We start from the raw sequence: 288,358 nt of genomic DNA, 5'->3' as shown, positions 1-288,358 counted from the left end.
TTCTGCCACGCCCACTGCTGGAACCTGCGGAGCCACACACGAGCACCTTTCTACTGGACCAGAGATTATTCCGCGGGAATCGGGTCCCCTCCCCCTTCCTTCATAACTAGTGTCGCAACAATAGAATTTGAGCTTTGATCAGAATAACTGTCTTGGCTACATCTCTTTCTCTCGCCACCTAGCCCCTCTTCTCTTCCAGGTTTCCAAAATGCCTTTCCAGGCTAGAACCCAGGTTGTGGTCTGCTGGCCGGACACAACACAAGGAGATAAGATTGGGTTGATTTGCCTTCTTCTACGTGCTAACCTCCAGTTAAGCCAGCACCATTTGTTGAAAATGCTGTCTTTTTTCCCACTGGATGGTTTTAGCTCCTTTGTCAAAGATCAAATGACCATAGGTGTGTGGGTTCATTTCTGGGTCTTCAATTCTATTCCATTGATCTACCTGTCTGTGGCTGTACCAGTACAATGCAGTTTTTTTTTTCACAATTGCTCTGTAGTACAGCTTGAGGTCAGGCCTGGTAATTCCACCAGACATTCTTTATTGTTGAGAATAGTTTTTGCTATCCTAGGTTTTTTTGTTATTCCAGATGGATTTTCAAATTGCCCTTTCTAAGTCAGTGAAGAATTGAGTTGGAATTTTGATAGGGATTGCATTGAATCTGTAGATTGCTTTCGGCAGGATAGCCATTTTGACTATATTAATTCTGTCAATCCATGAGCACGGGAGATCTTTCCATCTTCTGAGATCTTCTTTGATTTCTTTCTTCAGAGACTTGAAGTTCTAATCATACAGATCTTTCACTTCCTTAGTTAGACTCACACCAAGGTATTTTATATTACCTTGTGACTAGTGAAGGGTGTTGTTTCCCTAATTTCTTTCTCAGCATGTTTATCCTTTGTGTAGAGAAAGGTCAATGATTTGTTTGAGTTAATTTTATATACAGCTACTGCACTGAAGCTGTTTATCAGGTTTAGGAGTTCTCTGGTGGAATTTTTAGGGTCACTTATATATACTATCATATCATCTGCAAATAGTGATATTTTGACTTCTTCTTTTCCAATTTGTATCCCCTTGATCTCCTTTTGTTGTCGAATTGCTCTGACTAGGGCTTCAAGTACTATATTGAATAGATAGGGAGAAAGTAGGCAGCCTTGTCTAGTCCCTGAATTTAGTGGGATTGCTTGAAGTTTCTCTCCATTTACTTTGATGTTGGCAACTGGTTTTGCTGTATATTGCTTTTACTATGTTTAGGTATGGGCCTTGAATTCCTGATCTTTCCAAGACTTTTATCATGAAGGGGTGTTGGGTTTTGTCAAGTGCTTTCTCAGCATCTAAAGAGATAATCATGTGGTTTTTGTCTTTGAGTTTGTTTATATAGTGGATTGTGTTGATAGATTTCTGCATATTAAAACCATCCCTGCATCCCTGGGATGAAGCCCACTTGATCATGATGGATGATTATTTTGTTCTTGAATTCAGTTTGTGAGAATTTTATTGAGTATTTTTGCATCAATATTCATAAGGGAAATTGGTCTGAAGTTCTCTTTCTTTGTTGGGTCTTTGTGTGGTTTAGGTATCAGAGTAATTGTGGCTTTATAGAATGAATTGGGTAGAGTACCTTCTGTTTCTAGTTTGTGAAATAGTTTAAGGGGAATTGGAGTTAGGTCTTCTTTGAAGGTCTGGTAGAACTCTGCACTAAACCCATCTGGTCCTGGGCTATTTTTGGTTCGGAGACTATTAACTACTGTTTCTAGTTCTTTAGGGGATATAGGACTGTTTAGATCATTAATCTGATCTGGATTTAACTTTGGTACCTGGTATCTGTCTAGAAAATTGTTCATTTCATCCAGGTTTCCCAGTTTTGTTGAGTATAGCCTTTTGTAGTAGGATCTGATGTTGCTTTGAATTTCCTCAGGTTCTGTTGTTATTTCTCCCTTTTCATTTCTGATTTTGTTAATTAGAATACTGCCCTTGTGCCCTCTAGTTAGTCTGGCTAAGGATTTATCTATCTTGTTGATTTTCTCAAAAAAACAGCTCCTGGTTTGGTTGATTCTTTGTACAGTTCTTTCTGTTTCTACTTGGTTAATTTCAGCCCCGAGTTTGATTTTGTCCTGACTTCTACTCCTCTTGGGTGAATTTGCTTCCTTTTGTTCTAGAGCTTTTAGGTGTGCTGTCAAGCTGGTAGTGTATGCTCTCTCTAGTTTCTTTTTGGCGGCACTCAGAGGTATGAGTTTTCCTCCTAGGACTGCTTTCATTGTGTCCCATAAGTTTGGGTATGTTGTGGCTTCATTTTCATTAAACTCTAAAAAAGTCTTTAATCTCTTTATTTCTTCCTTGACCAAGTTATCATTGAGTAAAGTGTTGTTCAGCTTCCACGTGAATGTTGGCTTTCTATTATTTGTGTTGTTATTGAAGATCAGCCTTGGTCCATGGTGATCTGATATGATGCATGGGATAATTTCAATATTTCTGTATCTGTTGAGGCCTGTTTTGTGACCGATTATATGGTCAATTTTGGAGAAGGTACTATGAGGTGCTGAGAAGAAGGTATATCTTTTTGCTTTAGGGTAAATGTTCTCTAGATATCTGTTAAATCCACTTGTTTCATAACTTCTGTTAGTTTCACTGTGTCCCTGTTTAGTTTGTTTCCACGATCTGTCCATTGATGAGAGTGGTGTGTTGAAGTCTCCCACTATTATTGTGTGAGGTGCAATGTGTGCTTTGAGCTTTACTAAAGTTTCCTTAATGAATGTGGCTGCCCTTGCATTTGGAGCAGAGATATTCAGAACTGAGAGTTCATCTTGGAAGATTTTACCTTTGATGAGTATGAAGTGTCCTTCCTTGTCTTTTTTGATAACTTTGGGCTGGAGGTCGATTTTATTCGATATTAGAATGGCTACTCCAGCTTGTTTCTTCAGACCATTTCCTTGGAATTTTTTTCCCCAGCCTTTTACTCTGAGGTAGTGTCTGTCTTTGTCCCTGAGGTGGGTTTCCTGTATGCAGCAAAATGTTAGGTCCTGTTTATGTAGCCAGTCTGTTAGTCTATATCTTTTTATTGGAAAATTGAGTCCATTGATATTAAGAGATATTAAGGAAAAGTAATTGTTACTTCCTGTCATTTTTGTTGTTAGAGTTGGGATTCTGTTCTTGTGGCTATCTTCTTTTAGGTTTGTTGAAGGGTTACTTTCTTGCTTTTTCTACAGTGTAGTTTCCATCCTTGTGTTGAAGTTTTCCTTTTATTATCCTCTGAAGGGCTAGGTTCATGGAAAGATATTGTGTGAATTTGGTTTTGTCATGGAATACTTTGGTTTCTCCATCTATGGTAATTGATAGTTTTGCTGGGTATAGTAGCCTGGGCTGGCTTTTGTGTTCTGTTAGGGTCTGTATAACATCTGTCCACGATCTTCTGACTTTCATAGTCTCTGGTTAGAAGTCTGGTGTAATTCTGATAGGTCTGTCTTTATATGTTACTTGACCTTTTTTCCCTTACTGCTTTTAATAGTCTATCTTTATTTAGTGCATTTGTTGGTCGATTATTATATGCCAGAAGGAATTTCTTTTCTGGTCCAGTCTATTTGGAGTCCTGTAGGCTTCTTGTACGTTCATGGCATCTCTTTCTTTAGGTTAGGGAAGTTTTCTTCTATAATTTAGGTTTGTTTTTTTTTTTTAAAGGAATATCAGCCTTTAATTTTTTTCCTTTATTGTTCTTATTTGGCTTTGATAAGTGGCTATTGCTGTTTATATATATATATATATATAAACATATATATATAATTATATATATATAATATATATATATAATTAGTATCAGTGTTTCCTTTTGTAAATTTATTATGTGTATGGGTGTTTTGTCCACATGTATGACTGTTCACCACATGCATGTCTATTTTTCAGGCCAAATTAAGACATTGTTAGATCTCAGAAACCTTGGAGAAACTGCTAACTGAGGTGCCTATTAACATATCAAAGCAGATACTGGCCAGCTTCCCAGCATCCCTCAGTACCTGTGGCTCCTCCCAGCTTTCCTCACTCTCCACTGCTCTAAACCTCTCCCTCCCAGGGGCTGGGCTGCTGCTTTCCCTCCCCCAGCTGGATCCCTGTACAACAGCCATTTTGACTATTCCCATCTCTTGGCCTTTGCCCCTCAGGGTCACCTCTCTTGATCAGCTGTTCCACTCTTGTTCTCTCTCCCTCTCTCTCCTCTTATAGTCCCGTTTAGTCTGCCAGCCATGTTCAGCCTGTACTTTTCCTCCTGCCTGATTCTTCCCATATATCTATAATAAAAATCTCCATACTTTAGGAATAATCATGTCTTCCTCTTTTAATATATTTTTTTTTTCATTCAGGCATCAGATTTTTGGAATTGGAATGGGAATTGTTAGCACCATATAGTTACTGGTAATAGAATCTAAATCCTCTGTCAGAGCAGGCAGTGCTTTTAACAACTGATCCATCTCTCCAACCCTTTGTATTAGTTTCTCCTGTTTGCCATTTTTAAGAGTTTAAGAATGTCTGGAATTAATTATTTAAGTATTTTGTAGAAATCATTAGTAAAAACCTCAGATTCTGGATTTTTCTTTAGTGGGCGATTATCGTTATTATTGTTGTTATTATTAAATCATACTTGTTACTGATTTATTACTTTCTATACGTGACTCATGTGGTAGGGCAAAGTTTCTTCCATCTTGTCTCTGCTAGAGCAATCTTTGGCTTAACTGGAAAAGACCTTCTCACCCCCATTTTCTACCCTGCCATGAAAAGTCCCACGGGAAAGTACGCAATCCTGTTCTAGAAATTCAGTCAGAATGCCTTAGCTAACTGCATATTGCTTTTGGCTTCTATTGAACTGTGTACACGCTTAATTTCCCCCTGCAACTGCCAACCAGGATGTAATAGTCTTTCTGTGATTTTTGCCTTTAAAAGCTCCCTGTAAAATATAATCAAGGCTGCTCCATGAGAAGTGTTTTTCTTTAGGAAGTGGCTGCAGATTAAAACAGACTCTCAATTTGGATTTAGGTCATGCTGAGTGGTCTTTCTTTGGGTCTGTACACCACAATATTTGGACATCCCACCAAAATACTTTCGAGATCCTCACCAGTTTGACCAACCCTACAATCTCCATGCAGGCCATGGACTTTGGCAGGGGTACTTCTTCCTAGAGGGTGTAAACCTGTGATATTCCAGGGCTCTGAGAAAGAAAGTGTCAACACTTGCAGCTATCCAGGCCCCTCTGTCACCCCTATCTAAATTTCCCTCAGTGAGAGTTGCCTCATCTGTCACCTCTGGTTGTGGGCTATGGCATTGCCCTGTGATATACCTGGTCAAGTAAATTGGACCCTGTAACCACAGGGTGGCCCACCTCTCTAAGAGCTGTGGTGGCTGCCACTATTCTAGTAAAAGAAGCAGACAAGTTAACTCTAGATCAAGATCTTATACTCAGAGCACCCCATGCAGTTGAGGCTCTCCTCTGAGGAACACCAGACCTCACTGGCTAACTAATACCCGTAAGGCCAAGTACCAGGTCCTACTCCTGGACCACCTTCAAGTCCAGTTTTAGAAATTCAGCACCATCAATACTACTACCATCTTACCAGATAATGACTCACAAGTGCTCATGCATGACTGTCTCAAGGAGATCATGGTGGTCCAGGAGACCCAGTGCTCTACACAGATGGGAGCAGCTTCATTAAAGATGGAACCAGGAATGAAGGGGCTACAGTTTACTTAACTGGAAAGATTTAGAACCAAGGCTTAGGGCAAGGAACCTCAGCCAAGACAGCAAAACTGATTGCTCTGACCCAGGCTCTGGGATGGAGAAAAGGAAACATTTTATATACATACATACATACATACATACATACATACATACATACATACATATATGTATACATGTATGATTCACACACACACATAGACAAATGGAAAGTCACTATGCCTTTGCTACTGTACATGTCTAGGGACAGTACTCTATAGAGGAAATGGGCTTCTTACCACTTGGGGAGGACATTATGAACAAAGAGGAAATCTTGGCTCTTCTAGAGGTGCTTTGGCTTCCCCTACAAGTTTCTATCCTCCAGTGCCAAGGGCATTAAGAAGATGACTCTTCTGAGGGAAGAGGTAACCAGGCCACTGACCTGGCTGCCTGACAAGCTATACAACATGGAGACCTACTGATACTCTGATGACATACCTTGACCCTTTGTTGCTTGAGACTCCAATGGTACAACCAAGAGGAATTAGAGCAAGAAGAAGAAAAGAAAGACAGCACAAGCCCACACTTCATTGGAGGGAAATATAATCCTCCCCAAAACAACTGGCAGGACTCTGATAACACAGATCCTCACCAGGCTACTCATCTGGGCTCCACAAACTTTCTGAGTTTCTTAGACCAAGGGATGTTATACCTAAATTAGACAGCCTGGTATGAAATGTTTCAGCCAGATGCCAGGTTTCTACTTAAGTAAATTCAAAACAGACGGCCTTTACCCAGGAAGGAATTCAAATGACTAAAGGACAACACCCCAGCAAACTCTGAGAAACTGACTTCACTGAGATCTAGCCTACCAGAGGAGGATACAAGTATTCAGCTGGAGACTCTGGCTCACCGCCTTGCATGGTCTGGTAAACTCCATTCCTCCCCTTTTCTCCAGTCCCACCCACTCAGAAAGCCTCTGAACAAAGAAAAGGAGACAAAAGCCTGTTCCACATTTCTGACAACTGTTGCAACCTTCTCCCCTGATGTCACCAGCCACCCAAATCCCATCTAAGTGACCATACTTAGGCACAAGCCCAATTTGTGGCTAACACATCATTTTTCTTCACCTACAATGGATAAAAACTTTCCTGCAATAGCCTGGACATGATTTCTCTGGCCTCATTCTCTGAGACTGGTGAACTCACCTGGGAGTTGTTCCCAAATAAACTGGCTTTTATACTTTTAATTTGGCTCGAACTGGCTTATTACATTGGCAGTGAAATCTATTATCTTGGTGCCAAAACCCAGGAGGTGAAGAACCTTCAGCCCAGTGGGAATAGCACCTTTCCCCCTCTCTGTCTTTCTCTCTACCTGATGAAGTCAACTTTTAACTGGAGGCAAACCACCCTTCCCATTTGCAGCCTAAGAAGTATTGGCTACTTCTTCCAGGTCCAGAACCTATCATGCTCCCTGCCAAGAGCCGTGCCTATGCCAGGGCAAGCATGCTCTGGAGACTGTCTCTGTTTGGGGGAGACCCATGGAATTGAAAGAAATCTCCTTCTCTCAAGGCTACCCCAGCAACCCTGCCCCCACCCCCCCAGCCCCACACACACACTGTACAACCCCAGGCTATTGTGTGGGATGCTGTGTTCTAGTCTCTGGTCCTCAACGCAGGCTGGAAAAATGGGCACCACCAGGTCTAAACCTGATCCTCAGATACCTGTGGGGTACCTGATTTAAAATTTATCCAAACTGATACTGTCTCACACCTTGGGCCCAAAATGCTTGATTTGTCTTTATGCTTGTGTCCTGTGTCAGTAGATAATCAATCTAAATGGCCACCAGAGGGCACTCTAGACTTTAACATTCTTCCTTGATCTTGATATTTTCTGCCAAATGCAGACAAGTGGCCTGAATGACCTTATGCCCAGGTTTTTTTTTTAAGACACCCTGTCTTAGTTACGGTTTTACTGCTATGAACAGACACCACAAACAAGACAACTCTTAAAAGGACAACATTTAATTGGGGCTAGCTTACAGGTTCAGAGGTTTATCCATTACCATCAAGGTGGGAATATGGCAGCATCCAGACAGGCATGGGACAGGAGGAGCTGAGAGTTCTACATCTTCATCTAAAGGCTTCTAGCAGAAAACTGACTTCCAGGCAGCTATGACTAGGATATAAAAAGCCCTTGCCCACAGGGACACACCTACTCCAACAAGCCCACACCAGTAGTGCCACTCCCTGGGCCAAGCATATACAAACCATCACATTCCACTCCCTGGCCCCCAACAACTTGCCCAAACATATGAGTCTATGGGGGACATACCTAAACTTAGCATAATACAAAATATATTTAGTCCAACTTCAAAAGTCTCTATAGTCTATAGCAGTCTTCCAATCTTCAACTCCTTTTTCATCTTTGTTGACTACAACAAACTTCTTTCTCCTGGGCTGGTTTCACTCCCTCTTAGTAACTTTCCTCTGCAGATAGCCCACAGCTTTAGCACCTCAAACATCTGGGATCTCCAAGGCAACCTCAATGTTATAACTTCTTGTATCAGTGTCTGGGATTCACACATGATCTTCTGGGCTCCTCCCAAGAGCTGGTGTCACTTCTCCAGCTCTGCACTCTGTAGCACTTTAAGCTCAGGTTGATCTAGTCCACTGCCATTGCTATTCCTGATGATCATTCCATGGTACTGGCATCTCCAACACACTGGGGACTTCCATTGCAACTAGGCTTCATCAATAGCCTCTCATAGGTTCTCTTCATGGTGCCAAGCCTCAACTTCTTTGCATGACCCCTTCAGTCCTGGGCCATCAACTGCACCTGAGGCTGTACCTTCACCAATGGCCTTCTATGGCCTCTCACAGTGCCAAACTTCAGTTGTTCTTCATGACTCCTTCATGCCTTCAAAATCAGTACCACCTGGGTGACTCTTATACATTACCAAGTACAGCTAGCATGAGGTACATTGGCTATCTCTGGAACACAGGTTTTCTTTCTGATCTCAGGAAACACTTCCCAGATTTCACCTCAGTGATGCTAGTCTCTTTTTGATCACTGTTAATTTTTTAGCTCCAGCTAGCCAGCATCAATTATCCCAGTAGTCTCCTTTGCCTCTTGACTCTAAAGCCAGAACCATATGTCCATAGCTGCTGGGTTCTGCTGCTTGTAGAAGCTGCAACATGGCCTCCTTGTTCTATTACATTATCACTAGGTTCCCCTTTTCCAACTACTTCACTGCAGCTGACTACCTGCTTCCCTTTTGTGGAGTCAAAAGAGACAAACCCCATTAATTTCATCATTTCTATTTCTTCCTCCATTTTACCCATTTTTGAGTGATTACCACAATGGACCTTATCAACCTTGGTGGAGTCATCTGCATGGTTGCATCTACAAATTCCCACAGGAACTTAGAAGACTAGACTGCCAGGCTGACCTTGCTTTGCCACATACTCCAGCTGAAACAAAGGATGGGTCTGTGAGCTTTGCCTATATAAACACAGTGCTGAATATTAAACTTGGAGCCTTGATCAGAACCTTATCTTGGCTTCATTCTTCTCTCACCACCACCCCCTCCCTGCCTCTTTTTCATTCCCAGTCCCCCTTTCAGGTAAACCCAGTTTGTCCTTGGCTGCCGGATGGCTACAGGAGGTTGCAGAATGAGGGGCCTGGAAATGGGGGACCTGATGAAAAATGCTGTCTTGGGTGGAGCGCCACAGAAAACAGAAGAAAAGTAAAAGTATCCACAAAGCATGGTAAGCAACATGCAGTATTAATGAATTCCTTTCTTATTTGGATGCTAGCGCTAGTCATAAATCTTATATTTTGGGGTATTGTATTAGGCTATTGTTGCAGGAGCTGCATTCAAGCAGATAATAGCTAGGCTGAAGAGGTATGGGCCCAACACTGATTTCACTGAGGGGTTGACAGTGGAATGGGGCAGGGGTCTACTAAACACGCATTTGTCCACAGCCTAAAAGATCTGCTTCAGACAAGACGAGCAGGGTTTTGAAAACAGACGTTAGAAAACGTTTTAGTTCAGATAGATTCATGCGGTCAATGGTTTCCAGAAGAAAAAACTTTAGGTAAGGAAGCCTAGGAAAAAGTTGGAGAAATTCTGAGAATCACCCAGGTAGATCCTATCACCTTCTGCCTCTGGGTGCTTATAGAAGATGCTATTGATAATAATAATAAAAAAAAAAATAAAGAGACCTCACAGGCATTAGCTACTGTCCAGGAACAGCTTGAAGAACTTCAGGAAGAACACCTGTCAGAGAGGGTTTCCACAGAAAAAGGCTCTCTCAACTCTAAATCAGAGAAGTACAGACATTGTACACCTTTTAGAGCTCAGATAAAAAGAAATTGGAGATACTTCTGATGAATTAGATCCAGAGGAGGAAGTTGATTTAAAAGAAGAAGCTGCCAAATATTATAGTGAGGATTGGGCTCCTTATGCAGCTTCTGCTCTGCCTATGGCCCATCCTGCAGATGCTGGAGATGCTCCCCAGATGGACATGCAAGTATATAAATTAGAGTTGGAAATTAAGCTGCAGAAATTGACTAGTGAGCTACAAGACTTAAAGGGTGTATCAAGTGCAGGAAAGAGTAATGATTCTGAGATATGCCAATTGCTGCTAGAAAGAGCTGTGAATCAGGCTTTCAAGGAGAGGCAAGATATATCTGATGTGTTAGTTTTCCCTGTAGTTGAGATAATTGACCATCAGGGCAATAGAGTCAGACAACATCAGATTTTTGGAGTTCAAAGTGAGAAAAGGATTAAAAACAACTGTGGCTCAGTATGGGTCTACAGATCCCTCCACACAAGCTTTGTTGGATACTGTGATGGAAGCAAATTTACCCCCCAAGATTGGAAAACTATGTGTAAGGATACTTTGTCAGGAGGTGATTACTTACTTACTCTGGAGTTCTTAATGGTGTGAAGCAAGAGAGTTGCCATGATATTCATCAATTGGGATATTAACATGCTTCTAGGAGAAGGTCAATATGAAGATAATCAGATTGGGCTACCTGCAGGAGTATATGCACAGATTGCAATGGCTGCCTGCCATGTTTGGAATAGATTTCCAACTAAAGGGGATCTCAGTGGGAATTTATCTGATATCAAACAAGGTCCCAAGGAACAGTTTCAGGAATTTGTGGATAGACTGCTAAAAGCAGCTGGTAGAATTTTTGGAGATTCTCAGGCAGGAGTTCCTTTTGTTACACAACTGGCTTATGAGGATGCTAATGCAGCCTGTCATGCTGCCATCCAGCCATACAAAGCAAAACAGACTTATCTGGATACATTCATCTTTGTGAAGAAATTGGACCCTCATACAATCAGGGTCTGGCTACCGCTTCTGCCTTACAAGAGACCACTGTGCAAGGTGGTCCTCATTCACCATCAAGGGACTGGTTATGCCAATAACCCAAAACAAAGTTCTAAACTTCTAACCAGGAGAGATGAGGAGGGAAATTCAGGGAAAATTCAACCCTATGTAATGCCACATTTGCCTATTACCCTTTGGGGAAGAGATCTTTTGTCACAAATGGGTCTTATGATATGCAGTGCTAATGAAGCAGTGACTAAGCAATGCTAAGACAAGGATTTTTGCCTGGTCAAGGGCTAGAAAAGGAAGGACAAGGCATTAAGACATTTGAAAGGCCTAAGCTTCACTCTAACACTAGAGGCTTGGGGTATTTTCTGTAATGGTCACTACTTACCTGCATCTCATGCTGATAAAATCCAATGGCTTGATAATGTTCCAGTGTGGGTCGATCAGTGGCCTTTATCTAAAGGAAAAATAGAAGCCACCTCTTCCCTTGTGCAGGAACAACTAGAGGCAGGATATATAATAGAATCTCAGTTGCCATTGAATACTCCCATATTTGATATCAAGAAAAAAATCTGGTAAATGTAGATTACTACAAGATCTAAGAAAGGTTAATGAAACCATGGCACCCATGGGGGCTCTACAACCTGGACTTCCATCTCCAGTAGCCATTCCTAAAGGATATTATAAAATCATAGCAGATTTAAAAGATTGTTTCTTTACTATTCCTTTGCACCTCCAGGATTGCAAAAGATTTGCTTTCAGTGTTCCTTCCATTAATTTTAAGGAACCTATGAAAAGATATCAATGGAAAGTTCTTCCTCAGGGCATGGCTAATAGTTCTATGCTATGTCAAAATTTTGTGGCACAAGCTATTCAGTCTATAAGACAGCAATGGCCAAAGATATACATCATACATTACATGGATGATATCCTGTGAACAGGAAAAGAGTCTCAGGACTTGCTTTTATGTTATAGAAATTTACAACAGGCATTAGCTGATAAAGGACTACAAATACCTCCAGAAAAAGTACAAACTCAGAATCCTTATAATTATTTAGGCTTTAGACTTACAGATCAAGCCATTTATCCCCAGAAGTTAATTATCTGTAGGGACAGTTAAAAACTTTAAATGATTTTCAAAAGCTGTTAGGTGATATCAATTGGCTTCACCCCTATTTAAAGCTTACTGCAGGAGAATTGAAACGCTTATTTGATATTCTTAAAGGGAGTGCTGATCCTACCTCCTCTCTTTAACCTCAGAAGGATTATTGGCCTTACAACAAGTAGAAAGAGGTAATGAAAAACAATTTGTTACTGATATAGATTATTCTTTGCCTTTACATTTGCTGATTTTTAATACGACTCATACACCTACAGGATTTTTGTGGCAAAAAGCTCCTCTTGTGTGGATACATTCAAGGATATTTTCTAAATGTAATATCTTGCCATATTTGAGGAAGTAGTCCATATGATTCTACTTGGAAGGAAACAGTCACTGATTTATTTTGGCAAAGAGTCAGACATCATTATTCAGCCTTTTAATGTAGACTAAAATACTTGGTTACAGAAGGATAGTGCAGATGCTTGCGCAAATAGGATTTAAAGGCACTATAGATAATCATTACCCTCAAGATAGGTTGATAAAAAATTTTAAATGTACATAAGGTTATGTTTTATATATGACATCTTTACAGCCTCTACATAATGCTCTTTTGATTTTTACTGACAGCTCCTCCAAAAGATGAGCGGGATATCTCATAAACAATCAACAGGTAGTCATAGAGACTCCTGGGCTCTCAGCTCAGCTAGCAGAACTGACAGCAGTACTGAATGTTTCTCAGTCTGTAAATGATACTTTTAATCTTTTTACTGATAGTCTATGTGTGGCTCAGTCTGTTCCTCTATTGGAAACTTGTAGTACATTTCATTTCAATACACCTGCCAGATATCTGTTTCCTTAACTACAAAACATCATTCTTAACCCCCAAAAAATCCCTTTTATATTGGTCATATGCAAGCTCATTATGATCTTCCTGGACCTTTAGCTGCAGACAAAGATTGCACTGGCAGAGCTTTGATAGGAGAAGCCTTAGTTTCAGATCCTGTTGCATTGGTTAGACGTTATCATAATAAATTTCATCTCTCTAGTTACACACATTAGATCTCTAAGGAGAAGGCTAGAATGATTGTAAAACAATGCCCTAACTGTCTTACATTATCTCCAGTTCCTCATTTAGGGGTTAATCCACAAGGCCTTTTGTCCAATCATATTTGGCAAATGGATGTAACTCATTATGCAGAATTTGGAAAATTGAACTATATACATGTCTGTATTGACACTTGTTCAGGATTCCTTTTTGCTTCTCTATGGGAGAAGCTTCTAGAAATATAATTGATCATTGCTTACAATGCCTTCAATGCCAGTCACTTCCAGCTCATATGCCATGGTTAACTGGCAGGATCCCCTAACTAATACATGGAATAGTCCTGACCCTGGTTTAATAAGGGGGCAAGGTTCTGTCTGTGTTTTTTCACAAGAAGAAAATGGAGCCCGATGGTTGCCTGAAAGATTGGTTCATCAAGTGGACATGGATCCTGAGCCTTCTAATGATAATGATACCAATGATGAAGACAGCTCAAAATCCCTATCAGCCGGCTGAGTTAACCTGGAGTGTAGTCTCCATCCTTACTGGAGAGCAAATGTTTTCTATCAGTTTTCAAAGCCAGCCCCCCCCCCCCCCCAATATACCTGGAGGCTAGATCTTGTGTTTGATCTTTGCCAGTTAGCATCTGGATTAGATAACTAAGACATTCCCTCTGGCCTCTGGCACCTTGCTTAAGTCACTACCTATATACAAGAATATTTACAGGGCAAGATATGTAGATATAGGATGTGGACAACTCCTTCCTCACTGTCACCTTTTAAATAATGATTTTTATGTCTGCCTAAGGATCAAATTAATAGAGATAAAGAATATCATTGTAGAGGAGTGCAGATTTTTTTCTGTTATTCTATGGCTAAAATTCAAGAAGGACTAATCAAAAGGAAAAAAGAAAAAGAGCAGAATCAGGGATGGTTTGAATCCTGGTTCTTCACTTCCCCATGGCTTAAAACTTTAATTTCTACATTGCTTGGACTATTAATTATAATTTTGTTGCTTTTAACTTTTGGACCTTGTAATGAAAGACTCCGAAAGGAGCCCCTCGCTCAGGCCTCAGGACAATAGCAGACACCCAAGAACTCACGATAGACCAAGCTTGTTGCAAACCACATGAGGCTTTATTTGGGGAAAGCCAGAGCTCTGGGGATGACTCATATCCCACGCAGGGGTAGAGGAGTCGACCTCGAGGGGAAAGAGGTCCCAGTTTTTATAGGCCCTCAGGGGGGAAAGGAGAAGGGGGAGAGTAGGGGATTTCCAGATCTAAACAATGTCTATTCTCAAGAAATGGGTATGGGAGGGGTACAAGGAAAGAGTGTAATGAAGGTGCAGCAATGGACACACACCTGGTCAGAACATTGGCAGACACACAGGTTCAAGGAGTGGCCAGAGCATTGTGCACCTCTATTTTTCTAAATCAGTGAAGCTAGTTCTGCAAACACTGACATCTATCTTGCCAATTTCAGGGCTTCTGTGTCCTTTTACATTCTGCCAGGATCTTTCATTCCCCCACTTCTTCTAGTTACTAGTTCTAATCTTAGAACTAAACTGCAACCTCTTTTTCAAGGTTCTGCAGAGACTGGTATTGTTGTCTTAATACTAACAGTTGGACGGCACCAATCTTCTCTCTAACAAAGGTCATTAGTTTATTAAGAATTAGTGGGCCACACGTCAGCAGTAAGAGCAAAATTATTAGAGGGTCTATCAGAGTAGAAATGAGGGTGGTCAACCAAGGGGATTTATTCTTCAGGAGCTTGCTTTATGTAAGAGGCATGAATCTAAGCAGAGATGCCTTCTACTTTGACAGCAGTGGGGGTGATCATCAGCACGATGCAAGGGCCTTTTTAACAAGGTTTCAGATTCTCAGCTCGATGTCGTCAGATGAGAACTGCATCTCCCACCTGGAACTGGTGTGGTATCATCAAGTCTCCTGGTTCGTAGACCTCCTTGAGCTGCTTTCAGGCGGTGTTTCTGACCACTTCTAGGGCTTTCATGCGTGTAAACAATGAAGGACCAGGGTTAAAATTTAAAGGATCTAACACTCTCTCTATTTCAGTGAGTGGGGGAGCTCCCCCCCCCATACAGGATTTTATATGGAGTGAGCTTAAATGTTCCCAGTGTGTTCCTGATGAGGAACAAGGCAAAGGGAAGGAGGGCTGTCCAGTAATTCCTGCCGGTCTCTAAGATTAATTTAGTCAATTTTTTTTTAGAGTTCTATTCATCCTTTCTACCTGTCCTAAACTCTGGGGTCTATAAGCACAATGTAATTTCTAATCAATCCCCAGTTGGATGGCCAGTCCCTGACTTACCTGGGCAACAAAGGTGGGTCCATTGTCAGACCCTATTACCTTAGGTATTCCAAACCATGGAAAATTTTCTTCTAGGATTTTCTTAACCATAACATTGACAGTTTCTTTTTTTGTTGGGTAGGCCTCCACCCATCCTGAAAAGGTATCTATAAAAACTAAAAGATATTTATTACCATACTTAGCTGGCTTTACTTCAATAAAATCTACTTCCCAATGGGCTCCAGGGCGATCTCCTCATAGTCTTCTACATGGAGGATATCTTGAATGTCCTGCGTTAGTCATGGCATATGGTACACAGTTCTTAACTACTGCTTCTGCAACATCAGAGAGTCTTAAAACATAAAATGTAGATGCTTTGACCAGTGTTTGCAGGGTTTGACTCCCAGGTGGGACAGCAGATGTATATTTTTAATAAATCTTTTCCCTTCTTTTTGTGGTTCTGGCAGAGCAACTTTCTGGAGAGGTTTTATCTGTTAAGTCCTGAAGGGCAGTATTGAGTCCTGAAGGGCAGTATCTTAGGGCCGAGTGCAGCCTGTTTAGCTTTAACATCAGCCATGTTATTCCCCCTTGTCACAGTATCATGTTCTTTTTGATGTCCTGGACAATGTATAATGGCCACTTTGGCAGGCAGATGAATAGCCTCAAGGAGGCTCAGAATCTCCTCTTTATTTTTTATGTCCTTGCCTGCTGACGTCAGCAACCCTCTTTGTCTATAGATGGCACCGTGGATGTGGGCTGTAACAAAAGCATAAATGTTGATGGACTGCCCCTCAGCCATCCGAAGGGCCTGGGTCAGGGCAATTAATTCAGCTTTTTGAGCTGACGTACATTCTGGCAGGCTGCCAGCCCACACAACTTACTTACCATCTACCACCACCGCCCCTGCCATCTTCTTACCTTCCACTAGGAAACTGCTTCCGTCTGTGTACCAGTTTGGAACACCTGGCCACGGGTGGTCACATAGATCACTTTGCAGGCAGGGTTGAGAATAGCAGGAGGAGCAAACATGACCCATTCAGTCAGCAGCAGACTCTGGTAGTGAGTCATTCGGGCATTTGCCATCCATCGGTCTGGGGGCTGGCGGATAATGCTTTCAAGAGAGTGGGGGGCTACCACAGTTATTTGCTGTCCCAGAGTTAATTTGTCAGCATCCTTAACGAGTAGGGCTACTGCAGCAATGGCCTTTAAATATGTGGGCCATCCGCTGGCCACTGGGTTCAGCTTCTTAGACAAATATGCCACTGGCCTCTTCCATGGCCCTAGAGCCTGAGTAAGAACTCCTTTGGCCACCCCCGCCTTCTCATCAACATAGAGGATGAAGGGCTTGGTTAGATCTGGCAATGCCAAGGCTGGTGCAGTCCGCAGGGCCTCCTTAATATTTTCAAAGGCTTTCTGATGTTCTGATGTCCATCTGAATTCTCCACTTTCCTTGGTCAGGGGGTACAGGGGGGCAGCCAGTGTTGCAAACCCAGGTATCCAAAGTCTGCAGAACCCAGCAGTGCCCAAGAATTCTCTCACATGTCTTGGAGTAGCCGGTGTTGGTATTTGAGTCATAGTCCTTTTTCTAGCCTCTGTCAGCCCCGTTTTTTCATCCCGGAGGATATATCCCAAGTAGACTACTTCTATCTGACATAGCTGGGCTTTTTTAGCAGAGGCCCGGTAACCCAACTCACTCATTGCTAGTTCTGCTAGCAATCTTTTGGTCCCCTGCCAGCATTCTCTCTCCGTGGTTGCAGCAAGGAGCAAGTCATCAACACATTGAAGCAGAGTTATCTGGGAGTTTTCAGCTCGGAAGGAGGCTAAATCTCGATGAAGAGCCTCATCAAAAAGGGTGGGGGAGTTTTTGAACCCCTGGGGTAACCGCGTCCAGGTCAATTGTCCCATTTGTCCAGTGTCAGAATCTCTCCACTCAAACGCGAATATGGGCTGGCTCGAGGGATGTCACTTCAGGCAAAAGAAAGCATCTTTTAAATCAAATAGTGTGTACCATTTTCGCTCCGGAGGGAGTGAGCTGAGGAGGTTATAGGGATTAGGAACAGTTGGGTGAATATCTTGGACCCTCTTATTGACCTCTCTCAGGTCTTGGACTGGTCGGTAGTCACTCATGCCAGGTTTCTTTACCCACCTTAAAGGAGTATTCCAGGGTGACTGGCAAGATACCAAAATACCTAATTGTAATAGTCTCTGAATATGTGGCCTGATTCCATCTCTTGCTTCACGGCTCATTGGGTATTGTCACACTCCTATAGGGGTTGCATCCGTCTTCAGTCCCACAAGCACAGGGGGAACTCTGACAGTCATTCCCATGCCTCCAGTCTCTGCCCATGCTCTAGGGAAAGCAGTCAACTAATCTTTTAGGTTTGGCACCTCCGTTTGCTTTATGCCTTCATGCAATCGGTATTCTTCCTCAAGCTGCAGGGCTAAGACTACGGAGGTGGGAGATTTCCAACTTACTCTCAGCCCTTCTTGGGTAAATCTGATCTGGGCCTTTAGTTTAGTCAGAAGATCTCTTCCTAGAAGCGGTGTGGGACTCTCAGGAATGACCAAGAAGGAATGACTCACTTGGCCTTTCCCCAGATCTACAGTGCATGCAGTGGTCCAGGGGTATTGTTTCTGACCAGTGGCTCCAATCACTATGGTTTTTTTATTTTTTAATTTTCCCAGTGGATGTTTCAACACAGAATGTTCTGCCCTTGTGTCAATTAAAAAGTCCATGGGAGTCTCTTTCACCATCAGGGTTACCCTAGGCTCAGGGAGGGGGTCTTAGCCCCGTCTCCCCTATTCATTATGTTTCAGAGTCAGGACCTTAGGGGCCCTTCCCTTCTTCTTTGGGCATTCCCATGCCCAATGTCCTTCTCTAAAATCTTCTGGACAGATCTTCTTCCTTCAGGTCTGGGTTCCTTGTTGCCCAGGTACCCTGTCTGTCTATTCTCTGGCCTGTTCCTTCCTTCACGTTCCCCTACTACTGTGGCCAAAATCCTGCTTAAATTCTTCTCCTGTCTTCTTTCCCTCTTATTCTCCCTCTCTTCTTCTTCTCAATTTTCCCTCTCTCTCTCCTCTTCCTCTGTTTCTCTCTTGTGATACACCTTTTCTGCCTCCTTAACTAAATCTTGTAAAGCCATGGCATGTAATCTTTAAAAGCCATAGCAACCACGGCTTGTTGACTCTCGGAGGTTGGGTTAAAAGGAGTATAGTATCTATAAGCTTCTATCAATCTTTCTAGAAAAACAGACGGGGGCTCTGTAAGGCTCTGCATCACTTCCCTTATCTTAGCCAAATTGGTGGGGCATCTTGTCGCTCCCTTTAGACTAGAGCCTGGCCGGTAAACTGTCAACCTCTCCCTACCTTGAACCGTGTTGTAGTTCTACTCTGGCCGGTCCAGAGGGAACCCAGTGTTCCAATTGTACAGATCAGCCAATGAGAAATACCAATATTGGAGGGTCTGCAGAGACTGCCTGTCTGTGGGCGGGTTGCCCACAGCTCGAAAAGGAAAAAGCAGAAGTGGTGTCAGGAGCTTCATCTGCTGGGGGACTCTGGGCTTGCCGGCTCTGGGTCCCAGCTGCAGGTCCTCGGTCCTCAGACTGTGCCTTTAGCAATCTCAGAGCTGGGTGCAGGACTGCTTCTTAGGGCAGAAAGCGAGGGCACTGTGCTGACTCACTCGCGTGCATGGGAGCAGCCGGGGAGAGGGCTCTGAGAGGCACGGGGGAATCCATGGTTTGATTTATCACAGTGAATTCTGAATGAAGTAAGGCTGTTGATCCGGATAGGACCCAGGTCCGCTCTGAAAAACAATGGCTTTAACTTCAAAGATAAGCGTAAACCAAAAGTCCCCTCCAGTGACCATTTTACATTAAAAGTCGGCCACTCAGAGGCGCAGAAAGTCTGCCAAGGTCCCTTCTTAATTTCTACTGAAAGAGTATGGACCCTTGATCTAACTTCAGTCCAGTGGTCTAAAGTCAAACTTAGGGGGGTTGTTACTGTCCATCCAATATCATGGAAAACAGACACAAAACACACACACACACACACTGACAAATACCTGAAAACAGACACAAAAAACAAACACACACTGACAAATGCCCGTCTTCTAATGGACAAACAAAAACCAACTCAGAAATGCAAAAAAGTCGGGGAAGTGCTTAAGTTTTTCCAATCCAGGAAGACTACCAACTCTTCACTTCCCACCCCAGACAGACTCCTGGAGTCCTTCCCCTCGCTCAGGGCGTCCCCCAGAGTGAGCAGCAGCCGGTGATTCCAGCACGTCTGCTGTTCACACTCAGTGCCTCATCCTGAGGCAAAGGTCTCTGCTTCTCACGAAACGTAGCAACTGCAAATTTCAGCACTGAACCTTGCCGGCTCACAGAAATATTTTTAGACAAAAAAAAAAAAAATTCACCTCCAAGTGGGTCTTCAGATACGTGGGTGGTTACGCCAATCCCGGACAAGCTCCCAAATGAAAGACTCTGAAAGGAGCCCCTCGCTCAGGCCTCAGGACAATAGCGGACACCCAAGAACTCACGATAGACCAAGCTTGTTGCAAACTACATGAGGCTTTATTTGGGGAAAGCCAGAGCTCTGGGGACGACTCATATCCCACGCAGGGGTAGAGGAGTCGACCTCGAGGGGAAAGAGGTCCCAGTTTTTATAGGCCCTCAGGGGGGGAAGGAGAAGGGGGAGAGTAGGGGATTTCCAGATCTAAACAATGTCTATTCTCAAGAAATGGGTATAGGAGGGGTACAAGGAAAGAGTGTAATGAAGGTGCAGCAATGGACACACACCTGGTCAGAACATTGGCAGACACACAGGTTCAAGGAGTGGCCAGAGCATTGTGCACCTCTATTTTTCTAAATCAGTGAAGCTAGTTCTGCAAACACTGACATCTATCTTGCCAATTTCAGGGCTTCTGTGTCCTTTTACATTCTGCCAGGATCTTTCAGTACCTTAAACAGATTGGCTGCCTTCATACAGGATTGATTTCAGCAAGCTCAGCTATTCACCATGGCAGTTATTCCTCACTATGAAGAAGTGAATTAAGTGCATATTCATATGTCCTTCGTGGTTTTGGTTTGAATGAGAAAGAGTGTGCTATAGAAGGCCAGTAGTTAGAGATGGGTAAGAGGGTTCTTGAGCTCCTATCGACCTAAGACAGAGACAAGCATCAATACTATGTTTGATCTCCATGATGGGTAAGAAGGAGTAATATAGACATTGACCTAAGATAGGCACGGTCGCCTGACTACTCTTTATCCTAGATAGGATTATGGAAAACAAGTAAATCTTGTGCCCCACCCCCATCCAGCAACTGGTACTTCTCATTTTTAAAACCAAAAGATGGGGAATTGTGGTCTTCCTGGCCTTGAGCAGGTCTTTTCCAGCCTTGAACAGGCTGAACAGACCTTGAGTGCTTACCAAAATGGACCTTATCAACCTTGGTGGAGTCATCTGCCTTGGTTGCACCTGCAAATTCCCACAGAAACTTAGAAGATTAGACTGCCAAGCTGACCTTGCTTTGCAACATACTCCAGCTGAAACAAAGGATGAGTTCGGTGGGCTTTCCCTATATAAACGCAGTGCTGAATATTAAACTTGGAGCTTTGATCAGAACCTTGTCTTGGCTTCATTCTTCTCTCACCCCCAACCCCCTCCCTGCCTCTTTTTCATTCCCAGTCCCCCTTTCAGGTAAAGTTTGTCCTTGGCAGCTGGGTAGCTATAACCTTCCAGATGGTCCTCAGTGATCTGATGTTTTTTGTTTCTTGGGTTTTTTAGTTTTTTGTTTTTTTTTCTTTTCCTCATCTCTTCTTTCTTTCAGTCGAGAAGGGGAAAGAGCTGTGGCTCTATGTTGTCCTGGAGACCTGGAGCATCTTTGGTGTGGGGATCTTAAGCCACTCCTTCTGCAATCACTCTCTCTGGACCTGGACCTTTCTCATCTTCTTTCTGAATCCCAAGACGTGAACTGGGACCACCTTTGTTCCCTATGCAGGGAGCGACTATGACTTTGACTCATTGGAGTACTCCTCCTCCTGTGACCACCCTGGAAACAACCCCACAACTTTAGGTCTGTATAATTCAAATCACTCTGTCTTTCATATTCCTACTAGGATAGCCTATTAAGCTCCACTTAAAGCATTCCACTGCTTTCCAAATCCAAAGTCCCCAAATCCACAGTCTTCCAAACAAAAGCGTGTTTAGGCCTATCACAGCAATACTCTGGTCCCTGGTACCAACTTCTGTATTAGTTAGGGATTTAATGCTATGAACAGACACCAAGACCAAGACAACTCTTATAAGAACAACATTTAATTAGGGCCAGCTTACAGGTTCAGAGGTTCAGTCCATCATCATCAAGGAAGGAACATGGCAGCACCAGGCAGGCATGGTGTGGGAGTAGCTGAGACTTGTACATCTTCAATTGAAGGCTGCTAAAGAATACTGGGTTTCCATTTTCAGCAGCCAGGATGAGGGACTTAAAGTCCACACCCACAGTGACACACCTACTCCAACAGGGCCACACCTTCTAATAGTGCCATTCCCTGGGCCAAGCATATTCAAACCATCACAGAACCTTTAAGAAAAATGAAAACAGTCATCTTCAAGTAGTTGTATTTACAGCAGAGGATCTCACCTTGACTTTATTGTGTAGACTAGACTGGTCAAGAATTCACAGAGATCTGTCTGTTACTGTCTCCCGTGTCTGCTGTGTTTTAGCTCAGATGCTATGTGGCTCCTGGCTTTGTCCCCATCCTTTTGTTTACAGGGAGAGCATTTTGGTCTTCAGCCTGACTTTTTTGTAGCAGCCAGCATAGACCTTCATTTCTGCATGGTATGGGTAGCTTGATTTTCCCCCACCTTTCACTTGGACATTTTTAGGCTGTCACCTTGGGTTCTAAATGCGGTAAACTGAGTGCCACTTGTAGAAGTTTGATCTGGTTTTTCCTCCCAGCCCATGCTTCTAGAAATAAGACTCAGACTCAAAATATATTTGCAGATACTTTGTCCATATAGCTAGGCTCTTCTCTAACCACATCAGAACTTAAAATAACCCATTCTTCCATGTGACTGGTTACCTGTGCTCAGGCATCATGTGGCTGTCTCCTCACATCTTCCAGGGCAAATCTCTCACACCCGGTTCTATTCCAGAATGCTTTCTGCCTCCCAGATGTCCCACCTTCTATTAAATCCTTTCCTATAGGCCATAGTTTTTTTTTTAATGGACAGGTGATGCATCCATATGCAATATATTCTCTCTACAGAGCAACTGCTTCCTCTGTACCCCTCTGGGCTGCTCCCCTCCTCCCCAGCAGCTGTGCCTCTGTTTGCCCCTTTAAACATCAATCTGCTCTGTCACTTCTCACACATGCCAACCCCAATCTAGGTTGTCCCTGTCTTCTGGGGTCCTCCAGATGCCCTGATTTCCTTCTGCTACTCTGGTCCCCCTACCCTTCTGCATATCACCAAACCTCCATCAACACCAACCCCACTACAGCTGACCTCTTTTGGTGCATTGGAACTTTATTTAAAAATCTCTCATCTGAGTCTTATCTGAGCTCTCCACCTCTATGCCTCCAGTAACCTTGTTTCCCCAGATAACCCTATATGGACAGACAGACACCCAGTGGGGTTCATGCAGACTTTGCTGCTTTCCTTCCGGTCATGGTAGGCATCTCTATCACAGTATCTCTCATATTGTCCACAGGTACTGAGTCACTGAAATAAAATATCTGTCTGAAAAACTTTGAAATATTATGGATGACTGCAGAACCACTGATGTCTCTCCAGTGACAGGTCATTTCACTGGCCTAGGTTGCATTGCAGAAGAGCTGAGCACTAGATCTCCTTACTGCAGATGAAGGAGGCACCTGCTTATTCCTGGGAGAACAATGCTGTTACTACATCAAGTCCAGCCTAGTAGAGACCCAGATAGAATCTCTCCACATGCTGGGGAAGGAGCACAGGAGATGAAACCTGGGCATCTACTCCACTTCCACTGGTTGTAGTCTGTAGGCTTAGATTTTTTCAAATTCTACTCTTAATATGGGTTCTTAAATGCTTTAACCTCCCTTCTAGCCCACCACCCACCAGAGGTAGTGAAAAAGAAAAGTTATTAGAATACAAGGGAAGTGGACCTGTTTAGAGATTGTTCTTTGGAGCAAATCCAGTCTTCATTGTCATGAAATCAGCAGTTCAGTTCACAGAAATCAGCAGCACCAGCTTGATTTACTCACAAACACTTCACAAATATACCTGCAGTCCATTTCAGTAGTGTCAGGATAGCAAACACGAATCAGTAGTGATGGCATGACCTAGCAGAAATATCCAGGCCTCAGTGGAATTGGCACAAGTCAACAGGAGCAAACAGGACCACCAGGGATGCCAGGAAAAGTTCCCAGCTATGCCTCTCTCAGCAAAGACATGAGACCAACAAGTGTTGCAAAGATAGCTATGCAAGCCCTCATCAATGTCCATTGAGTCCTATTTATACTCCCTCCAAACATCATGTGTCCTCCATGGGTCTTGTTTCACCATGTGAGTTTGTCTTTGCAAAACTCCACGTGAACCTGTATTATCTGACATCACTCTGCCAATTGGCTCAGGTCCACTGAAGTGGCAAGAAGCCATCAGAATACCACCTGAAGGTTTTTGGTGCATTTCTCTCGATGGAGTCACTACAAATGGAGCCCAGCTATACAATATAAGGCAAACCAAAATGTGTGTGTCATTAGTGAAGAATCCTTCATCACATGTCCTTTCACATGTTTGCTTTAGCAAAACATCATTTCACCTGTGTCCACTTCAGGAAAACACTCTTTCACATGCTTGCCCCAGCAAAACACCATCCAACACAACTGAATTTCCAAAGAAACCATAAGTTTCCACTTTAGCAGCCCCCCCTTTTTAATGGCTCGCCCTGATTAGGACTCCTCATTCTCCCTCATTCTCATTTGCTTATTTTTTTTCTTTTTGCCCCTAGTATCATCCACTTTCTTCAGGAACAGATTAGAAAGGGTTCCCCAGTAATGGTCAGCCAGACACTTCTTCACTCATATCTCCCACTCAGAACAAACTCATCCTCCCTGTGTTATCCATCTTCAGCAGGAAGTAGCCAGACATGATCCAGTGCCTATATACACAGAGGTACAGATGTTCTGTTGGAGTCTCTTGCTACCCTTACTCCCGTCTCTCACACGCATCCTGCATGGTCCCCATAAACTCTGTCTCTCCTCCTCTCTCTAACTCCATCCATTCAGAAAGCCTCTGAAAAAAAAGAAAGGAGCCAAAAGCCCATTCCACACTCCTGACAGCTGTTGCAACCCCTTCTCTCCTGAAGTTTCTAACCACCCTAATTTCTACCTAATTGACCACACTTGGGCACAAGCCCAGCTTGTGGCTGATAAGTAATTCTCCTTCACCTACAATGGATAAAACTTCCCTGCCTAGCCTGGACATGATTTCTCTGGCCTCATTCTCTGAGACTGGTAAACTCACCTGGGAGCTGTTTCCAAATAAGCCTGTCTTTATACTTTTAATTTGGCTTGAATTGGCTTATTACATTGGCAGAGAAACCTGTTAACAAGCACATGCTAGTTTTTATAGATATATTTTCTGGGTAAATAGAAGCATTACACACCAGGACTAAAACTGCTCAAAAACTAGCTAAAAGTTCTTCCAGGAACCAGTCCCTTGATCTGGCCTCTCCTTATGATGGAGTCCAAAAATAGCCTAGCTTTCACATCCAAAACCTCTCAACTAATAGCTAAAGCTTTAAGCATTGATTGAAAACTCCACTGTGCATATAGACCTCAGAGTTTTGGGCAGGAAGAGTGAACAGGTTGTTAAAAGAAACACTAAAAAACTCTCATTAGAGTCTGGCAAAGGGTGAATAGGCCTCTTTCCTTTGCTTTGCTCCAGGCCTACTGCACCTCATATAGGGAGGGATTTACCACTATGAGATTATGTTTGGAAGGCCTCCCTTACTGTTTGCCCAGATCAGAGACCAGCAGTTGGCAGAACTCTCTGCCATTCCTTTCCCAAGTCACTACAGGCCCTCCAGTTCTGTATAAAGGCTATTCATTGGATTATCCCAAATTCCCAGCTGGCCTGCAAGTCCACCATCAGTTTCCCCTTGTTTTAGCCCAGTGGTACCACATAGGTTAAGCAGGTAGCCAAAGGGGCACTGGAACCAACTTGGAAAGAACCCCACATGGTGATAATCTCCACCCCTATGGTCATGAAGGTAGCTGGCATTATACCATGGATCCACCATGTCCAGGCCAAGAAAGTGGAGGCAACAGAAGATGATGCCAAGTGAACTGTTTCCCAGACTATGGACCCATTAAAATTAAGGTTTCACTACTTCCATACTCTTCTACTCCCTACCTCTCTACCTCCTCCTGAGTCTTGTATTTTATCCCATAGTTATAGGTATGAGTAGATACTGTGGATAGCCTTCGGACTAATTATATTGATGTTAATTCTGTTCTCTGCAAACAAGGAATGAGTCAGTACTCTGGTCATTTCCTGTAAACCTGTTTCCCACCTTAATTTGTAAAATAAAGGAGAGCTGATGATTGGGCAGATAAAAGATAAGGTGGAGCAGAAGGTGGAGAGAGAGAAGAAGGAGAAAATGGAATTGAGAAAGGACACAGAGGAGGAGGAGGAAGAAGGAAAGCTGAACAGAAGCACAAGGCCTGGAGAAATGGCAAGTTCTAAGGGGTCTCATAATATGTGGAAGATGGTAGTGTAGTGGTAGATCTGCCCAATCTAGGTGCACAGCATGTATTCATATTAACTGAGTTGTGTTTTCATTGCTGGGGCATATTTGGGTTGGAGATTTACCGAAACAAGTAGAGGGTAATGGTCCAATCTCACTGCCTTCAGGCCTGACATGGAAACTGAGGAAGACAGACAAGGGGATGTGTTGGCTGTAGATCCGTAACCCACACTCTATCTACCTTGACTTTTGCTCACAGATACTCACCTTAAGTGCCTGGTTAAATTGGAGAAAGAAAAGATTCAGGAGTTTATCTTTTGAGATAGGAATAGAGTTTGTACTTCTATGTATGCCTTGTGGCTGGGTCATTAGTTTCCAAGAACAAAAGAGTTTCCAGGACAAAGAATGAGGTTGTGAAATAAGTGTTTCTCCTTGAAACACACGAATATCACACACACACTCAAGGAATGCACAATAGAAAAATGTAATACAATGGCAATAAAATTAAAGATCTTAAAATTTCGTAAGAAAGATTCTGGCCTCTGGAAAACAAGGAGAACCTGAGAAATCAGACTCTATGTTACAGGAAGGGACCCTGGGGATAGTGAAGTAGGAATTTCTGGTTTAGTTGGCGACTCAGTTACGTCATGTGATGTTTTTCTGGAAACTGTCTTTTTTTATATATTTTTTATTAGGTATTTTCCTCATTTACATTTCCAATGCTATTCCAAAAGTCCCCCATACCCTCCCCCCCCACTCCCCTACCCACCCACTCCCACTTTTTGGCCCTGGCATTCCCCTGTACTGGGGCATATAAACTTTGCATGTCCAATGGGCCTCTCTTTCCAGTGATGGCCAACTAGGCCATCTTTTGATACATATGCAGCTAGAGTCAAGAGCTCCGGGGTACTGGTTAGTTCATAATGTTGTTCCATCTATAGGGTTGCAGATCCCTTTAGCTCCTTGGGTACTTTTTCTAGCTCCTCCATTGGGGGCCCTGTGATCCATCCAATAGCTGACTGTGAGCATCCACTTCTGTGTTTGCTAGGCCCTGGCATAGTCTCACAAGAGACAGCTATATCAGGGTCCTTTCAGCAAAATCTTGCTAGTGTATGCAATGGTGTCAGCGTTTGGAGGCTGATTATGGGATGGATCCCTCGATTTGGCAGTCTCTAGATGGTCCATCCTTTTGTCTCAGCTCCAAACTTTGTCTCTGTAACTCCTTCCATGGGTGTTTTGTTCCCAATTCTAAGAAGGGGCAAAGTGTCCACACTTTGGTCTTCTTTCTTCTTGAGTTGGGCAAGCCTGCAAAGCTCATGTTGCAAGATGTGTCTCTGCTGGAGCACACAGATATTCAAGACAACTTAAAAGCCTTCCCCTCCACAGGCACAAATGGGTTATTTTCTGGTTAAAAATGAGTACATGAGATTCCACTTGAATGCACTAAAGATGTATTGAATCATGTCACTGCATTTTCTCTCATTTTGATCTATTTGGCCTTAGTTTTTAAATTGGTTTAAAGAACTCAGCAGTAGTTTTATTCTTAGATGTAGGGTCTAGGAACATAATCATTGATTGTTTAGTCAACTTCGGTGGTGTACTAAAATGATGATAACTTTTAGTAGTGGATCATACAGTTTTATGGAAATCATTTCCAGAAAATCCTCTAAACAATTACACTTACTGGTCAAATCACCTGATCACACAGTTAAGTTATTCCCCTGAAAGGCAGAACATTTATTTCAGAATTTTCTGTGTAGGTAAATTAGATTGAGAAGGTGACAACTTTAACCTAGTCTTCTTCATACCAGTTTCCAGTAGACCACTATTGGTGAACAGAAATCTGTCAGCTACCAAATGTGTACAATTTTCTGTATTTCACTTTGTCTTATTTGTAAATAGTGAGCTCAGACTTCTGGCAGATCAGCAACATTTGCTGAGCCTGTTTTTTAAGCTAATGTGTATTCTTACTAATGTTCCTATCAAGAGTGGATTTGTAATATGCTGTCTATTTCTAATGTTCACATTCATATTTTGAGGTTCTATCTTATTTTAATAGAGAACAGACATCTCAAAAAATCTTCAGAAGCAGCTTATTATTGAAATATCAAAATACTGAAATAAACTCGGTGGGGTTAGATTACTCATCTGTCCACTAAGTGGGACACATGCATGGACTGGGGGCTTTGAATGACTTAGAAGAGACCTTTAAGTAAATCCTGAAAATGAGCCAATCCCCACTTGAATTACCATTGGAACAAACCCAACCTTATTACTACCTGACGGCAGGAGCAGACCTGCAGCAGACAGGTGTGCTCGCTCGGGTTTATCTTCCTCCTCTGCGTTGTGACGCTCAGATCAAGTGTGCTTTAGACTGTGTGCGCCTCTCCACTGGATTAAGAGTTGTAGTCCTACTTCTGTATGGACACAGTAGAATATAAAGTGACCAAAGTAGAATTCAACATCAGAAACATTTCAGGTGTCAGCAGATGTGTGGCAAATCAGTTTCCTCTCAAAACATTCAAAGTAAGGAGTTCAAACTGTAGACCTCCTCAGAAAACTATTTGATGTAATTGTCGAAGAAGTGAATATTTTTAGTGTGCATTGAATCAAATAAAGTGCTCTAAGGAAATAAGAAAGAAAGAAAGAAAGAAAGAAAGAAAGAAAGAAAGAAAGAAAGAAAGAAAGATGCACTAAAGAACTTGTGATGCCATTTCGGCTGCTTCTTGCTGCTTCTATGAACCAGTGCTGATCAGCAGAGCCTCATGATTTCTTCTGAATTAAGCCATTGTTTCTGATTCATGTTCAGTATTTGCCAAGTGGACTGGACTGCTGCTGCTGATTCGTGTTGCCGCTGCTGATTCATGTTTGGTGTTTTGCTAGTGGACTGGACTGCTGACAAAGAAGATTGAAATACCGCCCCCCCCCCAAAAAAAAAAAAACCAAACAAAACATTTCTAAATAGGTCCACAATCCTCATTTTCTATGAACCTATCTTTTCCCCTGCCTCTGGTGGCTGCTGGGCTAGAAGGGAGGTTGAAGCATTAAAGATCCATAATTAAAGTAGGTTTTGAAAAAATCGTAAGCCCACAGGATAGGTTTACTATCCAGAACAAACCCTCCCCTGAGAGTCCCCAGACCTTAGAGTCCTAACAAAGATCTATCCATGTCAAAGCCCAAACCAACTCTCCCCTCCACATAATCTACCTTACTTAACACACTGGAGGGTAGAGTCCTACCTCCTACTGTCCAGGAAGCTGAGGGATTCCCATTCCCGTTTTCCATTCCTGACAATGTCTGCCTCTTAATCATTTCTGGTCACCTACTTCTTATGAAACAGGGGAGACTATATGTGCCTTTGGCAGAAATCAGTTGTTTCTATGCTAATTAATCATGAGTAATTAAAAACAATCTCCATGAATGGAAAAAAAAACTCAAAAAGGATTTTGTTGATTTTAACCCTTCTCTCTCTCTCTCTCTCTCTCTCTCTCTCTCTCTCTCTCTCTCTCTTTCTTCTTCTTCTTCTTCTTCTTCTTCTTCTTCTTCTTCTTCTTCTTCTTCCTTCCTTTCTTTTTTTTTTCTTTATTAATTGGTTATTTTATTTATTTACATTTCACATGTTGTCCCCCTTCCTGGTCACCCTTCCACAAACCACCTATCCCATCCTTCCTCCCCTTTGGCTCTAAGAGGGTGCTCCCACACCCACACACCTACTCTCTCCTTGCCCCTCTAGAATTCCCTATGCTGGGGCAAAAAGCCTCCACAGAACTAAGGGCATCCCCGCCTTTGATGCCACATAAGGCAATCCTCTGCTACATATGCAGCTGGAGCCATGGACCCATCCATGTATACTCATTGGTTGGTGGTTTAGTCCCTGGGAGCTCTGGGGAGATCCAATTAGTTGATATTGTTGTTCTTCCTATGGAGTTGCAATCTCCTTTAGCTCCTTCAGTCCTTCCCCTAACTGTTCCATTGGGGACCCTGAGCTCAGTCCAATGGTTGACTGTGATCTGCATTTATCTTAGTCAGATGCTGGTAAAGCCTCTCAGAGGACAGCCATACTAGGCTTTTGTCTTCAAGCACTTGGCATTAGCAATAGTGTCAGGGTTTGGTATCTGAAGATGAAATGGATCCCAAGGTATGTGTGTGTAGGGGGCGCTCTGGATGTCCTTTCAATCTCTGCTCCATTTTTTGTCCCTGCATTTCCTTTAGATAGGAAACACTTCAGAATTTTAAAAAAAAATTTTTTTTAGATGGGTGGGTGGTCCCATCCCTCAACTGGGGGCCATGCCCTCTACTGGAGTTGGTCTCTTCAGGTTCTATGTCCCCTCTGTTGGCTAATGTCATCCACATTGGGTCCTGGGAACCTTTCACTTCCCTGGTGTCTGGGACTTTCTAGTGGCTCCCCACCTCACCCCTCTTCCACTGCCACATATTTCTATTCATTCTCCTGGCCCTCTGGATTTCTCTCCTGTATCTTGCATTACCTAATCCTGCCCCCCTCCTGTGATTATTTTGTTCCCCTTTCTAAGTAGGATTGAAGCATCCACACTTTTGGTCTTCCTTCTTGTTAAGCTTCATATGGTCTGTAAGTTGTATCGTGTGTATTCTGAGTTTTGGGGCTAATATTCACTTATCAGTGAGTACATATCATGTGTGTCCTTTGGGTCTTGGTTACCTCTCTCAGGATGATATTTTCTAGTTCCATCCATTTGCCTGCAAAGTTCATGAAGTCATCACTTTTAATAGCTGAGTAGTATTACATTGTGTAAATGTACCACATTTTCTGTATCCATTCTTCCATTGAGAGAAATCTGGATTGTTTCTAGATTCTGGCTATTCAAATAAGGCTGCTATGAACATATTGGAGCAAATGTATTTGTGATATGGTGAATTTAGTGGTATAGCTGGGTGTTCAGATAGAACTATTTCCAACTTTTTGAGGAACCACCAGATTGATTTTCAAAGTAGTTGTACCAGCTTGCAATCCCACCAGCATTTCTACATCCTTGCCAGCATCTGCTGTCACCTGAGGCTTTTATCTTAGCCTTTCTGATTAGTGTGAGGTGGAATCTCAGGGTCATTTTGATTTGCATTTCTGTAATGACTAAGGATGTTGAATATTTCTTTAGGTGCTTCTCAGCCATTTGAGATTCCTCGGTTGAGAATTTTTGTTTAGCTCTGTAAATCATTTTTTAATCGGGTTATTTGGTTCTTTGTAGTCTAACTTCTTCAGTTCTTTGTATATTTTGAATATTATCCCTCTATTGGATGTAGGGTTGGTAAAGGTCTTTTCTCAATCTGTTGGTTGCCGTTTTGCCCTATTGACAGTGTCCTTTGCCTTATAGAAGCTTTGCAATTTTATGAGGTCCCATTTGTCAACTCTTGATCTTAAAGCGTAAGCTATTGGTGTTCTGTTCAGGAAAATTTCCCCTGTGCCCATGTGCTCAAGGCTCTTCCCCACTTTCTTTTCTATTAGTTTCAGTGTATTTGGTTTTATGTGGAGGTCCTTGATCCACTTGGACTGAACTTTGTACAAGGAGATAAGAATGGGTCGATATGCATTCTTCTACATGCCAACCACCAGTTGAACTGTTTGTTGAAAATGCTGTCTTTTTTCCACTGGATGGTTTTAGCTCTTTTGTCAAAGATCATGTGACAATAGGTGTGTGAGTTCATTTCTAGGTCTTCAATTCTATTCCATTGATCTACCTGCCTGTCTCTGTACCAATACCATGCAGTTCTCTCTCTCTCTCTTTTTTTAATCACTATTGCTCTTTAATACAGCTTGAGGTCAGGGATGGTGATTCCCCACGTTCTTTTATTGTTGAGAATAGTTTTCACTATCCTGGGTTTTTCTTGGTTATTCCAGAAGAAGTTGAGAATTGCTCTTTCTATCTCTGTGAAGAATTGAGTTGGAATTTTGATGGAGTTTTGCATCAAATCTATAGATTTCTTTCAGCAAGATGGCCATTTTTACTATGTTAATCCTACCGATCCATGAGTCTGGGAGATCTTTCCATCTTCTGAGGTCTTTGATTTTTTTCAGAGAATTGAAGTTCTTGTCATACAGATCTTTCACTTGCTTGGTTAGAGTTACACCAAGCTATTTTATATTATTTGTGACTATTGTGAAGGGAGTTGTTTTCCTAGTTTCTTTCTCATCCTGTTTATCCTTTGTCTAGAGGGAGACAAGTGTTGTAAATTTTTTTATTCATTTACTTTATTTACTTACTTTAAATCTGATCATATCCCCTCTCCCTCCTCTCCTCCTAGTCCCATTATCATACACCCCTCCCACATTACACCTCTCCTACTCAGAGAAGGGGAAGCCCCTTATGGGTATCAACCTGCCCTAACACATCAAGTTGCATTCTCTCCCATTGAGGCCAGACAAGGAAGCCCAGCTATGGAAAGGGGATCCAAAGGCAAGCAACAGAGTCAGAGACAGTCCCCTGCTCCAATTATTAGGAGACCCACATGAAGACCACACTGCAATCTGCTACAAATGTGTTGGGGGTACTAGGTCCAGGCCATGAATGTTCTTTTGTAAGTGGTTTAGTCTGTGAGCCCCAATGGGCCCAGGTTAGTTTACTTGTTGGTCTTCTTGTGGTGTCCTTGACCCTTCTGGCTCCTTCAATCCTTCTCTTAACTCTTCCACAAGACTTCCCAAGCTCCACCTAATGTTTGGCTGTGGGCCTCTGCATCTGTTTCCATCAGCTTCTGGGTGAAGCCTTTCAGAAGACGGTTACACTATACTCCTGTTTGAAAAGATAGCAGAATAGCATTAATAGTGTCAGGGGTTGGCTCTAGTCCATGGGGTGGGTCTCAAGTTGAGCCAGTCATTGATCATCCATTCCCTCAGTCTCTGCTCCATCTTGATCCCTGAAAACTGTTGTAGTAATTACTTAAAACTCAGTCCAAGGTTTCTACCCTGTCTTAGCTATTTAAGTTCCTGGATGAAAAACTTTTTATTTACAATAAGACTTAAATGTTACAAAATCTGGGCAGCTGCCTACCCTCTGTGCTGTTAAAATCCACTTCCCTATCCATAACCCCGAGTTATTACTTACTATGTTTCATCTGGACTGCTCTTAACTCCAATTGGACAGCCCTCAGGGCCATGGTCTCTTGACTCTTGGGTTCATGGCGGCTTCTCCTTCCTCCTCTGCTGCACATTCTTCTTCCCCTTGCGGTTCTCCTCTAACCCAAAGCCTGGGAAACCTCAACCCCACCTAAGCCTCTTCAGACCAGCTATTGTCTGTGGGCATCTTTACTTACCAATCAGAAATAACTTGGGGGCAGGGTCATAGGGCTATATGCATACTCCATGTCTTGTGGGCCCACACTTAGAATTACAATAGACAGTAAAAGACAAAATGTCAACACACATCTTGTAAGGAGGACAAATTTGGAATTAAAGGTTTTGTGGGTGGGTTGGTATCCCCATCTCTAGACTGGAAGTCCTACCTGGCTACAGGAGGTGGTCACTTCAGGCTCTATATCCTCAGCTGCTAGCTCTCCTTCAAACACATGATAAATGGACTGAGAAAGAAATTAGGGAAACAACACCCTTTACCATAGCCACAAATAATATAAAATATCTTGATGTAACTCTAACTAAGCAAGTCAAAGAACTTCAAATACCTGAAAAAAAGAAATTGAGGAAGATATCAGAAGATGGAAAGGTCTCCATGCTCAAGCACATGGCCATCCTACCAAAAGCAATCTACAGATTCAATGCAGTCCACATCAAAATCCCACCTCAATTCTTTACAGATCATGAAAGCAATTCCCAAGTTCATATGGAAAAAACAAAAATCTAGGACAGCTAAAATAATCCTTTACAATAAAATTATTTCTGGAGGTATCATCATCCCTGATTTTAAGCTATATTACAGAGAAATAGTAATAAAAACTACTGTTTTATTGGCATAAAAACAGACAGGTTGATCAATGGAATAGAATCAAAGACCCAGAAATAAACCCACACATCTATGGACACTTGACTTTTGACAAAGATGTCAAAATCATACAATAGAAAAAAAAGCATCTGAACCAAATTGTGCTGGTCTAACTGGATGCTGGCATGTAGAAGAATGGAAGTAGATTGATATTTATCACCCTGTACAAAACTCTAGTCAAATTTCTTCATCTCAAATATTTGCAATTTTCACTGACTTTGTTAAAAAGACTTATGTTTATTGTATGTGTATGGGTGTTTTGCCTACATGTATGCTTGTGCACCATGTAGTCACTGCCCATAGACAACAAAAGAGGGCATTCGATTTTCTGGAACTGGAGTTAGAGGTGATCGTGTACCACCATGTGTGTACTGAGAACCAAACCTGGGTCCTCTGCAAGAGTAGCAAGTGCTCTTAACTACTGATCCATCTCTCCAGCCCGACTCTGACATTTACCATCGTTTTCCTAGTCTTCATTACTTTCAGCTATCGTACTTATTCTTTTTACTAACTCTAAGGTTAGCTCTTTTTTCTAGTCCCCTGAAGCATAAAATTGGTTAACCTTAAGTGATTGTACCTCAGCTTTCCATCACTGTAAAAATTATCGGACACTGTCAACTTAGAAAAGATTTATTTGGCTCATAGTTTGGAATGTTAATTCATTATCAAATTACTCTGTTGCTTTTGGCCAGCTGTAGCACTTCATGTTGTAAGCCACACCTGGTAGAGAAGTCTGTTAGTGCAGGACCAGAGAATGAGGAAAAAAGACTAGAGTTCCACAATTCTCTTCATAAGCATTCCGCCAAGGACCTGAAGACTTCTTTCTAGACCCTTGTTGTATAGAAGTTATATCTCAGATTGAAACATTTCACCCTTCAGGAATGCTCCTTAAGGCAGAAAGTAAACATCTCTAAGTAGCTTCAGGAAATCCCTGAATCTGACCAGACTCACTAGACTCTGAGAGTAGCCAATAAGGACTGAAGAGTTACTCTCAGATGATCCCAGCTGCAAGGCATACTCTAAGATAAGCCCAGTCACCTGGAAAAAGCAAGGAACAGCCAAACAGCCTGGAGGGAGCAGAAGCCTACTGAGCTGCCTGGAAGAGGCTCAGACCATCTGAGTCATTAGAAAGGACCATCTGCACCTCTTACGCCGCCTGCAGGCTGTGCAGTGACTCCAGATTCCCAGCTTTTGTGAGCTGCCATTCATGCTAGGTTGGGGTTTGGTTATGCACATGTATTTGAGTCATTTCTACTCTTGTAAGTAATCCCTCACTCATACTCCTGTAAGGAACCCCAGTAAAACTCATTGTATCACCAAGTTGCACATTGGTGGCCTTTGTGCTTTTGTCTGTTGTGGGCTCCCTATCTTGGATGAGTGAGTGTGTATGTGTGTATGTGTTTGGAGGTTATTGTGCTGCAGATCTTTAGGAAAGTCTCTCAGGCAACTACAATCCCCCACTTTTGAAAAATTTCATATCTCCAAATGTTACTATAGGGTTAAGATTCAACCTAGACATTCATATTTGACACCTCCCACACAGATTCATGCCTATCTGTAATATAAATTTTATTAGCAAATTCTTATGTGCTGCTTAATTTTACTGAGTAGGTGGCTCTGAAAGGAAGTTAGCTGATCTCTGTCCTATGGTTTCTATTGCTGCAACAAACCACCAAGACTAAAGAGCAAGTTCGGAAAAAAGGATTTCACTGGGCTTGCATTTCTGCATCATTGAAGGTTAGGACAGGAATTCAAGCAGAGCTGGTATCTGAAGGAAGTAATTAATGCAGAAGCCATGGAAGGATGCAGCTTACTGGCTTACTTCACATGGCTTGCTCAGCCTCTTTTCTTATAGAACCCAAGACCACCAACCCAGGGATGATACAACTCACAATGGATTGGGCCCTGCCGCCCCATCAATCACTAATTAAGAAAATCCACCAATGTAATCCATTATATAAACAAACTCAAAGACAAAAACCACATGATCATCTCGTTAGATGCAGAAAAAGCATTTGACAAGATCCAACACCCATTCATGATAAAAGTCCTGGAAAGATCAGGAATTCAAGGCCGATACCTAAACATGATAAAAGCAATCTACAGCAAACCAGTAGCCAACATCAAAGTAAATGGAGAGAAGCTGGAAGCAATCCCACTAAAATCAGGGACTAGACAAGGCTGCCCACTTTCTCCCTATCTTTTCAACATAGTACTTGAAGTATTAGCCAGAGCAATTTGACAACAAAAGGAGATCAAGGGGATACAAATTGGAAAAGAGGAAGTCAAAATATCACTTTTTGCAGATGATATGATAGTATATATAAGTGACCCAAAAATTCTACCAGAGAACTCCTAAACCTGATAAACAGCTTCGGTGAAGTAGCTGGATATAAAATAAACTCAAACAAGTCAATGGCCTTTCTCTATACAAAGAATAAACAGGCTGAGAAAGAAATTAGGGAAACAACACCCTTCTCAATAGTCACAAATAATATAAAATATCTTGGCGTGACTCTAACTAAGGAAGTGAAAGATATGTATGATAAAAACTTCAAATCTCTGAAGAAAGAAATTAAAGAAGATCTCAGAAGATGGAAAGATCTCCCATGCTCATGGATTGGCAGGATCAACATTGGAAAAATGGCTATCTTGCCAAAAGCAATCTACAGATTCAATGCAATCCCCATCAAAATTCCAACTCAATTCTTCAACGAATTAGAAGGAGCAATTTGCAAATTCATCTGGAATAACAAAAAACCTAGGATAGCAAAAAGTCTTCTCAAGGATAAAAGAACCTCTGGTGGAATCACCATGCCTGACCTAAAGCTTTACTACAGAGCAATTGTGATAAAAACTGCATGGTACTGGTATAGAGACAGACAAGTAGACCAATGCAATAGAATTGAAGACCCAGAAATGAACCCACACACCTATGGTCACTTGATCTTCGACAAGGGAGCTAAAACCATCCAGTGGAAGAAAGACAGCATTTTCAACAATTGGTGCTGGCACAACTGGTTGTTATCGTGTAGAAGAATGCGAATTGATCCATACTTATCTCCTTGTACTAAGGTCAAATCTAAGTGGATCAAGGAACTTCACATAAAACCAGAGACACTGAAACTTATAGAGGAGAAAGTGGGGAAAAGCCTTGAAGATATGGGCACAGGGGAAAAATTCCTGAACAGAACAGCAATGGCTTGTGCTGTAAGATCGAGAATTGACAAATGGGACCTAATGAAACTCCAAAGTTTCTGCAAGGCAAAAGACACCGTCAATAAGACAAAAAGACCACCAACAGATTGGGAAAGGATCTTTACCTATCCTAAATCAGATAGGGGACTAATATCCAACATATATAAAGAACTCAAGACGGTGGACTTCAGAAAATCAAATAACCCCATTAAAAAATGGGGCTCAGAACTGAACAAAGAATTCTCACCTGAGGAATACCGAATGGCAGAGAAGCACCTGAAAAAATGTTCAACATCCTTAATCATCAGGGAAATGCAAATCAAAACAACCCTGAGATTCCACCTCACACCAGTCAGAATGGCTAAGATCAAAAATTCAGGTGACAGCAGATGCTGGTGTGGATGTAGAGAAAGAGGAACACTCCTCCATTGTTGGTGGGATTGCAGGCTTATACAACCACTCTGGAAATCAGTCTGGCGGTTCCTCAGAAAATTGGACATAGTACTACCGGAGGATCCAGCAATACCTCTCCTGGGCATATATCCAGAAGATGCCCCAACTGGTAAGAAGGACACATGCTCCACTATGTTCATAGCAGCCTTATTTGTAATAGCCAGAAGCTGGAAAGAACCCAGATGCCCCTCAACAGAGGAATGGATACAGAAAATGTGGTACATCTACACAATGGTGTACTACTCAGCTATTAAAAAGAATGAATTTATGAAATTCCTAGGCAAATGGATGGACCTGGAGGGCATCATCCTGAGTGAGGTAACACATTCACAAAGGAACTCACACAATATGTACTCACTGATAAGTGGATATTAGTCCCAAACCTAGGATACCCAAGATATAAGATACAATTTGCTAAACACATGAAACTCAAGAAGAATGAAGACTGAAGTGTGAACACTATGCCCCTCCTTAGAATTGGGAACAAAACACCCATGGAAGGAGTTACAGAGACAAAGTTTGGAGCTGAGATGAAAGGATGGACCATGTAGAGACTGCCATATCCAGGGATCCACCCCATAATCAGCATCCAAACGCTGACACCATTGCATACACTAGCAAGATTTTATTGAAAGGACCCAGATGTAGCTGTCTCTTGTGAGACTATGCCGGGGCCTAGCAAACACAGAAGTGGATGCTCACAGTCAGCTAATGGATGGATCATAGGGCTCCCAATGGAGGAGCTAGAGAAAGTACCCAAGGAGCTAAAGGGATCTGCAACCCTATAGGTGGAACAACATTATGAACTAACCAGTACCCTGGAGCTCTTGACTCTAGCTGCATATGTATCAAAAGATGGCCTAGTCGGCCATCACTGGAAAGAGAGGCCCATTGGACACGCAAACTTTATATGCCCCAGTACAGGGGAACGCCAGGGCCAAAAAGGGGGAGTGGGTGGGTAGGGGAGTGGGGGTGGGTGGGTATGGGGGACTTTTGGTATAGCATTGGAAATGTAAATGAGCTAAATACCTAATAAAAAATGGGGGGAAAAAAAAGAAAATGCTGTATGGCCTGACCTTCCACCCCATCTTATGAAGACAGTTTCTCTTTTGAGGTTTTTAATCCTCTCAGATAACTATACTCTGTGTCAAATTGACATAATCTAGACAGCACACCCACCCATTTCGGAATCAATCATATTTGTCTCAAAATGTCCTCTAAGACCTCATTTCCAGGGATGTGTTGGGCCCCAGAACTGTGACAAGGTGAAAGGGGACCAGCAAAACAACCACAGTGTAAAAACACTGTTGGCTTAGGGTTTTATTGCTGTGAAGAGCCACCATGAGCACAGCAACTCTTATAAAGGAAAAGTTGGGGCTGGCTCTCAACTTCAGAGGTTTAGTCCATTTTTTATTATGGCAAAAAGCATGGCATCAAGCATGCAGACATTATGCTGGAGAAGTAGTTTAGAGTTCTACAGCTTGATCCACAGGCAGCAAGAGACTGAGACACACTGGCCAGACTTGAGCTCCTTAGACCTCAAATTATGATTGTTCTCTATATATAGAACACCATATCATAAGATAAAATGAATTCACTGCATGTCAATCTCCAGAGCCTTAGAGTCCTTGGCTTCTTCTCCAGAACCATTTGTCCTTGTTAGGTTAGTGAACACCCAAGCTACGTAGAGGCAGGAGGCCTTTATTTGTCACTTCCAGATAGAAATGTTGTTACACCTATAGAATTCAATGTTCTCTTCAATTCACTGAAAAACGTATCTGTAACTTTTATTTAAGAAATGTTTGAGGCTGGAGAGAGGACTCAGGGGTTAAGAGCACTGGCTGCTCTTCCAGGGGTCATGAGTTCAATTCCCAGCAACCACATGGTGGCTTACAACCATCTGTAATGGGATCCAATGGCCTCTTCACATAAAATAAATAAATTAATAAATATTAAAAAAGAAAGAAAGAAATGTTTGGTAGAGTGCTTGCCAGGCACACACAAGGCCCTGGGCCTGACTCACACCACCACCAGAAGAACCAAAACCGAACATGAAGAGGAAAGCAAAAACCAAGAGTGGGGTTGAGGGGAAAGGTGAAACTTACCTATAAAAAGGGCATCCAACCACAATATAGTATATAAACTTTATGGAAATGAAACAAGTTCTTCTAAATTGACCCCTAGAAGTAGAACATTAGAAATCTGGCAGTCACAGGGCTATACAGGGCTTTTCCAGCAAATTTTGGTTAGTCTGATGGTTCTTTTGGTAGAATGCAAAACCATACAGTTACTGAACTATTTTAAATCCTTGAAAGCACTCAGTCCTCAGTGCCTCTTCTATGCTAGGATGAACTGAACTGCCCAGAATCCATGGTAGTTCAACAGCCATCTTGTCCTCAGGCTATAGTATTCATTTACAAACTTTATGCTCTCACCTTGATTCTGAAGTTCATGGGTACTTAAGCATCAGCAGGCTTATGCTCCCTCTAGAATGGTGATTCTAAACCTGTGGGTCTTGATCCCTTGCGGGAATTGAAAGACTCTTTCACAGAGGTCACATATCAAATATTCTGCATAGTTCCTGTCTTGACTTCCTTTGGTGATAAACAGATATTTACATTACAATTCATAACAGTGGCCAAAATTACAGGTATGAAGTAGCAATGAAATGGTGTTATGATTGGGGTTACCACAACATGGAGAACTGTATTAAGGGTCACAGCATTAGGAAGGATGAGAGTCACAGCTCTAGGGAGTACCAGAAAAGGGTCTTTGGTCTTGCATCTCTAAGGCTTGGTCTGTAGTGGCTCCCTGCAGATCATTTTTTCCTGTGTCTGCTTCTAGGTCTGAGTCATTCTCTTGATAAGAACACAGTGCCATGTAGATTGTTTTCTAGAATTTGGCACATGAGAATTCTACCTTGGAGCCATCGTTAGGTACGCTGTTTGTGTCTTCTATCCATTGGAGTTTGTTATGGATTGCTTTTTCCATAATTGCTATGTAGGCATTTGTGAAACAGACTATTATCTACATTGATTTACCTGTATGCCCTTGACAATCAGCTGACATGGTTAAGAAGGTCAGTTTGGGGACTCTCTGTTCTGTCCCACTGATCTATGTCTTCCAATCATACATTTTAAAAACTACATTTAAAAAATAATAAGATAATTTAAAACACATTAAAAATATTGTACTTTTATGGTAAGTTCTTGAGACCAGATGTACATGTTCTTGAATGGCTTTTCTAGTCTTATACCATTTCAAGGTTTCAAATAGGTGGTATATTTTTGGGAATTAAACTTGCACTTTTCTGAGACTATAGATAAATGTGAAAAGATTTATTACCTTAATAATGATTAAACCACACAACAAAGAGTGTGTGTGTGTGTGTGTGTGTGTGTGTGTGTGTGTGTGTGTGTACTGGCTGGTTTTGTGTGTCAACTTGACACAAACTGGACTTATCACAGAGAAAGGAGCTTCCCTTGAGGAAATGCCTCCATGAGATCCAGTTGTAAGGTATTTTCTCAATTAGTGATCAAGGGTGGGAGAGCCCATTGTGGGTGGTGCCATCCCTGGGCTGGTAGTCCTGGGTTCTATAAGAAAGCAAGCTGAGCAAGCCAGGGGAAGCAAGCCAGTAAGCAGCACCCCTCCTTGGCCTCTGCATCAGCTCCTGCCTCCAAGTTCTTGCCCTGTGTGAGTTCCAGCCCTGACTTCCTTTGGTGATGAACAGCAATGTGGAAGTATAAGCTGAATAAACCCTTTCCTCTCCAACTTGATTCTTGGTCATGATGTTTTGTGAAAGCCTAGAAATGTTGATGAAGACAGTGGTGTGTGTGTGTGTGTGTGTGTGTGTGTGTGTGTGTGTGTGTGTGTATAAATTCTCTCTCTCTCTCTCTCAACCAAGTCCCAAGAAGCCATGAATGTGTGTTTATGTTTTGTTAAGATGTACTTTATTACTTCAATTTTGGGCTGCTGTTTCAATGGCATTCTTATAACTTCAAATTCCAATAACTGCTATACTGCTCTTATGTAGGATACCAACTGACTTTTGCTATTGGTCATCTACTTTGCCTCATGTTTTCTCCATCTGTTTTGGTCTGTTTTCTGTTTCTATAACTTAATTCCTGAGACCAAGTATCAAGAAAATAAAATTTACTATGCTGGATGCTTGAAATGGCTGCATCTTCTATTGGACTGCCTACCATGGTGGCCTCGGGCTCCTGAGGCACCACACGGGCACCATACAGTGAGACACAGTATGATAGACAGCCACTTTATAATGTCACTTACATATTACATTGATCCAATGGTTTATGAATGCTCATAATTATGATGTGGAACATTAGTATTGAGCTTCAGAGCTTCTCCACAATCCCAGGAAAGGGGTCACAAACACCAGTGTGCTAGATGATTTCCTGTGCCTACAAGCCCTCTGTCTACCACATCCTGCTGGGGCTCCTGGAAGGACTGGAACTTTCTTCTCAGGACCCAGGCTTTGGGAGATGCCTCAGAAGCTTTGGAGCGAATGGGATGCAGCTGAGGAAGAGTCAAGTAGGAAACTTTACTGTTCTCACTTTGTCTTTAGCAAGATGGATGTTACAAAAATATCCTCTTGTTAAAGCTTTTGACTGCTCATTGTAACATAACAAGTCCAAATTGTTTTCAACATGTTTTTAAGATTTTATATCTAAGCATGTCTGTGTGAATGTGTGTGTGTGTGTGTGTGCGCGTGTGCGTCTGTGTGAATGTGTGTGTGTGTGTGTGTGTGCGTGTGCATGTGTGCCTGTCTCTCCCTGGAGGCCAGGAGAGTTGTCAGATTCTCTGGAGTTGGGGATCACAGGTGGTTTTGAGATGCCTGACATGGCTGCTAAGAACCACAGCTCCCAAAACTCAGGTCTTTGAGAAGAGCAGGATGTGGTCTTTACTGCTTAAGCTATCCCTCCAGCTACACCTCTTAATTATTAGCTTTCATAGACCCTTTGTTCATGTTTTAATGGTTCATTTTTAATGTTGAAAATTTCAAAGTTGGTATTTAGAATTTAATGCTGTTTTCTCTCCCAGAGTTTGAATCCATGTCTTTCTTAGAACTCCATTCTTCATCTTGTATTTGTCTGGTGTATGGCACATGTGCATGGTGTATTACATGTGTCTGATTGTACATGTGGAGGCTAGAGGAGGCCATTGGGTGTCCTTTTCTATCACTCTCAGCCTTACCCTCCTATAGACAGGTTCTCTCATTAGATTGGAGCTCTCCATTTTGGAAGTAGGCTGCTTTACTTGGAAGTGACCCCCATCGTAGCTGCCTGGAAGTGAGTATTCTGTTAGCAGCCTTTAGATGAAGATGTAGAACTCTCAGGTCCTCCTGCACCATACCTGCATGGATGCTGTCATGTTCCCACCTTGATGATACTGGACTGAACCTCTGAACCTGTAAGCTATCCCCAATTAAATGTTGTCCTTATAAGAGTTGCCTTGGTCATGGTGTCTGTTCACAGCAGTAAAACCCTAACTGAGAGACACATGTTGAGAATCAAGAGTCCCACTGGAAGCTCTCTCCAGTTGGCACCACACTGTTCTACTAGTTAGCCAAATAAAGCAATGGAAACTGCAAGCATTGCTCCTGTCTTAATCAGGGTTTAATTGTTGTCTTAATCAAGTACAGTGAAGGACACCACAGGAAAAGAAAACACCAGCAAAAGAAGATCTGGGCCAGCAGTGAATAAACCCTACAAGAATGGGGCAAGGTAATGGTAGAATGCTTTTTGTATATGTGTTTAGATGTATGCTAAAATCTAGAGGAGCAAAGACAATTTTCATAGATGCTGTTAGTCTTTGGACTTTAGAGATACTTTAGATCCTAGACATGAGGGAGGGTTGGGTTCAGAAAAGGAGTCCTCTCTGCTGTCCAGGGATGCTCTGGCAAAAGAGAAGGAAAATGAAAGTAAGCTGTTTCAGAGCTGTCCTGGGGATGGAGGAGGTTGGGAAATGTCCTGCCTCCTCTCTGGCTTCCACTGGGAGAATACCTAGTTCTGGTTCTCAGTTCCTTTGGCACATCAATTTCTCTTCCCTCTCTGTCTGTGGTGCGTCCTTGGTGCACCAATCTGTTCATGTCTGTCAGTTTATGTCTGTGGTTTTGTTTCACACTGTTTAATTGTTTGCTGTTTCATACTATTCCTTTGCATCCTGATGAATGCAAAATGTTTGTATTTAGTGTGCCTGCTTGTAATTTTAAAGAACCCATGAAGTGATATCATTGGAAAATTTTGCTTCAGGGAATGGCTAATAGCCCTACATTATGTCAAAAGTTTGTCGCTGCTTCAATACAAGAAGTTGGGACTTTGTATCCTTCTGCATACATTATTCATTATATGGATGATATTGTTTAGCTGATCCCTCTGAAGAAGTTGTACTGCAAACCTTTGCTCTTATACAACAAGCTTTATTTAAGATCTTGGGGATTAGTTGTTGCTCCAGAAAAGATTAAAAGACAATATCCCTTTCAATATTTGGGACACCAGTTTTACCCTAAACAAATTGTGGCACAGAAAATTTAAGTAAGAAAAGATAATTTATTTACTTTAAATAAATGATTTTTCAAAAGTTGCTAGGAGATGTTAATTGTCTAAAACGTCATCTTAAGCTTACCACAGGAGAACTTAAGCCTCGGTTTGATATTCTCAGGGGGGATGCAAATCCTAATTCCCCTGGACAATTAACTGATGAGGGACAAATAGCTTTGCAGAAAGTAGAAGAAGCTATTAGTCAACAACAGATAGACTATGATCAATTATTGACTTGATTCTTGCTACTTCTCATGCAAGGGACCATGAATGTTGATTCATCTTGCTTAATCTCCAAAGAAAGTCTTAACACCCTAATATGAAGCTGTTGCTATGTTAATACAGTATTGTAGGATAGAATCACAAAAGTATTTTGGGTAAGAACCTGATGAAATATTTATTCCTTATTCCAAATAGCAATTAAATTGGTTATTAACTAATACTGATATTGGCCTATTTCATGTGTAAACTTTTCAGGCAAAATTGATAACCACTATCCAAATTCAAGTTGTTATAATTTGCCTCTATGTATGCTTTTGTATTTCTTACAAATTTGTGCATGTAGCCCATAGAGAATGCACTTACTGTATTTACATACTACTCATCTAATAGGAAGGCAGCATATGTAATTGGTTTACATGTTTATTCTCTTGAGTTTTGCCACACTACCTCCAGTAGGATCTGTGTGACAAATTCCACAAACTGAGGTTGCTGACCTCAAAAGAGGGAAGCCTCCTGGTACCGGTTGTTGAATTCTTTGCCAGAGAAAAATTATTGAGCCGTAGTTCTCATGGCAATTTACCTGTTTTGTTTTCTCTCATTCCTCCTGTTCCTGGTAGCCTACGCCAAGACCTTAAGCAAGAATAATGGGTAAAAAAAAAACCCACCCCTTGAGATGGGGGTCACTATAACATGACCTTATCCCCAGGGAAACCAATGCTTTATTTTTAATTTACAAAACTATCATGATAGGCCGGGCGTGGTGGCGCGCGCCTTTAATCCCAGCACTCAGGAGGCAGAGGCAGGTGGATTTCTGAGTTCGAGGTCAGCCTGGTCTACAAAGTGAGTTCCAGGACAGCCAGGACTACACAGAGAAACCCTGTCTCAAAAACACCAAAAAAAAAAAAAAAAACCTATCATGATAGGTAAAAAAATTTTCCCAACAATAAAATCTCATATGGCTACATGTGTGTCGTTGGAGGTGGGTTTTGGTATATGGTAAAGAAAGCCTTAATTAGAAAGAATTAAAATAGTTTAAATTTATGTGTTGAAGATTTATAAAAAAAAAATCAGGCATTAGATGTGAAATTATAATTGACCATATGGGGCTGGAGAGTTAGCTCAGCGATTAAGAACACTGACCATTAAAGATTAACTTGCTCTTGGAAATATGCCACTAGCCTTGGATGACTGCCCCACTGAATACATCCTTTTAGAATTGTTATATTTTGATGATTTATATTAATAATGATGTTACCTGTTCACTTTGTGCTTGTTTCACTGGATACAGTTTCTAAGAGATATTTTTGTGCTTTACTGTGCCAAATGATTTTTGTTGGTATTTGTGATTGTTTCACTGAATACAGTTTCTAAGAGATGTAATGTTTGGTTTTTAATATATAAAATCCCCTGCTTGAGAGCTGCAAAATACACTCAGATTTAAACTGTCTCTTGCCGCAGACCTTCTAGGTCCCAGTGTCTGCGTGGAACGGGGTCTCTCGACGCGGGTGGGCAAAGCGTGGATGGATGACAGACAGACACACACGCAGGAGAGTTTGTGTGGAATCTGAATGTAATTTTACAACTCGAGCATCAGACTTTTTATGCAGAGGACAATAAGGAAGTTGGGTGACATATTCGCAAGGTACAATTGAGGTAACCGGAATCTTACATAAAACAGAGGAATGCAAACACAAAAGGTCTAACGGGAACCACCCAGGATAGAATACATTGATAACAGCTGGGATCAACAAGGGCTCCACCTAAAATTCACTAATCTTAGAAGCCAGGGTCAAGGGCTTCGAGTCCTTGCCACAGTTCCTATTTTAGTCTCTTGTATAGTCCACCTTCCCCTTAGGCCATTGTAAATATGTGTATGGGTGTAACTCTGCTATAGTATCTATTCTGGTTTCTCCTTTGGTCTGAAACTTCCTTCTTCCTAAGTGATGGTAAATTCCTGTGTAAGGGAGTGACTTAGCTTTTACAATCTTGCTGAATTCTAAACCCTTGATCTTGGTCAAGGACAGACACCCTTGGACTGTTGGAACACTGGTGGAAGGCTTTAGCCATGTCAGAGCACTTATAGGAAAATACTGAAAGAGAGCACGTGGATCCATACTCTAGACTACCGTGGTACTGGAACTCGGGAATGAAAAATTAATGTATGGGTAGAGAACACTAGCCTCCAGGAGGAGAGCTTCCTTGAAACTCTTTTGCCTCATGAGTGACTTTTAAGCCTTTCGGCTTGTCCAGTTGACTCGACCAGAGAGCGTAGCAGTCTCTGTGTTTGTTTCTGTTTGTCACCACCGAATTCTAACCCACCTGGCCTTGAGAACCCACATCCCAGTGACTGCCCCCCCCATACCCTGCTGGGGTGGTCTGTGGCAGAGTTTCCCCCTGCTTCAGCACAAATAATTGAATAACATGCTATGGCTCCTGTTTTTGAAATGTTAAAAAATCAAGCTTTCAATTTGTATACTGATAGCTCATGGTTTAGAATTGCTTGAAACTATTCCTCTTTAGATACTGCTAATTCTCAAATTTTGCAATTATTTACGCAAATACAACTTAATGTAAGAGAATGCATTCTTCCTTACTTTATAGGACATTAAAGAGCTCATACTGGATTTCCAGGACCCCTTAGTGAGGGCAATGCCACAGCAGATTTGCATACCAGGCAGATTATAGGCTTTACACAGGAACAATTAGCCAAACAACCTCATTCTTTACATCATCAAAATAGTAATAGCTTGAGACAATATTTTGGTATTTCTAGAGAATGTACACATCACATTGTAAAGACTTGTCCTCGGTATCCTCTATTTATTTATCACATAATAGTGTTAATCCTCGAGGACTCATGCCTAATAAATTCTGACAAATGGATTTTATTCATATTTCTGATTTTGGAAATTTAAAATATGTTCATGTGACTATTGTCACCTTCTCAGGCTTTCTTGTTGTAACTGCTTTAACAGGGAAATCAACTAAAAATGTAATTACTCATTGCCTACATTGTTTCTCTATGCTAGGTGTTCCAAATCAGATTAAAACAGATAATAGAACTGCCTATTGCAGTTAAGTACTTGACAATGTAATATTGCCCATATTACTAGGATTCATTAAAATCCTCAAAGACAAGGTATCATGGAACAGGCTTATGGAACTTTAAAACAATATCTTCATATAATAAAAAGGGAGAATTATATTCCTGTACACCACAAATTTGTTTAAATCATGTACTTTTTATTTTAAAATTTAAAAAATAAAATAAAATAAAATTTGGATGCCAAGGAACTCTCTTCTGAATGTTTATGACACTGTACAACTTGGCATACTTATTCCTAGGTGAAATGGAAGGATCCACTTACTGGCATATGGCATAGTCCCAATCAGGCAGGTATCAATATGGGGAAGAGGGCATGTTTTTGGTTTTTTTTCCTCAGGATGCTGCAGGAGCATGGTAGCTGCCAGAGCAATTGGTGAGACATGCTGGCACTGGGACAATGAATGTTGCTGACCGTGAGCTTGCTGAGTGCCCTGACAATGGTGACAGGGAAACTGTATTAGACATCTGCTCCTGACCCACCTTTGCTTGCCTATATCCCAGATTGGACAAGCTGCTTTGCCTCAAGCTTTTAGACCTTGTGGGACAGAGAACATAGAGACTGTGGAAACTGCCTTCAGAAAAACTAATCAAATAGAGAAGTTGTTATAATGACCATTCTCTTTCCTTTACTGTGACTAGTTATTGAAGAAAAAGACAGTAGGCATTTGAAGGGCTGGTTATGGACATTTGAATATATACAACTGCCTTATATAAAGTTACATTTGCAGTGGATAAAATTGGGATAGGATCTGGATTTAGAACAAAGACAGGATCTCAATTTCAAACAAATGTTAGTGCATGTGTTAAGGCTCCTAATCTTTTATTAACTGATCATGTTAAAATTACTTTTGTTTCTTCTACAGTATTTAATACAAGTTATGTTGATTGTACACTTTCTAATTGTGTTAGTGTATTGAGACCTGACATGTCTGTTATAGTGGTCTATCAGCCAGTTTACATTTTATTGACTGTATGACAGGACCTTAGTATTATGAAAAAAGATTACAGATACTGGAAGAAATGAATCAGGCTTTAATCAGAAGCAAGAGGATAGTAGACTTGATTATTGTTGGTATAGCAGCTTTGATTACATTAATAGCTAGCAACACTGCTTTTGCAATTGCTTTGACACAAGAAGTTAGGACAGCTACTTTTGTTAATCATTTAGCAAAAAAAATGTTCCTAGTGCTCTGAGTATTCAAGAGGATTTAGATAGGCATTTGGAACAATGGACTGATGCTCTTTATACTATTCAAATTATTAGAGCGGAGGTTCAAAGTTTCAGAAGAAGCCATCTCAAGTGTCATGCTAAATATTTGTGTTACTTCTAAAAGTATTTGTGTTACTTCTAAAAGTTACAATGACAGACACTATAATTGGGAGAAATTTTAAAGATATTGTAGGGTATTTGGCATAATACTAACACCTCTCTGGATATTTTAACTTTGCATAATGAGATTACGAACTTAAAGAATGCTGCTCCGATGAGTTTTATTGCTGCAGTTACTGCTAATAAAATTATTCATGACTTAAGGTCAGTATTTCCATCTTGGTCAAGCTTCAAGAATGGCATATATAGCTTGATCATGTTAGCCCTTCTTGTCCTGGAAAAGCTTTTATTCCTGCTATTGTAATAAAACTTGCCTTTAACAACATCAACATGTTGGTGGCCAAAATACTTGGTTTGAAACTAAAACTGGATCCCCAGACAGAGTCATTAATTTAACTGGCTGGCAGTCAAAGACAGGTAAGATTCTGCACAGAGCCTTACCAACCTAAGACAAAAATGCATTGCTTTTGATAATGAATAGAAACCATGACTAAGACAGGTATAAAAGCAGACCGGGAAAAAAATAAACGTGTTTCTGCCTCAGCACTGGCTGGAGTCATGTTATAGTGTTGCCTAATTGTCCTTTCTTTTTTCAATCCTCACTCCCTCCCTTGACACCCTGCTGACTGAGTGAGCTGACTTAGTTATCCACCCCAGTGAGACACTTCATACACTTCCTCCAACAGTGCCACTCCCTGATGACTAAGCATTCAGACACAAGTCTGTGGAGGGCATTCTTATTCAAACCACCACAGCTTTCACATATGTTGGGCTTCCAGGACCAGAACTCTAAAAAACATGGAGACTGAATAGACTAACATTTTCCATTCTCCCCTAACCATCCTGGAGCCAGAGGGAACTTCACCTTTCAATTCAGTGTAGCAGTGCCAGCAATTTATTTTATAAGTATTCTTTTTTTTTTTAACTTTTATTTTCTGAGACAGGTGGGTTGGTCTCAGACTCAGAAAACCACCTGCATCTGCATTCCAGGTGCTGGGATTAAAGGTGTGTGCCAACATACCTGGGGACCATAAATTATGTGTGTGGCTGTGCACATGGGTACAGACGCCTGTAAAGATCAGAGGTATTGTATTCCTTGGAGTGTCAGGTAGTTATTAGCTGCCTGATGTTGAGTGCTGGGAACTGAACTTGGGTCCTCTGCAAGCATATTATGTGCTCTAAGCCACTGAGCTATCTCTCCAGCTCCACTTCCTAATTATAACCCTCCACAGCTTCAAGGATCTATATTATCTGTGGGCCCTAAAGGTATTCCAATGTTTTCCTCCTAGTTACTTTACCTGCTTCAATTGCTTTTTTTTTTCAAAGTGGATCTCATATTTAATTATTATTCTTTCTCTTTTATTTTTAACTATGTGAATATGGGTTATGGGTACATGCATGAGGATATAGATAGGTGTCCAAGGAAGCTAGAGAATACTTTCTGGATGTGGAGTTAGTAGTGAGCCACTTGACAAACATGCTGAGAACTGAATTATGGTCCTCTCCGAAAGCAATACACACTCTTAACCACCGAGCTCTTTTCAGATCCTTAACCTTTATTCTGATCCACTCTGCTCCCCTTCCACTTCTAATCTTAGTAAAATCTGAGCACACACCACTCTATACTTGTTTATTCTCCCACAACTACTGAAATCGAAGGATTACTGGATAGTATGACAATTACATAGTAGTAACATCAAACTGCTGTGGTTGATTCTGCAGTTAAAACTACACAGAGCTTACACAGGGAGCTTATACCAGGCACTTTGAGCTCAGGTCTGAGGTATTATTTTCTAAACTACACAATACTACCACACTAAAGTCTCACTCAAACACGGCAAATACTTCAACTGAAAGGACACATCTAATAAAAAAAAAAAAAAAAAAACGCAAACCAATGAACATGTAGAAATCCCAAAGAATAATATAAGAAATGTGAGACCCAGGTTAATGACTCTGTGATAAGCACAGACAGCGCGAGTCCAGTGCATCTATATCCATAGCAAAAATGGTAAATGCTGAGACCTTCAGGCAGGATCAGGTATGGGGGAAGACAGGAGAGAAGCCCAGTGGGCCAGGAGAATGAATAGAAATATGCAGCAGTATGGGGTAGAGGGCAGGGTTGGGGGGGGGGGGACCTCTAGAAAGTCCCAGACACCAGGGATGTGAGAGGCTCACTGGATCCAATGACGATGACCTTAGCAGAAATGCCCAACAGTGGGGAGATGGAACCTAAAAAGACCACCTCCAGTAGATAGGCATGGCCCCCATTTGAGGCATGGTGCCATCCAACTATCTTCAAAGTTTTTGACCCAGAATTGCTCCTGTCTAATGGAAATGCAGAGACAAAAATGGAGCAGATACCGAAAGAAAGGTCATCCAGAGATGGGCCCAATTTGCAATCTATCCTATGTAAAGGCACCAAACACCAACACTATTACTGCTGTGTTTGCAGATAGGAGCCCAGCATGGCTGTCCTCTGAGAGGCTATACCAGCAGCTAACTGAGACAGATGAAGATACTTACAGCCAACCATTAAAAGATACTTACAGCCAACCAGGGACCCATATGGAAGAGTTAGAAGGACTGAAGGAGCTGAAGGGGACTGCAACCCCCCTAGGAAGAACAACAGTGTCAACTAACCCAGACCACTGGGAGCTCCCAGACTAAGCCACCAAGCAATGAGCATACATGGCTGATCTGTGGCTCCACTACATGTGTAGCAGAAGACTGCTTTCTCTGGCCTCTGTGGGAAAGGATGTGCTTAATCTTGTACAAACTTGATGCCCCAGGGAAGGTGGGAGTGAGCACCCTCTCAGAAGCAAAGGGGAAAGGGATGGGGTGAAGAACTCATGGAGGAGGGACCAGGAAAGGGGGGGGGGGGGAAGGCAACGTTTGAAATGTAAATAATTAATAAAAATTAATAATAATAAAAGAAATTGATGGCAGAGAAACTCAAGAGCCCATGAAATTAAAGAAGAGGCAGAGATAAAAGTAAAAACTGGGAAGCTATTCAATAAAATTATAGCAAAAATGTTTTCAAGTGTAGAAGAAACAAACACAAGAGGCATCTAGAACCCAAACCCACATGGCCAGAGAAGACCTGCCGTACTGTAGTCAAACAATCCAAAGGCAAAGTGAAGAATGGGACAGGGGTGTGGCTCTAGAGGGAAGCCTGAGAACCTGACCCCAGGGACCAGAGAGTGGAGGGGAGAACCCACTCTACCCCGTTGTCCTCTGACCTCTACACAGCCTGTGGCAGGTATGCCCTCCCTCCCCACAATGCAACAAAATAAAGGTAGATTTCCAAAAAACAAAACAACACTGCCAACTCAGCATTCTCTAGCGAGAATGTCACAAACTATGTCACAACTAATGGAAAATTAACAAATTCCTTGGTAAAAAGGAATTTCTTTAATATTTTTATTAGACAATCTCTTCATTTACATTTCAAATGCTATCCCAAAAGTCCCCTACACCTTTCCCCCTGCCCTGCTCCCCTACCCACTCACTCCCACTTCTTGGCCCTGCCGTTCCCCTGTAGTGGGCATATGAAGTTTGCTTGACCAAGGGGTCTCTCTTCCCAATGATGGCCAACTAGGCCATCTTCTGCTACATATGCAGCAAGAGACACGAGTTCTGAGGGTACTGATTAGTTCATATTGTTGTTCCACCTATAGGGTTGCAGACCTCTTCAGCTCTTGGGTACTTTCTCTAGCTCCTACATTGGGGGCCCTGTGTTCCATCTTATAGATGACTGTGAGCATCCACTTCTGTATTTGCCAGGCACTGGCATAGCCTCTCAGGAGACAGCTATATCAGGGTCCTTTCAGCAAAATCTTGCTGGCATATGCAATAGTGTCTGCATTTGGTGGCTGATTATGGGATGGACCCCTGGGTGGGACAGTCTCCGGATGGTCCATCCTTTTGTCTTATCTCCAAACTTTGTCTCTGTAACTGCTTCTAGGAGTATTTTATTCCCTTTTCTAGGGAGGAATGAAGTATCCACGCATTGGTCTTCCTTCTTGATTTTCTTATGTAAAAAGGAATTTCTGACCACAGGCCAGCTCTACAGAAGATAATTGAAGGAATATTTCAGACTGAAGAAAAAGAAACAAATCTCTAAGGCCTCAGGAAAGAATAAATCTTGCTACAATAACACTAAGCAAGAGAGGAAGTTAAAACAAACACTACAAAATCAACAGTGGCAAGCAATGCTGATTCTTAGATTGAGTGTATAAGGTGAAGGACCTGTGGAACTCAGAAGGCTACAAAAGACTAAGAACTACTGGGTACTCAGCTCTCAGTGGGCCAGCCACGTTAACCCCCTCCCAAGAGAACATTTTTTTTTCCAATTTTTTATTAGGTATTTACTTCATTTACATTTCAAATGCTATCCCAAAAGTCCCCTATATCCTCCCCGTGGCCCCCTGCTTCCCTACCCATCCACTCCCACTTCTTGGCCCTAGTGTTTCCCCTGTACTGGGGCATATAAAGTTTGCAAGACCAAGGGGCCAAGAGAACACTTTTTAAGAGAGGGTAAAAATCATCGATGCAGGAGAGCAAGTCAGAAAGTTAATATTCCCACTCAGCACTAAGGGGACACAGTGAGTTGAAAAGAAGAAGTAGGGAGCTGGGCATGTTAGGATGCCATAAAACAGGACGGAGGAGTTAGGATAGATATGACCAAGACACATCATTAAATGTATAAAACTATCAAAGAATCAAACAACATTCTAGTAAAGTAAAGCACCTAACCAGCCCCTTGGGATAAGCCTAACAAAGGAAGTGGAGGAGCACTACAATTTGAAGTTTAAAACACTCAAGAAGGGATTTTATTGTTATGGCCCCTCACGGTCATGGACTGAAGAACATAAAGTCTAGGTGGACATAAACTTTATATACTTTGTTAAATGATTCCGTACGTAGATTGGAAACAGTCTCGGTGAGTGGTATAGACTCAACTTCTCAGGAGTTTCTTTATACATGGTTTAGAAGGAATAGCTGCCCAAATCTTAGTTTACTGTGAGCCTTGTGTCTTAAAGGCGGGCCCATGTCCACTGAGATGTATCATGCAGCCACACACAGGAGCCATCCACAATTTGGTTCTTCCTTTTTCTTTCTTTCTTCAACGATTTGGCTGGTACTTCCTTCCTTCCAGGAGATGGGATCCCTCTAGATACAGGGCCTAGAGACCAAAACCTAACTATTGCTTTTGCTCAGAGAAGAAAGTGTTTTTAGTGTATGCAGATAACATACAGTCCACACAGATGACCTCAAGGTCTGTCTTGTGAATGATGTTAACCCGGGCTAGGCAGGTACATGGTTCCAGCCTCAGGATGCTCTGTCCAGCGGGTGGGCACAGATATAGGCTCGCTTCTCAAGGATCTGCCGAGACACTTTCTTAATCTGCTCATCCAGGTTTTCTGGAGCGTCTATAAGAGGAGAAAGGTGATCTCTTTTACAATATGGTAGTACAAACAGGTCTGGGAAGTATGTTCTTACCCAGGTCACTTTTCCAGAGGGATACTGTACCCAAGGATACTCTCCTTTAGGCCCTCAGGTCTTATGTGGGAAGGCCCTTCTTGGTAAGTGGTTCATAGAAAGACTATTTCACTACTTTCTACCATGTATCAGTTCTGCAGGGCAGCAGGGCCGCTGGGCTAGGTTCTATAGTTACAGGCTATTATTACATCTCCAGTAAGGGTTTTAATGGCCCTCTCCACAATAACTGGCAACAGGGCCAAGGCTCTTCAGACTTCCATTTTAAGGAGAATCCGTCTATATTTCAAAACGTGGACAAGCAGTTAGGACAGAGAAAAACCATTTCAGATTGATAAGCTGGCCATGTTTTTCAGGGCCTAGGCTTTTAGAGAAGCCATTTCATCACCAGTACAACATACTGCAGCTCCGTAACCCATTTTAGCCAGAGTCTGTGGCTAAAGAGACAGGTATAATGACTGTCTCCTGTTTTGGGGACATCACTTGAACAGACACCAGCATACCCACCCACTTTGTGAGCAGCAGCTCTGGGAGGGAACAGAGCACCAACTGCCCACTATCAACATGGCTATACCTGGTGCTCTATTTCCCACGAGCCCTCTCACTTACTCTTGTCCAGCTGAGACAGGCTGAAGAGATTCTGGAAATAAGCTTCCACACAGAACATGTTGGCCAACAGAACCTAGAGAACCAAGGTCAGAAAGGATGGCAACTGAGAACTCTGAAGCTGACTCTGAACGCTAAGAAACACAGCCTACTGCCACAATCACATCTTAGGCAAAAAAGCCTGGCTCAGAAGTTACACAGGTCCCTGCAAATGCATGCTGACCAGGAGCAAGCTACTCAGGATCTCTGAGACAGCTCCTTTTTCTATCAAGTGGGCATCCACAGGCTATTTTGGAATATGTTTCAAGTACCTGATAAACAGGAGTTGTTAGTGACTAATCTACTTCCTCCTGCAGGGTGAGAAAAGTGAAGTGCAGGTAATGAATGAGGGTGGACCGATCTGTCTTCTGTAGGAACCTAAAGGCACTAGTCACACCCCAGGAGCAGCACAAACATGGCCGCACCACGGCCAACTCATCCACCCATCTCTGCAATTACCATTTGGTGCTGGAGACCCTGACTCACTATCTCTCTTGTGCAGACTCTCCAACAGGCCCCACCACCCAACTGCTCCCTTCCTCAGTTCCAGGCTTCATTATAGCACAGTGGGATTAAGGGATGTTCCAGTAGCCACGATCCCGACACCAGTTCATTGTGGCTGTTCAGTATTTCCTGTGTAGGGTCATACAAGGCTTACCTCGTGATCATGATTCCTGAGCCCAATTCTGATGGAGCGGCTGGCTCTCGACAGCACAGCAGTCATGCCATACAAGTTGATGAGGATGTTGGCTACCCGCTTTAACACCAGCTGTTCCTCTACAATGTTCTGACGACAGAGGTTCAGAGTGGTGACAATGACACTTCTCCCTTCTTTATACTCAGGCACATGTCATAATGTATATTTAAACAGGTCTCAGAAACCTGTCTGATACCAGAGGCTGATGCTTACTGTGCTCAGAGTCACTCCAGCAAGATTCTGCACGGAGATTAACTCCTTGCACTCAACCCAGGTAGGTGGCCCATCCAGGTACTCCAAAAGCCACTGTGTGGTTGGAGGGTGCTGAGAATGCTATGAACAACCCACCCAGTAGGGCCCCTCCATGGGCTGTACTGGCTAGCAGTTCCAGCCTCATGGAGGTCAAGATTTCTGTTCTAAGCCTGGTCTCATAGGTGAGCAATGGGCCCAAAGTAGTCCCATGGCTGCTGATCTTGGGAGAGTGTGGGTAAACGGAAGTAGTGACCCAAACCTGGCCAGACCCACTTACCTTTCCAAAACGGAGTAACAGGGTCTCAACAGTCCGGCCAAAGTAATGGACATTTTCCTCAAGCTTGTTGGCACTGTCCTATCAGTGAAGGAGACACACTTAGCATCTCTTCTCACTTGACCCACAGAATATTCAGTCTGGAATTCCAGGGAGACAGGGCAGGGACAGGATGCAGCATCTGAGTGGAGGGCCCTCGATGCCAGGCACGCCCTTCTGGATTGGGAATGCATTGCAGCAGGGTACCAAATGTGGGAAGGATGACTGCTGGGCATACTTACGCCAAGGCTGGGGTGGACAACACCAAGATCGCCTGTTAGCCCCAGGTCCACAGTTCGGCCCAGAGAATCCCGAAGTTTCCGACCAATCGTCTCCATGACTGTGGTCACATTGCCACTTTTAAGCTCTCTGCAGGAAGTTCATAGTTTTGTGACTTGAGACCCTACAGCTGGCTCCCACTGACAGCAATATGGTACCATAGCATTCTGTGCTCTCCAATGGCTGAGCATGTGGGCTCCATGCACAGGGGCTTTCTCCTCCTGGCAGAGGGAAGCCAGTTGTATGGTTAACTTCCAAAGAGTTAAGGAGTCTGCAAAATCCTATTAGCAGCCTTTACATGGGCCCCAGCAGGGCTGTGACTGCTCTGCCCTGGAATGGGGGCAGAGTGGATAAAGAGGGGCAGAGAAGAGAACCTTGTCTCAGACTGTCCCCGGTTAATGGGACACCTCATTTACTAGCTTCTGGATGCCTCTAGCTAAAGTAGTAAACATTTCCAAGAGCCAGTGGGAGAGATCAAAGTCAGCTGGGGACAGGGAGATAGAACCTAAGTGTGCCCAGAGGACAATGTGACTCTAAAGGCACTGAGGACAACCTCGTGGGTTGTCCTTCCTGCTGCTTCCACATGAAGGGCAAGCTAGAGGTGTGGGTTTCCAGACCTTGTCACCACAACACAAGTGCCACTGTCCCTCCTTGTGCCAGCTTTGCAGTGAGCCTTTGTGCAGCTACTCCCCACCCACTGTCCCCAAACCGGGCAGCCTTCTCCTCTGGCCCCCCAGACAGGAAGGGACCGAGGAAGAGATGGGAAAGCAGCACATACTTGATCCTCGAGGTCAGGATGCGTCCAGCATGCTGCAGGCCTGTCAGGGCAATGAACAACCGAAGAATCTCATTGGTTCCCTGTGGCCAGAAGTGTGAAGGTCAAAAGCAGTCCAGCAGTGCAGCCTGTGTCCCAGCCACTACGCACAGGCCGTGGACCACACGGGGAAAGACAACAAGGTTGACCAGATGGTATGGCCTCCGTTCCCCTGGGTTTTTACCTCTCACAGCCTGTTCTGCATGGTCCACCTTTCTCTAGGTCCCAGAATACTCATTAAAACAAAACCAGATTCCCCATGGGTGATAAAGAGATAGATGCCCAGGACACAGAAAGTAGGGAACAGATAACCCATGGCTCTCTTAGACCAGAATCCCCAGCAAGCTATAGAGCTGAGCAGCAGTAGCTGGAGGCTCCTCAGGGGGACACCCCCCCCCCAACACACACACACACACACACACACACTGCTTCTCAATGTAAGAGCAGTACCCAATGGGACTCCTAGACTTCTAATACAATTTTACTACAGAACAAGGAGCTGTAGGCCACTGGCCTAGGCTTGACAGGCAGAACCATCCTGTAGTTAGACTGGTACCAAGGAGATTAGAGGTTTGCCTCTGCAGAAAAGCTGAGTACGGGGGTTCTTGTGGTATTGCCCCCAGCTCTGAACAAAGTGTGCCTCACATCATAACTTTCCCAACCTTCTGGGAATTATAGCCCGGAGAGCAGACCCTGCTTGACCACACCACCTTGTTAGAGTCTAGAGAAATCTGGGTTTCCCTCTGCAGGAAGGGCCAATAGAGGGCAGCCCCCAGACAAAATGGCTTAAACATGGCTCACTCTAGAAAAAGCTAACCTTTCTGTTATTAGGTTGTGGCTGACTGAAAAGGCAGAGATACTGGCTGGGACCAAAAGACCAAGGAGATCTTCCATTGGTGCTGACAAGAGTCTAAGGATTCTCCTCATTGCCAGACCACACTGCAGCTCAAATCCCCTTCCTAAGTGTCAAACTCTCATGGTCCTGTCCATCCATCTTGCTTGTCCCTTCCTCCTGGTGGGAGCACTGCACAACCATGTTAATTCCTCATCAAAAATTTCCTATGGCTTCCAAAATCCATGTACTGGACAAGATCATCCAAGGCTCAGCTCCTTTTCTGTCTTTCCCATTCAACCTCCATGGTCCAACTCCCTGTCATATCTCACTACCTTATCCAAAGGATGAGAAGGGTGACTGATGTGTCCACAAATACTTCCTTACTCCTCGATTACCTAGTGCTAACCACAAAGTCCTGTCCATTTGCCTACCTGCCACACAAACTGCCCTGCACCAAGGCAGTTCTTCTGCCAAGGGCCATCAAGTTCACCATGAGAGATGAGCTCCCTTTGGGGGATACTCCCATCTTTTATGCTACCCATGCCTCCATGTGTCCTCCAGGCAGTCAGGTCCTACATGGCATCCCAAGTATGCCAGTCCCAATCCCTCCATATGTGGTATACTTCAACTCAACTGACCCCTGCAGGATTAGAAATTTATGGAAGGCAATAACTAGAAAATGAGAGTCAGGGGTGAGTGAGTCTTCCGTGGACACTATTGAACCACTTCAGCTCACTGACAGTGAAGTTATAACCTAGAGAGTATGAGATGAGAACAGAGCAGGAGCTGGGACTGAACACTGGGTCTCCCCAGATGGGTCCAAGCCTGCCAGAATTAACTGTGAATCCCAGGGCTCAGTGAAAAGGGCCTTTGGGAGTGTGACCTGAGGGGACTGTTTGGCCTCTCCAGTCTAAACACCCTCTACAAAACGAGGGAGGGTGGGGGCACTGATAGATTATTAAGAGGGTCCAACCAGAGGACACAGCCTGCTCTACAACACTGCAGGCCATTTCTGGACACTCAGCAGCCTCTCTTGGGACTAGGAAGGCTGGGGCAGTGTATGTGCAGGGGGCGTAGGGATATCACTAAGGAGGTGTACAGGGGGTACAGAGACATCACAAGGGGAGTATATATGGGGTACATGGACATCACATGGGAGTATACAGGGATGTAACTGAGGAGGTATACAGGGGGTACAGGGACATCACATGGGGGTGTACAGGGACATCACTGAGGGAGTGTACAGGGGGTAAAGGGACATCACTGGGAGGGTATACAGGGACATCATCACTGAGGGGGTATACAAGGACATCACTGAGGGAGCGTACAGGGGATACAGGGACATCACTGAGGTGTACAGGGGGTACAGCCAGCAGGGACACTCACCTCAAAGATTAGGAGAATGCGGGCATCACGCAGCATGCGCTCATAGGGGTAGTCCTTCATGTAGCCTGAGCCCCCAAGGATCTGCAGAGCCTCGCTCACACACTGCCAGGCAGCCTCAGAGCTAAACACCTGCCACAGACCCAGACAAGGTTAAACCCTGGTGGGAGCACTCCACAACCCTGTCACTCACTCCTAGGACAAGACCTAAGCTATGGGGAGCAGCTGCCCAGGATGCAGTTGGAGAATGTGTGGAGAACCTGGCCTTGGGAATGAGTGGTTCCAGAGGAACTTTCCAGGTAAGCCCAGGCAGGGTAGGATACACCAGCCTGTGTGCTCTATCCCAGCATGACTTGTCACACCTCTCACGCCCATGCCTGGGCTTTGTTAGTCACCCAGACTTCCCCTTCTTAGGAAGTGTGCCCACTCTTGCCATTCTCATGTGTCTGCCATCTTGCTCTTGTGACCACTGTCTACTGAGCATCCTTTGGATAATGACACTCAGATCTAGGGCTAGCATGTGTGAAGAAGGTCACTCTTGGGCCTCAGTCAGTAGCTGGAAGATACTAGAACATGAGAATGAAATGAGCCTCGCCCAGCACACAGCTGCCCCTCCCTCATTGTAAGCTTAAGCAGAGCCCTCGTGGATTCTCCACTGCCCGTCTCTATAGGCTGTCAGAGCTTCCAGCATTTCTCTTAAGAGTTCAAGTCTAGAGGTTAAAGTGGGGTTGTCGGCTATTACAGCTTAAAAAACAAAAGCCCTTTCTTAGCCCTACCTCCTAGCCTATTCATTCCTTTAAGTCGGCCACCAATTCCACACAGGACCTGGACTCAGCGGCATTCAGTAGCAGGCATCCTACAGCCTAGAGATCCTTTCCTAAGATCCAGAGAGGGCAAAAGAAGCTAAGGCATGGAACACCTACCCAACAAAGACAAGGCCAGAGAGACGGCAATACCACAATCACCTCAGCACTAACTACAGATGCCTAGACACCAGAGTAAAAGGCAAACACTATCATCAGCCAAAACAAGTCTCCAGCAGAGCCAGTATCCTTACGGCAGAAGACCCTGAGAAATTCTATTACAGCTGAAGCATTAGGCAAGGACTTTAAGGACGATACAAATAAACCCCTTAATGAAGTCATGAAAACAAACAGTGGGATGAAAGGTTGAAAACTGCTCAGGACATGAAAGGAAATCAGCAAAGTGAAATAAAACTGGAAACGAATAATTTAGAAAGTCAATCAAAAACCTCAGAGTCAGCCCTGCCTACAGAGTACCAGACGTGGAGGCCAGACTCTCAGGTATTGAAGGCAAGGTAGAAGACAAGGATACTTCAGTCAGAGAAAATGTTAAATCTAAAAAATCCAGACACAAAACATTCAGAAATCTGGAACACCATGAAAAGACCAAATTTACTAATAACAGGAATAGAGGAAGGAGAAGAAACTCGGGTTTAAGACACAGAAGATATTTTCAAAAAACAGAAGAAAATTTCTCTAACCTCAAAAAAGGACCCCAAGCAGAAGCAGCAGGTAATGGATCTATATACACAGATTTTTGACTGTTTATTTTATAGAAATTATACTTAAACTGGCATGTGCTATGTTCAGTACCCTGAGCTGCTCATTATATATATATATATATATATATATATATATATATATATATATATATATATATATATATATATCTCCTTTAGCTTCCATAACAATTCTGTTGGGGCTTTTATTACCTCCACTTTAGAGATAACCTGGAAGCTAAGAGATCAAAGTGACCTGTTCTGGGAGACAGTTAGGAAATGGCAACTGCAAAATGAACCCTGCCTCCAGAGCTTACTGCTGCTGCTCTGATGTGACGGCCGACATGTGCTTCTCCCAGGTCTGCCCTGACTTCAACCCGTAAGCAGCCATATCCTTGGGCTCGTTCCGGCTTCAGGCAACCCAAGATGACTGATCTGTGGCCTCTGAGATTCAGCTTTCCATGGCCAGCTATTTAGTAAATAAACCACGACTGCCTCCATACTGCGTGATACCCAGTTCACTCATTGTTAGTAGGAAGGGATTGCTGGACAATGTGAAGGAAGTAAGAGACTTTGAGTACTCAGCCCTCAACAGCCCTACTTTACCACAGCCCTACTCAGGACTCAGGGAAGAATGCAGGAGTGGTGGAAAGACTGTAGAGCCAGAGGTGGTACATGCCGTCAAGGAAAGTTTCCCGTCACAAGAGAAGTGAGACACATATAGACTCCCAGAGACTATGAGAGCATGCATGAGACCTGCACAAGTTCAAGCCAGACAAAATCCCAGCATGGAGAAAGGGAAGTGGGCAGCAAGCATCACCCCTAGCTAAGAAGTAGTTGATTGCTGCTGGGAAGGAAAAATCAGTTTTCTTTAATGGAATGACACTGAGCACACTACCCACACTCCAGGGCAAGCCTGATCCAACTGACCGTAATGACCAGGGAACAGGTCTGGCAGAAAGGTGGCTGTGAGGGAAAACAAAGAGTGGAAAGCAGCCAATGCCACAGAGGTGAAGGTGGTAACTGCTCTGTGCTGTGGGTCACTTGTTTAACCCGTAGGCATCCATGTGAGACATCGTCACTATTTCCCTCTTCTGTTATAGCCCAGAGGTGAACCTAGGAGAATCACTGCAGCAGAGTGTCGGCCACCTTGAGAAGGGACAGTCTGAGGAAGCCCAGGGACAAGGATATAAACTTGGGACTGTTCTAGACTCAAAGGTTGTTTTAGAACATTTCCTATTTGCAATATTTCTAGAACCCTTTAAGGTAGAACAGCAGCATACACGTAACTCAGGACAAGGCCTAAAAGTCAACTTAGCCCTTTTACAGACCAGAGAGATCAGAATCTTGCAACCAGTGAAGTCTTTTTACCTCATTAAACATGTTCTAAAAGAAAACTCTGACCAAGAAGAAAGACCATCTTCCATCTACTCTGGAAAAAAAATAGCACTCCTTCCCAGGAAAGTCCAGCTAATTTACATGGATATAAAGTTTTGATGTCTGTGTTTTCTGTGTGTTCCTGTTGCTATACAGTAGGATCAACCAGAAAAACAAACAACCGAACTGGGCACAATCCATGGGGAAGTAGGGAGCTGTCCTGTAGACTCACACTCATGAGCACCCTTCCGAATCCCTTCTCCTGGCTTCACGCTAGGGCCCTGCTGGCCCAGAGAGCTGCACAGGTGCATATCACAAGGTCAAAGGCCATCGACTCACGAAAGGAAGGTGGCTGACAATGCCATGGGTCGCCCCAGAAAGGATGATCTCCCTCCAGTGCTCCAGTTGCTGGGATTACCTTCACCATGGCTGCCTCGATAGAGCAGTCGGGAAATCCTGGTTGGTCTAGCATCCCTGAAGTGAGGTAAGCCATACTCTCCATTACGTATGCCTTCTGAGCCATGAGCGCAAACTTTTCCTGAAATGTTTAGAAAAACAAAATCAAGAAGCGATCTGCATGTGCATAGACTTAAATAAATCTCCTAACCTCTCTTCTCCTGAAAAAGCCAATTGTGTCAGAGCCTTGCTGCCCTAGCACCAATAATGCCTGGTGCAGTTGTCTTCCCATTCCCCTGCCCACAGGCACAGCCCAGGGACAGAACTGAAAGCCTCTCCTCACCCACAGCAAAGCGAGGCCTACAGTACCTGGATCAACCCAAATTCACTGAGATTCCTGTTGAACTGTTTCCTCGTACAGGCATACTCAGCAGTCAGTTCTAAAGAAGAACAGAGTTGTCACGACAAACAAACAAACTGGATTTAGGTTATGGGAAAACTGTTTCCTACGGGAAACATGATGACTCTTCAGCACCCAGAAGGAAATATGAGAGAGCTCTGTTTCTGAAAATAGAAGCCCTGAAGCCAGAGACCCCACTTTCTGGCAGCTGTTGGAGGTGGAATTCTCAGGCCTCATGGTCCCACAGGCAGCAGGAAGAAGGTTAAGAAGACAGAATGCTGAGTCAGTTGTGAGGGTATGGAAGGAAACACGCTGCCTCCCTTCACAGTGCCCACCTCATAGCAATGCTGGGAAGGTAAAGGGGGTGGAAGGCTGGAGGCACCTAGCACAAAACCTGGTGCACAGGGCACCCAAGGAAGCCGTGGGAGTGGGCCCACAGGTCCTCAAACACAGCACAAGGGTTGTCTTCACGTCAAAGCCCTGGCTGGGGCCTCACATTAGTGCTGGGTTCTAAGTGCCCCAGAGGGACATCCAGTTGTCCACCCTGGCACCAGTACCTCCAACTCTGCCTGTAACTTGTTTCTCAAGTACTTCTGGTGTGACCCAGCTGCTGCTGGTCTCCCTTTGTTCCTATGCCCCCATGTTTCTAGACAGTGAGAGCCCTCACAGATGAGAGCCACAGAAACGATCGTGATGAAAGGAGCTTGCACCTAGCAGGCAGGTTTATCTTTAGGTCATGATGCATAGGCTTGTGTAAACCACCACCCGCTCTGAACCCAAATGCGTGCTACACTGTAGTAAACGTCAACAGCCATAGAATTTACAGGGCTGTTTTTGCTTCCAGCACTTCATAACCCACAGCTCTGTCCAAGGAGCCCTGGGACTCTGTGAGATTAGATCTAAGGCTTTCTTTTGCTCATGGAACAAAGCTCATTAAACAGCCATATTTGTCATGGACTAGTGTGTCTATAAAGCAGAGAGATGTTGAAATACACAGCCTCTGGGGAAGAAGTACATTTGGTCTAAATCAAAGGCCAGATGCTAACTTAAGCGGTTTGTCCAAGTGGTGTAGCTCATACTTTCCCACCCAGCGGGAATGGCACAGACATTCTGGGTATGCAGTAGGTGCTGCAGAGGGCTCCTGCTCCTGACTTCCCTACTGTGGAGGTTCATCTACAGTGTCAACCTGAATGGCTTTAGAATCACAAATCGATACGAGGAGACACATCAGGGCATGTTTGTGAGGGAGTTCCCAGAGATGTTTAACTGAGGAGGGAAGAGCCACCTCGAGTATAGGCTGTGTCAGCCCATAAACTGAGGTGCCAGAGTGAATAAAAGAGGATAAAGCCATGGGAAGCCAACATTCACTCTTTCTGCTTCCTGAGTACACACACAACATGCCTCATACCCTAGAAGCCGGAGCTATTTGCTTTCTATCTGCACCTTGCCAAGATGGTCCACGGATTCAAAGTGGGAGCCAGAATAAACCCTCCCCTCCTAACACTGCGTTTGGAAAGTATTCTGTCAGAGCTGAGTTAGGGAACTATCACATACCGATCAGCTTCTTCAGCATCCCGGCCACAGCACTGCCCATGCTGAATCGCCCACTGTTCAGGATGTTCATGGCTACCTGTAGGGGGGGTGGAAAAGGTGGAGAGGCACTGAAGGAGGCCGAGGAAGCCAGCCATACCAGTTTCCATGAAAGCAAAGGCAAGTGGTTCAAATTCCATGCCAGTACAAAGGCCGAGTTAATGCCCTACCAGTTTTCAGGCCAGAAGCAAGCAGCTCTAACCCTTGAACTGGGTGGCCTGGGCACTGTTGTGCATTTGCATCAACATCACTGGCCTCTGACTGCAAGTCATTGATCATACTCTAAATGCACCTGCCAGCACGCCCTGTCCAGTGAAGGAAGAGAACCTCAGATGGGCTACATGTCCTGTAAGCAGCAAGAACACTAGCTGGACTTCAGGATCATGCTGTTCCGATGCAGCAGCTGTGGCTCAGTGCGGTGTCATGACTTTCTCCAGGCTACAGCCAGCACACTCACGGCAGGCAAGCCTGTATACAGAGGTGGCCCTGGTAACTACTGCCAGGTGCCTGTGACAGTGGCTCTGCTGGCCCCTGCCTCTTTCCTCACCCTGTATTCTGACCCAATACAGTGAACACTGGGAGCCACACAGGAACACAGCTCCAGCTGCAAGCTGTGCTACCTCATCCCGAGTCACATGGGTTCTCCTCACCTCCAGAGAGCCCAACTAAAGAAACCGAGGGAAGCCTCAGGCTTAATTTTAAACACAGACAGCTTCCAAGTGTTAGTGAAGATGTAGAACTTCATACACTATAACCACTATGGAAAAAGTTCTTCAAGAAAGTGCCATTCTATTACAGGCTAGCAATTCTATTACTACATTTACACTCAAAGGGCTTGAGAACATATTTCTCAAACAAAAATTTGAGGATGAAAGTTCACAACTCTGTTACTGACACTAGCCCCAAAGTAACAATTTAGCTTAATGAGTACGTGGTTTACCCACACAGGAGAACATCATCTACCCATTCAAAAGAATGAAATACTGAGTGACAGAGATGTGTTTAAGTTAAATGTCATGTAAACTATTTCTCCATAACATATAAAGATGGGGCTGGAAAGATGGCTCAGCGGTTACGGCCACCTGCGCTCTTACAGAGCACTTAGGCTGTTCCTCGCTCCCACGGAGGCTCACGAACAGCCTGTAACTCCAGCTCCAGAGGATCAGAAGCCTTCTCTGGCCTCTGCGGGTACCAGGCACACATGCAATTCACACACATAAATTGAGACACCTATGCATATACGTAAAGTAGAGAGAAATGAATCTGGCTGATTAGGGTGGCATATGCGCTTAATCCCAGGCTTGGGGCGTGAGGGGCAGGTGAGTCCTTGGCCAGTGCGGTCTACATAGTGAGTGCCAGGCTCGTCAGAGCTACTTGGTGAGACTCTATTCTGCCCAGAAAAAATGAATCTTTAAAATATAAAGCTGACTATTAGGGCAGAGACTTACGTTAAGGGTTCTTGAAACCTGAACTTCTCAAGCCCACTAGCCTGTTTTTCACACTTGCTAGAGAGAGGAACCCCATTCCTCGATCAAGATGAAGGAGATCTCCAAGGGGAATAAAGACTCCTCATCCTAACCAGACTCCCTCCTCTAAGAGCAAGCCATTTTTTCAGCCTTTGTGTTGCTGAATTCCTATGCCCAAGAGCTACACAAGGCCACAGGCTAGCCTGCTAGGAAAAAGGTCAGGGCAGAACATGAGACTCTTGTGAAACAGCACAGCACTTACATGGGACTGCCTGCAACTTACCTTAAAGCCCCCTCCAACTTCTCCAAGGACATTTTCCACAGGCACTCTGGTATTTTCAAAATGGACCTCACATGCTAAAACAACAGGAATTGAAAGAGCGTGACAAACAAATTCAAACTGCTCTGCTCTTGACCACAGGCCCGTGGCTGACTGGCTAATGCACTCATTTAGCATCCTAAAGAACAGTGAAGATAGACCACGTTCCTGCCACCACAGACACGAGGACATGTCAGCATGGTCAGTACTATGATGAAATATCAGCTCAGTACAGAGAAGGATGGAGCTGAAGGGGGCTGCCATCTTTTGAAAGTCCATGACAGACTCTTCTAAGGTAACATGTAACAGTAGCTGAAAGGAACAAAATAGCCAAAAAACCAGGAAAGCAAGGGAGAGCACCAGCAGTGCCTCAGCCCTTAGAATAAATGGGATTCTTATTAACAGAGTCACACTCATGTTCCATAGAGCAGCATCTTCCCAGCTTAGGGTAGGGAGTTAACAGACGGAATGTAGACGACCCGACGTGTACAGACACACAACCTAACCCAATTCACCAACATCCTTCAGACTGAAGCAGGCATCCCCAAACCATAAGAAATAAGATTCCACTGCTGCAAGCTAAATCCTACTGTGTCTGACTGACAGGGACACTGTAGCCAGAGACCACCAGCAATCCTGTAAGAAAGGCTGACTCTATTGGTCAGTGTGCGTTAAACAATGAGAAAGCAAGGTGCCTAGGACTAGGCAGGGGCTGAACAGTTCCCTTTGCACAGCATTCCCTCTAGCACTGCCTGGATATTCTAATGCACAAACAATGCAAGTCCTGGCATGCTGAACCAGAGACACTCAAGATGAGGAAGGTTAGGGTTCAAGAGACACTAGGGCCAAGTGTGATACCTGTCGAGGTGGAATGCCATGAAACATGATCTGTCTGCTGGTCATATTTAGGGGTTGGGTATGTGGGCTAGAGGACCCAGTCACTCTTTCAAAGTGTACTGGGTATGGGGCACACCTGCCTTCCTCTTTGACTTCATCTCATATTCATGAGCCATCTTTTGGGGTCTGCATGCTGCTGGGCCTCCATCCTCCCAGTTGTCAGCAGGTAAATGACGCTGCTGAACGAGCTGCAGAAACGCAGGCTGCACAGCTGTGGGCCTGACATGCCACTTTATACCAAGAGACTAGTTAGTATAAGAACACTATGGCCGGCCAGATGGGTGAGCTTAGGAAACAAACAGGACACCAGCTTCCACTGAAGCAAGGGCTGACCAAGGGATGAAAGGTGGATCTGGACAGTAGGAAGAAAGGAAAAGGATTCTAGGAAAGAAAGATGTGGTGGCCTGCCACAGGATGTGTGCCCAAGACAGCTGCAGTTGTGTGACATGCATGCCTGCCCCTACTGAGGCTGGGATTTCAGCTGCCCTCACTCACCTAGGGTCAACAGTGCCAACTGTACCAAGCAGCACAGGTTGTGGCTGCACTCTTAATTTGATGTTGCTAATTGCTAAACTAAACCCATGAGCAATGAGGTGCCCTTTCACCTTCGTAGGTCACAGGGACAGGGCCTGTCTTTCAAGTCTCTGCCGCACTCATACAGAAGCACGTCTGCCACACTTACTGTTGGAGCCTCGAATGCCTAATTTATCTTCAGGTTTCCCATTAGTGATTCCGCCGAAGTCTCTTTCTACTATGAATGCGGTCATTTTGTCTGTTTTCGAACCATCAGAATCGACCACCTCGGTTTTTGCAAACACAGTAAAAATATTGGCCAGTCCTCCATTGGTGATCCAAACCTGAAGAAAAACAACGATCCTTGGAGACCCCTCAGCTCTATCCAACACTAAGTTTCAGGCCGCCAGACACACAGACTTCATACACTGTACTTATCAACTGAACAAGTGAAATGGGGGATGAGGAAAAAGAAAGGGTGCTCAAAAATCACAATGGATGGGAATTCATTTACTTTTTGATTCAAGCAAAACAAAGTGATCAAGGGCAGAGGGTAGGCGGTGAGCAGGGAAAGCTGAAGGCTAACTAGATAAGGAGCTATTACTATCCTCTGTCCCATTTGCTAATGGTGCTCTATCTTTAAGCAATCCTTGATTAAATCTCAGATAGCACACAGAGGTGGTGAAGACAACAGAAACACGACCAGCCGTGAGCCATGCAAGTGCACTGCACTATACTTTGCCTCTTTGAAATCTTGTGGACTAGAGATTGAAAATAAACACACAGAGGCAGCTGTGTGCAGAATCGAGGAGACTGCGGATAAGACCACCTTGCTCCAATACTGCCTTTGCCACTTGAGGGACTTGGGCTAGCCACTCCGCTCTGCCTCAGGCTGTTCTGAGAAAGAAGTGCCACACACCGTGGGTGACGTGCAGATCTCTTGGTGTCTGGTGTGCAGAAGGAAGACACAGAGGCGGGAAAGACTGAGAGGGCAAGAAGGCATGGCTGTACCTTGGAGCCATTGAGTATGAAGTACTTCTTATCTTCACTTAACGTAGCTCTGGTCTGGATGGACGCAGCATCACTCCCACTGCAAAGATGGAAAGACAGGATTGAGGGAAAGCAATACTGAAGAAGGCTTAGAATTGGTCTGAGGGCTTGGACAGAAGATAGCCCTTAAATACCAAGGTAGACAAAAACAGGTTTGTTCATTTCAACTCTGATGCTCAAACTAGGAAGTGGTCTGATTCTGGAAGCAGCCGGCACATCCAGTAAAAGGAGTAAGATTTGCGTGGGTATGAACTCCCTAAAGCTTATCAAGAGATTCTGGGTGTGATTAGGCCTGTTCCAGAATTCCAAGCACAGAGAAGCAAGATTAAACCAGGTGCCAGTTGGATTTGCATCAGACTCTGAGTCCTGTCCAGGCCTGCCTCGCCCTTGCCGTGTGACTGTGAACTGAGTACACTGCACCGCACCTCAGCACCCACCCACTGTGCTCTGGAAGACTGGCAGGCAGAAGTCTGAGTGCATCCCTGGGTGTCAGGAGGCTGTGAAGCACAGACACTGACTGAGCAGCTGCTGTAGGACTGTCGTCTGAAGTCTCAATGGGTCAGAGCTAAGATAATTATCCTTTCCATAGGTGTTGACTCTGTACTCCACACAAGCTCCATGTCCAGGCAGCCTGAAAGGTACTGAGTACACACACATTTTGAGCAGACAGACCTGGCTGGCTCTGTTAGGCAGAAGGCTGCGATGTGTTCCCCAGACGACAGTTTGGGCAGATACTTGGCCTTCTGTTCCTCATTGCCGACCAAGATAATCCCCTAAATGAAACACACAATGAAACACACAGACCAACTGAAGATGGGAGTGAGATGTATTTATGAGGCAGTCCCTTCTGTCGACAATTATTTACTTCATTCAAGAGAAGGCAGGGTGAATTCAGAGCCAGCAGCCTCAGACAGAACTTAGGAGGCCAACCTGCTGAGGGAAGGCCCACTACCTTACACCATGGGCAGACACAGCGGCAGCTTTGGACTCTACATCTAGGATTGCCATGCCTGGCTATTCCAGTGCAGTCCTGGGTGACCTTGGGTCAGATATGATTCTTCTCTGAGTCTCCAACTCATTATTCATAAACTGAGGACCTCTCGCTTATAGACAAGATGGCTTGGATGAAGGAATGTGAATACGTGGGGGTGCTAGAGCTATACCCAGTACAGGCATGCACGTATACTTCAATGCTGTGCTCCTCACCCCAGCCCTGTTGCTATGTACCTACAGTCCGCATACATACTCACAGGCTGCAAATCTGGACAAGGAACCCACTTACCTGACGTCTTTCCCCTGTATACAGCATAGATGTATACATCTAATGCAAAAACCTTGAGGACTGTGTGCCTTTGAAGCTGCCCCACCATGCTTTCAGTTGAGGGAGCAAGTAAGGTCTATGTAAAGACAGGACAGCTCAGGAAAGGATTCATTTCCAAAGATAGCACTAACCTTTGTCTCAACTCCAACCGCAGCTGGGCTTCTCTTCTAGACCCTGAGCTATAAAGTCCCCTCATGTCACAGAAACAGTCCCCTGTCTCCTACTTCTGACCACTGACCTTGAGGCCGATAGCCTGGTGTGCTGCCAGGGTCACCGTGATAGAGGCATCCAGGCTGATGATCTCCCCGAGCCGAGCATACATCGTGTTGGAGAGGCCCAGGCCACCTAAGACAGACAGACAGACAGTCAGACAGGGCTAGCTGCTTCTCTAAACTCAGGAAAAGAGATTCCTTTTATTTTTCTAATTTCAAAGCAACAGGTTTTTTTTTTTTTTAATTTAAAAACATTAGCACTACACAGAATGGCACAATGAAACTGTCACCTATAATCTTATTCTGAGCATTTCTGTGCATATCTTCCAGATTTCGAGGCAAGGAGACATACGAAGCTGAATGGTTAACACAGACATCAATGCAAAGAGTAGGTCACTGAGTACGCTGCCCATCCCTTGTACTAGAAAGATGTTTGCAATCCAGGCAGCATCAGGCTTGGCTCTTCTGCTGTGGCACTGCAGCAATTGGGTAGAGTGTTCATTTCCTGCTGTGTGAGCTTCCCTGTGCATTGCAGTGTGGTTTTCACCTATGTCTCAGCTTGGACCAGCTCCAGATCTGGTTCTACTATGGACTTATTCTGTATACTTGAGGGCCCACCATCTGCTGTAGAAGGGAGGCTATACTTCAGTATCTGGAGACACAAATAGGTCAGGAACTAAAAGACCAAGAAAATCTCCCATTTGCTACAGTAATAGTATCATTTTTGAGTGTGGCAGGAAAATGTCCCAAACAGCACATCTGGAAGACTGCATTTAAAGACCACTGCTGCTAAACAAGAAGCCCTTTATGCACACACGGGAAGCACTTGCTGAAGAGCTAGACCAGCAGGTGAGTGGCCGCTGTTCTAACTTACCATATTCTTCTGGGACCTGTATGCCAAAAAGTCCCAGGCTCTTCAACTTCTCTAAGGTGTCAACTGGGATTTTTCCCTCCTGGTCAATTTTTCGAGAGTCCACTGCCAAAAACAAGTTATCTTGATTAAACAAGTAAAAACAAATCAGATATGTTCATAAATAAAAGTATACAGAAGGGTTTTGTATAGCCTACTAGTATCACTGGCAGAAAATGTCTAAAACCTGAAGTTGTTTGGTCAGGATCACCTGGCACGCTGTTGATTTTATGTAATTAAGAACCGCATTTGTCACTGAAACTTATAGAGGAGAAAGTAGGGAAAAGCCTTGAAGACATGGGTACAGGGGAAAAATTCCTGAATAGAACAGCAATGGCTTGTGCTGTAAGATCGAGAATCGATAAATAGGACCTCATAAAATTGCAAAGCTTCTGCAAGGCAAAAGACACCGTCAATAAGACAAAAAGGCCACCAACAGATTGGGAAAGGATCTTTACCTATCCCAAATCAGATAGGGGACTATTATCCAATATATATGAAGAACTTAAGAAGTGGACTCCAGAAAATCAAATAACCCCATTAAAAAATGGGGCTCAGAGCTGAACAAAGAATTCTCACCTGAGGAATACCGAATGGCTGAGAAGCACCTGAAAAAATGTTCAACATCCTTAATCATCAGGGAAATGCAAATCAAAACAACCCTGAGATTCCACTTCACTCCAGTCAGAATGGCTAAGATCAAAAACACAGGTGACAGCAGATGCTGGCGAGGATGTGGAGAAAGGGGAACACTCCTCCATTGTTGGTGGGATTGCAAGCTTGTACAACCACTCTGGAAATCAGTCTGGCGGTTCCTCAGAAAATTGGACATAGTACTACCGGAGGATCCAGCAATACCTCTCCTGGGTATATATCCAGAAGATGTCCCAACCGGTAAGAAGGACACATGCTCCACTATGTTCATAGCAGCCTTATTTATAATAGCCAGAAGCTGGAAAGAACCCAGATGCCCCTCAACAGAGGAATGGATACAGAAAATGTGGTACATTTACACAATGGAATACTACTCAGCTATTAAAAAAATGAATTTATGAAATTCCTAGGCAAATGGATGGACCTGGAGGGCATCATCCTGAGTGAGGTAACCCAATCACAAAGGAACTCACACAATATGTACTCACTGATAAGTGGATATTAGCCCAGAAACTTAGGATACCCAAGATATAAGATACAACTTGCTAAACGCATGAAATTCAAGAAGAAGGAAGACCAAAGTGTGGACACTTTACCCCTTCCTAGAAATGGGAACAAAACACCCATGGAAGGAGTTACAGAGACAAAATTTGGAGCTGTGACAAAAAGATGGACCATCTAGTGATTGCCATATGCAGGGATCCATCCCATAATCAGCTTCCAAACGCTGACACCATTGCACACAGTAGCAAAATTTTGCTGAAAGGACCCAGATATAGCTCTCTCTTGTGAGACTATGCCAGGGCCTAGCAAATACAGAAGTGGATGATCACAGTCAGCTATTGGATGGGTCACACGGCCCCCAATGCAGGAGCTAGAGAAAGCACCCAAAGAGCTAAAGGGAATTGCAACCCTATAGGTGGAACAACAATATGAACTAACCAGTACCCCGGAGCTCTTGTCTCTAGCTGCATATGCATCAAAAGATGGCCTAGTCGGCCATCACTGCAAAGAGAGGCCCATTGGACTTGCCAACTTTATATGCCCCAGTACAGGGGAACACCAGGGCCAAAAAGGGGGAGCGGGTGGGTAGGGGAGTGGGGGGGTGGGTATGGGGGACCTTTGGGATAGCATTGGAAATGTAAACGAGGAAAATACCTAATTAAAAAAAAGTTAAAAAAAAAAAAAAAAGAACCGCATTTGTAAGTGACTGGTGCTAAGGAACTCTTTCTCCTGATGTGGGGCCAGTCGCCAGGGTCAGGCCGCAGTGTATCATGTACTCCTGTGATACAGATTGCTAGAGGCATGCTGTTTCTGATAGTGTGTGCTGTCAACTGAATTTGGAATGACTTAGGATCACGCCTTTGTGTGTGCCTTTGAGAGAGTTTCCAGAGGTGTTCATTTTAACCGAGAAGGGAAGACCCTTCCCGAATGTGGGCAGCACCTTCGTGGGCTGCAGTCCCGGGTTCCATGAAAAGGGGAGAGGGTGAGCTGAGCACAGCCCACACAGCTCAGAACCATCTGTTCTCCTGCTTCTGTCACTAAATGTTCCCCTCAATGAACTGTGGTCTCAAAACAGGAGCCAGAACAGCCCTTCCTTCCTCAGCAGCAACTCCCGGGCAGATGTCGTCACAGTGTGGAAGAAGGAAGCTATGCACACACTCCACTGGATCGTTAAAATCGCTGGTACCTTCTCAGCCAGTACTTACTTACTGTTGATTGCAACAGTAGTCAACTTACACCAGAGAGTAAGTACATAGCTCCCAGAATTGTAATGGGAGGTCTGGATAAACAGTACTAAGCAGACTGTTTCTGGGCCCAGTTAAATCCAGCATTCAGACGCCTCACTGCCTACACAATACTCCAACTTCTGAAAACAGCAACTCTGTATAACACTACGTCAGTCACTGAATCAACACTCATCCTAGGCCTTTTGAGTTGGCTCAGTAGGTAAAGGTGCTTCCTGTAGGGCTTACAACCTGAGTGTGATGCCTCAGGCCTACATAGTCGGAGAGAGCTGACTTTTACAAGGTATTTTGTGAGCTCTACAAACACGCTGTGGCACACATATATGAACATACGAGCACACACACTAAAAGCAATAGGAAAACCCCTTATACAAAGGAAAAGTGAGGTTCTGGCTGCGCATGATGGCACGTGCCTTTAATCCCAGCATTTAGGAGGCAAAGGCAGGCAGAGCCCTATGAGGTCAAAGCCATCTGGTCTACATAGTGAGTTCCAGAACAGCCAGGGCTATGTAGCGAGATCCTGTCTCAAAAAAACCAAATGGCAAGGCAATGCAGGGCAGGGCAGGGCAGGGCCAGGCTGGGCCAGGCCAGGCCAGAAAAGTGAGATCTGTCTCCCAAACCAAACATCTCCTCCCTCTAACACCACCCCTATTCTTGAAATGGCAAAATTATAACATGTTTCAAGGAGTCACAGAAGTTACGTAAAATCTGATCATTAAAATGATAGCATGAGAATCCTCACTATATCACTGTATCTGTGTCTTCATGACTGTTCACACACACCAGCAATGTATGAGAACACAGACACATATGCACCAGTACAGGTTAAACTTTGTGAACTGTGTGAAATCAGCTGGCTTGTACTGATAGCAATGTCCTGTTTGTGATGTCAGAGAGTTATCCAAGAGGTCATCACTGTAACAAACCAGAAGGGCAGACAGTCCCCGAGAAAATGCTAGGCCACAGATTGTGAATGGTTCCTAAAACACCCAGTACAAAGAGCCAGATGGAACCCTTACAAATATGCATGTCATCTCATACAGTCTTTGCCACGGTGTGTGGCTAACAAGTGTGAACTACCTGGCCTTAGCCACTTTCATTTATTCTAGTTACCCACTTTATCAAGTTTTAGCCTGCTGCAATATAGAAACATTTAAAATAGTTGTTTACTACAGAGACCTAGAGGAACACCAAATTAGTGTCTTTTAACTAAGCAGAAATTGATCCCTGAAGGTTCTATTATGAGCAGAAACTATGTGTAACTTAATAATGACACTAAGAGCTTTCTCTGTCTATAGTGCTTCCAATGTACGCAATCTAATTAATCTTTTAATTGAAGAGAGCAATGAAGAGAAAACCGTACATACCTTCTTCAGTGAAGAATTTTTCCAGCGGTCCCACGAACTGATTGATTTCACTAAGTTCATGTTGACTGACCTCTGGAAATGGGAAAACTCCTTTCTAAAAATGAAAACCACGCATGACAAATTTAATTTTCAGCAACTTCTCATTGTAATATTTATCAAAAGGGAAAGGGGGTGTGTGTTACATGCTTCATCTGGTCCCAGGAAGGAGGCAGAAAGATGACTTCATACAATACCTCAGGTATGGGTCTTATGTCTAAGCTGCTATCTATACCCATATTCCTCCCCTCGCAGGTGGGTTGAATCCTAATCTCCAACAGTTTCCTTATCAATAACAAGTGGTGGAGTGGGTGCCATAAACAAGGAGCCTAGGACTACATTTGGATCTCCTGACAATGTGCAGGCCATATCTCTTCAAGGTCCTTCTGAGACTTGTAGGAGACAGTAGATATGAGGACTCCTCATTAAAATGGACATCAGTCTTTATGTCCCCAATGCAAGGACATAGTCTGCTCATCCTGCGTGTCCCTCTTTGAGCAGCTGTTTCTTGCCTTGTGAATACTGCTTAGCATGTGAGGTAGCAAGGTCACAGGACGAGATTCAACCTGAGCCTAGCTGTTCTTTACATGTGTGACTGGCTTTGAGCAACTTATATGTCCTGTATTGGCTTCTCCTATATGATCCTGTTCATCAGAGAAAGGAGCTGTGTGGGTCAAGCAGGACATACTTGGGTCCTGAAACATGAAGTGACCATGCCTGCGTCCTGGAGAATGATGTGGCTTCTAATCACTAGTGGCCAACTTGCCAGGATTCCCTGCGGGCCTTTGAAATGATCCCATATGGCTTGAAGACCTGTGGCCCGCCAAGCTCTAGCTACTCCTCCAGGTGCTTTGGACAGGGTGTATATCTGGACCCACAGCTGAACACAGATATATCACAAGTTTTCAGGATCAGGAGTTCCCCTGTCTCCTTGGTTCCTCTCACCAAGGGGAGCACTCAAGTCTCTACCCTGTCTTAGTACTCACGTTCCTGACTTCTCCACATTAGCAACGTTCCAAAATCTATTTGCTCCTCTCTGGCCCAAGGACAAGAGGTCCATGGGTCTCTCTCTATCCAAGAGACAAGTGACTTAAAGAATATGCTGCCATCCACCAGCACTCACTCCACTGCTGAGGCAGACTAACAGGGAGCATAGTTCCTGTTGGCCCTCTGAGCCTCTTAGAACAAGGCTGCTCACTCATGGAGGCTCAGACCACTCCTACTCCATCACCTTCACAGTCTTGCCTGTCACCTAGTCTGGGTCAAAGGGCTGTGTGGGAGAAAAGTGATGTCGATCCCAGTGGGCAAACTAGGCAAAACAGGCAACCTGGCAAATAACTGGTATTCAGACATACTTAAAAGGGTAAAGACTTCAGGAGTCCAGGCACAATGAGGCACACCTTTAATCCCAGCACTTGGAAGGCAGAGGCCAGTGGACTCCTGTGAGTTCAAGCCAGCCTGGTCTACATAGCACGCTCCATGCCAGCCAAGACTACACATCACGACCCAGTCTCAAAAACAACAACTCAAATACAATCTTCCAAAACAGAACAAAACCCAAAAACCTAAAACAAAAAATATCAGGGGGGGGGGGTGGATACTGGAGGCTAGAAGGAAAATATCCTCTAGTTAAAAGTGACAAAAACTGAATGAGGCGCCGTGTGGGTGAGGAGTGAAATAACAATTAGCATCTTTTAAGCTGATAAAGCAAAAGAACCTGTTATTCAGGTAATCCTACTGCAGAAGCCAATTATATAAGCCAGGGGCTGTAACTAAGTCTGCCAGTGCCACACAAGCCTCACCCATTCATCCTCCCACTTGCCCCTGGGACAGACTCGGGTCCAAGTAAGTGTATATGTCAGCCACTGGCATGGATAACTCGGCTACTCTCTACCCTCAGACGCTTAAGTACCACTGCCATTGTCCTAGTCAAGGCCCAGAAATGCTCCGAGAGCTGGTGTTTGCTCAATCCAGGAAGTAGCAGTGAAGTTAGAAGTGGTCAGATATGAATGTAACTTGAAGATAAACAAAGATTTACTTACTATAGGATTCAATGAGAACAAGACGAATCAAAGGTGTCACTGGAGAATGTATTGAAAAAGTTGAATCACAGAGTAGCCATTATCTATTGTAAACGGGCTGTTGGGAGAAGCAGAACTGGGTGGGATCCAGGAGAGGTTATCATATATGCTTATTAAAGATGCTTATTAGACATCTAAGAGGAGATATAGAGCAGAAAGGTAGACTAAGTCTGGAGTTAGGGGAAGAACTCAAGTTGAAAAAATAAATCTGAGTCGTAAGAATAGAGTTGTCATTTAAAGCTAGGGCACTGAATTAGGTCATCAAGGGGCTGACCATAATAAAAAGAGAGGCCCACAGGCTTAAACTTTAGAAAAATTCAGCATTGCTAGGTGTGGCATACAATTTCAATCTAGCTCTCATGAAGGAAGGCAGAGGCAGAAAGTCTCAGTGAGACTGTCTCAAAAGCAAGCAATCAATACACCTGCCACCTCCACATTAAAAAGAAGAAGAACAAAACAACACAAACAACAACGACACTGCCTCTGACTTCAACTGGGCTACCAGAGACACTGGCCAAGGTCTACAGGTTGAGAAACCAAGGAACTAACAAAAGAGATACAAAGAAAAGAATTTTTTTTTCAGAAACCTGAGGCCTAACATGCATTCAGAACAAACATTAAGTACATATCTGCATTAGTTACTAATGGTGGGTGGGGTAGGAATGGGAATGAGAAGTGAGCAATGTGGAGAAAACCACTGGCCACTGGGCCAAAGCCTGAGGGCACAGGTCCAAGATGCAGAATTATCCTTGAATAGTGAGAAAGCTGAGTTCTAATCACCAGGCCAGCCTTTGCTAGGGGTATACAGCTCACAACAGTATAGAAAGTAGATACCATCTGGAGGAGAGCTGACCACTGGGACTCTCACTAAATACAGAAATGGAAAACTGGCAGCAAAGCTCACGGGTGATGAAGGGTAGATTTAAAGACTGAAGGGGATACATGATGGCTGCGCTCTTCCTCCTGCCTTGGAAAAGCACAAGAATCCAAGTCCCTCGGCACCCTCTGCGCCAGAATGTGGGCAAAAGGGTCCCCACACTTCAAAGTTCTAGCTTTGAACGTTGCACCAGGGCAGCCACTCAGCCCAAGTGTTGACTTCTACTTTAATAAAGTCAGACAATACGAGACAAACTTCCAAGACAAGAAATAGCTGGATGGGCAACTCTGAGGACCGAGGCAAGAGGACCACGTATTCAAGGCATGCCTAGCTACAGAGCGAGTCCAAAGACAGCCTGGGCTACTACTGAATGAGACCCTGCCCCAAAACAAAAACCACTGTGACACGACTTAAGCCACATCGCCGAGCCCAGCCTCTCGGATGTTTGGCTTCTACGGGCTCGGATAACGTTCCATGCAACTCTGGCCAGAATGAAAGGTGGGAGCAGAGGACACGGGCAGTCCGGCCTCGCCTCCTACCTGCTCGATGTTGCCCAGGAAGAGCTCCTTGGCGAACGAGCAGCTCTGCAGGCTGGTGTGCAGCGGGCGGCGCCTCGCCGTGAATTCCCTCAGCACCCGGGAAGCTCGCGCCGCAGCCGCCGCCGCAGTCGCCCCACGCGAGAGCAGCACACAGCCAGACATGCTGCTCCTGACTTCAGACTTCAAGTCGCTGGAAGCCCCGCCGCTCCTCCCAATGACGCCAATCACCCGCGTCCGGGCATCCAAAGTCTCACCCTGCACCGCTGCAACCGGAAGCTAGCTCGCACTTCCTGATGACGCAAGGGCTGCGCCGCCTTGAGCGAGGCTATTGGACAGGTCGTTCCAGAATATGTTTAATAAATGTCTCCTACGCCAAGCATTGCTGTATGTAATGTCTGAGTATGTAATTTAGAAATTGTAGTTTTTTAAAATTCATCCGAACAGGCTAGGAAGTAAGTGTGTGTGTGTGTGTGTGTGTGTGTGTGTGTGTGTGTGTGTGTGTGTGTTCTTTCTTGTTATACTTTTGCCAGTAAGAAAACGAAAATACTCAAAAGTCAAGCTGCAAAACTACCACCCAGGCTCCCAAACACAGCTCTTGTGCCTGTGTGCTATTCTCAGCACATCCTCTAAAGAGCAGATTAGATTTCATCAAATAAACCTAGAAGTACAACTTTTGTTATTCTCATCTCACTTAATGTAGGACTTAGAATATTGCTAAATGGGTATAACAAAATGACAAGGGACCTATTTTACTAACCCACTTCTGCCTAATTCTCTTAAATATGTGAGTGGCGTGGTATCATTTTGTATGGGAGACTGCATGAAGCACTAAGAGCATGCTGTTTCCTCCTTTCTTGAATCTACCACTCCCTGTGTTGTGCACCCCCCTAGTCTGGCCCCTATTGGCCACAGTCTTCAGACACTTGCTTTCTTCACCACTCCCAGGGCAAGGCATTTCCCTTGGCTCGGTGACCTACCCTATGAAACTATAAACACCATGTTTGTTTGTTTGTTTCTTTTTATGATTTATTTATTTTATGTATGTGAGTATACCATTGCTGTCTACAGACACACCAGAAGAGGGCAATGAATCCCATTACAGATGGTTGTGAGCCACCATGTGGTTGCTGAGAATTGAACTCAAGGCCTCTGGAAGAGCAGTCAATGCTCTTAACCGCTGAGCCATCTTTCCAGCCCTTGTTTGTTTTTTTTAAAATGAATCTTATGTTGAGGAAGTAAGCCAAGGCAGGGCCTGGTCCAACTGGTCCAGCTCTCACATCAGGGTTTATTCATATGTCTGTTGTCTTTATTTCTAGGCAGGTTGTCCTGAGGGAACCAGTGTGGCATCAACTGTTACAAGATGACTCCTTCAGAAAATACATGCAGTTTTAACACCAATAGAAAGCATTTATGCCCCACTGGGGACTGCATAAGGAACTTCCCAAACTATGTAGCCCAGAGCCTCACTATTCTTTTCCTTTTATGCACAAAAAGCAAGTAAGAACAGTTAGCGAGAAGTGAAACTACAGAAGCCAAAAAGCAAGGTTAATATGTTTAGGGACTTTCCCAGGTCCTGGCACTATAAACTAGGTCTTTGATGAATTAGGTCTTTGTTCCTATTTTGGCAGGTTAGGGTTTTGGCAGATTGTTGTTGCCTATGTACTGAGTTCTAAGGTCAAAATGGTGTCTCTAAGATGGCATCAGTTGAGTCAGTGTCTCACAGGCTATTGAGGCCACCTTTTAGTCATGGGAGCCAAGGAACTACTTGCCCTAACTTAGTCTGAATCTTAGTAGACTGCCTCTTAAAAAATATCTATCTATCTATCTATCTATCTATCTATCTATCTATCTATCTATCTGTGTAAGAGAAAGAGTATACTAGGCACATGTGTGGAGGTCAGAAGATAGCTTCTCAAGTATTGGACCCGGATCTCCAGGCTTTGTGGCAAGCGACTTCACTCACTAAGCCGTCTTGCTAGCCCACAGACTGCCTCTTGAAAGGTTAGCGTCAGTACTGTAGCCTCTGTTCCATCGATCTGAGATCTCCAGGTGACCCAGGAGTCCCGTTCACACGAATGTGTCCTGCCAGTGTTGCTTTCTTTCTTAAGAGTCACCTTGATCACAATGTCTCTTCACAGCAATAGAACATGGAATAAATCACCTAATGTAGTGGGAACTAACTAAAATACATGAAAGTGATTTTAATGATGTCTCCAAAAATGGGGAGGTAACTCTCCATCTCTCGTTACCAAACAGAGCTTCCAGTAGCAAGCCTGGGTTATACCCAATTGAGTTGTTGGCCAAAGAGCTTCCATGGAAATGCTCCAAACACCCCAGGCTGTTGCCAATACAATAGTTTGCTCTCTGCAAACTGACAAAAAGAGTCCATTGCTGAAGACAACACCCACACTTGGGGAGGTCTAGTGGATGCCAATATAGAACCTTCACCCCTATGTTCTAAAGTCTTGAGTATGGAAAGTTACTCTGCAGGCTACCAAAAGAGAAACACATACAACAACATAGCCACAAAACCTTTGATCTACAGTGTTATCTTCCTTGCAAAATATGCTAAGCCAATGGTCGCACAAACTAGTAGGAGTAGCAAACCAATGTCTGATTTGAACAAGGCCCACTCTATGAGGTAGAACCCATACCCAACACTGCTTGGTTGCCCAAGAATCAGAGACTAGATAGCCTAGAGACCTATGGTAAAATCAAATACCACAGATCTTAAAACACAGTACTAATAAAATGACTCCTACTGATATTCTGCCAAGCTCATAGATCAGTGCCTTATTCAGCCATCATCAGAAAAACTTCCTCCTGCAGTATATGGGAATAAACACAGGGATGCACAGCCAGATATTATGCAGAGAAAGACCTTGGAACACTCAGCTCTAAATGTGATTTCTCTATTAGCCCCTCCCCCCTTCAGAGCTCAGGAGAATCTGCAGAAGAGGAAACATAAAGCGTGTAAGAGCCAGAGAGGATAGAAGATACAAAAAGAACTATGCCCTGTAAAGTCATTGATAAATGGGACCTCATGAAACTGGAATGTTTCTATAAGTCAAAGCTTCTATAAGCTTCTATAAGGAAAGCTTCTTATGGTCAATAAGACAAATCAGGAACCTAAAGATTGGGAAAAAAAATCTTCACTAACTCCACATCTGATAAAGGGCTAATGTCCAAAATATATAAATAACTCAAGAAGTTAATCACAAAAAAACCCAAACAATCCAATCAAAAAATGGGGTATAGAAGCCTCTTCTTTTTAATGAAAGACAGAAATGGGGTGGATTCAAATGGGAGGAGAGAGAGAGGGGTGGAGGGAGGGGGGATTAATTAAAGGATATTTTATGAGAAAATAATTTATTTTCAATAAAAGGGAAATCTTTTTGTTTTATTGTGTGAGTATATTGCCTACATGTATGTATGTCCATCATGTGTTTCCTGGGCTTGGAGAGGCCAGACAATGATGCTGGACTTCCTGGAACTGGGGTTGAGGAGCCTCCAGATGGGTGCTGGGAATTGAATCAGATTGAACACAAGAGTAGCAAATGTCCATGTGACAGCTGAGCCACCTCTCCAGTTCCTTCAGTGACTTTAAAGCATGATTTATTCTTTAGTACTTGTGCAACTGAACTTCTGGGTGTTCAATAGCCATACTTTGACTCCTGTATCAATGTGGTCAGAGGGACAGAAAAAGAGGGCAGTCAAACATGTTTACTTCCGTGATCATCCAGCTCCCATGGGACTATGCGTTGGTTGGTTTGTTTGTTTTATCAAAATGTCTTATATGTCTGGTAAGTCACCTGTCCTATTGTTCAGAGAGCCAAGGAGACCCCATTCTGTGGTTTCTAACCAGTCTGTATTTGCAAAGAAAAGGGTCAGTACACAGATGAAGTCATGGTCAAGCTAGACCTCTGACTCATTCTCAACATATGAAATTACTGATATAAAAATGAAAAAGAATAAAAGATACAGGGACTCCTTCTAAATCCAAGTGCTAACCGACCGTAATGGGTCAGGGTTGGGGTAGGGTTCATTTTGGCAGTCTGCATTGTCATAAGTAATCCTAAATTAAAATGATTGACATACCACAAAACTAAAGTAGAATTTAAAGGAAACAGACAAAAATTCAGCCTTAAACATGATTTCCCATTAAATCCTGTGTATGAGCTGCTGACATACTTGATAAAATATCAGAGCCACTCCAGCTATAATTTTAAAAAAACCCACTCTATTTAGATAGTTTATCTGAATCTATCATTAACTATAGCCTCACTTCAACCCTGGTTTTCTTATAAGATTGTCTTTCTTTTATTATATTTCTTCACCAAATTCCCTTTTTAAATTATTTTTTATCGAGTTATTTTATTTTATTTTATTTTATTTTATTTTATTTTCTGTGCATGAGTGTTTTTGCCTGAATGTATGTCTATGCACCATGTACATACCTGATGCCCACTCAAGACAGAAGAGAGCATCAAATCCCCAAGAACTGGAGTTTTAAACAGTTGAGAGACACCATGTAGGTGCTGGGAATTGAACTTGAGTCCTCTGCAAGAGCAGCCAGACTTCCTAATTATTGAATGCTTCCTTCAGCACCTTTAAGCCACATTCTTAATATATCGTACTCAATATGATTCTAAAAAGAACACTTTCCAAGTGATTGTACCCATGAGGGATGATTCTCCTAAAATAAGCAAGGCCATGGCTTTCCTCACTCTCATCCTTTCTGTGGTCACTGAATGACACAAAAATATTACTCTTGCTTAAACCTTGCATTTTAATCTTGTAAGATTCATGTCTTCTTGGTGATCTAACGGTTTCAAACTCCCCAGTGACACAGGAATTCCAGCTAACTCCCATGACTGGAAATATGAAGCTTCATCTTCATTCAATAGATGAAATAGGAAATTCTGTGGACCTTCTTAAGCGGAGACTCTACCCACAATCAGTACAGAAGCAATTACAGATTATTGATCATCACTTTCTTAGTGGATTTCTGTTGCTGTGACAAAACACTGATAGAAATGTAACATGAGGGCAAAGGACTTATTTGTTATATGGCCCTAATCACTGTCTATCACCGAGTGAAGCCAAGGCAGGAACTTCAGCAGACCATGGTACCACCTTTCCCAGTGGGCTGGAAGGTCTGCACCCATCATTAATAAGGTTCCCCCACAGACTTGCCTACAGGCCAGTCTGATGGAGGGATTTTTCTCTACTGGAGTTACCTCTTCCAAAGTGATCCTGGGTTGTGTCAAGTTGGCAAACTAGCAAGAATTAATTGACTCCTTCTCAACTTAATACAAGCATATCATTATCAAGTATAACTTCTTTTAATTCCAAGATCTCATGTTAATATTACAATGCATCGGTTAACCTACTAACAATAACCACAGAGAAGGCACCAAAATGTGTCAGATGTATTTAACGAATATAAATTAAGTGACTTTCTAGTTTGGATTAGTTTGACAAAAAGTGAGACTAAATTTAAATTCTCCACTTCTCTCCCTGGGTCTGTCTGTGTTACTGTATTGTCTGCGGTCTGTCTGTTGTGTGTGCCTGATCAGATCTGTCTCTATTTCCTGTGTCTGTTTTGTGTTTCTGTATGTGTGTGAATCTACCTGCCCCTAAAAAGTGCTTTGTTCTGCATTTATTGAGCAACACATAAAACAGCCTGGGAAGAGAATGACGGATCCTTTACAGAAATCCTCAACAGAGTTTTTGGTTTTGTTTTTAGACAGTCTCGCAATGTAGCCCTGGCTGGCTTGTGGCTCACTGTGTAGACTAGGTTGGTGTCTGACACAGCAACCCATCTGCTTTCCTCTATTGCTGGAATCTTTCTATAATCAGTACTGAGATACTGACAAGAATGGAAGAGAAATGTCACTAGTGGACTGAAGCCAGGCTAGCTCCTGACAGGCTCCATTCCTGAGTCCAGTTTGCAGTTTCATTTGATACTCTAAAACCACACGGTGGCGCCAGCAAGCAAAGGAAGTGGGATTTTTCCGGGCAGAAGTATACCTGCCAGTTAGCTTTTTACTTTGTAAAGTTACAGTTGACAGGTGTAAGTTTTTGTGACCAGGCTCCTGAGGTCAATCGCTGGCTTTGGCTTTCCAGTTGCCTTGGCCCCTACCCAGAATAGGAGTTAGAGGGTTGAGGTTAGGTTCAGGTAGACTAAGTGAGGTCTGGGTTACTTTTAAAGGCTAGAGGGTTGCAGTTAGAATGCTAGAGGGATAAAGTTAGGTTAAAATTAGGGCTTGGTTTGCAGTTTGGATTAGACATGGGTTAGGGGGGTTTTAGAGTTAGGCTTAGGATAAGGTGTTTAGGGATAGGCTTAGGGTTTAGGACCTTGTTTAAGGTTTCTACTAACGGAAACATCAGTTCCTGTACGAATAATGGCTTCCATGAGGACCTAATTATTTAAAACTGTAATATAAAGTTTATCAACAGACATTGACTGAGTCCAGTACACATTCATGGAATCAAATGTTTGAGTCTAGCATTCATTCTCAACCTTAAGGATAATAACCAATTCTGCCATTCTGTTCAAGCTGGAATTTCGTGCAGGAGCATACGCTGCTACACAGAGCAGAGATGGGACTCGTCGTGCTTCTTGGGAGAAGCATGGATCTCTCTCATGATACCAGTGACAAAATTCATTTCACCATCTTTGTAGTTAAAGGGACTCAGATAGCTCCACCTGGCTCATTGATAAAACCCCACAGGAGAATTCGAGCCAGATGTGTACAGAATATTTCACTCAGATTCTCCACAGGAGCCCATGAAGAGCTTCTCTGAAACAAACCACATCCTGGGACACAAAGCCGATCTTTTAAAAATCCAGAAGATTTTAAATAATTTTCTTTCCTATCTCAGCATAATGCAATAAAACTTAAAGCCAACAGAAAACAAAGCTCTAGGGAGTGCACAAACTCATGAAGATTAAACTGTTCATTATTGAGTCAAGAGAAAAATAAATAAAGGAAATTTAAAATTCCTAAAACTAAATGAAAGTGAAAATATAACACAACATAACCACTGGTAAATATTAAAAGCAATCCTAGGAGGAAAATATACAGATCCAAGTGCCTCAATTAAAATATCAGAAAGAGGCTCTGAGCAGTCTGGTATCCCTGCTGGACCTCCATTGTCATCCTCCATCTGGCCACCTTCATCAGAGCTGTGGATTCTCAACCATACAGACCTGCCGCTCTGGAACCATATAAGGTAAGGATGCACATCAGAGGCCCTCCACACCAGGACAATTGAGGTTAACTCCTTCCCAATACTTACTCCAACACCAATATCCAAGGACCAAAGTCATCCAGATGGCTAAAGGCCCTAGAAAGAACACAATCAAGAAAAGCTAGGGCAAGATGAGACCTTCAGAGTTCAGCTACTCTACTACAGCAAGCCCTGGATATCCTAACATAAACAAAGCACAAGAAAATGACCTTAAATCCAATCTTATAAAGATGATAGAGACCTTCAAAGGGGAAATGAATAAATCCCTTAAAGAAATATGGGAAAATGCAACCAAACAGGTAGAGGCCTTTAAAGAGGAAACAGACAAATCCCTTAAGGAAATACAGGAAAATACAATCAAACAGTTGAAGGAGATAAATAAAACTGTTCAAGACCTGAAAATGGACATCGAAGTAATAAAGAAAATACAAAGTAAGGGAATCCTGGAGGTGGAAAAGCTAGGGAAGAGAACAAGAACAACAAATGCAAGCATTACTAACAGAATACAGGAGCTAGAAGAAAGAATCTCAGGTATGAGAGAGACAATAGAAGAAATTGATACATCAATCAAAGAAAATGTTAAATCTAAAAAATTTCTGACATAAAACATCCAGGAAATCCGAGATACCATGAAAAGGTCTAACTTAAGAAAAATAGGAATAGAAGGTGAAGAGTTCCAACTCCAAGAATCAGAAAATATTTTCAACAAAATAATAAAAGAAAACTTTCCAACATAAAGAAAGAGATGCCTATAAACACACAACAATCCTACAGAACACTAATTAGACTGAACCAGAAAAGACCTTTTAGCAAGTCAATCTCTGCATCCCCAAACCTCTTTCCACAAAGAAACAGATTCCTTGTTCAACAAATGGTCTGGTATAGGAGTTGCCTGAAGGAGCCATTCCCTGAGCATTTCTCAGCCACTGCAAGACTGGGGTCATGTAAAGGCTCTGAAGTTCCCATAGGAAGAGCAGCCCCATAAAGCTCTGATTGTTTGCAGAAGATTACATCAAAGCCTAGGTAGGTACCATCACTCTGGAGTTCCTGCCAGAAACATGAACCTCTCTCTCTCTCTCTCTCTCTCTCTCTCTCTCTCTCTCTCTCTCTCTCTCTCTGTGTGTGTGTGTGTGTGTGTGTGTGTGTGTGAAAATAAGTGAAACATTTGTGTAGTGAAAATTCTAAGACACCGAAAAAGACATTGAAGAAGATATCAGAAGATGAAAATACTCATGAATTGGCAGGATATTGTTAAAATAGTTGTCCTTCCAAAAATCAATCTTCAGGTTAAACACAATTCCCATAAAAATTCTAATGTAATCATTTACAGAAAATAAGAAACAAATTAAGCCAGACACGATGGCTCACACTTTAATTCCAGTACTTGAGAGGCAGAGGAAGGCGAATTTCTGAGTTCAAGGCCAACCTGATCTACAGAGTGAATTGAGGACAACCATGGCTACACAGAGAAACCCTGTCTCAAAAAACGAAAAAAATAAAAAAATAAAAGAAAGAAACAAATTAAATTTCATATGACAGAAGACCCAGGATAGCCAAAATGTGTTATATTTACACATCAGAGTTCAGCTTTTAAGAACTTTTAAGGAAAACATTATCAATATTCTACAAACTGTTCCACAAAATATAAAGGCAAATATTACTACCGATTCATTCTACAAAATTAGTATTACACTGATCCCTCATTCCAAAACTTAGTAAAGCGAGAGGTGAGTTTGGGGGGGGGATATGAGGAGGGGAGAGAAGAGCAGAGGGAAAGGAGGGAAAAATATAGACTAACTTCCTTAATGGTCATAGAGGCAAAGTTTTCAACAAAGTACTTGCAAACCAAATTCAAGAACACGCAAAGACACCACAATAAAATTGCTTCCATATAAGGGACATGAGTTTTGTTGAACATATGCAAACAATAAATGTAATGTAACATTCAGGTAAACTTAGGGACAAAAATCACATGATTATCTTAACAGACTCAGAAAAAGCATTTGACTAAGTCCAACATATTTTCATGACAGAAGTCCCAAATCAGCCAGCAATATAAAGAACATTAAACATAATAAAGTCTATTACAAAAAAACCCTATAGCTAATATTATACCAAATGGCAAAATTTGAGAAAATTTTCTATAAAATCTGGAATCTAACACTATTCTCTCTGACACCCCCTTCTTCTTCTTATACACCATGTCATACTTGAAGTCTTACCTAAAACAGTTAAGATGGGAGAAACAAAAGGGATACAGATAAGAAAGGTGGAAATCATTTTTTAAGATTTATTTATTTTTATTATATATAACTACACTGTAGCTGTCTTCAGACACTCCAGAAGAGGGAGTCAGATCTCATTTTGGATGGTTGTGAGCCACCATGTGGTTGCTGGGATTTGAACTTCGGACCTTCGGAAGAGCAGTCGGGTGCTCTTACCCACTGAGCCATCTCACCAGCCCAGAAATCATTTACCTATAATGTGATCCTGTCTGTAAAAGACCCTATGGACTCTGAAAAACTCTTATATATGACAAATACTTTCAGTGAAGTTGATGAATACAAAATCATGGAGGTCATAGGTGTAGCTAATGGGATTTGTACAGGCTTTGCATTTAATCTATAATCTATTCTTCATAGCAAAGACACATTCACAATATTCATTCTATCAACTCATAAGCGTGGATGGGAGGTCTTTCTTCTTGTGCTTTATTAAGTTTTCCTTTCAAGACCTTAAACCTTTGTTTTATTCATTACTCTCTCTCTGTCCCACTCTCTGTCTCTCTCTCTCTGTCTCTCTTTCTCTGCCTGTCTGTCTCTGTCTCTCTCTGTCTCTGTCTCTGTCTCTCTGTCTCTCTCAGTCATGTATCTATCTGTCTGTATGTGCCTGTTGTGAACTGGTTCTTTTCCTGATACCTTTCTTAGCAAGTTCATTGGTATAAGGGGGAGGCAGGGTAGAGGAGGGATGGTGGGGAGGAATAACTAACACTAAAGCCTTTTGAAAACTCACATGGAAACCTGGAGAAGCTGTCTAAAATACATACACACACAAAAGGAGTTTAAAGAAAATTAACTTATAATGGAAGTTAATATCCCAACTAGACATCATATGCTATCAAATAAGATCCTTAGACTTCACAGGGTATTGCCAATGCTAGTGATCTCCTTTCACAACATGGTGGGAAGATCTTATTGCTGAAGACACCACATAGTTATTGAACATGAAGAAATCTAACTAGTGTTCACCTGGAAACTTCACCTCTACTGAGTAATGTTTATAGTTCTTGAAGGTGCAACTAAAGGACACTATGCTACTAAACGAGACCTTGTTACTAAAGGAGAAATGCGGACATCTTACAGAGACAGTAATTAGCAAAGAAATACTCAACTGGACAACATGTAGAGAGTGAGGGACTTTGGAGGCCTCAGCCATGAATACAATGTCTTTCTCAAACCCCTCCCCTCAGGGCTCAGGGATCTATGTGTAAGAGGCAGTGGAAAGACTGTAAGAGCCAGAGGTGGTCAACAGGTGCCAGGACCGATGCACATAGGAATGCACATACATTGAGACAGAACACCTAAGACCTGCACAAGCCTAAGCCAGACAAAGCCACAGCGCACAGACAGAGAAGTGGGCACAAAGAAGCTATTTGCAGTCAATGGCTGCTCTGAAAGGGAAAGTCAGTTTCTTCAGAGATTTGATAGTAATATGTCGTACACTCTCCAGGACAGGCCCCATGAACTGGGGAAAGGTAAATGACTAGAACACATATGAAAATGCTTTCAATTAAAATTAACTATAAGAAAAAACGTGGAATAAATTTAATGAAGGAAACAATTTATAATATAGCACTGATAATATCACAAAAAAGAGAGCCGTTTGCTTTTTAGAGATATTGTACATGTTAAAGAGACTAAATGCTCAGTGCGGGTTTCTGCTGCTGTGATAAAATGTCATGACGAAGAGCAACTTGGGAGAAGGGGCTTATTTCAACTTAAGTCTTGTAGTCCGTCTCCCAGGGAAGTCAGGATGGTAAGTGAAGGCAGGAACCTCCAGGCTGGAGCTGATGATGCCAAGGCCATGAACGAACATTGCTTAGCTGCTTGCTCAGTCTGCTTTCTTACACTGTCCAGGACCACAGGCCCTTGGGGTTGGGGGAACACCACCCATCATCAGCTGGGACCACCCACATCAATCACTCGTTAAGAAAATGCTACACAAACGTGATTACAGACCTATTATCTGAAGGCATTTTCTCAATTCTGACTCCCTCTACTCAAATAACTCTAGCTTGTATCTATCAAGTTAAAAACAAAACAAAACCAACCAAACTAACAAACAAAAAAAGAAAACAAAACTCTGGATTTCGTTAGTATGTATTGTGGGGTCTCCGGTTCCATATCTAACTTTATTAACAGATCTTCTTTGTCTCCTTTGGTAAGTTAGAGAAAGCATGTCTCTATGCTGTCAGTGTCACAGAGCAGAAACTGTTTCATTGACACTTTGATACTATTCTCTCCACCTCCTTCATCTCTGCCCTAAGCTTCACTACTTTCTTTCCAGTGGTTTTGTTTGTTTTACTTTCCCTCCTTTTGTTTGTCTTCTTATTGTTGCTTTTTGATACAGCCTCTCATGTAGCTCAGGTTAGCTTTAAAATCACCATGTAATCAAGAAGAGGTTAGCCTTGAACACCTGATTCTCTTCCTTCCACCTTTTAAGAGTTGTCTTGTGTTTCTAAGACTGGAGGTACATTAAATTATTAAAGACTTCTTTGATACTTTTCCATGTGGGCAAACATAGCTATGAGCTTTTCACTTAGAACTGATTTTTCTGTGTCTACTTCTGTGTTCTTTTTCATTTAACTCTAGAGTTTTTCAAAACTTTCTCCCTGCTTTCCTTAAGACCTACTGTTTCTTCAGAATATGTACTGTTGCAGTTTCTTGTGGTTTTGTTGTTGTTGTGTTATTTTGTTTTGTTTGTTTGGTTTTGGTTTTTTCCGAGACAGGGTTTCTCTGTATAGCCCTGGCTGTCCTGGAACTCACTTTATAGACCAGGGTGGCCTCGAACTCAGAAATCCGCCTGTCTCTGCCTCCCAAGTGCTGGGATTAAAGGCATGCGCCACCACCGCCCGGCCCAGTTTCTTGTTTTTACATTTCTGTATTCTTTTGCTGATTTTTAGATTTATTGCTAATATATGGAATTCTTTCAATTATTTTGTAATTGTTAAAAATCACATTAAGAAACTAGCAAAAAGATAAGCATGTCACTTGGTGCTTTGAAAAAATCCAACAGTTTATCAACAAAGCTCAAGTAGATATAGAAGTAATGTTCCCATGCAGTGAATATTTGTACTAACAAGGAAAATACTGAAGAACTTTTACAAACTTGCTATATTTGATCCCCTTGCAACACAGGGTGCAGCGACTACCAAAGACCACAGAACGCACGCAGCTCAAGACTCCCAGAGGTCTCTGCGCCTAGCCATAATTCCCACAAGGCCACCACGGGACGGTTGAGCCTCCTGAAAAGAGAACATGGCTAAAGACCACTGTGGTCTCTTGTATTTTCGGTGAAGAGGTGAGAAATAAGGGCTGCTATACGGTCTTAGAAAAACTTATAAAGTTCGCTGATATGAATTCAAAGTTGCGATTTTACAAGTCACTCCAAAATCCAAGTGTATCAGCTTGATTATTGTTTATATTCCAGGGAAAGGGATGGTTTATATGTAATAAAAAGTAAAATATAGCCAATTATAGACCATGAGATTCAAAGCACCGATGGTGTCACTAACTTGAATTGTACGATGCATGTTTGTAGATTCGTGAGTAAGCGGCTAAATACATGTCCATTGAGGAATTGCCTTTGGAAAAAGAAGTGAGCTTCCACAAATTACCTAGGTTTATTTTCATTTTATTTTTAAAAATATTTTCAAGATTTGGGGGTGAGGATATTACTCAGTGGCAAAGTGCTTGCCAGCATTAGACCTGAGATTGGGTCCCCAACACTCATGAAAGACCAGCACTGTAAAACACACAGGTAGGAGGGTTTCCAGGACTAAGACTAGACAAACGGTGCACTCCAGGTTCAAGAAAATCTCTGTATTTAAAAATAAGGTAGAAGGTGCAGCGAGGTTGCCAGTTGGGAGCATTTGGGACTGGACTGGGAGAGGGGTGGGGGTGGGGGATTGGTTCCCAGCATTCTCATCTCATCTCGGCTGGCAACTTCCTGTAACTCCGGTTCCAGTGGACACAATGCCCTCTTATGATCTCCCCCCGACCACCAAGCACGCACGTAGATCTCGAACACATGTAAAATTTAAAAATAATTAAGGTGGCTAAAGAATGATGTGGTGGTTAACAGCACTTGTTGTTCTTTCTGGGGACCAACGCTGGGTTTTCCGATTAATGTGGTGGCCAGGCTACTTACAGGTGAAAGATGCATACACGCCGTCATGCGTGGGCGCACGACACATACACAAATATTTACAGGATTCAGAAGTTATCTATTTTAACAAGATATGGGTGATAATATGGATTCATCTGCCAATATATGACTTAAACACAATTGGAGATAGTACATTCACAACACATGCTCTGGAGTCAGAAATTCTCTGAGTTTAGCCACTGATCTGCTGCATGGCTTGGGTAAGTGATTGGGGCTTTCTCTTTAAAATTTTTATTACATTGATGGGGACACACAACACTTGTCACATGTGTGGAGGACAGAGGACGGCTTATGGAATCAGGCATCCACTTCCACCCTGTGGGTCCTAGGGATTTAGCTCAGGTCCTCAAGTTTGGCAAGAAGTGGGTGAGTGCTAAGCCATCTTGCTAGCCCAGGAACCCAGGAATTTTTCTAATTAATTTCTTCATTATATAACTAATGTGTAACCTACCTCACAATTCTGTGAGGACTGAAATGAATTCAACAAATGACCAGTGCTTAGAATAACAAATGGTAATTACATAGTAGGTCCCAAGAAAGCTAATGCCTATCAATTGAGAATAGGTTTTTCCCAAAGAAGGATTTAAGTAATATTTTCCCAAATTGAATTTAATTCTCATAAAAACTTATTTTATAAAAAGTGGCAATAACAACAGAATACCTGGTGTGTGCCTATTTAATAAAGTAACTGTTTTCCTCTTGCTCAGAGTGAAGTTTGATCTAAATTTAATTGATACATTATTAGTAATCATAGCCTTTGCCCCTTAACGTCCCTTTCTATGACAGGTATGTCACACTGTGGCATTGGTTTTTGGTAGTTTGTAAATACTATCTCTGGGACAAATAACAAAATCATTCTTGTATAAAATGACTTGTAAGTAGTTTGCAAACTCTATGAACAAGATAAATAATATTTTATACAGAGATGACAACAGGTACAGATACTTTTATGTATTTTAAAGATTTATTATCTGTCTTAAAAGGATTTTAATGGTTTTAAAATGCCAAAGGGCAACACTCAGGACAATGATGTAAGCTGCTATAAAACTAAACAAAATAATATTTCATTAAAAACATTATAAAATGCAGCTGCGTGGTGGTGGCACACGCCATTAATTCCAGCACTCAGGAGGCAGAGGCAGGCGGATTTCTGAGCTCAAGGCCAGCCTGGTCTACAGAGTGAGTTCCAGGACAGCCAGGGCTATAGAGAGAGACCCTGTCTCAAAAAAACAAACAAAAAAATCATTATAAAATGCAAAATGATGCACTTTAAAATAAACAGAAGCTTCCGGGAATGTTGAAGGGAGAGAGGAAATTGGAGAGAGGATAAAGGAGTGTAGAGATGACTCAGTAGTTAAGATAACTTGACTGTCCTTGCAGAGGTCCTGAGCAAACACATGGTGGACACAATCATCTGAAATGGGATCTAATTTCTTCTGGTGTGGGTGAAGGCAAAACACTTGTACATGTAAAATACACAAGTAAATAAATCATTTTTTAAAGTATAGAATAGATAGATATGATTAATATGCATATATGCATGTATGGATATCATAATGAACTCTTATTTTGTATGACTAATATACACTAGTACCATAATATTAAAAGGTACATTATAAAAGTTAAATTGAAAATAGAGAATCCATTGTTATGTCAACGAAAACCTAGAAATATTGGTTCATGGGTAGTTCCCTTCTGATGAAACATCAGTTCTTTTCAGAAATCCCTGTAGTTGTAATTGTATAAAATGATTGGCATTGGCTGCTTTGGTACAGATGGCATGTGGTAAACGATATTAAAGTACACTTTGAATTGATATGACTTATTTTAAAGGAGAAACAGAAAGCCTGCCTGCTATGGAAGATGTTGGTGACTTAACTCAGTCATCGGAGACAGCCTCAGAGTATGGCAGGCCTCCCTGCCCTAATTATGAAGCTATACTGAGGCTCATTGAACGTCTCAGCCTGGAATGCAAAGGTAATTCTACCGTGGGTAGATCAGCAGCAGCTCTGCACACTGCTTAGCACTGCACCCCAGAGCACCGACGTGGCTTGGTGCCGCCATGTCAGAGACATGCTATACACTTAAGAAGAAAGAGAACCATACACTATTAGCCATAAATTTTATTCCTACTGTAATTTCTTCAGTGTGGGTGGCACACCCTGGCTTCTTAAAGCCACTGTTTCTCTCTTGTTTACTATGATTAGATAAGGTTATCTTTGTCTCTATCTTGTATGCTTGGAATACCTTGGAATGCCCTAGAATAGTTTCTCTGATAACCTCACCCATCTCTTGAGACCACGGCTTCCTTCACAACCCTAACCATGTATTGTTAACAATTAAGATACGATCATGTTGACACCTTGCTTAAGACCAGCTATTGTTCTGCTTTCATTTATACTATCTGTCTGCGTGCCCATTGTCCATCCTCTGCCTTAGAAGCTTGTCCTTGTAATGGGGTCTTTGATTTCTATAGTTTTACTGAGTTCTTTTTAATACAATGAACTGCACATGTGCAATGTGTACCATTTAAAAAGTTTTGACATACATGTTAGACATATTTAGTCAACATATCAAGACAGTAAGATATCTACCACTCAGAACACTCTTTCCATTCCCACTTTATAATCATTTGTGAGATCACAAAAGTATTTCCGTGTTTGGATCATGTTCCATTCCCTTCTTTCACAAGCACAGACACTGTCAGGTAACATTTTTAGTTTTCCACATGTTGTAACATGTGCAACATAAATCATTGATAATGCTCAACCTTTCACTATGTGCTTATTTATATTTGTTGTTTTCTTTGCAAATGGCCATCCCCAGTTCTTTTGCCAAGTAAAAGTAAGATGGTCTGCTTGATGTTTCCCTTTGTTATCTATGTCCCAGACACCATCCCTTTATCAGCTGTGCCTTTTGATAGGACTTTCCCCCACTCCAGTTTTAGGGTTGTCTATGTAGTCTCTTGAGACTATCTTCCTTAAGTACTGCCTTTTCTTTTGTGCCAGAGAATGAACTCAGGGACCCACACATGATAGGCAAGCATTCTAACATTAAACTACATCCTTTAACCTTAACAATGTAGAACAAGAGTTTAAATTTTTATAAAACCCAATTTAGATTTGGTTCAGTTATGGATTTTGACTCAGGAGAATACCTAATAAATCTTCATTTAGAAGTCTTATAATTTAGGTCCATGTCGAGTTTATTTGCAGTTTAGGATATAGGCCAAGTTCATCTTGTGGTTGCAACATGCAGTTGTTCTTGATCCACACATTGTGAAATCTATCCTTTCTCCCCAGTGCACTCACTGTGCCCTTCCAAAGTAACTAATTTTTTATTTATCTTTTGTCTTTTTTTTTACACTACAGATTTTTTTAACACCCTCTGACTGTTTCACATTCCATACCTCCTTACCACCCTCCTGTCTCCATGAGGATGTCCCTACCCTCCTACCACCCACCCTACCTGACCTCTAAACTCCCTGGGGCCTCCACTCTCTTGAGGGTTAGGTGCATCTTCTCTGGCTGAACCCAGACCTGGAAGTCCTCTGCTGTATATGTTCTGGGGGCCTCCTATCAGCTGGTGTATGCTGCCTGGTTGGTGGCCCAGTGTCTGAGAGATCTTGGGGGTCCAGAATAATTGAGACTGCTGGTCCTCCTACAGGATCACCCTCTTCCTCAGCTTCTTCCGGCCTTTCCCTAATTCAACCACAGGGGTTAGAGGCTTCTGTCCTTTGGTTGGGTGCAAATAATCTGCATCTGACTCTTTCCACAGCTTGTTGGGTCTTCTGGAGTGCAGTTGAAAGACTCTGAGAGGAGTCCCTCGCTCAGGCCTCAGGACAATAGCGGACACCCAAGAACTCATGATAGACCAAGCTTGATGCAAACCACATGAGGCTTTATTCGGGGAAAGCCAGAGCTCTGGGGACAACTCATATCCCACACAGGGGTAGAGGAGTCAACCTCGAGGGGAAAGAGGTCCCAGTTTTTATAGGCCCTCAGGGGGTGATGGAAAAGGGGGAGTAGGGGATTTCCAGATCTAAACAATGTCTATTCTAAAATGATTTCTCAAGAAATGGGTATGGGAGGGGTACAAGGAAAGAGTCTGGTGCAGGTGTAGCAACTCTGGATTGGCCCGGCTGTGGTTGCTGGGGGATTTTCTGACTCTTTCTCAGCAACCAATATCACAAACACCTGGCAATGGGCTTCATCAGTGGGCACACACATGGTTTCAAGGAGCGGTCAAAACATTGGCAGACACACAGGTTCAAGGAGTGGCCAGAGCATTGTGCACCTCTATTTTTCTAAATCAGTGAAGCTAGTTCTGCTAACAGTGACATCTATCTTGCCAATTTCAGGGCTTCTGTGACCTTTTACATTCTGTCAGGATCTTTCCTGGTCATTCTAGGTCCCTTTTTGTGAGTGCTCTATAGCCCCAGTAATAGTGTAAGGCTTTGGGACCTCCCTTGAGCTGAATCCCACTTTGGGCCTGTCACTGGACCTTCTTTTCCTCAGGCTCCTCTCCATTTCCATCTCTGGAGTTCTTTCAGACAGGAACAATTATGGGTCAGAGATGTGACTGTGGGATGGCAACCCCTTCCCTCACTTGATGCCCTGTCTTCCTGCTGGAGGTGGGCTCTATGAGTTCCCTCTCCCTACTTTTGGGCATTTCATCTAAGGTCCCTTCCTTTGAGTCTGTCCCTATAGATTATGTTGCTCTTCACTGATTTATTTGGCTTTCTTTATATTAGTGCCACACTGTTTTGATTACTATATATCTGTTATATTTTAAACCAATCCCTGTTCTTGCTATTTTTTCAGGGTAATTTTTGTAGTTTATATCTTATGCATTTCCATATGATTTTTGGTAGGTCTGCTTTATTTGTGTTTGCTTTTGTATAGTGGTAAAGATTAAACATAAACCTTTGAATATACTCCTTAAATACCTAGCCATTGATGTAGATGCAAATTTTAAAATCAGCTTGCCAATTAAAAACTAAAGTTTGTGGCCCTGCTAACTATTAGACTTTTGAGCATTAACATCTTAGTAAATCTTCAAACTACTAAGCAATAGTTTGCATTTATTTTCATGGGTAACATTTTATATTTTCATGTCATTAATATTTCCATGTCTTTGTGCATTGTATATGTGATATATATATATATATATATATATATATACATACATATATTTCATGTAGTGGATATTTCTATATTGTAGAAGTTTTATTTGTGTTTCAGGTATTTTGATAAAATAATATTCACTTTGTGAAATAACATTTTATTTTAGCTAACACATAGGAATGTATCTTTACTTGCACCTATGGGACTCAGCATAGCATTTCAGTACATGTGCACTGTATGTATAATTACCAAGACATAGCTTTTATAGATCTATAGCCTCAAATGTCTGTCATTTCTTTCCTGTGAGGACATTGAGAATTGTCTCTCCTAGCTGTTTTAAGATACCGAGTAATGCTAAGCATAGTTATCTTACTGTGCTATGTGGATGCAAACTCGATTTTCCTCCCCCAGCGGCCTCATGTCCTTTATATACCTTCTATCTGTCCAGCATTGGGATGGAGGAATGAGAAAACATGCAGTCATTCATATATAAAATGTACTCCTGTATTTTATTCCCACATTGCTTTCTCCCTGGTTCAGATTCTGGTAGCCTATTAAAAATCCAGAATGCAATTCATTCATATAAAAGGTTAATACAACTGAAAACTGGTCACTGCAAAGTACTTCTAGAGAAACTTCAAACAGTGGAGAATGAAGTCAACGGACTCCGTAAGAAGCTTGCAGACGCAGCACGTGAACAACTCCAACAAGGACAAGAACTCTGCAATGTAAGGTATGACGTCAGCTCCCTTTCTAAAATGCCTGGCAGTTACAGGGACAGCTTAGTGGTAGAGACTTTGGCTAGTGGGGGTGGGGGGTCCTGGATTTTATCCCCAGTGCTACACCCAGGGGTTACAGTAGTGTGTGCAATCCCAGTCCTTGCAGGGCAGAGGAAAATCCAAGGCCGAAGGCAGTCTGGGATACATGGGGAAACACTGAAGAAGAAGGGGTAGAGAAGGAAGGTGGAGTTGGGCGGGTGGAGGAGAAGAGGGGAGAAGAAGGGGAAAAAGACTAAGAAGAAACAGCATTAGCAACAGCAGCACTTGTGGTCTGTGGAACATGAAATGTTAGGCATCGGCACAAAAAGTCAGCAGTCACTTCAAGGAGAATAATAGTTTATTCTGGAGTCAGATGTAAGTAGCCATGGCCCAAATATCAACATGGTCACACTTTCATGGACTTTTTATAGTACAAGAAAAGAGAAAATCATAAATTAAGGTATTTTAAAAATACATTGGTGGGGACATTAAGTAGTCAGATTGTGGAAAGCAGAGAAGTATCTGCGATAGGCCACAGATGGAGTCCAATAACATACTTAGCCTTTGGGTTGACGTCTACTGGTTCCCTCTGAACAGAATCATACACAGTAGTCACAGGGTGTTAGCTCAAACAATAGCATACTAATTGCTCCTGACCCAGTCTCTGAGCAAGTCCTTATTCCAGTCTGAAACCTAGAGAGCCAGGATGACACTGTCTACCTTTCTATCAGCATTCTTTTCTGGTTCCCACCAAGATGGCCTCCACTGCTCTCTGGACCTGATGAACCCCTCAATTCTTTATCTTTCATGTCTGGAAAATCAGCACCACAGGAATGCTGCTGCCCTGCTTGAGATGCAGTGCTTTCTCATATACAGTGCACAGCATCTGTATGCTAACTCTGGGAATACACTTTCCTAGGCAGATGCTTTGAAGGATCAGGGAATTTCTTCTGCATAGGTGTTCTGTCTTTAAATGAACTTGGATCAGCAGGAGATGGAGCCTCCAAAGAGTGTGATTTTGCCCTCAGGACATCTTTCCTGTTGTCTCATTGTAGCACAGGGAGTTTCTTTCTCTTTGGTGGTGCTGATCTCTTCAACAATTACAGCTGTTTTCTCAGCATCGACTTGAATACCCTCCTTTCTTGAATTGTTTGTTTGTTTGTTTGTTTGTTTGTTTGTTTTTTAAGACAGGGTTTCTCTGTGTAGCCCTGGCTGTCCTGGAACTCACTCTGTAGACCAGGCTGGCCTCAAACTCAGAAATTCGCCTCTGCCTCTGCCTCCCAAGTGCTGGAATTAAAGGCTTGCGTCTCTGCCAAGTAAGTTAGTCCTATCTCATTAAGTTCATCTTGACTTAGGTCCTTAAAACACAGGCAGAATAAACCAAAATATTGCACAAATGGCCTCTGACCCAGTTTCTGAGGAATTCTTATTCGGCTCTGAAACCTCAAGTGCCAAGACCCAACAACTGTCTACATTTCTATCAGCATTGTTACCCAGCTCCCACTGAAATGGCTGGGTAAATCCTGCTGACAGCGTTCATGGTTTTTTTTCTGACCACCAGTTTCAAACTTTTGGTTATTTCTCCTGCAAACCAGATCTAAAGGTCTGAAAAACACATGGCATGGTCAGATTTATCACAACAATGCTCCTCTTCTCCCTGGCGAATTCTGTTTCCTTTCTTTCCTTCTTTCTCTCTTTTTCTCTTTCTCTCTCTTTCATTTTTCTCTTCTTCTTCTTCTTCTTCTTCTTCTTCTTCTTCTTCTTCTTCTTCTTCTTCTTCTTCTTCTTCTTCTTCTCCTCCTCCTCCTCCTCCTCCTCCTCCTCCTCCTTCTTTTCCTCTTCCTCCTCTTCCTCTTCTTCCTTTTCTTTTGCTGGGATAAAACTATTTTGCAATCAAGTTAACAGAGACAGCATTTGCTTGGCTCACAGTTCCTGGACATGTTCCATCCTGACAGGGAAATCACAGCAGCAGGAGCCTGAGAGATCTGGTCAGAGTGCATGTACAGTCAAGACACAGAGGGCAATGAATATGCACTCAGCTTGCTTTCTTCATTTTATACAAACCTGGCTGACTTGCCCAGGAAATTGTCCTGCCCACAGTCAAGATGGATCTTCCCACACCAATGTATGTAACCAAGATAACCCCAACAGGCATGCTCAGAAGCCCATCCCAGGTGAGTCTAGACTATATCAAGTTGACAATATTAAACTTCACAGTCTCTGGACTTATCTGTGAGGTCATACCTGGATTGTGTTAGTCAAGGTTGGAAGATACAACTTGAAAGTGAACAGCAGCTTTCCACTGGCTGGAGTTCTGAACCAAATGAAAAGGAGGAAATGGACTCAAGGCTAACATGCCATCCCTATTCTTCCTGACTATGAATGCCAAGTGGCCAGCTTCCTCAAAGCCCACCACCATGGTTTCCCTGACTTGCTGAACTGGACACCAGCCAGGGCTGTGAGTCCATCCTTAGTTTGCTTTTATCACAGCAAGGGAGAAAAGTAACTAACACAGAAAGTCAGTAACAAGATTTAGGGGAATTGTGTAAAATTAATGGTGTGTGTGGTAGGCCTGTTGAGCTGATTTATGGGAGGAATGCCAAGGAGTATGCAGCAGTAAGATGAAAAACAAAAACATAGGGTGCTGTCGGCAAGCAGAGCTTAACAATCCAGGCTTCCGGAAGTGTGAAAACAAGTGTTCCTCGGGGAAGGGGTCTGGTCCAGAACTCCCATCAGGTGGTCCCGGACTCACTTCTGCCTCCCTGCCTGCCAATCAGCCACCGTACCATTGCAACTCCTGGCATGGTGTTGAGTCTCACATGGAACTGCAAGTAGCTCTTCCAGACCCAGTCCACCCACCCACCAACTCACCATTCAATGTGTGTGTCCACGATCTCCTTCTTTGTGTGTTTGTTGTTGATGTATAGAAAAGCTCTTGATTTGTGCCAGCTGATTCTGTATCATGTCACATTGCTGAATTTGTTTATCGGTCCTAGAATCTTGGAATCTCTAGCGTACAGTATCATCTGCAACTAGGGATAGTTTGATGTCTTCTTCCTCTGTTGATATTCCTTTAATTTCCCTCTCTTACCTTATTGCTCCAGCTAGTACTTCAGGAACACAGTTGAACGGGAGTGAGATAGAGCATATCTGACTCATTCCTGAGTGCACTTGGGTTGCTTCAAACTTATCTCCGTTTATGATGATATTGAGTGTGTACTTCTCATATGTAGCATTTATTGTGTATGTGCCCTCTAACCCTACATCCTTTAAGACTTTTATGATGATGGCATGTTGGATTTTGTCAAAGGTTTTTGCTGAATCTATTGAGGTGATCATGTGATTTTTGTAACTGTTAACTTATATGGTTTATTGCATTTATTCACTTGGATATCTATGACAAACCATACATGCATTTCAGGGATAAAGCTGACTTATTCCTGGTGTATAATTTTTTGATATTCTATTACTCTATATGCAAGGATTTTTATTGAATAATTTTGAGTCTATGCACATCGGGGATATTGGCCGATAGTAGTCTCTCTCTCTCTCTCTCTGTCTCTCTGTCTCTCTCTGTCTCTGTCTCTCTCTCTCTCTCTCTCTCTCTCTCTCTCTCTCTCTCTCTCTCTCTCTCCTTTCTTTATTTTTTGTATCTTTGCATGATTTCTGTATGAGAGTGAGACTAGCTTCATAGAAGGATTTGGGGAGTGTTCCTTCTGTTTCTTCTTTTTGAGTGGTATAACAAGGACTGGATGTAGATCTTTGAATGCCTGGTAGATTTCTGCTGTGAATCCATCTAGTCTTGAACATTTCTTAGCTGGAAGGCTTTTTACTGCTATTTCAATCTCCTCATTTGTTATAGGCTTCTTTAAGTTATTGAATTCTTTATTTAATTTTGATGTCTTGGCTTAACCTAGAAAACAAGTCATTTATTTTAGATTTTCCAGGTTTGTGGAATGAAGGTTTATAAAATATTTCTATATAAGGCTCTGAATTTCTGTGGTGTCTGTTGTAATGTTTCCCTGTTCATTTCTGGGTGCTCATTTAGGCCCTTTCTCTCTTTTTTTTCAGTCAGTTGGCCAACGGTCTGTCAGTTTTGTTTATCATCTTCTCCAAGAATCAGCTCTTAGGTTTCTGGATTTTTTTTTTTGTGTTGTTTTCTTTGTTTCTATTTCATTAATTTCTGCTCTGGTTTTTCTTATTTCTTGCCATGGGCTGGGTTGAATTTGGGTTGTTCTTGTTTTCACATCTCATTTAGCTGCATTTATTTGTGCTCTTTCCGACTTTTTCATGTTGGCCCTCAGAGCTGTAAATTTCCATTGTAAGACTGCTTTGAATGTGTTCCAGAGGTTTTCATTTGCACTCAGTTCCAGAAACTTTTTCTACTTCTTTCTTGATTTCTTCTTGGACACATTCATTCTTTCGTAATGAGCGTTTTAATTTTCATGGGTTTATGTATTTATGAGAGGTGGCTTTTTTTCTGTTAATCTTAAGATTTATTACACCATGGTAAGATAGGATAAAAGCAATGAGTTCAAATATTTTTGAATTTGTAAATATTTCTTTTGGGTCCCAGTATGTGTTCTATTTTATAAAAGCTTCTATGTGCTGTTGGTGAGAAAGTGAATTCTTGATGTTGAAATAGAATATTCTGTAGCTACCTGTTAAGTCCTATTAATGTATGATGTCAATTAATTCTGATGATTCCCTCTTTTTGTCCAGATAATGGTATATTGGAGAAAGTGGGAGTGTTATAATGGATTGATATTAAGCTGTGTTTTTAATTGCAGTTGTAATTTTTTTATTTTACATTTTGCATTTATTTTGCACGTGTGTGCATGCATACACGTGTCATGACATGTCAGAGGACAACTTGCAGTAGTCAGTTTTCTTGTTCCACCATGTTGTCTTGGGGTAAGCTTAGGTCACCAAGCTTAGTAATAAGGTCTTTTATACTCTGAGCCCTCTCATTGGTCTTTTTTTCTCTTTTTAAAAGTATTATGCTGATTATTGTATAAATTTACAGGACACACTGTGATCATTTGATTTATGTGTACAGTGTACAAAGCTCCAGTCTAGATATATAACATTTCTACTTCTTTAAACATATTATGTATTTTTCTTAATTTTAGTGTTAGTTGCCCACAAAATAATGGCTTCCATTTTGATATATAATGGCATGCATACAGGATATGTATATGGTATGTTCTCCTATTCCCATTACCCTCTTTTGTCCCCTTTCTGCCTGACACTGGTACTCTTCTCCATCCAAATAGTATCCCCCTGGGCTTTCATGTACTCTAGGCTTTCATGAAGGCTCTATGCCCCAGTATAGGGGAATGCCAGGACCAGGAATGGGAGTGGGTGGGTTGGGGAGCAAGGGAAAGTGGGAGAGGATAGGGGATTTTCAGAGGGGAAACTAGGAAAGGGGATAATATTTGAAATGTAAATAAAGAAAATATCTAATAAAAAAGAAATGTAAATAAAGAAAATATCCAATAAAAACATTAAAAAAGAAATAAAAAAATTCTGGGAGGAAGAACTAACAGAAGAAAGGGTCCATAATGGGGGGGGGGAGAGTGTCAAATACCACATGTTTTGTTCATATGCAACATCTAGATTTAACTATATGTAACCATAACTATACATGTACAGACATAATGTATATGACAGAAAGTTCATGAAAGTCAGTACATGCATACTGTGTATGATAGAACAGTTGTAGATTTTTTATGAGATTGGCCACCCCTGAGTTTGATGCATATATGTTTAGGAAAGGAGTGTATTCATGCTTATGTGTTCCCTTGATTAGGAAGAAGTGGCCATACACTTTGCATCTTCTGATTAGTTTCATTTTGATGTCTATTTTGCCAGATATTAGGATAGTGACACCTGATTGCATCCTGGTCCCATGTGACTGGAGTGCTTTGGTCCATTCTTTAACCCAAAGTCAGTGCCTGTCCTTAACTCTAAGATGTGTTTCTTACAGGCAGCAGATGGGTGGGTTTTGTTCTCTGATCCATTCAGTCAGTCTCTGTCTTTTGATTGGAGAATAGAGTCATTGATATTTCAAGTTATTTTTGAAGCATATGTGTTAACTGTTGGTGTTGGTGTGGGGTGGTGGTGTTTGTATGTTCCATGGTATTTTTGTTTTAGTAACTATGGCTCTGTATTTCTTTCCCATGTCTGTTTTCTGTGCTCATTCTCCTCTTTGGTCTGAAATATTGCTGCCTGTATTTTCTTCAGGTTTGATTTGTTAGATATAAATTTTTATAAACTGTTGTCTCAGAGTCTTATTGTTGTGAAGAGACACCATGGCCAAGGCCATGGGCAAGAATATTCAAATCACTCCCTAGCCCCCAATGGCTTATTTAAACACATGAGTCTATGGGGGCTGTTCCTAGCCATAGCACAATGCAACTTCAAAACTTCCCATATATCATAGTCTCAACAATGTTTAAAAGTCCAAAGTTCAAAAACTCTTATGAGATTCATGCAATCTGTTAACTGTAATCCCCTATAAAAATCAAAATTAAAAAGTTTACATGCTTCCAACATCACAGAATATATAATTCAAATCTGAAACGTCATACTGAGGAAATATTGGACCAAAGCAAGACCAAAAACTAGCTGCACAGACTCCAAATTCTGCATCGTCTTGTCTAATGTCCAACAGAGACTAGCCATCACAATATAGCCCTTGTCAGTTTGACACACAATCATATCTCCTTATGTCCAAATGAAATAATAGCTAGGTCATAATAATGCCTGACATGACATAACTGTCCCTTGCTCAACTGCAAATGCATAAACAATAAGATTAAATCAGTGGGATCCTGCCCTGGAGTCACTACTCCTTTTAAATCATTTAATATCCTTCAACACGGAATTTAGCTCCATTCTATTTCTTGGTGCCCTTTTAATAGTTGAAGCATACATTTTGTATTTTTCTTTTCTAACCTTGCTACACTTCATCAAAATACTCTTCATAAGCATGAACCACAGGACAGAGTCTATACTGGGCTTTTTTGAAACTTCCTTTGTCATTGCAAATCTAAATTTCTTCACCTTAGCCTCAGACAGACCCTTCAGACAAGGGCAAAAAGCAGCCCCATTTGTCACCAAAATATCACAAGAATAATCTCTATTCAATATACTAAAATTCTCTTCCTCTGAAACCACAGGCCCCAGAGTTCAAATCACCCTCAGGACTAATGTCTTCCATATTCCTCTTAGGATGTTCCGTTAAGCCCTGCTTAAAGCATTCCACTGCTTTCCAAAGTCTACAAACTCCACATTTTTCCAAACAAAAACATGATCAGGTCTATCACAGCAATACCCCAGTCCTTGGTACCAACTTCTGTCTTTGTTAGGGTTTTGTTGCTGTAAAGGGACACTATGACCAAGGAAACTCTTATAAAGGCAGACATTTAATTGGGACTGACTCATAGCTTCAGCAGCTCATTGTCATCATAGTAGGAAGCCTGGCAGGAAGCAGGCAGACATGGTAATGGAGGAGCCTAGAGTTCTACATCTTGATCTGTAGGCAACAGAAGGGAACTGTCTTCCTCAGGTAGCCAGGAAGAGGGTCTGGATCACATTGGCCAAACTTGAGCATGTTTATGAGACCTCAAAATCCCACAGTTACACAATTCCTCTACCAAGACCACATCTCCTCCACTAAAGCCACACCTCCTAATAGTGCCCCATCCCATGGGCCAAGCATCCACTAACTACCACAGCTGTCTATGTTGTAGAAAGTTTTTCTTTTTTTTTCTACAGTCATGGTAGATAGTTTTGCTAGTCTAGGTTTGCTGTCATTTTGTTTTAAGGATTTGATATGCACTGCTATAGACTCTTTTGTCTTTCAAAAATTTCACTGAGAAGTTAGCTGTTATTCTGATGGAATATTTCTTGCATATGTTACTTGCAATTTTTTCTCTTGTAGCTGTCTATACATTTTCTTTGTTACTTGGTGTTTTAACCATAGTATGCTGTGGGGATTTTCCTTCTGATCTTGTCTATTTGGTGTTCCATTTGCTCCTTGTATTTGTATGGATGTGTCTTTTCTTGGTTTGGAGACATTTTCTACTATGATCCTCTTGAAGATCTGGTCTATGCCATTGACTTAGGATTCTTCATCTATGTTTATAATTCAAATTTCTTTTATGATGTCCCACATTTCCTTTGTGTACCTTTTCTGTTTTTAAATGTTTTCATGTTCATTGATGATTTGGTCTAGATATTCTACTTTATCTTCCATACCTGATATTCTAATTTTTACTTGATTCATTCTATTAACAAGGCTTTCCTTTGAGTCTTCCAGTTGGGCTATTGGGTATTTAATATTTCAATTCCATCTCCATGGAATTTTCAGATTGAGTCCTCATCTGTGTTTCTATTTTCTTATTTAATTTTGCTTTCAAGTCCTGGGTTGCCTTCATCATTTCTATCAGCCTTATGTTTGTGTTTTCTTGGGCAACACTCAGGCATTTCTTCTCCTTAAGCTCTTTCTCCCTGATTTCATTGAACTCTTTCTTTGTGTTTTCTTTAAACTGTTTGAATTCTCCAAGGAGGTTTATGGTTGTTCTTTTAGTTTCTGGGTCTTGAAGTTCACCTAGATAATTCTCATTGGTAATCATTTCTATGAATGTAGTGGAACACATGCCCCTATGGTATTATGGGGCATCTTTTGGGTATATTCCCAAGAGTGGTATAGCTGGGTCTTCAGGTAGATCTATTTCCAATTTTCTGAATAAACTCCAGATTGATTTCCAGAGTGGCTGTACCAGTTTGCAATCCCAACAGCAATAGAGGAGTGCTCTCCACATCCTTTCCAACATGTGCTGTCACCTGAGGTTTCCATTCACAATAGCCACACATAGTATAAAATATCTTGGGGTATCTCTAACCAAACAAGTGAAAGACCTATACGATAGTAACTTCAAGTCTCTCAATAAGGAAATCAAAGAAGGTCTCAGAAAATGGAGAGATCTCCCATACTCATGGATTGGCAGAATTAACATAGTAAAAATGGCCATTCTACCAAAGGCAATCTATAAATTCAATGCAATCCCCATCAAATTCCCAACACAATTCTTCAAAGACGTGGAAAGAGCAATGTCTTAGTCAGGGTTTCTATTCCTGCACAAACATCATGACCAAGAAGCAAGTTGGTGAGGAAAGGGTTTATTCAGCTTACACTTCCATACTGCTGTTCATCACCAAGGAAGTCAGGACTGGAACTCAAGCAGGTCAGAAAGCAGGAACTGATGCAGAAGCCATGGAGGGATGTTCTTTACTGGCTTGCTTGCTTCCCCTAGCTTTCTCAGCCTGCTCTCTTATAGAACCAAGACTACCAGCCCAGAGATGGCACCACCCACAAGGGGCCTTTCCCCCTTGATCACTAATTGAGAAAATGCCAAATGCCTTACAGTTGTATCTCATGGAGGCATTTCCTCAACTGAAGCTCCTTTCTTTGTGATAACTCCAGCAGTGTCAAGTTGACACAAAACTAGCCAGTACAGAGCAATTCTCAAATTCATCTGGAAAGGAAAAAAAAAACCAGAATAATAAAAACAATTCTTAACAATAAAAGAACAGCTGGGGAAATCACCATCTGTGACCTCAAGCTTCACTACAGAGCAATAGTGATAAAAACTGCGTGGTATTGGTACAGAAACAGACATGTTGATCAATGGCATAGAATTGAAGACCCAGAAATAAAACCACACACTTCCTGTCACTTGATCTTTGACAAAGACACCAAAAATATACAATGGAAAAAAGAAAGCATCTTCAATAAATTGTGCTGGTCTAACTGGCTGTCTGTATGAAGAAGAATGAAAATAGACCCATATTTGTCACCTTACACAAAGCTCAAGTTCAAGTGGATCAAGGACCTCAACATAAAACCAAATACACTGAATCTAATAGAAGAGAAAGTGGGAAAGAGCCTTGAACTCATTGGTACAGGGGAAATTTCCTAAATAGAACTCCAATGGCTCAGGTTCTAAGATCAACAATTGATAAATGGGACCTCATAAAACTGGAAAGCTTCTGTAAGGCAAAGAACATAGTCGATAAGACAAATCAGCAACCTACAGATTGGGGAAAAAAAACTTCACTAACCCCACATCCGATAGAGGGCTAATATCCAAAATATATAACAAACTCAAGAAGTTAATTACAAAAACCCAAACAACCCAATCAAAACATGGGGTATAGAACTAAACCGAGAATTCACAACTGAGGAATCTCAAATGGCTGAGAAGCACCTAAAGAAGTGTTCAAAGTCCTTAGCAATCAGAGAAATGCAAATCAAAATGACCCTGAGATTCCACCTTACAGCAATCAGGATGGCTAAATCAAAACCTCAGGTAGCTTCTACTTTAGACAGCCTTTGTGGCTAAATGACAGTGCTGTCTGTTGGGAATGGCTTACTTCTCAGTTGCTCTAAGGACACAGGACCTTTATGTCCTCGGGCTGCTTTGTTTGTTCTCCTTTTCTTCATCACAGAGTCAGGGCCCTGCCTGTCTCAAGATAGGGATTTATGAGAATAGATTGGAACAAACATGCTTGTGTCTGAAGTGGGAAGCCCCAATTCATCTCCAGCTTCTCCTCGGTGGGTTTTAACAGCATGTGACAATTTGTCACTGTAACGTACATGTAAAAGGCATTTGCTTCTGTGTAAAGCAAAACTCAGTGGTTTACAATGCACAGGAAATTTGCTGGGTTATCCAGTGACAACTGACCAGGCCCAAAGCACCTGTCCCCTGTCTGACCTACATAAAGTTGTTCAAGTAAGACATAAATTCTTGGTTGTCCATGGGGGAAGAGACTGACAAGAGGCAGAAAGCGTTTCCTCCTTTCAATGTGCAATAAGAAAGAGAGCCCTTGATTTAGGTTCCGCTCGGGTTTCTTTACATTTTGTTGTGAGTTTGTGGATCCAGGAGGCAGAGGTGTCAGCCTTTGCTGGTGTCTAGCTTGACATTCTCTCTGACTAGTCTTGGGGTGACCAACTTCTTGAAAACCTGTACCCAGTTTGTGTGTGTCTGAAGACAGAGGGGAGACATTGGAAGGGACAACAGGGAGGAAGCATGCTTCAGAGGAAGGTCGGGATGCCCTAGAACCATTAGAATAATAAACCAATATGTGACAAGCCAGGAAAAAGAAACATTTTCTAACACAGTGCATTCCTAACATAAGCATTTTAAACTGTAGGTTTACTTTAAAACAAGAAGAAGAGAAGAGAAAAAATGTCGTCTGGGTTTATGACAAAATGAAGGAGCAGCTGAGAGAAAAAGAAGATCAATATAACAAAGAAGTTAAAATGAAACAAAAACTTGAAATTCGTGTTAGGGAACTGGATATGGACCTGAAGACTGTGAGACATAATCTTAACACAGTAAGTGGACTGTTTAAATTTGTTTTTGTAAGGTTGTGAGTGTGTGTCAGTCTGTACTCATGATAAGTAGAATCAGGTAAGATCAAATACATTTAAAATTATGTTAGGAGCAGAGACTGAAGAAATGACCATTCAGAGACTGCTCCTCCTGGGGATCTATCCCATAAACAACCACCAAACCCAGACACTATTGCAGATGCCAACAAGAACCTCCTTCTGACAGGAGCTTGATATAGCTGTTTCCTGAAAGGGTCTGCCAGTGCCTGACTAATACAGAAATGGATGCTCACAGTCATCCATTGGACAGAGCACAGTATACCCAGTGAAGGAGCTAGAGAAAGTACCCAAGGAGCTGAAGGGGTTTGCAGCCCCAAAGAAGGAACAACAATATGAACTAACCAGTACCCCCAGAGCTCCCTGGGACTAAACCACCAATCAAAGAAAACTCGAGTCTCTAGCTGCATATGTAGCAGGGGATGGCCTAGTCGGTCATCAATGGTAGGAGAGGCCCTTGGTCTTGCAAAGGTTCTATGCCCCAGTTTAGGGAAATGCCAGGGCCAGGGATGGGAATGGGTGGGCTGGGAGCAGGGGAAGGGGGGGCACAGGGGATTTTCGGAGAGGTAACTAGGAAAGGGGATAACATTTGAAATGTAAATAAAGAAAACATCTAATAAAAATTATATTTTGCTTTTACTTCACTAATATTGTTTCTCCCTTTGAATATATATTAAATATAAGCATATAATCATATGTTACTTATATTGAATATAAATATATAATAATATGGTACTTATGATCTGAGATATATGCTTGGCATACTGATCCTGCAGTCATCAAAAGTGTGTACTCACACAGGTGTGGCACATCACACATCTCCCAGGCAATGTGATCATTTTCTTATGGCTTCTGTGAATGGGATGGAGATTTTCTTGGTTCTATCTTTAGGCTTACCATGGAGGCTTAGGTCATGCAAACTCAGCTGTGTACAAAGTCACCCTGAGCCAGTGGGTTCCAAGTCTGTTGTTTCATATCCACAGGAATAAGGAAATGGAAACAAGACGATAAGGAAAATACAAATTCATTAAGGAAAATTGAGGATGAATTTACCAGGGTAGGGCAGACTCCAAAAAATAAATACCCCCATGTTGCCCTGATCATTTGTATTTCCCTTGTCTTTCATTGGTTTTATGGAGAGAATTCAGTGGAGCCTGAGGTGGGCGCTACAGGGATTAGTCAGTTTTTGTGTACATCACAGACCCAGCTAATGAGAAGTCTATATCCCCTATGTATGCTGTCTTGGCTCTACCAAAAAGCTATTCAATAATTTAGAGAAGGGTTACACATGGTACATGACTATCTAGTGATCCACCAGAGGGGTCCTGTCCTCACAACCACAGAGCAGCTAGCTCCAGTCTCATGTCTGCTTGGAACAAGAGGCTTCCATTTTAGGGAGTGGAATTTTGTCTTCCTTGTCTACTTCTGTCCCTAAGTCTCTTTCAGGCAGGGAGGAGCAATGACAACTCCATCTGCCTCATGCTGAGGAGGGCAGAGTCTGAATGGTGGTGTTGGGGCGATGTTGGTCCAAGACAAAAGGAACCCTTGTGAGGCAGGAGGGCTCCCTGAGCTGGTTCAGGGGTTTGCAATGGAGTTCTGGATGAAAGTGCACTTTCAGATCCACCAGCAGGAGCAGAGGGATCGAAGGACTGACAGGGAGAACATCAGAGGCCACTACACCATTGCACAGAGTATTACCACCATCCTGAGAAAAGTCTCATATAACAGCGATCATTGAACAATGTTCCAGAAGGTGTAGTAAGGATGATAGAATAATGCTACTCATCTAGGACATAGACTGTACCCCGAGGCCCTCCATTGGGCTCATTCAGAGCTCAACTTGCACCCTTCTTCCTCCATTATCATCCTCAAGTATCTTACCTGAGGCTGGCATTCTTGAACTCAACACACATCCTGAAATGACCTTGAACTCCTAATCTTCCTGCCTCTGCCTCCTGTGTTCTCGACTCACAGACATATGTCACAATTACTGGTTTTACAGTGTGTTCAGGGACCTCATGCAAGCACTATACAAACTGAGCTATGGTCCTAGCACCAAGTTAGGTTCTGCTGTTGAAAAGGGTAGCTATCATTTAGGCAATTAAATTGTGAGAAATTCACATGAGAGGCAGGTTCTTGTGGGTATTATAGGCTCTTTGAACAATTTTTCAAGGTGTCTGTTAATATGGCTTATACTCCTTCCCCTCACCCCCACCCTTCCACATATCCTACCATGAGGTATAAAAATAAAGAACAGTCTCTAAATGTGTCTCTAGGTTTTAGAGGAAAGAAACTGCATCGAGAGACAACTTTTTCAAGAACAGAACACCAGAATCATACAGGATGAGATTCTGGCAAATCACCTTCACAAACAAAAGGAGCTAAAAATGGCACAAGAAAAAATTAGCTCTCAGGTATTTTCTTTAGTTGCCTTCAAGTTCCTGTATATGTATTTGTTTGTGTAAATGGTTTTTGTTTGTTTGTTTGTTTGTTTTTGCAGGTTACACCTTTTTAACGATTTATTTATTTATTTAATATGAGTATACTATCACTGTCTTCAGACACACCAGAAGAAGGCATCAGATCCCATTAAAGGTGGTTGTGAGCCACCATGTGGTTTCTGGGAATTGAACTCAGGATCTCTGGAAGAACAGTCAGTGCTCTTAACTGCTGAGCCATCTCTCCAGCCCGTAAATGGTTTAAAAAAAAAAAAACAATTAAAGGCCTCATGAAAACTACAAAGAACTTTTCAAAATCTTATGTGGCTATTCATAATACACATACTTTGATGTGGAAATAGCTCTTTTTTTTAGCAACTTTGATAAATAAAAGTCAGTAATGTTAATTCAAGTCCATTTGTCTACAACATAGTGATGACATTCACAGTGACCTCATCCAAATGGCATGCAAGTCCTGCTTTAGACAGCATAGAAGAATTCATTGCCTTTGATACTGGCCTCCTCTGAAGATAGGGTTTTGGTTATTTCCCGTAAGAATACATCTTTCTGTTGTCACAAAAGCCTCGCTACTAACAATATATCATCTGCTTCCCGTCATGATTTCTGCTTTCTCCATTTCTGCTAATGGAGACATCTGGTTATTTGTTTCAACATTTGACAGAGGGGGAAAATACAGGCAACAGAGATCATATTTTAGATGTCATTTCCTTCCATTCCAGAAGAGTAGCAGTTTGCTACGATTCTTTATGTCACCACAAAGAGCTTTTGACAGCAAGGATGGGCTCTACTGTAGACAGAGCTGCCTTACTGCCAAGTCTCACCCAGCACGAAGGCTTTGTTTCTGTACCATGATTTCTACAGTGCTGTGGCTGGAGTCCAGGTCTTTCACACACTTACACCACTGCTCTCTTAACGAGGCATATCTCTAACCTCAGAAGTGGATATATTTATTCCATATTTTCTCAAGATGACTCTATAGAAAGGCCATTAGATTTTTCTCAAAAAAATATTTAAAATGTTTGAAAGATGAGGCATTTCCTTTTCATTTTAGACATTTTGAAGCACAGAAATAATAGGAATAAGTATAGTACTTATATCCAAAGGAAATCAATAAGAAAATTATCTAGACTCTGTCAACCTGAGTGTAAGAAAGCAATTTTATATAGCTATAACACTACATATATAACAGAAGTACCATGTAGTTTCGACACTTAACATATAGAACTCACTGTTTCTTAATATGCATGCAGAGTTCATAACCACTTCTACCACCACAGGCAATTTTAGAACATTTTTATTACTTTGAAAAGAAACCATAAACTCTTATCTGGGAAACCCCTGGAGACTGGTTTCTCTACCTTCTCCTGTGCTAGAAATTCACCAATCTGTTCCTCGACTCTTTAATATCTCTTTTCTAGAAATAGAGTCCCATAAAATTAGTCCTTCTTGTGTGGCTTATTTCTCTTAATGTAATGCGAGGTGTTACTAAGTGGGAGTACTTTTTCACTTTTTTTTTTTTTTTTTTTTTTGCTGGTTATTCTGCATCTGTGGCATTTCTCTATTTGGCAGCTGACAGGTGTCAAGGTTTTGCCTACTGGCTGTTGTAGTTAACTTTTCTTTTGCTATAAAGAAGCACTATGACCATTATAGAAGAATGACTTTACTAGGACTTACAGTTTCATAGGGTGGGTCCATGACCATCCTGGTGGGGAACATGGCAGCAGACATGGCACTGAAGTAGTAACTGATAGCTTATATTCCTACCCACAAGCTGAAGACAGGGGTGGGAGGAGGGGAGAAAGACACAGAGAGAGAGAGAGACAGAGACAGAGAGACAGAGACAGACACTAAGACTGGGCATAGTATTTCTCCTAATCCTTTCCAAATAGTTCTACCAACTGGGGAGCAGACATTTAAATATATGAGCCATTTTCACTCAACCATCACACTGACTGTTATTGAAAATACTTCCATGAACTCTCATTTATGAGGTATTGGTATGATATGTATATCTCCCCATTTCTCTTCTTTTGCTCTTGCTGACTTATTCTGTTTGTTTGCTTGCTTGCTTGCTTGCTTGCTTGCTTGCTTGCTTGCTTGGGAGTACAGAGTCTAATGCTGTAGCTGTGATAGTTCTGGAACTCAGCAAATAGACTGAGTAAGCCTGGAACTCTTGATGAGTCTCCCACTTCATCTTCCCAAATGCTTGGACTCTAGGCATAAGCTGCTCTACGAGGCTACATGTCTCATGTTGTTAACTAAATTGTAAATACATGTGCTTGGCAATTGTCAAGATGACACTAACTCTTCAAATCTAAGTCAGTACACTACACAGGGGCTTGCACAGCCATGTTTATTGTGGCATTGTTCACAACGGTCAACTTAAGGACTCGTGTGTCCATCAGTGGATAAAGAAAAAATGGTGTGTAGACACACTGGAATTTTATTGTGTCATAAATAACAACACGCTCTTGTGGTATGTGTGAATGCTATGAGAGAGACAGGAAGACCATTTGGGAAAATGAAGGGGTTGGCCTAGCTTAAAGGATAAAGAGGAAGTCAGTGCTAGCTGTGGTTAGATATGGTCAAAGCCAAGGGAGCTAAAACCATCTAGTGGAAAAATGATAGCATTTTCAACAAATGGTGCTGGCACAACTGGCGGTTATCATGTAGAAAAATAAGAATTGATCCATTCTTATCTCCTTGTACAAAGCTCAAGTCTAAATGGATCAAAGACCTCCACATAAAACCAGAGACACTGAAATTTATAGAGGAGAAAGTGGGGAAAATCCTTGAAGATATGGGCACAGGGGAAAAATTCCTAAACAGAACAGCAATGGTTTGTGCTGTAAGATCAAGAATTGACAAATGGGACCTTATAAAATTGCAAAGCTTTTGTAAGGCAAAAGACACTGTCAATAAGACATAAAGGCCACCAACAGATTGGGAAAGGATTTTTACCAATCCTAAATCTGATAGGGGACTAATATCCAATATATACAAATAGCTCAAGGAGCAGGGCTCCAGAAATTCAAATAACCCCATTAAAAAATGGGGTAAAGAGCTAAACAAAGAATTCTCAACTGAGGAATACCGAATGTCTGAGAAGCACCTGAAAAAATGTTCAAAATCCTTAAACATCAGGGAAATACAAATCAAAACAACCTTGAGATTCCACCTCACACCAGTCAGAATGGCTAAGATCAAAAATTCAGGTGACAGCAGATGCTGGAGAGGATGTGGAGAAAGGAACACTCCTCCATTGCTGGTTGGATTACAAGCTTGTACAACCACTCTGGAAGTCGGTCTGGCGGTTCCTCAGAAAATTGGACATAGTACTACCAGAAGATTCAGCAATACCTCTCCCTGGCATATACCCAGAAGATGTTCCAACTGGTAATAAGGACACATGCTCCACTATATTCATAGCAGCCTTATTTATAATAGTCAGAAGCTGGAAAGAACCCAGTGTCCCTCAACAGAGGAATGGATACAAAAAATGTGGTACATTTACATAATGGAGTACTACTCTGCTATTAAAAACAATGAATTTATGAAATTCTTGGGCAAATGAATAGATCTGGAGGATATCATCCTTAATGAGGTAACCCAATCACAAAAGAAGTCACTAGATATGCACTCACTGATAAGTGGATATTAGCCCAGAAGCTTAGAATACCCAAAATACAATTTGCAAAACACAAGGAAATCAAGAAGGAAGACCAATGTGTGGATGTTTCATTCCTCCTTAGAGTAGGGAGCAAAATACCCATGAAAGGAGTTACAGAGACAAAGTTTGGAGCTAAGACAAAAGGATGGACCATCCAGAGACTATCCCACCCGGGGATCCATCCCATAATCAGCCACCAAACCCAGACACTATTGCATATACCAGCAAGATTTTGCTGAAGGGACCCTGATATAGCTGTCTCGTGTGAGGCTATGCCCATGCCTGGCAAATACAAAAGTGGATGCTAACAGTCATCTATAAGATGGAACACAGGGCCCCCAATGGAGGAACTAGAGAAATTACCCAAGGAGCTGAAGGGGTCTGCAACCCTATAGGTGGAACAACAATACAAACTAATCAGTACCCCCAGAGCTCCTGTCTCTAGCTGCATATGTAGCAGAAGATGGCCTAGTTGGCCATCATTGGGAAGAGAAGCCCCTAGGTCTTACAAACTTTATATGCCCCAGTACAGAGGAACGCCAGGGCCAAGAAGTGGGAGTGGGTGAGTAGGGAAGCAGGGCGGGGGGGGGGGGGGTATAGGGAACTTTCCGGGATAGCATTTAAAATGTAAATAAAGAAAATATCTAATAAAATAAAATAAGATATGGTCAAAGCACATGATATGTAGAGATGAAATGTATTTCTGAAATTCACCACTACACACAGCGAAAATATGCTAATACATAAAATAAAAGAAAGAAAAAGCATAAAATGGCATGTTTCATACCATAGCAATAATTTTCTTAAGACATTGATATAATAAGGTTCTCATTTTAAATATGTTAAGAAATTAAATATAAAATTCATAGCACTCATGTCTACAGTAAAGAATTATCTTGCATTTTTCTCACTGTGCATAAAGAATGAGACTTACTGTTATCCTTCATTCTATAGTTGGAGCTGGATTTATAGATGTGTAGTTTACCAACTCAAGTGCTCTGGAGACAGCGTTTCTCATGTGCCATCACTGCACAGAATCTGCAGTATTCATCACAGTACATACTAACTCATCCCAGCATGAGCAGTGACTGGGAACAAAACTGATTCAGGAATAATCTTGATTTCACTACAATCCAGCATTTCCAGCCCATTGGCTCTCACCCACCTCTGATGACCATGCCCCTTGCATATGAATACTACTTAATCCAAGAGGAATCATTTTCTTTATGCTACATCACCACTGGCCACCAAGGAGTCCTGAGAACAACTGGGTTGTAAATAAGGATAAGCAGACAAAAGTACCATTGGTTAGTGATATTATGGCTTCATGGGGTATTAAGAAATTAATGGTGAGCATGAGACTCACCATTTGTTGCACTCTCAAAAGGAAAGAATGGTTCAGTCCACTTCACAGAGATTATTTCTTCCATTAGTATGCCACTTTGTTTTAATAAAGCATAAAGCATAGTAATAATGATAATGGGGGTATGACCTATTAAATTCTTTATGTATGCACTATAATTTAACCTTACCAATCACCCAGTACAACATATAGTATTGTTGACTCCAGTTTACAGAGAAGAAATAGATACAGCAAGGATAACTTATTTGGGAGCACATAGCCCATTATTGTTGAGTCTGGGCTTCAGAGTCAGCATTAGACGTGAATGACTACCATCATTGGAATAGCAGCAGGCATTTCTATGTGTGTGAACATTCAGAGCACACTTGAGGTAATCTTTGGAGTGCAACAATTTAAAATTTCACCATGGTGGACGTCTTGTTTCCCTCTACTATATCAATCTTTGTTGTTGTTTTTAGTGTTATTATGGCTTGAATGGAAAAATGTCTCATGTGTGTAGTACTTGGTCTGTTGTGGCAAACTGTGGAACCTTGAAGACGGGAGGCCTGGATGAAGGAAGCAGGTTCTGGGACGGAGGTCTTGAGGCACAGGTGCTGGCCTGGATTCATTACATGACTCTGCTTCCCAATCTATAGATGCACGGCAAGCTGTGCAGCAGATTCTTGCTACCACATATTGAACCCCAGCTGCCATATCTTCCCCACTATGAAACTGAGATAAAATTGCATTTATTTCTCTTCTTCTGAGTTTTATATCTCGGCAGGTTTTGTATCACAGCAAAAAGGAAAGAAACTAACTGAAAATTGGTACCAAAATGTGGGGCTATTGCTGTAAGAAACCCAGTCATGTGGTTGATGGGCCTTTGGAACTAGTTTGCCTGAAGAGTATGGGAGAATTTATAGCTTGGGGCTAAAGAACCCTTAGACTGTTGTAAGTGGAGTTTCTTTTTGCAGTAGATGATGGCAACAATACAGAGATGCATAACCAGTCAATATGCAGAGAGTAAGAGATTGTGGCATGATGTCTGTTTCACACTCCCTTTCTAAAGGTGCAGAGCTCATTGCAGAAAAGGGACAGAAAGATTGTAAGAGCCAAGATAATTGGCACTCAGAGCAAAGCAGTACTAACCAGACACGGCAGGGTCATTGCTAGCATGAACTCACAGAGACGGAGACTGCAAGCTCAAGGCCTGCACAAGATCTAGCCCAAGATCCAGTGTGGAAAGATGAAGGGTTAGCATTTCCCTCAGCTACATGGTCGGCCAGGATGTGAGCCAGCTACCTCCGCCCCTCCCCCACAGCCACGTCCATGTCCTTACACACCATGATGGAATGGATATATTCCTCAAACCATGAGCGAGCCAAAATGAATCCGTTATTTCTGTAGAGTATTCTCTTACAGTGGCACAGAAAGTAACTAATATGATAATAGATAAATTAAAAAGAATACTTTTTTTCAGTCCGAGTTAAATTACTGAGAGAGTTCCTGAACAGCTGGAGCTACACAGAAAAACCCTATGTCAAAACAACAAACTTTTTAAAGGACCATTGGTGTAATTTAGGCTTTGTGAATTATAAAATCTCTGTGTTTTCTTGTGAGGAATGCTTTTGGATGTGTCTGTAATAAGTAGCAACAACAAAATGTATCTATGCATAGTCTTTGGTGAAGGGTTCCTGTATCCACTGATACTTTAGCACAAAACCCAGAATGGGTGCATTTATACCAGATCGTTAGTAAGGGATTTTCCCCTTTGTTTTAGTTACAGGAAGCACCGGACCAACACACCCAGTGCACGGAGAAGATGCGGGACTGCATACAAAAGTACACGGCTGCATGCAAATGACTTGAGTATTTACAAAGCAAATAAATAGTGTGGTATGAGAATTATACCAGTCATGACAGTTTATGAGACTTATTCTTAATTTACTTGAAATTACTTGGTATGAAGGGAAGGAGTTAGGGGAGGAAAGAGGGGAAGGGAACGGAGGAGGAAGGGTAGGGAGGGAGGGAAGGAAGGGAGGAAGGGAAAGAAGGAGGGAAGGACAGGGAGGGAAGGAAAGAAGGAAAGGAAGGAGCCACGATTTAGGCTTGGGGTACAGTTTAGTAGTATAATAATTTTTTGTAAATCTTATGTTTGCTTTATTATTCATAGTATAAAGCTGGAAATGATACATTTATTATTTTACTTTTTAAGAATTTAAATAATTATTTAAGATATGTGTTGACACATTATATGATGCTTTTTAAATTGGTGTGTGGAAGTAACTATTTTAAAATGTACATTATAGGCTTGGACTTGAAAATCACAAGTTAAAAGAGACAGCAAGAAAGCAAGCAGAGAAAATTGAACAGTTAAAGAAAAATCTACTAAGTGGAGTTTTGGTAAGTTATTTTCTTATTTCTTGTAATAATGAAAATAAAGTTTTACTTCTTTAATATTAGGAATGTTGCGTGCTGGAGACCAGCTCCAACAGTGAGTTCAGAGGTCCAATGAGGAGATGCAGGGTCGGCGACTAGTGTAAAGCAGGTGCACTCACACACCCGTGGGGGATGAATGAGCCTCCAGCGACTTTATTTTTCTCCCACAGCTTATAGTCCCCAGAAAAAGTCTTTCAAGCTGTATCACAGTTACAATGTGCTTATATTCTGTTTTTCTTTACAGTGAACATAAGTTAAAAAAAAACAAAAACAAAAACAAAAACAAGCATGTTCCCCAAAACCATTACATGATTAAACATTTCATGTATTACAGGTGAAAAACAAATTATTACCAAGGACCCAGTACATGCATGTCTAAGCAACTTGTTACAGATTAGCAAAGTATAAGCAAGCAAGGTGTTTGTCTCCCAAGCTCTCTTACTGGCAGACCTTGCTGTTAGAAAGAAAGGATAAATCATTTAAATATTTATCTCAAAAGGTAATCTTATAAAAAGTATTAAAAGAATCACAAATCTAAACATAATTATCAGCCATTCCTACCTTCAATCCTCAGGGTGCATACTTATTCACCAACCATTTTTATTTTTATTATTAAATAATATCAGGAAGCCAAGGGCAAAAATGAATACCATAAATTAATCATCACCTTTAATCACCAATCCATCTTTAGCAAGAAAGGCACATCAGCTAGCAATAACCGGGCTGCCATTGTTCTTGCCTCTGACCTCAGGGAGCCCCTCCCTCATCTATCAAAACTGCCTTTCTGAACTTTACACTTCCCGCAAGATTCTCCATAGCAAAGCTACTAACAAAAACACCTTTACCTAACTTTCTGACAATCTACGTCTCTACGTTCTCTCTAAGGATGGTGGTTGAATCGTTAATCTGTTCCAGCAGCAACACAGTGAAGATCAATGATTATTATTGTGAGTGCCAGTGACACTGCCCAGTGAGGGGCTGGAAACCCCCTTAGAGTTTTCACACAGCTCATAGATTATGAGGGACATGATGACCCTGCAGACAATACTCCAAGCAGAGAGATACTCCACGAGCAGTATGAGGTCGCCAGGACTTGTAGTCCTTGGGCCTCTGCCTCTCCAAGGCACACCCACCCGGGTCATGCTAACCTGTGGGCTGCTCTCTGTTGCATGTAATAATTAAAAAACAACAAAAAACAAAAACAAAAACAAAAAAACTATGCTATCCTGGCTACGCTGGGGCCGCAACGGTCTTCCCACTCCATCCCTGTGGTTTACTTGCCACTGAACCGCTGTTTTCTGTCATCCAACCCCTGTGGTTAGCTGTCACAAGTCCCCTAAGCCAGTAAAACCAAAACTCCAGAGGCTTGTAAATTATCAGTCAGATTTGTATCAATAAATCTCAACCCATGAAATGCCCACACAATAAACTCAGAGCCGATTGATATTAATACAAGATACCCACCTAGACTGATATAAACACAAGCTATGCTCCTAGATTGGACAAATTGCCCTACATTACTCTATTGCTCTTCTATGATGTCATAGCTACCTGAGACTATTTCAAGCCACGTGGATTCCTTTTACTCTTCCTCCATCTTTCTCTGTCCTTGCCTCTCTGTGTCTAGTCCTGTCTCTCTGAAACTCTCAGCCCCTCCTACGGTTTTCATTGCCCAGTCACAGATTCTAGTCTTATATTTCACCTGCTCTCACCTGTGTATTGACGACAATCCACAGTTCTCCATGAATTCCAAAGCTGTGTGTTATTCCTCTTTCATGGCTCTTGACAATTTTAGCTGGTGGGACCTTTTCATTGGTAAACATATTCTTGTTCATACCAGTACATTTGCTTATATTAGTAATACAAGTAGTTCTGTTTATAGAAGTTTGCTGCATGAAATTCTTGATACTTCACAAAATTACTGATCTGGGTAGTGAATTTTAAATAAAGGTGTTATAAGAGTTGGGAAAACCAGTTTGTACGGCCTACATTCTTATCCACTCACCCATCACACAGAAGAACAAACAGGCACCTTCTGTGCTTTGACTTTGTGAATAGTGCTGCTCTTACTAAATTGTTTACCTATTGTAAATAATGTGTAAGCTTTAGGTACAATGTACAAAAGGAATAAATTTCTTTTATTAAGTAACTTATTGCTACTGCTGTTATGATTTCTGTGGCATGGAGACTGAACCCGGGACCTTACAGGTACAAAGCAAGCATCGTAGCACTGAGCCACACACCAAGCCTAAGCTGTGCATTCTAAGTGTGTGCATGGCTCTCTGGATTTTAGAACAACCTATAAAATGATAGTAAAGTAGTTATTTGATCTAGAATTTGGGATATCTATTTCTATCTAAGACTTTTTCAGTAAGATTTTGATAATGAATTTCACATAACTTATACATCTAGTCAGGAATATATAAGTCATTATTTAAGCATTTTCTCCCAGTTGGATAGTGATTTGATCTTTGGATTTTAGAAAAGAATTTCTTATATTCATCTGTGATCATTAGGCAAACATTTAACTATTCAATCCCAGAAAAGAAAGATGTTGTTCATTATGTCAATATAATCATGTATATTAAAACTCTATTTCCTAAAGAGACTGGATTCTATCACTCATGCTTTGACCTGTAGAACTTAAGATCCTAAGTCTGCAATACAGACACTAAATTGGACTGATGAAGTCTTTGCTCCCACTAAGTGCTTTATTAGTCACAGTTACTATGTTGTTACAATTACATTGTGAGGCCATAGTTTTCAATGCCGGGGTTGACACTCTCCCTGCTGCCATCCTGTGCACACAGAATTTACATGCTGAAGACATATCTGGGGTAAGAGGACCATGATAGAGCTAAAGTCATTAAAGAGCTAATGCACCAGGAATCCATAGCTGCGTCTAATTGAAGAAAGTGGGTCACTGGAGGCACATGTATGCTTGGTCTCAGCCCCGTTTCTCTGCTCCACGGCCACCATGAAGCAAGAAGCTTCCTCTGTAACATACTCCTGCTGCGTGGTATTCTGCCTCACTTCAGGCCTAAAATGAAAGGGTCAAGTGATTAAGGACTGACATCTTTGAAGTCATGATCCAAAATAAATCTATGTTCTATTTCCCCCAACTAATTAATCAAGGGCAGGGAAACCTGACCAATAGAGTATCAGTGCCAAGAAGCAGAGTAATCGCTGTGTCAAAAATCAAACCATGTGGTTCTGAGGCCCTTGTGGAGAATTTGGAAATGATTTTTAAAATCAGCATATAGCATGCCTTAAGAGAGCTTTTGTGTGGGAGCTGAGAAGACCAGAATGTGGAGAGTGCATGAGGTTTCAAATAGAAAGAAGGATTCCATTGTGGCAGATCTCTGTGAGTTCAAGGCTAGCCTGCTCTACGTAGTGAGACAAGGCTACATAGTCAGATCATTTCAAATATAAATGAGTCCATCTCAAATAAAAGAGTAATTTGATTTAAGGAGACTTGAAAAGTGAATACAACTGGACACACTTCTGACACAGACTGCCTAAGAGGTTGTTTCCCAGCATTCCCTGTGCAATGCTCAGTTTATAGCTAAGAGTTTGCATCCCAGAATCAAACTATTAAACAAAAGACAGTTGGAACTCTTGAAGGTACACAAAATGCATTGATTTGCATTACAACAAGAAAATGAGCCTTTAAGGGACAGAGGGAGAATATTATGGTTTGAATAGATGGTATTCGCCACCACCACCCCCAAAGCCTCGGAGGTTGAAGGCTTGTACCCCAGCTGATGATTGGGCCATAGAGATGCTATAGTCAATGAAAAATGAATGCATTCATGAATTCCTCGCTGAATATGGTAACATGCCTGTAAGTCAATGGGAAGGCACCTTTGAAACATGAATCTATCCTTGAAAACTCCACTAACAGTTGTGCTGAATGGTCTATCTTATGGTTGGAAAAGTCTCATATTCTTACTATATTTTTAAAACACATAATTTGACAATTTATTAAACATGGCTTAGCTGAGAATAGGAGCTATAAGACATCCTTTTACATCAGTGTTATACAAAAATATATTAATGGATCAAAAAATGAAAGTCCAGTAATAGTACCCCAAGCCTATTAAATTTATTGAAAGTGATGAGGATTTTTCTACATTTCTCAAAAATTAGGAATGTTAACTAAAATAATTAGCCACTTTGAACTCCTACCCAAAGGTCTAAGGCATCTTACAGGTTCCAATTGTTTTGTTCCCTTATATAATGACACCTCCCATTCAGTAACATCATCTCACCCCCAACTCAGTAACATCATCTCACCTCACATATCTGTGTCACTTTGATACATAAGTCACCTCACAGTTCAGTTTCTCAAAGCCAACATTTTTTATAATGGAGGCTTATCGTGACCAGCTCACTTAGCATCAACTTCAGTGACTTGAAACTAGGCACTAAAATAATCTGAAAGTTTGTTCATCCACATGTTTGGCAATAGAATCTGACTAAACCTTTGTCAGGGTTGCCTACATTAGGATTCATTGACTTGAGCTGCCTCACAATAATAATATCCTGCTACTGAATTTAAGTTACTCTCATTCACAAATAAATATGGATCACATCTCTCATGGGAGATATCAGTTCTTTCTGAGACTCATTACATCTTAGAATTCAATTCAAATATTATCAAACATTTGCAGTTCGGGAAAGGATTATTGACATTAGAATCCCTAGTTATAAGATTAACTAACACTTATTATTATTATTTTACATGTCTTATTTTCTTTCTTCTGGGAGCCAATTATCTGTAGGACCTATATAATGCCATATGATATCCTCATGTCTTCTTTAAAAGTGAAGATAGATACTATAAGAGGTGTATTTCTAAGAGGTGACAAAACTATCGAAAATAAAACTTATGTAACAAAGGTGATAATCAATACTGTGTTCTGTGACTCTTGGTGAATTTTTCCTTGTTGTCTTTCTGAGTAATGAAAACAACATTGTAAAGATCAAATAGACTTGTTACTTTGTTACAATTAAAATTGTGTCAGATTTTGTTGCTTGTAGTCTGTTAGACTATTGTCAACTTACTTTCCTTAGCACCAAGGTATATTATTTTATGTCTACAGAGTGATGATCTTACTGAAAAATTGGAATCTGCATCTGCCAAATATCTACATCTCTATGAACAAAATCAGCTGCTTCGGCGGGAGTTACTGTCTATGAGAACAATACAAAGGAAATGTGAAAAACTAAAGAAGCATAAAAAGAAGTTAGAACAAGAAGTAGTTAGCCTTAGAAGTCACATGAAAAGGAATATGATAGAGTGTGGCCAAATAGAACAGTATAAATGGGAAATCGAAGAGAAGACAAAGCAGGAATTGGTGGGAAAGTTAAAACAAGTCAACCTATTCTTGCAGGTTAATTATATGCAATATGTCTTCATTCTTTTCACTGCAAGTAATATTTTGTGTGTGCACATTTTATGTATGCTTCTACTTCTCGTGTTGCAAGCTGCTTTATAAACTTTTTTTTTTAATTGTGAGAAAGGCCAGAGTTTCAGGAGGACCAGAATGAAACAGAGTCTTCCAGGCAGGACAAAACCACAGTATTCATAAATTCACAGCAGATGTGATAGCCCTCAGAAGACCTGGACAAGATCAAACCAGTCAACATTTTAACATGGTGTGGGAGGGAGTTCATGCCCCCCCCTTCTAACTAAGAAGCTATGGACATTGACAGCTTCTAGGGAGGGGAGAGGGTGTTTTTAATGGGTGTGGCTCCTAGAAAGTCAACCATGTTTAGTGGATGGCCCCACACCTGTGAGTATATGAACAGCACAAATTGGTACCTGACTTAGGAAAAAAGGGAAAAGCTATGGAACAAAAATTGCACTTTTAATTGTACTTAAGTTAACTTGTTCAATGTATTTAATTTTGAGTTGCTATTATTTTGTGACTTATCAGATTGTGTGAGTATCACCATGGAATAATGTTGATCTGAGGCCACAATTCATTGGCAGGACATGTCCTCAGCACATGTGTTTGAGCTTCAGCACCACACACACACACAAAAAATAAGGGTAACAACAACAAAAAAAGAATGATTCTATTTTTAAATTCAAGTTTAACATAACTCGCATCAAGGAAAAATACTTAGAATTTAAAATCATTTTACATATTTAAAATGCATCTGTAAAATAACTGGCCAAAACTAAAAGAAATGGGTGAATAATCATTACTTTAGCTACAGTTATTTTTAAGCTATTTGTGTTCAATTTGCTGTAGACACAAGCAGCGTATGAAGACAAGCTAGAGAAGTTAAGACAGAAACAGAACGCTTCAGTGCGAACTCAGATGGAGCTCAGAATAAAGGACCTGGAGTCTGAATTCTCTAAGATGAAAAGTCAAGTTGATTGTAATCAAATAGAAATGGAAAACTATAAGCAGCTCTACCTAGCGGAAGTGAAAATTAGAAAATCATTGTCAAATAAATTAAGCAAGTAAGTCGGAACTGAGAGAAGATAAACTAGGCTCAGTGTTCTGTCCCCAGAACACAATTTTTACTAAAATGGGTTATGGAAATTGGTGTGAAAATCAACTATAGGATGTAAATTTGTAGGCTGGTGCTGATGCCCAGTCAGAGAGCTGGCCCACCCTCCACAAACTTACAAAGGAAAGGAGAATCGAATTTTTAAAAATAAAATCAACAACGTAACTTACCTTAAGGGGCTGGAGAGGTGGCCCCAGTTTCTAAGAGTGCATGCTATTGAGCATCAAAGTTCAGTTCCCAGCGTCCACATCAGGCAGCTCAACCCCTGCAAGTCCAGCTCCAGGGGCTCTAGTACTTCAAGCTCTGCCAGTGCCTGCTACTGTGTGAGCACACGCATATTCCTCTTCTTAAAAATTTATTTTTAATCACCTCATCCATGTCAACTTCTATCTCCTCTTCTTTCTACAAAGCTTTTTAGCCCTCTTTATGCTAGCCTATGGCTAACCTGGCATATTTCTAAAGTTCTGTATTTGATATAGTCTCATTACCAAATTTCTGCTTATCATCCTCTCAAAAAGAAAGATTAAAAGGATTACTGTTGCAGTGGGCACAATCTAGTCACTGGAAAATTAACTTTCCTTGTTTAGGTTTTTTTGTTGTTGTTACTACCACTTGAAGGTCCCCAGACACAGACTCGCCTTTACAGTTTTCTATTGTGCCTTAAAACAGAGTTTTGCCCCAGGAAAACATGAGCATAAGACTTAAGGAAAGTATTCCTTGGAAAATGGTAAGACAGTTTCTGATTCAGTGTGCTTGTGAGTAGAAGACAGAAAGGGTGGAGCCCTTCTGCTCAATGGGGAATGTCATTAACCGGTTTAAAATGTAGGTTATTTAGGACCCACTCAGGAACATGAGGTATGAAGAATCTGTCTTTGCACTCTTCGTAGAACAGATGAAAGACTGGCAGAGGTCAAAACCAAACTTCTCCTGGAGAGAAAACAGTACCGAGCTTCCCAATACAGCATGGTGGACACAAGGCCTGCCCTGGAGCCCACTTGTCCTAGAGACAGTAATAAATTTTTCATTCCAAGAAGTTTCTCAGGCGAAATCATGCTTCCTAAGTCAGACCTCTGGCACTCAATTGAGACCATGGAAAATTGCAAGACCAAGGTTAGTTTTATCTTCCATCCTTTCCTTTGGGTTCCATTCCTGGTGTAGCTCTGTTAATTTCATGTAATGCCAGGTTATTTAGTTGACTTACATGTAATGAGTGAACAGTATAAGAATGTATGCTCATGGAGAAAGGAAATAGAAATTTTATAATTTCCAAGATTTCCGAAATTCTCATTTACAAGCCATACTCATTTGCTGACTTGATGTTTTAGATGTAACTGATCGGTGGACTTGCGGTTTCTTTAAAAGCTTATCAGCTTGCTACATTAGCTAACAGATGTGACTGCAGAAAACTAAAGGTTTAAGAAATGCCTTGGCTTTCCTTGCAAATGATTTAATGTGTGCTTCTATATTAGTTTTAGGATGCTTTTTCCTAGCTGAGTGAAAAATATCATTAGAATTTTAATGTAATTGATTTGACTCAAGGTTTGCTTTCCAGAACATGGCCGAATTCACAATATTAACTCTGGTGTCCTATTAGTATTATGACTCTCTCCGCCCTTTATTCTCTTCATTAGTTGCATGCTTTGCTATTTTAAACTGTCCGTGGAAAACTCTCCCGTGCCCTCTTCCTTACCCACTCAACTTTGTGGGTGCCTCTCCTTTTATTCAACCATCGAGCCCAGTTTCGGTGCCCATGAGTTCATGAATGTGGAATGTGTGGAATCCATCTGTGGCAGCACTCTTAAAGAAAACTGTCTCCCTATCAACAGCTACCAATTGCAATAGGTTCTTTGATCGGACTGGCACTTCATATCCATCGCCAACTGCCATGCTGATATTTCTTCTGGCTTGAGCTTATACCTGGATCCTGTGGCTGTCGTGGTCACTGTCAGTTCATATGTGCAGCTGGTTGCTTTGCCTGGGAAACCCTGATTCTTTGTATTCACTCACCTCCTCTTGCTTTTACATTCTTTATGCCCCTTCTGCAATGATCCCTTAGGGTACCATATAGGACTGAGCACTCTGCAGGCTTATTCCCTGAACCTTGGCCATGTGTGTATGAGTCTGTGTGTACATCCCTATCTATAGCAAATGAAAAGCTTTCCCATGAGGGTTGAGGAGATGCATTAATCAATGGACATGATGGTAAGTCATTAGAAGTCAGTTTGATGTGATGTCCATTTACCAGATGAATAATAGTAGGTTCTCCCTGAGACCTAGGACCTGGCTGGGTATAGGCTCTTGGCCCAGTAATAGTGGCAGGTATGGGTTTTATCTTATTTAACTGTACTTAAATCAAATCAGACAGTTGTTGGTTACCGCCATGGTGTTTATGACACTATTGCACCAGTTAACAATCTCTTGCTAGGCCAATTGCTATCACATACCACAGGGTTGCTCAGCCAGGTAAAATTGATGATTGTCTTCGTCCTCTACTAGCACACATAGATAGCATGCTCCAGCACTAGGCAGGCTAGCCAGTATGAATGCACTTTACAGGTCAGGACCAGCTTATCCTATGACTCAAATACATGGCATCTTCAAGAGTAGGATTTTGACATCTAGTTCTATGGATAACCAAGAGCATTGGCAGAAACCTGTAATGTTGGCCTTGATGGCCAACAACACCTACAGGAGAAACTCATATCCAGAACTGGGCTTTGACTGGTTAGACTGTGGTGTCTACTAGGCTCACTGTTGCCATGTTATAGAACAACTCCATTTGTCTCTTTTCTGTACATGTACACATATATTTTCCTAAGTATCTGCATTAGTAGACTTCAATAGGACTTTTTTGAAATCTTGTGTTATTTATCCTTCCCAATTTTATTCTTTTATTCCACTATCTGCCTCTTCACCAAAAATTAACCCCTCCTTGATCCATAATTCCTCCTTAGCCTTTCATACCCCTGCATAATATACCCCCTCTTTTGAAAGCCTCTCCATAGGCCCTATGTAATTTCCTCACCTGGATGGGTATTCCATATGAAACACATATGTTGAAAGATTCAAGAAGACGACAACAAATGAGAAAACTAAACAAAATATGTGATGTTTATCTTTCTGGGGCTGGGTTGCTATACTCCGGGTTAGCTCTACCCAATTACCTATGAAGTTCATTTGAAAAAAAAAAGTTGCATATAAGGAGCTGAAGGGGTGTGCAACCCCATAGGAAGAACAACAATATCAACTAACCAGACCCCCCAGAGCTCCCAGGGACTAAACCACCAACCAAAGAGTACACATGGAGGGACCCATGGCTCCAGCTGCATATGTAGCAGAGGATGGCCTTGTCTGACACCAAGGGGAAGGAACGCCCTTGGTCCTGTGGAATTCTGATGGCTCCGTGTAGGGGGATGCTAGAGTGGTAATGTGGGAGTGGGTGGACGAGCATCCTCATAGAGGCAAAGGGGAGGGGTAACCGAGAAGGAGGATATTATTTGAAATGTAAACATACAAAACAATTAATAAAAATTATTTTTAATAGCTGATTAATTTATTTTAAAAGCTTTTCTTAGTAGCTGATTGATATTGTGTAAATATATTACATATTTATTATCTATTCATCACCTAATGGGCACTAGGCTGTTTCTATATTCTGGCTATTGTGAATAGAGCAGCAGTGGACATGGACACACATGTATCTTTGTAGTGGTGCACAGAGTCCTGTGAATGTATATCCAAGAATTGTAGAGCTGGGACACGTGGCAGATGCATGTTCAGCTTTTTGAACAACCCCATCTTAATTTTTATACTGACTGAAACACATTGCAATTCAACAAAAGTGAATAAGTGTATCTGTTTCCCTACACCCATGGCACTATTTATTAGCATTGATCTCTGCAATCTTAACCATTCTGTTTGGGATAAAATTAAAATAATGAATGTAATTTTATTTTACATTTCCCTGATAGATAATGATGGTGAGTAGTTTAGAAGTGTTTCTCAGACATCTATATTGCATCTTTTGAGAAGCTGGGCTATAATTTTCTTTTTTTGTTTAGTCTTTGTCTAGTTTTGGTAGCAGTATGATGGAAATGTTTCTTTATTTACTACTTTATGGGATAATTTGAGGAATGTTGGTGTTAATGCTTCTTTGAAAGCACAAGATGACAGGCATGGTGGCTGGAGCTGTAAGCTGAGAGTTCACATCCTTGAATTATAAGCAGAATGCAGAGACAGTGAACTAGGAATGGTGAGAGTCTTTGAAACTTCGACGTTCACCCCGTGTCATACTTTCTCAGTAAAAGCATACCTCCTAAGCCTCCCTAAACCATTCCACCAAGGGGACCGAGCATTCACTGGCCTGAGACTATGAGGGACATCTCATTCAAACCATCGCAAGGAGCAATAATAGCACTTATGTCCAGGGAGCAACCAGTGGCTATCTAATCTGACTTTAAGGATGACCAACTAGGAGAGAATTCACGCATGGCAGTAGAAATGTAGCTCACTTCCCAAGGTTGGTGAAGCCTACCAATACCACTTTGCCATACGTGTATAATTTCTAAGTGTGTTCTAAATACTCACACCTCACACCACATCAAAACAAAACAAAACAAAAAAACAAAAAACAAAAACAAAACCCTTGTTTTTATACTACACAGAGACCCTTACAGACACCCACAACAATCTTTCTGCCCACTCTTCTGTGATGTCCCCTGCGGTTTGGATGGTAGAGACCGTGTTGTAAGTCAGCTCTTCTCTATGTTTTACCATGTGTGTCTTAATTAAAGATGATGTTTTCCTTTTGTTTTTTAATAAACATTTTAAAATAAATAAATGGGTGAATGCATACTGTAATTAAAATTTTTTAAAGACAAGGTTTTACTATATAATCCAATTAGCCTTTGTATTGCTATGTAGCCGAGGATGGCCTAGAATTTATGGCTTTTTCTTGAATCACCTTCTTTAAGCAGGGATTTCAGGCATGTGCTATCACAGTTTCCTAAGGCTGTATTTTAATGATATATAACACTCATCATAATGTCTCAATTGTCATCAGGTGAAGAATGGGTAGTAAATATGTGGTATAGTTACACAATATTGATCAGCTACTACCGCAGACCCTCTGGGCCCCTGTGTCTGCGTAGAACGGGTCTCTAGAGTAGGTGGGCAAAGCTTAGGATTAAATTGACAAACAGATGCACACAAGAGAGGTGTTGAATATGAATGTAATGTCTGGTCGAACATTAGACTGTTATATAATACAGAGAATTATCAGGAGCTACAAATCACAATAAGACAAGGTACACTGAAATTTACCAGATACAAGCAAGAAAGGAATTTACAGGAATTAGATAAATGTTTACAATAGAAATTACCAGCTCTGCCTAGGATCAGCCTAATGCCAGGCAAGAATTTCACACTTTAGTGTTAATAGCACCAGGGGGTTTAACTCTTGACAGGCCTCAAGAATAATGTAGTGTCACGGACCCCTAAATTCCTAGGCCTAGTAAAATCTTATCTTGTCTGGAAAATTCCCCATTTATCAGGATAGTATATCAACTTGCTCTTGGCATGGAATGTAGCCTGTAGTAAAGATTTCTATCTCAGTGAGATTTCCAGGCTCTTTCTACAGACCAACTGAGCTAATGGCTCAGTTTTATTGTAATGCTTAATTAGTTACTGAATAGGTTAAACTCCTTGCTGTAATCTGGGATCTTGGAACACTGGGAGAGTCTTTAGCTATGTCAGAATTCAATCTTAAAAGGCACTTATAATAGGGTAATGCTTAATAGAGGGCACGTGGATCCATACACTAGACTAACACGGGAGTGGAAAATTAATGTATGGGTTAAAGAGATTAAAGAGAGTGCCAGACTCCAGGAGGGAGTTTCCTTGAAACTCTTTTACTCACGGCCAGCTTCCAAGCTTCCGCTTGTCAAACTGACTTGACTGGAGAGCATGGCAAGCTACTAAGAAAAATAAAATCTATTAAAAATAAATTAATCAGCTATTAAAATTTACTCATATATTAATAAACTCATATATTATAAATAATATCTGACTGATTTCAGATGCTTTAGGAATGGGAACAAAGTATAACCAGAGAATTAAGACAAGGGAGGTGTCAAATCTTATTTATTGAATTTGGGTTAATGAATTGATTACTGAAATAAATTATAAACATCTAATGGTATTGCTTTCATTGGTAGTTTCTATGTTTCTATTTGTTCTTACAAAACCAAGTGGAAGGTAGGAAAAGACAAGCATCCTTAGTGAAGAGTGTACTTATACACCATTTACTCCTGTCCTACCACTTAGAATTTTTGAGACCCTCTGTACCTTTTCTGGCTTACCACTTTCTTCACTCCGAAATCCTTATGAAACTATCAGCCTGCATGCTGAAGCTCTCCTTAAAGCTCTGCATGTTATGGATCTGCAATTCTGTAGCTCCTAAAAACCTAGGGATCACAGGCAACTAACAGTTCTGAGACATAGATACAGACTCTACCCTCAGCACACTAGTTGGTTATCCAGTACCAAGCGGTCAGCCCTGAGAACATACTCACAAGCAACAGTAGAGAGACAGAGCAGGGTGTACTCATGTGTTTAGTAATACGTGTGTGTGTGTGTGTGTGTGTGTGTGTGTGTATGTGTGTGTGTTTATGTGTGTGTGTGTGTGTGTGTGTGTGTGTGTGTGTGTGTGTGTGTGTAATAACAATTTGTGAAAAAAAGGCCATGGATTTGAAAAAGGCTTGAGGAGGGGCATAAGAGGGTACTGAAGAGAGGAAAGGAAAGGAGAAATGATACAATTATAATTTCAAAAAATTTAAAAAATAATTAAATATGAAAATGTAATGGCATGCTGACATTCTGAGTTTAGGACCAGGAAACCAAGGTTTATTTACTAAAGCTTACCACCAAAAACAGTGAACAAAGCACACTTCATAAACTGTCACCTGGCAAGTGCTATTTCAAGTCTCCTAGGATTTATTCCCTTATGTGTTTTGCTCAGGGAAAGCTTAAGTTTCCTTATCCTGAGCTGAAAATACCCAAACTACCTTTATTCCAGACAGTAACTGAGACTTACCTCTGGACAAGAGCCCTCTTGTGCCTTTTGTACTCACTTGTAGCCAGCCCAAACTCTTCACAGTTCTCCACGAGCTCTTCCTCATGTCTCTGTTCTCATGTCTTTCATTCTGCTACTGGCTTTCTTAGTATCCGTCAACCATCAATTCCTATTGCCTCCACCAAAAAGTCATATGGACACACAGAAGGCATCTGAGTGCCTGCCTTCCCTTTGTCCCTGCGGTGCTCTGTCTTGTACCTGTCAACACAGCTGTGACTGTGTGGACACTGTCTATTCAGCTGTCCTTTTTATAGCATCATAGGATTTGGTTGTGGGGGAATGAAGTGTGTAAATCTCACATGTCATGACAGTGCTTGCCACAGCATGTGGCTAGTGAAGAATGTGAAGATGGGGAGAATCAAATTCACTGATACTTAATCACCCTGGCAATTAACTCAGTAACTACTACCAAATTATGTGTTGTGGTTTGTACTGTGATGTTTTTAATTTTTCTTTATTCTTGAGACTTTCTTACAGGTATACAAAAATATAATCTATAAATATATTCATATATAAGATATATTTATATATAATTTTCCCCTTCATCTTCCCTTATATTTCCTCTGTGTTCCCCTCCCAACTTCATGCTTTGCCAGCTCTAGTTAGAGCTGCCATGTATGCATAAGAATCCTTCTGGTGGCTACATTCCCCAAAAAGAATGGTTGTTTTTGCTTCAGCAACTGTTGGTTGTCAAGAGCTCCTCAGTAAGAGGTGGAGCCTGGAATTCATTAGCCCATCTGTGCCAGGTGTTGATCTTGTGTAGGTCGTGAACTCATCTGCTGTGAGTTCATGAGTATGATAGGCATTTCATGTCCAGACAACAGCATTCCCACTCCCTCCCTACCCTCTTGCTATTGTGTTCTCTATACCCTTTTTCTTCATGATTCCCCAAGTCTTGGGTCGTTGAGAGTTGTCCTGTTCAGGGCTGGCACTCAGTCTCTTATTCTTAGGCTTCTGACCAGTTGTGCATCTGTCTCTCATCTCTCCATTGACTGCTGTCCACTGCAGAAAGAAGCTTCTCTGATGGATGCTGAGACGAGCCCAGGTCCACAGGTACAAACACAATTACTTAACTGACACCATGCCAAGAGTGGGTTCTACCCTCCAGCCTATGACCTACCTACCCAGCTGTGCTGGGGTTTTTTGTCAACTTGATAAAAGGTATCATCACAGAGGAGGGAGCCTCAATTGATAAAATGTCAGGAGCCACCATAGGAGAAGCTAAAAGCCAGCAGGTGATCTTCCTGAGATGGGTTTGCCTTGGATTAAAAGCTACGATGGCTCCGGTAGGCAAGGCCCAGGAGAAATCCATTTTAGGAAAGATTCCTGCTATTAATATGCTTTTCCTGTTATTATTATATATATATAACTATCACTAGGTATTAGCCCACCCTTTTGAGCAGATCTCTGCAGACCTATGAAGATGTACTATCTTGTAGTGATGCTATATAGACAAATAGATAACAATTCTATAGAATTCCTGATTTGATTCAAATAATTTTAGGAAGAAAGTTATTAGATATTTATTTATATTTAAAATGGTATCCCCTTTCCGGATCTCACCCCCAGTAACCCCCAATCCCATCCCCCCTCCTTCTGCTTCTATGAGGGTATGTCCCACTCACTCCTGCCTCCCCACCCTCACATTCCCCTACACTGGGGCATCGAGCCTCCATGGAAATAAGGGCCTCTTCTCCCATTGATGACTGACTAGGTCATCCTCTGCTACAAATGCAGCTGGAGCCATGGGTCCCTCCATGCGTACTCTTTGGTTGGTGATTTAGTCCCTGGGAGCTCTGGTTGATTGATATTGTTGCTCCTCCTATGGGGCTGCAAACCCCTTCAGCTCCTTCAGTCCTTTCTCTAACTCCTCCATTGGGGACCCTGAAAGTTTTTAGAGATGGTCTTAGTCCCTAGAAAGATGTAATAAAGTTATAACAAGAATAGTATATGCCCACTTCTCAGAATAGTAAGTAAAAACTGCATAATAAAAAAATACAATGAGCTTTCATAATCACACTAGTCAGAGAAATAGACTCAGGACAATTTTGTGTTCAAAGAAAAACATTTAGGTCCAAGGATAAATTCACAGGTGTGCACTATGATAAGGCAAGGCCATGTAAAAACTGTTGCTTTGAACTTTTAATGAGTATAATATGATGAAACACTGCTTTAAACTTAATATCAGCATTCTTCTGTAACTCCTGTTTTATATAACATTTTATCTCTGAGGTAATATTTTTAAAAACTTTTTGTCTAAGAAGGTATAAAAAGACCAGAGAAAAGAAATAAAGTTGTCAGCTGTTGGTTGAATGGTTTGGCTTGGGGAGCTTTGCCCCATCCATCCATCCATCCATCCATCCATCCATCCATCCACCTACCCACCCATCCATCCATCCATCCATCCATCCATCCACATGTGTATGTTTGTTTGTCTATATGTTTGTGTGTACAGTATATGTGTCTATGTGTAAGCATGCATGAATACTTGTGGAGTTGATTGTGACAGACAGTGGAGACAGGCCAGAGTGAGGGTGTATGAATGATTGAATGTATATGTGTCTGTGCATATTTGCCTGTATACCACATCTTAATTCTTTTCCTTTCCTTCTTCTCTGGTTCACAAAGAGTTAAACAGCCAGAGCAGCTGAAGGGCTTCTGGCTGCCTGGCCAGAAAACGAAGTACTAGCAATAAATCCTTTCACTTAATTCCCTGTTGCTAAACAGTGTGTGTGAATTGCCAAATATTAGCACTTATTAAAGCCCAAGTAATAGAATTAAGCTTTTAGCATTTAATGAAGCACAGAACAGTAAGAGAGAGTTAAGTTTCTCCACTGTTTATTTAAGCATAAAGAGTTAAATAAAGCACAGAGAGCTATAATGTTTAAGAAAGCACAGAGTTAAAGAGGGAAATAAAAAAAGCCCATGTTTTTAAACCATAGAGTAAGCAAGAAAGTTTTTATAAGCTTTTTGAAGTTATCAGCAAGCACTCAGTATAGTTAGAGAGCTAGCGGGCCAGAGACCATCAGTCTTTAAAGCAATGTTTGACACTGTGTCCCTCTTCAAGCCCATTCAAGGCTGGGCAGGTTCCCAGCAACAAAATGCCTCCATAATATTGCACTGTAAGTAAGGTAAGACATTTTTTTTTCAGTTAGTGATGGATGGGGCAGTGATTGATCCACTACCCAGCCAATCGATTGCGGATAGTGTCAGTCCCAGACTGGTAGTCCTCAGTTCTATAAGAAAGCATGCTAAGCAACCCACAAGGAATAAGCCAGTAAGCAGCACCCCTCCATGGCCTCTGCATCAGCGCCTGCCTCGAGGTCCCAGTCCTGCCCGAGTTCCTGTCCTTACCTCCTTCAGTTGTAAAACAGTGATGAGAAGTAGAAGCCAAATAAACCCTTTCCTTTCCAAAGTTGCTTTGGTCATGATGTTTCATGTTTCAGCACTAGTAACCCTAACTTAGATACCAGCCACAGGCTTTTGACCAGGATTACAGTACCAGGAACCCAGTTTCCTCCTATGGACAGACCTCAAATCCAATCAGAAAGCAGGCATGTCACTGTTGCACCAGTGGGACATGTTAGGTCCATCTTCATTAACACTGATGAATTCTTTTAATTTTTTAAAACTAACTCATTGTCAATTCACTATAAAGTCTTTAACACAGAGAATGTTTTCTTTGCAGTTCCTGATGAATCTGAATCTGGACTCCGTAGAACTTCTCCTCTAGAGTTTACTCATCTATGAAGCTAGAGTCTTCCTAGACAACCTATCAGAACATGTAGAGATTTTAATATAAATGTGTGTGTGTGTGTGTGTGTGTGTGTGTGTGTGTGTGTGTGTGTGTAATTTGAAATATAAAATTTACTTTAATATGTTACTTGGCTATTCATAAAATTTTTTGATTATTTTCCAATATATAGGTTAAACATTAAAGAATATTTTTGTATCAGAGATTATGAAAGAAAGATGAAATTTTAAGACCTGTAAGACATATAAAGTACTCAGAAATTGCTGGTTGTTTGTGAGCCTAGAGGCTGCCTGGGGCTGAGAACAAAGAAAAACAAACCCGGGTATGCCCTGTAGTTAAAGCATTCCTGAGAACAGCTTGACCATAAAGATAAAGAGGAATGTGAGGACATAACAGGGCTATCTGAACTGAGTCAGCATTGATAAACATCCAACTCACAGAACTCTGACACCCTGATCTGCACGTACATGTAATTTTTCTGCTGATGTTTGAATAAGCCAATAGTGTGTCTCTATGCTGAATTCCCCACCCCTAAGCCCTTTAACCCATAAAAACCTCTAGCTTTTGAGCCTTGTCGTCAAATCCACTGTCTCCTGCGATACATTTTGACAAGGAGCTCCGCCATTAAACTACCTCGTGTGTTTACAGCAAGAAGGATTCTCGTGTTTCTTTGGGTGCGCTCTCTCTTCTGAGACTAGAGTGGGGGTCCCCGAAAGAGGGTCTTACAATTATTAGTAAAAATTTAATATTTTAAACTATATTTGGATCTGTATTTTTAAGTAAATATCACAGGTGAACACATTTATCACAAAGTTTTATGCACTTAGACTTCTTCAATGTTGGTTGTTAAGGCAGCAAAGAAACAAAGTGTTAATACTTTTCGTGGAGTTAAATGTCAACTTAGTGATGGCTTATTTGCCAATTATTATTAATCCATGAACATTCTAAAGTATAAATATCAACTCAATATACTGGTACAACAGCTATTGTCAACACATTTTAATCTAACTTTACAAAATTAGGGATAAAAGGGGAGAGATTGCAACCGACAGACAGTTGTAATTACATACTTTAAAAATCTTTATCCCATCAAACCAGAACATCTAAAAGAAATGGATCAATTTCCACATGTATATGGGGTAACAGAGCTGAATCAAGATTAAAAAAAAAAGAAATAATTTAGATAGGAACATGGCACCAGTGGGTTACAAATGATACTTAAAAATCTCTAAATTAATAAAATGTTCAGGGCCAGATGGATTTAGCTCAAAATTCTACCACATATTCAAAAAAAGGAATTAACACTAATACTCCTTAAGTATTCCATAAAGCAGAAAATGAAGAACATTTCCAATTTTTAGAAAAAAGTTAATATTACCCAACCCAGACTACTATACTCAGCAAAACTATCCCCGAGAATTGAAGGAAAAATAAAATCTTTCCATACAACGGATAAAAGGACTTTACTACTACTAAGCCAGCTCTACAGGGGGTGACCAGAAGGAATGCTGAAAAGAAGGATAAACACAGTCAAGCAGTCACAGAAATGAAATAAACAGTGTCATGGCAGGGAATCCAACAAGATATGAGAAAACTTTACAAAATTAACAAAATGACAGCAATTGACTGATTAAAAGATTGGATTAAGAAATGGGATCTATTTTTTTCTGCCTCTAAGAAACATGCCTCATATCAAAATAGACATCACTTTAGAGTAAAAGATGCAAAAAAAAAGTATTCAAAACAAAAGAAACTAAATTGTAAATATATTCTAATGTCTGATAAACCAGACTTCAAACCAAAACTAGCCAAAAGAGGTAAGGAGCATGTGATGGTTTGTATATGCTTGGCCCAGGGAGTGACACTATTAGGAGGTGTGGCCTTGTTGGAGCAGGTGTGTCCCTGCGGGCTTGGGCTTTAAGACCTACATCCTAGCTGCCTGGAAGCCAGTCTTCAGCTGTTTGCCTTCAGAACAAGATGTTGAATTCTCAGCTCCTCCAGTGCCATTCCTGACTGGGCACTGCCATGCTCCCACCTTGATAATAATGGACTGAACCTCTGAATCTGCAAGCCAACTCCAATTAAATGTTGTCCTTGTAATAGTTGCCTTGATCATGGTATCTGTTCACAGCAGTAAAACCCAAACAAAGGCAGAGAGATTCTTCATTCTCCTCAAAGAAAAAGGAAATCTACCAACCGTACACTACAATAATAAACACGTGTACATCAAATACAGGGCCACCCCATTTCATAAAAGAAGAACTGGTAGATCTAAAACCACAGATTGATCCAAACACAGTAAAAGTGGGTGATTTCAATAACCCATATTCACCAATTGACAATGTTTTGAATAAGAAATGTTCCCCCATACTTGACCATTTGTTTCCCAGTTAGTGGCACTGTTTTCGGGGAGGTTTGGTTGGGGTATTTGTGTGCAGGACTTTATCAGGCACACTCTTGTTTGTTGTATGTCTACTCACTTGTCTCAGTTTGCCTTGTTGAGTTGAATTTCTGCTTAGGCAGTAGCCGGGCTCAGCCCACTGCAAAGGGCACTAGCTCAGATGTGGTCAGCTACTGTCTTCTCTGTGTGCTGAGGATCAAGAAAAAAATTGGTAGATTGAAGTGTAAATTGACAAATTTTAGGAATTTTTATAAGATCATTATTAAGGATTAAGAAATCATCTATTTGTCTTGTAGCATTACTACAAGACAGTACATCTGCATTGTTCCTCAGAGAACTGCTCAAAACAATGCTCTAATACCTAGTGATTGTTGTATATGTTTAATAATAATAGGAAAAGCATATTAATAGCAGGAATCTTTCCTAAATGAATTTCTCATGAGCCTTACCTTGGAGTTCTATTGTAGATTTTTAATCCAAGGTAGTCATCTCAGAAAGATCACCTGTTAGCTTCTCCTATGACAGCTCCAGACAGGAAATGGTAATCAGGATATATTAAGTGAGAATAAAATCTATTTTCAATATAAGGGGAAAAAAGAATATTCAATGCTCTGGTGGATTTTGTTGTTGCTGTTTTAGAAATGTAGGTCCAAGAGGGGAAAAAAGCTGTTAGAAATAATTGGAAGAACTTACACAACAATTTTCCCTTGATTTTTGTAGTGCTCTTGAAATCAAGTGCAATTTTTCTAACCTTTCCAATGGAAATTGAAGTCAAGTCTGTGAGTGGCTTGGCAGCCTTCCAGCATCTGTGATATTGAGCTGGCCTCGCTCCATTCTTTCTCAACTGTAGCAGGTGGGTCTCACGCAGCAAGGACAATCTAGCTGGAAGGGGAAATATATAGTGAAAGAACCCTGTCATAGTTTTAGAAGTCTCCTACTAACATAGCTGAGTAAAACTAGCTTTAGCGTATAAGAATCATAAATAAAGATTTAGACAAGTAATTGTTAATCCCACTGGGCAAGAATAAAACCACTAGCACAATATTTGAGCCACATTTAAAGCAAGCCTTGATAAGTGCCAGCAGGGTGATGGACACTGTCCAGGTCCATAAACAGGATCCCCAGAGAATAGCTGAGAATTATGTTAATCCCATGCTTATAAAGGCAAAAACCACAAAGCTTCCCAAGTCTCACGGTCATCCAATCATGGGCAAGCATACATCCTGATGTACTTCTGAGTATGTACCTTCATCCAATCAGGGACAAACATACATCCTGATGTACTTCTGAGTATGTACCTTCATCCAATCAGGGACAAGCATACATCCTGATGTACTTCTGAGTATGTACCTTCATCCAATCAGGGACAAGCATACATCCTGATGTACTTCTGAGTATGTACCTTCATCCAATCAGGGACAAGCATACATCCTGAGCAGTTGGGGAAACCAAGCTTGTTTACAAAAGTGAAACACAAACAACAGCCCCCAGCATTCCAGGGAGTTATCTGTTCTTGGACAAGCGTGGCATACAGGTTCCAGGCATTTTTGTCTTATAGGTCTCTTAAGCACAACAGTTAAAGCTTAAAACATAACTTTAGTCCTCACATAATAATAACAGAAAAGGAAAAGCTATTTCATTTTTGAAACAGAGTCTCATGTAGCCTATGCTGGCCACAGACTCCCTTTGTGGCTTTTGCACTAACCATCTAACTAGGCTTCTTGATTGAATCTGACTTTCTCCTTCTGCTATGATAGGATCCATTCATCTGTCTTCTATTGTAATACATCTGGATGCCTGACTGTTCCCTTCACACTGGTCTCTGTAAATTTTATCTGTCAGTGCCAATGTGTTGCTGTTTCTCTCCAGATAACGTTTTCTTAAGGAGAGCACACATTTATCCAAAAGATCTAGGAATCTGACTCTTCAACCAAAATTTCAGTTATATACTGTGATTTTTAGTTGTTGTAATACATTAAATTTCAGAGGCAGTTTGTGACTCGAAAGATAATATTTATATGTCAGTATGTGCATTTCACATGATAAGCTGCTAATGGTGAGCAGAGTATTATAGCTTTCCCACATCTGTAAAATATATGTATTCTTGGCATTGAGATTATAGGAAGTTATACATGCACGTGTACATATATGCATATTTGGGCATGTGTGCATGTGTTTTGTCCATTTATGGCTTATTTGGTATTGAGTCTCATAAGTGAATAAGGATCTTTCTTAGTCAGGGTTGTACTGCTGTGAACAGACATCATGACTAAGACAACATTATAAGGATGATATTTAATTGGGGCTAGCTAACAGGTTGAGAGGTTCAGTCTATTATCATCAAGGCAGGCCGTCATGGTGCAGGAGGAGCTGAGAGTTTTACATCTTCACCTGAAGATGCTAGCAGACCTGGCTTCCAGGCAGCTAGGACTAGGGTATTAAAGCCCACACCCACAGTGTGGGGCACACCTATTCCAACAGGGCCATACCTTCTAATAGTGCCACTCCCTGGGCCAAGCATATCCAAACCATCATGGGAACCAACATTTCTTTTCCAGAGAGCCTAACCCTATCATCTCTTGAACTGAGCTAAAATAAGGAACAACACCCGGGTTTTCTCAAACAGTGGTCAAGTACCTATGAACACATTTTCTTTTCTTTCAAACATTAACATGATCAACTATATCAGTGGCTTCTCAATAGTAAGCCAACCTTACATTTCTACAATAAAATTTACCTTGCTATATATCACTCTATGTTTTAGTTAATGTTTATATGGGATTTTTCCATCAATACACACAATGGGGGTTGACTATCAATGTGTGTGTGAAGTACATGTTCTTTTTATTGATTTTGGCATCCATGTTATCTTCATAGAAAGAACTGTAAAATTTTCCATCATTTTGTGCTCTAGAAAAAAAGTAATAGCACTGCAATGAACCATTGTTTATTACATATGGAAATTCTTTTAGCTAGAGAAGGTGAGCTTTTTCATCAGTTGGGGTGGAGGTAAAGAGGGATTCAAAACAGGGGGAAGGATTATTTAGATCTTGTCTCTTTTCCAGCATCTATTTTAGTAAACAGTATTTTCTTGTAAAATCCATTTCATTTCTGGTTTGTCAAAGTTGTACAAAATCAGCTTCTTGTTAATTTATTGTTTTCTCTATATTTGATTTCCCTACTTTTAAAAGTGAGTTCCAGGACAGCCAGGGACATATATATATATATATATATATATATATATATATATATATATACACACACACACACATATATATATATATATATACACACACACACATATATACACACACACACACACACACACACACACACACACACACATATATATATATAATCAAGACCAGTGTGGTGGTGCACACATTCAGTCCTAGCCCTTGGGAGGCAGAGGCAGGCTCTCAAACTCTGTGAGTTAGAAGTCAGCCTGGTCTACATAGTGAGTTCCAGGACAGTCAGGGCTACATAGAGAGACCGTGTCTCAAAAAGAAAAAAAAAAAAAGTCATGTGAGATTTTTTTCCTCTTTATTTCTTGCTTATTTGGAGGCCATGTTCACTTTTTTGCTGTTTTAAATATATATCTTACATTCATTTTAAGTACAAGATGAAAACAATTTCTCCCCACGCCCAGAAAACAGTGTGTGGTTTTTTTTTTTTTTTTTTTTTTTTAATATGGAACTCTTCACACCTGAAACAGCGTAAAAGTAAACAACTAAATGAAAACCTGAGGAAATATTAACCTCTATAACTAGAGTTCTTATAACTCTGTAGGAAAAAAAGATATCCAGCCACACAAACAAAGCCAGTGGCAAGTACTCCCAGGGACGTTTTGAAACTATGTGATGACTCTACCGATAAAAGTCTAAACTTACTCAATATAAGATATCCTTCCTGAAGGAAGGAATTCATTTCTGGTGAACTCCAGAGGGATGGGTTCTCTTTTGCTGGCCAATGGGCCAGATAAGTAGGAACCTTCTCGAAAATACACAAGCAAGCCAATTTGTATCCAGACTTTCTAAAAGTTCGAATCTTTCAAGAAAACATCTTAGATTTTAAAGACAGGTGCAGGACTACTAGCCCAGACTGGTCTCGAACTTGGTCTGCAGGTTAGGATGGGCTTGAACTCCTGATGTTCCTGCTTCCACTTGTGTCCCCTTATTTCTAATTATTTTCTTAGTTCCTGGATTTATTTGTCCTTTGGTGTTAGTTTTCTGATTTCACTAATTTATTCCTCTTTACATTTGTTTTCCTTCTGCATTTATGTTTGTTTTTCATATCTTATTTATTTTGGTTTTTGAGGGACAGCCTCAACGTATTGCTCAGGCTGGCCTGGGACTCACTGTCTAGTCAATCCTGTCACTTACTACAATCCTTCTGCTTCAGCTTCTGGGATTGCAAATATGCGCCACTACGTCCCATTTAGTTTTTGCACTTATAACCCTTCGATTGGCTGTTTCACTTACTGTGTTTTTCTCCCCCATATGAGCTCTGCCTCAGCTGTATCAAATACCTACACATAGCTTTTACTGTGTCTTTGTTTCCTGCCACGCAGTTTCCACTGCCCCTTTTTCCTGATGTTTAGTGAGAAAGCTTGCATTTTGCTTGAGTGGTGGTTTGAGGGGCTGTGCATTTTCCTCTCATGCTCTGTGCTAAAAAAAAAAAAAAAGAAAAAAAAAAAAACCTGGCCCCGCCCCTCCAGATGGAGCCCAGCCCCTCACAGTTCACTCCCCACCCCCCAGGCACATGGTCCAATCAGCCAATCGGTACCTTGAAACACCCAGTTTTGTGATTGGCTCTTGCGGAGACGCCTACTTGCTCTTCGGAGCTACGGTGGCGGATCGGGGACAAGAAGCTTGCGCAGGGAGGGACGCTTTCAAGAATAAGCCAAGCAGCTTTTGGAATCCAGCAGAACAGCGCGGAGATGGCGGCGGCGGCGTTGTTGGCTGCGGTGGACAGGAACCAGTTGCGACGGGTCCCGATCCTGCTGCTGCAGCCGAGGTGACTCAGGGGTACTGCCGGTCCGTGCGCGGCCCGGATGCGAGGCGCTGGGTCACGTGAGAGCAGCCCTTTAAGTGCCTGTGTGTAGTTTTGGTAGGCGCTGTCCCACTTCAGTCTTTGGCTCTTCCTACAGACTCTGCCACCTTGGCTGGTTTCTGATCTGGGCACCCCGCACGGTGCTGCAACCGAAGATGGCATACGTAGCTAGAGGCTTGCACCAGGACCCCTTTCCCAAAGTCGCTTTCAGCTTAGCTCCCTCATTTTGAGTGCAGTTCAGAGAAGGATTTCTAGAGACCTTTCCCATTGCTGGGAAGAGTCAAATTAATGAGGGGTGAGTTTTGTCGAACGCTCTTGTTCACAAGTTTGAACAAAGCTGGCAGATGACTACCCCGGATCCTTTTGGAAACGAAGCTCCACGCTTTGACAACAGTGAAAACCCCAAGTCATGTAGATAGATTACTTCACCATAATCATCACCTCCTCGCATTCTGAAAAACGTACTGGCCCAAGGGCAAGAACTGCCTGCAGAAGGTTGGGTTCCCAGCTTACCTGTGACCTTGGTCGAGTTACCTAATATCCGTGCTTCAGTTTCTTCTGCTTGGAGGTGATGATACTTGTATCTAGCAGAGGTAATATAAAGACGATACTAACCCCCTCGTATGTCCAAATCAACACGTGGATAAAAATTTAAACACATCATGGTCCATTCAACAAACAGTGGTCGATGCCCTGGATTTTCGGTGAATACTAAAATGTAGGTCTTCACCCTATATTTTAAATAAGAAAGATGGTGAAAGTTGTATTAGTGCTGTTTTTCTTCCTGTGAATTTCCTTAGGTTCCCAAGAATACCACAGAGTCATTCTCCTCTCAAGGCTTAGTTATAGCTGTCATCCTGCTAATAGTTTTTAAAATTAAAACTCTTACCAGCATGAGAATTTTACCTTTTCTTTTTTCTTTCTTTTTACCAGCCATGATTCCTCTAATACCTCAGAGAAAAGAATTTGATTAGTCAGACTCTACCCATGAGAATAGCGGCTGTCTTAATTGGTGAATTATCTCCTGGCAGGCAATTTACTCGTCATGTTTAAATGTTTTGAGATGTAGCAAAAAGAGCTTTGAAAAATGGGATAGAGAAATCAGAACATTGTCAAGATAAAGGATTGCACTTAAGGAGTGTGTCTGACTGCCTGACTCAGTCTTCACTAGCTGAGAGGAAAAAAAAAAAAAAAAACATTTTAGGCTATCAGTGGTCCCAGGTTGGATACATGACAAAGCTGTGATTTCTTAGGCAGGACTGGAAAAGCCTTAAACCCTAACTTACCTGGAGAGGTCAGAGGGGAAAACAATGCTCCAAGCTGAAAAATTCCTTTAAAAGACCAGGAAAGTTAAGTTTTCCTCCTTGAAGAGCAAGAATGTGGGGTGGGCTGAATTGGAAAGATTTGTAAGAGCACCAGTCTCTGAAGAAGCCATCAAGCAGAGCTCTCCCGCCAAAGATGGATGTTTTCCCAGTTGGCTCCAGAGTGACAGCATCTGAGAAAGTGTGCCTCCCAGGATGCTAAGCCTCCGGTGTTCCTCACATGACCCTTGGGAGATACTAGTCCTGCTGGTTGCATAGTTGCATGTAAAGGGTATATGCATATTGTTGCAGTCATATAATATCTAATGTAGCCTGTGATCTTTATGCTTCATGAAGGAACTAAGCTCATAAGTCTCTATATAACCGTGGTCTTGTTTGGGAAAATTGTATACTTTAAAACCGGGCAGTATCTTCAAGATTGCCTCGTATGGAATGGGAGCTGTAGGTTAAGCACTTGGCTAGCATGTTTGTGGTCCTCTAAAACTCAAATTCATCTATTTGTAAAGCTTATTCCTTGCTGTATAAGTTTTCTCATTGGGAGGGTATTAATGAAAAAGAGATCGAGTAACCCCAATGTCAAGCGACCTGACAATGGGTAAGTGTATGTTGAAGAGTAACCAGAATAACTAGCCATAGCCTACTTTTTTTTTTCTTTTTCTTTTTCTTTTTTTTTTTTTTTTTTTTTTTTGTCTTTTGAAGCAGGATTTCTCTGTATAGCCCTGGCTGTCATAGAACTCACTCTGTAGACCAGGCTGGCCTCGAACTCAGAAATCTGCTTGCCTCTGCCTCCAGAGTGCTGGGATTAAAGGCGTGCGCCCCCACTGCCTGGCTTAAAGATTTATCTATTTTTGTTTATATTAGTACACTACAGCTGTCTTCGGACACACACTAAAAGCGTCCATCAGATCCCATTACAGATGGTTGTGAGCCACCATGTGGTTTGAATTGAACTCAGGACCTCTGGAAGAGCAGTCAGTGCTCTTAACCGCTGAGCCATCTCTCTAGCCCTGCCAACATTTCTTATTTCTATTATCTCTGTTCAACGTCCTTCCTTTGATTTCTCTGGCTTAATGTCAATACTGCCTTACCCAAGGGGTGCATTCAATTATATTTTCAAACTGTTGTTTGATTTAATAAAATAGAACAGAAAATGTCAAAATATGGTCTATTATCTTCCATGACAATGCTAATTGTGTGTGCCAGGCAGTTTTTACTATTACAGTCCAACAAGAATTTTTTTGTTTTGTTTTTAAAACCAAGGTAGATGTTTTTAAAGCACCTTAGCTTTTTAATTGTCTCTTTGGCCAAATGCCAGCTTCAGATATTAAACAGGGTAGGCGATTCATTCAAAAACATGAACACAAAGGGAAACTGGCTAGGACTCAATATCCCAGGTTCTAGCTGGGTTTTCTTGTCACAGAGAGTCTTACTGAATCACTTTGCTAATGGGCTTAAGGTTGACCTTCCACCATATCTGGACTTGTTTATGAGAGCAGGAGCTGATTTTGTATGTTATGATGAATCATAATTCTGTTTGGGTTTATATTTTAGGGAATGGGCTTGGAAGTTGAGAACCATGAAGTATGGAACAACCCCAGGTACTGGCAGCCTTTGTTTAGCTTTGCATTAGAGTGTGAGCCAAGAAAAAGAGATGCTTAATCTTTAATTTGTGCACAATAGAATTAGCACTCATCAACCTTCATACTTTTGTATTTTTACAATAACTTTCTTCTTAATGCTAAGTCACCAGTTTTGCTTTCTATGTCAAATCCTTTTTTGCTATTGAGTGTGAATTTTGATGTGCAGTGGTGGAGAACATCTTAAATTTTTTGAGACAGGGTCTCTTTACATAGCCCTGGTTGTCCTGTAACTCACAGAGATCCATCTGCCCCTGCTTCCCAAGTACTAGGATTAAAGGCATGCGACACCATGCCTGGTGAGGACATTTTATATTAATATGATTTCTGCCTTTTAATAAAAGCACTGTTACTTTGTTCAAGTGAAATTTTGCAGGGAGTTCTGAAATGTAAAATTGATGGAACTGATTATAATGGACTAAACTCTGATTGAGTGGATTTGACCCCCACCTGTACTAGATTGCGGCAGCTTCAGTGGCCTATCATGGCTCTTGAAATATTTAGATTGTATGGTTTCCTTAAGTTATAGGAAACCTTATTTTTTAAAGAAAACCCTGATTTTTCTCAGCGTTTATCTCATGTCTGATGATGAAACTGTTTGTCATATTTTCTAGATCAGACCATTTTTTTTTTCTTGCCATGGTTGAAACAAAAGGAAATATTGACTCTCTTAGGCACTTAGATTACATATAAATCATCAGGTGATAGTGTATACTGCATTATCTCTTTATAAAATTACATAGGTGGTCATCTTACGGATGAACCGTGAATTTGTGAACAGGACATAGTCACTAGAAATAAATTGGAAAGAACTATGCAGGTTGATTGGCAGAAGAAGTGGCCTGTGTTATTGGACACACTTGAAACACCTGTATTAATTAGGTTTAGGTTCATGAAGGTGGATTCTAGTAGTGGGAAGGAATAAGAAGAAGGAACGTTTCAAGAAATAGTTCAGGAGAGCGTTGGGAAATCACCTGGTTTGACCGGATAAGAGCTGGCCTCCCGAGAAAAGTTGCTCTTAAGCTTAACTTTCGATGAGTTTGGGAACTGGGAAAAAGTACCTGTGTGGGAAGAAGCCATGCTTTGATTCTCTGATGTTAAGTTGACAAGGAGACTCTCCCGTGGAAATTGACGTTAGAGAGAGAGAAACATCAGTGAGCCCGAGCCTCTGAGAGTGCGGATGCTACCAGCAGAGCGGGGAATGGCATTCCACAGCCGTAGCAGGATGTCTCCATGATGTGATGACAGGGGAAAAACTGAGAGAACCAAGTCTTGTCTCCGTCATACTGCAGTTCTTGATTTAAATGTCCTATCCTTCCCATATGAAGATCATACGGTACATTCTCAGGCTTTATGTATCTCTTACTGAGTAACTTGAGTTTGCGTTAACAGAGGTATTATGAACATTAGTGAATAGGAAATAAATCCACTATCTAATAATAAAACAGTAATTTTAGCCATTCATGTGCACTTTTATTAAAAACAACCCCTTATGGGATGACTCATAACATATCTTAATTTCTTATTTCCCAGTAACATTTGGGTCTTATCCTTATGGCTTCTAACAGGAGGAAGTATTACCAAGGTCCTCATTGCAAACAGAGGAGAAATTGCCTGCAGGGTGATACGAACAGCCAAAAAGATGGGTGTGCAGTCGGTGGCTGTGTACAGTGAGGCCGACCGGAATTCCATGCATGTAGATATGGTACGTTGTTAAAAGCTGGAAACAAAATCTTGTTAGTGACTGTGTGTATTTTGTGTCCAGTTCAGCTCCTTAGATTATATTTATTTTTATTTCATGTACGTTGGTGTTTTGCCTGTGTGTATGGCTGTGGAACTGGACAACTGTGATCTGCCATGTGGGTGCTGGGAGTTGAACCCAGATTCTCTGGAAGAGCAGCCAGTGCTCTTAACTACGGAGTCATCTCTCCAGGCATACTAATGATTACGTTTAATTATAGACATCACATTTCTAAAATTATTTTAATTTGTGTATTTGAGGGTTTTTTTTGTTTTGTTTTGGTGTTTGTTGGTTGGTTTGTTTGTTTGAGGCAGGGTTTCTCTGTGTAGCCCTGGCTGTCCTGGAATTCATTCTTTAGATAACACTGACCTTGAACTCACAGAGATCTGCCTTCCTCTGACTCCCAAGTGCTGGGCTCAAAGGCGTGTGCCACTGCTGCCCAGCTCAGTTAAGTTCTTTCTGATAACAGTTGATGATTACAAGTGTCAACAAGTTTTATGTAGGTGCGTTCTAGCTACTCAGTCAGCACTTCTCTGCGGGGCGGTGAGCTGGGCAAAGGCAGCCTGGTCATTGCAGGGACTTCCCAGGGCAGGTGTTCGGCCACGCCCCTTAATCCCCTGGCTCCTGTTGTAGCTATAGCCTCCCACTACTCCCCACCCATCCCCCAGAGAGGTGTGTGGGCATCAGTCAAATAAGAGCAGCACCAAGCCCCTCCCACATGCAAATAAGGTTTCCCTAAGCTCTCAGGCCAAGCCAATGAGAAGTACATGTTGTCAGACCCTGACCCGCCCCAAAACTGTATATAAGAATCCTATTCTGAAGAATCAAAGATGTGCAAGAACTCCTCCGTCTTCCAAGAGCTTCTGTCCTAAGAGCTGTGTAACACTTGGGAAGAGATCTGATCTCACAAAACACCACCTGAAGCTCCGCAGCACTCCTCACTGGCTAGCCTCTCGTTGGCCCAGCCCAACCTAACACAGACCAGGTTCCTTTCCACCTCTGGACCCTCACGTGTGCTGTGTTCTCAGCATGGAAGCTCTCTGATCCCTTTCCTAAGTCCACCTTTTCCTTCCACCCCTAGGCAAAGTCCTTCCCAACCTGGGGGAACCTGTCCTGACAGCTCTGTTAGCTCACCCTGGCCACCTGCAGACCAGAGCCTGTCCTTCTGTCACTGTCACATTCCTGCCTCCCTTAGGGTCTTTGTCACAGTTGCCAGTTGTGTGTAAATCCTATTGGCTGCCTTCCCTCTGTAAAGAACACTTCCCAGAACAAAGCCTGGCACACAATAGGCATTCTGCACATGTGTATAAATGAATGAATGCATGGTTTCTACTTAGGCCACTTCAAGGGATGCCTTGATCTTATGAAAAATATAAAGGATAATGTAGGATAATTAACAAATTGTGAGAGATTATATAAGCTTTGTAGCATTCCCTTGCTACGTATTTCTCTTCATGTATTTTGTATCTGTTTTCAAATAATAACTTTTGGCATTAAATGCATTTAGATCATAATAAAGTGTGATTGAATCCAGAATGTGGTTTATTTGGGAAAATGGAGTTTTGACTCTCCATATGTGCAAGATTGAGTCCTAAACCAGCTGCTTCTGCTTCATTGTTACATTTTTCATGGCACTGGCATTGCCTGATGGGCCCAGCATTCTATTTTTAATAGTAAATAAGGCTGATGTGGTTCTATATACAAGTGCAAACCAGCCACACCTTCTTTTACAGGCAGACGAGGCATATTCCATTGGCCCTGCTCCATCTCAGCAGAGCTACCTCGCAATGGAGAAAATCATTCAAGTGGCCAAGAGCTCTGCAGCACAGGTAAGTGCAGAAAAATTTACAATACTGAGCAAATCAATCTTCTATAATTTATGCCCACTTACTTCTTTGTAGACATTCTCTCTTTAGCTAGTTTTTATGTCAGGTTATTGAGTTATCTTTGTAAACTGTATTCGTTCCTTCTCCTTCCTTAGCCTTCTTACTGGATCCTCTGCGCTTGAAGTCTTTTGGTAAGCAAGAGGATGGAGACTCTAAACTATCAATTAGAATTAAGAGAGATGAGCTCTTCTTGAAACCTCAAGTGTTAGAAGTTAGGCTAGTTTTGCACAGAAGCAATAAACAAATCCCTCTTTCCAGGGTAGAGTACTTTTCTTTCCGTAGTAGAGATATTGTTTTAAGTTAAAGTGTATTATTTTAGGGTGGACGCGATGGCTCTTCAGGAAAAGGCACTTGCTGCTGAGCCTGGCAATCTGAGTTACGTTCCCAAGAACTGATTCCTCCAAATTGTCCTCTGACTTCCACATGCTCGCTTCACAACACGCACACACATGCACACACAGAGTCAAAGATATAGTAACAACTGCTTACTATCTTTTAATCTAAATATGTTTTAAGATAAAAAAGGAAAAGTATATTTTAATTATGTTTTAAATTTTAATTTATAATAATAACCATTTCTTTTCTTTTTTTTTTTTTTTTTTTTTTTTTTTTGAGACAGGGTTTCTCTGTAGTCTTGGCTGTCCTGGAACTCACTTTGTAGACCAGGCTGGCCTCGAACTCAGAAATCCGCCTGCATCTGCCTCCCAAGTGCTGGGATTAAAGGCGTGCGCCACCACCGCCCGGCTACCATTTCTTGATTTACGTATTTTAAAGTTCAGTTATTAAAAAGTTAAGGCTGGAGAGATGGCTCAGTGGTTAAGTGCACTGACTGCTCTTCCAGAGGTCCTGAGTTTAATCCCAGCATCCATATGGTGGCTCACAACTATCTGTAATGGGATCTCATGCCCTCTTCTGGTATGTCTGAAGATAGCTGCAGTGTACTTATATACATAAAATAAATAGACTGGTTTTTGTTTAAGGTGGCATTTATTTTTATTTTTATTTTTATTTTTTTATTAGACATTTTCTTTATTTACATTTCAAATGTTATCCCCTTTCCTAGTTTCCCCTCCAAAAATCCCCTATCCTCTCTCCCCTCTCCCTGCTTCCCGACCCACCCACTCCCATTTCTGGTCATGGCATTCCCCTATATTGGAGCATAAAGCCTTCACAGGACCAAGGGCCTCTCCTCCCATTGATGACCTACTAGGCCATCCTCTCCTACATATGCAGCTAGAGCCATGAGTCCCACCATATGTTTTCATTGGATGGTGGTTTAGTCCTAGGGAGCTCTGGAGATACTGGTTAGTTCATATTGATGTTCCTTCTATGGGGCTTCAGTCCTCTTCACCTCCCTGGGTATTTCTCTGGCTCCTTTATTGGGGACCCTGTGCTCCGTCCAATGGATGACTGTGAGCATCCACTTCTGTATTAGTCAGACACTGGCAGAGCCTCTCAGGAGACAGCTAGATCAGGCTCCTGTCAGCAGACTCTTGTTGGCATCTGCCTAGTGTCTGGGTTTGGTGGTTGTTTATGGGGTGGATCCCCAAGTGGGATAGTCTCTGGATGGTCATTCCTTCAGGCTCTGCTCCAAACTTTGTCTCTATAACTCCTTCCACGGGTATTTTGTTCCCCATTCTAAGAAGGAACAAAGTTCACACTTTGGTCTTCCTTCTTCTTGAGTTTCATGTGCTTTGCAAATTGTAACTTGGGTATTCTAAGTTTCTGGGCTAATATCCACTTATCAGTGAGTGCATATCATGTGTGTTCTTTTGTGATTGGGTTACTTCACTCAGGATGTTAGTCTCCAGATGCATCCATTTGCCTAAGAATTTCATAAATTCATTGTTTTTAATAGCTGAGTAGTACTCCATTGTGTAAATGTACCACATTTTCTGTATCAATTCTTCTGTTGAGGGACATCTGGGTAATAGACTGTTTTAAATTTTTTAAAGTTTTATATAAAGGTAAAAAATTTAATGTATATATGAGGATGTCTTCTAGAGATTACCATATAATTTATTAATTCTACTTTAAAGTTTTATTATTTGTGTGCATTTATGTGTATGTGTGTGTTTGTATGCATTTATCTGTGTGTGATTACATATATATGTGTGTGTGTGTGTGTGTATGTATGCGTGTGCGTGTGCATGCATGTGCTTGATGTAGGTGCTAAGAGCTTATGAGAACAACTTTGTGGAGCCAGTTTTCTCCTTCTACACTTTGATGGCTTCCAGGAATCAAACTCAAGTGGTCAGGCTTTCTGTAGGAACTTTACCCACTTTATATCTTACTTCTCTATTAATTGTACTTCTAGGTTTATGTCAAATAATGTATGCCAGGGGATCATACTTGTATCACCGTCACATTCTTTATAGAAGGTAGAAAGTAGAAACAACCCAGATGCCCGTGAATGAAATAGTGGATCAACGAATGTAGAAAGTACGTAGAGTAAAATGTTAGCCTTAAAATAGAGGAAATTCTGGTATAGGTTGTCACATGGGTGAACTTTGAAATCATGCAATGTTAAATAAGCCAGTCGTAGACACACGTATACAGTTCCATCAATAGGCAACATCTATATCTGTAAATTTGTAGAAATGGAAGGAGAGACAGTAGCTGCCTGGCCACGGGGATTAGGTCTGGGATGGTGACAGTGTTTTGGAGACAGGTGCCGATGACAGGAGGAGGGTGACATTGATGGCAATCACGTGCTCACAACTGCTGAGACTGGGGCCTTGTAGGTTTCATATGTACCACTACAGTAAAAGACTCAAGACTGAGGGTGTCACTCGGTGGTCGACAACTTGCCTTAGTACACGTTAGGCCCTGGGTTTGATGTGAAAAAAAGAAAACAAAGAGATTTTCCTGGTGTAAAACAGGCTTCAAAACTTCAACATGAATGTTCTTGGCATCTCTTTGGGAGCAAGTTATGACAGAGACCTTGGTGTGTTGCCAGCCATGTCTGGAGAGGTCTCAGGAAGGCAGCTCTGCCAGCCGAGAGCTAGTGAGTGAGTCACCTGTGCTTTCTCTCCTGCAGGCCATCCATCCAGGCTACGGTTTTCTTTCGGAAAACATGGAGTTTGCTGAACTTTGTAAGCAAGAGGGAATCATTTTTATAGGTCCTCCTTCGTCTGCAATTAGAGACATGGGTATAAAGAGGTAAGTGTCAGAAGACAAACTGAGGTCGTTTGTTATAACAGAGAATTTTTAAATCAAATTAAATGTATTATTATTTGTGTACGTTCGTGCAAGCCAAGTGCAGGCATGCAGGCATTCCACCTTTGCATGGGTCCTGCATGCAAGACTAAACTCAGATAGTCAGAGCAAGCACTTTGTCTACCAAGCCACATTATCAGCTCCATTCATAGGCATTTTAAATTGTACTTTTTGGTTGTTATTCTTCTAAAATGTAAGAAAAATCCACTGAACTTTGGAATATAGAGAGGTAATTGTATTTTAATTCCAAGATGTATTTTAGTTGTTTGGGGTTAAAAGATAGATGGTGGGATGAGCTACCACATGAAGTAAAAGCAAGTATGTAACTGGGTATTTTGAGTGTGTGTGTTAACATTGGTTCCAGGCGCAAGCACTGCCTTTACCTGTGGGATGGCGTTAGGGTAAATATTTAATTGGGTCATCTTGGTGTTTTTCCTCTAAAGCACGTCCAAGTCCATCATGGCTGCTGCTGGAGTTCCTGTTGTGGAAGGTTACCATGGCAAGGACCAGTCTGATCAGTGCCTGAGAGAGCATGCTGGGAAAATCGGGTATCCTGTTATGATCAAAGCAGTCCGTGGTGGAGGAGGAAAAGTAAGGTTGTGGGTACCTGCCCTTGCTGTTTCTGGCTAGAGGTCTGTGTTCACATTGTGGTCACAAAATCCTTTCTTTCGTAGGGCATGAGGATCGTTAGATCAGAGAGAGAATTCCAAGAGCAGTTAGAGTCAGCCCGGAGGGAGGCGAAGAAGTCTTTCAATGATGATGCAATGTTGATCGAGAAGTTCGTGGACACTCCAAGGTCGACTGCTGGTTTGGGATTTTGGTTTTGTTGTCGTTTTTTGTTTGTTTGTTTGTTTGTTTTGTTTTGTTGTATTCTAAGTAATGCATGTGTGTTCTGTTAGATATGATGTTGTAATACTTTGTAAGTTCTTGACGTTCCCCAGTTCCACCTCCGTAGTCATGGGTTAGAGGACAGTGTGCTTGCTCCTTTTTCTTCTATATTAATAGAAAAGTCATGCCTAAGCCTATGAGAAACAAACTATGTCCATACGAACAGTGGACAGAACCAATTATAACATTATAATGATATACAGTGATATTATACCCCAGGCATCTTTCTGTATCAGTAAATAACTGTCTTAGTACCTTTGGTCAAGTTAGAGTGGCCCTGTGACATGCATGCTCCAAAATGTGTTTGTTGGTGGGGAAACTTAGGACTTTCTTCCAGTATAAGTAAGTTCTTTTTAGAGTCAGCTGTATGCTCTAAGCATTAATTGAGGAACTCAGAAAAATGGAGCTTGTGAGTTAACAATGGCGATTGTCAGTTACAAAGATTTTTGACATCATTTTGTGGTATTTGAACAAGTTGTAACCCTCCCGGCCAGCACTAACCATGTGCCAGGTCCTACGTCTCTCGTATGCTAGGTAATCTTACTGTCTTCATCTTAACAACGCCCCCCCCCCCATATGTGTACTCCTGCTTTCAGTCTGTGCATCAGGGCATGAGGCAATAGAGCGACTGTTGCTGCCTATGCTCACCCACGGTTGTAAAGCTGGAATTTGGGTGATGCCAGAGTTCACATTCTAGACCATTGCTCTGGGGTGCGTCTCTAGATGCCACCAGGAGAGGATTGTAACGATTCCTAGCTTTTTCTGTTTTTTTAAAATAAGATAATGATAAAATTACCTCTGTCTTAGATTTTTGTATGAATATAACCTTTATGTCTAGTGGAAAGAGCAGTTCATTTGTGAAACATGGATAGAAAGTCTTTCCCTTGCAAGCAATAAATGAGAAGCACTGAGTTCTTCCCTTAACAGAAAGCCCAAGAAGGACCTCCCTTTTTCCCGTTATCTTCTCTTGAAAGAGGGCCTGGGCTGGTTTTGCTTTTGATTTACACCTTATGAAAGGTGGAACTGGGGGCTGGAGAGATGGCTCAGCAGGGAGAGGACTTGGTGTTCCTGCAGAGGACCCAGGTTTAACTCTCAGCAGCCACATGGCAGCTCACAACCATCTGTAACTCAGGTTACAGAGCATCAGTGACCTCTTCTGGCTTCTGTAGGCCAGGCACCAGCTCGCATGTGGTGCATGATTAAAAAATAGTAGAACTGTACCTGAGAATATAAAAAAATGAAATTCAATTGCAGTTGATAGTTAAAAAATAAATCAATTCAAAATAGGTCGATTATTAGGAGAGCCTAGCATATGCCGCCTGTTCGAGGGGGTAAAGCAAATGAAGAAGGTTCTAGATGTTTCCTTCTGTGATACCTTGCAGAAGAAAATAGATGGGCCATCCAAGTCAGTGTCCTCTTACGTGAGCACTGTAGGAACACATGCTGCCCCAGGGTATGCGGCTCAATACGAGGAACAGTGATTACTGGAGACAGGGCCTCATCCTGTAGCCCAGCCACCATGCTGACCTGGAACGCACTGTGTAGATACCTTGAGCTCATGATGATCCTCATACCCTGGGGCAGCCAGAGTGTTGAAGGCACAAAGCAGACTGCTGTGGAATGTGGTCCTTCCTGTGAACACAAGTTGCAGTTGAGATCGCCTTACCTGAGTTAGCTGCTGCTGAAGCCCTAAGACTTCATTGGAATTTCCACAAGTGTCTGGTGACTTAAGTATCAATCAACCTGAAAGAGAAGCTCCCCTGAGGTGGACACACACACTTTCATAGAAATCCAAATGACCTCATAATTTGGAGGAGTAGGAGGAAAAGCATTTTATACTTGGCCTAAAATATTCTGTTCCCTTTTATAAGCATATCCTTCAGGGAATCCATGCTCAGGTTTGACACAGTGAGAGAGGTGCCATCCAGTCTGCTATTTCAGCTAAGGGAAGATACTTCTGACCACCACAGCTGAAGCCCTGGCCCAGGATAACTGACTTAATGTTAGGGTTACAGTAACTTTCTGTCACCAGGCTACAGTTGAAACGAAAATCAAACAGCCATCATGGCGTCAAGACTTGGATGGAGCTAAATCTGGAGCATTTGCCTGCTTTGGGTTCAACCCTTGGAACTAAGAAAGCTTTTTAAAGTAATCAAGGCCTTTTGTAGGTGTTAAGTCATGAGTCCTTTGCCTTCTGAATGGAAATAGTGCCCTTGACTTTGGGGAAACCATCTGCTTGTCTTTCTGCCACATAAAGACACAGCAATAAGACACCATGCTCTGAGTCTCCTGTCGTACTTCTTACCTTCCTGAGCTGTGAGAAATAAACTTATGAAGTTTATAAATTTCTCAGCCTAAGGTGTTTTGTAATAGTAGGCAGAATGGACTAGACTATGTCTCCAAAATCCCTGTAATGGAGTGTGCTGCCCCGAAGAAGCTGTAGTGCAGGTTTAGTTGGAAAAGTGCTTGGGAAACCCAACATCAGTCGGGAGAAAACAGCCAACATGAAATGACAATACAAGAGGAAACTGAATCTGTGGCATGTGTGACACCATCTCCATCGCTCCCAGGCCAGCCTGAGAGCTCAGGTCTATCTCCTGGCACAGCATGTTCTATGGTGAAAAACGTTACAAGGCCAGAAAAGCACATCCTGAAGAAACAGTCTCCCAACCAAACAGCCCTGACCGAATTTAAGCACTACAGAAAGCACGGCAGAACAAATGGGAATGAGAAGCAGAGTCGTAGAAAAAGAATAAAAAGAAACTGCTGGGAAGGAAAACACTGTGAAGAAGTGAACGCAGTGGATGGGTTTTCAGCAGCCTGGACCACGGGCAACAAAGGAAAGAATTACCGATCTGATCACGTGCCTGTGGACACTCCCCAGGAGAAAATAACATTACACTTCCAACAGAACCAGTTTGAAGGTATTCTGTGTTACTTGAATAACCAGAGAAGGTTTAAAAAAAAAAAAAAAAAGGAAGAAGTAATTTGAAGTAGTTATAGTCAAGGATTTTACAAACTTAGTGACAGTCAACAAGAGCATAAGAGGACAGATGACCAGCTCTCTGGATGAGTAACTGGATGCCCACCCCTGTGCACGTGGGTTTTACCATGGAAGACAGCGAGTCCATGGGAGTGGAAGGCTGCTGGTTTGGATCTGAAATGGTCATGTTCGTGTGAAGGCTTAGTCTCCAGCTTGACATTCATTGGAGGAGGAGAAGCCTGGGCTGAGATGTTCCAGTGCAGGACGATGTGCCCTTGGAAGAGACAATGGGGCCTACCCCCTACTTTCCTTTCTTAGCTGTGAGCTATATTTGCCTCTGCCAGGCCCTCCCACGTAGATGAGCTGTCAGCGGCCTAGGGCAGCAAGGGCCAGTTGGTTGTGGATTAAACCACAGCAACCATGAGCCACAATGACAGTAGTCTCTCTTTTCATTATTCATTTATTTTTAATTTTTGAAATTATAATTTTTACCATTCCTTTTCTTCCCTCAAAAGTCCTCCTACATACCCCATCCCTGGGGAAGACTATTTCTTCTTTTCTCAATGCTCTTTACTTGTCTATAGTTCTTTGTATAAGGTTGAGGCCTTCTGTCCTTTCCACCATCCACTTTGGCATATCTGTTGTTGTCCTTGTTCAGTTCATGTCTAGGCAGTCATGTTGGCAAGACTTCATGTGTGTAACCTCTGACATTACTAAGAGATGCAAAACACACAGCACAATCCCTGATCCTTTGGTTCTTAGGATCTTTCCGTTCCCTCTTTTACAGTGTTCACTGGGCCGTCAGAGCAGGTGTGATTTGTAGATGTATTTATTGGTCAGTGTTTGATAGGGTCTGGTTTTCTGTAGTGTCCATCTGTTGCAAAGAGGGAGGAGTACTCCACTAACTGTGTACAGCCAGATGTTTCTATTGCTGTTAGGGATTATGCTGGTTTAGTAAATGCAGGTTCTTCTCCAGGACCCATGAGTTCAGTAGCCCTAGATAGTGAGCTAGGACCAAGTAGTGTGTGAGCCTCGTTTTTCTAGGCATTGCATATATCCGCTCTCAGTATGACTTACCAGAATTTTACTAGCCTTTTTTAAACTCAATATTACAGTGCCTTTTGGGTTTTTTTTTTTCATCATTTAATGTTAGCACACTCTTAAAATACTAATGATCTATGTTTATTTTTAATTATTTGATGTATGTGTTAGCTCCTTTATAGATGAGACATTTTGATTTCAGTTATCTATTGTTTTTAAAATCTAATTGTAAAACGTTTTGGGTGGGGGGGAGCGAGTGGTTAAGACAGTTATTATTGGCCTACTTATGAGCTATAGTTTGTGATTAATTTTTATAAGAAATTAATGTCTTTGATATTTTTTATTTTGTAATTAACCTCTATTTTAGGTCTCCTGTATTTTCACTCTTCTTACCTACCAGTCATTCCAGATACATGAATTTATTTTCTGTAGCATTTATCATACAAACAGGAATCTTTTAACTCAGATTTTATAAGAGTGTACCCATGTTCCTAGGTTGTAACCTCAACATAGAGTCCAGATAGCATGTTTCTCAAAGGAATCTTGGTTATTTTGGCCAACTGTTTGGGTTGATAAATGTAAAATCTCTCAACCCTTAGTAAAGTATATTAACACTTGTTTCTTTTTGAAATAGGCATGTAGAAGTCCAGGTGTTTGGTGATCACCATGGCAACGCAGTGTACTTGTTTGAAAGAGACTGTAGTGTGCAGAGGCGACATCAGAAGATCATTGAGGAGGCCCCAGCGGTAAGGAAGCTAAAAGGACATTTCTGAGGTTCTCTTGAATGTATGCCTTGTTCAATCTCATTTTCACGACTGATCTATAAAGCTAAAGTCTCCCATCCCTAGCATCTGAATAGTAACATAATGATAAAACTTTGAGGATCCGAGGGTGAGGAGTAGAGTATTGTTCTGAGACTAGACACAGGTGAGTCGTCTTCCTTCTGGACAAAGTCCAGGAAAGTCTATCTTGGTGCAAGTATCTGACTAGGAGTTAACAATTGGACAGTGAGATGAGAGCACACAGTTTAAGCTGTAGTTATCTAGAATTAGTCATGTAATTGAAATGGAATTGTATGGTTAGTTGGGCATCTTCTTCATAGAGAAGACTCTTGTTTTAACTACTGTTTCAGCGTGTTCCTAAACTAGTTTAGTCATCTTCATGCCCACGAGTTATACTGTGGAGGAATTGTAATCACTGTTTGACACCTGCCCCTTAGCATGTTCCTATCCCTCTGTTGGTTCAGGTTGCTAGGAGCATCAAAGCCAGGGCTACCTATTTTTGGGTTTATGTTCCCTTGGGGCTCATGACAGCCATTGGTGAGATATATGTTGTCTGTATCTCTGGAACATCGGGTTCTGAGGTTCCTAGTTAACTAGTTTTTTCTTATACTATTCAAAATAGAATATTTTGTTTCAGAATATATTAGATATTTGAAATAGATGCCAACAACTTCAGTAAAGTTTCATTTTTAAGCAGTGATTATTTAAATGCCTGGGTGTATATTATGTAAATGCTTTAAACAGTACCTGCAGAAGTAAGATGCATCAGATTCCCTTGGGTTCCCTTACAGGTTGTGAGCTGTCAGTTATGGGTGCTGGGAATCAAATGCTAACCCTCTACACTGCTGACCCATCTCTCCAGCACTTGTTATCTTTTATATAGTTATGGAGGTTGTTTTGAAAATACAAGGTATAAAGGTATGTAATTGCACTGAGTAATATCTGTAGTTCATAGACATTACTAGCAGAAGTATTCAACTTTGGTATATTGACAGACAGATTGGTCTATTATCTTTTTCATACAGCTACTATACAGTTATCTAATGTACATTTTAATTGTTTTTGCATTATGGTAGAAATGTATTGTGAGACTATGTACTAATGGAAATTATCTTGAATATCTTCCTGTAGCCTGGTATTAATCCTGAAGTAAGAAGAAAGCTGGGAGAGGCTGCAGTCAGAGCTGCGAAGGCTGTCAAGTACGTGGGAGCAGGTATGTTAAAACTTCCTTGTAAAAACCGTATTTGTTTCAGGAGATTAGAGGGACATAAACCGGCCCCCTCGATGTTTTGACCATATCTACAGTAAGAAATATACTTTTAAGAAACAAGCATTTTCCTAACCAGTGCTTAGCCTAATCAGATATGTGAAAGTTTGATACTTCCTATTCTATTTCAAGATAAGATGAATAAATTGTTTTTCTTTTGCGTTAAAAGTTGAAGCTAGGGCCTCACATATGATATGCTGGTCCATGGAAGTACACCTAAAAGTCTTTAAAAGCAGTTTTTAGATCACAGTAAAACTGAACAGAAAGCCAAAGTTAAATTTATACCTAGCCTGCCCCACCCCAGCCTCTAGCTGTGTTAGCATCCCTGGACCAGAGTCAGACCTTGTGTGAACTTGCATGGTTCACACCTACCTAATCCATGTTATCCAGTCTAGTCCCTAGTGTTGTACAGCCTATGAGTTTTGAGAAATGTGTCATGAAATGTGCCTCCTCCTGCATTAATAGTACCACACAGAAGAGTGTCACTGACATAAATATCCTCTCTGCTCTCTCTGTACATGCCTTCCCTGGCATAAAACACTAGCGGCCATTGCTCTTTAGGCTGCCTTCGTGTGCTGTTGCAAGAAATGATAAAGTTTGAATCATACAATGTGAAGCCTTTACAGACTAGCCCCTTCTCCTCAGTACTGTATGTTTAACTTTCCTCCACGTTGTCTCATAGTTTGATATTTATTTCTTATTGTTCTAAATAATACGCCATGCCTGTATAACTTATCCATTGATAAGCTTGGTCGCTTCCAACTTTTTGGCAATTATAGCTAAAGTTGCTATAAACATTCATACATAGAATTCTGTGTGGATATAAATTTTTATTTCATTTGTATAAACACAAAGGATTATAATTGTTAGCTTATAGTACAAATATATTTATTTGGAAAGAAGCTGCTATCTCCCAAAATGTACTGTTTTTACGTTCCCATTAATAATGTGCAGTCCCTGCTCCACATCTCCTGCAGTATTTGGCATTGTCTGCTCAGCTTTTGTCACTATGACACAAACTAGAGTTACTTTAAAAAGGGGAACCTCAACTGAGGAATTGCCTCCATCCAGTTGGCCAAAGGGAATGTCTGTGGGGTATTCTCTTGATTAATGATTGGTGTAGAAGGGCCCAGCCCACAGTGGGTGGTGCCATCCCAGAACAAGCAAGCAAGCCATGAGAGAGGGAGCCGGGAAGGAGGGCTGTTTGGTTTCCTGCCTCTGAGTTCCTGCCCTGGCTTCCCTCAGTGATGGGCTAGAAAGTGTGAGATGAATTAAACCCTTTCCTCAAGTTGTTTTTGAGCAAACTAGGACATCACTACTTTGAACTTTTAACCATTTGTTACTCTATTGTTTCATTCATTCATTCATTCATTCATTCATTCATCTTGGATGCTGGGCACAGACTGCAGAGTCTTGAACATTCTAGGCAGGTGCTATACCAGTGAACTGCATCTCAGCCCTCACTGTTTTAATATTTACTTCCCTGATGAGCTATATACAAAGATTTATATCTTTATTTGCCACCTGGGTGACTCCTTTGATAAAGTGTCAGTCTTTCATCTAGTTTTTAGTATTTTTTTTTAACTTTTTGTCTTTTTTTAATGTTTCTTTTATAAATACTCAGTTGGCAGGTTGCCCTTTCCCTTTCTGCATGTCTTGTGGGGAGTGGATGTTTCCAGTTTTGTTTAAGACTTGCCTGTCAGTTCTTCCATGCACTGTGCCTTTGGGGTGTGCAAATACCATTGCTAGACACAAGGTCATCTAGATATTGTTTTGGGTTTATATGCTTATGAAGAATATAAAATCTGTATCAAGATTCCTTGTTTTTCTTCTGAATGTTTCTGTTCCAGTATCATTATCCCAGCAAGCTATTTTGTGAATATCAATAATCTGATTCTAAAGTTTATATTAAGACGCAAAGGGCCCTAAATAGCCAACTCAACAATATAGAAAGGCATTGTGCCACTGTATTGCTTGTGCCACTCTGCCATAGGTTATATATTTTCATGACTATGTCTAGACTTGCTTTTCTAGTCCATTGGATCATTCATCTGCTCATTTAGCAATACCATACGCTCTTGGTTTAACTGCTGTCCTTGCAGTAGTCTTCAAGCTGAGTATTGTCATTCTTCCAACTTTGCTGTTCTCCTGAATTGTTAACTCAGCAGTTGATCCAGTTGTTTTACATTCTTTAAAGATTTATTTGTATGTGTATAAGTAGTTTGCCTGCATGTATATGTGCTCACTACGTGTGTGCCTAGTGTTGAGGGGCCAGGAGAGCAGGGTGGTCCCCGGGAACTGGGATTACAGATGCCTGTGAGCTGCCACATGGATGTGGGGATCCAAATGGGGTCCTGTACAAGAGCAGCCAGTGGTGTTCATCCTGGGCCATCTCTCTTGTCCCCTGGTGTGTGTGTGTGTGTGTGTGTGTGTCCAGACTGTCAGTTTCTTGTGCCTTTTGAGGAATTGTTATTGGTCTGTTTCATCTAGATTACTGAGTTCATGAGTATTGAGTTATTGATCATATTTCTTCAGGCCTGACTTTGCAGGTCAGTGGGAAAGCACATGCCTCCTACATGGAAGGCTCTGGGCTCAATCCCCGGCAACAACAGAGGAAGGACAACGTTCCCCTTTAACTGTCCCTGAGACCTGCTGACGTTCTTATTCCATCCGACACTGTCATTCCTGTTTTCCCCTTCCCTCAGCCTGGCTAGATGCTGTTGATTTTATTCATCTTTTCAGGGAACTGGTTTTGTTTTTTTTATTTTTTAACTTTTATGTTTTTCTCCTGGAGCCCGGGTTGGGGTAGCTCTGTGCCATAGCACCCATTCAACATGACTGAGGTCCCAGGCTCTAGCTCCATCATGAAAGAGAACAGCAGAGACAGCCCCGACATATCAACAACCAGATGCAGACATGCTGCAGCAAATGGGAGCTTTTACTAGCACAGTACAAATGACAGACGAGAGGGACAGAAGGATAATGTGACATGAACTAAAGGGTATTTGTTGATAACATGAAAGTAATAAAACAGGTTATTTGGGTTGTTGGTGTTTACTTTCTTAAGTTCTTTATGTATTTGGGATATTAGTCCTCTGTCAGATGTAGAATTGGTGAAGAACCTTTCCCAATCCGTAGGCGGCTGTTTTGTCCTATTGACAATGTCCTTTGCCTTACAGAAAGGAGTTTTTCAGCTTCATGAGGTCCCATTTATCAATTGTTAATCTTAGAGCCTGAGCCACTGGTGTTCTTTTCAGGGAGTTGCCTCCTGTGCCAATATAGTCAAGGCAATGCCCCCCTTGATCTTCTGTTAGACTTAGTGTATCCAGTTTTATGCTGAGTCTACCTTCTCTGGCCTCAGTGAAAGGATGGGCTTAGTCCTGATGAGACTTGATGTGTGTACTGGCTGGTTTTGTGTCAACTTGACACAGGCTGGAGTTATCACAGAGAAAGGAGCTTCAGTTATTGTTGTCATGCACTATTACTACATAGGCATACACATGGGGACGTACCTAATCATAACCAATAATCATTTCTGTCATTTTAAACTGTTTGTCAAATCAAATAGCAATCAATCAAAGCAAATGAACTAAGATTTCAATCTACTCTCATCTATGTATTTTATGATTATTCCATTATATAGACACACATCTCTTACAAGGCTGGTAAAATGATTGTAGTCATTTGACAAAATCAACTCACCTATACCTAAAATAAAGTATTGTGTAAAAGTAAGCCTAATAAACCTAAAGGACATTTGCCTACGCTCAGGTCTGGGATCCATCCCAAGCACCAGGAGAAGTATTGCAGCTCTTAATAGACTACTGATACCGATAGACTTGGTATCAGCATAGGGCTTGGATCAAACAGCTGGAAAGCCTTTCAGTGCTTCTAACGAAAGGACTTCTCTTATTGGAGGTGGGGACCACACCTCACAAGGACTTTAAGGGAGAACTTGTGGTGTGCACAGTGATTAGGGGAAGAAAGTTCCATCTTTGTCCAGAGTTCTAGTGAGGTGGGGCATCAGGGATGAGGGTTCTGGGGTAGGTATGCTGGGACAGTACCTCACAGTCCAAACATGTTCTCATTACGACAGCAGATACCACTGGTGTATAATTTGGGTTTAGCATTTGCTCAGGATTGCAGAGACATTTTCCATTGCTACATTTCATACAGTTCTCTATTCTAAACTGAGACTCATTTGCTGCTGAAAAACATGGTGTTTGCTTCATGAGACGCAAATTATATACCATAAACTAATTCTGCAGCAGTTAAATCAATGTGCTGCATCATAGAGAGTATTTTATAACCAGAAATGCAAATTACATACCATAAATGAAGTCTGCGGTAGTGAAGTCAGTGTATTGCATCATAGAAGTTATTTTATAAACACATTTTAAATTTTATATTTGTATCTTTCTGTGTGTGTGGGTGTTTTGCCTGCATGTATGCCTGTGTAGCATTCCTATGGAGGCCAGAAGAGGACATCAGATGTCCATTAGTCACCATGTAGGTGCTGGGAATTGAACCAGCAAGGAGGGATTAGCTGCTGAGCTGTCTTTCCAGCTTCTGTCCTAAGAATCCTGATCATATGCCACTGAACTGTGACACTGTATTTTATCTTTTAGGAACTGTGGAATTCATTATGGACTCAAGGCACAATTTTTATTTCATGGAGATGAACACCAGGCTACAAGTGGAACATCCTGTCACTGAAATGATCACAGGGACTGACTTGGTGGAGTGGCAACTCAGGGTGAGAAGGTTTTCCTGGTAGATGTCAGTCCTGGGCTGTGGATGCAGCTTAGTGTTGCGATGCCTGGCTAGCAGGAGTGGTCCCTGGGTGCAGCCCTCCAAGCACTACCAGAAATAAGATCAGTGTTGAGAACACATTACATTCCAGACTCCTTTCAGGCTGCTTTGGGTGGGACTCAGTTTTGTGGATGTGATGGGGACAGAGAAATAGAAGATTTTTTTTTTTTTAAAGTGCATCTGGCCGGGCGGTGGTGGCGCACGCCTTTAATCCCAGCACTTGGGAGGCAGAGACAGGTGGATTTCTGAGTTCAAGGCCAGCCTGGTCTACAGAGTGAGTTCCAGTATAGCCGGGGCTACAAAGAGAAACCCTGTCTTGAAAAACCAAAAAAAAAAAAAAAAAATGTGCATCTGATGTTGTAATGTTATTGGCACTTTAAGAACACAAATTCCTCATTTGTCAATTACCTTCACCTCCCCTTGGGCCCTGGGCTGCAGGCAAGTAAGCTGTATCACTGTATCTTGTTCTAATCACATTCACATGGCTCTCCTGGAACTCCCTTTGTATCGCAGTGTGTCCTCTAACTCACTGAGGTCCTGAGTAGGGGTTAAAGCTGTGCCACACCACACCCTGGCTGCTCAGCGACTTCTTCAAAATGGAGTTTTGTGGTTCAAACTGCTGAGTTCAGGTGACAGTGCAGATGGCCAGCAGGGTTCAGGGATGCCAGTGAAGCAAACTTCAAGGCTTTCAGATACTTAGTATCTGTCTGAGAGTGATAATGGCACAGAATTCCCCACCGAAGGTGTAATTAGGACCAGTCCCTCTCAGACTTGGATGGAAGCCAGTCTCAAGGGAAAAAAATCCATTAAAGATAAGCCAGTTTGAAAATGGTCTGTGTAATAAGAAATAAGACGATGCATCTCCTAAACCATGAGGTGCATGGTCAACACTTTTTTCTTTTGCAAAAGAAGACAATTAGAACTCAATCAGTTTATCAAAAAGTTTCCGTTTGAAACATAGGAAGGGAAGGGATACCGGGAAACACTTGCATGTGCTTTCGGTAGCCAGGCTCTGACTGCAAAAGCTTGAGGGATTTCCATGGTCAGCGTGGGTGTAGAGACAAACTAAGCCCAATCGGGATAGACACGGGCTGTGGTTTGAAACACCCAAATCACGCCGAAATTAGTTCTGTCTACCCTGGTTCTGTACTATGGTTCCTGACCTTTCCTGGTAGCAGGTTCTGAGGGACAGCCTTATCTCTGTCGTGCGCTTACCTGTTCAGCTCAGAGTCATATTAAGTTACCTATCGTCTTTTCTCCTGTGTCTGTGTTGCTTTCTTGTGTGTGCATGCGTGTGTGTGTGTGTGTGTGTGTGTGTGTGTGTATTTGTGTGTGTGTATGTGTTTTATCTTGAGAAAAAAACTTGTAAAGAGGGAGCAAATGGCCACATAGTCTACATAGTCTCCATTAGCTTTTCCAAGTCGTACTTATTAAGAAGTGAAATGTATTGACTTGGCATATACGAGCTCAAATGGGAAGTATTTAGTAACAGTGAATGAGCACAGCTCTACAGCTTGTGATCTGGGGTCACACAGACCTCCAGTTCTTCTTCATGCCTTCATCTGTCGTGGACTTGGTGGTGAGAGAGACAGCATATTAAGTTGGGCTGCTCACAGCCTTTGTCATGAATGCGAATATAATTCTGAACACCAAGTGAAAATACAAAGATATCTGACTGGGGAACTGAGTATTATATTGTAAATGAAAACAGTTTCTTACCAGTAAGAAACGTAGGTTTTCGTGGCATTAAACACCAATTTTTAGAAATTAACTATCAAATAGGCTTTCTCCACTTAAAACTCTAGAGCCCATGAACATTAATAGATTGTCCCCAAGCTGACTCTTTTGTCTGGTCTATGCCCGTCTTACCTAGGACTTAAGGGGATGGACAGCCATCTTTTTTATTTGCCTGCCTTACAGACCCAGATGTTCAGGGTATAAGCAAGACCATTGACCTTCACCATAGGTCTGTTCGCCGGTTTTTAACATGCACTTTCATAAGAAGCACTATTTTGTCACCAGATTGCAGCAGGAGAGAAGATTCCTTTGAGCCAGGAAGAAATCCCTCTGCAGGGCCATGCCTTTGAGGCTAGAATCTATGCAGAAGACCCTGACAATAACTTCATGCCAGGGGCTGGACCGTTGGTTCATCTCTCTACCCCTTCGGCAGACATGTCTACGAGGATTGAAACTGGAGTCCGGCAAGGTAACATTAAATAAGGTCAAAGCCAGCACTCTGATTAAACTCTTGCTGCTTTTCTCTAAGATGAGACTGTACTGTTTTGCCCAGATTGGATTTAATCTCCAGGACTCAGGTGAGTCCGATCCCAGCACTTGCGAGGCAGAGGCAGGTGGATTTCTGAGTTCGAGGCCAGCCTTGTCTACAAAGTGAGTTCCAGGACAGCCAGGGCTATACAGAGAAACCCTGTCTTGAAAAACCAAAACCAAAACCAAAGAAAAAAAAAAAAACCCAAACCTATAAATCTCACCACCATACCCGGATTCAGCTATATTATCACTGTGCGTGCTCTTGATTTGCACATTATTTATCTAATTACTTTGTGGGTTGGGCAGGTTGGTGTATGTGGGCCCAGAGGATTGAAGGCTTGAAAGCTCAGAATGGAAATAAGTTTAACAAGAGAGGGTTGGACTTTGCCTTGACCTCCGAACAGAGAAAGGAAAAAAAAAAAGGCTGAAGAAAGCCAGCCTTTGTGTCACTGCATAATATGTGTCACATGAGAAAGTCTGGTACTCTCAGTGACTAATCCCTGTTAGATTTTAGACAAGTTTTTAAATCCCTCTTGAGTCATGGTTTCCTCGAAAATAAAATGGTGCCGAGGGCACCTGCCATGCAGGGATTGGGGAGGGCTGGGCGTGAGGTGACAGGAAGCACATCTTGCTCAGCTTTGCTTCAATCCTCAGAGATCTGATTTTGACAGCTTACAGTGCCTCTTGATTCCAGGAGATGAAGTCTCGGTGCATTACGATCCCATGATCGCAAAGCTCGTTGTGTGGGCCTCAGACCGCCAGTCAGCCCTGTCGAAGCTGAGGTACTGCCTTCATCAGTACAACGTGAGTGAGCTGAGGCCAGAGGCCTGATGTTAGCACCTCAGCCCTACGTTCCTGTGTGTCAGACACACGCAGTTCTTCAGGGGGCAGTTCTCCAAGACCAGTGTGTGCGGGCTTTGAGCGCTTCTTTATTTCAGTTGGAAAACAAAGGATCGTAGAGATAAAACCAGTAATGTCCCCACTGCGTTCCAGTGAAGTCCCAGTCATCTGTGAATAAGCCAACTATAGGAATGAGTCTAATCAGTGTTCTTTAAAAAACATTTGAAGCCGGGCGTGGTGGCAACACCTTTAATTCCCAGCACTCGGGAGGCAAAGGCAGGCGGATTTCTGAGTTCGAGGTCAGCCTGTTCTACAAAGTGAGTTCTAGGACAGCCAGGGCTACACAGAGAAACCCTGTCTTGAAAAACCACAAAAAAAAAAACAAAAAAAAACAAAAACAAAAACAAAACATTTGATCTTCATTTTCAGCCATGGATCAGAGGTGGGTTTTTTGTTGTTTTTGTTTTCTGGTTTTGTTTTTTTTTTGTCTTTTGGGTTTTTTTTTTTTTTTTTTTTGTATCACATTAATTTTTGTGGTACATAAGTTCCAACCACCTTAACTTCATTCACTTCATGGAAGAATTTATAACACATAATTTAAAAATTATCCTGTTTGATTTATCCATGTAAAAGCTGCAATTTCTAAGGCTCTATCACTGTGGCCACACCTGCAGTTCCTTCAGTGGGTCAATGTGGAGAAGCGCTCTTGTTTCCCTTTTAGTCCATCCTCACCCCATCCATCCTGTGTGCTGACTGTCCTCGGTCAGCTTCCTCAGGGTTCATTGTCCCATTCAGAACAGGACACTGTATGTTCTCTGTCACCTCAGCCAGTCTCAGCCTCGGTCAGGGCCCTGTGAAGGCAGGGGCTGCATCTGTGTTGCCTCTCACTGTCCCCAGAGGCTGTGTCAGAACCTGGCACCGACAGCAGCTCAGGGAATGAAGTAGGAGGGTGGCTGGGTGAGCCGATGCATGAACCCAACGCCATCGCTACCTCCATCTTTAGTCCTTTTACTTTGAGGAGAGAATTCAAGATGGTATTGCTCTTTATTTTTTTGTTTAATTTTTATATCCATATCTAAACCTTGGGTTTCAGCTGGAAGGCGACTTCTCTCAGGCTGCTTACTCTTGTTCCCTCTCCAGCATCACGATCCTTCCTGCTGCATTTGCGGGCATCCTATTTTGTGGAATGCTCTAAATGAAAATCTGGTCTCTTGCAAATATATCTCATGTCTGGTTTTTTAACTTTCATCATTTTCCCAGCATAAGCCAGTTAACCCCCTTCCTGCGGTACTATGTCCTATAGCCTGTTTCTCTTGTGAAGCCACATTTTGAAGTGTAGGTCCAGATGTGCAATGATCGATCGCCTTTCTGCACGTGACACCTTGGTAGGTCATAGAGCGGACGGACGCCTTCCTGAATGTGTTGTCCTCTATGCTCAGCAGGGCCCTGGGTTTGCTTCTCTTCCCAGATTGTCGGCTTGCGCAGCAACGTGGACTTCCTGCTCCGGCTCTCCGGCCACCCAGAGTTTGAGGCTGGGAACGTGCACACGGACTTCATCCCTCAGCACCACAAGGACCTGCTGCCGAGTCACAGCACTATAGCCAAAGAGTCTGTGTGCCAGGCAGCTCTGGGGCTCATCCTCAAAGAGAAAGAAATGACCAGCGCTTTTAAACTCCACACTCAAGGTACCGAGCGCGCCTTTCTTCCCTGGCCGTGTTCTCTGACTCAGCAAGAAACGCGCTTCTGTTTCTGTGACGTTCTTGCCTCTCCAGCCTCCAGGGACTGATTATTTTCTGAAGATGTTTTGGGGGTTTTTCTTTTTGTCTTTCTTTCTTGTGTGTGTGTCTGTTATAAAAGAAACATTCATATATCCTGAGTACATAAGCATACGTGCATATATCACAAGTGTACACATAAGCACTTGCTCCATGAATGCCTAGCATTGCAGAAATGGGTCTCTGCAATCGCTCGTTCCTTCTGTATCTCATGGTGACCTCTGCTGGCCGTGTGCATTCATTACTCCTGTGGCTTGCTTCACCATACCTGCCCTACCTACCGCAGTGCCCTTGGTCGAAGGATGGAACATTGGAGAATCAGACTCCTAAGCGTGAGCCACACTTCATTGTTAAGTTTCTTCTTCCCCTGTGTTTCCATCTTGTGATTGAATTTCTGTCTGAATGGAAGTTTGGGCCCTTCAGGGTGTCAGAGGATGCACCGCGGGAAGATTGTCATGGTTTGCACACAAAGGCTCCTTCTCCAGCATGCTCTCAATGGTTTCCCAACTTCTGGCATCAGTTACCTCAGAGGATGGCTTACAGCTTCAGTCAGCTGTGCACTGAAAGGTCTCTCCCTCTAAACTAATAAAACAGAGACTCTCTCTCTCTCTCTCTCTCTCTCTGAAACCCACCCCACAGTATTTACTCAGGATAATGCCGAGCATTGGAGTAAACATAATTCTTAAATCTACTTATTTTTTTGTTATTAGAATCATAATTTTTTGTTTTATTTTCTCTGTATGCGGATTTTGCCTGCATCTAGGTCTGTGCTTTATATGCATGCAGTGCCTATGGAAGCCAGAAGAGGGCATCATATACCCTAGCACTGGACCTATGGATGGTTGTAAACCTCCATCTATCTGGGAGTTGGAAGAGCAGCTCCTGCCGTTAGCCATTAAGCCATCCATCTCTTTAGCCCCAAGATTATTATATATGCTCCTGCTTCCTATCAATAACAACAGGGTTCAATTGTTCGCATCTTTGATTTTTAGCTTTATTCATAGTCTTTCTATCGAAAGTGTAAAGAATATAACTGCGTCTTTAGGTTTGTAAAGTGTCACAGTTACAGGCTTCACACTCAATGGCTTCGGTTTAGTTGTACCACAGCCTCTGGGTTGTGCCCAGCAGAGCTTGTATGCGCAGCACGAGGAGCTGGGCCAGTGACACAGAGGCACAGCGAAAGGGAGACCTCTGTGCCACCAGAGGACAAGGGCTGAGTCGCAGATACTCATCTTCCAGAGAAGCTGGGACTTCTCAGATAAAAGTCTCTGAGACACAAGTGGAAGCAACTAGCTTACTTACGAAGTAGAGCACACATCTGAGCTGCCAACCAAGGACCCGTGGGTTACATTCACCTTTGTACATGTTTGGGGGGCTTGATACTTGTAATTTTGTTGTTGTATTTTAAATCTTTTCTAGATCAATTCTCTCCGTTTTCATTCAGCAGTGGGAGAAGACTGAATATCTCTTACACCAGGAACATGACTCTGAGAAGTGGTAAAAGTGGTGAGTGACGTCTTATTACGAGAGGAATGCAGAGTGCAGCGACACAGCGTGTTAACCCAAGCACAGTCAGCTCGGGGTTTTTAAGTGGCTCAAGTAGGGCCATGGGATCAACCCTGCACATATTTTCCCTGCTTTTGGGTGTTTAAGTATCCTGAAAATAAGCCATAAGACATACCTAGCAGACAGTGGAAATGAAATATGGCCAACTGTCACTGAGGAGACTAGGGTGTGTGATTTTAGGCAAGGTCTTTCTTTGTACGTTATTTTTCCGCCTGCTCTAAGACAGATGGTCGCCACTATTCACGCAGGACTTTGAGATCCAGGTGGAGTGGGTCACTGAAGAGCTGTCATCCAGTGTATGTTCAGTCACCTGAGTGTTTATCTTCACTTGAGCGTCACAAGAGAATGAGGGAGTCACTGCTCACGTGTAGATGCGGAAGCACAGAGAGCAGGGTGACTTGCTAAGGCCAGTCGGCACAGAGCATTATGGATAGCCACTCCTTTTGATAACCACTCCAGGCTTCTCTAACACTTTGGCTCGGTGGCTTTGGTTTTGGTTTTTAACTGTATTCTGGTTTGAGAAGGCTCAATGTAAAGACTGACGTTTTAACTAAAGCTAGAGGACACTGGCACCTAAGCCAGAAGATAGTTAATGAGTGTGAGCAGGCAGGATACAGAGGGTCAGAGCGCCGTAAGAGCCAGTGACTGTCCCTTCTGCTACAGGACAGAGTGCGTGAGATGCCAGAGTGGGTGAAGTATGCCGGATATGAGGATGTCAGGGATACCTGAGCCAAGGCAGCTCTCGTACCAGTTAGAGCAGCTCCCTGCCAGCATCAGCCACCCTTTCTCTGAGCGGAACAGGGCCTTCTTGACTCTTGAGATGACAGACATCATTCCTGTGCAGCAAATGCATCCTTCACAAAGTGACTGCGTTGTAACTAGAGCCTAGATGGACATTACTAGAAATACACCGGGTGGTCTCCAAGGACGGTTGCAAATGCCCCTCCACTCCATAGCACAAGTGGGTAACTTGTCCTGCATCTTGGGCTGGAATGTTTATTCGTACTGTCCTACAAAGCAGTCTCCAGAGTCAGAGAATGTCTCATTAGCCGCCTCCGTGTGCCGAGTGCACGTATCAGAGGCAGGGAAATTTGCAGGGCGCTCTGCAACCTAAATTAAACAGAAAAATCACATGTGCCACGGAAATTCAGATGAGCCAAATATGCTATCTGGCATGGGTTTTCATTAAACCACTGAGCGCTCTTTTGAATTGTACTGGATTTTCTTAGAATGAAGAACATTTTAATTTAAAAACGAATGAGTGCACAGTTGCAAAGCTGCCGTGATTGCTGCTCACCATATACACTTTTCTTCTCTTACGCTGTTCCACAAAGATGCTCTGATTCTGAATATAACTCCCTGGAAGTGTTCTAGGGAGTCCTGGCAAACAGCTAATGAGCAGTAACCAGGGGAGTATCCCAGACACGAAGCCCGGGGCCTTTATGATCTCACGTAGGACCAGTCTTCAGTCTTCTCAAGGAAAATGACCATGTGCTTCAGTGCTGTGTTTATAACTTGAATCTTTTATATATTATTTTGTTACTGGTGACCATTTTGTTAGAACTGTGAGTTGGCCCTCAATAGTAATAACAGCCCAAATTTATTCAAGGCTTACAGAGACAATATTAAACATTTTCCAGAGGCTGTCTCATTTGCATTTTTCAGAGCAGGCCAATAAGATTCATGCTGTTAGTAACCACCTTTATTTTCAACAACTAATTGTTCTTAACCAAGGTCAAAGTTCCGATATCAGTACTTTTCCAAAGGTCATACAAAACTAATTGCAGCCCGGGCTTGACCCCATCTCCCAGGAATGCATGCTTACATAACACTACACCCACTAAATTTCCATGCCTTATTGAATGTGTACCGAGCTGTTTAATAGTCTCCAGTGGGAAACAAAAATATCTGGGAAGGGAATCACAGTTTCATGCTGTGAAATTACAGTCAGATCTCCGCTGTAATTCTACTGGCATTACTGTTACTTAAACACTTTTACTGTTTTGTAATTGAAAAACATGATCTGGTATATTGAAGACATTTTTCTCCTTAAAAAAATTAGTATTTATACTACACAGAGTGGAGAATTTTCACCTACCCAGTGTAAAACCTCTGAAAACAGCTGTGGTGATAGATGGCGGAAAGAGCAAACTAGTTTCTGTCCTCTCCCCTTGAGTGCACGTGCGTGTGTTATTCAGCTATTAGGAAGTGTATTCGGTTGGAATGTGGGTATTGTAGTATGTGAAGGTACCAGCCATAGGGTTAATAGAATTCATTTGTGAATAGTTTCAGTTTTGTAGGTTTTTTTAATTTCATTTTATTTTTAACTTATTTTTTACACTCCATGCCCATTTCCTGCCTTCCCACCCACCCTCCAACATCTCACACTCCTCCCCACCCACCTGTCTTCATGTGGAAGTCCCCATCCCCCACCCCACCTGACCTCTAAACTCCCTGGGGCCTCCAGTCTCTTGAAGGTTAGGTGCATCATCTCTGAATGAACACAGACCTGAAAGTCCTCTAACGTATGTGTGTTGGGGGCCTCATATCAGCTGCTGTATGCTATTTGGTGGTCCAGTGTTTGAGAGATCTCGAGGGTCCAGATTAATTGAGAATGCTGGTCCTCCTACAGAATCGCCCTTCTCCTCAGCTTCTTTCAGCTTTCTTGGTATGCAGAGGGAATCATGATTGTTTTATAGGTAGAAATATAGAAATGTGCTAAACAGTGAGTTCAAAAGACCTAGGCAGACACTTCCCAAGGATATGTCACATAAATAAGGTGTGGCCTCCCATGGTGGTGTGAGGAGCATGGGGCAAAGAAGCCCGTGGGGCTATCAGGTGGTCCATTTTCCCATTTGGCTGTTAACTGAGCCACACAGAGGGGAAATACAGGAAACTCTGGTGGGAGGCTGAGCCCTTGTTCCTAGGACAGTAATTTGAATAAGGAACTGGACGGGTTGAGATGGGAAGCAGGGAGGGCCCAGAAGACGTTGTCAGAGCCTGTCAGCCTTGGTCATTCCAGTAGAACACCAGCAAGGGAAGGAAGAGACTCGTAAGACAGGTTTTGGAAGGAAAGAACTTGGCTGCCAGGTGCTGCCCACTGGACATCAGGCGAGAAAAAGGGCTTTAACCTGGATGGTGGAGAATAGCCGTGCCAGTATGGAGCTTGTGAGGCAGGAGGGACAGCAGTGGCCTACCATGTTCATCACAAGATGTCAGCAGCATTCAGTTGGGCATAACTAGCCAGGGTTGTGGAGAAGATCAAGATTAAAAACATTCAAGTTGGAAGCATCCAGATGATGGCCAAGACTTCAGGAGTTCATCAAGTGGTGGTAACTTGCATAACTCTGGTCACAAAAATATTTGCTGCTGGAGATTGAGCCCAGGGCCTTGCAGAAACTACAGGAGAACACCTATATAAAACTTGTGATTTCCAACTTGGAGAATAGTCTTCTTCAATTCCATATTCATGCGTGGCATGAATCATCTCATATATTCTTATGATCTGTTACTGTTTTAAAGAGCCTCACATTTACTTCATTATTACATTCCCACACCCATTTAGTGGCTGGCAAGTGAAGGCACATAGAAACAATTACTTAGCCAAGGCCACAGCAGTAAGGAGGTGGTAGATTTGGGTCTCAAACCAGACCTTCTCCTTCTAGTTGATCGCTCTTTCTGCACTCTCGCTGTAGCTTTTGTGTGCAGGTAAAAATGTGTGGAATATTAAAAGTCCATTTTCAAAAGAGAAAGGTTTGCTAAGCTGTCTGTACTGAGCCCAGTCAGAGACTTTGCTAACAAAAGCATTGTGTCTGCGGGAGTTAAGATGTCACCTTTTCTTTGAATAGCTGCCTAAGGTTGAGAGGGAGAATTGGGTCATCTCCATTGTTACATAATGTTTTCTCTCTTTTTTTTTTTCTTCAATTTCTCCCTTGTCCTTAAAGATATAGTCATAGCTGTGACGTATAACCGCGATGGGTCATATGATATGCAGGTAAGCCTTGTTGGTTCTGGACTGTGGCTCAGAGCCAAATCCTATCTCCCTCTTCCTGAGTAGGGTCAGTTTTCCTTCTCAACATGCCTGTAAGCCTTTGACTATTGTAACTGTAGTGAGAATGCCATGTGCTTTCATTTCAGAGCAGTCTAAGAGAATCACCCCTGCATTGTTTCTGACCTGTACTCGAATTGCAGTGATTCTCTTACACATAAAAACCTAGCAAAATGAATCGCCTTGAGTAAATGGCTAATAAGCCCCTCAGGGGTGTGCACATGTTCACCAAAACAGCAGCCCCTGGATTTTCAGGCTTAGGAACACTATATATACTTAAAAGTTATTGGGAGTTCAGGTGTGCAAAGAGCTATCAGAAAACCTAACTAGGTGTGTGGCTTAGTGGCACAAATACATTCACATTGTGTAACTGTCACCACCTGTTTAAAATTACAAAAACTTTCCTTTCTTCCTCTCTTTCTGAGAGTTTATCTCATAAATACAATGTACTGGGAACACATTCCATCTTCCATTGCCCTCTTACCCCTCACCTATCCTCAGCTAGGCCTCCAACCTTCATGACTTTATTCAAACCCAGAGTTAGGGCTGCTTGTGTGAGCACGGGTAGGGAGCTGTTTGCTGGCCATGGGCAACTCCTTACTAGTTACACAACTTAAGAAAACGATACCCTTCCCTGGCAACCATTAACTGCCAATGGCCCCTCTTCCTCCTCCTCTTTCTGTTTCCCTTCCTCCTCCATAAGGCCCCACCCCATCCAGAATAGAATGCTGAAGAGCCTGGTCTCATGCAGGCCTTGTGCAGGTGTGCAAGGTTACTGTGTGCCCCTGATTACAAACACCTGTGTCTGGGCGTTCCGTGTTTACAGCACACCCCCTCCTCTGTTATCTTATGTTCTTTGCACCTCCTCTTCCTCAATGCTGGGCTTTGGAGAGGGTGAGATAGGTACCCATCTGAGGGTGCACACTCGCACTCTCCCCTCTTATTCTCAGCACGCTGACCACTTGTACGTCTCTGCATCAGCCATCGGCCATTGCAGAAGGAAGCATCTCCACCCACAGCCGAGAGTAGCACTGATGTACTGGCATAAACACAAATGTTTAGAAGGTGGTTCGTGTGACATGAGGTGCTGTTCTTATCTTCTGAAGCTAAAACTCTGCCTTGTAAGCACCGACAGCAGCGATTCTCAATTTGGGGGCCGTGACCCATTTCACAGGGGTCCATCAGAAAACATAGATATGCATGTGCGTTACCATCCGTAACAGTAGCAAAGTTACAGTTATGAGGTAGCAACAAAAATGACTTTATGGTTGGGGTCAGCACAGCATGGGGGACAGTATTAAAGAGTCGCAGCGTTAGGAAGGTTGAGAACCATTGGGCTACAGTCTCTTCCCCTGTGTTCCTGAGGACCACTGTACTGCTTTCTGTCTCTGAGAGTTTAATGCTGTAGGCACCTGATAGACATGGAATAATTTAATATTTGCCTTTTTGTGACTGGCACATTTCACTTTTGTATCATGTCTTCAAGGATCAGAACTTCCTTTGGAAGTGGATAATTTTCATGCACTGTCTTCTCCTTATCCATTCATGTGTGGCTGCAGAAGGGTTCTTTCTGACTTTTGGCTGTTGTAAAAAATGCTGCTAGCCATGGGTGTGCACAGATAGTTCTTCAAAGTTGTTCTAAAGTTTTGAGTATGTATCTAAAAGTAGAATTGCTACATCATGCAGTAATTCGGTTTTTCATTTTTGAGGAACTACAGTAGTTTCCTGTAGCAACTGCACCTTTCTGCATTCTCACGAGCAGTGCCCAGGACTGTGTCTACACCCTGGCCAGAGCACTTGTGATTTCCCTCCTTTCTTGTTGAATGACAACCATCTTAATTGGTGTGAAGTGGCAAGATGTTGATGCTTTGATTCATAAATGTCTTAAGGATAATGGCTGGTTTTTTTTTTTTCTTTTCTTTCACTGGTGTGTGTGTGTGTGTGTGTGTGTGTGTGTGTGTACTTACTGGCCACTGGTATGTCTTCTTGGGAAAATTTCTCTCTGTTACCTTTGCCTTTCTATATTTTAATCCAACTATTTTGTTGTTGCTGTTGAGTTATTGGATGATTAGAAAAAGACCTAAGATCACGGCAGTACCCATTTTCACTAGTCATCATAAAGTATAGCATTTTCTAAGGTCCAGTGCCTTCTAGAGAACTCTACTCCATACTCATGAAGGGGGAAATTATTTTAAAAGCCAGATAGCATCGTGGTCCTAATGTGAAGGTTTTACAGGCTCTCTGAATGGCTGTGAGAAAGCCCAAAGAGATTGAGTCATTGTGTAGGAAGCTGCAGAGGAAAGCTTACACTAGCCCTTAATTAAAAGAAGTCTATAGCAAGCTGAGATGCTGGAGAGTTCTTGTTGTCTATGTGTGTGTGTGGGCTCACGCATGGGTCACAGAGTCCGTGTAGAAGTCAGAAGACAGTTCACAGGAGTTGGTACCATTTCCAATGTAGGCGCCTGGGGCTCAAACATGAGACTCAGGTCATCAGGCTTCGTAGCAGGCGCCAATCCCTGGGCCATCTTGGTTGGCTCTTTTAAAGGGTGTTAAAAATGTAAGGATTTAGCTACTAATTCAGTAAATCTAATATATCACTTTTAATATGAGCTGAAAGATTTCAAATTCTACAGAATGAATAGACCAGTAATATCCAGCACTTTGAGACACAGTAGTTTCCTCTATGTAAGCTTCACAGAGCCATGGGAACTCTACTCACTTCAAGACATGTACACCATGCTTCATATCAGTGCCTCTCCAGTGGGGGGGACTCTTTCTTGTTCCATGATGACTAGTAATTTTATCCTGTTTGGTTCATGGGAGTAAACGTGTTGTTTTGAACTTTTAGACAAAAACTTTTATACCCTAAGATTTTACAGATATTCAAACAGCTGTTTTAGTAGCTTGGAATGTAGAGTCAGTGTCATGTTTAACTTACGAGAGATGAGAACTAGTGTACAAATACTGCTACGTAACCTATTTCACTTCAGTTCCAACAGCGTATTTACAAAGAACAGACACAGACTTCTATACAAATATGTTGGAAATTGGAAAGAAAAACATAAGATTTAAATGAATATTCTATGTGAGAGGGAAATTTTCCAATGTATATTGGAAAAAACACTCTTCAAGACAGAGAAGACTTGTGTCTGTTTGCCACCTCCCTGAGGCATAAGTTGTTATCTGGCACAGCCTGTGAGAGCACGACAGCTGTGATTAGTCTGTAGCCCCTCTGTCTTTAATGGTCATAACCACAGCCCATGCATGGGTCAGGTCTGTGTGTTGGTGAGATAGAGGAAATGCCTTCTAACTGTGTGCGGGCTCTAGCTTTGTCTTGTGTCGTTACTGACCTTGGCACGGAAAAGCTGCACTTAAGAACTTAGAGATGAGTAGCAGCATATAATATAGCTGGGAGAACTGAATCATTTTGTTTGTTATCTGTCTGTCTCTCTGTCTGTCTGTTTGTATTTTGAGTTATGTGAATATAAGGGTAGGTATGTGCAGCTGAGGGAAGTTGTCTGGAGAGGACAGAAAGAGCATCAGGCCCCCTGGAGCTGGAGCTGAAGGCGATTGTGACCTGGGGGCAGGACCCAGAACTCAGGTCCCGCATGAGCAGCACATGCCCATCCCTGCTGAGCCGTCTGTCAGAAAAGAAAGCTATTCTTTCTGTTCTCAAGTGAACTTTCATCTGTGGCATTATATTGACATGGATAATTTATATATAGTTATTTTTTCTTTTAATTATCTTGATGCTATTTGTATCTAAGTTATTCTCGTTAGGAGTCTTGGAGGGAGATTCTACTTGGTTCATTGAAAACTATGCTTTGGAAACTGCCAATGATGACGGTGTTCTGATTTTATTAACTCTACATGGTCATTTATTTTAAAGACTTTTTTTCCCCCAGATTGACAACAAGTCCTTCCGAGTCCTGGGCGATCTTTCCAGTGAAGATGGCTGTACCTACCTGAAGTCTTCTATTAATGGGGTAGCCCGTAAATCCAAGTTCATCCTCCTGGACAACACTGTCCACCTGTTTTCTATGGTAACAGCTCTCACTCTTGTCTTGTTTTGTTTTGATGAGGCCTCAGTCTATAGCCCAGGCTGGGCTAGAACTCATGGCAATCCCTCTGCCTTAGTTTTCCGAGTGCTGGGGAAGAGTGCCAGGCTGGGAGACGGGGGATAGAAGGGCACATAGCTCTGGAAGGTAAAGTCCTGGATCCAGTCCTGGCCCTATGACTCAGCAGGGCTGCGACCTTGTACAGTTAACCTTTCTGGGATTTGGCTCTACCATGTATAACCTTGACTAGTAAGCATGCCTGCCTTATAGAATTGTGACAATTAATGGCATAGTGCCTATGTAACTGTAAAGTTCTCACTGGACATTGTGCTGTCCATAGTAAAGATGTTACCAAAAACCACTTCCAGAAAAGGACCGTCACGTCACCTACAGTCCTGTCCTTTAATCCCTAATCCCTGGTCAGGCATTTAAACCATGACCTCTGTGTCATGGGAGAGGAGACCCAGCAAGGCTTAGCAACCTGTTAAGATCACTAAGGTTTATTAGCACCTGGTGTCGATGATAGCTAACAGTTACTAATAGCTTGAAAAGTATCCATCCCTCTTGGACTAGTGGGAAAGAGATAATATGTTGATCCTGTGTTCACTGTTGTATGTAGGAAGGCAGTATTGAAGTTGGCATTCCAGTGCCCAAGTACTTGTCTCCAGTGAGTGCAGAAGGAGCTCAGGGGGGCACCATCGCGCCCATGACTGGAACCATTGAAAAGGTAATCAGGGGACATCTGTCAAATGGTGCCAGCAATGGCTAGTGTCACTTGTGGAGTTTGCTGTATCCTTCCCTTGTACTCCTGTCCCCTCCTAAACTGTGCTCACGGGGAAGCTCTTGCTTCAGGAAAATAACATAGTACAGTGCTTCACTTGTCAAGACAAGTAACTATTTGCCTATTTTTTTTCATAAAAATTACTGGTTTTTATTTGGGGTGGGGGGAGGTACACGTGTCACCCAGAGCCTCATACATGTTGAAAACTCTACACCTGAACACTACCCCAAAACTGCTGGGGGGGGGGACGGGGACTGTTTATTTGTTTCTGTATTTTAATTTTATTTTATGTACGTGGATATTTTGCCTACATGTATGTCTACCCGACACGTGTGTACAGTGCCCACAGAGGCCAGAAGAGGGCATTGGAGCCCCTGGAACTGGAGTTACAGACTGTTGTGAGCTTCCATGTAGATCCAGAGAATCAAACTGGGTCCCCTGGAAGAACAGCCAGTGCTCTTGACCACTGAGCCATCTCTGTAGCCCTGAAGCTGCTATTTTGAAGGGAAGAGTTTACATCACAGTACAATGTACATCACAGTACAATGTGTCTTGCCTGAGGCCTTGAGCCTATGATCTCAGCAATTGGCACACTAAAACAGGAGGGGTCACCCTGGGCAAAAGAAAAGGTACAACTAATGCTGCTCCAGGAGCGCAGCTCAGTAGCAGAGCATATGCTTAGCATGTGCTTAGCATGCTCAGGGACTTGAATTCAGTCTCCCATGACAAAGAAAAGGGGGTGGGCCAGATTAAAATATGAATACAGACAAGCAGATTTTTTTTTTAACAATGCCATATTTCCCAGGCTGGTCTTGAGTTCCTGGGCCAAAGGTATCCTCGTCCTTAAGCTTCTCAGAGCATTGCCACCACACCCAACTCAGAATGTGTACTTAAGAATGCAAATAGAATCTTAACCAAACAGTATCTACATCAACATTTTAATGTGAAACCTAACAGCAAACAATTTTGTCATGAAATAGTGATATATTTATTTATTGCATATGCGTTACAATAAATTTTGGAAGACTGATACTGGGGAGACCCATGTGGCTCAGGGTGGGGTACAGGTTGGAGGGGAACCTGTTTGTTTCACCATGTAGCCCAGATGACCTCAGACTTAGAGCACTTGCCTTGCCCGGTCCTCTGAGCACTGAAATTACAAGCACACACCTCCACACCCAGAAAGCTATGTGGCTTGATGTGGTCTAAGGGTGGGATCAGATGGTGTTCATTACTCTCTTCCTCTATTTGGGCTGCTAGCACAGGATTCCATACACATCAGACTTGAAACTACATATGTTTATCCTTCCTGGTTCTGGAGGTTGAGAAAATCTCAGAGCAAGGCACCGGCAGATTATATGGCTGGTGAGACGTCTTCTTGATATCACACCAGACAGATGGTCATATCCCACAGGACCTCTCTTGGGCTTTCTCTGCGATGGTGCAGATCCCTGGTGACTTAATCACCTTCGAGAAACCCTAGCTCCAAACATCACCTTGGGTTTAATATTTCAACATGAATTGCAGCAGAATGCAGACATTCAGATGATAACACAAGATGATATAACTGCTGTGGGGATAGATATCTGGTGTCCCCAGTACAGTAAGTCATAGCAATTCCATAATGGCTAGAGATGTGGTTCTGTGATTGAAAACCTGCCTCATATAGGGTGAAGTCCTCGGTTCATTTACCATCACCACAAAGATAGATAGATAGATAGATAGATAGATAGATAGATAGATAGATAGACAGACCAATAGAAATAATCAATTCAGTTTATCTGTATATTATTGGAAAATAATCACAAAAAAAGAAGAAAATATTCAAAATCTCCCAGTGTTCTCCACTGTGTGAGCTGACAGACTTAGATCTGCTTTTAGGATGATCAATCTCAGTTCACACCAGCCTCACATGGTGAGGAATGCCAGCAGAGAACATTCATCTTACATCTAAAGTTGCGCACACATTGGCTTCTGGAGGCCCTACCGAAGGATTGTCACCAAGGTTCAGGTCCATCCAAAGATGCTTGGTGCTTGTGACTGTGAAATCTAACTCTCCTGGTGATGTCTTTATAGACTGTTTTAGTAACTGTATTAATTAAAAAGACAGTTGGCCTCTTAAACTAGAAAGCTAGTCAGGACCTTTATCCTCCACCCTGTTTTAGACAATTACAGGTATCTGTCCTTTTGTCCTTCTGTGTGCCATTTCCATGCATCAGACATGTGTGGCTGCCCTGATTCTACATTCATGGAAAAAAAAATAATAAAAGCAGTACCAGGTGATGTAAGAATCCATTCATCTGGATCCAGTGCAGCTAGATCATAACCTGAGCCTCAGCATAGCATATACACACTCACCAGTGCCAGCCACGCTGGGTGGACAGCAGTCTCCAGTTTACCTGGCACTTCAGTCTGTCTTTGGCAAATAACACAGATGTGTAGGCATGTGCTTCTGTCCTGTTTGTTCATGTTCCAACTCTGGAGAGCAAGAAGGACCTGTGTCTCAATGCATCTCTCAATCTCTAGGTGTTTGTGAAAGCTGGAGACAGAGTAAAAGCTGGAGACTCTCTGATGGTTATGATTGCCATGAAGATGGAGGTAAGGAAAGTCGCAAGTTCAGCTGCCAAGTCAACCTTGGGAACAGCTGGGCCTGGTTGTTTGCGTTAGTGATGGGTTAATAGCACTGTAAATGCTATAAGGGTCATGAACTGGATGAATATTGAAAGAAGCTAAATCAACCATCCTTCTGGTAATAAAATTTCACTTTGTGAAGCTATAGCTGTCATTCTGGACATAATGAAATTATCTCCAGCAGTGTCCCAGCTGACTCTCTGTCATTATTTCCTAAAGCTGAATTGAGGATGGCAATCAGTAGACTGTAGGCCAGTGGCTCCTAGCACTGGGCAAATACTACATTCACTTTTGGAAGCTTTGTAGATAGACCTGCTTCCAGAGACAAGTTGACATCGAACCTCCCCCAGTAAAGCCCAGGGATGGATTGGTCCCAGGGTCTTATGCAGCTAGGTGGGCACACTGAGCTGCACCCTAAGTCTTAGTACTTCACGTAAGCTTCCCACATGAGAGTCGGATGTCCAATCAGGTTGAGACCTCTAGGTAGACAAGAGCATCCCAGTCATGTCTTTGAGTGTGTTACTACTCAGTATTGACCCTTCTCAATAAAAGCAAGTAAAACACTGTAAAACACACAACAAAAATAAATATAATAATAAAATAAAATAAGTAAGGAGAGCCCTGTGAAAGTGTTTCACTTTTTCGATAGATGGAGATGTGTATAAACAAGCAGAAACACTAGGAAGCATTGAAGGTGTTAGCTGTGTTTTCCTCTCTGCCTCTTCTGGCACTCACTGGCATGGCTACCATTGTTATCTCTGTCCCTGCAGCATACCATAAAGGCTCCAAAGGATGGCAGGATAAAGAAGGTATTCTTCAGTGAAGGAGCCCAAGCCAACAGACATGCACCTTTAGTGGAATTTGAGGAGGAGGAGTCTGACAAATGAGAATCGCAGTGAACTGTGTCCAGAAAGAAATAGACGACCGCATAGCGCCTTATCTGTCTGCGAACAGCAAGTGCCTCTTCAGTCTCTAGATCTCGGAGAGAGGAGCTTTATTAAATCAATGATGGTGTGATTATATTTAAACCCTTTTATAAATTATCTTAAAAGATTTCATAGAAATAAGACTGAGCTGTAGTTTTTTTTTTTTTTAATTTGGAAACTAATATTTTCTTTAAATCATATATGTTGTACTCTTAGTAATAAGGCAGGGAGTAGCTTGATCAAAACAGAAGAGGAATAGTCCTGTAGGTGAGTGGCTTTGTAGTTACCCCTGATGGCAATACAGTGACATGCTTCAGAGGCACGTGTCACAGAGCTAAACTCAGCCAACAGTAACGTCATCAAGCAGGACACGAGTGTTACTTGTCTCTTGTCCTTGTGTTTGGAAAGCTTCTCTCTAGGTCCCTCTGCCTTTGTTGTGCTTGTGGGGGTCTCAGGGAGCCCTGAGTGGTGTTGACTCAGTGTGTGCTGTTGACATGGCCACAGCCATATCCAGGACCTCACTTCACCTTAGATCCCTGCCCCAATGGCAAAGGCTCTTTCTCTCCTCTTCCCCTTGCCAAGATCTCCTTGGGGAGGTGGGAGGCTCAGAGAAACTTTGGGAAAGCCTTCCTCTGTTTCATGTCCAGATACTGGTATTGTGTGAAAAAAAAAAAAAAAGTCTGCCGTGGCCTTTTGTCTCCTGGGATGTTTACAGGCCAATCTCCAGCAGAAACTGTGCCTACCAAAAATTAGCTACATCCGTGGCTCTGGTTCCGCTGTAACCGTAAACCTTTCGTCCTTGTTTATCTGTATATAATAATCCTGCCTCCTGTTCACTCTGAGCACCCAAGGTGCAGCCGTTTCTCCATCAGAGCCCATCTGATCCCAGCTTTTGCTATGTGTCTCTGGTGATTGTCTTTTCTTCATTCTCTTTTTTCACCCCTGTCAGGTCTATCCCTGGATCTCTGCTGGACATGGCAGGATTATACTTGGGAAGTGTTTGTTTTAAGGAGTGTTTGCATCATACTAGAATGTTGTGGATTGGTTCTAATGTTGTTTGTGTTAATTCAGCTCCTGAAATCACATGGGAACCCAGTCTGCACTGAGGGTCCCTGCCCCCCAGTTGGCTCTGATTGGGAAATAAAGTTGCCAGCAGCCAATGGCTGGGGAGGGAGACAGAGGTGGGACTTTTAGGATTCCTGGGCAAGAAACACAGTAGAAGAAGAAGGGATTCGCCATGACAAGGGCATAGGAGATAGACCACACCTGGAAGGTACGGGAGGGAGAGGCTGAAAGGTAAAGGGGAAAGGAGGGTGGCCCAGGAGGCTGACCAGAAGCATCCAGGACAGCAAGGATAAAATATAGATTTAGTAAGTGTTAACTCAGGAATATCAGAGGGGAGTGTGTTAGCCACGTAGAGGTTCAGGAGTGGCCCAGTCATTGAGCTAGTTAATTCATATTAAACTATAAAGGGTGTGTGTGTGTGTGTGTGTGTGTGTGTTTCCATGTGTGTGTGTGTGTGTGTGTGTTTCCATGTGTGTGTGTGTCTGTGTCTGTGTCTGTCTTTCCACTGGGATCCAGAACCTAAGGGCATGTGGCAGGAAGCACAAGAGTACCCACCTGGGAGTTTAGAGTGGATTAACAATTTACTGCTTCACTAGAACACTAATTTGGATAAATTTAAAACAAAAACCAGTGTCTGGGTGGTGGTGGCACACGACATTAATCCCAGCGTTTGAGAGTTCGAGGCCAGCCTGGTCTACAAAGTGAGCTCCAAGACAGTCAAGACTACACAGAGAAACCCTCTCTTGAAAAAGAAAAAGAAAAAACAGTTTTACACAAAGAGTGAATAAACGTGCCTACACAAAAGCAATAAGGGCTGAAGTTTTGATTCCTAGAGTACATGAAAACTCTCTATAATTTCACCCTCAGAAGCTGGAGGCTGGGTCCTTGGCATGAGCTAGGTAGCAAGGCTAGCCCTATCAGTGAGCTCTGGGTTTGGCTGGAGGACCCTGCCTCACTATAAGGCTGGGTGCAACTGAGGAAGATCCCTGACACCATCAGGCTTCTATACACATGGCTGATACAAAGGAATGGAGGTGGGCGAGAAAGGAGGGGCCACAGGAGGAGGGATGCTGGGAGACCATCCAAACCATGACTTTCCAAACTATTGATTCATCAGCAGATACTTTTCCACTCCAAACACAACTTCCCGTTGATTCATTTATTTTTTCGTGCTGGAGAGCACACCTAGGACCTATAGATGGGTGCTGTGACACTGAGCTGAGCTTCCAGTCCTGTAACTTTCCTTCTCTGAAAAAAATAATGGCAAACTTTCTCTGATGGAAATGTCTAGTTGCTATTTGCCCGCTTTCAGATAATACTGTTTAGATCTTTCGGCAGAGCAAAGGGAGCTCTTTAAGTGATTGTATTTGGGATATGGGAATCTGTACAGACAGAGAATCTGAAGCCAGCACATGACCAGCTTGGGGGAAGGGCATGGTGGATAAGAGTGACCCCCATAGGCCTGTGCATTTGAATGCTGAGTCATCAGAGAGTAGCACTACTTGAGAGGGGTTAGGAGGTGTGGCTTTGTTGGACTAGGTGTGGCCTTCTTAGAGGAAGTGAATCAATGGAGGTGGACTTTGAGGTTCCAAAAGCCCAAGCCAGTCTATGTGTCTCTCTCTCTTCCAGCTGACTCTGGATCCAGGCGTAGAACTCTCAGCTCCTGCCTGCATGCTACCATGCTTCCTGCCATGCTGATAATAGACTAATCCTCTGAAACTGCAAGCCAGCCCCGATTAAATGTTTTCCTTTATAAGAGTTGCCACTGTCATGATGTTTATTCACAGCAATAGAGCACTGACTAAGACACCAGCATATTGGAATTTATTCTTAGCATGGTCATCAGTTATAGGTGCATAAACCCAGGCAGTAGGTTTAGATCTTGCCACTGACTTGTCTTGCACGGTAATCAAGAAAAGTATTTTTCTTTTATTATACAATTTTGACAAACAACAAAAAAGAGGGGCAGATTCCGCCTTTAGTCTTAATGTTATGTGTCAGGATGCCTGTATCAGCAGACTCCTCAGAGGTGGGGAAATAGATGTGGTGATGCACACCTGGAGTCCCAGTGTTCTGAAGCAGGAGGCTCACTAGTCACAGGCCCACCAGGCCTACATAGTGAGAACGCATTTTCCACTCCCCAAGGCAGAAATCTCAGAGATACAATGTTTGTTCTAGCAGAACTGAAAAGTGTTTCATGGTTAGGCAATTGGGATGGGGTATGCATCACCTGAGCTGTTATAAGACACTGTGAAAACACCCTATGCTCATCTCAACCATTCCCAAAGCAGCCTTCTAGCAAGATGTGCTTGGGACAAGAGTCACCTGTCCTCTAGCACTGAGCCAACTTGACACCATCGACTTTCCTGTTCTCTCTCAGCTTGATGGACCCATGTGTGGGAGCAGCCTAACTTGATTTGATAGCAGAGTTCCTTTATACACACCTGTGTGTCAGTTCTATGGACATTTGATGTTTACTTCTGTCCCTGGAAACAAAGATCACAGGAACGGCTTCCTGGCTCTATCCAATGGGAAATGATGCAGCCATGTAGGAAAAGGTAGTAAAACTATGGTAAGAAGCACCGAGGGATGAGGAGCTATGAGGATCAGGTAAGTAGAAAACAGCAGAGATGAAGACAAGGAAAGGGGAGTGACAGTTTAACTACAGGACAGCTGTCTGCCGTGTGGAGAACAGAGAAGGTACTATCAGGACACTTCAGGCAGAGGGACTAACCGAGGCTAATAAGGCAGGAAAGTCACGGTGTATTGGGGCAGAGTGCTCTGACCTGGACTGGACAACAGGCTTCGCATACACAGGAAGCAGCTGCCCACAATGGCAAGGACCCTTTGTGCTTCAGTCTGTACCTGGAGCCTGAGAGCTGCTGAAGGCTTCCTAACAGCTTACATTTTTGCAAGCTGTATAATGTGCACAACCTTGAGTATACCTTGGAGGGTGTAGGGTGAAGAATGTGAGTCTCCAGAGGAGACCAAGTGTGGGGCCTCAGGTTGGGAGCTAAGTAGGGAAGACAAACTAACTCTCTCTCTCTCTCTCTCTCTCTCTCTCTCTCTTCTCTCTCTCTCTCTGGAAAAGGGCCTTGCTGTGTAGCACTAGCTGGCTTAGAACTCACTGTGTAAACCTGTTGTGTGACAAATGCTTCCTGAGGTATAGCCTCCCCCAGCCTGAAGCTGGCTGGTGCAGACCTTGTCCCCACTGGGGTGGGGCCACCTGCGGTGCAGCTTTCCGACTTGGTTGGCTCCTTTTTGAAGTGACAACTGTCCTGCTCTTCTGCTACCTGCCAGGAGGCTGAACCTGTCTTCCTGAGACATTCCTGAATAAGCAACCAGCCTGGTGACCAAGTGTTGACAGCATGCAGCATGGCGACAAGCACCAAGGATGGACTGGCGGGTGGCGGGGGGGGGGGGGGGCTTCCCCCTTATAACACGGTCTCTTAGTAAAATTGTGGGCCTTGATCAGAACATTTGCCTTGGCTTCATTATCTTTACTCGCAGTCTAAGTCTCTTTCAGCCCAGCCCCAGCCTGCCTTCCAGAAATACCCGGTTCATGTAGGCCTCGGGCCGGCTTACAACACTGGGGGATGCAACACACACATCTACTCACCCCAAATAGCGATCCCATGACAGAGCTAAGTACAGATACCACCAAAGCCTGACAGGGCAGACTAATGAGTTTTGTTGGAGTTACTTACAGAAGTATAGGTGAGGAGTTATTTGCAGAAGCAGAAATGACTCAAAGACAGCTGCATCACCGATGCCCTCCCCCAGCATGGGTGACAGCTCACAAAAGCTGGGAATCTGGGGCACCCTGCACAGCCTGCAGGTAGCTGAAAATGTTGGAGAGTGTCCTTTCTGGTCTAAACCTCTCCCAGGCATTTCGGCTTGTTTCTGCTTTTCTCCAGGGAGCTGGTCTGGTCTCAGCTTTTTCTTTGCAGCTTGGCTTGAGTAAGTCATCTTTGCATTTTAGATAAGATTGTTTATAGTCTGAGAGTAACCCTAGCTTTTATTGTTTACTCTGACAGGGACAGGCCTAGTGAATTTGGTCAGTTTCAGGTACTTCCTGAAGCTGTTTTGAGTTATTTAACCTTCCTGTTTGAAGAGCTTCCCTGCAGGTTGGAAAGTTTCAATATGGAAGGCAATTGTTACACGACACAGTCCAAATGGCTTGGAAATTGCAACATTCCCTCTGCTTCCGCATGTAAGTTCTGGTATTACACGCATGAGCTACCACACTTGTATGTGCTTTGTGACAGGATCTCCCTGTGGCTCAGTCTGGCCTTGCATTCATAGCAGTTTTCCTGCCTCAGTCTTCCAAGTGATAGGATTAGAGGCTTGAGCTTCTTGTCCTTAATTTAAAAGTAGTTCTTCCAGGCAAGAGGTATAATTCAGGGGTAGAGTACTAGCCTAGCGTGGACAAGATTCTGAGTTCCATATAGAGGAGAGGAGTGTCAGGAGTGAGAGGGGGAGCTAAGGTCCATCTAACTCATTATTCTTGCAAACCCCAGGGCCTTGGGTGCTGACAAGCCTTGGTTAGGCATGCATCAGCCAGTTCGTTCTCTTCCCCTCCTTTGTCTTTAGTCTATTCCAGTGACACTGTGACAGTTGTCAACTACAAGCAGATGCTGACTATTTAAGCAAGCCTCCAGTGTTTGCCAGGCTGGCGTGTCACTGGAATCTGTGAGATAAATGGGTGTGTACCTATGGAGCAGCTCATCTCTGGCATGAAGGCGAGGTCTGGATTTGTTCTGTATGCCTGTTAGCTGTAACACACCAATAGTTGTTGATGGAGGGAAGCTGTTAGGTCTGGCTGCAGTGTGTGTGTAGCTATCACTACTTTCCCTGGACAGCAAAGTAGAGCTGCCCCTTGGCTGAACTCATTACCTTTTTGTCTTTCGCTGTCATGTTTTCTCACTTTTGCACATGCATGGTGCTTAACCCTCAAAACAAAACCCTCAGGTGTGTCAGAAGTTGAAATATAGCGCCATGCCCTGTGTTTCCGTTGAGGGGAAAATGTCTGCGGTGCTGGTAGCAACACTTTACACTTCTGCCGCACTTTTAATCAGGGGATCCCAAGAAACACTCCTAGATATTCATACAGTGCTTAAAACTTTCAGGAAGACAAGGAAAATGTGATTTGAACTAGGTGTGACAGGAGAAAAGAGGGAGGTGGCCAAATGCTTTCCTACTTCCCTGTTGCTGTAATTAAACCCCATGTCCAAGGCAACTTTAAAAGATTGTGTGTTTACTTGAGGGTTACTGTTTCAAACAGATAGAGATCTTGACCATCATGGCTGGGGAACGTGGTAACAGGTAGGCAAGCTTGGTGCAGGAGCAGTAGCTGAGAGCTCACACCTTGATCAGCAAGCAGGAGGCAAAGTGAGTGCTGGGACTCCTCAGGGTCTTTTGAAGCCTCAAAGGTTTCCCTCAGCCACACACCTCCCCTAGCATGGGCACACCCCAAAATTCTTCCCAAACAGTTACACTAACAGGGTCTGGGGGCAGGAGCAAGTAGTTAAATATATGAGCCTATGGGGAGGGGCTTTACATTCAAAGTACCACGGGGAACCCTTGGTCATGGCTCCTTTCCTGCTGGCACACTTGTGTTCACACTTTCTCAGGTTGCAGCCATGATAGACTTTTAAATCCTTCCAGGCACCCTGAAAGCCCTGCTCACAGCTCTCAAGCCATAGGCAGAGTGGAAGCATCTTGCTCTTTTCTCCAGGACCCTGCAGTGACCCTGGGGACACTGTTCCTTCTGGGCTATGGGATTCTCAGACTGTCCTCATCACTAGATATTTGCCTTACAGCTTCTGGAGTCAGAATACCTTGGTACCACAATCTCCTGTGGTGCTTTCCCAAGATACATTCTCTTTGTCAACCCCACAAGCCTCATCAGTGAGTAACATAAGTTCTTTCTGCTACAATTAATGGCTGACTCAATTCTTTGTATAGAGTAATCCTCATTATTGCCTTTATATTAGTTTAGAAATAATTCTCAAGGAGTTAGGTAGTATAGCTCAGTAGTAGAGTATGGGGTTAGCCTGTGTAAGGTCCTGGGATTAATCCCTAGCTAGCGCCGCAAAACTGACTTAGTAACTTTCCCTATTGCCATTTTAAAATACCCTGACAAAAGCAAATTAAGGGAGAAAAGATATATGATAAATTTATGGAAAACCAGTACTTCATTAGCTAATATTAAAAAAAAAAACAAAAGGAATTTGAATGGTGATACACAGCATGGGTGGGCAGACAATACAGCCCCCTAAGACAATCTCAGCACCAGACTGGGGTACTCTCTGTGAGCTGTTGATCAGTGAGGCCCTAGAGACTTCATATTAACACAGGCTACTGTCATTGCTTGTTTGCCCACCAGAACTAGACGGTAAGAGTCCGTTGTTGAAGATAGCACACACTTTGGTTTCAGGACAGAGAAATTCATCTGGAAATGACCAGAAAATGTCCTTCTGCTGGCTAGGTTTCATAAGGCCGAAGGTGTTAAGGAGGAAAAAAAAGTCTTACCTAGAGTTTGACCCTGTATGCCAGAATGCTGATACGCCGGCAAGCTCTGCCTATTGGTATAACATGGGGACAAAGATTTACAGGGGTGGCAAAAATTATAGAGGTAACCAAACATTTTTTTAAAACTGGAGTTAAGGTCTATTTTACAAAAGAGAACTCATACCAACTACTGGCTTAGCTAGGGTTTCTATTGCTGTGTCTCTGCCCACAGTGATATAAGCCCTTCCTCATCAATCACGAATCAAAAAAATGCCCTACAGTCTTGCCTACAATACCATGGAGGCATTCCCTTAAGATCTCATCTTCAAGTCACTACAGGACTAGATGCATCCTCTCACACTAAGGCCAGACAAGGCAGCCCAGCTAAGAGGACAGGATCCAGGGGCAGGCAAAAGATTCAAGGACAGCCCTCACTCCTGTTGTTGGGGGACCTGCATGAAGACCAAGTTGCTCATCTGCTACATATGTGCAGGTGTCCTAGGTCCAGTCCAAGCTCATTCTTTGGTTGGTGGTTCTGTCTCTGGGAGGCCCCAAGGGTCCAGGTTAATTACCCAGGGGTGGGAGGCTCCCCATTCTCAGAGGAGAAAGGGAGAGGAGAATGTGGGGAGGAGCTGTGTGCGGAGGAACTGTAAAGAGAGAAGGAGCTGATATTGAGATATAACGTGAATAAATAAATAAATAAATAAATAAATAAATAAATAAAGTATAAAAGATCCACCTTCCCAGATGACCCTACCTTGTGTCCAGTTGACATAAAACTAGCCAGCATATAATATAAAGCTAGTCAAAATTTTATGGCTGGGGAGGTCATAGCTTTAGGGGAGAACTTACTACTTTTGTTTTGCTAAATGGCCACATTGTTAAACTTCCTTCTAACATGCTTATACCTGCATTATAGTGTGGCCCTCAGCCTCGGTGAGAGAAGCACGCACAGCAGGCGACAGCTGATGCAGAGGCTCATACCTGCTCAAAGTGCTGAGACTGAATGATCTGTCCTAAATGGATCATTTATATTAACCCTGTCCCTCAGACAACTTTGTGGAAAACACGGAGGGAAAAGTCAAAGAGCTGACAGACAGAGGAAGTGTGTAAAATGCTGCCTTCTAGACATGGCGTGACACTTTATCCACGGACTCACCACAGCTGTGCTCACGCATGAGATTAAGGCAGTCAAAATCACAGCATGGGTAGGGAAGGGGCTCTTGAGGCCTCCCCCCTGGCTGAGAAACGACTGGAAGCTGATGGCTGCCAGAGGAGGAGTTTTCATCTGTCTTTGGGAAAGTGTGATTACTCATAGGTCTCCAGGTTCCAGTGGATGGCTTCACAGCCAAGTACACGCAGGTAGCACTGAGGGACACAGTGAGTTGGGAGGAGGAGGGTTAGAGAGATAGGGAGGACGAGGAGATGATAATGAAGCTGAGAAGACGAGCTGAGAAGGTCCAGGGAGAATTCACATGGGAAGAGTGAGTGGATATGATCAAAATGCACTGTATACATGTATGGATTCTCAAAGAAAGGAGATATCATTTACAATTAAATAAATTCAGAGAACAATCCTCTACCTCCCCAGTTCTAGTTCCACCAGCAGTTAAGCATGACTGGATGGTACATATCCTGGCAGTTCATTTCACTCATGAAGCAAGGAGTGAAGGAGTCCTACTTCCCCCGACTCGAAGTAAAAGCAGCGTCCTACACAGCCCTTCTGGCGAGTGTGTAATGGAGTCTTACTGGAATTATTCTGCCTTTCCTTAGTAACTAACTATGGATACTTTCTCACTTACCTATTAGCTTAGTCAGGTACTTTTCTTGGTGGAATGTCTATTCAGATCTTGTTCATGTTAAAGTTGGGGCTCTTGCTTTCTGCCTGCAGGACTTCTGTCCACATTTTGAGCATCCTTTATCTGACAGAATCCATAGGTGTGTCCTGTGGTCTGGGGCTCCTCTTTTCATTGTATCACTGCTATCTGTGGAAGTGTAATTTTTAAAATTTTGGCGAGTCATTTTCTTTGATAAATTATGCTTTGGGGTCATTTCTGAGAACTCACCAAACCATGGGCGTTTTCTTCTCTTTTCTCCTAATGTCTTATATTTTAGCTCTTACTTTAAGTCTGTGATCCATATTTTACTTAATTGTTTTAGCATAGTAAAAAGAAAAATTCAATTTCATTCTTTGAAATTCCAGTTGCCACAGCAATGTTTGTTGAGTATCCTTTCCCCCACTGAGTTGCCCAGATCCTTTTGTTGAAAATCAATTAAATATGAATGTAAAGGTTTGCTTATGAGCTCTCAGTTATAGGCAACTCTCTCATGTCTGTCTTTATACTATTACTATAATGGTTATTACAAGCCTTATTAGTAAGATCCACAACGAGGAAATGTAAGTCATCGAACTTTGCTATAGTTTTCCAAGTTCTGTTGCTACTTTGAATTTTCATATAAATCTTTCATAGATTTAGCTTATCAATTTCTAAAAAGCCTAATAAGATCTTGGTAGGGACTGGACTGAGAAAATTAATTTGGGAGTGAACATTGCATGTTCATGAATGTGCAATAACATTGGCTTACATCAGCCTTAATTTCTCCTGGCAATGTTTTATAATTGTCAGATGTATAAATCTTGCACTTCATTTGTTAAATTTATTTCTAAATACTTTATAGAGTCATTCAAACTGTTCATTTTTCTAAAGAACCCTAACACATTAGACTTAATTATATTGTTACTGCAATGGAACTAGACCAATATAAATGATGATACTAGACATACTTGTCTTCCCATTTTAGGGAGAAGCATTCTGGGTTTTCATTTTGTTTTGTATTATTCACCAATACGTATGATATTGGTGCTAGGATTTTTCTTCAGGCCCTTTGTGAGGTATAGAATTTCCTTTTATTACTAGTTTATTGAGAAAAGTGGATAATCTTGGTTGTCAACTTAAATATATTTGTAATCAACCAAAACACAAACAGCTGGGCATAATGTGAAGACTTTTTTGATTGAATGATTTGAGGTGAGAAGACCCACGTTACTTCTGGTACCACAATCAGCATTAGTCAGGGTCCTCTGGAAGAACAGAACTAACTGAACACACAGACAGACAGACATACAGACACATGGACACACAGACCCTGAGAGAGAGAGACAGAGACACAGGGAGAGAGAAAGAGACAGAGACAGACAGACAGACAGAGAGAAGGAGATGATTTATTAGAGTGGTTCACAGGCTGTAGTCCAGCTAGTCCAACAATGGCTGCCTCCTGAAAGAAAAGGCCAATAAATCTAGTAGTTGTTCAGTTTATGAGGCTGGATGTCTGAACTGGTCTTTAGTCTATATTGGACCATTTAGAATCTGTAGCTGAATCACAGAGGAGACCCTTGGGATTTTGGGATAAGGCTCTAACATCATTGAGAGACAACTATTCTCCCTTTGAGAGATAACTCTTGGTTTGCTATTGGGCCTTAGTGGAAACTAAATGTTTACCAGTGGCCACCGAGTTGTTTTGCAACCTGAGCTGGCTATCTGACCCACTAAGTCATTAAATAGGATATACACAGCAGCAATCCCTTATTAAATTAAAGTAGTATGTGGTTCCAAGGGCATAAGAAAGTTTACATGAATCTATTACCCAAATATCTATCTATCTATCTATCTATCTATCTATCTATCTATCTATCTATCTATTTTTACCACTTTAGAGGTGGTGTGTTGGAGATTGGTTCTAATGCTTTGATTCAATCGAGAATCTGCTAAACACGAAAGGTCCTTGTCCCCAATTGATTTTTGATTGATCAATAAAGATGCCAGTGGCCAATGACTGGGCAAAGGGAGACGGGGCGAGACCCTTAGAATTGTGTGGGCTTAGACGCAGGGGGAGGAGACAGAATTGCCATGATTTGGTGGGAGGTAGAAGAGATTTAGAGCTGCAGGACAGAGCGGCAATGAGTAAAAATTTGGGGAAGTGGCCAGCTACTTCCCCAGTTGGGCCTGGGGTAGTAGGGGAAGGTTTAAGAGTGGCCAGCTTTTGAGGTAGGCAAGACATTTAAAATTAACTGGTATGTGTATGAGTCTTGCGTTCATGAATCCAGACAGCTCCTGTATGGGTGCATGTGTGTGATCAGCAGCTGAGAGTCAAAGCAGTGTAGCCCCAACTCACTGCTACAGACGGTGGCCAACGTGGTAGGTGAGAATTCATTTTGAAAATTATTTAGATTATCAGATGGAATACACACACAATGATATAGTTTAGGAGGAGGGAGAAAGTGTCTCAGCAAGCTGAGTCAGAGTCTTGTGGTTCCCGCACAAGCTGTGAAACTAGAACAAAAGAACACAGCCATCTCACCTGCTAGGAGGAAGACAATGAGAGGCAGAGAGACAGATGGTAGACACATCCTGCTTCCTACAAACATAATCAAAGGGTAGGGACAAATAAATTTGATTTAATTGTTTTTAAGGACAGAAGGGAGATTGAATGAAAAAATGCTTTAAAGAAATTTAAAAGTCTTGCCAAGGCAAAGTCTCAAAATCTTTGAATGTTGTTCACATGGGATTTCTAGGATTGCTTTTGCCTGGTTCAACATAAATAGAGCCTGGAAGTAGGCTTATACAGTAAGTAGACATAGATAATAAATATTGAGGCTTTCAGTACTTAAAAGTTAGATTGGAAAGCAGGGGTCAGGGAGCCTAATCTACCTCAGACAGTAGAAACTTAGGCCTTGAGAATTATAGCCGGGTAGTAGTGGCGCACGCCTTTAATCCCAGCACTTGGGAGGCAGAGGCAGGTGGATTTCTGAGTTCAAGGCCAGCCTGGTCTACAGAGTGAGTTCTAGGACAGCCGGGGATATACAAAGAAACTGTGCCTCAAAAAAACAAAAACAAAAACAAAAACAAAAACAAAAAACAAAAAACAGAGAGAGAGAGAGAGAGAGAGAGAGAGAGAGAGAGAGAAGGCCAAGGTTTGAGAAAGGAGCATACTACCATATGTACTCACATAAATATTAATCTCCACAGTAGGGAGGATTTAAGTATAAATTTATGTATAAATATTTTATATATATAGTAAACAATGAGGCTTTTGATGTTAAATTATAGGTTGAAAGCAGATGATGAAGAAGCAATATCTCAACAGATATTTGTTTAGATAGCTTTAATTTCTTTGAGTTGTTTTAATTATAAAAATGTGTGTGGTTATGAGCTTGTGGTTATATTAAAATTCTTGTGGGAGAGAGGTCAAGCTATATCTTTAATGCTTTTCAGTTACTAGACCAAGGACAAGCTATTTTGGGAGAGAGGCTCTGTATTTGTGTTGACAGGTAAGGAGAAAAGACTTTAGACCCATTCCAGAGTAATAGGGATCAGATATGACAGGGAAGACCCCCTGAAGATCTCAACAAATTTGAGAAAATTAAACAGGACAGATAACTTGATCTGATGATTCCTTGACATGGGAACAGCCCAGTAACTGACTTAGACATAAAAATGTCTCTAGCCAAAACTTCAGCTAAGATTAGACAATAAATCTTGTTGATTATGGAATCCTTAAAATTCATCATGCCATCTTTCACATGGCATGAATGAAGATTTATTACAATTGGTTATTAATAAAACTTATAAAAAGGACAGTTGTCTTTCACCTGCCCAAACAAGGAGCAATCCTTAACCGATCTGTGCACCTGCACAATTTATACGAATATCTTAATGATATTAAAATTTTGATTGTGAGATTCATATATTACAATGTACAGCTTTGACACTCTTCATCTTCAGAGATGCTGAACTGATGCTGTCCAGAGACTTGCTACAAGAACAGCTTCAGGAACTGCTCCTGATTCCAGATGACCTCACCTCATCCAACCTTTCAGATGGATCCAGTCAGAACTTCAGTCAAGCCCTGAGCCTTCTAAACACAGAGGCTGGATACCAGATGCTAAAGCTAGCTTTCTTTTTTTTCCCTTTTTTTCAAGACAGGGTTTCTCTGAGTAGTCCTGACTGTCCTAGAACTCACTCTGTAGACCAGGCTGGCCTCGAACTCAGAAATCCACCTGCCTCTGCCTCCTGAGTGCTGGGATTAAAGGCATGCGCTACCACCGCCCGGCTTCTTTTTTTTATTACTATTGCACGTAAGCACACTGTAGCTATCTTTAGACAGGGAGTTGGGTCCCATGTGGTTTCTGGGATTTGAACTCAGGACCTCTGGAAGAGCAGTCAGTGTTGTAACCACTGAGCTATCTCTCCAGCCCCCTAAAGCTAGCTTTCTTAAGTCTAACCAATTTTTCTAATTTTCCTACTCCTTCCCACCTCTTTAAGGAATTTATCACCCCTATTCAGCATGAAGAAGCCATGGAGAGTTGTCCCTGGGTTTGGGTGTCTGATTATGGTTATTTTACAAATTACAGATAGGTTATCATTTTAGGGGATAATTTGGAAATGGCCATAATTTTGAACAGGGAGGAAATAGATAAGATTGATTACTAAATTTTTATCCTTGAACAAAGCATTATGTAGTCATAATGTTACATTGATAGAAATCTTTGTAAATGATTCAAAATTGATTTTTTCTTACATTGGCACAGATTTATACATCAATAGAGAATTAAATTTTTCATTGGTATAAATTTGCATATTGATACAAAATTTGAAATTAATATTGTACTTTTAGATAGGCATTGTGCTTATGCAACTCATTTAAGAACACAAGGCTTTGATCCAGTTTGTAATAGGTGCTATTACAAACTGTTTAAGATGTATTACTTATAATATAAGTTAAAGGCCAGATAATAAATTCATGATTATGTTAGATTCTAATTTAATTATAATATAATGCTTTCAATCTACTCAAATAGAAATGGCTAAGAGTAGCTAAGGTTCAAATAGTCTTCAAAAATATCAGAAATCCACAGAATGTGACAATATTATTTCATTATTAAGGATCATTTGACAACTAGACATGTCTGCTCCTGACAGCTTCCCCATTCTCCTTCAAAGAAGAATTGAGCATCTTTACCTCCACTTGAGGTTGCTTACTGTGGCAAGGTATCCATGGGGGAAAATTGCCCTGCTCTTCTACAGACAAAATACGTCCAGGAAAGGACACAGAATGCAGGAGAGTTGACAGCTTAGCTCTGCCAATTCAGAGCAAATTAGTCCTTCATAGTTCCTGCTCCGTTTCTAGGTCTGTCAGATGGTTCTGAGCCAGAAGGCTGAAGACAGATATCTGCTCCAAGGTTATAAGGAAGAGGGGCTGTGCAGGTAGTCAGCTCTCTCTACCATTGTTTCAGTTTTAGAAGCTACGTTTGGTGCTTCCTACATACTCAGGTAATATTTAAATCTTTCTCAGATTACTGATGGGGTTGAAGACTAGTTATAGAGTCATGAACAAACTTAAGTTGTTTAGCATAGAAATATATGATATAGAGTTGAAAGCATGGTTTTCAGATGGTGTTATAGGCTAAAACCCATCCCTACAGTGGTAGAGCTGAGAAATGAGACAGACTAAAGTTTCATGCAATAGCAAACGTTATTCAGGACATCAGACAGTATATACTCTGAGGGTTAGAGGGGTCACATGGATAAAATGTACAGTCACAAAAGTAAGCTACACATGGTGGACAAGCTGCACAGAGCAAAGACATGTTTTTCCATAGAGGCATATAAACAAACAAGAATAGCCAGTTGTAATGAATAATTTGAAGTAAACTCACTCCTATCTGTACATGAAAGCGTAAACCAAGAACAATTTCACACTTCTGAACACACTGAGGTCATAAGATCTTATCTTGTTTTCTTGGAATTTTCTCACAAGCACTCAGAAATCTCACATGATCCCATTCTTGGATCATGTTCTGACACCTATGGATTCTATTCCTGTTAAAATGTCTTCTGCTCCTATGTATGTGCCTATAGCTTTAGAGTGTGCCCTATGACCAACTGTCTGAGGAACAAAAGGCTAGGGTCTGGCTTACTGAAGGTTCTGCATGCCACGCAGGCACCACCCAGAAGTGGAGAGCTGCAGCATTACAAACCCTTCTGGGACAACCCTGCAAGATACCAGTGAGGGGGAAATCTTCACAGTGGGCAGAACTTCAGGCAGAACACATGGTTTGACATTTTTCTTGGAAGGAGAAGTGGCCATATGTGAAGTTGTTCACTGATTCATGGCTGTAATGAATGGACTGGATGGATGGATGGCCAAGGACTTGGAAAAAGCATGATGGGAAAATTGGTGAGAATGAGATCTGGAGAAGATGCAGACAGATCTCTCTGAATGGGCAAAGAATATGAAGATACTTGTGTTCCACGTAAATGTTCAACCAAAGGTAACTTCAGTTGAGGAGGTCATTAATCAAGTCTATTAGGATGACCCTAACCTGTAGAATGTCAGCCTCTTTCCTAGACATCTCTATCGTTACCCAATGGACCCATGAACAAAGTGGCCATGGTGTCAGGGATGAAGGTTATGCATGGATGCAACACATGGTCTGCCATTAAGTAAGGCTGACCTGCATATAGCTTCTGCTGAGTGCCTGATCTGCCAGTTGCAGAGACCAACACTGAGACCCAATATGTGTGACCAGCCAGTGACCTGGAGTCAGGTTGACTACATTGGGCCATTTCCTTTGTGGAAATGGAAACACTTTGTCCTTACTAGCATAGATACTTATTCTGGTTATGGGTTTGCCTTTTCTACATGTAATGCTTCTGCCAAAACCACCATCCATGCATTTACAGAATGCTTTATCCTGCATTATGGTATCCCATAATGGTATCTCAGACAGAGAAGTGCGACAGTGGGTCCACACTTATGGATTCCGCTGATCTTACCATGTTCCCATAATCCTGAAGCAGCTGGTTTTGTACAAGAGTGGAATGACCTTTTAAGACACAGTTACAGAACCAATTAGGTGCCAGTAGCTAGAAGGGCTGTAGCAGGGCTCTCAAGAAAGAAGGTGCTTTGGATCAACATCAAGTCTATGGTAGCTTCTCTTCTGGTCAGGGTTCATGGGGTCTAGGAATCCAGGGTGGAAATGAGAATCATTCCTCTGCCACCTCTAGTAACTCATTAGGACAATTTTGCTTCTTGCTACCATGACCTTAAGTGGTGCTGGCCTAGAAGTTTTGGTTCTAGATGGGTGAGCACTCCTGCCAGGAGCTACAATAAACATTCCATTGAACTAGAAGCTCACACTTTTCCTGGCCACTTTGGGTTTCTGATGCCCTTAAGCCAACAGGCTAAGAAAGGAATATCTGTGTTAGGATGGGTGATTGATCCAGATCAACAGGAGGAAAATCGGATTGTTTCTCCACAAAGGAAGTAAGGAAGATTATGTCTAGAGTGTAGGAGGTTCATGAGGGAGTCTCTCGGTATTATGATATCTTGTGATTAAAGTCAATAGGAAACTACAACAACACAGTCAAAGCTAGATGACAAAGAACTTAGACTCTAAAGGAATGAAGGTATGGGTCACTCCTCTAAGATCCAAGACCTGCTGAAGCACAGGTACACACACACACAACACACACACAGAGCAGATTTATTTTCTTTCCTCTATTTCTTTATTATGTAATATCAATTGATATAATATCAATGGCTACATAGTTATGAGGCACTTAAAGAATGTCCCTCAAGGGACATTTCATTTACAGATGGATGTGGGATACTTTGTGGCTGTCCATGTGAGAGTTACATCATATTAGGTATAATTATGATCTAGTTATTGTTTCCATTTGTAAATTAAGCATGACATAAGGAGATGTGATTGTGTGTCGAGTTGACAGGGGGTAGACTGGTGATGGCTAATTCTGGTTGTCACCTTGACTTCATCTGGAATCAACTAGAACACAAGCAGCTGGGCATGGATGAAGAAATTTTCTTGATTTGATCACTTGAGGTGAGAAGATCCACTGTAAATCTGGGCCACAACTTCTGGTGGCAGTCTACACAGGACACAGAAGAAGGAAGCTTTTGTTTTTGCCCGCTTGCCCTCACACTCCCTGGCAAGTTCATCTTCCTCACTGCGAATGCATTACTTTCATACCATTAGAATCAACTTGGTCAGGATTTCAGCATAGGCTGAGCTGAGACATCCAACCTCACGAACTGAACCACTAAGTTCTGAACCTTTCTGTCAGGAGACATCCTGACTAGTTTGACCACAGCCTGTAAGTCACTCTAATAATTCCTTTACTTAATATGTTCACATATATTTATATATTGTCTTTCCATCAGTTCTATTCATCTAGAGAACTCTGATAAATATGGATATCATGGCTGTGTGTTAGATTTTATTAAATGCTATGTCTGCATGATCATGCGGTGTATCTTGGATTCTTTTAAAATCAAATAAGATTTTAGTTGACCATTGATAAAATCACTTGTCATACTATACATTTTGATTTAATGGGCCAAGTTTTTGTCTGTGCTGGGCATTTAGTCTAGAGCATCAGTAAAGACAATGTCTACCACCAGTAGCTACACTCTAAGCTGTTTGCTAGTATTTTCAAGACAGGTTCTTACTGCATAGCTTGACTGTTCTAGACCTTGTGATCCTCCTGTCTCAGCCTGTCTTGAAAATAGTAGCAAGCAGCTTCGAGTGTAGCTGCTGGTGGCAGACACTGTCGTTATCGAGGCCATGGACCTCCCATGGACCTCAGCATCAGCATCACTGAGTAGACAGGAGTGTGCTGCCCACGTCTTACTGTTCTTCTCTATCGTGTAGTGGTTAAAAATGTTTCCTGAGCCATCACTGGCCACTGTCATCCCAGCTTCTTATCACATTCTCTGGAGGTCTGGAGGAGATATGTCATAATGATACACAGACATTTATGAGTGACCAAGTAGACTGCTGTTCAGTGTCTCCAGATGCCAAGAGCCAATTGGCTGTCAGAAGAATCTGTGTAAACTGTCAACCTAGTGTTTCAAAAGATCAGAGTCTAGTTAATGCTGCCTTCATCATCAATCCACAATACCTGCTATGATCATGACTGATTTGGGTTATTGTTTACTTTGTGAATGGTAGTATAATACAAATACAATTCAATAGAAAAGATGGCTTCTTTCCAAATTAACTGATCTTGGCATAAAATACTTCTGGGTTTTGGAAACAAAACAAAATCATCTCAGCTTGATATGTACTTCCTTTCATTCTTCCAACCCCAGTTCACGTGTCACCTCTTCTAGAATGGGCAGCACTGCTTGTCACCTTGCACTATATACATTGTCTTCTTTACCTTTCACTAGGGTTATCAGGTGGGTCTTTTACAGATGAGGACTCTGGGGCCAAAGAAGTCCGGAAATGGGTCATTATCACCTCTAGGTAAAATGACCAGTTTAGTTCAAGGACAGGTTCAGGCAACTTAAGCTGGCCTCTCCTGTTGACAAGCTAACCTTCTGCTTGCTGTGCACCCCGCCCCAGCACTTGCAGTTTTCTCAGCTATTTCTCACCTCACACAGACTCCTGGTTGAGTAGCTTGGGCAGGTCTGCCAGAACTGTGTGTTTCTAGAGTGCAGAGGCACGCAGGTGTTCTGTATGTTCAAACAGGTGACTTACTGAAAACAGCTATACTTCCAGAAACTTTGGCATAGGGAGGACTAAGTATTTATTTAGTGCAAACTCTTGTTTCCAGTCAGGGGAAGTGGACCTCAGAGAAGGGAGGTGTCATTTGCTCAGTCATGTAGCAATAAACAAAGTGGGACATATTTCCCTTCCGTGACTAGTTTATGTAACCCTCTGGCTTAGGTCAGAAGCTTCAAGTGTGATGTCATACTCCAGTTTGTAAATTGTAAAAAAACAAAACAAAACTGTAAAACAACAACAAACAAAAAGACTAAGGGATCTGAACTTCAGATATCAGAGGGGCCATGGGAAATCCCAACCACGGTGACTTGATGTTTATCAAAGGTGCTTATTAGTTCTTCTGAACACCGCCCCATCTGAAATAAGCCAAAGCCTCTCTCAGGCCCCAAGTCAGCCAACTTAAGCCCTGGTTCAGTGCTAGTACACTAAGAGCCCAACGTGAGCCACAGAATTCACCCAAGGAATGCAGCCCAGCTCATTTGCATAGACAAGTGTGGTGTTGTCTTACTTCACAGCTAAGGGCTGAGTCCATAGAAGAATAAAGAGAACCTCTCTCTCTCAACCCCTCCCCATGGCTGCTTCTTCCAGCTAGGCCTGACCTGCTGGTTGTGCTGTCTCGCCCCTCACACCCAGAGCTCAGCAGGCCTGCCCAGCCACAAGCCTCAGGCTTCCTTCCTCCCCAGTCAACATCCACCCCACTCATCCCATCTGTAGTCAGGGTTATCAAGAAAACCATGGGACCTCTTTTACCACAGTGCAGAAGACAAAAGCAAAGACAACCTTCAAACATCAAATTCTCTAAAACTCCGTTTGGGTCCATCCTAGCAAGCTGTGGGTGACAGCCTATCTCACTGCTGGCCAATTAAAAGCTGCTGCAGCACATCACACCCATAAGGAATCTAGCCCAGTCACTTCCTCGCTCAATTGCACTAAAAGGTTCTCCTTCGTCTCTTACACTACATTGAAAGGTTCTTAGATTGTCCTATGTTAAACCCACTGGGCTTAGTCTTTTGATTTTTCACTGGCATTAATTTCTGTATAGATATGTCCTCAAAATGATCGTCTCATAATATAAGCAAACAGACGTTTCTACAGTCTCTGTGTAACCTTGGCTATCCTAAAACTAGCTCTGTGGAGCCAGCTGCCCTCAAATTTACAGAGCCACCTGCCCTGTCTCCTGAGTGCTGGGATTACAGGTGTGTGCTACCACATGTTTGCTTTTAGTTATTTTTATTATTCTCATTCCTTTAGCCTAACCTGAGTCTGATATTTCCATTTTCTAATATTTACAAAGAATTTTAATTCTTGAAACCCTTCCCATTCATTCTAAATAATTTCTTTGAAACTATTTCCCTTTGAAATTATTACCCATTGTGGGTAGGAAGGTAAAAGGTCAGGGCCAATTAGGGGTAAATTCAAGGTCAGGCAACCAACCTTGGTTCTGAATCAAAAAAAAAAAAAAAAAAAAGGTAAAAAAAGATGGCTGGAATGTGGCTCATTGGTAGAGTGTTTGCTTGTCTGGCATACATAAGACCTTAGGTTCAATGACCCAGTACCTCAAAACAAGCTTCCAAGATTGCTATACGCACTTAAAAATATGTATTAAAGGCAGGCATATACACGTGCACACCCATGTGTGCATGCACACACACACACATTTGAGACAGAACCTCATATAGTTAAGGCAGCCCTTGACTAAGTATATAGCCAATGATGAAAACCTTTGATTCTTGTGCCCCACCTGAGTGCTGGCATTAGAAGGTATGTCACCACACCTCATCATGGTTGCCGGGGGGAATGAGCCAGAGCTTGTGCATGGTAGGCAAGACAATGACGTGAGCTATACCTCTATGGCTGGGATGTTCACTAAGATTGTATTTTTTCTCTTGTCCAATATTTTGTTCCAGCTGAACTATCTTCTAAGTGCCTGTGCTTTCTGTTTGCCACACATAAACAGTCCGTATTCACTTTCCTTTCTCTTTATTTTCTGAAGGTAAGAACATTAACTTTGGGCCTGGAAAGATGCCTCAGTTATTAAGGGACTGAATACTTTCCTGAGGACCTAGGTTCAAATTCCAGCATGAACATGGCAGCTAACAACTGCCTTTAAGTCCAGTCCCAGAGATTCAACACCTACTTCTAAGCTTCAAGAATCACAGACATATTTGTAGGCAAAACACCACACATATTTTTAAAAAGCTCTCAATAACAATTGAAACAGAATGCTAACTTCCCATGTTGCTGAGCTGCTTCTGCAGGCCAACCACTGCCCAGGCCGGGCTGACCAAGGCGGGGCTGTTCCTGCAATCAGCACCGGGGCTGAAAACCCAAGTATCCTGAACTAGGATGTGCTTCAGGTGACTGACCACTCACCCAGCACAAGTCCTACCTGGAAAACGTCGGTCGCAGTAATACACTGGATATATATGAAGTGTTAAATAACAGATTAGGAGTTAATAAATGTCACCGTGAATTTTCAAGGTCACCTATTTTCCCACACTTGTGGTGTTACATTTGTGAAACAGTAGTGGCCTATGAACATCACACACTCGGAGTTATAGTTAAGACTGATTATATTTTCCTAATTTTTTTTCTTTCTGTTTTGTGAGATGGGTCTCAACTATGTGGCTCTTGCTGGCCTCGAACTCAATATTCTTCTGCCTCAGTCTCCCCAAGCTGGGATTACAGGTGTGCAAACCTGGCTATTTCCCTGATTTGGGGGAATAGTTCACTAGCAATGAATCAAACAAACAGGATTTTTTTTGGAATTTTATTAAAATTAACACAATACTTTTTTTTTCTTTTTTATTAGGTATTTTCTTCATTTACATTTCAAATGTTATCCCCAAAGCCCCCTATACCCTCTCCCCTCCCTGCTCCTCAACCCAACCACTCCTGCTTTCTGGCCCTGGCATTCCCCTGTACTGGGGCATATGATCTTCACAAGACCAAGGGCCTCTCCTCCCATCCTCTGCTACATATGCAACTAGAGACACAGCTCTGGGGGGCACTGGTTAGTTCATATGAACACAATACTTTCATTTGTACTTGAGAGTACCAAGCCTAGAAAGACAGTTTTTACCTGTGTACTATCCATTCTGCCGTACCTGGTAGAATATGCCCAAGGAAGCAGGGCCATCAGACTTGCTCTGTGGACTCCTTTCAGCGGTTTTGGTCTCCACATTGGATTCATCCACTGAAACTGAGAAAGAGTTGTTCACGATGGATACCTGAGCAGACGGGGGTCTCATCTAGAAGGACTGAGCCTACTTGGGCAGAGAGGCAGGTTCACTTTGGGACAGTAGGACATTGTGACATCAGCAGTGACAGTCTGAGTTTTCTATGATGACCCACCCAGTCGGAGCTGTCACTTGCTCCAAGCCCAATCCTCTACCATGAGTGTGAAACAGCTAAAGTCAGCAGATCCGCAGGGACCCTGAGGTGACAGACTGGCTCTGGTGAATATTCCTATTTTCTATTTAGAAGGTGACCCACCAAAGTATTGCTTTTTATTATGAATTGGATGATGATGCCTACCTAATTCCCTGAGGTTTTCCCTTTGTCCTGATTAAGGATTCCTCTTCGAATGGTTCAGAATGTGGAGGGAAGAGTCTCAGGCAGTCCTTCCTTCAGCTTCACTGGTAACGTTTACTGGGGCAGGGGACAGCAAAGGCTTTATTTCTAAGCCTACTCTTATCATTTTGGTTTGAATTGGGGCCTGTGGCCACCACGGATTCCACGTAAGGCATGAGGACTAATCCTTAAAAAGGCTTCTCCCTTAAACATGTATCATTTGGAGGCTGAAAGTACAGAGGCACAGGTGTGCTGAGCACATGTGAGGCCCGGAGTTCAATTTCCAGTGTGTGCACACACTCATACACACACATACACAAATGCTATAATTCTGCATCAGAAACCTCTACACGGTATTTTATTCATGCTAAAATATGGTGCACCAGTAAAGCCAGTACACATTTGTGGATATGCAAGCCTGGGTACAGTAAGCCCATTTTATATAAACACAGGACTGAACTGCATCCACCGACGTCATGAGTGAGAAGCCGGTGACTGTGGCTCAGACTCACACCTCAGAACTGCAGTTGGGTATATAGAGCTACTCTGCAGGCTTCATTTTAGATAAATGAACTCCCAGAAAGGCTAGCAATCGGTCCTTTCAGATTTCTTCTCTCTCTGCTAAACACAGATTCTAGAATTATAGACTTGGTTTTACATGTTTCAATAAACAGAGTTGCACTGATTTTTATCAGTATTTACCTTAACATGAAAACTTGCAGCTTTTGCAGCAACATTTTCTAAATTGGTCTACCTTGGAATGTCACCTATCTACAAACACTATGCCATTATAATTATGGGTGTAAAAAGAATGTATGTATGCGTGTATGTAACATTGGACTTTAACCAGATGTTTTCATCTTTTTTTTAACTGAACCAAAATTACTGCTATAAAAAATGTAGTTTTTAAAATTATGTATTTGAGGGGCTAGAGAGAGCTCAGTAGGTAAGAGAGCTTGCTGCTTAAACATGGGCACCTGAGTTCAGACGCCAGCAGCCACTTACATGTTAGGCACGCTAGTCTGTAACCTCAGTACTGTGGGAGTGAGGCTGCCAGTAGCTTCCCTATCCAGGTTCAGTAGAAGACCCTATCCCAGAAGAGGGAGGCCTGGAGTGATAGAACACTGTGATCATCTCCTCACCGGCCTCCACATGTGTGCAAATAATATGTGCACACCTGCACACAGCATACACACACACAAACACACATTTCTGTATTTGAAACAACATGTTAATGAGTACCTTTCTGTTAATCAAATATTGTAACTTATGCTTTATCTTCAGGAACCTTCCATTTAAAAAAAAGTAACCAGGACAATTTTCACAAACATGCTTATCTCATACAATAACAACAGTTAATTTCATATAATAACAACAGTTAATGCTCTCCTATCATGTTTGGTTCTGTAACCTGGAAATGTAGGATGGGTGCAACTGCTGTTGCACTTATCATAAGACCATGTATATAATATGCATCAGCCAAGGAACATTGCTGTCCTACTACACAAATGAACAGTATGGACACTATTGCTATTATTGTAACTTTTTTGAGCTAGACTCTTACTGTGTGTTGTTGGCTGAGCTGGAACTTGCCATGTAGACCAGGCTGGCCTACACTTACATCAGCCTAGCAAGTGCTAAATTCAAAGCATGTGCCACCACACCGGGCCCAATTGTTACTGTGTTCTGTTAGAGAAACATTCCACTACTGAGCGGTATACCCACAGCTCTATGCAGTCTTAAGACCAAGAGAGAGCCATTAGATTATTTTCTTTTAATTTATACAACTGCTACTGTGGTGTGTGTGTGTGTGTGTGTGTGTGTGTGAGAGAGAGAGAGAGAGAGAGAGAGAGAGAGAGAGAGATCGGCTTCTTACCCAACACTGAAAACTCAAGGATAAGCTGGCTTAGTGGGTAAAACAATTGCTGCATATGCATCAGGATTTGAGTTCAAATTCCCAGAAAGCATGAAAAGCAGGCCACATAGTTCATGCGCCTGTAGTCCCAGTACTACAGGGAGACGGAAGGTAGACACTGAAGAATCCCCAGAAGTTCAAGGGTCAGCCAGTCTGGCATATCAGGTGGAAAAGCAACAGGGACCCGCTTTAAACAAAGTTGATGGCATGGGCTGACACCTGAGTTTGTCCTCTGACCTCTATACAAATGTTATGGCACCAATGGCCCCATATAAAAACAAAACAAACAAAATTATCTCAAAGATGGATATGATCTGGTCTTTCTCTGCCCTGGCCTTGGAGGCAAATGATTATCAGTTGATGTCCTAACTCTAATCTAGGGGCCATAAAATTGCAAAGGAGATGCCCCAATTGCAGAAATCCAGAGTAGGAAATAAACTGTAGTAACCGAGAGAACACATTATAAGCAGATTGTCTGGGTCTAGTTCCTAGATTTACTACTTGCTGTGTGACATTAGGCATGTTACTTACCCACTCTGTATGTCAGTGCTCCCTACAAAATAGGTGTAGCTGCAACCTGAAGTTTGCTTGAGTGTTAGAGGCTTAGTACAACACATGGCGGATCCTCACTCTTGTGACCTAGTGTGTCAGGGACAAAATAAGACCAAACCAGGAAGCTTGGTACCGAAACAGGAGCTGCATTGAGTGGGGGTCATGACAAAGGGAGTGGAAAGATGAGGGAGAGACCTGCCTATGACTCCAGACAGGCTCACGTTAGGAAAGTTCTCGGAGACTTTGAGGAAGAGCCTCCAGTCTGCATTGCAGACAGACACCTCTGGTGTAGAAGGAAAAGTACAGAGAAGATGGGGTGGGAGACATACTTGCCTGCAATCCCAGGCCGCACTGTTGGCTGTTAGCCTGGGCAACATAAAGAAACTCCATCTCAAAAGGGGATGGAGAAAGGAGGGTCCCAATGAGAGATGAACCCTATTAAAGGGCAGGGGAAGAATTCGGGTTTACTCAGATGATGAACTCGGCGAGCTTAGACTAAGGGAGATGGGCAGTTCTGATATTTAGCTTATGTGATGAAAAAGCAGGGGAATGCAGGTTTAGGGATAAGATTTTGGCTTTGTAGAGCTTTGGGGGGGTCTGTGGGATGAGCAGAATTTGTGCTTAGGGCATGCCGCTGCCGAGCTTTAGATAAGATTTTGGACTCACTGGGATATGGGCAGGGTCTAGGAAAAAGGAATATATGAAGAGATTCAGGGATGGTTCTGGAAAGCCCACCACTGAAAAGCCAGAGTTAGCTAGCAAAGAAGAATGGTAAGTGAAGGGGAGACTATAAATAAATCAAGTCATGAAAAATTATGGGAATTCTAGGAGGACGTGTTCAAATTCAGGAGAGAAAGAGGTCAAGTGGAACTAAGAATCACCCCTTGGAGTTGGCACTTAGGAAAAAAAGAGCTTTAAGAAAACCTACAAGCTATTGTTGCAATAGTCTAATGAAGTGTAGCAAGAGACTGAGTCCTCTTCGTTAATATTTTAAGTTGCTAGGCTGAGTTCCTAGAGAATAACCACAAGTGTGATCTAGTTTCACCCTTGCTACTTGGTATTTTCTTAGGGCCTGGCGAGAAGATGCCACATCAGCGCACACACACGCACACGCGCGCGCGCGTACACACACACACTCGCATTGATGGTGTAAAGAATGAATGGGTGACAACAGGTCTGCAGTGCCAAAGATCTGCCTCTGCAGGGCTCTGGGAGCCCCCACCACGTGGCTAGTTCTAAGCAGTAGCAGGAAGCTCCGAGGAGGAGTGACAACAGTTGTTTTAACAGAAACTTTAAGATTGTTAGCTTCTAGGGGTGATCTGGTGGTATTTGCCGGTGGTAAAGGGAGACCCACGTTTGGTGATGAAGATGCGGATGACATATATAAACCTGGGCAATCTTGGACAGCTTTTTCTATGTGCCGTACCTTTGTTTTATTTCCTCTCTCTGCAGGGAGTACTGTATTTCCTTCTCCTTGCAGCACACACTTGTCTTCTGGCCCACAGCTCAGCAGGCAGGCTAGGTCAAGCTTGGCCCGTCCACCAGGCATGACAGTGGCTCTAGGCGCAATAGTCTCCCGGATTCTTCCAAAAACTTACCTGGGAACTCTGACGTGGAGCTATTAGGAGCGCACGGAGGACAGGACGCGGCCGTGACGAGGGCGCCCTGAGTGGGGGCGCAGGCAGGGCCCCGGCGCTTCGTCCTCACTGTGCCCGCGGCCGCCCGCCGCGCGGGTCTCAGCGTGTGTCCGCAGCCCGGGCTGCCGGGTCGCCCGGCCGCTCGTGCCACGGATGCCGGCAGGCCAGGCCGCCCACCCCGGGGCCCGCGCCCTCCGCCTCCCGCGGCCCGGCCGCTCCGCGGGCCGCCGCACTGCGCATGAGCGGGAGCCCGGCGAGCCCGTGAGAGGCGCCGCCGCCGCCGCCGCCGTCCATTCGCTGCGGAGCCGGAGGAGGAGGGGAGAGGTCCGGAGGACACCAACATGGTGAGGAACCGCGGCGCCGTGCCGCCCGGCCCGGGCCCCCGGCCCCGCCGCGCTCCGCTACCGCTGCTCAGCCGGCGCCCAGCTCGGCCCGTCCCTCCCCGGCGCCGCCGCTACGCGAGGGCCCGGCAGCGGAGCGCGGCGGGGCCTAGTCGCCGGAGCGGGGCCGGGCGCGGAGGCGTTGGGGGACGGCCCGCGCCCCATTGTGCGGCCAGGCGGCGCCTGGGCAGCGGGCCTGGCGCTGCCTGGTCCCGGCCGGGCCCCTCGGTGCTGGCGGCCCTGGCGAGCCGGCGTCGGCCTTGCTGGTCCGCGCTGGCGCCAGGCGCCAGGCGCCCGGGAGTTGGGGCGGCTCGGCTGAGGCTCGGTCCCTGCGAGGGGACTGGGAGGCTCCGGGCTGCGGACGGAAGTGCAGCCGGGGGACCCGAGACCTGCTGCCTTCCGAGCGCCTGCTCTATGTGCTTGGGGTGGGAGGAGTAATTGCTTTATTATAGCAGTTAGGGACCATTTGTGATTCTTAAGAAACAGTTTGTCAAGTTGCTCCTCTCCTGGTTTTTGTTTGGGTGAGAAAAAGTCACGGAAGCTGGAAGACGCTGTGGTGAGCTGAGTCCTTTGTCATTAAGTACCTGGCGCTGCTGGTCACTGCTTTTCAGTTTGGAAGTATACAGTCACACCTTGTTGAAGTTCCCGGCTGGCTGCTGGGAGAAGAGTAAAAGTGATGAGGTCCTTCGCTCCGGAGAGCTGAAAGGCTTCTTTGGGGAGGGTGTATGCCCAGTCTTGAGTCGTGGGGGGTTGATTTTCGCTCAGTGACACTTATATGGCCCCAGCCTTGGTGTCATGTGTTGATTATGTGTTTAGGTCCCAACAGAGTCAAGATTTCTCTTCTGTGCTTACGTTCGTAAAACTTTATATTTGTAAGGAAGTTCCGGTTAGTGTTTGGATTGAGAGTACAGTAAAAGTTCAGAGACCCAAGAGAGAGTTTGCAGGTTCTCCTTTAATTATTTGAACAGGCCTTGGATATTACTCCTGAACCCCCAAGAGTTTCCACTCTCTTACTGGGGTGCTTTCAGCAGGCTAAAATAATAGAGTGCGCGTCTCTGATGGACATTCATCACGAGTATGTATGCAGTTTCCCACAGTCCACATCAGACACCTGCCCTCGAACCCAGTGCCTGCCAGTGCTCATTAGGAATATAGGATTCATGCCGTTTCAGTGAGAGCTAGGGTTAGGACTTGTAGCCTTCTGTTCCTTTGGTTAATATTAAATCAGCTCATTTTGGAGCTTAGCCATACGTCATGCAATCGTACTGGTTGTGGTTCCTGGTTGTTAAGATGTCCTTAACTTAAGGCACTTTCTATGCCTTTACTCATTTTCTGTCACATGTACAGTCTAGGTATGATCTTGTTAGTTTAGAAAGTCAATATGGGTCCATAAGAATCTTATAGTAAAAATATTTCATTATAAATTTATAGTTGTTTTCCTAGACGTTATAAAATGGTTTGGTAAGACTGTTAGGAGTTTTGTTTTTGGTATGTGTACCACAACTAATTTCTACAACACAAATTATTGTCCGTTTTAGGAAAGACATAATAATAGATTATCTCACTTATTTTTATAAGGGGGAGGGAAAAAAACCCCACAAGCTACCTACCTCTCATACTCACACAGAGACCAAAAATAGCCCAGGGCTGGGATCAAACCTAGGCAGGGTTTCATGCTTGATAGGCAAGTGTATTTTAAGAAGTATTCAAAACATCTGAGTTTTTCCCCCTTATTTATTAGATGTCAGGACAGGGTTTGTTAACTTCTAAAGTTCTACCATGTTTAATAATTTTATGATTCCAATGATTTTTTTAAATGTGTAAGATATATGCAGATGCTGTAATTTATTAGATTTTTATAAATTACATAAGCCTTTAGACCTACAGTGTCTTAGATCACTTGATATGTTTCCTCCCCCTTTACAGAAGTAGACATTGAGGCTCCAGAAGGTTTGGAGGTTCAGGTTTATAAGATGGTTCAAAAATATAACTATTTTCTCCCAGTCTATCCTTTCTTGGTATTTGTGGTACATATAAATAAGTCTTTAAAAATCTCGTGAACTTTAGAAGAATGGTTGAAAATTGAATTAAAGATTAAATTATAATAAAAAGGAAAATAACTAGTATAGTAACTACGTTAAGTAGCAGAATTAAAAATAATGGGTTGCTAATTACTGCCTTAATGAATTTAAAATGTGTAGACTTTGAAATGTATACTTATATTTTCTGCAAATAGCAGGCCCTAAAATGCAATGTGTAAATCTGTCCTGGGTTGTCTTTTAGGATTTGTTGCGTATCCTCCGTATATCCACAAGTAAAGTTAAAAGAAGGTCTGATTGCTTTTACTATTCATTAGGTATCTGCCATGTATCTCACACTGTGAGATATATCTGTATGGATCAGACAGAAACCTGGAAAAGTCAGACAGAAATCTAGGAAAGTCAAAAAATAAACATTGTATATATTTCTTTCCCTACAGTTGGGTGTTACATGTTATGGGGGCGAGACAGTATCAAGGGAAGGGGATGATCACGGGAGTACTAGGGCCAGGTGGTGGAAGTGTGGATACAAAATAACAAAATCGTGTTTGCAGGACTGATAGATAACACCTGAGCAAATCGGGAGTCGAAGAAGACGGAAAGAGCTTTTGTGAGGCTGGTAGCCAGAGAGCAGTGTGTGGCATGAGTTGAAGAGGTCACTAGAGTAAAGACGGGAAGTAATAGGTTGTGCTTTGCCTGGTGAACATTGGAAAGATACCAGAGTTTTTCAGAGACAGGAAGCACTGCGTGGTAAACTCTGAGCGGTATGGCAGCTTTTCTTTGTCTCAGGTATCCTGTTACAATATGATAGTCATTTTAAGGCAGTCTTTTACTTACAAGACTCTCATTAAAGTTTGGGTATTTTTAATGTGGGCTATGTATACAGAGTTTTGAATTCTGTTTCACAATATAATGGTAACACACCATTTCCCTCTAGCTGTTCTAGGGGTAATTAAAAAACCATTTTCTTAAATTGTTGGATGTTTTGGTGATTTGGTACATCAGTGACTGTGTGCAGAAAACTTGGCTTTTAAGGAGAGAAGAAATTGAGATTGTGAGAACATAGTGCCTGCTAGTCTGACAGCTGATAACGATGTATCCTACTCCCACTGTGGAGTAGGCAGCATCACCACCTCCTGTCAGCAGAGCTGCAAATGTCTTGGTGGTTCTTAGCGATGTGAGCAAGGAGAAGAGCTGGGATAGGAAAGAAAAGAGACTACACACAGGGTCCTTAACTCCATACTTGATTCCTCCTCTAGTTCTCACCCCCCCCCCCCCCCGTTTTACAAAAAGCAAGCAATATTTCACTACTGATATGGAATCTCTGGCTAGTCTGACTCTAGTTTCTTACATTGAATACAACCTAGTTGCTTCTATTTTAAATCAAATGTCCTGATATAAATATTAAATATGTAATTGAAAACTAAAGCTTTTGGTATATGGTGAAAAACATTGTAAATAAACTGAGTGTGGGTTGTTTTTTCTTTTTAAGTTGCAAAAGAGCAGGACTCACTTGAGTCTAGTGTCTTTTTATTTGGGTCTTTTAGGTTGGGGCATATATAAAGACAAATCAAGGGAAGCCCTTTTCACACACAGCTTTTGAGGTGCTAAGGCTCGTGCATGGTAAACAAGTATTCTACCATTGCCTACAGCCCCGGCCCCAGGCCCGGCCCCAGCCCCAGCCCCAGCCCCAGCCCCAGCCCCAGCCCCAGGAAAGTCTCTTTTTAAAGGACAAGATGTTCAGTGCTGGGCATGATGATGCATACTTGTAATGGCAGCATGCAGGGAGGTGAAACAGGAGGATCACTAGTGGGAGTTCAAGGCCAGCCTGGCAACATAATGAGTTCGGAGACAGCCAGGGCTATATAGTAAGACCCTACCCTCAAAGCAAGCAAACAAACGAACAACAACAAATCAAAACATAAATAAATAGCACTCACTATGTAGTGTTGGGGCCACGGTGGTGTCGGCCATGACAGTTGATGAAGAGAAACAGTACCAAGTGGGATTCAGTTGGTGTGTGGACAGAAACAAGTCCCTGGGTGGCTAAGTGATTGCTTTGACACACTACTTAAGGTTCATACTCCTCAGCCAAGAGAAAGCACCCCAAAGCCATTTTCAATATATTTGTAAAATGTTTTAAAATTGTGGGTCTGCATTGTAAAAATTTAAGAGATTTACTTTTGAACAGTAATTTTCTAAAAAAAAAAAAAAAAAAAAATATTGAGTTACACTTTTGAATCCCTCACCATTGAGCACAGTGATCAGTTGAAGTATATACTACTTACCTCCTTTTTAGGTTGCTGCATTTTAATTTTTATTTACCACTTATGGGCCTGAGTGTTGGTAGAGTGCTTTATAAAGCCTTGGGTTTCATTCCCATGACCCTATAAGCTGACCATGATGGTACATGCCTGTAATCCCAGCATACTAGAGGCCTAGACAAGAGGGTCAGAAGTTAAGGGCATCCCTAGCTTTGTGTGGGACACATGAGCAGTCCCCACCTTACATTTAGAGTGTTTACTGCATTATAAGTATTGTTTAAGATTTGAGTAGATAAGGAATCCTAAAATTAGATTCCACTTTTTAAGGATCTTTATGAAACAAATACTGTATTAACTGTTGAATGCTAGCCATTGTAGTTATCTATAAAAATTTAAAAATACTCAGTTCTTTGGGCTTTTTTCTATCTTTTCCCCCTCTTTTTTCATAGAAAAATATTTATAGAAAGAGAAAAAATTTTCTAATATTTTTGTTTATTTTTGAGATGAGATTGCCAAGGCTAGTTTCCAACTCTTGGGTTCAAATGATCTTTCTATAGCAGCTTCCCAAGTGGCCGGAGCAAAATACATCATTACACCCAGCCTGGAGAGGAAAGTTAGCTATTGTGGCTGGTTGCTAGATGGCCAAGCAGTTAAGTTAGGGAAGCTCAATTGAAAAGTTATCAGCAAAAGTAAAATTGATGGAACTTGTTTCTGTCCTTTTACCATATGTAACTGGAAGTTAGTAAAAATAATCTTTGAATAGTCAAACATGTTTTGTTAGGAAATCAAGATGTTATTTCATTTTCAACAACAGTCATCTTTTGAGTAATCTAACAATTTTAAGGAGTAATGGGGAGAAAATTAAATGTTAAAACCCTGTGAGGGTCAGGTGTGATTGAGCAAGCGGCTGACTTTGATAGTGGGGGTGATAAGAAAGGGTTGTGTGGACTCAAGACTACTCAAGTCTGCAAGGTAAGGTCTCGGCCAGCCTGCCCTACAGTGTGAGCACGATCCTGTCTCAAAAAAATCTCGAGGAACACTCTCTGCAACCATTTTGAATCCTACAGATGAACTTTCTGACTATATCATTGTACATAACGCTCTGCTCAGTAGCAGGACACTGCATACCTCTTAGATGACTTAAAGTAGTATTCCTGGTGCAGGAAAGTAAAAAATGAGTGGTAACCTACACAGGCCTAGTAGTAAGTAAGTATTCTATACTGCAGATTATACTGTAAAAGAATATTCTGTGTCCAGGCTCATTTAGCTTAGTGTTGGAAAGTGTACCCAGTTCCTTAAGTTTTCTTACTATAACCTGTCCGTCTGTATTTTGTGTCATTGGAATAGGAAACACTGACTTCTAGTGGCTGTAAGCCTTTCTGCCTCTTTATTCAAAGCTATAGAGTACCATCTGTTTAAAAATAGACTGTCATGGAGCCATAAATACACTTTTCATCTTGTTTTATTATTTGTCTTAAAAATAACCCTACCCATTTACCAGCAGAGTCCTAAATTGATGCCGTAAGTTCCTGTATTAGCCTGGGGACTGGTCTAGGAGTCTGTAGTTAGAGTGGTGATATTTACACGTGAGAAGGGAATGTCAGTGTGGATGGAGAGAGAGTGCTGCCCTCCACTCCCTGCACTTTGTGTTGAATCAGCGTTTGCACTGCTGTAACCTGTGTTCACATGAGGATGTGTGTGGAATGAGTAGAAGAACTGTATTCTTTGAAGCTAGGCACCACACTGTCAGTACCAGTTCTGCTCCTTTTGGTGAGTGTAGATGCTACTCTGAGACAGTGATTTCCTGTTCTTTAAGATGGGCCCAGTGAGACCAGTTTTCATAGTCCTTATATGTAAATGAAGATGATCCATTGCCTCTAAACCCAGCCTGGGCAGCTGAGACAGGACTGTCTCTTAGGTTTCAAGCTAGCCTGTGGCCACAGAGGGAGATCTTAGATCTCCCCAGTATCTCCCAACCCCCCAAAAAGAGAAGAGTAGAGTACGTGGCTAGCATAAAGTTTGAAACAGTAGTAACTCAAACACACACAAGCTGTTAGGTTTTTGGTTATGGTCATTATTTTTCATTTACTATTTAAATACTTTGTTTGCCCACCCCTGCACCCACCGTTATTCTTGCATAATTTATGGACTAATAAGAATCATTACTATGTACAAGTTAAGGTTAAAGGTTAAATTAATTCAAGTTAAGTGCCTAGAACTGTAGTACTTGGTTTACTGAAGCAGAGATTAGCTTTCTCCAACAAGATGCTAGTGCAATTAGGAGGTACAGGGTGGGATGGAAGCCTGGCTGTAGCTGGGTGTCAGCAGACTGCTTTAGTGCACCTCTTCCGGGACAGTTTACTCTCACCTTAGTCTCACCTCCCTGGAGGAGAACTTTGTCCCCAGGTGAAGGTCAGCCCGTGCAATTAACTTTCCTGCACTTTTGGCCTGAGATCTATGGAAAGGCCATCTGTAGTTGAGTATGAGTAACCCTGAACTGTGTTTACAGCAGATTTGGTCTTACATAAGGAAAAGTAGACCAAAGCTAGCATTTAAAAATCTCATAGGAATGTTAAGCACATGCTAAGCACATAGGAATAGCCACACAGAACTTTTAAAAAGTGTATTGCACTTGTTTACTTATGGGGCACATATTGCCACAGTGCACAATTGGCAGTTAGAGCAGCTTGTGGGAGCTGTCTTCAGGCTTGGTGGAGAGTGCCTTTACAGGCAGAGACAGCCCACTGGTGCCTACGACACGCAGAACCTTTAATGATAGTGTCGCATGCTCGAAAAAGTGATTTTTCTTTTCTTTTTTTTTTTTTTTTTGAATCAGAATCAGAGTCTCACTAAGTAGCCATGATAGCCTGGGACTTGCTATGTAGACTTGCCTGACCTTGAACTCACACATAACTGCCTTTTGTGCACTTGGGCTCATGAAGGTATTCTAATATTTTGAAACACTGACTCTTGTAAACTAGACAACAACTAGAATTGCATTTTAAAAAATTAATTCCAGCCGAACTCACACATAACTGCCTTTTGTGCACTTGGGCTCATGAAGGTATTCTAATATTTTGAAACACTGACTCTTGTAAACTAGACAACAACTAGAATTGCATTTTAAAAAATTAATTCCAGCCCCGGAGAGGTGACTCTCAAGAGGACCCAGGTTAGGTATCCACACAGCAGTTCACAGTCATCTGTGACTCCCGTTCCAGGGGATCTGATGCCCGCATCCAGCCTCTGCAGGCACTTGGTGTGCTTGCAGGCAAAACACTCATATTCACTTTAAAAACAAAACAGTTTCTTTGAAACTGTGGGCCTGAGTATCCTAATGGAGTTGAGGTGGAAGCTGAACTTAGGGATAAGAAGATGAACATTTTGGGAAATAAATGAATCTTTTTTCTTCTTTTACAAATACCATGTCCTCATTAAAGTCACTTCTGTTTTGAAAATTCGAGGTGTTAGTTGGCCAGGAAGCCTTTTTCCATGGGTACCTGGTTTTTCTTGGGGAAACATAATAGGGGTACTTTCTCTACTTAACTCTTACTACTTTTTCCTGTAGGTAATCCTGGACTCTGTTAATCTAGTCACTGGGTTTTGTGAATTCATTGGTAAAATATGCTTGAAAATTTGCTTGGCTAGATCTGAAATACTTTATTTGATTTTTTTCTTTATTCAGATAAAGCACTCATTTTGATGCCTGGGATTAAATTTGCAGTGCATACGCTACTGCTAAGCCACACTCTTTTCTAAGAAAAGATTTTTTCTTAATATGATTCTTAAATCTATTGAGTTAAAAAAGGAGTGAAGGAGACACACAGGTTTAAGCACCGAGTGGCACGTGTTCACAGTCTAGGTGGTTTTTTTGTTTTGTTTTGTTTTGTTTTATTTTTTTGGTAAACAGGTGAGTTTTACTGTTCAGATTATGGAAATTTTTCAGTTTTTTTTCTCCTCCACACTCCACACCTTTCATTCCTCCTTTTTGGTCTAGAATAAAAACAAAACTCTTACACAGCCTGAGTATTACATGTCCTTGCATTCATACCACTACTGACTTTTCTTGGACACTTGGTAATGTCTAAGTGGCCTTAACACTGGGGGATTGACAATTGTGCTGCTTCATCGCATCTACCAGCCACTCCGTTCTAGCCTTTAAATACATAGCAAAGGAAGTCTCATCTCCACCACTGGCTGCTGAATCATTGAGGCTGGCACAGAAGAAGGTGTCCACTAGGTTTCTAAGAGCAATAGAAAAAAATCTGTTGCCAGGTGTGGTGGCACATGCCTTTAATCCGAGCACTCAGGAGGCAGAGGAGCTCTGTGAGTTTGAGGCCAGCCTGGCCTATAGAGCTAGTTCTAGAACAGCAGAGATAGACAGAGAAACCTGCCTTGAAAGACCAAATTTAAGAAAAAGAAAAATCAATTTTTCTTCCTCTTCATGTTTTTCCCCAAATCCTCTTGTCTCTTGCTTCCAAGAATTCTGTTTAATCTAGTAACCCTTTTCTTCTTAGGTTGGCAAACTTGATACCATTTTCTCTTTCGGAGACCACCTGTGTGGCCTGAGGAAGGAGCTGGGAATGTTGTAAATGGCCTGAGCAGGGGCAGGTGTCATTTAGCTGGGCGAGCAGGCAGCCTGTGGAAGCAGGGCACCCTCCTGGAGGGAGATGATGGCTAAACTGCGCTAGGAGCTGAGCTGGAAGGAGTGCTGTAGCTGTTACAGGAAGCACAGGCTGCTTATCAGACGCTGCAGAACAGGCAGACACGGACCGCTCCTGACCCTCCAACCTGCTCCCCTATCAGTTGTGGGCCAGGTGCTGCTCATTTGTTTTTAGGAGGTTTCATACGAGTAGCTCCTTTTTAAGAATATTTTTATTTCCCCAAAGACCAAAATTTTATACTTGAACCAGACAAAATCGTTAATTGTATTTAAAACTCAGATGTATAGCATGAAAGGAAATAGTTTGTGTAATGTTGATACTTAGTTGGATAAGGCAGTCTTCTATCTTTTCCCTCACCATTTTCTAATACCTAGCTTTCTGTTAGGAAGCCATCAGTGCAGTGGACAGTTCTTGGCTTGTCGAAGCCATTTACATTGTGCCTTTTAACCTTTAAGTCCTGTCTTGAGCAGTGAGCAGTACTGGCCCAGTACAGTGGGGCTGAAGTCCCAGAGAAGCCAGGTGGTCTTGCTGCCTCCAGCTTTAGGGAATGGAGGGAGAACTACCTAAGATTCTATCAGGGTTAATTCACAAGTACTTGCCACGTTCACTTTCTACATTGTTCAGAGGCCCAGTGACACCCAGCTACTTTAAAAGGGTGTAAACGTGTCAGATTCCCAAGCAGAAAATAGGCTATGCTTCAGAAAATTTCTAGGTTGAAATAAAAATGGATTTCTTGTTTACTTTCAGTTAATTAACTTTCAGGAATTTAAATTGTTTCCTTTTTGGTTTAATTCATTGGGATTGTCATTGAATAATGCATTTAAAGGATGCGAATAATCCTAGGCCTCTGTAGCAGCGGTTCTCAACCTTCCTAATGCTGGGAGCCTTGTTGTGATAATCCCCAACCATTAAGATATTTCTGTTGCTACTTCATAACTGTAAGTTTGCTACTGTTATGAGTTGCAATGTAAATGGTTTTGGAGATAGTTTACCCAAGTAGTTGTGACCTGTGGGTTGAGACTCACTGGACTATATCTGAGGCGGTATGCAGAGCTGGCGGGCTCATCAGAGGACAGGAAGCTAGTCTATGTTACAGCTTTTGTTTCAGTGAATCATAGATGAGCCTCAAGGGCATAAACGTATTTTATGTTGTGAGAAAGTTTGTTTCCGTCATTGAGTGTGCAGCCTTCTTTTCCCTCTGTGATAGTGGAGCAGCTTCTCTCTTTGAGAGTCTCTCAGAGATACTCAGAATGTCCATCAGGCAGGAAGAGTCCTAGAAAAATCAGGAGGGTTTGCATTCCTGAGGGTACTTATGATTTCTCATTTCTTCTACAAAAGCTGGCTGATTTTTATGAACAAATTACTTAGCCTTCTGGGTCTGTTCTCTCTTATGTTCAGTCGTGAAGTTTGTAATCTGTCACTTTGGGTCAGATCAGAAGCTCAGGGGTTCTTAGTGGCGTTGCTTAAACTGCAGAATACTGCATCTTTAATGTGTTTGATCCTCCACTTAATCGCAGTATTAGAAGAGCCCAAGTATTTTCCTGAGAAGACAGAATTGGGACCTAACAGGCGGAAGAGTGCAGTGGGCCTTGCACAGGAGACTGGCTTGGGAGGGAGGGCGGGCGAGCATGGGCCTTGACAGCAGGAGAGTAAGTAGAGAGCCTGCTGGCTGTCTTATTTTGCTTTGGGTTTCAGTCAGAGAAGGGAATCCTTGTCAGCATAGGGCAAGGGAAAGGGGGAAGAAGGGGAACACAGAGCCTCTTGGGCACAAGCAGAGTGAAAGGGAAGAGAGTCTTAGTGAGAAACAGGTGTCTTAGGGACCAGTGAAGTGGCTCAGCTGGTAAAGAAAGGCACCTGCTAGCCACCAAGTCTGATGACCTGAGCTCTGTCCTGTGTCAGAAGGGAGAACTGACTACTACAAACTGTCCTTTAACCTTCATATTAGCATCTTGACATGCATGTGCCTTTAAGTGCACATTTATGTGAGTGTACACACACCCAGACAGACACAGACAGACAAACAGACAGACAGACAGAAACGGAGAGAGGGGAGAGGAAGAGGAAGGGAGGAAGAAGAACACACTAAATATATAATTAAAAGACCCTTTCTAAAGGTTGTATATAAGTAGGATAGATGCTTCTTATTTGAGGGAAATGTGAGGGAATTCTACTAAGAGTTACATGTTTTGTGAATACCAACTAGGAGAAATGTAGGATGTTCATATTCCATTACATTCTTGTTTGCTGGACAGCACAAACCCAGGCAGGTAGTGCTGCACTGGGCATTAGGACTGCAGCCGGTGCCTGCTTAGTTTCCCTTCCCATGGTGCTTTGGCTCCGTCTGGATGTCTTCTGTGACGGAATGAGGCTGAGCTCTCTTGTTCTGTCTCCATGCTTCTTAGCTTTCCAGAATTCTACCAAACTTTGTCTTTCCCATATTTTTAAATTGTTTTGCTGATGATAGATCATAAATAAGTCTTAGTAAAAATGTTTCCGTGTTTTGTGGGAAAAACCCCTTACTAATGACTACAGTTAGCTACATTGAAATGTGTAGCGCTGCTGTATAGTTTCAGTTTGTTTTCTGGTTCTCCTAGAACAAGTTGAAATCATCGCAGAAGGATAAAGTTCGTCAGTTTATGATCTTCACACAATCTAGTGAGAAAACTGCAGTAAGTTGTCTTTCTCAAAATGACTGGAAGTTAGATGTTGCAACAGATAATTTTTTTCAAAATCCAGAACTTTATATACGGGAGAGTGTAAAAGGATCGTTGGACAGGAAGAAGTTAGAGCAACTGTACACTAGATACAAAGGTGAGTATTTGATTCGGTGTTAAAAGTCGTGCCTTGTCCTGAGAAGTTGTCTTCCCAGATGTTGGAGTTCAGTGTGCTCATGAGAACTATAGCAGACCCTGGAGCTAACAAGATCTTCCAAGAGAACGCATTCTCCTTTCTACTTAATCTCTTCTTGGCCTCTCCCCCATTCTGCAGTTTGAGAATGGAAGATTGGAGGCCATTTTTCCTAACCTTGTGTTTGTAAAATTTGCTGAGCCAGGTTTAAGAAAGTCTGTATAATAACTTTTGGTAAAGTAACGCTCTTTTAAAAAGCCGAACAGCTGAGATCAGTGGCAGAAGCCTTCATCTCAGAGGTGAAGGCAGTCAGATTGAAGAGTTCAAGGTTAGCTTAAATTGTAAGACTCTCTTGGAAAAGGGAAAAAGCAGAAGAAGAAAAAAAAAGGATAACAGTTTATCTGTTCCTTATTCTCCTCAGTATAACGTATACGTAATAGTCCAGTATAGATACATACATGTCTTTTATGTTTTTACGCAGATTAGTAGAGTTATTTTCAAGATTTCCCCTAGATGGGATTATAGTATATCCATAATTCATGCTCCAAAGTGTTGCTACACACCCAGCCTGTTTTACACTATTGTCATCACCAGATATCTTACATCTTTTCTTTTTAAAATTATTTTATTTATTTATATTCCATCTGTTGCCCCCTCCTGGTCCCCCTTCCCACAGTTCTTCATCTTATCCACCTCCTCCTTGCCTCTAAGAGGGAACCTCCTCCCAACTCCCCACCTCATGAGCAATCCCCCTCCTTAGGCACATCTTCTCCCACTGAGGCCAGACCAGGCAGTCCTCTGCTATATATGTGCTGGGGCCTCAGACCAGCCTGCAGATGCTGCCTGGTTGGTGGCTCAGTCTCTGGGAGCTCCCTGAGGTCCAGGTTAGTTGAGACTGCTCATTTTTTCATGGGGTTACCCTCCCCTTCATCTCCTTCAATCCTTCCCCTAATTCCTTCATAGGGGTCCCCAACTTCAGTTTAATCTATATATTTTACTTTTTTTTAAAAAAGCAAATCATATTTGGTAACAATATAGATGAGCCTCTCTCTTCGTATCTGTCTATTTTTTAAAAAAATAGTTTTCCTTTTGTAAACATCAGATACTTAAACTGTTGAGATTAAAGGTTGAATTGTATATTTCATTTTATTAAGACTTAAGCAATTGTGGTAAAATGAATTTTGTTCTAAGTAAAAAGAATTTCTAATTTAACATTGGTTAATTTTGAGTACTTAATAAAATATGGGTGCCTTGACTTAAAAGTCTCTTGTCCCTGTATAAGCATGTCTGATTTTATTTGTGTGTGTGTGACATTTTCACATAGGTAGGTGTGTGTGTGTGTGTGTATGTGTGTGTTCTTTGGGTTTTTTTTTGTTTGTTTGTTTGTTTTGTTTTTACAGCTCTTACTATGTAGCTCTATCTATTCACTGTGTAGACCATGCTGATCTTGAACTCACAGAAATCTGCCTGCCTCTGCCTCTTGTACTGGGACTAAAGGCATGTAGCACCAAGCCTGTGGCTGTGTTAGTGAGATTTTTAAAAATTAACTATCCAACTACTTTTACACTTTCCTGTACACTTTAACAGTACTACTTAGGGGTGCACTGACATAGGCTGTTATGTGGGGAAACATCTGTGAAAATAATACAACTTCATGTCTCTGGTATATTGTGATTTGTTTTAAAATAGAAAACAAAACAGTATCTTTTGTTAGGAGTGTAACAAAGGATGGCACTAATTTTATTCTGTATTGGTGTTTTTAAAGACCCTCAGGATGAAAATAAAATTGGAATAGATGGTATACAGCAGTTCTGTGATGATCTGGCCCTCGATCCAGCCAGCATCAGTGTGTTGATCATTGCATGGAAGTTCAGGGCGGCCACACAGTGCGAGTTCTCCAAACAGGAGTTCATGGATGGCATGACAGAGTTAGGGTGAGTATGGGACTTTCCGAGGAGACGAGGTGCTCTCCGAGATGATGGAGCTTTCTCTTCAGTTTTGTCTTCTGCTTTAAATGGAAATTTAAGTTTTTACTAGCCTACAAACAGTACTGAGTTCATATGTTGTCTCCCTGGTATTTTCTGGGTTTGCCAAATGCCTGTATAATTTTGTAGCCTTCTCTAACTACATTGTTCTAGTCGTTTCTTCCTAGGAGTCACTAGTATTAAAATTGTCTGACAATAGTATTTAACATAACAAAGTAAAATGAACACTTATTTTCTATTTTGAGGCTGTGTATTCTGAAGTGATAAAAAATGTAGATTTTAAGAACTAGAGGGTCCATAGAAATATTAAGTGCTTTTGGCTCTGCTTACTGCCTCGATGGCTGGTTAGTGAACAGGTTTGCATAAGTAGATTGAAAAGTGAGGAAAAGGTTTGCTGACAATTGCTAGTTGACTCTCAGGACTACAGAAGTAATCTGAAATCTGGGCATGGTGGAATCCCAGCCCTTGGAAGGCACATGCACGAGGGTCAGGAGTTAAGGTCATCCCCAGCTACACAGGAGCTCAAGGCCAGCTAGGCCTGCAGTGTGAGAGCCTATCCAAACTATAACAAAACCAAAAGCTAACCTTGACTGAGCTGGGCTTCATTCCCAGAACTCTTTTGCCTGTCTGTTTATAACCACTCTGTGAGGGAAATAGTTTACTGACCCATAAGAGATGATAAAACCAGGTGATATTCCAGTCGGGACTAAAAGCAGGATTCTGCTTACTGAGTCACAGGGGCTTTGGAAAGCTGGACACAGTCAGGACACAACCTCTTCAGTAATTTGACCATAGAAAATTTAAAGAAGTACTACACCATGTAAAAAAACCTGAATGTGTGAAGAGGTGGCAGTAGCTGTTGCCACCCCTGGGGCTTCATGAAGTGAGCCAGTCAGTCAGGTCAGAATTCAGTCTCTGGGAAGAAACAGGGCTGCAGGAGCAGGGTGCCTGCTCAGAAGCTGCTACTGTGGTGGATAAAACTGGTTAGAAGGCAGGGGTAGGGGGATGGGGCATGGGGGCTATTGAAGGAGTTATCAGCACTGGGAGATAGCACTGGGACCTTTCGGACACTAACAGCATTTCCCTCTACTGACAGCAGCCTGGGTAAAATTCTCCTTTCTCCCCTGGCCTTTTAGCCCTGTAGACCCTGTTGTCAGTAGACCCTGACACTGAGGGAGCTGGCAAGAGAAATGATATCCAGGGGTTTGTGACTGGCAACTACAAAGCAGGGTGGGCTTACATGAAGAGACAATAAGTTAGTAATGTGCCCCACCCTGGCTCGTCCTATGCCTGCTGGGCTTTACCATCAGAGACACATCTCACTAGAACTATGGAAAAGCAATGTCTCTGCTTATGGAAAACATAATAACAGTGCATCCTATGAAATGTTACAGAGAATATAGAAGGAAGATAGAAAGCAGAAGTGTTTAGAGGATAGACTGAGTTGATTTGTTTGTGGAATCTTTAAGATATAGGACACTTCTGCCCTAAGTCCATTGCTAGGAGGAAAGTAGTTTGGTACATGTTGAAAGCTTTGTAAACATAGGGAAAAACCCTAATTCTGCATTAAATAATTTAGTTGAAGGTACTACAGGTCTTAGCTAGTATTTATTAAAAGCAAGTTTTCAAGAAGAACACGTCCTTAGCAAGAGGCCTAGTTTGGAAGCTATCCCTTGGTCTACCTGCAGCGCTAGCTGTCCCTACCGCAGTGAAAGAGACGGATATGGAGCTGAGTTTGTACATTCTTGTCTCTTCGTGGACACAGAAGTGGAGTCTGCAAGTCAGCGTGTCGAGAGTTTGGTGAATTAATATATTTAAAAAGCATAGCCAATTTCTTTTAGAAGCAGTAATTGTAACATTCCATCACTGTGGGCTTTGTCATCTTTTTGTGCCAACTCTAGACAAGAGTTCCCCTTCACCCATGGCTTTGTGAAGCTTTAGTGACTCATAGTTGACTGTGTTCACAAATTATTGGCTGAAAGTTTCCAAGAAAAAAATCCCTAAGTTTTAAGTTGGGCATCATTCTGAGTAGAGATGATTTTAAACTGTCCTGCTGTCCTGCCTAAGAATAAGCTGTCTCTTTGTCCAGCATGGCCCCACTGTACCCTGCCTGCTTGTTAGTCATTTAGTGGCTTTCTTAGTTACCACAGTGGTGGGGGTTAGCACCAGCCTTGGTCTCGTGACCAGTACTTGTGTTCAGGTACCCGAAAGTATAAGGGTAGTGATGCTGGCAATGAAGGCGTGCCAGAGCGCATTGCCATTTCAGTAGAGAGAGAACATGTGCATAGCCTTCCCATTACTGCATAGCTATTTTAATATTAGTTCCGTTTAATCTCTTGCTTTGTCTTTTCTGTAAGTTGCACTTTGTATCACAGCTATATATGTGTAGGAAGAAGCCGTGTATATCGGGGGTGGGCATGGTGCGCTCCAAAAGTTCAGGGTCAGTGAGGGACTTATGTAAACAGAGGAAATCCTACCTATCTGATTTTTTAAACATAAGTTTTAGGAAACAAATGCAAGCCCTCATAGGAATAATTAAGTTAAGTTTTTAATTTATAGCGAAAAGTTAACCATTTATAAACTTAATTTTATAATGTAGATGTGACAGCATAGAAAAACTAAAGGCCCAAATACCCAAGATGGAACAAGAATTGAAAGAACCAGGACGATTTAAGGATTTTTACCAGTTTACTTTTAATTTTGCAAAGAATCCAGGACAAAAAGGATTAGGTAAGAATATTTTAAAATTATATTTGGTATTTTACATATATTTAAATACATTGATAGTGTATCACTTTTGCAATAGAAAATCTTGTGGTTTGAACATAATGTTATGAAAATAGCAGCTTTGGAAAACAAGGAGCACTGAGTATTTAGTTAGGGAACTGTGGGCATGGTGCAGCAGAGGGTCGCTTGGATGTCTTATGGGAACCACTGAATTGTTAAAACACAAAAGGTCTAGCTACACAACAGAAGTGGCCCTTAGGATTTCACTGGCATTTGTTTATAGGCTCTTTCTGTCCAAAGAGGCTCAAGAAAGTTTTAGGGCCTTAGGATCTACAAAGATACGTTGCAAGGTCACTGTGTCACAGATATAGGGCACAAAGTCTTCATTTCTGGTTCTTTTCTTTTCACATTTGAAATCTGTAAGAAAGGGTGAAAAGAAAATGACTGTGACTAATAATCTTACTGGGAAAGCAGTGAACATTGCAGAGCATCTTTGCCCTGTGGTATCACCTCATCTTAGGAAAAGTTTAGATCAACCAGTTTGTACAAAGTACAGTGTGCATTTGTTTGCTTTGGGCCAATTAGGGGCTGTGAAAGTAAAAGGTGAAATGGAATTTACAAAGTTCCAAAAAGCTTAGACAACAGTAGACAATACAGAGTAGTAAAGAGAGAGTTCCAAAGAAGAGGAGGAGTAACTAAAGCCAGAGAGATTGGAAGGTGTTTTCAAGGCTTTGGAGAGAGCAATGGAAGGCTTGTTATCTGGCTGGATAAAGAAAGGCAGTGATAATGAAGAGCTGGGGGCTCCCACACTTAAAGATAAGTTGAAACTATGGAAGAGTGAAGGCATTGATTTGATTTTAGAGAGACAGGAAGTTGGTAAGATACAGAACAGCTAAATTAATAACCATGGGCTTCTTTTGAATATGGGACAAAAATGTTTTGAGTTGGAGTATGTGAGAAATGGGACCACGGGGAGTTTTTCCATGACAGTGATCCTGTTGAATGTGAGCTTTTAATGTACCTGATGATAGTGGACATCTTCTGGGTATATGCCCAGGAGTGGTATATCTGAGTCCTCTGGTAGTACTATGTATAATTTTTTAAGGAACCACCAAACTGATTTTCAGAGTGGTTGTACCAGCTTGCAATCCCACCAGCAATGGAGGAGTGTTCCTCTTTCTCCACATCCTCCCCAGCATCTGCTGTCACCTGAGTTTTTGATTTTAGCCATTCTGACTTTGTGAGGTGGAATCTCAGGATTGTTTTGATTTGCATTTTCCTGATGACTAAGGATGTTGAACATTTCTTTAGGTACTTCTCAGCCATTTGGTATTCCTCAGTTGAGAATTCTTTGTTTACTGTTTTGTTTATTGAATATTAGCCCTCTATCAAATGTAGGGTTGATAAAGATCTTTTCCCAATCTGTTGGATGCCGTTTTATCCTGTTTGACAGTGTCCTTTGTCCTTACAGAATTTTTGCAATTTTATGAGGTTCCATTTGTCAATTTTTGATCTTAGAGCATAAGCTATTGGTATTCTGTTCAGGTAATTTTCCCCTGTGCCCATATCCTCGAGGCTCTTCCTCACTTTCTCCTCTATTAGTTCAGTGTATCTGGTTTTATGTGGAGGTCCTTGATCCTCTTGGACTTGAGCTTTGTACAAGGAGATAAGACTGGGTAGATGTGTATTCTTCTACATGCTAGCCACCAGTTGAGCCAGCACCATTTGTTGAAGATGTTGTCTTTTTTCCACTGGATGGTTTTAGCTCCTTTGTCAAAGATCAAGTGACCATGGGTTCATTTCTGGGTCTTCAGTTCTATCCCATTGATCTAACTGCCTGTCACTGTACCAATAATATGCAGTTTTTATCACAATTGCTCTGCAGTACAGCTTGAGGTCAGGGCTGGTGATCCCCCAGAAGTTCTTTTATTGTTGAGAAGAGTTTTCACTATCCTAGGTTTTTGGTTATTCCAGATGAATTTGCAAATTGCCCTTTCTAATTCTAGAAGAATTGAGTTGAAATTTTGATGGGGGTTGCATTGAATCTGTAGAGTGCTTTCAGCAAGATGGCCATTTTTACTATATTAATCCTGCCAATCATTGAGCATGGGAGATCTTTCCATCTTCTGAGATCTTCCATTTCTTTCTTCAGAGACTGGAAGTTTTTCTCATGCAGATCTTTCATTGGCTTGGTTAGGGTCACACCAAGGTATTTTATATTATTTGTGACTACTGGGAAGGGTGTTGTTTCCCTAATTTCTTTCTCAGTCTGTTTACCCTTTGAGTAGAGGAAGGCCACTGATTTTTTTGAGTTAATTTTATATCCAGCTGCTTTGCTGAAGTTATCAGGTTTAGGAGTTCTCTGGTGGAATTTTTGTGGTCGCTTACTAACATATCATCTGCAAATAGTGATATTTTTACTTCTTCCTTTCTAATTTGTATCTCTTTGACCTCCTTTGGTTGTTTAATTGCTCTGGCTAGGACTTTGAGTACTATATTGAATAGGTAGGGAGAAAGTGGGCAGCCTTGTCTAGTCCCTGATTTTAGTGGGATTGCTTCCAGCTTCTCACCATTTACTTTGATGTTGGCTACTGGTTTGCTGTAGATTGCTTTTATCATGGTTAGGTATGGGCCTTGAATTCCTGATCTTTCCAAGACTTTTATCATGAATGGGTGTTGGATTTTGTCAAATGCTTTCTCAGCATCTAAAGACAAGAGCATATGGATTTTTTTCTTTGAGTTTGTTTATATAGTGGATTATGTTGATGGATTTCCGCTTATTGAACCATCCCTGCATCCCTGGGATGAAGCCTACTTGATCATGATGGATGATCGTTTTGATGTGTTCTTGGATTTGGTTTGCGAGAATTTTATTGAGTATTTTTACATTGATATTCATAAAGGAAATTGGTGTGAGGTTCCCTTTCTTTGTTGGGTCTTTGTGTTGTTTAGGTATCAGAGTAATTGTGGCTTCATAGAACAAGTTGAATAGTGTTCCTTCTGTTTCAATTTTGTGGACTAGTTTGAGGAGTATTGGAATTAGGTCTTCTTTGAAGGTCTAATAGAACTCTGCACTAAACCCTGGGCTGTTTTTGGTTGGGAGACTACTAATGACTGTTTCTATTTCTTTAGGGGATATGGAACTGTTTAGATTGTTTATCTGATCCTGATTTAACTTTGGTACCTGGTATCTGTCTAGAAAATTGTCCATTTCATCCAGTTTTTCGAATTTTGTTGAGTATAGGCTTTTATAGTAGGATCTGATGATTTTTTAAATTTCTTCAGTTTCTGTTGTTATATCTTCCTTTTCATTTCTGATTTTGTTTATTTGGATACTATGTGCCCTCTAGATAGTCTGGTTAAGAGTCCATTGATATTAAGAGTTTATGTATCATGCTGATTTTCTCAAAGAACCAGCTCCTGATATTGTTGATTCTTTGTGTAGTTCTTTTTGTTTCTACTTGGTTGATTTCAGCCCTGAGTTTGATTATTTCATGCCATCTACTCCTCTTGGGTATATTCACTTCCTTTTGTTCTAGAGATTTCAGGTGTGTTGTCAAGCTGCTAGTGTATGTTCTCTCCAGTTTCTTTTTGGAGGCACTCAGAGCTATGAGTTTTCCTCTTAGCCTGCTTTCATTTTGCCCCATAAGTTTGGGTATGTTGTACCTTTCTTTTCATTAAATTCTAAAAAGTCTTTAATTTCTTTATTTCTTCCTTAACCAAGTTATTGAGTAGAGTGTTGTTCAGTTTCCGTGTATATGTCGGCTTTCTGTCATTTTTGTTGTTATTGAAGACCAGCCTTAGTTTGTGGTAATCTGATAGGATGCATGAGATAATTTCAATCCTGTTGTGTTACCAATTATGAGGTCAATTTTGGAGAAGGAACCATGAGGTCCTACGAAGAAAATAGATTCTTTTGTTTTCAGTTGAAATGTTTTATAGATATCTGTTAAATGCATTTGGTCCATAACTTCTGTTAGTTTCAATGTGTTTCTGTTTCCATGATCTGTCCATTGATGAGAGTGGGGTGTTAAAATCTCCCACTATTATTGTCTGAGGTCCGATGTGTGCTTTGAGTTTTATAGAGTTTCTTTTATGAATATGGGTGCCCTTGCATTTGGAGCATAGATGTTCAGAATTGAGAGTTCTTCGATGAGTATGAAGTGTCTTTCCTTATCCTTTTTGATAACTTTGGTTGAAAGTTGATTTTATTCTGATACTAGAATGGCTACTCCAGCTTGTTTCTTGGGACCGTTTGCTTGGAAAATTGTTTTCCAGCCCTTTACTCTGAGTTAATGTCTGTCTTTGACACTGAGGTGAGTTTCCTGTATACAGCAAAATGTTGGGTACGGTTTACATATCCAGTCTGTTATTCTACATCTTTTTATTGGAAAATTGAGTCCATTGATATTAAGAGATATTAAGGAACAGTGATTGTTGTGTCCCGTTATTTTTGATGTTATTTGTAGTTTTGTGTGGCTGTCTTCTTTTTGGTTTGTTAAAAGATTATTTTTGCCAGGCGGTGGTGGCGCATGCCTTTAATCCTAGCACTTGGGAGGCAGAGGCAGGCGTATTTCTGACTTTGAGGCCAGCCTGGGCTACAAATTGAGTTTCAGGACAGCCAGGGCTATACAGAGAAACCCTGTCTTGAAAAAACCAAAAAAAAAAAAAAAAAAAAAAAATATTATTTTCTTGCTTTTTCTAGGGTGTAGTTTCCCTCCTTGTGTTGGAGTTTTCCCCTTATTATTCTTTGTAGTACTGGATTTGTAGAAAGACACTGTTTAAATTTGTTTTTGTTTTGTTTTGGTTTCCCCATCTATGTTAATTGAGAACTTTGCTGGGTATAGTAGCCTGGGCTGGCATTTGTGTTCTCTTAGGGTCTGTCTGACATCTGCCCAGGATCTCTGGTGAGAAGTCTGGTGTAATTTTGATAGGTCTACCTTTATATGTTACTTGACATTTTTCCCTTACTGCTTTTAATATTCTTTGTTTAGTGCATTTGGTGTTTTGACTGTTATGTGATGGGAGGAATTTCTTTTCTGGTCCAATCTATTTGGTGTTCTGTAGGCTTCTTGTTTGTCATGGACATCTCTTTAGGTTTGTGAAGTTTTCTTCTATAATTTTGTTGAGGATATTTACTGGCCCTTTAATTTGGGAATCTTCACTGTCTTGTATACCTGTTATCCTTAGGTTTGATCTTCTCATTGTCTCCTGGATTTTCTGGATGTTTTGAGTTAGGAGCTTTTTGCACTTTGCATTTTCTTTGACTGTTGTGGCAATGTTTTCTATGGTAGCTTCTGCGCCTGAGATTCTCTCTTCTATCTCTTGTATTCTGTGGGTGATGCTTGCATCTATGACTCCTGATCTCTTTCCTAGGTTTTCTGTCTCCACAGTTGTCTCCCTTTGTGATTTCCTTATTGATTCTGTTTCCAATTTTAGGTCCTGGATTTTTTTTTCAGTTCCTTCACCTGTTTGGTTGTGTTTTCCTGTAATTCTTTAAGGTATTTTTGTGTTTCCTCTTTAAGGGCTTCTAGCTGTTTTACCTGTGTTTCTTTAAGGGAGTTATTTAAGTCCTCCTTAAATTCCTCTTTCATCATCATGAGATGTGGTTTTAAATCAGTCTTATTGTTCTGGTGTGTTGGGGTATCCAGGGCTTGCTGTGGTGGCAGAAGTGGGTTCTGCTGATGCAGCATAGCCTTGATTTCTGTTGATTATGTTCTTGCCCTTGCTCTTTTCATCTGGTTATCTCTGGTAGTTGGCTGGTCTTGCTGTCTTATCCTTCCTGGAAGCCTGTGTGTCAGTACTCCTGGGAGACTGTTTCTCTCTGGGAGTGATTTGGATATGGAGAGCTGTGGCACACACAGGTCGGCTCCCCAGTGCAGACAGAAACCTGAAGGATCCTGCCCCAGCTGTTCCTTGGTTCTTGAGTCCTAATGGCTCTGGGCGGGTCCCTCTTGGGCTAGGAATTTGAGCAGAAGTGGTGGTGTTACCTGTGCTCACAGGTGTGTCGGCACTCCTGGAAGACCAGCTCTCTCCTGAGGGTATTTTGGTATGTAATGTTGTGGCAGAGGATCAGCTTCGGATGCAGACAGAAACTGGAAGGATCCTGTCCCAGGCTGCTGCTTAGTTCCTGTGTCCTGAGGGTTCCAAGTGGGTCCCTCAGAGCAGAGGTGGTGGTCTTACCTGTGCTCACAGATGTTTCCGCACTCCTGGGAGACCAGCTCTCTGCTGGCGTTATTTGGGTATGGAGTGCTGTGGCACAGGGTCAGCTCCACTGGAAGGATCCTGTCCCAGTCCGTTCTTGGTTCCTGTCTCCTGATTGTTCTGGATTTTAAAGATCTTAACCTTATTGTTTAATTATTTACTCTTAAGCCAGCTGGAGTAGTACCTGTCTATCCTAGCACCCAAGGCTGAGGCTGGGGGATTGTTAGTTCCAAGCCAAGCTCCATAGTGAAACGTTAGCTCAGAAAAGAACTTGCTTAGAAATAGTTTACAGTGTTCTTTGTTGTTGTTTTGTTTGGGGTGGGGGCGGAGGAGTTGGTGTCTCTTCCTATGTGGCTTTGACTGGCCTGGAAGTTGCTAACTCAGCTAGACTGGCCTCATAAGGATCCTCTGCCTCTGCTTCCCAAGTGCTGAGATGACAGGTAGGAGCCATCACACCTGGGCAAATTGATAACACTCTAGAGAGCGTTTCCATGAATAGCTCAGGTGGTTCTCATGGCAACCCTTTGCACCATGTGCATGCTATACTAGGACACTACCAACAACACTATTCCCCCAGGCCTCTAGGATGTGTTTTAAGATGGATTTTCATGATTTTTCTTTTAATTCAAAACTGTTTTAATATGTCCTTTTTCACATCGTAATTTTATCCATTGGAAGAAGCACCTCTGTGTCACTGATGTTTTGCACTGTGTTGTTGTTACTTTCTTTGGCGCTCAAGGACCATTTACTAGAATTTGACAGAAAACAGTAAAACGGAACAATGTGGAGAAGCTTCAGTTCCTGGTGGTTCCTGGAGGAAGGACGTGGTGAGGAAGAAAACTTCCTGCTTTTTTGAGTTAGCATCAACAGTGATGATGTAAAAGTCAGAAGCTATAAAAAGCGGGGTTGGTTCTTCAGAGAAACCTGGTGTTAAGGCAAGCATGCTTAGGATTTTGGCATTCCGCAAAGAAAGGGGAAAGAGAAAAGTTCAGCCTCTGAGGAAGAGCTCAGAAGATGTAGGCAGCAAGCTCAGCATGGGCTGAGAACAGCCACACACGCTTTCATTGGATTTCATTCCTTCTTCATTGTTTCTTCTTTTTTTAACTTAAACCATGCATTTATTGATTGATTGGGGTGGGGGAGAGAGAGTGAGAAGGAGAGGGAGAACGTGTGTGTGTGTATGTGTGTGTGCATGTGCATGCACGTCATGACACGTGGAAGTCAGACAACTTAAAGGAGTCAGTTCTCTCCTTCCACTCTCTGTGTTGTAGGGATCAAACCGTAGGCTATCGCGCCCGCTCTCGACCAGCAAGAACGACGCGACCACCAGTCCTTCTAACAGCAGTTTATTCAGTCCTGATTCTTCTTGTTTATATCTCCCCCGAACCCTGGGCCTCTCACTCCTTTTATACTCTCTCTCATCCACGCACCGCAGGCCACGCCCCCTCGCCAGTCACGAGGCTTCAGCTAATCAGGGCAGCAGGGGCAAATCTCCACCAAATTGGATTCACCTGTATCCTGGTACACCTGCGCAGCACTCAAGATGTTTGTGTCTTATATGAGGAAGTTAGGTGCAAGTCATATGACTTAGCTGCAGTCCCTGGCGCCTTTGGGACTGCTGCCACACCCGCTCCCCACAGTAGGCCTCATCAGACTTCCATATTCGCTTACCCATCTCACCAGCCCTATTTTACTCATTTCTGTCCTGATCTTTATTATCTATTTCTGTCTACCAATTGTAGCTTTGCTGTGTTCTCCCCCTCCCAAGGTCCTAAAGTACTTTTTTGAGTTATATTTAGAGCTCAGACTTTTAATATTTATTTTATTTGTGTGTGTGTGTGTGTTCTCACACACACACACACACACACACACAAGGCACTTACGTAGAGGTTGGACAACTTTATTTGTATGTGTGTTTGCACACGCCATTCACATGAATACACACATTCATATATGTAGAGGTTAGACGACTGTGGGAATCATTCCTTCTGGCCCTTTAGGTGGTAAGGGTTATACTCTGGTCTTCATTCAGGTCTTCAGGCTTAGTTGGCCCAGGACTTTACTCTTTATTCGCCCTGTCCTCTCTGTATTCTTTGATTTTTCAGCATGGACACTTCTTGAAGCTATTAACTCTCCTCTTTAGATTGCTTTCACTGACTGTAGCCCATGGGTTTTGGTATGTTAAGTTTTGATTTTCATTTGATTCTTAAGCATTCTTAATTTTTTAAACTACAGTGACCCTCATTCAGTAGTGATTTGTTCCTCATCCATAAGTTTGCCTATTTTCTGTCATTTCTCTTGCTGTTGATGTTAACTATTTCCATCATGATTGGATAGAATAAAAGAAATGGTTCGCTTGTTTTATGCCCTGTTATGTGATTATTTTTTAGAGTATGTCATGATCTGCTAGAACAGTATATATACTGAGGTTTTTAATGGAATGTTCTCAAGGTCCCATTAGGTCCGTTGAATAATAATTTCATTTGACTTATATTTTTGTTTTGTTTTGTTTGTCTGAATGATTTTGTTGGTGAGAGTAGGATACTGATTTGAGCCACTGTTGTTGCACTGAGATTACATCCGGGTCTTCAGATCCAGGAGAGTTTGTCTCTGAAGCTGGTTAGAACAATACATTTAGAATTATGTTTTCTATAAAGGGAGGAAATATTACCGTATTTATTTTACGGATTCATTATTTCCTCGATACCCAAACCAGGTAAAAAGACAATGATAAGAGGAAAACTTCATGCCAGTTTCTTCAATGAACATACATGAAAAAATTGTTAACATACTTTCAGACCAAATTCAGGAGCACATTAAAATTGAAGGTTGATTCATCATATGCAAATTAATAAATGCAGTAAGTCCTTAAATAACTTAAGGACAAGGTACAGAAATGAAGAAAAGGCATTTGACAAAGATCAGTGTGCCTTCATGATTTAAATGCTGGAGACATTAGCATTGCCATAAAATAAGAAGTTATTACTACAAATTTGCAACCGATGTTATATTACATGGACAAAAACTGAGAATATTTCCTTTAAAATCATAAATGGGGCAGAGATAACTACTGTTATGTCTCATGTTCAGTAAACTGCTCAAAGTCTTAGCAGTAACAAGAGAAGAGAAAGATGTAAAAGGGACAGGGTAAGAGGAGGACGAGTAATGTATCCCTATTTGTAGACAGAGAAATTTCTACCAGAGAAATCCTAGATCTAACGAACACTTTGGGTAAAGTTGTAGGATGAAAGAAAAAAAAAAAAATCAGTGTATAGCAAGATTTTGCTGAAAGGACCCAGATATAGCTGTCTCTTGTGAAACTATGCCGGGGCCTAGCAAACACAGAAGTGGATGATCACAGTCAGCTATTACCCAAGGAGCTAAAGGGAACTGCAACCCTATAGGTGGAACAACAATATAAACTAAGCAGTACCCCGGAGCTCTTGTCTCTAGCTGCATATGTATCAAAAGATGGCCTAGTCAGCCATCACTGCAAAGAGAGGCCCATTGGACTTGCAAACTTTATATGCCCCAGTACAGGGGAACGCAAGGGCCAAAAAGGGGGAGTGGGTGGGTAGGGGATGGGGTGGGGTATGGGGGACTTTTGGGATAGCATTGAAAATGTAAACGAGGAAAATACCTAATAAAAAATAAATTAAAAAAAAAAAAGAAATAAGTTTTATTTTTAAAATGACTCTGACTCAGTTCTGATAAGCATTTTAGAAAAAAAAAATCAGTGTAAAAAGAGAAAGAAATTGGGGAAAATGCCTCATTAATAACAGCTGAGAAAAAAAATACCTGTGAGTAAATCTAGTCAAAACAAGGAAAGACTGCCCCTTGAGTAAATGCTTCAAGGCACTGGAAAAGGACACCAAAGATCCTAGGGTGGCAAGGCACATCCCATGATCCTGGACTAGCAGAATTGAGTCTGTGAGAACAGCCATATCACCAAAAGTAAATCCATATGTGTGACTCCCATCAGAATCCTCATGTCCTTCACTGAACCAGAAAAAAAAAAAAAAAAAAAAAAAAAAAAAAACAACCAAAAATTCATGTGGAACCAGAAAAGACCAGGTCTGAGCAAAGCAGTGCTAAGGCAAAAGAACACAGCTAGACATCCAACGACGACTCTGCTCAAATCAGCTATAGTGGAGAGACAGTCTGCTGCTGGTGTACAGACTGGAGACCAGTGGGGCAGAGCAGAGGCCCCAGAAATAGTGTCAAAACAGTTCAATGAAAAACAGGTGGTCTGTTTGGCCAAACTGGATGTCTATTTGTAAAAGAATGAAATTAAATTTATATTTCCCTGTACAAAAATCAACTTGAAGTAGATCACAGAACTTAATTTAAAACTTGAAACTGCTAGAGGAAAATATGGAGAATGCACTTGAAGTTAGGCACGAGTTTACTAAGCAGCTCTCCGGCATCACATGGACTAGCCCCACAGTTTAACACATGCTACTACATTAAAGTGTTTCTGCACAATAAAAGAAACATACATTCCCACAAAATGGGAGAAAATCTAACCAATTGTACTTCAGAAAGAATTTACAAAGAACTATAAAAATTAACACTTAAAAAAATCCTAAAACTGCCAGTTAACAAGAGGTTTTTAAAGAAGAAACAGGTAACAAATGTTTTTAAAAAATATTGAACATCCCTTGTTATCAGAGGAATGCAAATTCAAAGTAAGTTGATCTACCATCTCACCTTAGAATGGTTATCATAAAAATAAAGCAGTACATGCTGGGAAGAATGGGGAGAAGGAAGCTTCAGTTCATTTCTGGTGAGTGCAAAGCAGTGCAGTTATGAGTTCAGTATGGGAGGTTTTTCAAAAATTTAAAAATATTGACTGTCACGTGACCCAGCTGTCCTGCTTCTGGGTGTATCCTCATGTCCTCCACAGAAAAGAATCCATATCCATGGTGCCGGGTGCTCTCGCTTAGACCACCAAAGAGGTAGAAAGGGTGATGAGGAAGGATGGCTGTGCAGAAGGGACATGGGACACGAGGCGGTAAAGAGGCTGGTGACGGGGAAAGAACATCTGCCCAAGTATACTTTGAAAATGCCATGGTATCTAGTATATTGTGTGCTAACTTAACAAATAAAAGCACATATGTGTATTAAAGCATTATTTTGAGTTGCTCCCTTATTCAGTATGAATCGATCTCTTCTAATTGTGCTTTGAAGTCTATTGTGTCAGATATTACAATTATTATTGAAGGTTGTTTATCTATTCATGTCATTTTATTATCCCCCCCCCCCTTTGAGTTCCTTATTTGCTTATCTACTGTTCTATGATGGTGTTTCTTTCTGGGATGGCTCTTGTAGACCAAAAGCCCAGTTGTTTATTTTGCATATCTATTCAGTCTTTACTCCAGGCTCCCTCCTGAGTATCTCATGAATCAGCATCCCAAGACCTCAGCCCCTTGACTCTCAGAAAGAAACAGCAAGCACAAGCACAGACAGTAAGAGACCTAGGTGGTACCCTACCCTGAAATTACTACTCTGAACATGCCTGGCCCTAAATTAGCTCTGTCCCAGCTGACCTTGAACTCAGAAATCTACCTACCTTTGTAAGCATAAGCAAACAAACAAAAAAACTATCTCTTTCCTTAGTATTTTTCTGACCAGCTGGCTCATAGTGCAGATGCCTCTGTTCCTTTAGATCTATGAAGCTCCTTATACAGTTCATATTGCATCCTTATATTTTGCATATTTGAGAAATTATATAATTTTGAACTCCTGTTTTCAGCATTCATTCTCACAGCCTTAAGGGTTGTCCTGAAAGTCACAATGTTCTACCATTTTGCTGAGACGTAGGCATGCCCTTGCCTCCAGACTCATGCTGCCTCTGATTATCATGGAGTTGTTAACCTTGGCAGAGAAGACATTCCTTGAAGGAAGAATGTGAAAATATGTACACTATTATAAAAACAAGCCTTATGCCCACAGCAACCTTATCAACACTGTGGAGGCCCATGCCCTGCTGGCTCTGTTCCAGGGGCAGGAAACCATGCCACACTGTCCCTTACATGGCCAAGCTGGACTCCGGCAGTATAGAATACATGTATCTGTATTCTCTTTGAATTTAGGTAGTTTATTTATATCCTCCAATTTCAGTAAATGTTGTAAATGTTGCTATAATTATTGTGGAATGTCCTGCATGTTCTTTCCTATTTGTCATTGCACCTAGGTTGATTCTGCACTACTCTAAACATGAAAGTGCAGTTGTCTCTTGGGTAGGTTTATTTAATTTTCTTTGGATATCCAGATGCTGCCTTAGAACATAGAGCATATGGTAGATTTTTGTGTTTGTTTTCTCCTTTTTTTTTTTTTTTTTTTTTTTTAGTGTGTGGTCTTAGGATGGCTTCAAACCCTTTGGGATTAGAGATGGGTGCAGCCATGCCTAGTTCCCAATTTTAGTCTTCTGAGGAGCTTTTCCCCCTGTAATGGCTGCAGTAATTTACAGTCCCAGTTTCTCTTTCTCCACATCCTTGTGAATATTTGTTGATTTTTTTTTAATGAACGTGTGTATACAAGTGTCTATAGTGTGTATGAGGGAGGCAGTGTTGGATCCGCTACAGCTGCTTGTTACAGGAGGTTGTGAGCTTCCCAATTGGTACTTGCTACATTTGACTCCCTGGAGGAACAAGAAACAGCCACTGAGCCTCAAGTATTTTTTCATATCTGTCTTTTCCAATTAGAGTTATGAGTTGAAATTTTTGAGCACTATTTTTAATGTATCTGTTGGCCATTTGTATTTCTTCTTTTAAGAAATATGTATTCAGACCAATGCCCCCACCACCACCCAGTTTTGTTTTGTTTTGTTTTGTTTTGTTTTTTTCCGTTTTGGAATGTTTTGTTGCTATTGACTTGAGTTCTCTATTTAGTTTTGTAATTAGGTTTTGGTCAGATAACCAGTTTACAAGTGTTTTCACTCTCATTCTGCAATGATGCTAAAGTTTCATGGTTTGAATTCTGCTTTAGCCTTTTGTGTTTTTTTTGAGGTCTCATCCAAAAGATCAATGTCTATGCCAGTGTTTTCAATTATTTGTTTGTGTGTGTGTGTGTAAGAGAGAGAGCGAGCGAGCACAGGTGCATGCATGCCATGGTGAGCAGGCAGTCAGAGGACAACTTCAAGGAGTTAGTTCTTACATCTACATTTGGGGCTTTGAACTCAGGCTGTCAGGCTTATACAGCAAATGCTTTACCTCGCCCAGGATGTAGTATTTTTGTTCAAGACTGCTTTGGCTATTCTGATTTTATTGGTTTTTTTGGGGGGGTTTGTGGTCCTGGGGTTGAACTTGGTTCTTGTACAGGCTAGACAGTGGTGTACCACTGAGTTGAGTCTTTATCCTCTTATTCAGGGTATGCTTCTACATGAATATTAAGGTTGGTTTCCTAGTTCTTTGAAAAATGTCATTGAGTCTATACATTATTTGGTGTCTTGTGATATTTTGAGCAACATTAATTCTTCTAGTGCAAAAACACAGATGATCTTTTCATGTTTTTGTTTCAGTTTCATCATTGTCGAGACCTCTCTCTCCTATGGTTAACATTAGTGACTTAGTTGTATGATCTGTGAGTAGGGTTATTTTTCTGATTTCTTTCTCAACAACTTTATTATTATTCTTTAAAATGTAGCTCACAGCTTCACTGAATCACCATTTTCATCAATTCAAATAGACTTTGGTGATGTCTCTTTCAGAAGATGTTGGTTTTGAGTACAGCAACCAGTCGTAGTAGGTTACAGAGTTTATGTGTTCTGCATGGACACAGACCTTCAGGATGGAGGCAGCATGCAGCATCAAGAAGGACTGAAACCAAGAGTCAGGCATGAGTGCATGGAGGATTCTAGTTAAGGGTGGGCTGGGTGATAGCATGATGATGAATTGACAGAACTAGATGGTGCAGTGTGTTCATAGGCCCCATGCTATGTGCACACAGGCAGAAGTGTAATTTGGAAGTAGTTTCTGTGATTTAAGGTACCAGACTGCTCTTACTGGAAAATGACACTAGATATTAGAGTCCTTTGGGATCAGCTAAAAGTCACAGAGTACAAGGCAACTGAGGCACATATTCTTATGTGTGAAACCTAGCCAACAAAACACATGTGAACACACACACATACATGTGTATACACACACACTTATACATACACATACACACATACACGCACATGTGCATGCATGCATATACACTCTCGTGTGCGCGCACACACACACAGATTCAGTATAGAAAAGAGGAAGGCAAAGGCTAAATATACAGTGTGAGAAAAGAGGGCAGGTGATGGACACGAGTTATGAAAGGGATCATAATCATTTTTAGTTCTAACTGTGTCATGGATTTTTAATTTTTGGTGATAGATAAGTACATAAAATTATATTCATCAATTACAGTGTAAAATCCAGTGTGAAGCTCTACAGCTTCAGAATAGGTAAGTCTAAATGCATAGGAGTGTGTTGAGGTGTCTAGACTTCGGGTCGGCTTCATTTTTGGTGTGATTTTTTTTTTTAAATAAATATTAAAGCTATAAAAATACTCCAGCTGTAAAGAAAAAAAAAAAAAAAAAAAAAAAAACGAAATTTGCAGGTAAATGGATAGAACTAGAAAAGATTATCCTGAGTAAAGTAACCCAGACTCAGAAAGACTACTTACTGCTGTGTTTTTCTCTTGTTTGTGAATCTTAGCTTCTAACCTTACACTGTAGTAAAAAATTAGAATCAACCTAATTGTCCATCAACAAATGAATGGGTAATGAAGATTCAGTGGGGGGGGAGGAGGGGAGAGACAGAGAGAGAGAAAGAGAGAGACTGTTGAAAAGAAAAATAGAATCAAAATGTACTGAAAATGATGCCGTTAGGATTATTATGCAAGGGCATACACCCTCAGGGGAAAACCTTAAAGCCCCGCATGTTCTAGAAGACACGGTTGTGCAGCAGATGCCTTGAACTGTGGCTTCTGTATGCTTTCCACCTCCTCTTCAGCAGTGTCCCCTGAGACTTGGGGGTTCTGGTCTCTTGTGGCTGTATCAGGCACAGCAGCACCCCACATCAGTAGCTCTCTACATTTTTTTTTGATCAGTTGTGACTGTCAGTAATGGTCTCTCTGACTGCTACAAAAAGAAACTTCTTTAATTGCTGTGTGTGAGAGAGAGCTACACTCATATGTAAAGATAAGTTTTTAAAATGCAGTTAGGAATCACTCAAGTTTATGGCTCTTCTCTAAGATCCGTGACCTCACCAACCACAGATGGCTAAGTTGACAGTATCAGGCATGATTTCTGTGTAGTAGGTGAGCCACAAGTCTACTCAGACTGCTGTCAGTTACTCTCAAGATAGAAGCACCACTATTGCACCTGTAGAGACAGCATGCCACGCTCTCCTTGTGATTCATACACATCACAGCTGGGCAAGAGGATTGATTCCTCTCTCCCTATGCAGTCTGTGTATTATCTTCTAACTGAAATACTGGGCCTCAAAGAGGTGGCTTCCATGTCAAATCCAGCTTGAGTCTTCCAAGTCGTGTACCCACAGTATTGCTGTCTTGAGCCCTGGGGACTGACCTTCAGCCTCCTGGAGAAGGCCACAGGCAGTGGCTTACATCATTTGGGAGTCGTAGATGCCTCTGACGAGCAGTTCCAAAAGAAGGTTTCTCATGCCTGCCTGCTGCTGGGATTTTTGTTAGACAATGTTTGGCTCTTGACAGGAGACATTATCACTCCAAGTAGCATAACTTAAACTGTGTCTGTGCATGTACATATAGACATATATAATGTGGAATTTTAAGTAAATATAAAACAATATGGTTCCCCATGACTATTTCAAGTATCTTAGTTATTCATCCCTCCTCCCTCTGCTTCCTTCTCTGCTCTCCCTCCTCCCTCTCCAGTTAGAGCCCCTCCCCCTTTATCATGTTTCTCTTTCACATAACCTGTATCCTGTGGTGACTCTTTCTAAAGCTTCTTTCCACCCCACCATTCCTTTTTTCTTTCCTGGTCTATGCAATTACTCCAAATTACATACTTCGATCTGAAGATTTGGTGCTATGAACTGTAGATTTGAGAGAGACTACATTATGCTTACTGTGATGGTTTATATGCTTGGCCCAGGTAGTGGCACTATTAGGATGTGTGGCCCCGTTGGAGTAGGTGTGTCACTGTGGGCATGGGCTTTAAGACCCTCACCCAATCTGCCTGGAAGACAGTATTCTAGCAGCCTTTATCTGAAAGATGTAGGACTCTCACCTCCTACTATACCATGATGCTGCACCTGGATGCTGCCATGTTCCCATCTTGATGATAATGAACTGAACCTCTGAACCTGTAAGCCAGCCCCAATTAAATGTTGTCCTTGTAAAAGTTGCCTTGGTCATTGTGTCTGTGCACAGCAGTAAAACCCTAACTAAGACACTTTCCTTTCTGGTTCTGGATTACTTTATACTTACACCACCCCCACCCCCACACATGTTCCATCCATTTACTTACAAATTTTATGATTTATTTTTTCTTTATAATTTTCCATAGTGTTTATGTACATTTTCATTACCCATTCATCAGGTGAAGACATTTTGGTTGTTTCCATTTCTTCACTGTTGTGAACAGAACAATGAATCGAGCTGAGCAAGTATCTTTGGAGTAGGATGTTGAAACCTGTCCTAGACAGTGTTCTGTTGCCATGACGAAACACCATGACCACAGCAACTGTTATGCAGGAAAACATTAAATTGTGCGTTGCTTACAGTTTCAGAGGTGTAGTTGAGTGTGTGCCTAGTGGGAAGCATGGGGAGCACACAGGAAGACCTGGGACTGGAGAAGGTGAGAGTTCTATGTCTGGACCCACAGGCAGCAGGAAGAGAGATTCTAGGCCTGGCTTTAGCATTTGAAACCCCAGAGCCCACCCCTAGTGACACACACTTCCTCCAGCAGGCCACACCTCCTAATCCTTTTCAAAGGTTTTCACCAACTGCAGACCAAACATTCAAATATGAGTCCATGGTGGCCACCACAGATCCTTCTAGGTTTCTATCATTTGTGATTTTCAAGTGATTTCCTAGAAATTATCTGGGTTTTCTGAGTCAGTGAATAAGCATTGAGTTTCTTTTTATATTTAGGAAAGTGTAAGCAGCATTGCCCAGCTTAGTCATTACTGGTTTTCGGGGCTCCTTCAGGGTGTTACATGGTGTTGGCATCACAGCTGAAAGGATTTGTAAGGTTCCTGCAGTGTGCTTTACCCAGTCCGTCTCTCTTAAAAGCTGGGCAGCTTCAACTACTTGAGTTCCTTGAAAAGATCCAACTTGTCTTTTCTGTTGCAGAGCAGGTCAGAGTTTGTCACAGCGGCTGTTGGCAGGATTACTCCGTTAGCCTGCTGTGTGCATGTCCCACTAAAAAGCCTTTTATGTTGTCATGGGAAAAAAATTTTAAAACCTAGGTTATTAATAGTAGTATTTAATTTTTAAATTACTTAATTTTCCCATGGTGCTGGGGAATGAACCTTGTCATGAATATGCATCTTATGATAGTGATGTTCTAGGGCAAGAGAGCAACAGACTTATAAGCTTAAACAAACAAACAAACAAACAAAACCAACACATGGCCCTTTGTAGTTAGACATGTTAGACATCAACTGTGGAGTGTAAGAAGTTGAAAATTAGAAATTGAGCGATCCTTTGCATTTTAACCAATTGGTGTGCATCTTAACTGGGGCAGGTTTGTCCTCTAGAATGCCTTTGGCTATATAAGAGACATATTGGTATCTGATGATAAAGTCTGGGTACTCCTAAGTGGCCCATGCTGTATACACAGCCACTACTGCAAATAGTTATTTGCCTCAAAATGTTGGAAAATTCCAGGCTGAGCCTGGGGACCTCCACTTGTGAGTACTTAGCAGTGGAAAAGTGCATGACTGTACCTGCTTATCCGCATCAGAACACCCTGTGAGGTAAGCCAGACTGTTCTTCCCCCAGAGGCCCTGCCTGGATGCTCACTGGAATGGAAGCAGGTTACAAGTATGGACTTGCGTCTTTAAGAAAAGTTTAATCTATGACACTCAAACTGTATATGGCTTTCTTTGTTTCACTGTTATTTTGCAGGGACATTTATTCAAAGCATTAAAGTTCATAATTTATTTTTAATATTACAGATCTAGAAATGGCCATTGCTTACTGGAACTTAGTGCTTAATGGAAGATTTAAATTCTTAGACTTATGGAATAAATTTTTGTTGGTAAGTTAACATTTTCTGTAGTTTCTGTTTTCTCTGAAGATTAAACTGTACTTATTTTAATTTATTTCAAGGCATCATTAATTTCAGCATGTCATAGAAATAGAATGAGAAATTTGATTACCGGAATTTCATTTTACAAGTGTTACATTTTCTTATGTTTTGCAAATGCTGGACTAACTTTTCCCAACTGTTTTCATAGTTTAAAGACTTCTTGTTTTTGATATCTTAATAGGAGCATCATAAACGATCAATACCAAAAGACACGTGGAATCTTCTGTTAGACTTCAGTTCAATGATTGCAGATGACATGTCCAATTATGATGAAGAAGGTAGCAAAAGTATTACTTGCCTTGCCTGACCTTTCATCTACTGTTTCCATGGAAGTGATCTTCCTTTTCTAAGTTTTTACACATACATACCCCACCGTGTGTGTGTGTGTGTGTGTGTGTGTGTGTGTGTGTGTGTGTGTGTATGTGTGTGTATGTGTGTATGTGTGTATGTGTATGTGCGAACGCGTGATAGAAATTGACCTAGGCTTTAATTTGCTAAGCACTTGGCTGTAATACAGTAGCGCATTTGAGTGCCTTTTCAGAATTGTTTTTTCTCTCTTGGCCAACTGCTGTGAAGGAGGATGAGATAAAGTCCTAGCTTAGGTACAGAACACTTGTGGTGTCTGGACTCTGTAGCACTACACTATTAAAGGAGAAAAAAAGTCTTACTAGGATTTGTCCTCTAGAAAGGCATAAGAATATTCACTCATCTCAACATGTTCAGTTTATTTTAAGAGTTACACTCTCTATCTTTAAAAAAAAAAAAAGATTTATTTATTATATGGAAGTACACTGTAGCTGTCTTCAGACACCCAGAAGAGGGCGTCCGATCTCATTACGGATGGTTGTGAGCCATCATGTGGTTTCTGGGACTTGAACTCAGGACCTTTGGAAGAGCAGTCAGTGTTCTTAACCGCTGAGCCATCTCTCCAGCCTGAGTTAACATTCTCTTAATGTTCTTTTGTTTGTTTGTTTGTTTGTTTGTTTGATCTCATTTGAATCTAGTGAGGTTGGTTTTTGTTTTTTTGGGTTTTGGGTTTTGGTTTGTTTTTTTTTTTTTCCCTCCTAACCTTGTCTGCAAACTCAGAAAGTGTGCTGGATTTGTATAATTTTTTTTTTCCTCCTAACCTTGTCTGCAAACTCAGAAAGTGTGCTGGATTTGTATAATTTTTTTTTTTCCTCCTAACCTTGTCTGCAAACTCAGAAAGTGTGCTGGATTTGTATAATTTTTTTTTCCTCCTAACCTTGTCTGCAAACTCAGAAAGTGTGCTGGATTTGTATAATTTTTTTTTCCTCCTAACCTTGTCTGCAAACTCAGAAAGTGTGCTGGATTTGTATAATTTTTTTTTTCCTCCTAACCTTGTCTGCAAACTCAGAAAGTGTGCTGGATTTGTATAATTTGAAGCAGCTTCACCTGCCTGGTCTTCTTAATTGCATTCAGCCACTGTTCATAAACTGCCATTTCTGTGTGCACAGTGTGCCTCATTCAGTAGCATATCAGCTAATCCTTCCCAGTTGCCTAGTTCCTCACGAGAGCCGACCAATTTGAGTGCCTATTCAGAATTGTGTTTTGAGATTTTTGAAGTCTTTGAAAACCCTCCTGTATACTTCACATCCTCACAACCATCCCGGGACTGTGTGGCTGACCCTCCATTTCCTTGTCATTATACTCTTTACTAAACAGAGGTGCTCATGAGGAAGGGACTAGACAGCTTGTCACAGCATCACTAACTAGACTGCCTGACTTTAATAAAACTCTCTGAAAACCATACTACTACTGTATTATTGATTTATTGCTCAGAAGAGATATTTCCAGTGGTTAAGCAATAACCCCATTTTAGAAAAATATATTAAAGACAGGAATAAATTAAGACATAAAAATATTTTTAAAGAGTGGTCACTGGGAGTAGATAAGAGTAACATACTCTAATTCTTACAAGAAAGTTATAAAATAAAAGGATTCTATCAACATAATAGCTTTCATTCTGCTTTTCTCTGTTCCCTTTCCTCTCATATTTTTTTTTTCTTTTTCTTTCTTTCCAGGAGCATGGCCTGTCCTTATTGATGACTTTGTGGAATTTGCACGCCCTCAAATTGCTGGGACAAAAAGTACAACAGTGTAGCACTAAAGGAACCTTCTAGAATGTACATAGTCTGTACAATAAATACAACGGAAAATGCACAGTCAATTTCTGCTGGCTGGACTGAAGATCAATCCTCATAATTCAAACTGAGGGTTGAGACAAAACTTTTAAGGATACATCTTGGACCATATCGTACTCCATTCTTCTACTGGTGGTTTGGGCTTGTCTTCTAGTCTGGGCCACTCTAAGCATTTATAATTCCGACATTGTGGATTTCATCTTACACCTGTGGACCATCTTAGTCTGTCTTCCCATAAGTCATAGAAGCTTGATGGTGATTATTTTGAGGTTTCCATTCTTGCATAAAGCACAATGCTGTCTTCATCAGAAAACAGTTTGGCATAAGAATTAAACATAATAATGAACACCACAACAATTTATAAAAACTTCTTAAGTATATGCTTTGGGCTAGTTGCAAAGACTGTGCTGGCAGCACTTCAAATGAGAGTGATTTATCTGAGTGTACCGCATCTGAAATGGTGTTTGGTTGGGGGAATTTAATTTTCCTGGCAAACTACATGTACTGCTGGTGTGAGTAGAATACCTGATATAAGAAATATCAAAATAACCAACACATGAAAAAAAAAAAGGATAATCTGGGGACTCCCTGAAATATGTCTTGTGTTTCAGACGCTCAGAAAGGTTCTACAGAACAGGTCTGTGGTTATCTTACCCATGTTTATACAGTGTCCTGCAGTGAACTTTTATTTAAAAAAATATTGTAATGAGATCAGATGTTAGACTCCACACTCGTGCATCACACACCACATAATCGGATTTCATTGTGCTCTGAAATACTTCTATGCCTTCTGAATAAGTTAAACTATTTCATTTGTTTTGAATGTTTTGGATTGCTATACAATATAATATTCTAAATTTAGGCATGAGGGTATTAGGTTTGTTTGTTTTTTTTTTTAATTTTTTGTCATCGCACTATGGAACACAATGCAATTCACTTAATTTATAAGAAGATAGTAAGATTTAGATTTTGAAAATGGTTGTGATGAGCCGTGAAGTTCAACCTTTCTCCCATGGCACTGCTCTTTGAGGCGTGGTCCAGCCATGTTGGCTGCTGACTGTTGAGATGGCTTACTGCTAAATCACTGTGGTTGCCAAGTCTACTCCAGAAGCAGAGATTGTCAGACAGGCGAGCACTGGTGCAGATACCAATGGCTTCTGTTCTATAAATTATTTGACTTTTGACTGTTTTTGTCTCACTTGCATTTGCTATTTCCACATCACAGCAGAATGCAGTCTTGATTGGTTTTGTTTTTTGTTTTTCCATGACAGGACTCATGCCTTGCTCTCCTGCTGAAAATGCTTGTTTCTCTGATAACATACTGACATGTGAAAGGGGTGTATTCATACATATTTCCATGAGGAAGTTAAAATGATGAACTAAATGTTGGGTGACTGGTCTTCAATAGGAACAGATTTTGCTTCATGTATCCAGGTCCTCTGCAGGGTACCAAGGAATGTTCTTCAGGATAGCGGAACAATTTATGCAGATATGGAAATGATTAAAACTGCTTTTTAGTCACATGATTTGGAAAATGCATTGAAAGCTTACCTTACAGATATATCATTAATCCAATCATAACTTTAATTTAGGAATGCATTTCTACCAAAAGAAGCTTAGAGTAAATTTCTATTCACGTTACAGGGATTGGTCATTAAAAGGAAAAGAATCTTGCTGTTTTCAGTATTTCTTGATTTCATTTTTTGTAAATATAAAGAACTTCAATTATGAAAAAAATTAAAGATATATGTATATATATCTTTAAAAGTTTTACAGACCTATATTGTTTATTCCCTACATGGAACATTTTGAGTTTTGGTATTGTTTTCAGATTGATTGATTCAGATATGATTTGTTTTCAAATGAGACTCCATTAGCTTCTTTCCCTGCCTCATAAATTTTTTTTCATAAAAATCTTGATATTTGTGTGTGGCCTAATGCTTTGGGTTTTACAGATTTTATTTTTAAATGCAAGACTTTTTAACAAAATAGTGTTTGTCATCAGTTTGGTACTAAACATTTACAATTACTGTGTAATTATAAACAAAAATATATAAAGCTTTTATTATGTAGCAAAAAGAGTTAAGGTTGTTCACCATGATGGCATCTTAGAATTAAACAAGACTTGCTAGGGCTCCAAGAGAAAATTGATTTAATGTGTTTATTCTGAGGGTGACTGTCTGGTTCTAGGAAATGTTTTGTAATACAAATGCTTACCCTATTGGGGGCGGGGCGTCGGGGAGTCTTCCAGAGGAAGGGCACACTCACTCACACACAGCCAGCTATTGCCGGCAGAGGATCATGGGGTTCAGTCTTCGTGTGGGTCAGGTCTCCAAGCTGATTCTTTTCTTTCCAGACAGAACCATAGGGAGAGTTTACTTTTTGCCAAATGTCAGAACAGGTACACATTTTTAAATGTAATGCTTTTTAAATAGTAAACTGTATAAAATGAGAAGTACCCACATATAAAAATACTTGAGGTCAAGGTTCTCTTGAGTGACTATCATCTGCATATCTCTGTAAGTTCAAGTGTGTCGTTTCCAATCCCTGTCATATTACCCACAGAGGCAATAAAAGCTTCAGTAAATTTGCCATGACTAAATCTTCTCCCATATTATTTCAGTGTTTTAGTGTTTCACATAACTAGACTAGACTTGAAGACTTTTCATGGCCGAGCGCTGTAATGGCACATCTGGGGGAAGAGAAGCTACGCCACGTGTTTGCTCCGTAATGTTTACAATGTGCTCAGCTGTGTTGTTTATTTAACTGCGTTAGTTGTATACTGCGGCACTGTGAGTGCACCCCTCATCGAACTTTTAAAAAGTTTTAGTGTTGGTAAATTCGCTCACTGAAACCATCGGGAGCCTTTTATGTAATCTCTTTCCTGAATAATTCTTAAACAAGGTTGACATTTTTTCCCCCCTCAAGGATCTGAGTGCAGAGTTCTTTTTTTATTTTTTTCTTTGATGATAAGTTTTTGAGCCATTCCATGCCCACCCTGCTTGTGTGTTTACGTGTGTTGCTGTTAAGGACTGTTTGGAAACCTGTCATTTTGGCATACAAATAGGAGCAAGTTGACCTAAGAGAATAATTTGGGGATGAAAAATGGAAAATGGTGTTGGGAAAAGTTATACTTGTTTACAAAGTATGCCCTTGTAACATGAATGACCGTTCAGTGAGCGTTTATGTGGCTCTGAATGTTAAATTGTGTCTTTAATAGGAAATATTTACCTGACACCTCTGGGCTTTTTGTTGTTGTTGTTACCTTAAACTTTTAATAATATGGTTTATATTGAATGCTGAGATGTTTTGATAAGAGTTTACCAAATTTGATAATGTAATGATAAATGTTTTAAAATGTGAACTATTTATCATATATCTTAATAATTGAACTGTGGCTTTTATATGACAGATGATGAATAGGGTCAAATTATGGCTCACCCTTTAATTGATTATAAACTTGAGTGTATTTCTGAACCCTTTTATTGCTTCCATTTTTATAATCATAGCAGTACTTTTTATTTCATAGGAATCTAGTGAAGTTAATTTCTGGTTTCCATTGACTCCTTTTGGTTAACTGAGTTGCTTTATTTGTGCCACTCTCTGGAGGCAGAACAGATAAGCTTGGAACTGTCACCCATGGTCTCCTCTGGGCACTCCTGGCTTCTTTTCTGTATTGCCTGTTTGGAAAGTGTCATTTGCTGTAGACTACCTCTTGGACAACCTTGCCATGGGCTCATGGAAGGAATTGGTGCTAATGCAGCTTTTGACTTCTCTTTGGTTGATTGTTTTTCAAGATTCTTTTTTATTTTAAATTATGTGGCTGGAGGTATGTGTGGTGTGTGCATATGATTACAGGCGATGAAGGCCAAACGGATGCATGGGATCCCGGAGAGCTAGAGATGCAGACACCTGGAGCCACCTAGAGCAGCTGAGGAGCAGAGCAAGCTGCCCGTAATCTTTCCAGCCCCAGGTTCATTTGGAAAACAAACATCGTCAAAAATACCAGCATAAAACCTCTCATAAACAGTTAAATCATGGTGAAAAGAGCAGACGTAACATGGCCTAACGGGTAATGGCTTTATCTAGGGCCGTTAAAAGAGAAGTAACTTTGTAGTTACTCACTTTTGCTTTTGTTGTTACTGTTTTGAAATGGGGACTCATGAACTCCAGGCCATTCTCAGAATCACTGTGTAACCAAGGATATCCTTGAACTTCTGACCCTCTAGTCCCTATCTCCTGAGTGCTGGGATTACAGTGTACCACACCCGGTTTATTTGAAGCTGGGGATCAAAGGTGGCATTGTGCATGTTAGACAAGCAAAGTGCCAACTACAAAGCTACATCCCCTACTCTTTTAAACTGAAAATTAAAGATTTACTTACGTGTATACAAAGGTTCTCTCCCTTCACAAGCAAGTTACTTTCAGTTTAATTTTTTGCAGTTATACTGTCCTTTGGTTTACAGGCTGTGGCTCAGGGTGTTTGAGTTGTCCCATGCAGACAGCCCTATTACACTCTTATATTTTTGTGGGTGATTGGTGATGTTGGTAGTGGTGGTGGTGTTTTGGGGGTTTGTTTGGTTAGTTTGGTTTTGCTTATTTTGTTACTGTGGGTTTTGAGACAACCGGCCATGAACTCATAGAGGTCCACCCGCCTCAGCCTCCTGAAGGCTGGGGTTAAAGGTGCATGCCACCACACCCTACTGCTTTTCTCTCTTCCAAGTGTTTCATAGGAGAGTTGTTAGAATTCCATTTTTTAACTTTGTTTTGATACTGTGTTTTTGAAATGGACCGTGCTATAGCCCAGTGTTGCCCCAAATGTAATTCTGCCCCTCAGCCTCCCAGATGCTGGGATTAGAGGCATGTGATACGGTGAGCAGCTTGGCTTGGCTTTCTTCCTCCCTTTTATGGGTATGGGTATTTTGCCTTTATGTATTTCTGTGTTTCATGTTCAAGGAGCCCAGAAGAGGACGCTGGATCCCTCGAGACTGAAGTTAGGTGCTTGTGAGCCACCCTGTGGCTTCTGGAAATGGAGCTCAGGCCCTAGGGAAGAGCAGCCAGTCTTCTGGTTCCTTAGGTTGGCTCCTAATATTTGAGTTTTAAAATGTTTTGTGTTTGCTTTTGAGATGGTCTCGTGCAGCCCCAGGTTGGCCTTGAACTCCTGGTGTAAGTGAGGGTGATCTTGAACACCTGGCCGGCCTACCTGCCTCTGAGTGCTGGAATCAGAGGCAAGGTTTATGCAGTTTTGGAGATGGAGCCCAGGCCCCCCGGAAGCACTGACCAGCAGAGCTACGCTCCTGTCCCTAAGATGTGCTATTGGTTGTCTGAGAAGGTAACTTTACGTCGTTGGCAAATCTGGAGGCCAATGCAAAGTCATGGAGATGAAAAGAAAAAGCCAACATCTGCTTAGAAGCAAGTCCTTCTCTAGGAGAAAGCACTCATCAAGTTCAAAGAAAATGGAAAAGTTTTGAACCAAAATCAAAACTTTGAAAACAAAGTTTGATTTGAAACAATTGTGTGAAGTGTACAAGGAACAGCTTAATTAACAAACACGGAAGAGGAAAACCTACAACTGCTTTACATCTAGAAAGTATATTTTTGTGTAAAGGCATATTCAATATAAATAATAAAATTTTATTTCAGGTTATAAAATAGAAAAAACTTTTTATCTAATGGAAAAATTGAGTGATATCAAGCAAAAATTTTTTTTCCAGAAGAAAATAGAGATCAAGACGGGGGATGGATTAGTTTAGAGTAAAATGTGTAAAATGGCCAAAGTGCTGACTGTGCTATGGTAAACAGAGCTAACATGGCCACCTTGGCCAAAGGTCTATGCTGTTGTAAACAGAGGTTATGTGGCTGCCTTGTCTCAGCAGACGGTAGCAACTATGAATGGCATGCTGATGTGGGACCTGTACAGGCAACATGCTTTCAAGCAAATGTAGACTGTGTCCTAAGAGTCATTAGAATTTATATCAAATCTCTGGACTGCCTGCCATGCAGAGCATTAACAGTCTTCCTAAGCATTTGTTTTGGTCACTCTTCATAAAATCACAAGAGGCTGAAGGCACAGGCAGTGGTAGCATTGGTACCAGCAGCAGACACGGCTCCTTTGAAGTATAATCCCTGCACCTTCAAGGTTCAGTCACCCAGCAGCTCCAACAGCTGCATCCTCACAATCAGGTTTTAGAGCAAGACTACCTGACTGGAAATGTCCCCTGAGCTGCTCCTGTCCCTCCAAGGACTTCTGCTAATTTGTGTGCAGTCATTTCCTTTCTGAAATGTAGGGAGAATCATATAGTTTGTGAGCTTAAACTGTCCTTGGGGTGAACCCTAGAATGTGGGTTAGCTCCGTTCTTCGTTCTTATTTGCAGTAGACAGTTAATGTTCCTACTTGGTGTTTGTTTGTTTGTTTTAGGATGATGATGCTATGAATGTCTGTCTTTGTGTGGATTCATTTTCAACTCTCACAGTTTCAAATTTGGAATTGTGGCTGTACCACTTAGAGATGTTCTACCACCACGCAGGTGTTGCTGGTTATCCTGGTCCTCTTGTCTTTCCTTCATACGCATGCTCATTCCAGTTAGTTCTCTTATCTATAGGATGTGCAAACTGAGGGACTTTGAGATGACCTAGGAGATTGCTCTAGAATTGGGAAAAAGAATGAAATCAGTCTGGGCTGTGCTCCTCCATGAAGGTTGAGTTTTCTGAAACCAGTGCAAGTGAGCGGTTCTGGAGACGCCTTGAGTGAGGGTTGGTGCTGATGGGTGCAAAGTGTCATGTATGACGTTAGTCACACCAACAGTGTGAGGTCCTTGAAATGTCATGAAGTATGCTGTGTATGTTTTCTAGATCTTTCACTTTTGAGGAAACTTTGAAATTTTGACGAAATTCCCAAAGATTTGCTTATCATTCTGTTTCAGCTGCCTATGCAGCTGTACAAGGTCACCCCGACCTCAAGTGGTCCCTGGTTACAGGTTAAAGGGCAGTGTGGCACTGGGGCGGAACTTACAGCCTTTGTCTAGCATGAGTGAAGCCCTGAGGTAGGTCCCCACTATGACAAAGAAATCAGACCAGGGTTTCAGATTACAGGCTGCTGTGCCTTTCTATGGTTGTGTTTTTAAATTTTTTAATGAAAATTTTTAGACAGAAAAGACATGAAACAAAACCATGCTCGTCTCCAGGCCAGTGTTAATGTACATGCACGCTGCCTGTGTTTGGAACCTTGATCTGTTTAGAAGCACTTCCCAGAAAGCAAATTATTTAACGGGTAGTTATTTCAGTGTAAGGGTTTTAAAACATCACCACATTTTTCATTTAGTTATTAGTGGTTTCTTACTGTTAGTAACTAGCCATATAAACCCCATTCTTTGTGTTGTTGTTGTTGCTTTTGTTTTTCAAGACGAGGTTTTTCTATGCAGCGAAGGCTGTCCTGGAACTCCTTTGATCAGGCTGGCCTCAAACTCAGAGATCTGGCTGCATTTGCCTCTACCTCCTGAGGGCTGGGATTAAAAACGTGTGCCACCACCGCCCAGCAAGCTATGTTCAAGTCAGTATTTATGCATGCGGTATAATGCATGCAGGACCCATACATTACATGTGTCTTCATAAATCTCTTCACCTGTACCTTGTAATTTGAGATATCTGTCATGGCTTTAACTTTTATATGCAATTTCCAAAATTTATGATGAAATTTTTATATACTTAGTAAAAATATCCTAACTTGAACATACTTTGAACATCAATGAAATGTGACATGAGAAGCTAGTTTAGTTAGGTCAGCAGACTTGAAACAGCCAGTGTAATGGACTCAGAAAAATAATTAGTATTGTATGTGTGCATGATGTATTGGGGGGGGGGGTGCGCATGCCATGGTCTGCACATGGAGGACAGAGAACAGCTCTGTAGCGTTCCTTCTCAAACCTTTGCATGGGTCCTGGCCTGGAGATTGAGCCCAGGTCATCCGGCTTCCGCAGCTGTCACCTTTACTCACTGAGCGCCTCACTGGCCCAGAAACTCCGAGACCCAGTTTTCCAAATAAATGAAGCAGTCACTTCTGTAAAGTTTCTTAGTTTCTAACTGTCCACTTAGCTTAAGGAAAGGCACTCAACATCAATAGGGTAATGTAAATAAGCCCGCAGAGGAGCCACTTCTTAGCAGGCATCACTCTTACCAGAGTTGAACAGTAGCTGAGTTTGTCACTCAGTGACAGCCCTTGCTTTGCACATGTGACACCCTGGGTTTGATTTGTTGCTGAGGCTGTAGAGAAGTGAACTGTTGGATATTGTGGGTGGGATTGCAAACTGTTGCACTGGCTTCAGGAAAAAGATTGTCTTTTCCTGAATACATTGAATACAGAGTTAGCATGCAATCCAAGAATTCTCAAGAGACTGGAAAACACCCGTTCTACAAAATCATACAGAATATTAGAAGTATAGGAGCTAACAAGACGCAATGCAAGTAACCACCTGGCTGATGAGGGATGTGCACCACACAGTTCGACGGTGCTCGTCGAAGGGATGAAGTGCTAACAGAAAGTTCCTTTTAAAACATCCTTAGCGAGACAAGATAAGCTTCACCACCCGCTCCACCACCACCTCCACAGGTCCCGGGCTCTGTGCGGACTCCCAGCCGGCTGGTCCGGCCTACTAGCAGCGCAGCTGGCATCTATGCAGGTGCTGGGGGCTCCGGGTCCCATATATCTGTGTCCCGCTGTGTCTGGGATGGCGGGAATAGGTGGAATCCAAACCGAGGAGACCTTGCAAGACCTGAACCACTGACTGGCCAGCTACCTAGACATATATGTGGATGTGAGTATAGCTACTAGCTATAAAGCTAGAAAGGAGCCCATGAGCGGGAAAGCAGGAGGGTGGTAGATCACATGATGTGAAAGCTAAGAGGGCGCTGTGGAGGTGGTGGGTGGGAGATGCTGTGGTTACTTAATACTCGATGCTTTGTGTGCTACAACACAGATGACCTTGACTTCGTGGTGGATACAAGGACCAGTCTTAAAGGCGGACAGCTATGATTCCATTTGTAAGACTTGTCTAGAATAGGCAAAGTCACCGGGAAGGATCTGTGGCTGGAGCACTTGGTGGGCGCAAGCTTAGGCTGTGACGAGGACATTCTGAAATTAGATACCTGTACACATTGAACCTTATGCCTTACATGGGCACAAATATTGTACTTAATTCGATTTTTTTCTAATAATATGCAGGATTGGTGCACACGTGCCTTCAATTCCCCCTCCAGAATGTTCCCTGTGTCTTCCTAATCTTTGATGAAAGGAGCTTTGCCTGAAGTGGAGCCTGACTGATGCGTTCAGGTCTTTGGAAGAGGTTGGCCTGGGACAGGCGACACTTTGCCGCTCCCGTCAGAGCCATGAGGCTGTCCTACAGATTAGTTACATTCAGCTGCATTCAGTTAGGGGTCCCCATGCTGTACCTCCTCCCTTGAGCAGCACAGAAGAGGTGGCAGGTAATCCCTGCGCCCTACTGTTACCTGGGGACAGTGACACAAACTGTAAGAAGCCAGAAATCTACATTAAGAGAGTTCTTTGAACTTCTCTTCAACCTCACCTGCTTTTATCCTCAGCTTCTCAAAGCATTGCAGTGTGTGTAAGGGAGGGTTGAGTCTGCACACTTTGTGAGCACAGCAGGGGTACGTTGGGATGATCTCCCTCGCCTGAGAGTATAGGTATCTGCTTTAGGCTATGCAGTTTGGCTGACTCCATGCCAGCAAACTCATCTGCACTGGAAAGCTAAGGTTCTTGTAGGAGGCAGTCAGTCCATCGCTCTTGAGAACTCAGAAGGTCACATGACCAGTGCAGTTTGGGTTTGGTATGTGGATCTAGAGCTGGCTCCTTGAGGCTGTGTCTGCTGTTGGAGCGCACATTCCTCACAGGCTGTTAGGAGATCTCCCACAGCAGTATCCTTCTGGGTCCTCAAGGATGCAGCACGAGGCAGGGTTTTGTAGGTCACATGGAGTCCATTTGCGATAGACACTGAATTTTCCATCTTGCCTTGTTTTTTCTTATGAGACTTTTAAAATATGTTCTGGGTGTGGTCCTTTATTTTGGATATATTTTGTGTATAACTTTTGCATCTGCTGTCTTTGTGCGTGTGTGTGCCTGTACATGGGGGTGTCTACATTTTCTTACTCTCTGTCCCTTCCACCCTCCTCTCTACTCACTCACTCCTCCCCTCTCTGCCTCCCCCTATCTTACCCCTCCTTCCCCTGACCCAAAACTGATAGAGATCAGTCATTAAGTGTTATGTTGTAACTTGAGATTTTTGCCTAACTGAAGGTCACTAAGATTTCTCCCTAGTTTTCTAGGTATTTTATAATTCAGACCATTAGAGTTTTATGGTTCAATTTAAGTTTGTATGTGGTGCAAGAGTCTAGATTCCAGTTCTATTTGATCAGGTTACACCCTCCCCCATTTAATTCTATTGATACCTTGTCAATAGGCCAGCAGCACACCACATGGGGCTTATTTCCCAACTCTGTTATGAAAAAATTAAGTACAGAAGCGCTTCAGACACTTTTTACTACAATTGGAGTGCGGTAGTGTGCCAGCACCCAGGGGAGCCAGGGCAGGGGAGCAGCAAGGACAGTGTCCCAATGAGCCGTGCTCTGAAGCCAAACATCAGGAATGCTGTTCAGGAGACTGGCCTTAAATCTATACATTAGTTTGAAAGAAGATTATCATTTTAAGTATAAAGAAAAATTTATCCCAGAATAATAATATATATACTACTTGCTTAGATCTTTAAATTTCCCTAGCAAATTTTATGACTTACCCTGTAAGTATTGCACTATTTAAGTTTTTTATGTCATTGTGAATTTTTTAATTTCATGTGTAATATTTTGTGGCTAGTATATAGATTAAAATGGAGTATTGTCCATTTATCCTGAGTCCCATGATGTTGCTATACACCTCTATAAATTCCTATCTTTAATGAATTCTTTACAATATACTACATACATCATTATGCCATTTGCAAATGAAGTTATAATTCTTTTTAATCCACATGGATTTATGTTTTGTCTTATTTTACTGGCTAGTATAATGTTGAATAGAGGTGGTAAAAGTGCCCTGCCTTTTACCCAGTTTAAGAGAGAAAATATCTGTGTTTCACTATTAAGTCTGATAAGGGTTTTAAACTCCATTTTCCTAGTTAGTGCAGGATTTTCCCGAGTGTGTTTTTAATGTCTGTTTAGATGTTGACGGTCCTTTTCGCAGATGTACCACACTGATTGACTTTTTTCTTTTTTGGATATTAAAGCACTTGCGTTTCTGGATCAAACACACTTGATTATAGTGTGTCTTTCTTTTGTATCTTGTATCAGTTTGCAAACATTTTTATTATGACATAGTTTAATGAAAGTCACCTGCTTAAAGTATACAATTTCAGGAGTTTTTAATATTTCCGTGCAGCTGCACAGTGATCACCGTGATTAAATCATTCACACTGAGGAGCTGCAACCTCAGCCTCTTCCTCAGGACCAAACAATGTCTAATGCATAGCCTGCTGCTGCAGATCCATCACTCATGTACACTTCTTAAAAATGAAATCATAAACACTTGGTTTTGTGGTTAGAATTTTGATCAGTATAATGATTCCAAGGCTTATTATATACTGTAGCAAATATCAGTATTTCATTCCTTTTTATGTAAATAATATTCATTATAAAGATATACATTGTTTATATAGCTGTCAGTTGATTGATAGTCTGGGTTTAGTTTGATAATAGGTTAAATAATAGTGCTATCTACATTTATATACAAGTGTTTGTTTAAATGTTTAGAAATATACATAGGATTCTCTAGTAAGTCTGTTCAACTTTTTAAAATTTTATTTCAAATGTGTTTTATCTGCGTGTATGTCTTTGTGAGGGTATCAGACCCCCACCCCCACCCCAACTGAAGTTACAGACAGATGTGAGCTCCAATGTGGATGCTGGGAATTGAACCCAGGTCCTCTGGAATACCAGGAAGTGCTCTTTACTGCTGAGTCATCTCTCAAGCACCTATGTTCAACTTTTAAAAAGATTTATTTATTTACTATACAGTGTTCTGCATGTATATATGCCTGCATACCAGAAGAGGGCACTGCACCAGATCTCATTATAGATGGTTGTGAGCCACCATATGGTTGCTGGGCATTGAACTCAGAACTTCTGGAAGAGCAGCCAGTGCTTTTAAACTCTGAGCCATCTCTCCAGCCCCTGGTGTTCAACTTTTAAATGTCACATTGTTTGTGACCCATGATGAAGCATGTAGTTTAAGTGAGCTGTAGAAATGATTGGACAACAGCAATTCACACATAAGAACCAGAGGCTAGAAATGGTACACACTTTGTCCCAGTATTAACTAGAGCACATTTAGAACGTCTTAATATTGGTCTATCAGTTTCAGATATAGCTCATAAAATATCATGCACAAGTCCATGAAAGCCCTTCCTGAATTGGTATGTTTTTCTGCAACAGTCCTTTGAGATGTTGATGAATGTCATCTCTAATTCATACCTCTATAATGAGTGACATGCGTTTTATATATATATATATGTGATATATGTGTATATCATACACATATCTATATCTATCTATCTAGTAATGAAGGTTTCTGGCCAAGTTTGTTGCTGAGGCATTTATTTTGTTTATAGAATCAGTCTGTTAAGTTCTGGGCTCTTGAGTACATCCTGGCACATGTTTTTTGTTTTGTTTTGTTTATTCTTACAATTATTATTATATTGTATTAAATATTTTTATTTACATTTCAAGTATTTTCCTGATATTTGGTTTCCCCTCCGAAAACCGCCTATCCCTTCCCCCTTCCCTCTGCTCACCAATCTACCCTCTCCCACTTCTTGGCCCTGGCATTTCCCTACACTGGGGCATAGAACCTTCACAGAACCAAGGCCCTCTCCTCCCATTAATGACCAACAAGGCCATCCTTTGCTACATATGGGCTGGAGCCTTGAGTCCCTCCATGTGTACTCTTTGGTTGGTGGTTTAGTTCCTGGTAGCTCTGGGGATTTAGGTTGTTTCATATTGTTGTTCCTCCTATGGGGCTGCAAACCCCTTCAGCTCCTAGGGTCCCTTCTCTAGCTCCTCCATTGGGGATCTTGTGCTCAGTCCAATGGTTGGCAGAGGGCATCTATCTCTGTATTTGTCAGGCACTGGTAGAGCCTCTCAGGAAACAGCTATATCAGTCTCATGTTAGTAAGCATGTGTTGGCATCCACAATAGTGTCTGGGTTTGGAGACTGTATATGGGATGGATCCCCGGGTGGGGCAATCTCTGGATGACCTTTCCTTCAGTCTCTGCTCTACACTTTGTCTCTGTAACTCTTTCCATGGGTATTTTCTTCCCCCTTCTAAGAGGGACCGAAATATCCACACTTTGGTCTTCCTCCTTCTTGAGTTTCATGTGTTTTGCAAATTGTATCTTGGGTATTCTGAGCTTCTGGGCTAATATCCACTTATCAATGACTGCATACCATGTGTGTTCTTTTGTGATTGGGTTACCTCAATCAGTATGATGTTTCCTAGTTCTATTCATTTGCTTAAGAATTTCATGAATTCATTATTTTTAATGGCTGAGTAATACTCCATTATGTAAATGTACCACATTTTCTGTATTCATTCTTCTGTTGAGGGACATCTGGGTTCTTTCCATCTTCTGGCTATTATAAATAAGGCTGCTATGAACATAGTGGAGCATGTGTCCTTATTTCATGTTGGAACATCATCTGGGTATATGCCCAGGAGTGGTATTGCTGGGTCCTCAGGTATTAACATGTCCAATTTTCTGAGGAACTACCAAACTGATTTCCAGAGTGGTTGTACCTACCAGCTTATAATCCCACCAGCAATGGAGGAGTGTTCCTCTTTGTCCACATCCTCCCCAGCATCTGTTGTCACCTGAGTTTTATATTTTAGCCATTCTGACTTGTGTGAGGAGGAATCTCAGGGTTGTTTTGATTTGAATTTCCCTGATGACTAAGGATGTTGAACATTTTTTTCAGGTGCTTCTTGGCCATTCTCTACTTCTCAGAATTCTTTGTTTAGCTCTGTACCCCATTTTTAATAGGGTTATTTGATTCTCAGGAGTCTAACTTCTTGAGTTCTTTGTAAATATTAGATATTAGCCCTCTATCAAATGTAGGGTTGATAAAGATCTTTTCCCAATCTGTTGGTTGCCGTTTTGTTCTGTTGACAGTGTCCTTTGCCTTACAGAATTTTTGCAATTTTATGAGGTTCCATTGGTCAATTCTTGATCTTAGAGCATAAGCTATTGGTGTTCTGTTCAGGAAATTTTCCCCTGTGCCCATGTCCTCGGGGCTTTTCCCCACTTCCTTTTCTATTAGTTTCAGTGTATCTGGTTTTATGTGGAGTCCTTGACACGCTTGGACTTGAGCTTTGTACAAGGAGATAAAAATGGGTTGATTTGCTCTCTTTTACAAGTGGTGGTTACCACTTGTACCAGCACCATTTGTTGAAAACGTTGTCTTTTTTTCCACTGGATGGTTTTAGCTCCTTTGTCAAAGATCAAGGGACTATAGGTGTGTGGGCTTATTTCTGGGTCTTCTATTCCATTGATCTACCTGCCTGTCTCTATAGCAATAACATGCAGTTATTTTTTATTATTATTACAATTGCTTTGTAGTACAGCTTGAGGTCAGGGATGGTGATTCCCCCAGAAGTTCTTTTATTGTTGAGAATAGTTTTCACTATCCTGGGTTTTTGGTTATTCCAGATGAAATTACAAATTGCCCTTTCTAACTCAATGAAGAATTGAGTTGGAATTTTGATGAGGATTGCATTGAATCTGTAGATTGCTTTTGGCAAGTTGGCCATTTTTACTATATTAATCCTGCCGATCTATGAGCATGGGAGATCTTTCCATCTTCTGAGATCTTCTTCCATTTCTTTCTTCAGAGACTTGAAGTTCTTGTTATACAGATCCTTCACTTAGTTAGAGTCATACCAAGGTATTTTATATTATTTGTGACCATTGTTAAGGGTGTTGTTTCCCTAATTCTTTCTCAGCCTGTTTATGCTTTGAGAAGAGGAAGGCCACTAATTTGTTTGAGTTAATTTTATATCCAGCTACTTTGCTGAAGTTGTTTATCAGGTTTAGGAGATCTCTGGTGAAATTTTTTGGGTCACTTAAGTATACTATCAAACCATATGCAAATAGTGATATTTTTACTTCTTTCTTTCCAATTTCTTTACTACTTTGACCTCCTTTTGTTGTTTAATTGCTCTGGCTAGGACTTTGAGTACTATATTGAATAGGTAGGGAGAGAGTGGGCAGCCTTGTCTAGTCCCTGATTTTAGTGGGATTTCTTTAAGTTTCTCTCCATTTAGGTTGATGTTGGCTACTGGTTTTCTTTATATTGTTTTTACTATGTTTAGGTATGGGCCTTGAATTCCTGATCTTTCCAAGACTTTTATCATGAAGGAGTGTTAGATTTTGTCAAATGCTTTCTCAGCATCTAAAGACATGATCATATGGATTTTTTTCTTTGAGTTTGTTTATATACTGGATCATGTTGATTGACTTCCCTATATTGAACCATTCTTGCATCCCTGGGATGAAGCCTACTTGATCATGATGGATGATCGTTTTGATGTGTTCTTGGATTTGGTTTGCAAGAATTTTATTGGGTATTTTTGTGTCAATATTCATAAGGGAAATTGGTCTAAAGTTCCCTTTCTTGGTTGGGTCTCTGTGTTGTTTAGGTATCAGAGTAATTGTGGCTTCGTGAAATGACGTGTGCAGAATTCATTCTGTTCCTATTTTGTGGACCAGTTTAAGGAATATTGGTTTAGGTCTTCTTTGAAGGTCTGATAGAACTCTGCACTGAATCCATTTGATCCTGGGCTTTTTTTTTTTTTTTTGAGACTATTAATGACTTCTATTTCTTTAGGGGATATGGGACTGTTTAGATTGTTTATCTGATTCTGATTTAACTTTAGTACCTGGTATCTGTCTAGAAAATTGTCCATTTCATCCAGATTTTCTAGTTTTGCTGAGTATAGGCTTTTGTAGTAGGATTTGATGATTTTCTTTGGATTTCCTCGGTTTCTGTTGTTATGTCGCCCTTTTCATTTCTGATTTTGTTAATTAGGATACGGTCTCTGTGCCCTTTGGTTAGTCTGGCTAAGGGTTTATCTATTTTGTTGATTTTCTTAAAAAAAAAAAAAAACAGCTTCTGGTTTGGTTTATTCTTTGTGTAGTTCTTTTTGTTTCTACTTGGTTGATTTCAGTCCTGAGTTTGATTATTTCATTCCTTCTATTCCTCTTGGGTTTATTTGCTTCTTCTTCTTCTTCTTTTTTTTTTTTCTAGAGCTTTCAGATGTGCTGTCTAGCTGCTAGTGTATGCTCTCTCCAGTTTCTTTTTGGAGGCACTCAGAGCTATGAATTTACCTCTTAGGACTGCTTTCATTGTGTCCCATAAGTTTGGGTATGTTGAGGCTTCATTTTCATTAGACTGTAAAAAGTCTTTAATTTCTTTATTTCTTCCTTGACCAAGTTATCATTGAGTAGAGTATTGTTTAGCTTCCACATGTACATGGGATTTCTATTGTCTGTGTTGTTATTGAAGACCAGCCTTAGTCTGGGCTGATCTGATAGGATGCATGGGATTATTTCAATATTTTTGTATCTTTTGAGGCCTGTTTTGTGACTGATTATATGGTCAGTTTTGGAGAAGGTACCATGAGGTACCGAGAAGAAGACATTCTTTTGTTTTAGGATAAAATGTTCTATAGATAGCTGTTAAATCCATTTGTTTCATAACTTCTGTTAGTTTCACTGGATCTCTTTAGTTTCTGTTTCCATGATCTGTCCTTTGCTGAGAGTGGGGTGTTGAAGTCTCCTACTATTATTGTGTGCAGTGCAATGTGTGCTTTTAGCTTTAGTAATGTTTCTTTTATGAATGTAGATGCCCTTGCATTTGGAGCATAGATGTTCAGAATTGAGAGTTCATCTTGGTAGATTTTTTTTCTTTGATGAGTATGAAGTACCCTTCCTTATCTTTTTTTTGATAACTTTAGGTTAAAAGTCGATTTTATTCAATATTAGAATGGCTACTCGAGCTTGTTTCTTGGGACCATTTGCTTGGAAAATTGTTTTCTAGGCTTTTACTCTAAGGTAGTGTCTGTCTTTGTCTCTGAGGTGTGTTTCCTGTATGCTGCAAAAGGTTGGGTCCTCTTTATGTAACCAGTCTGCTAGTCTGTGTCTTTTTATTGGGAAATTGAGTCCATTGATATTAAGAGATATTAAGGAAAAATGATCGTTGCTGCCTGTTATTATTGTTTTTAGAGATGGAATTATGTTTGTGTGGCTATCTTCTTTTTGGTTTGTTAAAAGATTACTTTCTTGCTTTTTCTAGAGTGTAGTTTCCCTCCTTGTGTTGGAGTTTTCCATTTATTATACTTCGATGGGCTGGATTTGTGGAGGGATAGTGTGTAAATTTGTTTTTGTCATGGGATACTTTGGTTTCTCCATCTATGGTAATTGAGAGTTTTGTTGAGTATAGTAACCTGGGCTGGCATTTGTGTTCTCTTAGGATCTGTATGAAATCTGTCCAGGATCTTCTAGCTTTCATAGTCTCTGGTGAGAAGTCTGGTGTAATTCTAATAGGTCTGCCTTTACATGTTACTTGACCTTTCTCCCTTACTGCTTTTAATATTCTTTCTTTGTTCTGTGCATTTGGTGTTTTGACTGTTATGTGATGGTAGGAATTTCTTTTAGGGTCCAATCTATTTGGTGTTCTGTAGGCTTCTTGTATATTCATGGGCATCTCTTTCTTTAGGCTAGGGAAGTTTTCCTTTGTAATTTTGTTAAAGATATTTACTCGCCCTTTAAGTTGGGAATCTTTGATCTCTTCTATACCTATTATCCTTACGTTTGGTGTTCTCATTGTCTCCTGGGTGTTTTGGGTTAGGAGCTTTTTTCATTTTGCATTTCTTTGACTTTTGTGTCAATGTTCTCAATGGTATCTCCTGTGCCTGAGATTCTCTCTTCTATTTCTTGTATTCTGTGGGTGATTATTGCACCTATGACTCCTGATCTCTTTCTGTCTCCAGGGTTGTCTCTCTTTGTGATTTCTTTATTGTTTCTATTTCCAATTTTAGATCTTGGATTTTTTTTTCCAGTTCCTTCACCTTTGTGTTTTCCTGTAATTCTTTAAGGGATTTTTTGTGTTTCCTCTTTAAGAGCTTCTAGCTGTTTACCTGTGTTCTCCTGTATTTCTTTAAGGCAGTTATTTATGTCCTTCTTAATATCCTCTATCATCATCATGAGGCATGATTTTAATTCAGAGTCTTGTTTTTCTGGTGTGTTGGGGTATCCAGAACTTCCTTTGGTGGGAGGACTGGGTTCTGATGATACCAAGTAGCCTTGGTTTCTGTTGGTAAGATTTTTGCGTTGCCTTTTGCCATCTGGTTATCTCTGGTGTTAGATAGTCTTGCTGTCTCTGGCTGGAGCTTGTCCTTCCTGTGGGTCTGTAAGCATGTGTCAGCACCCCCCCCCCACCCCTCTCTCTCTTGAGGAACTTTTGTATGGAGGCCTCTGGAACAGCCCAAGCTCTGGGTTCAGAGGGCAACCGGAAGGATCCTGTCCCATCCACTCTATTGTTCTGTGCCTCCTGTGCTTCTTGCTGCCCTGTCCAGACAGTTATTGGGGAGAAAGTGGCTATCTCACCTCCATGCATAGCATGCTGTAGAACAGCCTCAGCTACTGGATACAGATGGTGGACCATGGCCCATGCTTTAAGGAAAATGAAGGTGAACTTATCCTTCAATGATGCAAAAACAGCAGCTTTCCCTTCTGATGGTGGAGCAGAGACCAAGAGAATCGACACTTGCAAAGACCACTTAAGAGTTGGTGGATTTTCGTGAGAAGAACAGAATTTCTTGGATTCACGAACCCATTGCTGGCACTGATGCAGGTCTCAGAGGCAGTGGTGGCAAAGTAGCAATCATGACTCTTCTTGTATGACCCTAATTTGATGAAGAGGCAGAACTCAAAACAGGATCTCGCTAGACTTTAGCAGTTGGTACTGCAGCTCTTCCCAGACTAACCCCTGGCTTGGAATTGTGACAAGTGTAACTCTCAGGAGTCAGAGACACAAGTGATGGTTTTGAAGCATGAGAAAGAAGATGCCATTTTTACTACAGTTGAGGTTCTATAGAGAATCAGGTGGGTGATGTTGAAAGCACAGTAGAGCCGGGCAGTGGTGGCACACACCTTTAATTTCAGTACTCGGAGGCAGAGGTAGGCAGATTTCTGAGTTTGAGGCCAGCCTGGTCTACAGAGTGAGTTCCAGGACAGCCAGGGCTACACAGAGAAACCCTGTCTCGAGAAGAAAAAGAAAGAGAAAGAAAGGAAGAAGGAAAGAAAAGAAAGAAAGAAAAGGAAGGAAAGGAAAGGAAAGGAAAGGAAAGGAAAGGAAGGAAGAAAGGAAGAAAGCACAGTACATAGTGGTGTTGATACTTCAGTTTTTAGAGGCACATCTTATACCTGATGGAGGGCAATGGAAAATACATTGGCCAGCAAATCATATCATATGGAGATACATATCCTGGACTTCCACAATATGCCTTTAGGAAGTTTACAGAACTGTTTGAAGCTATTCCATGGGCATTGGCATTAGACCAGGGAAGTAGTGTCTAAACTTTATGTAGTGCACCAGAAACACAAAAAGGTCTGGATTACATATTGAGCACGCAGTTTTTGCTGTAAAAGACATGCTGGAAGCTGGTGCTGTAAGTCTTCACCTAGGAAAATATAAGGCTGCCCATGGGCCATATTGCTGCAAACCCTGCAATGATCAGTCAGGTCATCATCCAAAACCAGCTGGAGGGTCCAAGCCTCCATGTGGGAAAAAAAAGACAGGAATGATGACCAAAAAGATTTAAAGGACTTTTTTCACTATAGCTGGAGGATGTGCTTGTAGGGCAGCAATTGCCTGCGTTCTTATTTCCTTATGATGTGTTTTCTGTTTTGATTTTCTGCTGAATGATAAATACACTGTTTAAGACAACCACCACCACAACAACAGCAACAGCGCTGTCCTCTTTTAACAGCTTCCCTCTTCTCCCCACCCATAGTCCCTAATCAACACTAACTTTTCCTTTTCTAGGAATTTACAATTTTAGATCTCAACATGAAGCAAATCAGCATTTGCCTTTTGGAATTGGCTTATTTCACAGCAGGATGCCCACAAGATTCCTTCCTGTTGAAGGATTTCTTTCCTATTCAAGGCTGAATAATGTTCCACCGTATGCCTACTGCATACACAGTACATTTTGCGTACTTATACATCTGTAGATGAAAGATGGTTTTCAACTCTTAGCTGTTTGGAACAGTGTTTCTATGAACCTAGGTGTACATATACCTCTTTGAGGCCCTGCTATACCTAGAAGTAAGATTGCTAGAAGATGCGGTAGTTTTAAAGTTTTTGAGGAATTAACATAATTTTCTATAGTGATTTGACCACTTTATAGGCTTACCAACTGTACACAGTGTGCTATCCATTTTTCCAGTCTCTTGAATGCTTATGGACAGTTTTTTCTTTGATTTTCAAAGTAAATATCCAAAGGGTATGAGATAATATCTAAAAACTTTATTTTTAATTATGTGTATATGTGTGTAACTGTGCAGAGGTTTGCGTATGCATATTGTGGGTATCTATCAAGGCCAGAAGAGAGAGTTGGGTTCCCTGGAGCTGTATTTCAGGTAGTTCTGAGCCATGTGACATGAGTATTGGAAACCAAACTTGGGTCCTCTAGAAGATCAGCAAGTGCTCTTAACCACTGAGCCATCTCTTCAGTCCCACATCGTGATTTTGATTTGCATTTCTTCAATGTTAAAGACTTTTTCATATCCATTAGCTATTCTTACACGTGTTCGCGACCGGCCAGGAAAGATGCAACAAACCGGAATCTTCTGCGGCAAAAGCTTTATTGCTTACATCTTCAGGAGCAAGAGAGCAAGAGCAAGAGAGAGCAAGAGCTCTATTGCTTACATCTTTAGGAGCCAGAGCGCAAGAGAGCAAGAGCAAGAGAGCAAGAGAGAGAATGGTGAAACCCTGTCCCTTTTAAGGAGAATTATCCTCTGCCTAGGATGTGTCACTCCCTGATTGGCTGCAGCCCATCGGCCGAGTTGTCATCACGGGGAAGGCAGAGCACATGGAGTGGAGAACTACCCTTGGCACATGCGCAGATTATTTGTTTACCACTTAGAACACAGGATGTCAGCGCCATCTTGCAACGGCGAATGCGAGGGCGGCTTCCCACAGATCCCCCTTTTCTTTTAATAAGAGCAATAGGCCACCCATATTAATGAGAGTGGAGATAGAAGTCAAATCCCCAGTGTGCAGGTAAAGGAGCCGTACACATAACCTCCTCCCAGGCTCATCACCCAGAGGGGTCCTGGTCTGGTCCCGTGTCGTTTTTCCTGGGGAGAAGGACACTTGGACACTCAACCTTCTTGAAAGATGACATGTCTCCCTAGAATAGGCTCATATATGCCGCAGAGCCCTTCTACTGCAGTGCTTAGCCGTGCAACTCTCTCGGGCTGCTGAAGCACACTCACTCTATCCCGTGCAATGAGACTAGCCTCGTGGGGTGCAAGAGCTGAGTGGCCAGCGACCTATTGCTTAAGCATAGATATATCAGGGGAAGCACCATGTTCTAGAGCTGCAAGTGCCTGGGCAATAACCACCTTGTCTCTCCTAGTTTGGGCCTTAAGCTTACAGACCAACCAGAGAAGCAACACTAATCCACAGCAAAGTATATCTCCAAATAATCCCACCCATACCCATTCTTTAAAGAAGGAAAATGCTGAGGAGATCCAATTGGGTAATCCTTTGGTCAGGGACAGGTCCAAGCGCGTGGAGTTGACCTGAAGTCTCAATTCCCGAAGGGTCTGTTCAAATTCAGCCGTCCAATTCTGTAACATATACTGAGAAAGACTTTTTGACAAATTAGCTGCCCTAGTAAATTTCTCATACTGAATGGAAGTAACGGACAATCCCGGAAACTTTTGTTCACATCCCAGCTGAGCTATTTGCCATAATACATCTAGTTGTTCCTGGACAAGATCTATGCGTTGATTAACCAGCATGAGACCTCCCTGTATATTGACATTAGCTGAGGCCTGTTTATCTATGACTGTGGTCACCGAGGCTGACAATGTGTTAATGGTGTCAGTCGTCTGGACCTGTCCAGACAGAGCCAAGGCTGTCTGAACAAGGCCAAACCCAGTTCCTTGTTACTGGTAAAAAAGCAGGGGAATACTTGAGCATTATCCATCACCGGCATTGGGAGTGGAAATGTCGACATTATCTCCCAACGCTGCTCTCTCTTTGTTATTGTCGCCCTGGACATCACCAAGACGAGGGACATCAGTATTCCCTTGGTTAGTCTGGATTTTTCGGGTGAGTCTTTCTGGTATCCAAAATGGGTTGTTTTCATTCTGTGGAAAAACACAAACAGCTCCCCTGGATCTTATCAAAATAGGATCCGGGCCATACCATTTATTATCAAGGACATTTTTCCATTTAACCATCTCATTGGGCCTATCTGGCTCTGAACAATGACGTTCAGCCGCAGTATGGCCATGAGCATCAAGATTTAAAAAATTGAGTGTAAAGAGTGCCATAGACACAGACACTCTTGGTACTCGGGGTAGAGCCTCCTCGACTCCTCTTTTCTGTTTTATTAGATAGGATTTGAGGGTGCGATGCGCACGCTCAACAATACCCTGTCCTTGAGGGTTGTATGGAAGTCCAGTCAGGTGGGTCACGTCCATCTGACGGCAGAACTGCTGGAATTTTTGAGATGTATAAGCTGGTCCATTATCAGTCTTAAGGAGTTTGGGTTTCCCCCAAGCACTCCATGCCTCAAGGCAATGTTGAATCACATGTGAGGCTTTTTCTCCGGTTAACGGAGAGGCAAACATGATGCCAGAACATGTGTCAATAGAGACATGTAAATATTGATTTCTCCCAAAGGAGGAAATATGCGTGACATCCATTTGTCAGACCTGTAATGGCCTGACGCCACGAGGGTTTACCCCTACATGAGTAGTAGATAAAATTTGACAACAATCTAAAGGCATTATTAAGTAATCAGAATCATTTTCAGTAGAACTAATCTCTCTGGCAGCTCGAGGAATACCAGAGGAAGGAAAAACAGCCATGTAGGCTTGGCAAAATTATTAGTTGAGCTATTCTGTCCCCTTGTGATATAGAAAAGACAACTTGAGGACAAGAACAGAGAACCTGAAGTTCCCCTTTATAATCCTGATCTACAACTCCAGGGTGGACAATAAGACCTTGTAGGCTGCAAGAGCCTGCCTCTGTCATTCTGGCCACAAAATCTGAGGACTCCTGAGGTCCCTGGACGATCTTTGTTAGTTGTCCAGTGGCTTCACCTGCTCGGGAGAGCACCTTCCAGGCCCTAATAGCCTTTTCATCTGATTCAGAACTACTAAGAACTGGCTCCTTGAGCTCATCTAGTGATGAGTATAGGCTCCTTCTCCTAGAAACCTCCGCTAATTGATCTTTTTTTCTTTTCTTTTTTCTTTTCCTTCCTTCTAATCTCTCCCCAGGTATTCTTACCTGACCTAAACTTTTCCTCGGGTTCAAGACCCGTGGAAAGGCCTGTATACTTATTTTGTGTACCATATTTCCTCTTTGCTCCTACTCTCTCTCCCCGCTTTACTTCTGATAGATTGCCCTGAATTTCATCCAGAATTTTCAGCCCTGCCTTAACCGCTTGATAACATGTGAAAAGGAACAAAAAGGCTCCTAACATTAGAGAAAGTTCAAGGCCAGACGTACCTTGTAAAGCTATTTCCCACTTTACTTCTGATAGACTGTCTTGAATTTCGTTAGAAAGTTCAAGACCAGACTTACCTTGTAAAGCTGTACTCACGGGTACCCCTGTTTCCCAGCTGAAGAGTTCTAAATTCACGCAGTTGAATCCTTCTCAACAGTCTGTTTTACGGGAACACTTCATTACCACCGTTCCCCAGCTGAAGAGTTCTGAATCCAGGCTGGATCCTTCTCAACAGTCTGTTTTACGGGAACCTTTATGACCGTGACCCGCAGTTCTGGTTCCGGAATGAGGGATCTTCCTTGCGCTGGTGATGGTAACCGTCCCGGGTTTTCTTGTCCCGGGTTTTCTCGTCCCAGGTCTTCTCGTCCTGGGTCTCAGCACCAACTCTTACACGCGTTCGCACGCAACAAACCGGAATCTTCTGCGGCAAAAGCTTTATTGCTTACATCTTCAGGAGCAAGAGAGCAAGAGCAAGAGAGAGCAAGAGCTCTATTGCTTACATCTTTAGGAGCCAGAGCGCAAGAGAGCAAGAGCAAGAGCAAGAGAGCAAGAGAGCAAGAGAGCAAGAGAGCAAGAGAGCAAGAGAGCAAGAGAGCAAGAGAGAGAATGGCGAAACCCCGTCCCTTTTAAGGAGAATTATCCTCCGCCTAGGACGTGTCACTCCCTGATTGGCTGCAGCCCATTGGCCGAGTTGTCGTCACGGGGAAGGCAGAGCACATGGAGTGGAGAACTACCCTTGGCACATGCGCAGATTATTTGTTTACCACTTAGAACACAGGATGTCAGTGCCATCTTGCAACGGCGAATGTGAGGGCGGCTTCCCACAAGCTATGTGCACATCATCTTTGGAGATATCCAAGTCCTTTGCCCTTTTAAATTAAGTTGGTTTTGGTTTTGTAAAGTTGTAGCTCTTTCTATATTCTGGTTACTAACCCCTTAACAATACAGGATTTACAGGTATTTTTTTCTCCATTCTGATGATATGTATGAAGGCCAGAGGTCAATGTTGGGTGTCTTCCTCAACCATTTTCCTAATTTGTTTTTTGAGACAGAGTCTCTTACTGATCCTGGACCTCAGCAATTGGCTAGGCTGGCTTGGCCATCAAGCTCCAAGGATCCTTCTGTCCTTCTTTGCCTGGATTATAGGTGTGTGATGTTATGCTCAAAGGTCATGAGTATTTTCAGCTGCTTTAGTTTTTAAAGTTTGGAATGAATAGGTGCCATTTCCCTTTGTACTCAGTACCCTACTTAAAGGCCACTGACCACACAAGGTTTTGTTACAGGCTTCTTGATGCATTGTGCTGTGACTGTCTTCATGCTAGTGTCGTTTCCATTGCTGTAACTCTGTAATATGCTTTGAAATCAGAAACTGTAAGTCCTCCAAGTTGTTTCTTCTTCTAAAAAATGTATTTTGATGATCAAAATCCATTTCTTTCTCTACTATGGTTGTAGCTTTAGACTTTGTACAGTGTGTAATGCTGATCTTCTGTCTAGAAGGTCTGATGGGGTTCCACCAAGCCCAGTGGACTTGACCAGAACAAACTCCCATCAGCAGGTCCAGAAGCTGGTAGGAGATGGCCATTCACAATCCTGTGGCTATTTCCTGGTCTGGTCAGGCAGAAGCACAGCACCTGGGCCCTGGTAAACACAGGAAAGGATTCATATGCAATGCCTGGGAAGAGAATCAACATAAGGAGTAGCTCTTGGGCCAGCAGTGGGAAATGTATCATAAATCCAAGATGGCCTGGGGTAACAAAGCCTTCATTCTGGAAGTGTGGAGTGCTCAAACGCCACAGGGTTTCCATGAAAAACGCATTTTATCCTCACGATGGTTCTGTAAATGTGATAGTGTTCATTTTCATACGGTTTCTTGAGGGGCAGGGAGGGGTTGGCTATCAGTGTAACTCAGACTGGCTTATAGCTCAAGATCCTCCTGTCCCAATCAAGTAGTGCTCTGAAATAGTCTAACAGGTATGTCCGGCTATACTCAGCTTTTCTTTTTGAATTGTTCATTGTTAGTGTATAGAAACAGGACCAATATTTCATATCTTGTACAAGTATGTGTTTATGGTGCATTATCGAGAGGGATGCATGGGAACTATGTGGAACATTCCTAGAGGCCAGAGGCAACTCTAGCTCTCTCTGCTATGTCAGTCCTGGGATTGAACCTAGTTTGCCAGGCTTAGTGACATGCTCCTTTGCTTGATGGTCATACCTTGTTTTCTTCTGAATTCATTGTTCTAATGAGGTATGTATGTGAGGATTTTTTAAAAAGTTTTTAAAAACCTGTGTGTGTACATAAATGCTCTGTCTGTATGTTTGTCTGTACACCAGAAGAGGACAGTAGATCCCATTATAGATATTTGTGAGCTACCATGTAGTTGTTGGGAATTGAACTCAGGATTTCTGGAAGAACAACCATTGCTCTTAACCCCTAAGCCATCTCTCCAGCCCCAGATTAACATTTAGAGTATTCTAGTAATATGCAAGATATCATTTGTGAACACAGATAATCTTCCCAATCTGAATGCCCTGGTTAGGTGTTCAGACCTTGATAAGAATGGCTGGAAGTCAACACCTTTCTCTTACTCTTGATTTTGGAGGAAAAGCTGACTTTCATCCTTCATTCAGTCTGATGCTAGCTGTTTTTTTTTTTTTTCCACAGCCTCTTACTGGATTGTGGTAATTGTCTTACAGACTTCTCCTATTTGTTTGTTTGTTTGTTTGTTTATTTATTTATTTATTGTTTTTTTGTTTTTTTACAACAAATAGCGAGCTGTTTATACTTCTTTCTGCATTAATTGAAGCAATGATGTTTTTGTTGTCTTTCTGCTAATGAGCTCTTTCATGATCTTATCATGGTGAAGCATCCTCTTCTTCCAAGAACAATTTCTGCATATTAGTTGTGTACCACTCTTCACTGTGCAGTTCGTTATAGCTTCTAGTATCTCCTTCACAAGTTTTGTGTCAATATTGATCAGATAACATGTCAGCCTCTTTTAAACTCTTTACTGAGTTTGGAGGCACGCCTGCATTTTGGGATTAGTCTAAAGATGGCTGGAATTAATTCTTCTTTAATTGATGTTTGAAAGATTTCAACCATCTATCTAGTCTTACCTTTTCTTTATGTCCTACATTGTCCCTTTTCAAATGTCCCATGTCTTCATGGTCTAGTGTTGGCATCATGTCTAGTCTTCAGTTGAGTTCTTTATGTTTTCTGGATATTACAACTCTGCCAGGTATAATTCCTATTGCTTGGTGAGATGTAGTACTTGTTGTGGTTGTTGTTGCTGTTGTTGTTTTTCACTTCTGTGGTGCTAGAATATGGGCAAGAGCCCAGGGCCTTGTGCATGCTGCGTAAGCACATTTGTCACTGGGCTAAATTCCAATCTCAACTTGGAAACACTTTTCCTTTTATTGAAAATAGACTTCTTTCTCTTAGGCTGGGCATGGTGGTGTACCCCTTTAATGCCAGTACTCGGGAGACAAATGCAGGCAGATCTTTGAGTTCAAGGACAGGATTACATAGAAAGATGTAGTCTCAAAAAACCACAGAATATATCCTTATATCTCTCACATAATATATCCTTATTTCAGTTTTCCCTCCCTCTGCTCCCACCCCCAGTTCCTTCCAACCTCCTCTCCAGCCAGATACACCACTTTTCTCTCTCTAAATAGAAAACAAACCAGCTTCTAAGGGGTAATAATGAAGCAAATATATACTATGTGATATAATAGGATAAAAGTGCATTGAAATTGGACAAAACAGACAGAAGGAAAATAGCCCAAGAAAAAGCACAAGAAACAGAGACCCACTTGTTCACATACATAGGACCCCTATAAAATCCTGAAACTGGAAGCTACAATACTCTAAGGACCTATAGGAAAAAAAAGAGGGAAGAAAAATATATAAGTAAAATAAAAAACTTAAACTGGAAAATAAGAAAAATTTAAAATAATAAAAATGAAAGGAATTAACAAAGGAAGAGCCCTTACACAACATCATGAGAAGGAACCTCCAAAGACGCCACTGAGTTTACTCTTTGTTGTCCATCTGCTGTTATGTGGCACACTGACTCTTCTAAAGGGTTGTTTCCCCGGTGAGATTTCCTTAGAGAAAAACTAATGTTCATTTGTAAGTAGTTATCAATTGGAGATAGCTTCTGGGTTAGGGGTGGGCTATGTGTCCACTTCTCTCAGCTCTAGGACCCCCAACTGCACAGACCCATGACGGTCCTGCTGCCTCAGTCTCTCTGAGTTCATATGTGCATCAATCCTGTTGATTTAGGGGCCTTGGTTTGCTTGGTTTTGTTTTGTTTTGTTTTGTTTTGTTTTTATTTTGTTTTTGTTTTGTTTTGGTATCTTCCTTCTCCTCTGGCTCTTACACTCTTTTCAGCCTCTTCTATAGATTTCCTTGAACTTTAAGGAGAGGGATTTGATGGAAACATCCAATTTAGGGCTGAGTGTACCAAGCTCTCTCCCTCTCTGCAGACTGTCTGGTTGTGGGGATCAGTATTTGTTCCCAAATGCTGCAGGGGAAAGTTTCTCGGATGATGGCCGAGCTAAGGCACTGATCTATGAAAACAGCAGAATGTCATTAGGAGTCATTTTTATTGTCATGTGTTTAACTGTAGCATTTAGTTTTACCCTAGGTCCCTGGACTATCTAGCCTCAAATCTCAGGCTCTTGGTCACCCAAGCAGAGTCAGGTATGGGTTTCATCTTGTGGTGAAGTGGGCCGCAAGTCAAATCAGACATTGGTTGGTTACTCCCACAAACTCTGTGTCACCATTACCCTAGCATATCTTGCAGTCCGGACACCATTGTAGACCAAAGGGTTTATGGCTGGGATGGTGTTGAGGGCACAAAGGTCCTTGTATCTGCTGAGCCAAGAATGTTAATCATGCAGGGTTGTTTCCTCAACGGGGGAGAGAAAATACCTGTATTCCATCTAGAAGGCTGAGAGTGGATATTGCTAATGATGTAGTGACCTTTTTGCTATCTGTGGAGGCAGATCTCATCCACCTTTTGCTATAGAGTTAGACCTCACCAAACTCCCTAGAATAATTATCCTAGACTCTCACTAGACCTTTATCTTTAGCTTCCAGGCTTAATAGAAACTATCCTTAGGAGAGATGTCACATATATCTTATGTACTTCTGACCTCTATGCTATCTTGGGGAGAGACCACATTAGATGCCAGGCCTTTTAGCTATAGAACATACCATCATGGCCACATGCGCTTTGCAAAGGAGTTTCTATTTAGTCACACCCTGACCTTTCTTGTGCACCTGGACGTGGAATGATTGTTGCCTGGAAACTTTTCCCCCAAATTATCCTGTGTTGTAAACACTGTCACTGTACAGCCTGGCTTTAGACTCCCTGCCTGTGTTTTAAACACTGTCACTGAACAGCCTGGCTTTAGACTCCCTGAATCTAATCCAGGTTGATGAAGTCAATCTGAACTGAGTTTTCATTCCCATCTCTGCTTGGGTTCACTTCTCTGCCTGGACAACCACACGGTCACTTTCAGGTTGGTACTTACATTTCTCATAGGTGGTCTATAGAGTACTTTCCTGTACCAAAGATGCTAACACATGGGCATGAAGATTCTGTGTAGGCAACAGCAATTCTCCGATTAAGGTGTTGTCTTCAACAATGGGACCTTGCTGTTGGTATGTCCAGAGCAGTTTGTCTTGGCAACAGCCTGTGTTGATTAGGAATTCCCATGGGACACCTTTAGGCAACAACTTAGTTAGATGTAACCAAGCCTGGTACTGGGAGCTTCACTTGGTGATAAGAGTTGTCCCTCATTATTTGGCAATTTCATTTAGGTCACCTTCATATATGTATGTATTTTAAGATGCTTCTACTGTATTAGGTTTCCATGCTGCCCCTGAAATGCCCCTTAATTTTAGCTGTCTCTCCTCATATTGCCTCCCTTGTCCCCTTCTTCCCTTCCAGTCCTCAGTTGACCCTCCTGTTCCAGCTCCACAGTCTACTTTCCTAGGAATATCTGTTGCCCCCTGCTTAGTCCCTTACTCTCTACCTAACCCCTGAGGTTCTATGGATTGTAGCTTGGTTATCATTGACTTAACAGCCGATATCCATATTTATCTTTCTGAGTTTGGGTATCTCACCAGGGATGTATTTTTCTAGCCCTATTCATTTGCCAGCAAATTTCATTATATCATTAAAAAATGGCCATGTAATATTCCATTATGTAAATGCTCCACCTTTTACTTATCATCTATTGAGAGATATCTAGGTAGTTTCCAATTTCTGGCTATTATCAACGAACAGTGTGAATGTGGTTGAGGAGGTGTTTCTTGTGAAGCTGGATCTTGAGGTTGGTTGAGTCTCTCTTCCTATGGAACCACCATGCTGACTTTCATAGTGGTTAACAAACACTTGTACTCCTGCCAGCAATTGATGCATCATACCCTTACTCCACATCCTCAACATCATGAGCTGTCTCCTGATTTATTGATCTTAGATATTCTGACAGGTGTAAAATAAAATCTCAAAGTATTTTTGATTTGGATTTCACTGATGACTGATGTTAAACATTTCTTTATATGTTTTTCAGTCATTTGACTTTCTTCTTTGGGTAATTCAGTTTAGAACTGTATCCCGTTTGGGGGTGGGGTGGGTGTAGTGAACTTTACTGATGGTATTCAAGAGAGTAGGGAGGGCTCCCTAGGCCCCTCCTGTTTTTATGGGGGTCCGGGATGGAAACTGTGAGGGAGTTGCTCAGTGTTGGGGGCCAAGTCAGGACAGGGACTCCTCAGCAACCAAGGGCCTCTCTCTTGCTCTCAGTGTCCTTGCTGGGGTGGGTGGTCCAGGGTTTCTTACTCCTTGGAGGCCATGAGGTCCACCACCTTGTTCATTATCATACCAGGAAATGAGCTTTACAAAGTTGTCACTGTGAGCAACGCCAGCCCCAGCATCAAAAGTGGAAGAGTGGGAGTTGCTGTTGAAGTTGCAGGAGACAACCTGATCCTCAGTATAGCCCAGGATGCCCTTCAGTAGGCCCTCAGATGCCTGCTTCACCACCTTCTTGATGTCATCATACTCGGTAGGTTTCTCCAGGCAGCATGTCAGATCCACAATGGAAACATAGGTTTTAGGAACATGGAAGGCCATGCCAGTGACATTCCTGTTCAGCTCTGTGATGACCTTGCCCACAGCCTTGGCAGCACCAGTGGATACAGGGATGATGTTCTGGGCAGCCCCACAGTCATCATGCCACAGCTTCCAGAGGGACCATCCCTCATCCACAGTCTTCTGAGTGGCAGTGATGGCATAGACTGAGGTCATGAGCCCTTCAACGATGCCAAAGTAGTCATGGATGACCTTGGCCAGGGGGCTAAGCATTTGGTGGTGCAGGATGCATTGCTGACAATCTTGAGTGAGTGGCCATATTTCTCGTGGTTCACACACATTACAAACATGGGGGCATCAGCAGAAGGGGCAGAGATAATGACCCTTTTGTCCTCACTCTTCAAGTGGGGCCTGGCCTTCTCCATGGTGGTGAAGACACCAGTAGACTCCATGACATATTCAGCACCAGCATCACCACATTAGATGTTATCAGGATCTCGCTCCTGGAAGATGGTGATGGCTTCCTGTTGATGACAAGCTTCCCATTCTCAGCCTTGACTGTGCCGTTGAATTTGCCGTGGGTGGAGTCATACTGGAACATGTAGACCATGTAGTTGAGGTCAATGAAGGGGTAGTTGTTGGCAATAATCTCTACTTTGCCGAGTGTAGAGCAGAAGGCAGCCCTGGTAACTAGGCACCCAATACAGCCAAATCCGTTCACACTGACCTTCACCATCTTCTCTACGGGGCGAGGCTGGCACTGCACAAGAAGATGCAGATGTCTCTGGAACAGGGAGGAGCAGAGAGGCCTGTATCCCACTTAAATTGGGTTGTTTTCTTGATGCCTAGTTTTTTTTTTTTTTTTTGAGTTCCTTACATATTTCAGATCTGTAGCTGATGAAGATCTTTTCCCATTCTATAGGCTGCTGGTTTGCCCAAATAATTGTGTCCTCTGCTATACTGAAACCTCTCAGTCTCATAAGGTCCTACTTATCGTTGATCCCAGTGCCGGTACTAATGCTGTTCTGTCCAATTTAGGCTCTCTCCACCTAATATTTGGCTATGAGTATGTATCTGCTCCCATCAGCTAGCTGCTGGAGGAAGCCTCTCTGATGACAATAGGGCTAGGCACTGATGTGAGTTTAGCAGAATATCCTTAGGAATCATTTTATTGACAGCCCCCACCCCCACCCTCACTGCCTCTTTCCTGTCTCTGGGCTATCCAAGCCTCTGGTTCCTGGTCAGTCAGTGTCAGGTCCCAAATTAGACCAGGCTTTAGTTGGGCACTCTCACAAATTCTGTGCCTTATTGCCCCAGCACAACTTGCAGGCAGGCTAGATTGTAGGTGGAAGGTCTGGTGAGTGGATTTGTGTTCCAGTCCCATAGGAAGCTGCCTGGTTACAGAAGATGGCTGGTTCAGGCTCCATATCCTCCGTTACTAGGAGCCCTGGCTAGGGCCACCCTCATAGATTCCTGGGAGTTTCTCCTGTACTAGGTCTCCACATTGCACCCCCTGCCATGCCCAATTCCAGTAGTCTTTCTCTATACTCCCTCCCTCCATTCCTTCCTCCCAACCCGGATGATCCTTCTAGTTCCCATTGCCACTGCCCCCCAGACCCTCTGTAAAAATCTATTCTATTTCCCCCTTCCAGGGTGATCCATGTGTCCCTCCCTTGAACTCTTTGTTACTTAGCCTTTATGGGTCTGTGGGTTGCACCATGATGATCATTTATTTAACAGCTAGTATCTACTTATATGTGAGTCTACACCATGTTAGTCTTTCGGGGTCTGGGTTAGCACACTCTGGATGACTTTTCCTAGTACCATCCATTTGCCTGCAAATTTCATGATGGAATTTTTTTTTAACAGCTAAGTAATACACCATTGTGTAATGTACTACATTTTCTGTATACAGCCATCTGTTGAGGGACATCTAGGTTGTTTCCAGTTTCTAGCTATTATGAATAAAGCTATGAACTTCATGCAAGTATTTTTGTGGTAGAATGGAGTATCTTTTGGGTATATTTCTAGAAGTAGCATAGCTGGTCTTGAGGCAGAGTGATTCTCAGTTTTCTGAGAAACCACCAAATTGATAGTGGTTGTACAAGTGTGCACTCCCACCAGCAATGGAGGAGTATCCTCCTTGCTCCACATCCTTGCCAACATGAGATGTTTCTTATGTTTTTTGATCTTAGCCATTCTGACAGATGTAAGATAAAATCTCAAAGCAGTTTTTATTTGCATTTCCCTAAAGGCTAAGGATGCTGAATGTTTGTTTCTCAGCCATTTACAAATAGAGAATTCTATTTAGATAATGTACCCCATTTTTAATAGGATCATTTTGTTTATGGTTTCATGAGTTCTTTATATATTTTGGATATTAGCCATTTATGGGATGTGGAGTTGGTGAAAATGTCTCCCCATTCTGTAGACTGACATTTTCTCTGGTTGATGGCTTCCTTTGCCTTTTTTTTTTTTCTTTTTCTTTTTTAAACTTGAACCAGTAACAAAAAACCTTTATTTTGACCTCTCTCCCAGGGGAATAATATAACTACAAAACTCAACATCACACTCATTTTGAAAATTAAAACAATCCAAAATAAAAGAAGTAAACTAAAATACTGTATCTGCCTATCCTTAGGCCTTTTCTTTTTCTTTTTCCCTTTGATTTAAGTTTTATTGCATTATGATGAGAAAAGATATATAATTTCAATTTATCTGAATTTGTTAACATTTAAAACCATATTTTGAGTAAATAGACTTACATCACATTCTTCTTTCCCTTTTGTACCCCAACTCCTCCTGGAGAGCCCCTCTTCAAAACCTGCAATATATTTTGTTTATCATATTCTTTAAAATTTATAAAATATTGTAACAATAAAAATGAGTATTATAAAAGTTGTGTGATATAAAACAACAATCATTGAACAGTCTTATGTAGATGTTTGTCTACAGCAATACTGAAAATATATATTTTTGTCAATATAAATTTCAAATAACTCCAAATATATTAACTGTATGATATTATAAGATATCACTATTAGTTTTTTTTTAATGAACATAAATAGATAGTCTTTTTGTTTGTTTGTTTGTTTTGTTTTTAGTAGAGCTTAAAATCTTGGCTCTTACTGTGGTACAAACACAAGATAAGAACAGTTTTTGTTCATTGGAGTTCATTGTAATAAGGCTGTACTTGAATGTCCCTCACATCACCCAAGGATTTTACCTCCATAGTAGATAAGCTAAGAGTTGACAGTTCAGCTGCACCAAGGAATGAATTGTAGGCACAATTTTTGGATACAGATTTCCTGCTACAGTCAAAGCCATTTGACTTGAGTGATTGCCATCATTCTCAGCCCACAGGGAACAGGTTACATTCATTTAAGAAATGGTGTGTGTATTAAGATGGTTTATCCATGAAGTCATTCATCAACATGAACAATGTTCCTGCTTGGAGGGTGGCACAGATGTTAGGTGAGGGTAAGGTTCATCTCTCTTCTGCTTCTTTGGCTGTGATGATTTTGTAAAGGATTCATCTCAGAATAAGAGTAACTTATAAAGTCCTCTTCTTCAAAATTGATACAATAATTATAAATATCAAGCAAAGCCTTCATTGAGTCTTACTCTTTGCTGTTCTCTTACAAACCACCTCCCAAATTAATTGTCTACATTTCTTTTGGCTGTATAAATAATTTTGAAATATATAAGCTGTTCTGAAAACCATAGTATAGTGTAAAACATCAAACAATCGTACCAATAGAGAGGCTGAGATAGGAGCATGATTTCAAGACCATTATGTGGCACACAGCAAGACCCTGTCATGTACAAACATGCAGAAAGTGTATATGGATTGTATAATATTGGACCTATTTCTCCCATTACCAAATTAGAGAGACAAATTTCTAATTCCTCATATTTTTGAATTTCAATTGATTAGGATATGTTGGTAATATTAATTTTCATATTAAGAGATATTAAGGAAAAATGGTTGTTACTTCCTGTTAATTTTCTTGTTAGAAGTGGAATTATGTTTCTATGGGTTTGTTGAAAGATTATTTTCTTGCTTCTTCTAGGGTGTAGTTTTCCCCCTTGTGTTGGTGTTTTCCATCTATTATCCTTTGTAGAGCTGGATTTGTGGAAAGATATTGTGTAAATTTGGTTTTGTCATGGAATATTTTGTTTTCTCCATCTATGGTAATTGAGAGTTTTGTTGGGTATAGTAGCCTGAGCTGGCATTTGTGTTCTCTTAGGGTCTGTATGACATCTGCCCAGGGTCTTCTGGCTTTCATAGTCTCTGGTGAGAAGTCTGGTGTAATTCTGATAGGTCTGCCTTTATATGTTACTTGACCTTTTTCCCTTACTGCTTTTAATATTCTTTGTTTAGTGCATTTGGTGTTTTAATTATTATGTGACCGGAGGAATTTCTTTTCTGGTCGTGTCTAGAGTTCTGTAGGTTTCTTGTATGTTCATGGGCATCTCTTTTTTTACGTTTGGGACATTTTCTTCTATAATTTTGTTGAAGATATTTACTAGCCCTTTAAGTTGGGAATCTTCACTCTCTTCTGTACCTATTTTCATTAGGTTTGGTCTTCTCATTTTCTCCAGGATGTTTTGAGTTAGGAGCTTTTTGCATTTTCTTTCACTGTTGTGTCAGTGTTTTCTATGGTATCTTCTGTGCATGAGATTCTCTCTTCTATCTCTTGTATTCTGTTGGTGATTCTTGCATCTATGACTCCTGACCACTTTCTTAGGTTTTCTGTCTCCCTTTGTGATTATTGTTTCTAGTTCCATTTTTAGATCCTGGATGGTTTTGTTCCTTTCCTTCACCTGTTTGTGTTCTCCTGTAACTCTTTAAGGGATTTTTGTTTTTCCTCTTTAAGGGCTTCTAGCTGTTTACCTGTGTTCTCCTGTATTTCTTTAAGGGAGTTATTTATGTCCTTCTTAAAGTCCTCTATCATCATCATGAGAAGTGATTTTAGATCTGAATCTTGCTTTTCTGTGTGTTGGGGTTTCCAGGACTTGCTATGGTGGGAGACTTGGGTTCTGATGATGCCAAGTAATCTTGGTTTCCGTTGCTTATGTTCTTATGCTTGCCTCCCACCATCTGGTTATCTCTAGTGCTACCTGCCCTGGCTGGCTGACTGAAGCCTGTCCTTCCTGTGATCCTGGTTGTGTCAGAACTCCTCCAAGTCAAGCTGTCTCTGTGGTCCTGTGATTGTGGGATCCTGTGATCCTGGGTGTGTCCAAGCTCCTGGGAGTCAAGCTGCCGTTGGGACCTTGAGATCCTGGTGTGACCAAGCTCCTGGGATCCTGGGATTCTCTGATCCTGGTATGTTAGAGCACCTGGGAGTGGAGCTGCCTCGGTGTTGTGGGGCTGGCTGTGGAGCTAGGTGTCCTTTGCCTTACACAAGCTTTACAGTTTCCATTTATTAATCATTGGTCTTAGTGCCTGTGCTATTGCTATTGTTGAGAAAGTCTTTTCCTTTGCCAATGAGTTCAAGGCTAGTCCCCACTTCCTCTTCTATTAGGTACAGACTATCTGGCTTTATGTTGAGGTCTCTGATCCTCTTGAACTTGAATTTTTGTGCAGGGTGATAAATATGGATATTTGCATTCTTATACATGCAGATAGCATTTGTTGAAGATGCTTTCTTCTTTTATAGTGCGTTTCTGACTTCATAAAAAATCAGGTGTCTCTAGGTATGTGGATTTATGTTTGGGTCTTCATTAGATTGTGTCAGTTTTATGCCAACACCATGCTGTTTTTATTATTATCATTCTGTAGTACAGTTTGAAATCAGGGATGGTGATACCTGTAGCAGTTCTATTTTTCAGGATCTTTCTAGCTATCCTGGATTTTTGACTTTCCATATGAGGCCAGGAATTATCCTTCCAAGGTCTGTGTTGGGTTTTTGGTGGAGATGGTATTGAATATGTAGACTGCTTTTGGTGGGGTGGACATTTTTTGGTAGGTTTACTGTTAATCCTACTGATCTGTAAGCATGTTAGATCTTTCCATCTTCTGATAGTATTTCTAATTTCTTTCTTCAGTGACTTGAGTTTTCAATCATACAAGTCTTTCACTTGCTTGGTGAGTTTCTCAAAATATTTTCTATTATTTTTGGCTATTGTGAAAGATATTGTTTCCCTGATTTTTTTCTCAGTCTATTTGTTATTTTTATATATGAAGACTACTGATTTTTGTAAGTTGGCCTTGTATCGATCCAGCCACTTTGCTAAAGGTGTTTATTAGCTGTAGGAGTTCTCAGGCAAAATTTTGAGGTTACTTATGTATACTCTCATATCATCTACAAATAAAGATACTTTATCTTCTTTTCCAGTGTGAATACCTGTGATCTCCTTCAAGTTGTTTTATTGCTCTAAGACTTCAAGTACTATATTTAATAGGTATGGGGGATAGTGGACAACCTTGTCTTGTTTCTGATTTTTGTGGAATTGCTTTGCATTCCTCTCCATTTAAGTTAGTGGCTATGTGTTATCTGTAAACTGCCCTGCCTTGCTTTCTACTTTGCTTGAGACAGGGACTCTTTTTTTTTTTTTTTTTTTTTGGTTTTTCGAGACAGGGTTTCTCTGTTTAGCCCTGGCTGCCCTGGAAGTCACTTTGTAGACCAGGCTGGTCTCGAACTCAGAAATCCGCCTGCCTCTGCCTCCCAAGTGCTGGGATTAAAGAGACAGGGACTCTTAACATTTGCTCTGGAACACAATAGGCTACCTAACCTCCAGGCTTTCAGAGATTCTGCTTTTTGTCTCCCATCTTATCAACAGGAACACAAGGATTACAGACAGATAAGTTACCAGGCCCAGCTTTAATTTGGGTTTTGGTGATCTCAACTGAGATATTCACACTTAAATAGTGAGTGCTTTACTACCTCCCTAATCCCATAGTTACTCTTTGAAAATGACTATTTTATGGCAGGCATGGTACTGCAAACCCTTAATCCCAGCACTCAGGAGGCAGAGGCAGACAACTTCAAGGTCAGCCTGGTCTAACCCCAGTGACCCTAAAGGGACTGTTGGCATTTCGCCTGATAATCTCCTGATTCCCGGGTGGCTTTCAGTTACGTAAGGGCAACACCTTAAGCACCCCCACAGGTAGAGGACATGACCTGTGGTCACATAGCCTCAAGACAGATCTCCATTTTAATGAGGTATGTAGAGGCTTAGCCAATAAGCTATGTAGAGGCTTAGCCAATAAGCTCTCCTTCCCAGACACTCCTCCCTGCAAAAGGTATTTAACCTCAGGCCCACCCTGAGAAGTGGGGTATGGTTTCACTCATCCACTTTTCACCATGGCAATGTCTTACAACCATGGACTGGACTTCCTCCTTTCACTAGAATCCATGGCTGTGGGGAGCCATGGAGAAGGCCTTCGCCTATAGAGCCATCTAATCTCTTGTAGAGGCCTCTCTGAGCTCCCAGCCATGATGCCACCCAGCCCAAGGCAAGCTCAAACCTGCCACCTCCAAGCCAAGGACTCTTTCCCCAGGATCCAGCGAGAGCTCCCCACTTTTCCCATGGCCCTGGGCTAGATCTAGACCATGGGCCCCCCCACTCTGTTCTCAGCTCTTCCTCAGCTCCCAGCAGCGCCTGGGTGTCCGAGAGCCTGTGAACCAGATGGCCCCAATCTCCTCG

General features: G+C 41.9%; 4 protein-coding genes, 2 long non-coding RNA genes and 2 pseudogenes across 15 annotated transcripts; 4 read left to right on the top strand and 4 right to left on the bottom strand.

Annotated features, from left to right (window-relative positions):
• Positions 1-52,460: 52,460 nt before the first annotated feature.
• On the bottom strand, positions 52,461-79,339 carry Acad9 (acyl-Coenzyme A dehydrogenase family, member 9). Of its 2 annotated transcripts, none has more exons than NM_172678.4 (18): positions 79,048-79,339; positions 75,515-75,608; positions 71,710-71,811; positions 70,862-70,968; positions 69,975-70,075; positions 69,264-69,342; positions 68,422-68,596; positions 66,807-66,880; positions 65,022-65,097; positions 63,437-63,507; positions 63,090-63,209; positions 59,776-59,904; positions 57,519-57,598; positions 56,704-56,830; positions 56,426-56,503; positions 55,858-55,986; positions 55,164-55,236; positions 52,461-54,487 (listed from the first exon to the last, which is right to left on the bottom strand). In NM_172678.4, exons 1-18 carry the CDS (start codon positions 79,207-79,209, stop codon positions 54,387-54,389), a joined length of 1,878 nt encoding a protein of 625 aa, NP_766266.3. In that variant the 5' UTR covers positions 79,210-79,339; the 3' UTR covers positions 52,461-54,386. The 2 variants fall into 2 exon arrangements, 1 of the variants encoding a protein (NP_766266.3); XR_003954304.1 differs by having other exon boundaries at positions 53,606-54,487; positions 57,519-57,558; positions 79,048-79,334.
• A 12,431-nt stretch (positions 79,340-91,770) lies between these two features.
• Positions 91,771-138,071, top strand: Ccdc144b (coiled-coil domain containing 144B). The gene is made up of 12 exons (NM_178418.4): positions 91,771-91,884; positions 94,585-94,728; positions 98,418-98,610; positions 109,859-110,042; positions 112,373-112,510; positions 119,348-119,409; positions 119,877-119,970; positions 125,112-125,402; positions 126,270-126,484; positions 127,422-127,644; positions 134,617-134,719; positions 137,355-138,071. Exons 2-11 carry the CDS (start codon positions 94,608-94,610, stop codon positions 134,656-134,658), a joined length of 1,563 nt encoding a protein of 520 aa, NP_848505.2. The 5' UTR covers positions 91,771-91,884; positions 94,585-94,607; the 3' UTR covers positions 134,659-134,719; positions 137,355-138,071.
• Mccc1os (methylcrotonoyl-Coenzyme A carboxylase 1 (alpha), opposite strand) lies at positions 136,490-145,405 on the bottom strand. The gene is made up of 3 exons (NR_029456.1): positions 144,607-145,405; positions 140,573-140,703; positions 136,490-140,010 (listed from the first exon to the last, which is right to left on the bottom strand). It is a non-coding gene; the product is annotated as a methylcrotonoyl-Coenzyme A carboxylase 1 (alpha), opposite strand (long non-coding RNA).
• Positions 144,624-189,026, top strand: Mccc1 (methylcrotonoyl-Coenzyme A carboxylase 1 (alpha)). Of its 4 annotated transcripts, none has more exons than XR_001783758.2 (20): positions 144,624-144,837; positions 147,747-147,793; positions 149,401-149,537; positions 151,307-151,402; positions 154,500-154,621; positions 155,122-155,269; positions 155,353-155,474; positions 160,225-160,336; positions 161,504-161,585; positions 166,268-166,395; positions 168,474-168,657; positions 169,414-169,523; positions 171,028-171,244; positions 172,779-172,840; positions 176,845-176,894; positions 180,854-180,991; positions 181,626-181,733; positions 184,314-184,385; positions 185,189-185,429; positions 188,039-189,026. XR_001783758.2 is itself a non-coding variant. In NM_023644.4 (19 exons), exons 1-19 carry the CDS (start codon positions 144,761-144,763, stop codon positions 185,303-185,305), a joined length of 2,154 nt encoding a protein of 717 aa, NP_076133.3. In that variant the 5' UTR covers positions 144,640-144,760; the 3' UTR covers positions 185,306-186,022. The 4 variants fall into 4 exon arrangements, 1 of the variants encoding a protein (NP_076133.3); XR_001783756.2 differs by having other exon boundaries at positions 172,754-172,840; XR_001783757.2 differs by lacking the exon at positions 188,039-189,026 and having other exon boundaries at positions 185,189-186,704.
• Positions 189,027-189,879: 853 nt separating this feature from the next.
• Positions 189,880-212,240, bottom strand: Gm15952. Of its 2 annotated transcripts, XR_880768.3 has the most exons (4): positions 212,151-212,240; positions 207,595-207,714; positions 194,725-194,907; positions 189,880-192,993 (listed from the first exon to the last, which is right to left on the bottom strand). It is a non-coding gene; the product is annotated as a predicted gene 15952 (long non-coding RNA). The 2 variants fall into 2 exon arrangements; XR_001783807.2 differs by lacking the exon at positions 189,880-192,993 and having other exon boundaries at positions 193,748-194,907.
• Positions 207,846-253,213, top strand: Dcun1d1 (DCN1, defective in cullin neddylation 1, domain containing 1 (S. cerevisiae)). 5 transcript variants are annotated; one of them, XM_006535374.3, is made up of 7 exons: positions 207,846-207,970; positions 224,131-224,347; positions 226,149-226,317; positions 228,968-229,098; positions 247,443-247,525; positions 247,758-247,854; positions 249,619-252,844. In XM_006535374.3, exons 2-7 carry the CDS (start codon positions 224,173-224,175, stop codon positions 249,696-249,698), a joined length of 735 nt encoding a protein of 244 aa, XP_006535437.1. In that variant the 5' UTR covers positions 207,846-207,970; positions 224,131-224,172; the 3' UTR covers positions 249,699-252,844. The 5 variants fall into 5 exon arrangements, 4 of the variants coding, with proteins under 4 accessions (XP_006535437.1, NP_001192290.1, NP_001192291.1 ...); NM_001205361.1 differs by lacking the exon at positions 207,846-207,970 and adding an exon at positions 212,352-212,533 and having other exon boundaries at positions 249,619-253,213; NM_001205362.1 differs by lacking the exon at positions 207,846-207,970 and adding an exon at positions 212,984-213,125 and having other exon boundaries at positions 249,619-253,213.
• Positions 261,969-269,672, top strand: Gm20595 (predicted gene, 20595; annotated as a pseudogene).
• On the bottom strand, positions 280,250-281,459 carry Gm7741 (predicted gene 7741; annotated as a pseudogene).

The sequence above is a fragment of the Mus musculus genome, chromosome 3 (genome assembly GCF_000001635.26).
Source record: "Mus musculus strain C57BL/6J chromosome 3, GRCm38.p6 C57BL/6J".
Lineage (NCBI taxonomy): Eukaryota > Metazoa > Chordata > Mammalia > Rodentia > Muridae > Mus > Mus musculus.
This window is presented reverse-complemented; position numbering and strand designations above follow the sequence as displayed.

Coding starts and splice junctions, on each gene's coding strand:
- Acad9 (NM_172678.4), bottom strand. CDS start 79,209: ATGTCTGGCTGTGTGCTGCTCTCGCGTGGGGCGACTGCGGCGGCGGCT. Junction 56,831..57,518: donor ATCCTGACCTCGAGGATCAA/GTATGTGCTGCT, acceptor AACTTCCTGCAG/AGAGCTTAAAAGTGGCAATG. Junction 55,237..55,857: donor TCAGGAATCATGATCACGAG/GTAAGCCTTGTA, acceptor TTGGTTCTCTAG/GTTCTGTTGGCCAACATGTT.
- Ccdc144b (NM_178418.4), top strand. CDS start 94,608: ATGGAAGATGTTGGTGACTTAACTCAGTCATCGGAGACAGCCTCAGAG. Junction 112,511..119,347: donor AAGAAAAAATTAGCTCTCAG/GTATTTTCTTTA, acceptor CCTTTGTTTTAG/TTACAGGAAGCACCGGACCA. Junction 119,971..125,111: donor ATCTACTAAGTGGAGTTTTG/GTAAGTTATTTT, acceptor TTATGTCTACAG/AGTGATGATCTTACTGAAAA.
- Mccc1 (NM_023644.4), top strand. CDS start 144,761: ATGGCGGCGGCGGCGTTGTTGGCTGCGGTGGACAGGAACCAGTTGCGA. Junction 151,403..154,499: donor CCAAGAGCTCTGCAGCACAG/GTAAGTGCAGAA, acceptor TCTCTCCTGCAG/GCCATCCATCCAGGCTACGG. Junction 176,895..180,853: donor ATGGGTCATATGATATGCAG/GTAAGCCTTGTT, acceptor TTTTTCCCCCAG/ATTGACAACAAGTCCTTCCG.
- Dcun1d1 (NM_001205361.1), top strand. Junction 226,318..228,967: donor GATGGCATGACAGAGTTAGG/GTGAGTATGGGA, acceptor TTTATAATGTAG/ATGTGACAGCATAGAAAAAC. Junction 247,526..247,757: donor TATGGAATAAATTTTTGTTG/GTAAGTTAACAT, acceptor ATATCTTAATAG/GAGCATCATAAACGATCAAT.